The 288,358-nt window shown below is 41.6% G+C and overlaps 6 protein-coding genes and 1 non-coding gene across 18 annotated transcripts; 5 read left to right on the forward strand and 2 right to left on the reverse strand.

Annotated features, from left to right (window-relative positions):
* Positions 1–22,964: 22,964 nt before the first annotated feature.
* On the reverse strand, positions 22,965–81,645 carry Rubcn (rubicon autophagy regulator). 6 transcript variants are annotated; one of them, XM_051191361.1, is made up of 21 exons: positions 81,410–81,645; positions 59,241–59,394; positions 47,856–47,939; positions 46,026–46,182; positions 45,573–45,679; positions 43,828–43,984; positions 42,388–42,921; positions 40,942–40,986; positions 37,704–37,819; positions 36,163–36,373; positions 35,636–35,737; positions 33,737–33,811; positions 30,590–30,647; positions 29,939–30,071; positions 29,209–29,354; positions 28,568–28,632; positions 27,920–28,158; positions 27,305–27,366; positions 26,787–26,940; positions 25,696–25,789; positions 22,965–25,487 (listed from the first exon to the last, which is right to left on the reverse strand). In XM_051191361.1, exons 2-21 carry the CDS (start codon positions 59,277–59,279, stop codon positions 25,309–25,311), a joined length of 2,757 nt encoding a protein of 918 aa, XP_051047318.1. In that variant the 5' UTR covers positions 59,280–59,394; positions 81,410–81,645; the 3' UTR covers positions 22,965–25,308. The 6 variants fall into 6 exon arrangements, with proteins under 6 accessions (XP_051047318.1, XP_051047314.1, XP_051047320.1 ...); XM_051191357.1 differs by lacking the exon at positions 81,410–81,645 and adding an exon at positions 69,250–69,460; XM_051191363.1 differs by lacking the exon at positions 81,410–81,645 and adding an exon at positions 61,518–61,578.
* A 150-nt stretch (positions 81,646–81,795) lies between these two features.
* On the forward strand, positions 81,796–111,466 carry Fyttd1 (forty-two-three domain containing 1). Its single transcript, XM_051191364.1, has 9 exons — positions 81,796–82,112; positions 87,662–87,790; positions 98,011–98,159; positions 100,303–100,415; positions 103,461–103,557; positions 104,014–104,075; positions 106,144–106,218; positions 106,928–107,054; positions 109,630–111,466. The coding sequence occupies exons 1-9, from the start codon at positions 82,010–82,012 to the stop codon at positions 109,726–109,728; spliced, it is 954 nt and encodes a 317-aa protein (XP_051047321.1). The 5' UTR covers positions 81,796–82,009; the 3' UTR covers positions 109,729–111,466.
* Positions 109,282–109,444, forward strand: LOC127227274 (U1 spliceosomal RNA). Its single transcript, XR_007834961.1, has one exon. It is a non-coding gene; the product is annotated as a U1 spliceosomal RNA (small nuclear RNA).
* Positions 111,467–117,632: 6,166 nt separating the features above from the next.
* Lrch3 (leucine rich repeats and calponin homology domain containing 3) lies at positions 117,633–206,144 on the forward strand. 6 transcript variants are annotated; one of them, XM_051191366.1, is made up of 21 exons: positions 117,633–117,929; positions 147,833–147,977; positions 149,281–149,407; positions 152,965–153,070; positions 157,979–158,115; positions 160,173–160,282; positions 165,857–165,950; positions 167,421–167,541; positions 170,332–170,480; positions 172,645–172,721; positions 176,884–176,935; positions 177,474–177,623; positions 179,197–179,247; positions 181,068–181,121; positions 184,436–184,507; positions 187,494–187,542; positions 188,369–188,476; positions 190,381–190,487; positions 191,435–191,572; positions 196,467–196,544; positions 202,824–206,144. In XM_051191366.1, exons 1-21 carry the CDS (start codon positions 117,668–117,670, stop codon positions 202,971–202,973), a joined length of 2,337 nt encoding a protein of 778 aa, XP_051047323.1. In that variant the 5' UTR covers positions 117,633–117,667; the 3' UTR covers positions 202,974–206,144. The 6 variants fall into 6 exon arrangements, with proteins under 6 accessions (XP_051047323.1, XP_051047322.1, XP_051047326.1 ...); XM_051191365.1 differs by lacking the exon at positions 202,824–206,144 and adding an exon at positions 200,271–200,661; XM_051191369.1 differs by lacking the exon at positions 188,369–188,476.
* A 1,424-nt stretch (positions 206,145–207,568) lies between these two features.
* Positions 207,569–230,387, reverse strand: Iqcg (IQ motif containing G). Of its 2 annotated transcripts, XM_051191371.1 has the most exons (10): positions 230,291–230,386; positions 228,263–228,524; positions 225,822–226,000; positions 223,663–223,791; positions 222,340–222,421; positions 215,639–215,800; positions 214,160–214,234; positions 210,150–210,281; positions 209,745–209,846; positions 207,569–208,004 (listed from the first exon to the last, which is right to left on the reverse strand). In XM_051191371.1, the coding sequence occupies exons 1-10, from the start codon at positions 230,296–230,298 to the stop codon at positions 207,876–207,878; spliced, it is 1,260 nt and encodes a 419-aa protein (XP_051047328.1). In that variant the 5' UTR covers positions 230,299–230,386; the 3' UTR covers positions 207,569–207,875. The 2 variants fall into 2 exon arrangements, with proteins under 2 accessions (XP_051047328.1, XP_051047329.1); XM_051191372.1 differs by lacking the exon at positions 210,150–210,281 and having other exon boundaries at positions 230,291–230,387.
* Positions 230,388–232,881: 2,494 nt separating this feature from the next.
* Rpl35a (ribosomal protein L35a) lies at positions 232,882–236,557 on the forward strand. Its single transcript, XM_051191373.1, has 5 exons — positions 232,882–232,990; positions 233,591–233,634; positions 233,831–233,983; positions 234,840–234,984; positions 236,490–236,557. Exons 2-5 carry the CDS (start codon positions 233,624–233,626, stop codon positions 236,511–236,513), a joined length of 333 nt encoding a protein of 110 aa, XP_051047330.1. The 5' UTR covers positions 232,882–232,990; positions 233,591–233,623; the 3' UTR covers positions 236,514–236,557.
* Positions 236,558–238,824: 2,267 nt separating this feature from the next.
* Positions 238,825–280,061, forward strand: Lmln (leishmanolysin like peptidase). The gene is made up of 17 exons (XM_051191374.1): positions 238,825–239,130; positions 242,753–242,850; positions 243,674–243,704; positions 245,076–245,158; positions 245,666–245,783; positions 248,157–248,335; positions 252,941–253,046; positions 254,518–254,612; positions 259,039–259,156; positions 260,236–260,343; positions 262,520–262,596; positions 268,114–268,224; positions 270,367–270,499; positions 273,049–273,208; positions 276,427–276,557; positions 277,250–277,460; positions 279,872–280,061. The coding sequence occupies exons 1-17, from the start codon at positions 238,840–238,842 to the stop codon at positions 279,970–279,972; spliced, it is 2,151 nt and encodes a 716-aa protein (XP_051047331.1). The 5' UTR covers positions 238,825–238,839; the 3' UTR covers positions 279,973–280,061.
* The last annotated feature ends 8,297 nt before the right edge of the window (positions 280,062–288,358 follow it).

Consider the following 288,358-nt stretch of genomic DNA (forward strand, 5'->3'; position numbering starts at 1 on the left):
TGTGTTGGCAGAGCCTCTTCATTTCTGCAAATCTCTACAGGCAGAGAGCAGAGGAGGTTGACTGCACCTCCTCTGGACTTTGGGAGACCTCACCAAGCAGCCATGACCCCATGTGAAACTCCCCCATCAAGTAATGGAGAGAATGCAGCAGGAGGGCCCTCCTCCTCTCTCCTGCCACACCCCTGCTGGGCCAGGGGCTTCCTCATTCCAGGAGCAGGTAGGTCCCCACCTCTGAGCTTAATCCACTGGCAAGTGTTCATTCAGGTGCCTTTTTCACCCCAACAAGGAATTCCCCACTCCATTTCCTCCTCACCTGATCAAGAACTTGTGCATAAAGAGAAACAAACAAACAAACAAACAAAACCCTAAGAAGCACTGCACAACTTCAGTACTGAATGACAGGTGAGGCAGTGGTAGGCACAGCTACAGAAAGGTCAAAGCAGGAAGATTCCTGAGCACCAGAGCCACTGTGGCTGGACTCACAGGAGTGTCGGGCATGGTATGGGGACAGCAGAATGGCCGGGGAGGGTAATGTGGATCTCATGCCTATCTGAGGCTTTTTCTACCAAAATACCACAATAGAGTTTCAGTGGCTTCATTCCATAAAACAGAATGAGCGTTCCTTAGCGAGAGCTGAGCTGGCGAAGAAGAATGACAAAAGGATCAGGGAAAAAAAAGGACAGGGGGCCTGGATAGGCACACACACACACACACACACACACACACACACACACACACACACACACACACACACGCACACACGCACACCACCCTTCATACACACCCCCATCCCCTTCCCCCTCCACCCCAGCACTGAAAGCCAAAAGAAAACCAAAAACAAACAGTGGCTTGGTGACTTCCTTTCCTGGTAAGGTGTGAACAGGGAAATAGACAATGAATACTGACTGGTTAATATCAGGTCTCTTCGTTTGTTTGTTTTTTCTTTTGGGTAAGAGCTAAGCAGAAGGAACTCCAGCTCCTGCTCTCAAAATTTGGCAATTGACTTCTGATTTCTAGTTCAGGTGACATAGTTTCAGGGACCTGAGACTAAAGTGACTCCATTTGGTCTGTTGGCCTGGCTTGGGAGCCTTGTCTGAGACAATGGCACCCTATCACTTCTAACCTGGCAAGCAAGTGAGCTGAAGGTGTCCCCCAAGAGCTCTGAGCAGAGGGATAGAAGGCCAGACCGTGAGAACCCTGGCATTGTGGGAACCCTGGCAGCTGTGTTAAAAACACAGTAAAGACATAGTTTGGTGGCTTTTGCCCCAGTGTGTGTGACTTGGGATGGTGGGGAAGGAAAGGCCTGCTAAAGCTCTCTGATTAGTGTCTAGGAGAAAGAGAAGGGGAGGAGAGGAAAGCACGTGGGACTAGGAAGATTGAGTCAGGGGAGGAATAGACGAGAGGAGAGAGAGAGAAAGACAGAGAGAGAGAGAGAGAGAGAGAGAGAGAGAGAGGCCATAAAAGAAGGAGCCATTATAGGTTTGAAGAGAAAACTGACTCTAGAGAAATATCCAGAGACCTACAAGGATGACCCAAGCTAACAATCTGAGCAACAGTGGAAAGGCTACCTTAAATGCCCTTCCCTGATAATGAGATTGACGACTAACTGATCCACCATCATAGAGCCCTCATCTAGTAGCTGATGGAAACAGAAGCAGACACCCATGGCTAAATACTGAACCGAACTGGAACCCAGATGCAGAGAGGGAGAACAAGACCAGGCTTCAGAAACCCACACAGACAGCTGTCCTGAACAAGGGGGAACTAATGGGCCCCCAGACTGATATCTGGGAATCCAGCACTGGACTGACTCAGACCCCCTGAACATGGGTCTCAGTTAGAAGGCCTGGGCAGTCTAAGGGACCTCTGACAGTGGAACCAGGATGTAGCCCTGGTGCACTAAAGGACTTTGGGAGCACATTCCCCATGGAGGGATACTCCCTTAGCCTAGAGGCAGGGGGGAGGACCTAATTCCTACTCCAAATGATTTGACAGATTTAGATGACCCCTCCAGGAAAGCATCACCCTACATGTGGAGTGGGGGTGGTGGTGGGAGGGGACGGTGGTTGGGGGCATGGGAGGGGAAAAAAGAAAAAACAAAAGTAGAACCAGAGAACAATCCACTTTGATGGCCATGAGATGTCAGAGTAAGGTCGGGGACCAGTGCATACTCTCAGCCTGATGTCAGTCAGGAAGAATCCTGGTGCCACCAGCACCACTTAGAATCTGCTCTCCCACCCTCTTCCCCCCACAAAACCAGGGCATATTGTGGCGTGTGATTCTGATTGGGGATATGGGCCTAATAGACTCAGCATAAATGTCCTGGAAATGCAAAGCCATTGTGTGCTAGACATGGAGCTGATCCCTAGCTCCATGGACCACAGCCACGAGACAGTCTGGGTTTCTTGTGAAGATAGTCTCCTTCTCCCAACTTGGGTCTCAGAGTTGGGGCTTGCATAGCACTCGAGAAAAGGACAAACTTTAATTAGAAGTGTGCTTGGCTGTGCTCATTATCAATAGCTCACTGAACAGCCAGAATGAAATGTTTATACACCAAACTTAGCAGAGGGTGCAGGGTTTAGGCCACGATAGGAAAAGTGTGAATGCAGCTATGAGGTTTGTTTATGCTCACAGGATGGACAGTCTGACTCCAAGGCAGACAGAGGCAAGAAACTGTGCTAACCCTGTGTTTCTAAGGAGCTCTGTTTTAACCAGATAAATTAGGATATGATATTGCCAAGCCCCGATTATTTTCACTTTAGAAAGATCTTTATGCAGCACTAAGGAGATGGCTCAATGGGTGGGGTGCTTGCCTCTAAGATGAGGAGGGCTTAGGTCTGATCCCCAGGACCCACAGAAAAATGTCAGATGTAGTGGTGTGTGCTTGCAATCCCAGAGGAGACAAACATAGAAGGATCCTTGGGACTAACTGGACAGCCAGGCTAGCCTAATTGATGATATCTAGGCAAACAAGAGACCCTGTCTCAAAGGAAGTAGACAATGTCCCTGAGGATGCCACCTGAAATAATCTTCCAGCCTCCAAATGAATGTGCTTATAAGTGCACATGCACACACACACACACACACACACACACACACACACACACATGCACGCACACTCACACACACGCACACCTTCTTCATGCCACCTATGGGGTTCTGGGAGAATCTCACAAGTTCTACATGCTGTGCAAGAACAGTGTGCAAGGACACATGAGGATTGCAAATTCAAGGCCGGACTGGGGTAGCATGAATTAAATGCCTCCCTGGGAAACTTAGTAAGACCTTGCCTCAAAGTAAATGTTGAAAACAGAATTAGGAATACAGCTCAGTGTCAGAGAGCTCACCTAGCATGAGGCCTCTGGATCCATCACCAAATCAACACAAAATAACTACAAACAGGCACCCTCCCACCAGCATTCCCCTTCCAATGTAAGCATTTTCTGTCACCGTGAGTGAGTTCTGGCCCTGAACCACATGTAAATGGGGTTGGCACACACTTCTTGGTGTGTGGCTTCTTTCAGTTAACATTACGTCTGCAAGACTCACCAGAGCCCTCATGTATAACCCTGTTTTATCCTTTTGATGGCGGTGGCCGTTTTCTTCTTGAAGCAAGTTTGGGTTTGGGTTGATTCCAGTTTTTCACTGGTCTGCATAAAGTTGTCACTCATTTTATTTCATGTTTTAAATATATATATTTCCAGGACCCCACAGATCAACTTGTAACCCATGGGAAAGGGGACAGGTATACTGATCTGTCTGTCACCAGATAGACGCCATTCAGACACGTTTCCCAAGGCCTGGTAGAAGATTCCATAGGTGAAGTAACCAGTCAGCCCTAGTGAGAGTGGACTGGAGGGCAGGTCTCCATGCCAGCCCTTCCTTCATTCCTGCTTCACTTCCCTTGCCCTAATGCCTTTGAGGTTATGTTCCTAAATAAATTACTCAGAGAAATCAAGCCAACACAAAACCATTAGCCAAGGGCTGGGCCCTATGCCAACACAACAGAGATCCTTGCTGCAATCAGTTGCCCAGAAACTGTGTTCAGATTAGCAAAAGCCTAGAGCTAGGCGTGGGCAGGGAGAATGAATGGGTGATTCTGTTCAGATACAACCAAGATAGGTGAAGGGAATTAGCAGGGGACAGAGTTAGAACTGTGAACTGAGCTGGGGGATAGAGCAAGAACTGTGAACTGAGCTGGGTTACGGCAGGCCTAGGACTTTCGCCTGGATGGAAAGTCACTGATGGCCTCTAAACAGGAAGCTGGCCACACACCAGAGCTTTGGTGATGCAATCTAGCCAGAAGCCAGCCAGAGACTAATGCCAGGCAAGAGTACCAGGATGGAGCTGACCTTAGACGGTAGCCACAGGACTATAATAGGAAGGATGGGACAATGTGACACGGCACTACAAGAAGGCCATTGGCAGAGAGAAGCAAATGATGACCCTGCAGCTGAGTCCAGAAGGTTGCATGTAGAAGTACTCATGGCCCAGGAAAGAATATGGGTGAGAAAGGGTGGTTACTTAACTAAGGGTTATTGATTTGGGTTCTTATTTTCTGCTTTTTATTTTTATTTTTAGATGGGTGTACATGAGTGTAGCCCAGGCTGGCCTTGTCCTCACTATATAGCCAAGGATAACCTTGAACATCTGATCTCCATGCTTCTACCGCCTCCATCTCCCAAGTGCTAGGATAAGGGGCATGTGGTACCATACCTGATTTCTGGGGTACTGAGCACCGACCCAAGGTTTTGCATATGCTTACCAAATACTTTCCAAACTGAGTTACACCCCCAGCTCCCTTATTTTCTACTTCCCAGTCATTGTTATATCATACTATATATATATATAGTGATTCTATATGTTATAGTGTATATATAGTATATGTCAGTATATATTGTTATATTGTACTATATATAGTAATTGTATATATGTATAATCATCTCAACACAATGAATAACACTCTGAGGCAAATGTGGTTTTGTAACGTTTTTAATGGCTAATTCTGTGCACTTTTAGATATCCCAGGTTTCCAGTTTCCCCAGGCTAAGCCAATGTGGGGGCTCATAGGATAGCAGCTGAGACACAGACATCCCTGGGCTGGCAGCCGTATTGGCCCCAACCAACCACCGATGATGTTGGTTCCATGTGCCCTGCTGGCCTGGCCTGGAGGAGGAGCTTCAGGAGGAGTCAGGCCTCCTTCCTGATTCCCTTCACAGTTACAGATAGCGGCCTTCTGCTGAGGCTGGTGTGGAGGAGCTGCAGGACCTAAGTGAGCAACAAAGCCAGTCATCGCTCTTGCTGACACACACAGTCCCATTTTCTAAGCATCTCTTGTGCCTGCAATAGCCGTGTCCTTCCATGAGTTGTCACCTCTGCCCAACCAGGCAGGCTCTAGGATCCGGAAGAGCAAACAGACTCAGAGCTAGAGGAATCAAGTTGGGTCCCTTAGGGATGGAGCCAGGACCCTCACACCCTTCCCTTCGTACGTCAGTGAGGTGTGTCCTTCCATGCTGGGCTGAGCACTTTGGGACCATGGCACAGGGGGAAAGTGGACAGAGGAGGGTTAGAACACAGCCAGTGAATTTGACCCAATGCCTGTTTCCGTACAGCTCACAAGCGAATGGTGTTTTGAGTAGTTTTGTTTTTTTTTTTTTTAACATTTATTTTGTTTTATGTGTATTGGTGTTTTGCCTGCATGTATGTCTGTCTGAAACCCTTGGATCCTCTGGAACTTCAATTATACACAGTTGTGAGCTGTCATGTGGGGTGGGACTTGAACCCTGCTTCTCTGGAAGAGCAGCCCATTGTTCTTAACCACCGAGCCATCTCTGCAGCCCCCTGTTTTGTGTATTTTTAAATGGCAGTACAGAAAAAGGGAATAGTTTATGACACTTGAAAATTATATGAGATTCAAATAGGGTGCTCTGCCCTAACTGGAAGGACACCTCCCCTTGCCTCCTTTTCTCTTCCCTAACTTAGGGCTCAGAAGTCCAGAGAGGCAGGAGCAGTCCAGTCCCAGCAGAGGACCCTCACAGGCACTCACCATGCTTTGCACCCAATCTTGATTGCTATTGGCTGAGCCAAGGGGGCTCCTCATCCTCAGCACCATCTGCAACATTATCTTGGGAGTGTGAGCAGCTGAAACACAGGGTGAAAGCCCTGGTCTCCATGTGTGCCTTCCAGCCCGCTGCTCCTACCCCTGCCTCCCAGGCCTCTGCTGTTGACCACCCAGAGACTTCTCTACAAGTTCCTTTCTGCTCTGAAGTCTCCGAGCAGGTCAAGTGGCAGGCCCAACACATTCCCCTATCCCAGCCCTCAACACCAGCCTCTCCCTGTGCCACCTAAAAAAGGCTTGGAGGAGAGTGCTAAGCAGAAAGGCATCTGGGAGAGGTGGCCCATGCCTTTAATCCTTGGGAGGCAGAAGCAGGTGGATCTCTGTGAGTTCGAGGTCAGCCTGATCTACAGAGTTAGTTCTAGGACAGGCTTCAAAGCTACACAGAGAAAACCTGTCTGGAGAAAAACAAAATACAACAACACAACACTTCGACCTTGAAATTCAGACTGCAAGAACTGCAGAATTATCAGAGACTTGTGCCATCTGGCCCACATCACCCGCCACTATCGAAAGGACAGGCTTGCCTCTGTCAGTTACAGCATTCAGCTGTGCCATGGGTGGAAGTGAGCCTGCATGCAGGTCACCGGGGTTGCAGAGAGCCCTGTGGTCTGGGCAGCAGTCTGAGAGCACTTGGCAGAATTCATCGCAATAGCAGCTTCCGCTCTTGCAGTGGTAATCTGTTCCGGGGCAGCAGAGGGGCTGGGGCTGGGAACAAGTGCCTGGAAGAAAAGAGACATTAAATAATCAGAGACTGAGCAAATGGTGCAGGGCCAACTGGATGTGCACATGCAAAGGTATGGAGGCCTACCTCACACCCTCCCTCATACCATATACCAACTAGTTCAAGATGGCTCACGGACCTGACTGCAAGACCTAAAACTGTGAAGCTTTGAAGAGAACGGCTGTAAGAGGAAGGTAAGCATGCCGTTCTCACGGGTAGGGTTTGTCAGCTGTTTCCTTAACCATCTCCCTAAGTTGCTGCACTCAGTGACTGTCTGCTTACTAACTCATAAGTACACCGGCACATCTTTTTTAAGTGGTGAAAAAACTAAGCGTGGGCAGCAGGGATGAGGACTCAGTTACCAGAGAGTCAGTTCTGGGGAAGGGCCCCAGATATCTTAAAATGCTATTTATTCTCTCTCTCCTCAATTAATTCCTGATAGCTTAGCACCTGCCTAGGGCCTTGTTTAAGGATAAACTTGAGGCCTTCCAGTGTTGATAGGGTCAACAGAGGCAAGCCTTTGAAAGAAGAAAGGCCAGTTAATGTGTTGTGAAAATAGGGGTCTCATGAAGGATCGTGGTGGCCTAGGACGTGTCAAGGTGAGGCTGGGCTGGCAGCCTCTGAGCTTGCCTGGTTTTCATCTCACAATCAGCTCAGGAACAGATGATCTGTTTTCATCTAATGTTGCCCCTCTTGCCTCGTACCGGGCCTAGCATCCAACACCACCGGAGAGGGAAGAGTGGGAGGAGCCATCCAAATTAAGTTTGGCCTTGTTTATGAACCAGAGATGAATTCAGTTGCACCAGTGTTTACTTCACTGGGATAGAACAGGGTGAGATGGGGTGGGATGGTACCAAACAGAGTTAAGTTGAATCAAATAGACCTGCATACCTTATATATAACAAGAATTTGGCCTCCAAAATTGTCTCAACTACATGCATGAAGGAACTAGGTCACAGAACAATTCATGATTGTAAATATGAACTTGGAAGTCCCTGGTCTAGAGAGATGCTCTCATTGTAAAGATGGAGGACTGTCCTGTCCCCGAGCCCTTGCTTGAGGTGGACTTGAGAGAAGAAGCAGTGTTCCTGGCTTCCCCATTGCCTCACGCCCCCAGGGGGGTCGTCACTCATGTAGGTGCCTCCTGAGTCTGTTAGCCTCCGGACACCCCGCCTGTACCTGCTTCTGAACCTTGGCTTGTGCGATGCTGACAGCCTCGGAGGTCCGACCCTACCAAATCCATTAGAAAAAAAATATTCTTACATATCAAGATCACTTGAGCCCAGCATTCCTTCAGCAGTACAGGAAAACGAAGCCACCACATTGTCAGGAGAATGGATGGAACTGGATGGAGAGTGCTAATGCTAAGTGAAGAACCCCAGACTTAGACAAACATCACGTTTTTTCCTCCTCCATGCTGAGCCTAGCTTTTAGTGATCATCTATGTGTGTGGGGAGGGTGCTAGTCTTGAAACTAGAAAGGGCACCATGGGGCTGGGGGGAAGAAGTTTTAAGGAAGGACTGAGGATGGGAGTGAAGAGAGGAAAATGAAGAGAATATGTGTGACATGAAGGCAGAAGGGACAGTGAGGAGAAGAAGGGGACTCACAAGGCGGAGACCAGGATCTGGGGGATGGAAAGAGAAGATCAGTAGAAATGGAATTTGTTTGAAAGTGCCATAATGAGACCTCTATACTTTATATACTAAAGAGGCAAATGAGCCCAGCCTCCCCAGGCTGTTAAGAGCTAGTTCATTACTGTGATGACGTTCATTGGCTAGCTGGAAATATAGCTCACTGGGGATGTATTTGTTGGGCATGGTGACACGTCTACAATCCTAGTACCCAGGAAGCCGAGGCAAGAAGAGCCTGAGTTTAAGACTGACATGGACCACATGGGAATGAGAGAGAGAGAGAAAGAGAGAGAGACAGACACAGAGAAACGGAGACAGAGAAGGTAGGCAGGCTAGAGAGATGGTTCAGTGGTTAAGAGCACTTACTGCTCTTCCAGAGGTCTTGAATTTGGTTTCCAGCTCTCACATCAAGCAGCTCACAACTGTAATTCCAAATCCAGGGGGACCCCATGCCTCTAGCCTCTGTAGGGACTTGTACTCACTCATGTGTACAGACACACACACACACACAGAGAGAGAGAGAGAGAGAGAGAGAGAGAGAGAGAGAGATCCATATATACACGTAAGTAAAAATGAAATCTTGAAGGAAGGAAAAAACAAAGAAAGAGAAAGAGTGAGTTAAAAAAAAAAAATCAGACATTATAGCTGGGTGGTGGCGCATGCCTTTAATTCCAGCACTCAGGAGGCAGAGACAGATGGATCTCTATGAGTTCAAGGTCAGCCTGGTCTATGTAGTGAGTTCTGGGACAGCCGGGGCTGTGTGGAGAGACCTTGTCTCAAAACAAGCACATGTGTCAACAGGTACCAATGGCACAGTAATCCCAGCTACTTGGGGACTGAGGAAGAGAACCTCAAATTCAAGGGCTGCTTAGACTAGACTGAACTCAAGCTAGCTTGGGTAACTCAGTGAGACCCTGTCTGAAATGTAAAGCAAAGAAAGAAACCTGAAGAATCCAGGGCAACTGGCTTGGCTCCCTCCTAAGCAAGGCTCTGTTTGGCAGTTTTCCAGAGAAGGTGAGAGAGTTATGGGGTATGGAAGGGCGTGGAGTACTGGGCAGCACCTACCAATCCTCCAGGACCCGTCTGCCCCCATGATCGGGCTCCAGCCCCCAACTCAGGCCATGCTCATCAGAACTGAAGCCCTGCCCTCACCCCGAAATGTTACAAGCCATCTAAGAGCGTGGCTCTGTAACATCACACACCATTCAAACACGCCCAAGAAGGTTGCCTACCCACACCGTCCACTTTGCTTCTAAAAACATTCCAGGAAATATACCTTTACCGAATTTCCTGCCCCATTTCCAGGTACATTTTAGCCAATGGCTGACGTGCCAGGCTGCTGTTAATCTGGCCCTGGCTTTGTCACACTCACTGTCCCTCCTGATCCCTCACAGCAAAAGTGTGCACACCAGAACTGCTTCTGAAGATGCCATGTCTTCCCCAGCCAGATGTTAAGCTCGCTGCAGAGACACCATGTGGGCACACAGAGGAGTTAGTTACATCTGGGATGATCTGATCAGTGGGTGAGGGCTCGTCATCAGGAGCTGGTGTTGCTCACTCACCAGAAACACATGATAGTGATTGGCTGAGTGAAGGAAGACAAATGCAGGGTCTCTTTGACCTCTGGAATAAGGTTCAGCTCAGCTCCTTACCTGTCTTCTGTTTTGGAATCACAGGGCCCAGCCACAGCAGGAGGAGAAAGACCGGCCACATGGCTTCAGGCTCAGCAGAAACAGAAGCACTTCAGCAATAAAGGCCCAGCTTCAATAGCTACCCACTTGAGAGAGCTTGCCAGGTGTCAGCACACAGAGGAGGAGCCAGGTGACACCTGGTAATTGGCAAAGGGGTGGCACTATGTCTGTGTGGCTCAGGTATTCCAGCTGCTTAGCTTACCCAAACAGAGGTCGATTTTACATCTATGACACCAAGCTCTGGGAAGATCTGAACTGCCAAGGAGTAGAGGTGCCTCGGACCTCAGAGAGTATCTGACCTTCCCATTTTATAGACAAGGACACCAAGGCCTGGAATACAGGGAGTACTGTGGATTCACACAGCTTACTATGAAGAGCTGAGGTGAGAGAGCTGGTCCCCCAGCTCCCAGTGCAGCTCTATCCCCACCAAAATGAGGGGAATAGTAAGAGCAGTCCTGCAAAGTGACTGAAGCATCTCTGCTTCCTTGCAGAGCTGGCAGAGGCCCTCAGCCTGCTGCCATTTTAACACAACCTCAAAGGACTGAGAGAAAGTCACTTCAAGGTTAAGGGGTAAAGAGTTTTCCCCTTGGCCAGGCAGTGGTGGCACACACCTCTAATACCAGCACTCAGAAGGCAGAGGCAGGTGGATCTCTGTGAGTTCATGACTAACTATAACTTGAAACTAGTTATATCTTTGGCCCAAGAAAGTTCTGATCAATCTCAGAATGTAGCAGAAGATCCACTCTAAGAGGGACGGTGGGTACCCATTACAGAAATAGCCACTCCTCACCCCAATCCGTTAGCTTCCACTGGCTGAGAAGATCCACCCTGAATCTGGACTACACTTTCTGGTTGCACCCCACACAAAAGGCCCTGGAAGAAGGACATTTTTGCCTTTTTTTTTTTTTCCTTGCCTGCCTGCCCTCCCTCTTGCTGGGAAGTTTATTTATCTTGATGCTGAGGCATTCTTTTGATGGTTATGGGACCCACTTCTTTGGGATTCCAACACACAGTGAAGACCAGCTGAGGCATCCAGTCTCATGTATGGACCAGCTTCCATATTCTTCCCCTTTTCATCAGGAGACAGCCAATGTTGTACTAGCCAGGCCAACAGCCTGTAAATCATTCTAATAAATCCCCTTTTAATATACATAAATTCTATCAGTTCTATTTCTCTGGAGAACCCTAATACAGTACCTTTTCTCCCCTTTTGTCTTTAACACTTTTATTTATGCTTTTTAAATTTTAACTTTAGTTATGGTTACTGTTTGTGTGCATGCACACACACGCGCACGCGCGCCATCACATGCATTTGGAAGTCAAGAGACTAGTTCTGAGAATCATTTTCTCCTTCCACCATGGGTTCTAAGGGTCGGACTCGGGTTTTCAGGCTTACAGAGCAAGCTCTTTACCCTCTGAGGGTTCTCACCTGCCCCTTCCTGTTCTTACTGGATGTTCCCATTCAGGGTTGTGGTAACAACAGTCATGAGGAAACAAACACAAGGATGAAGCAATGACAACACTTCTGAGTGTGACAGAGCAGAGAGATGGAAGGAGCCTGGGACCCAAAGAAATCGCAGTGCAACTGAACCAGAGTTATCGATCGATGTGTCTGTCTTCCTTGGGGCTCCTGCAATGACAGATAATCAAACTTACATTTGTCTGGCATCTTGTTGGGGTTCCTGTGATGTGTAGATGAAAACATGGTGGTATAGTAATAATCTTTAGAAGTGTTGATGCCATGGGCTGGAGAGATGGCTCAGTAATTAAGAGCCTTGACTGTTCTTCCAGGAGTCCTGAGTTCAATTCTCCAGCTACCACATGGTACACAGTGGCTCACAACCATCTATAATGGTATCTGATGCCTTCTTCTGGCATGCAGGCATACCTGCAGACAGAACACTCACACATTAAAACACACACACACAGAGTAAATAAATTTTTTAAAATGCTAAAACCAGGATGGAAAACTGGCTCTCAGGGAGCCAATAGCCAAGACTACAATGATTTAGTGATATCCATTCTCTAAAGTGAATGCATAAACAAACATAAATAAATAGAAAAGGTTTATGGTCTCAGAGCCCAGAGGTCAGAAGTCATGCACCAGGTGTCAGCAGGCCTCACCCCATTATTCTAAAGTTATTTATTTTAAGAAACAAATTCCCCAGGATTTTCTACATAACCATGTCAACTGCAGAGATCCATCTTACTTCCTCTTCCTACCTTATTGGACTGGATAGAACTTGTTTCACTGTGTTGAATTATAGTGTCAAGAGTGAGCACCCTTCCCTTATTCCCAGTACTAGGAAGAAAGCATGCCAATTAAGTAAATGACAGCTGTAGGCGTGATATTCATATTTCAGTGAGTGACCTCAGCATTGAAAGGAATTACTTGACACTTGTTGTCCTCAGGGGCTTTGGGTTGTGGAGATTTGCATGGAGGAAAATTTTTGTTTGATTCTACAGGTGTTATCATGCTGACTTCAATGTGGGGCTTTTCACATAGTAGAAGCAAAGACTTAGGGGTTGCTATTTGTCTAGAAGACTTGACTATCTCTTCACCCACCTGGCTGGCTGGGGATGCCACCCTTGGGAAGGAGCTCAAGACCCAGGGAGAGGAATAGAAAGTAAGCAGCGTATAATATAGGAATATCAGCAGATGGCGCCACCAGCCCAGGAGAGGACAGTGTCTTTTCTCTTCAGGGGAGTTTGCTGTAAGTGGCCAGCTTCAGGCTGCTTCAAACATTGTAGAGGTGTTCAGGAAGGTCCACCCTGAGAACAGTCCATGCGTAACCTCTCCAGATGTCACAGGGACTCTCAGGCCAGTGTAGTTTCAGTGCTGTGGGAGTAGGAAGGAAGTAGCATTTGGCTTCAGAGAAGAAGTCCAGAAGTTGGCAAAAACTATGGTCATTGTTTTGGAGGAGTTAGGCCATAAAGAGGAAATAACTGAAAAGGAAATAGGCTTAAGAGAGACTGGGGCTGGTGAGATGGCTCAGCCGTTAAAGGCTAGGCTCACAACCAAAAATATAAGAGAGACTGTAATTTTGAAATATTATTTATTTATTCAGTTTTTTTTAATATGTCTGGTGCCTGAAAAATGTATGTATGTGCTGGGATTAAAAATGTATGTATATAGGACCTTGGAGGCCGGAAGAGGGCGTTAGATAGCCCAGAACTGGAGTTAGAAGCAATTTTGAACAGCCACGTCTGTGCTGTGAACTGAACCCAGGTCCTCTTAGAGAGTCATGAATACTCTTAACTGCTAAACCATCTCTCTGACCCAAGCCTGGATTTTTCAAAATGGGAAAACTTGTCAATACTTTATTAATGGTGTCTCTACTCTCCCTTGAAAAGTTAAACATGCAAGAAATGGCCACAACTGATGGAGCCACATTCTCCAAGGACACAGGTTCATTTTCTGTGCATGTTGGGTCTGTGGAATAATTTTATTTGGTTTATCTTTTTTTTTTTTTTTTTTTTTTTTTTTTTTGAAACAGGGTCTGTCTATGTAGCCTATGCTGGCCTGGAACTCAGAATCTTGCCGAAGCCTTTGTAGGGCTAAAATTACAGCCTGTGCCACCACATCCATCTGGGTGGAATGTTTTCCTCTGTTTTATATTTATTCATTTTATTTTTTGGTGTTTTGAGACAGGGTTTCTCTGCATAGCTCCGGCTGCCCTGGAACTTGTTCTATAGACCAGGCTGGCCTTAAACTCAAAGAAACCTGCCTGCCTCTGACTCCCTGGAGCTGGGATTAAAGGCACACACCATCATTGCCCTATTTGAGCCACCACCTCCTGGCTCTTCTGAAGACAGCACACTCCACAGAGTGTTCTGCATTCTGGTCCCTGTAATTTAGCCACAGGGCAGAACAGTACATATATGGGCTGTCACAAACTGAGCTCTAGGGTCAGAATGAGGAAGGAATGTCACTGGGTGCTGCCTTTTCTCTGTGATGGGGGGGGGTGGTGGGGGGGTAATGCTGTGAGGGTAGTGACAGCGTCCTAGGGGTGTCGAGAAGGGTCTGGGGTGGTCGCTGTTAAGAATGGGAAAGTAAACGCCAGGTAGTGGTGGTGCATGCCTTTAATCCCAGCACTTAGGAGGAAGAGGCAGGCGGATCACTGTGAGTTAGAGGCCAGCTTGTCGACAGAGCAAGTTCCAGGACAGCCAGGACTGTTTCACAGAGAAATCCTGTCTCGAAAAACAAAAACAAAACAAAGAAAAAGAAGAAAGGAAGGAAGGAAAGAAGGAAGGAAGGAAGGGCCAGGTGGTGATGGCACACATCTTCAATCCCAGCACTTGGGAGGCAGAGGCAGGCAGATCTCTGTGAGTTCTAGGCCAGCCTGGTCTACAGAGCTAGTTCCAGGACATCCTCCAAACCCTGTCTCGAAGAACAAAAAAAAGAAAGTAGTTTAATTCGCACCCCTGTGCATCTTTCCCAGTCCTGACAGTGGAACTGGGAGACCCCAGTGATTATGACGGGTAGGTGGGAAGGAGGGGGCGGGACTGATGGGGCAATGTGGGAGGAAGGAGCTGGACTGCAGAGCAGCAGGGGTTGAGGAGAAAGATCTTTAAGAGTAGCCACCTTCGAGCAGGGCAGGGGTAGTGCACACCTTTAATGCCAGCACTTGGGAGGCAGAGGCAGGTGACTTTCTGTAAATTCCAGGCCAACCTGGTCTACAGAGCTAGTTCGGGGACAGCCAGGACTACACAGAAAAACAAATAAAAAAGAATAACTACCATTACCACCTTGGGTGCCTGGGAGGGTTAGGCTGCCTCTGGCCATGGCAGATGGAGGCCTGCAGGTGCGTGGAAAACACTTCAGTGAGCAACAGTGCCAGCTCCCTTTGCCGCCACCACCCCCACGCCCTGCGCCCCATCCCCATCCCATAGAGGATTCCAGAATGAGAGTTCTTGATTAACTACCCAGATCACATAAGCTGGAAGCAGAGAACTGTCTCCCCCAGGTTGTCCTCTGAGAAGCACAGGTACGCCATGGCACACCCTCCAACCCCCCCAAAAGAAAAAGGAAAATTAAAAATGAAAACCAAGTTTGCGGTTGGATGGGATAGACTTGCATTTTTTTTTTTTTTTTTTTTTAACGGCCTGCTGACCCTTTGCAACAAGGGACAAGTTTTGCTTGGCTTTTCAAGGACAGTGCCTCCATTGTCCAGCGCTTCAGAGACTGCATGTTTTGGAGTGTGGGCTTTTTATATCTGAAGAAAATACAAAGGATCAAAGTTTCTGTGCTGCTTAAAGTGACTTACATGGTCAGAGTTTGGGGCAAGCACCCTTCTCGCACTGTGGCCTCTCACAACTCTGGAAACTTGAGTACAGGGAGTGCCTGAGACGAGAGCCTGTACATTCCTGGCTAACTTTAGGGTGAGCGCGATCTATAAAAAGGAGGCAGCTAAGCCTCAAGGGATAGACAGCAGGAGGGGGCGGGGAGTGGGAGGGCGGCAAGGGTTGGATGTTGGGGGATGGGGAGATGATTGCTCTTTTCAGCTGCAGGTGAGCCTTGGAATTTGACCCCAGTGCTCAACTCTACATAGCAGCTAAGTATTAGAGGGAGCAACTGTTTGTGAAAGGCAGGCACTCCAAAACTCAGTAACTCAATGTATTATTCCTCCTGCTCTTCTTTTTCTCCAGCCAGGGTTTCTCTGTGTAGCCCTGACTGTCCTGAAACTCACTCTGCAGACCAGTGTGCTTCCCTGCTCTTTTCAGACAAGGTCTCACTATGTGGCTCTGACTGTCCTGAAACTCTTTATGTACACCAGACACCAGGCTAGTCTTGAACTCACAGAGATCAGCCTGCTTCTACCTCCGGAGTGTTGGAATTAAAGGCGTGTACCACCAGGCTCAGTAGCTTCGCTGCCTCCCCTGTCCTATTCTCATACCCCACCCCCACCCCAGTTTCTGCCGGTTACACCCACTCCATCCCACCACCCCTCCCCACACACCTGATAATTGTTGAGTCCTGGGGTCTTTACTGGTTTTTATTGCCCCAAGCCAAGCCTTTTTCTGGAGCATACCCAGTCCCCCCTTTCTCCTTCCTTTCATTTACCTTCTAAAGCTTCTGTAAACTTTAGCTAAGTGCTTCTTTAGAGGCGTTCTGTGGACTCAGGGTGGATCAAAGACCCAATTACAGTAAAATGGCCAGCCATTCAAAATCCCATTTGGACCAAATAGGGTATGAGCATATAAAGGGGCAGAGCTGACTGTAGGTACATGCACACACATTCTACCGCATTCCTTTAAAAATGAACATTACAAGAAAAAGAAGGCTGACAAGATGGCTCAGTGGGTAAAGGTGCTTGCAGTTCAAGACTGAAAAAGCAAGAGCACCGACTCCCAAAAGGTGCCCTCTTACCTCCACACATGCATGTGTCATGCATACACCAGTACACACATGTGCACACACTCAGGTACATACACGCTAAAGAAAGATGGTGAGAGACACTAACCAGTCTCAAGAACGGAGCTTCATTAATTGATTATTTTATTAGTTGATTAGTAATTCCTCAGGGAGGAGGGAGGCTTCATGAACCAGCCCCTCCTGGGTCCACAGTGGAATGGAATGGGGACAGGCTGGTCTTGTGCAGATGATCACACTTTCTGGGAGTTCAAAAGTACAATGGCCATGCCATGCCTGCCAGATGGTACTCTAGAACTTCCCACCCCCTCTCCGTGATGTTCCGAAAGCTTTGGAGGGATTGATATTGATGTACACAGATTTTTTTTTTTTTTTAAAATCTGTGTTGTCGGAGCCATAGGAAGAACTGGAGGCAGGCCTCAGGGGGCCGAGTTTGAGTGTGATCTCAACCCTCAGATGAAAAGGCCTGTGATGTTCCAGCTCCTTCAAGTTCCCACCTGCCTTAACTTCCTTACCATGGTGGGCTGTGCCTTAACTGTGGGCCCCCTCCCCCCTTGAATTGCTATTGTCAGAGGAATTTTATCAGAGAAACAGGAAAAGAAACCAATGTAGAAAACGGGTGCTGAGAAGAGGGGCCGTTGTTGTGACCACGTGGTTCTTTGAAATTGATTTTGGGGCGGGGTATGGACAGCTGTCCACAAATGTGAAAGGACAGGAGGACACTCGTGTCCCGTGAGAATCCTAATTAGAAGGTGAGTTCAGCATAGGAAGAGTTCAGCAACCAAGTAGCTAGGATGAGTCATCCTATGAGTATCAGCCCCTTGCCCTGCCATCCCATGCCCTGCCCGTGAGCTCAGGAATCATCATAATGGCCATGCTGGTAGATATGGAGGTTGTACACAGGCTCCATAACTTCCTCTCACCATGGCTGACCTGGCTACAGCTGAGCCTGGCCAAAGACTGAGCACCATTCCCCAGAGTGACCTTCCAGAGATCTGGTAACAGATTGATTACATCGGACCACTTCTGTCGTGGGAGGGTGACACTTTCTCCTCACTGGAATAGATATCTGCTCTGGTTATAGATTTGCCTTTCCTGCTTGCAATACTCCTATGCTACCTACTGTCCATGGACTTACAGAATGCCTTGTCCACTCCCATGTGTTGCTTCAGATCAAAGAACTCACTTCACAGCCCAAAGGGAGCCACAGTGAACCCATGCTCATGGAAGTCACTGGTCTTGCCCTGTACCCCACCATCTTGAAGTAGCTAGCCTGATAGAAAAATGGAATGGTTTTGAAGATCAGAGTTATAGAGCCTAATAGGTAGCAGTAGCCTACAGGGCTGGGGTGGATTCTCCAGAAGGCAGTACACGATTTGAACCAGCATAGAATTATGTGGTACCATTTTCCCCATATCCAAGGTCACAGGTCTAGGAATCAAGACTGGTGGATGTCTCTCACCAGTAGCTTCCCTGCCTCCCCTCTCTTAGTCTCATGCCCCACCCCATTTTCTGCCGCTTACACCCACTCCATTCCACCTGCCACACACCTGCCAATTGTCGAGCCCCGTGGTCTCACCTTGCATCTAGAGCATCCTGGCTAATATGCCATCTAAATACCAGTCTTAGGAATCGTCGCTAACACGGGACCTTCCCAGGCCCACATGGCCACACTCATTGCTCACTGCTCTGGCCTTTTAACTTGGTGTTTTCATTTATCTTGACATAACACAGGGATTAAGAGTGGAATTTTGGAGTCAGGCCACCTATATGTGGACCCAGGCTCCACTAATGGTGCCTGGGATGTGTTAAGCAAGTTACTTAAACTCTCTGTTCTTTGCTTACTGGTGTACGGTGGAAATGATAATTCTGCCTACTTCAAAGAGCATTTGGGATGGTTAGGGAGTCATCTATATATAAATACTTTAGAGCAGTGCCTGGGACACAGAAAGCTCTCCATGTCTAATACTTTTACTTATGTGTTCCCACCTTAATAACTAAATAGTAAATTCTTAAAAGGCAGGAACTTCAGCCAAGCACGTTACAAACACATACATGAAAAGAGTCACACACCGGTGGCGTGGATTGCTTTAAGTTGGATGAGCAAAGTCAGTTTTTCATAATTTGTGGCTGATTTCAGATACTGCCTTTGTTTTTGCCCTCTCCTTTCCCGGGGTGTGCCACGGTTCCTTTGTCATGCGCACTAGAGTGATTGCGCCCTCTCAGTGTAAGTGCTAGAGCTCTTTACTTCCAGCAACAGAGCAGACTCCAGTTGACAAAAGTGGGGGGGGGGTGTGTGGAGAGGAGACGATCTGGAGGGAAACCCCTGACATCATAAACTGGAGGGACAGTCTAGAGATGGAGGCTAGGAATGGCACCCCCAGAGTCTAGGTGGAATGGTGGTCTCATGGCCATGTTGGAATGACGCCCACTTGGGCCAATGCTCTGTTCCAAATTCCTCCTCAGCATCACGCACACTGGACTGTAATCCCCGTACTTGGGAGGTGTGGAGGCAGGAGGATTAGAAACTCACAGTCACCCCAAGCTCCATAGTGAAGCAGGTTTAGGATACATTAGACCCCCTGTTCACCCACCAGTGCCTTACCCTCAAAAGCTGTATTTATACCACAATTACAACCATGGAAAAATATGCTGAGAATGAAAAGATACATAAAAGAAAGAAAATACATAAAGATGAGTGCAGTTTTATTAGAGTGGCACATTTATGATTGTAAACTGTAAATTAGTAATTAAAAGTAATTGCACAGATACACACCTAGGAGGAAAACTAGCTGATCCCCCTGGCTATAGCACCCTGGAAAGGGGCAGGCAGAGAAAGTGAGAGTGGGCTCTATCTGCTTAGACCTCCTCTCCCTTAAGACATCAGCTTAACTGGGCAAGGCAGAACTGTAGTGTTCGGCACACCCCTGAGTTCTCTGTGCTCCTGGAGTAGATGGGTAGATTGTCTCACTCCTAATCACCTTCATCTTTGCTGCCAAGAACTTCAAGCTCATGAGGTGGGCAAGATGTCAGCCCTGTGGCAGCTTCTATTGCCCTAAAAATAAGTAGTTTGATGTCTTGGGCAGGGTGTGGCAGGGATCTGCCGCTGATCAGGGCACAAGAGCAGTGCTCATTCCTGCGTATTCTAACCCAAAAGCTCAAAGGGAAAGGGAGCAGAGTTGGTTCTTCTCTTAGCCCGGAGGCTATAACGATCACCTAACTCTCTGCCATTGGTAGCTACAGTACGCCTACACACAGTGGAGGCCACAGGAACGCACAAGTAGCATGCTCAATGCCACAGTGGATGGCTGCACAGTTCAGTTCCCTTTCCTTGGGGGGTGAGTCTACAGCACAGCTGTTACTGTGTGACCTGCCTTGCCGGCAGCAGGTACATGGAGATGTCTGCAAATCACAAGTCTTGGGATCCTTGGCACCTGCCCTTTCCAGTCGGCCCTGATTCCCCCGAGAGTCTATACTTTGCCCTATCTTTTGAAATATGCTCTTCCCAACCTTCTGCTCTCTGCTTGAACATGCTAATACAGGACTGAGCATGACAGATGGGCGTTGTCTCCTTAAAGGGTCCTAGGTCATGAGGTGACAATGACAATACACTAATCCAGTTCAACATAGCCTCTCCTGAGCTCACTAGAGCCATCTTCCTAGGAGAACATCCCACTGTCTGCCCTTTCTCTGCAGGGGAAGATGGCGTTTTGACCAGTCACTCACGTCTTTGAATAAAACTCTGCAGTGGCTTTTCCCCATTGGCTTGTCTTGAGCTGCTGTTTCAACAATGCCTTAAACTGGGAGGCTAATGTGATAGAGATTTCTCTCAAATTTCTGGAGGTTAAGTCTGAGATCAGGATGCCAGCAGGGTTGGGTCTCGGTGACTATAAACACTTTCTGGTTTACAGTTGTCTTTGTGCTGTGCCCTCACCGAGGGTAAAAGGTTTGAGCTCACTTCCAAGACTTGAAATCCCACCAATCCCTGAGCTTGCCCCAAGCTCAGAACTTGAAATCCCACCAATCCCCACCATAGAAAACTCATTGCTCCCCCACCCTAAGGAACCCTTTATAAAACCTGCCACTTGCTCAGTTCTTTGCTGCTTTTCATCCAAGCAGAGGCAGCTATCTTTGTTTTTCCCAATAAATCTCTCCTGTGAGGTTTGCTGTACCCTGTGACTTTGTAGTGTCCCTTAGCTCCCAACTGTCAGGATAGCTTTCCCGTCAGAGCTCTAACACTTGGAGGAAGGGCTACCCAGCTTCCTTTCATTCTTCATATGGTGCATCATAGGGCTTTACTCTAATGACCCCATTTGCCTCCCAAAGGCCCTATCTGAAGACTGCATTTGGATAAAGTCTTCAATATGGATTTTAGGGCAATATAAACATTGTCTATTGCACTGATTCTCAATGTAAAACCTCAAATTGCTGGAAATAGAGGCATACTCTATTAATTCCAGCACTTGGAAGATGGAGACGCAAATGGATCAGGAGTTCAGTCATTCTCAGCTATACAGAGTTTGAGACCAGCCTGGGGGAATGTGAGATCTTGCCTTTAAAAACAAGGGGGGGGGGGTATGGGGAAATTACTCAGCAGGTTATATCAGTCGCTATGAAAGGCTGACAACTCAAGGTTGGTTCCTGGAACCCATGTATCCTACACCAAGATGGGAGGCAGAGACAGGAAAATTACCCAGAAGCCTGAGGGTATGTCACACAACAGAAACTACTAAGACCCTGGTTCAACAAAGAAATAATGACTCACCCTCAAAAGTTGTCATCTGACCCATATAAGCACAAACATGCCTGCATTCACACTCACACATACTTTTTTTTTAGATCTAAAATTGTAATTGCTTGTGACAGTATACATTTGTGATCCCAGCACTCTGGAGACTGTGGCAGGAATTCGAAGTTTGAGGCCAGTGTGAGCTACAAATAAACAAATAAACAAATAAACAAATATGAGCTGGGCAGTGTTGGCGCACATCTTTAATCCCAGCACTTGGGAGGTAGACACAGATGGATCTATATAGTGAGTTCCAGGACATCCAGGGCTGTTACACAAACAAATCTTGCCCCGATAGACAGACAGATAGGAATTGGTGAAGCCCTTTCAGGTTCTTGCTCCAGTTCCTCTTGCTAGCTCCTGTCTGGAGATATCCTCGTCCTCTGAGTAGCATTCTTGGGGAAAGAGTTGCAGAATCACTCTTGCGAGCTTCCCCTTTCTCTGGCCTTAATTAGGTATCTTGGTTTTGATTTAAAGAGCATTTGCTCTTTTCCTTTGTAGCCATCAGCAGAGCTTTGGCTAGCTGCCCCTTGTTATCTGCAGGAGACTGGTTGTAGGGTTCCCAAGATCCACCTATGCTCCTCTTTTATATAAAATGGCCTAGTATTGCATGTAATCCATTCATATGATTCGTATGTTTTAAATAAACTATATAGGCTGGAGAGATGGCTCAGTGGCTAAGAGCACTGGCTGCATTTCCAGAGGTCCTGGGTTCAATTCCCAGCAACCAGATGATGGTTTACAACCATCTATAATGAGATCTGGTGCCCTCTTCTGGTCTTCAGGTATACTTGCAAACAGAACACTGTATACATAATAATAAATTTAAATAATCTATATTATAATATTTAATACAGTGGAAATAATTACTACAGTGTGTCTTAAATTTGTGGTAGCTTTTACTGATTTTTTTTCTGAATCCCTTGGCTTTTTAAGCCTCCCAAGTGCTAGGACTATAGTTAAATGTCACCATGTCCAGCTTTGTAATCAAATGCTCTCAACCGGCAGGCACAGATGGCTAAGTATACACACTATGGTGACTTTGTGCAATGTCTGTCTACCACAGTGTTCCATTATGGGTAGGGTCTGTCTCCACTAGCAATTGCTCTCTGCTAGAGGCCACAGACTTCTACAAAAATTGATATATAGTGGGTACCTTAATATTTGGTGAAGAAACTGACAGGGCCCCGGACAACTGAGAGAACTTAACCTTGTGTGGGAATGGGAGAAATGAAAAACAGTCAACACACTTGATGACAGGTGGGAAGGACACGTGACCTGATTCACAGGAAGTCAAAGACAACTAGCTTTCAAATTTGAGCCATCAATGGTTAGGTTTGTAGAGATAAATGTTGGCTTTAGATAGTGGTAGGAGACCATAACTAGACATGTAAGGAGCCACGTGTATAGTGCACTGTGTTGTGTACCTATCGTCCCAGCATTAGGAGAACAGAGGACAGGAAGATTCCAAGTTTGAGGCCAGACTGAGAAACACAGTGAGACCCTGTCTTTAAAAACCAACAATGATAACAACAATGAAACAACTAACAAAAACCAGTCACTTAGTTTTCAAACATGGCTGCTTTTCAGTGGATGTACAATAGCATTCCAGTAGGCAAGACAGGTAAACAAAAGGCAGGATTTCATGTCCTTAGTTTATTAAAGATGACCATGAACTGTTAGGATGTACACAAATTACAGCAGGTGAAAATCCAGTTCAAGACATATATTGTACACAAACAGATGTCTTGCTCCTTTTCTGTTAGTTCAGCCAAAGCTCTTAACCCTTGGCAGAAGGAATTGGTAAGAGGCTTGTAAAAGCAGAGCTCCAGGTTTCCATGCCTCTCAGCGCCTTGAGCTTATCTCCACCTCAGGAGCAAATGCTTCCCTTTGTACAGAGAGGATGCTTCCCTCAGGCCTCCTCCAGCAAGCTCTTTTCAGTGCATTCAGAACCTCCACAGCAGGGGACTGTCAGATACTGTCAAGTGACAAAGTGCTTTCACAACATCCCCTCTGTCCCTCTTCCCACTCCCAAATAAATAAACACAGTATTTGGACATAACGACAGCACAGAATTGGGGCACATGACCTAGAGGGGTGGGGAGGTGGGAAACACTGAAACTCAGTGGGATGGCCAAGGCCAGCAAGAGTCTGTGTTGACAGGAAGTGTGGGCGTGGCAGTCTCCTCCAGTGTGGTGGCTTAGAGTGAGCAGCTGGAAGTCAGCCACAAACTGGAATCCGAGATCTGACTCAGCGACACTTGAGTTTGAAGGGCTCATTCCTAAATCTCCCTGAAGGAAGGGGTTTTCTAACCAGCCCTTCAAAGTGGCCCTGGCCTCAGCCTTCTGTCTCACCGCCAACTGAGAGAAGAGCCCTAGTCACCCTGTCCAATGCTGTTGTCAGCTCCCAAATGTGAGGCAGAAGAACTGCACCATGGGCCAGTTCTGACATGTTGCCCTTGCTCTGCCAGAGCTCAGTGTGGCTGTGACATCAGCGTCCCTTCTGTCTTTCAGGGAGACCCCTTGTTCCCTCCAGCTCAGAACCTTCCAGCTTCCACCAACCATGCACTACTTTGGCTTCTTGGGGAAGTGCTTGGGCCAATTACTTCACTAGCAACCAAGCACAGGAAGACAGGTACATGGAAGAAATCAGTTCTAGAACAAAAGCACTGTGGACATGTTCCCAGAACCGCCAGGATCTGAGATGCAACCTGACCAGTGCTTACAGAGGTTAGGCACTGCAGCAAGTGTCTGGCTTAGTCTAGGAAACTCCATAAAATGCACATTAAGTGATGGGGGTGGTCTATTAAAATTAGTAATAGGAACAGATGATTTAACATACATTACTGATGCTGAAGAGTTAAGTGCATAAATGGCATAAAGGCTCCTGTTTCTCGGAACAAACAGAAACATTCACAAACTTTCGAGTTCTCCAATGCTACTAAGTGGGCAGGCTTCTCCCAACTGTGGAAAGAACCTAAGGCAAGAGATCAGCCAACGGGAGGGCCCCGGCTGTGCTGGGGGAAGGGAACAGAGAATGGAGTTGGGTCACACCTTTACTTAGATCCAGAAAGGTCACATAATCATACAGAGCAATAAGGGACCCACTATTAAGATGGTGGGTGGGGTTTCTATCCTCGCCTTAGGTTGGCATGAGGGACTTGTCTGAGCTTGAAGCACACCTGCACTCAAGTAGTTAACTTGGACACTGAACACCCAAGAGGCGACCATTATCCTTTATCTGAATAAATGCTCCACAGGCACCAGCTACAGCCTCACTTATGTGTGTGGTGCTGGCTACAAATGGGCCTGGCTCTGCTCTTTGCTTCAAGACCATCAGAGTACACAAGCCAGTTTGTATCCGCCGATGCCTGGTATTCTTGAACAGGGAAGTCATGCTTGCCTCCTTGAGGTCTCCAAGGGTTCTAAAATATTAACGACTGTGCTCATACCTGTCCCTCAGTGCCTATGTAGGCTGGATGGAATGCCCACTGTGCAGCCCCATTCTCTTCCCGGCCTCAGGGCACAGTCTTGTTCTCTTCGGGACTGGGGCAGGAAAATCCCATTCCCCTGTCTCAGCAGCAAAGAGGGAGGAAGACCACTGCCTGAGATAGGCCTGGCTCAGAAGCTGGAGAATTAAGTCAAGAGTAGGAATGAGCCTTGAGCTGTAGCTGCAACCAGATCTGGTCTTATGGGTACAGGCCAAGCATGTCAAAGAACTGGGTCCCGCTCGCTGTCCACTCCCCTGACAAGAGGCACTCCAAGTAGCAGTTCTGATGGAAATACCCAATGCACACAGATATCTGTCACAACAGACTGGACCCATCAACCAATAAAGGTTGCCTACACCTGGACAGCAGACAAGTCATAAAAAAAATGCCAATATATATATTTTAAAAGGCCCTATCACCTTCCTTGAAGGTGTGGCTCAGTTCTGTATCGTTTGACAGTAGCCAGCCCCTTAGACAAAGGGTTAGGTCCTTTCCTCAGGTGGTCTCCAGGATGGTAGCCTCTAGAGCCAAGGCTTCCGTGGGTTCCTCCTCGTAGTCAGACAGGTAGGACTCAAGGCTCTGCTTGGTCAGCAACTCCCGCCGGGCCTGTAGCCGCTCACACCGGGGGCAGCTTCCAGACTTGAAGCAAGCTTTATGGTAACATGCTTTACACTCTAGTCAGGTTGAAAAGAGAGAGAAGAAAATGATTCGTATTATCAGGCTAGAAGCAAGTTACCACCTCAGCCTTTCCTCCCCATAGCTTGTATTCTGGCAGTGGTGGAGTATGGAGTTACACCATACTCTTGCTAATAGAGAACTCTCAGGTAATACATTCACTTGGTATCCAGCTTTGCTTGTCTCAATGCTAGCATCCATCCTCACCTTCACAGGTACGGCACTTATGTAGCTCAAAAGGAAAGATGATGTCATCCTCATTCTGGCAGAACTCACAGATGAAGCCCTTGGCTTGGCACAGCTATGGAGGAGAGTAGGTAGCAAAGTGAGGGACTGGCCCAGAAGGGAGGACTCGGTGAGGGGGAGCAAACCATAACGACCACTTTGAGCAGGGTGAAGGGGTCTATTGTCTACAGTGTAGAGCCTAGCACTGGACTTGCAAGCATGTGAGCCAGGTACCATCACACAAAACTTAAGGAAAGGATAAGGGGGACACAGGCTTGAGAAGCATTTGCCTCTCAGCCAAGAGGCAAGGAGGAAGGGTGGTACTGAGAAGAGGGTCCTAAAGTCTGTAATCCAGTCTGGGTATCAGTGTTATCTTGAAACAATACCACTAGTGATTGAGATAAAAGGAAAAGTCAAGACTGTTTTCCGAAATAATACCTTCTAGTCAGATTCACACCTTCATCCTCACCCCACCACAGGCTCACAAACTGGGCAGCTGAGATGGGCAGATCTAAAAGCATCATTCCTGAATTTCTAGCATGTTAATGCCATCATGAACTGTAATAAGTTACATTTGTAAATAGGAGTTACAAAAATGCTATCAAATAAGCTGTTCCATCAAACCTCAGAAGCTCAAGGGGAAAGAACAGTTCATCTAAGTATTACCTTCATTTCAGATAGGAGAAAACTGAGGCTTACACAGCAAACTGTTTGAACTATGGTTGACAATAAGTCTAGATTCTGGGCAAAGGTCCTCCCCTAGTGTTCGCTCCTTCAGTGAAAGGGCAACACCAGCATCAACTCCTGTCCCATCCTTTTTGTGTTCTTGTTTTCTGGAGATGGGTTCTTGTTACATGGTCCAGGCTAACTCTGAACTCATAGTCCCCCTGCCTCAGTGCCCAGTATTTTCCCTCTAACTGCTCATTCATTCAGCCAACAGCAAGCCCTCTGGTTTCTCTCTCAGTACCAACTGGCCATATCAAGCTAAATGTCAAGAGCCCTGCCCCACCACTAAGCCCTCCCCCCCCCCAGCAAGGGCTCAGCTGCATGGCAAAGCACAGCCTCCTCCTCACCATGCATCTCTCTACGTGAGCAGTTCCTGCTCTGGTGAGCTCAGCCAGCCGGGGCCCCAGCTCCCCCTTCTTGGTAGCAGTCAGGTCGTTCAGTGAGTACAAGTGGAGATCCTCTGTCAGGTGGCCTGGAACTACGTCAAAGGAATCCAAAAGCCTACAGGAAATGAGAGGCTGTGGAGAGGGTGCCAGTGCAAAAAATCCTTACTCAGCAGGAGAGAAGCTCATGAGGGTGGGCAGCATTCAGCCAGCCCAGGTATCCTGGCTACCCCAGCTTCCCCACACCAGGTACCTGGAGGACAGAAGTGTTTTATTTCCAAACCCTTTAGAGTGAGCTTGGGAAGTGGTGTCTGGCCCTGGATAGACAGTCCCCCTGAGAGAGGGACACAGGTCTAATTACTGCCATGACTTCCTATTTACTACTTTAGACCCTTCCTCATGTAAAACAGAGCCAACTGTTGGGACATGTACCTCTCAGAGACAACAGGACACCAGAGGACTCTGGCCTCCACCAGACTTACTCTTTGGCCAGTCGGCAGGTCTTAAACATGTTCTTCATGTGGTACAGCTGAACCCGCAGCAGCTGGAGACAGGAGAGTGGGTGGAGGGGAGAGAAGGAGCTGTTAGAGGGGCCAGCAGGTGCCCTAACACTCTGCATGTAGAAGCCAGAGCTGGACTGTCCTACACCTCTCGTTCAACAACTCACTCCAAGTGATCTCAGGCCAGGGAAGGCCCTTCTGCCAGGTCCGGCTGCTCACTCAGACACACCAGCAGCCACCGAGAACTCTGGGATTCCAATCCCCACTCCTGTGCTCAGTGAGTGTAGAAACTGTTCTCGCTTTCAAGTGCTATCTACATCCCTAATGCGCCTTCCAGGCTTGGGACTGGCAGGACAATGCCCGAGGCTGTGGAAGTGTAGCTCAGTAGAGGGTGGTAGGTGGTCGAGGGCCTTGCTAGCACTATGGGTATTGTGCTGGGCTCCAACCCCAGCACTGGACAACAGACCAACAAGAAAATACACAGAACATGAATGGTGACTGTGACAAGAAGTGTGGTGACCTAAGGGAACTGCACCGACAGGGGCCAGAGCCGGAGAGAAGTATGAACCTGTGATGCACCTTGTTCGGGCATCTTACCCGGACTTGATTGAGCAGCTTGACCTTCCTGTAGAGGGCGCTGTTGATGTCCTGCACATTGAAGAGGGGATCATTCCAGATCTTAATGAGCAGGTCCTTGGAGAAGTTGCTGATGCAGTACTTGCTGAAGTCCCACTTGCGCAGAACCCGGCTGGGGACGACCATCTGGGCGTTCTCGTGGCAGCACTGACAGAAGTACTTGCCCAGGTACTCACAGTACCGCAGGCGCTTGATGTAATCTAGGAAACCCACATAACCAAGGGACAGATGTAGCCTTTGCATCCAGAAGCTAGTGAGTGACTCTTCAAAAGGCAGGCAGGGAGGGCAAAGCAGCTTCTAGCCACTTCTCTGTGGATTTTCTAAAGCTGGAAAAATCCCGCTTATATGAGGTCTATGGCTCTAGTATCCCATCCTGGAGACCATCAAAGACTCCAAACCTTCCAGAGCTGATGAGACTGCTCTCTAAGAACCTGGCTGCAGGGATCCAGTGTCCCCAAGATGTGGCTCTGGGGTACTGTTTGCTGAGGTAATTCCCTACAACTGACAACTCCTGCCTAGGCCTCCTCTCTTACTCCAGGCCCTTTTTACTTCTCCCTATACCTGCTCTATCCCCTCCTCTAGATCACCTCTGACAGGACAAAGCTTTACCAGGGTCAGTCCGGATGCCACAGCCTGCACAGCGGTAATTTTGCTTGGCCACAGCAATCTTCCTCCTACAGAAAGGTGAAAGAGAGTGATTAGCAGAGCAGCTGCATATAAAGCACAGACATATAAAGGGTGAGGTACAGATTCTCATTAAGGATGGACAGCTGAGAACTTACCAATTTTCTTTTAGAGTCAGACAAAGCACATTTCTACTGGGAGAACTAATGTAAAATGAGGGTCTATGAGGTTAGAATTTATAGGGTGGGGGCCATAGCAGTGACTAAGTGATTATCCTCAATATGAACCATGTTTCTGTATAAATGCAGGGGATGAGGAATAGTAAGTAACAAGAGAAAGTCATTTACCTTAAAATGAAAATCCCAGTAAGCCCACATAGTATGAGAAGAAAGGGAACAGTCTGGAAATGCTGATTTAAAAGGCCAGGGTAGGGGTGGGAGGGTGGAGTCCAGTTAGGTGTGGGAAAGAATTAAAGGGCTAAAAGAATTTAAGAACAAAAATAAAATGAAGAATCCTCTTTTCTATGCTTTTAAATACTGTGTGGAAAGTACAACCAGAGGTAGAGACAAGAGGTAAGACAAGGAGGATGAATCCTCTGTCAAAAGACATGGCCACTGGCTACTCACGTTGGGGCTGGATGAACATTAAAAATGATCTGAGGCCGGGGTGGAGCCCATTCTAGATTGCCACGGACACGGATACGCAGCTTGTAGATGTCTGCATGCTGCCCGTCATCTGGTGAGATGGGCAGTGAGTCGGGGATAGGCAGGAGCTGCAGGAGAAAAGTGTGTGAGAGAGCTGGCCTGGACAATCTAGGGGACACATATGCTTAGCCCTCTGGCCACGACAGAAGCAGAGACAATGAAACACATTTCAGAATTACCACAGGCTGAGCCTTCAAGGAACCCTGATTAAAAACGAACTAGTAGGTACTAGGCTACTATAAGCAAGGACCTTGAGTTCTAAGAAGCAAATAGAAACATCACTGTAGAGTGCTGGCACCCACTGCTGTTGCTGCCCCCATGCTTCCCAGGGCCTTACTATACCGGCATGCCTTAAAAGATTCAACTACAGAGCCAAGAAGAGTTTGAACAACTCACTTTCACACACTGTCTTAAAGTTAGCCACAAATGAAGGAGCGGTCTGCTACGGAAAACCTAGGCAAGCAAACACTCACTCACTCACCCACCCACCCACCCACCCACCCACCCACTCACTCACTCACCACACTTTAACAAATGGTGTCCCTGAGTAAGGACGGATGCACAGGTTCACTCTAGACTGGGGCCATGTGAGAAAGAAACACGGGACCAGAAGGTGCATAGGCTGCTGGTGTGGGAGCGCGGAAGAGCCTACCTTCTGTGGGGCATCGTGCTCTGGAACCAGCCACTCTAGCTCTGAGGCAGCTGGAAGCTGCATGCCCTCAAACTGCTTCAGAAGCCCCATGGCCACTGCCTCAGCGGATGTGGAGTGCAGGAAGCAATGGGAGCTGGAAAGGAGAGAACCAAGGAGGGTTGAGCGCATGATGCCAGGAAGACAGGCGCTTCCTTTCAGGACCTGAGATCGCACACCTGAACCTTACAGCCAAGAGAACACTCGCTGCACCCAGACTCAGTTCAGTTTCTTTACTCAATGCCAGACACACATGCTGTGAAAAAAAATACTGCTGTTCTTAACTGTCCTAAGTCTGTATATATTTCACCAAGAGCACTGGTGGTACTGCAGTTAAGAGTTCTGTATTTTCCTTTCTCTAAGGTTCAGTTCCTTTCATTGCAAAGTGGACACTATACCTGTTTGTAAAAGAAGACAGTAAAACTGCTACTGCACCTCTCAGAGATGAGGTCTTTTTCCCTTGAATGGCTGCCACCAGGAAGGGCCATCACTTCAACCTTATCTCTTCTTGAAATGGGATGGCTTTCTCTGTCACCTTTCTCAAGCACGGGCCACCATCTGGGCTTGTTTGTCCACGTACCCCAAGGTTATTAAAATGAATGAAAAACTACTCACAAGGTCTGGGAGATGGAGGATCTGCCGTTTGAGACTGCACTCCTCCTGATGTCAGCATCTGCATGGAAACCAGTGATGAGGGGAGCAGGAAACGGGAAAGGAAGAGAAGCTAGGGACTTGTCACAGGGTGCTGCAGCTAAGCACTAAGGTGGCAGCTAGGAGCACATTCTACACAGGGTATGGAGACAGGTGAAGTTCTACACGCTATTTAGTCCATCTCCATCCACATCACAATCAGGTTAATTAGTGACATCATGCAGAGCACTGAGAAGGTCAGAGTGATTACAAAACAAGCGGGAAGCACCAACTCAGGCTTGGTGTAAAACAGTGAGTGGAAAAAAAAAGATCTGCAGACACATGGGACACACTCACCACAGGCACACGGGGACACACTACAGACACACGAGGACACACTCACTATAGACACACGGAGACACACTCACTACAGGCATGCAGGGACACACTCACTACAGGCACACGGGACACACTACAGGCACGCGGGGACACACTCACTACAGGCACACGGAGACACACTCACTACAGGCACACGGGGCACACTCATCACAGGCACGCGGGGACACACTCACCACAGGCACACGGGGACACACTCACTACAGGAACACGGGACACACTACAGGCACGCGGGGACACACTCACTACAGGCTCACGGAGACACACTCACTACAGGCACACGGGGCACACTCATCACAGGCACACGGGGCACACTCATCACAGGCACGCGGGGACACACTCACCACAGGCACACGGGGACACACTCACTACAGGCACACGGGACACACTCACCACAGGCACACGGGGACACACTCACTACAGGCACACGGGGACACACTCACTACAGACACACGGGGACACACTCACCACAGGCACACGGGACACACTCACTACAGGCTCACGGGGACACACTCACTACAGGCACGCGGGGACACACTCACCACAGGCACACGGGGACACACTCACCACAGGCACACGGGGACATCCCCCCCCCACCCCATCACTCTCCACTTTATTTACTGTAGAATCTCTTGCTGGCCCCAGAGATGGTTACTGGGGATCTAGCCTTTGCCTCCCATCATGTCTCACTGGCTTTTATGTGGGTTTGAGGTAAACTTTGGTTCTGATCTGTGAACTTTAAATAACTTCTCTAGATATTGGAATCTTGGTTGCAGCTACTTACATAGGACTTGGAATAGTTTTAGACTATCTATTGATGGTCTGATGTCATCATCTGCCTTTGTAAACAATCTGAGTAAGTTTTCTATTCCTTTAGCTTATTTATTTAGGGGGACTGTTTGTACTCACACATGAGTACTTGTATGCCACGGTATGTGGGTGGAGAGTGAGAAAAACTTGCAGGACTGAGTTGTCTCCATTCATCATGTGAACTCTGGGGCTAAAACTCTGGTTTTCAGGCTTGGCATAAGTCCCTTCAGCACTGCCCTCATGTGTGCTAAACTACCAAGTAACCCAAGTAACAGGGCCTTATGATATGCTCTGATGGAGGAGACAGTTCAAAAGTAGAGCAAAGAGAAACTCCTTACTTTATTACATATCTCTAAATCTTGGCCTAATCTTATATAATATTTTCAAATTCCAATGGGTCACATTATTAGCAGTAATAAACAATTCCATTAGTATTACTAAAAGTTGCAACTATGAAACTAAAAATTAGTAAATGAAATTCTGAGCTTTTGTTTTAAACTTTTTTGAGTAGGAAACTTTTATACTCTTCCAGTTAATCCTACCAACTATTTTCCTAGATGTCAAACATTATAGCAATAATCCTTAATTGTGTATGAAGTTATCTAGAAGAGATTTACTTCCTGGGAGCGTGATTGGAAAATCCCAAACTCTAAAGAGACTCTTAGCCTTATGCCATTCTGTCCTACTTGTCCTGTTTGCGGGTGCCCTGAGCTATAGGTTTGAACTTAAATCCTCCTGCAGAATGTCAGAAGAGGGTGTCAGATCTCCTGACACTAGAGTTACAGATGGCTGTGAGCTGCCCCGTGTGCATGCTGGGAACTGAGTTCTAGTCCTCTGGAAGAGCAGCAACCACTCTTAACTGCTGAGTCTTCTGTCTAGGACCTGAACTGAAGTCATTTTTTATTTTTCCCTGACATAGGGTCTCATTCTCACTATGTAGACCAGCTGGCCTTAAACTCACAGGAATCCACCTGCCAAATACTGGAATTAAAAGTGTGGGTCACCATACCTGGCTTGAACCTAAATTCTTGGAGCCCCTGGAGCTGGTTGTGAGGCACCTGATAAGGGTTCTAATAACTGAACCCAGGTCCTCTGGACAAGTCAGTGTTCTTAACTGCTGAGCCATCTCTCCAGCCCCTGAACTTAAATTCTTATTTGAGCATTTCTTTTTAAATATAACATTTATTATAAACAGCAGCAACAACAAAAAACCCAACTTGCAAATAAACCAGGTATGGTGGCACATGTCTTTCATCCCAGCATTCAGGAGGCAGAGGCAGGCAGATCTCCATGAGTTCAAGGCCAGCCTGATCTATAAAGCAAGTTCCAGGACAGTCAGAACTGTTATACAGATTAGCCCTGTCTCGAAAAACTGAAAACTAAAAACAAAACAGAATAAAACCCCCAAACAAAAAAGCAAGCAACCAACCAACCAAAACTTGCAAGTAAATAAAAACATCAAACACTAAAATTCATCAGATCCAAAGTCTACACAACTTAGTGAATTTCTATAGTTAGTAGGCATTCCAAAAGGAAGCGGAGGAGCTCCACATTAAAATTTTACTCAGTATGAAATATTTTATGCTCTTACCCACCACCAATACCAGAAAAACCCAAGACCAAAAGAACTATTTTTCCTTTTCAAGTTTTGACTATCCTTTCTAAGCTTTGACCCTGTCAGTCGCTTTACTATCTAATCTAATCTCATGTCTGTGAGGGGAGATGGCAAGGACTGCTTGAATCCTATGTAAAATGGCCTCTGAATATCTGAATTGCTCCTGCATTGTCTAGTGTTTTCCAGTTTTCTAGTCTACGTAGTTCTTCTGCAACCTTGACAAGCACCACAAGATCAAACATGTATGACAGCTGGTGCAAACATTCACACACCCGCATATAGAAGCACATCCACACTTCCAGCATGGCTACCTGAGAACATGGAGGCCATTGACACTGAGAGTCCACTCTTTGACATGTGAGTCAGGTTAGAGGCTTCACTACCATCTGTGTAATAATAATTACAAAGAGGGCCCTTTAGAAAGAAAGTTGCTGAGGCCGACAATTCCATACTACACATCCTCGGGAACAGGCTGTGACTTGTGTGCAGCTTTCAGGAACCCACATGCATGGGTAGGCTTGGAAAACAGTTACTTCCCCAAACCAGTCCAGCCTCAAACACCTCCTAAGAAGCAACCGAGGGTGATGCCAGGGCCATTACTGGCAGGTTCATGTATAGAGGCCAGAGATGATGGCAAACATCTCAATCCTCAAGCAGTCCCTCACATCAAAGAATGACAGGGCTTGGAGACTGAGAAATCCCATCCTATGGTTGTTTCCTTTAAGGGTTTTTATTCTGAACCCAAGGGAATTAGCTGATTATACACCCTTGGAGCTCACAATTGAAGCAACGGTTTCCAACAGGAGTGCACTTTGTGTACTAAGGGGCGGGGGAAGGAGTTTTAAGTTACTATTATTGTCATGGATAGAAATCAAAAACATTAGGAAGAACCAAAATCCAAGTTCCTCTGGGCCTGTAAAAGTTATGTAAAATCTGAACTTCTGAGTGGGAAAGCACTCTGGCTACTCAGGAGGCCCCTGAAGACTAAAACAGAAAGAAGACCTATTCCTTATCATTTTACAGTGTGATAATGGAGTACACACAGACAATTCAGCTCTACAAGAAAATCGCTTAGTTTTGCCACGTGAAGAGTTTCTCCACCTGAACTGTTTTACTAGTTGTTTGTTTCTTTGTTGGGTCCTGCAGACTCTACGGTCTGCAGTCTGGGGCTGCTGTGAAGTCTATCACTTGAGCACGATGCTGTCACTGCTACCTTGGAGTCAGGGCAGCTGATCCCTGTCTGGACTCAGGGAGACTCCTGAGGTCCAATCTACTGACATTCTTTCATACAAACTAGGTGAGAGATCACCAGACTCGCGCCTGGGTGTTCAGCCACTCATTCCCGGGCTTCCAGTAATGCTTGCAACAGCGCATATGGCCTCAGGGCAGTGCTAGACTCTCCCAGAGGTGGGAGGTGAGCTGAAGGCTAGACTCCAGCTGTGCAGCTCTTGGGAGTCTGTCACTCATGCTGGTGTGATTTCACTATTATTATTATTATTGGTGATGCAGCCTATAAGGAAACCAATAAACTCCCTGACTCACCAGGTTGGCCTCAAGACTGTTTCTTTGGTCTCCTGTCAGATGCCCCTCTGAGGTGACTAGTGATGCAAAATGAACATTAGCTTTCTCTACTACAAATCCTTCCCAGATGGCAGCCTCTCTCCTCATTGCACTGATGCTTCTAACAAGAGACCTGGGGCTCTGCCTCAAGACTGCTAAGACAAATCAAAGCTCTACTTTGTGAACCTGACTGTTTCTCCTTCTTTTGCTTCTTCTTTAATGACTCTTGTCTCCCCCCACCCCACCCCCCCACCGCCCCTAAAATTACTATAAAACTCCTTTTGGAATAATTTCAATCATGTTATGTATAGCGCACAGGGAAACATTCTAATTCATGTGGTTTGGCTCAGCCTAAAGAGCCCAAAGAAGGAAAGAGAGTGAGAACCCAAGAGAAAGATAAACACAGGAGGACTGAAAGCCAGGGTGATTTCAACAGCCAATCAGGGGCTTCCTTCCAAGTCTCATGTCTACATGGATTTTAATGGGGCTCTGTTTTTAGCAAAAGCAGCCATCCCTTACAATAACTGACAGTGTTCCTTCCACAGTGAGTCACAGTGAAGATAAGATCCACTCTGGGGGTCACTGGGCCTAACACTCCAAATTAAAAGAAATACGCAATGAATGCTCCCTACTAACAGACCGGCACTTACCTTGGATTTCAAACTCATCAACATCATCAGCAGAGCCAGAGTCTGAGAACTGTGTGGACTCATGTGAACTGAGCTGGGAGCTGCTGGAGGTGACCCGGAAGCCTGTGATAGTAAAGATGATCATCGTCACCCTCTCCACACCTCAATAAAGAGCCTAGACTTCAACAGAGCAAAGCAAATAGAACCATGGCTGGGGCTGAAGCTGCAAAGTGGAACTGGTACTTCTTGCTGGTTCATTCTACGCTGGAGAAGTTCACCTGTGACCCCTGGCCTTAGTTCTTTCTTGGAAAGCCATCTTGGAAGAACACTATCCTAATGTAGGAAACATGAGCTCTAGCAGTATTCCTAGTCTAGCATGGGAAAAATAAAAACAAAAACATGGTACCATGGTACTTCCTTCTGACAGCAGAGGAACCCTTAGCTTAGACATTACACCTCACACAAAAACCAAGACGAAACTCAGGACCCTGAGCTTTGCGATGCTGTAAAGAGGCATGCGCACACAGATGTTCACAGGCCTGACTCACTTCCATGCTCAGTCTCCTGGTATGCAGGGAGCAGGCTTTTGGTGCGGATCTGCTGGCGCCGAAGGCGGATCTTCTGCTTCAGTTCCTGGATCTCCCTGTCACTGTCTTCCTCCTCTACTTCCTCCTCCTCTAGACACTGGCTCATCATGTTGCATTTCATCAGCTCGATGGCAGCAATCAAGGACTCTGAGATGCTGAAGTGGGCATTCTCCTGGAGGAAGAAGGGCACCCAAGAAGTTGCTTGTTAAGGGACTGGAAGTACGGAACACCTTGCTGAGAGAATGCGGGGACATGCTTTCTTCAATGGAGCCACAGGGGAGATACACCAGTCTGCTATAGGAGAGCAGATAGGCAAACGGCCTGTTCGAGGATGTCTCTGCTCTTTTAGCTGGCCATGACTGTCTCCTCATCTATTCCATTCTCCATATAAAAATGGAAAGAGAATCTTAGCTGGTCAGCCCCGAGATCTCCTCAGTGACAACCTTAGTCCTCTGCACTGCTCCGTTTCCACTCAACACAACACATGAAAGAAACTATGGTTTAAAAACAGTCACCAAACTGCAAGTACAATGGTGAGAAAGGAACTGTTTGAAGAAAGCTGTGGTTCACACATCACTCACAGCAGATGACAAAGAGCTTTAGTTTCTAAAGAGGGTATGCATAAAATGGCACCCCTGATACTGAAGTGAGTATTTACACACCAAGGAACCACCTTCACAGACCTGCTGGTATCTGGCAGCAAACATTCCATTATAGCCCACTGAGAAAATGCAGGGGACAGCACCATACTGCTGTGACACTGATATATAATTCACACATTGCAACTAATTAAGCTGATGAAGCCAGGCAATCATGTTTGAAACAAGGGCTAATGAAGGGAGAGAATGTGGTGATATCTTGTTTGTACTCTAACAAATAAAGCTTGCCTGAAGATCAGAGGGCGCACCTAGCCACTAGCTAACCATAGAGGCCTGGAGGTCTGTACAGACAGACAGGAAGTGAGATGGCTGGGGGATATAGGCCGGAGGAGACAAGAACTCACTGTCTTTTCAGTCTGAGGATTTCATAGAGCTAAGAGCTCTAGCGTCTGGCTGCTCTGCTTCTCTCCTCTTCAGCTGTCACCCCCTTATATCTGACTCAGGGCTTTTATTTTTAAGACCTATTAGAACTCATGCCAGGAATTCCAAACAGGCTCTTTTCCCAGAGTCATATACCCATATACATACTATGTTCCCAAAATAAGACACTAGTATACAGATGTTACTCATACACAGTTGAGTCCAGGAGTAAATGTAGAACTTGATTCTGGAAGTATTTATGTGAGGTCACAGGATTAAAGAACAATAACCATGTGGCTGAAACTCAATGTTTCCGCACAGAGAGACACTGGAGCAATGACAAGCACAGGCTCCCTGCTGACAGAGCCCCCTGAGCTTCACTGCAGTTCATAGGTACTGCGTGGACCCGAAACCCCATAAAACAATGTCAGCAGAGACCATCAGGCCGGATCCCCCATGCACTGCTCCCCTTTGATGCCTTACCTTTTCCAGGTCTGCACAGCTGCCAAAGTCTTGCTCAGAGAGGTAACTGATGAGGGATTGTCCTTCTGATGGTCTTCGAAACATGCCTTCCCCTGAGCACAGGTCCTGAGTACCCTCTGTGGGAAATGGAGGAGGTGTAAAATGTCTGACCTGAGATGAAAACCTGTACCAGCCGTGTTACTCCTAAAGGCGCTCTCAGGTGTTCCCAGGTAATGGGGATCAGAAACTCAATAGAAGATGTCTATCTTCTAACGGCATCACTTAGACTCTTTAAGAGTCCCAGAGTACCAAATCTCTTGGATGGAGAATGGCAGAATAGAGATCCTAGAGACAGTCCTTTTGCTATGTAAAGTTATAGGTATCAGGTGGTTCTTCCTACTCCACTAGAAAGGAAAAGGGGGCTAACTCAGTGCTGAGCATTGGGAAAGGACATGAATCCTTGCACCTGCAAACCATTCCCATGTGGGACTTGTCTTCTGGGATCTATACAAAGACTCACTGTCAAGGCTCTCACTCACTCAGGCCACACCACATACGGTACAACAGACACACATGGAAGCGCCCAGAGCATAAGAGAGGGGGACTCCTAAGTCAGGGAGGACATGGGAAGTGCACTCTTAGTGTTGAAGATGATAGAAGGGCAGGTGAGGTCACACAGTGTCCTCCACAGAGTGAGCTGAGCTCCACACTCAGAGCCCCGCAGCAGACAGTTTCAGGCCTTGCTTTCCTGGTGCTCAGGCACCATACTCCATGCACAGGGAGCTGGGGGCGTTTGCTGAGTGCGCTGCTCTGACCAGAGGAGGGGAAGGGGCCTCTCAGATCCAATGTATCACTGCAAGACTCTCCTGTCAGTGACCAAACCAGGACAGGAAATAAAAACACACATACAAGCAAACAACAAATACATTCCCAACCCTGAAATTCAGCATTCAATTCTCTCAGGCAACAGGTGGCACACCAAAGGCAAACAGTCCAAGAACACAGAACACATGGAGGAGATGGGATATCAGTGGGTCTAAAGGGAAGAGACAAGGTTAAAAAAAGTAAAACAAGGTTTTAGTTTCCTTTTCTCCCATCTTCTAATCAAATGTTACAAAAGTATTAACTAATCACTACTTGTTTGTTTGAGACAGGCTTTCTCTGTGTAACATCTCTAGCTGTCCTAGAACTTTCTATGTAGACCAGGCTAGCCCTGAACTCACAGAGATCCCTCTGCCTCTGCCTCTGCCTCTCAAGTGCTAGCATTAAAAAGCATGTGCTTTACCATTGCCCAGCTTTAATCACTAATTCTTAACAAACTAGTTTTAAAAAGTTTTCAGATAGTAAAATAATAGTAATTACCAATAAACTTTTCCCAATATCTTGATACTATGTTTTAAAACACTATCAGAAAATTTATATTCACTGATGAAAATGAAACTCAGAAAAGCGCTCAAAAGCAACATCAAGTTAATTCTGGAGAAGCCAAGGATTTAGTCACCAGAGAAAAGGAGACATTTCCAGAGAAAGCCGATGCCGAGCATGGTGACACATGCCTGTAATCCTAGACTTGGAAAGCCAGGGGACAAGGATAACAGTGAGTTTTGGGGCCAGGACCAGTTACATAGTGAATTCAAGCCCAGAAAAATTCTGTCTCAAAAACAAAGGGGATAGAAAGGTTGGCAAATGGGTCATAAGATATGAAAAATTGATATCCAAAAGTAAATAAAAATTATTCAGTACCATAGTAAGAAAAGCAGTGGATGCCTGAGACATGAGCAGTATGTGCAAGGAAGAGCGAATGCCTAAGCCATATCCAACCGTTTCCCCAGGAAATAATGCCAGGTGTGAGCTCACACACACACACACACACACACACACACACACACACACACACCCCACACATACACCAGGAAATAATGCCAAGTGTCACCTGTCTCACACACACAAACACACACACACACACACCACACACATCAGGAAATAATGCCAACTGTCAGCTGTGACACACACACACACACAAACACACCCCACACACACACCAGGAAATAATGCCAAGTGTCACCTGTCTCACACACACAAACACACACACACACACACACACACACACACACACACCACACACATCAGGAAATAATGCCAACTGTCAGCTGTGACACACACACACACACACCACACCACATACACACACACCAGGAAATAATGCCAAGTGTCAGCTGTGACACACACCACACACCAGGAAATAATGCCAAGTGTCAGCTGTGACACACACACACACACACACACACACACACACACACACACACACACACAGAGTAATTTTGTGTTCTTGTGGCCCTGGCAGTAGGCTCTGCTCTGTCTACCAAGCTAAGGAAAAGCCAGCAATCACTACGATACCTTGATAAGAAACAATGGAAGAGACATCACACCATATAACCGTGTTCTTCGACTACATAAGCCTCTGGGCTTTGTACTGAGGTCACCGACTCCTGAGGCTGCCCAATCAACTGACTCAGCACTTCCCTTCACTCACTCAAAATCTGCCTTCTTTCACTTTTTCATCTCCTTCAGTTTCTGCAGATCTTCTTTAATTTTCTGTGACTTCCCCAATACTAGGAGGTTGTGGTCTCTAGACTTCCCTTACCACTGCTTTACTAACACATACCCACACATTAATAACTCCATCATTACAGTACTCACACTAGAACACAAATCTCAGTTTGAAAACCACCATGAGGGAAAAACAAAAAGAGAACAACAACAACAAAAACCAGATTTACTAGAAAAAAGGTTCAGTGACTAGTAAGGAACATACAAGTGCATAAGGGAATGAGGACTGATAAGGGGAAAAGGAAACAGGGACTCTTGGACAGGCAAAAATCATGCAAGTACATCCATGACCACATACAAGGAATAAAACACATCCTGGTGTTAAGTCAAGGAAAATAAAGTCATCTAAAGTCAGTCTTCAGGTAAGGAACATCCTGCCACTGAGCCATCATGAGGCCGCAGATGAACAGCAGGACAAAGCAGAATTGCTTTATATTGACTATGGCTTCCAGAAGCTGTTGGAGAATGAGCATGGCACGTGGAAGCATGTTTGGCACAGCATGTATCCTGCTGCCAATGGGTCCCAGCACCACGAAAGGATCAAAACTGGCCAGACTTGATTTGACACCAGACTGGAAAAGGAGGTTTTGAACTACACAAGGTGGTCACAGAGGGACAAGGAAGAAGAGGTGGGGACTGGCTCCCAAACCTGCAATGGGCTCTTCAACTATAATGGTGATATTCCTGGGGCCTCCTGCAGATAAACACACAGGTACAGAGGAGAATCCAGACAGAACAAACAAGATTAGAGAGAGAGAGAGAGGAAAAAAAACCAACCCAGTGACTTTTACCTGGCAGAAGCGGTGACACTAACTCCCAAGAGGGAACACTTGGGCTGCAGGCGGGGTGACTTGGACAAGAAGCTACAAGACCCATGCACAGACCTTCTGCACAGGTCTTCTCTGGGTCCCTTTTCCCATGCAGGTTACCATGTTTTCTGGAATCCACACAGATTCAAGAATGGAGCCAGGGAGGCTGGGAATGTGGCTCTGGAAAGCTCTTCCCAGCATGAATAAGGCCCTGGGTTCAATCCCTAGGCCACTTTTAAAAACAGAGTGGGGTGGATGTAGGGAGCAGGGAAGTGTTGTATGCTCTGAGGCCGGTGCCCTCGTGGAGAACAGGCTCCAGGACTACAGCAGATGGGACTGAGGGTCTAACCACAACACACTTTCCATGTGGGGAAGTTCATGGAAAGGGGCTTTGGCCTGGAAACTTTTCTCCTAAGGAGTTCAAGTAAGTCATGTTGAATCCTTAAAGGAAAACAGAAATCCAGGGTTTAGTTGAGGCCTTAAGTTTTCATCTTTCTAGAAATTATAGAGACAAGGGCAGCTCCAGTTGCCAAAGGAAATCTCTCATTAAACACTTTCTATTTTATCTTAATATTTTGTATCTGGGGTTTTTCTGACCCATAATAGCTTTGAGCACAAAAATTAGCATTATATTTGCAGATGCTACCAAGCAAAGCCTAGAGACACCAACTACCCAGGGAAGATGGTGGCAGGGTGATGCTGAAGCAAGGAGACTTACCTTCCTCATGTCTAGTTTGCTCCCCAATACTAGCTGGCATTCTGTGAGGGAGGGTACAGGGTGAATGGCCTCAGTCACCCCATCTACTTGGCCCAGGGTCACATGGCCCATCCATCCACACTCGCTACTACCCCTGTTATAACTAGGAAGCCTTAATAGTGCTCTGCCTCATCTTACATCCTCTTACACCTTTAAGGAATCACAACAGAAGGGTCATTAACAATACTATCTGTAAACCTCTTTAATGCCTTTGCTGAAGTCTGAGAGATTCAGTTCAAACATACTCTGTGATGCTCATACTATCCCAATGCTAAGGAACTATGGAAGAGTCAGGGAAGCAGTTAGTATTTAACACCATGTAAAAAAAAAAAAGACACAAAACATACTTGGGCTTCTTCAGTACTACATGCTAAATGTCTTTCATGACAGAGCAGAGTAACATGTCATCCAGAAACGGTTCTCCCTCTGCCATGTGAAAAGCCCTAGGAGCTTGGGAGCGAGCCCTCCCTGCAGCCCTGAATTTGGCGGGACGACACCCGGCTAACCAGTAGCTGGTGCTCTTTATTACCTGTGGCTCCTTTGGAGGCAATGTTGGTATCCGAATGGGAGCGAATATGGCTCTTCTTTGTCCCGCTGGTGACAGGGCCTGTCTGCCCTTCTGAGAAGCTGGACCTGCGAAGGACACTGCCTGGCTGACTCTGCCTACCTGCCTCTTGGTCCCCTAAAGAAGCAGCGGCAGAATCTGACTTCTGAGAGCTGCTGGAGGAGAACATGTGAGAGCTGCTACTCTCGGCGTTGCTGCTGTGGCTCTGACAACTGGCAGTCCGGGCACGGGGGTCTGGGTTGCCGATGGCCAGGTACTCGGGCCCCTCACTGGCATCACTTGGGGAGTCATTTTGGCTGCTGACCCAGGATGCCTCTATGGGGCTGGTTAAAGTGCTGGAACTCATCTCATGTGGGGTCAGTGGGGAATCCTGGCCTAGAGCTGAATCTGAAAGCAGTGGAGCTTGGGTGGTTTGACTCTCTGCTGATGAGAGGAGGTCTCTGTCTTCTTGAGGTTTCCAGGGAGGGCCAGAAAGTGAAAAGGAAGTGGATCTTCTCTCTAGAATATTAAAAAAAAAAGGTGGGGGGGTTAAGGGGAAAGAAAGGTAAGCAGGAGATGTATGGTGTGCATATCTGTCCCCAGGTATGGGTACCCAGGACACATGTCACTCAGAAGAGGTGAGTCAATTAGAGCAAAGCAATGATTTAGAGGCAGCTAAGGTGAGAGCATGGACACCTGAGATAGTAGCAGCTTCACTGCTCTTCAACATGAATCCCTCAATTGCAAAATGAGAGAAATAATGAGACTAGCAACCTCATAGGACTGTTTTAAGGATCAAATGAGGTAATACACACAAACTGTAACAAAGCCCAGCAGGGTGCCAACACTCTAAAGATGTTAGCAACAAAAGACCTTATTTGCTGTGCCAAGCAGCTGCTCCAAAGCCTCTAAAGACATCTCTTTGCTGTTACTTTGATAATGCTATAGAATTCTTTTAGGCTGGCTGTTGGGTAATTTTCTGTTTTATTTTGTGAGGCAGGGTCTCACTGTGTGGCCCTGGATGCCCTTGAACTTGTAACCATCTTCTTGCTTCTGTCTTCTGAGTGCTGGGATTACAGCCCTGCACCACCACGTCTTTGTAATAGGCATCATAAAAAGATAAATAGCTGTAGTTGTCCAGGCTCAACCCCCACTCCGTGGTCACTCACAAAGACTCTACTTTCCAGATGTGAAGATACATATAAGGACTGCCTGTTCCCACCCTTATACCTAAGGCCAGCCTGGGCTACCTAGTGAAACTCCCTCAATAAACAGAATAGAGCAGAATGAACAAATGAAAGGATGAGAAGGTAAAAACCAAAACCAACTAAACAAAAGCAGGTTCTGGCCTGTGAGCACTCACCAAAGCCCTCTATTTCCACGGCCTAAAATACACGCAGTAATGACACGTTATCTGCCCTATACCTGAGCTGTGGTGGGGCATGGACTGGTGCAGGTTAGAGGAAGACCCGAAGTAAAACTGCTGAGCACAGCTGGCTGGAGGGGTGTATGTGGAACCAGGCAGAGCGGTCAGACTCTGGCTCTTTGTAACCAGCAGTGGGCTCTCGTGCTTTCTGGCAAACTAAAACAAAAGAAAACATGTTAGAATGAAGCCTAGAGGCCCTCAGAGGAGGGGCATTCATTACTGCAGAAGTGCTGATAGGAGCTAGTATTCGACAGTACGCCTGGACTACTAGAACCAGCGGCTACCGCTAGCTGCCCTCTACTGGAGCATACAACACTGAAACTGCAGGGCTGCTGCATACTACAGCTTCTGCACTGGACCCTTGCAGGGTACCCTCTCCTGTGGGTAGCGCAACAAAGAACTTAAGAGTATGCACGGGAGGCTGGGAAGACGGCTTGGGGAGGAAATGTGCTTGCTGTGCAAGCACGAGGACTGGAATTCATAGCCCAATGCCAGTGTAAAATGCAGGTGGGCATGGCAGCCTTCACGGAAGCAGACAGAGGATCGCAGGAGCAAGCAGATTAATTAATTATATTAGCTATCAACACACTCCAGGTTCATCAGGAGACCACACCTCAGTATGTAAGATAGAGAGCAAAAAGGAAGACACACCCAATACCGACCTCTGCTCTCCACAGGCAGACAGATACACACAAATCCGAGTGCACATGCATGTGCATGTACATCCATACACACAGAACAGGTATACAAACATGTATATACACCACACATAAATACATACCAAAAACAATGCATGTGGAATCAAGAGTAAGACAGAGTGGTGATCTAAGCCACTGTGTCACTCACAAGCACCTGATCCAAGCTTTGGGAGAGAAGGCAGTATGTGTGGGGTCCGGTGACCTTTTCTTTTCTTTTTGACCTTTTAGACAGGGTCTTGCAATGTCACTTTGGCTGGCCTGGTACTCATGATGTAGCTCAAACTGCCCTGCCCTCAAGCTCATGTTTATCCTCCTGCCTCTTAAGACTCCCAAGTGCTGGGATTTACAATAGTGAGTTACTATGCCTAGTCCTGGCCCCTAGTGACTTCTTTTCTTACTTTCTTCTTTTGTGGGTAGGTCATGTATTCATACATGTGCATGTGTGTTCACCTGTGCACAGACATGTGGGGGCCAGAGGTCAATAGTAGGCATCTCCTTCTATCACTCACCACTTTCCTTTTGAGACAAGGTCTCTCAGTGAACTTGGGGCTCACCAGTTCACCTTTCCCTGCCGTCCTCTTCTACTCCCCTTACCCTACCCCTCCTGTCCTCTTTCCTTTCCTCTTTTTATTTTTATTTTTTAGGACAGGATCTCATAGTCTAAACTAGCTTAAAACTTATTATATACTCCAGGCTGGTCTCAAACTCCCCCCCTTCTGCCCCAACCTCCCAAGTGCTGGGGTTACAGGTGTCAACTTGACACAGCTAGAGTTATCTGGGAGGAGGGAATCTCAACAGAGGAAATGCCTCCATGAGGTTGGCCTGTAGGATATATAAGCCAAATAAACTGCTGCTTTATTTCATCAATAGAGAGCAGACTCAGACAACAGTCACTACTACCACATCCAGCTCTTTCCAAGTATTTTAAAGTGAGCCTTTCATCTCCCAACTGCCTCAGTGAGGAAGTCATGTGCTACTGAGGAGTGTAGAGCATAGTGAAGGGCAGAGGCCCAGGACAGACGTGGGGAACTCTCTGCCCCCTTTACCATAGATGCATCAATCTGAGCCAGGAGACGGGGGTTGTTCTGTTCCACTGCTTCCAGACACTGGAGCATGGCTGTGACGTGGGCGTCACTCAGCAGGAAAGCAGTTTCTAGGAAGAAAAACGTTACCACAGTGATGCAGAAAGAAGCTCAGAGAAAGGCACAGTTATCTCACCACCCAGCTCTGGGAGCAGCTGCAAAGAGGGCAGTGCAGTGACCAGCACATAGGAAACTCAATTCATGGCTTTTTTTCTTGGTTTGCGGGGATCAGACAGGAACATCTTGGCATGGGTGTTTTTCATGGGGGGTGAGAGGAAGCCTGGCTGTGTGATTCTGAGTAGAGCCTAAGGCATCAAGTCAATTTTAGAAGACCCTGGTGTAGAGCCATCTACAGAAGAACCGAGAGAGAAAAGTTCACAGGAAGTACTCACGAAGCCCCGGGGCGTTTCTACTTACCTGTGTAGAATTTTCTGATATACTGTCTATCCCCGAGCAGAGGCCGGAGCTGGGCTGAGAGGCAGTGGCACTGCAGGCTGTGCTGCAGCCAGAGCTCTGCAACAGTGCGGTCGCTCACGTCAGCACTGCTCTGGCCATTCTCATGCAAGCTGATGAACTGGGGAGGCAGGGAGGCAGGAGTCAACACATATCCTGGCGGTATAGCGCTGCTGAACCCGAGAACTACACTCAAGACAGGCCAGGGAAGGCTACCCAAGGTGTCTCCTCCAGCTAGCTCCCAGGAGATACAGCAGGAGGACAGTGGGAAGATAAATGGTCTTTTTATTCTACCAGACCTCAGGAGAAGCAGGCCTGCTAAGTTTGGCTCTTTATGTTCTATGTCCAAAGAGGTATCTTTAGGATATTCACAGAAAGGGGTCAAAGGCATCAAACCTCCTGGCTTCTTTATAGAGTCCTCTATTTCAGAGTCTCCAGAGAGAAATATGGTTTAAAAAAATAAATCTTGGCATGTGTGTATGTGGATGGGTTGGTCTAGGGGAAAAAAAAAAAAAAAAGACCAAAAATTCACTTTAAAAAATTTTTTTTCTCAATGTGTGTGAGTGTTTTGCCTGGATATGTTTGTGCAGCACATGGAGCCAGTGCATGCAGAGGCCAGAACAGGGCATCATATCCCCGAGGACTAGAGTTTGGGTGGTTGTTAGTCATTATGTGGGTGTTGGGAATTGAACCTGGGTCCTCTAGAAGAGCAGCCAGTGCTCTTAACCACTTAGTTAGCTCTCCAGCCTTAAGATTCTCTTAACAGAAGCCATCTGAACACCGTCTTTTGGTTGTGGCCCTAACAGTCTCTCTTTGGAACTGTCTCCTCCTCCTTCAGGTTCTAAGAACAAGGTCTCAATGGCAGGGCTGGTGCAACAAATCGCATGAACAGCAGTGTCAGGAAGCTCCTCGGGGAAGATGCTACAGCACCACATGTGAGGTGCGAGAGCACACACCTGTTAACCAGTGCACAGGAAGCTAAGGGAGGGTGACTGCACACTCAAGGGCAGCCGGGGCTACCTAGTGAGACTATCTCAGTAAATACAACACAACAGAATGAATGGAGGAAGGGTGAGGAGGTGACAGAAAACAGCAGCCCCTGGCCTTCTCTCATACACACAACGGCCAGTTCTCTGGATGTTTGGGGGAAAAAGTATACTTCTTGACCTCATCTTAGCAATAAATCAACAGCTGGGACACACAAGAAACAAGGCAGGCCATACAAAGAAAGAGGGACGATGGATGGCTACTTTTGGAGTCATTTCATTAATCTAATTTAGATGCATTTAATTTTCCATACAATTGTCAGTCTAGAACCAGCAGTGTGTCTGTGGTCAAGTCACCTGACTTCGTTGTGCTGTTTCCCGGACTGGAAACCTGGAGCAGTGTGTAGACCTGGAGACATGAGAATCCAAAGCAGCCAAAGCCTTTAAGGTAGCATTCAGTCCAGTGGCCTCTGGCCTCCAGAAACTGCTTCCTCCCTCAAGCACCTTCTTCAATAGTTGGTGCATGAGCCATACCTCCCCTAACTTCTTTAGGGAAATTCTTGCCATCCATTTGTCCTAGCTTTTTTATTAGACCATTTTCTCCCATTTCCCAAGAGATGAAAAAGCAACCTGGACTAATGGACGTGGTTGGTTCACTCTCCCTCTAAGTAGTGCTACAGAGATAAGCTCTTCCCTCCAGTTAAAAGAAACTGGACACACCCCATCTCAGGGAGAACACTCTTCCAACCGTGCACCAGTGAAGACTTGCAGCCACACCCCAGCAAGCCAGCTCTCCTTTCACTCTTACCTTCTCAACATGAAGGGCCGAGTGCGGACTGAGCCACCGAATGTCTTTCACAAACTGCCAGTAATCTGCCTGTCGGCAACATACCTGCCAAACAAACACCAACATGATGAGCAGATCCCGACTGCTGACAGCAAAAGGGAGAGTAACAAAAGCCAGACATAGTGGCACACCTCTGCCTGAGAGGTGGAGGCAGAGGATCTTGAGTTCAAGGCCAGCCTGTGCTATATAGTGAGACCCTATCTCTAAAACAAGAAAACAAAACAGAGGCAGAGGGGTAGGAAAGAGGAGGAGGGAAAAAGGAAGAGGGAGAGAAAATGAGAATAACCTTCCTACACTTCAACAAAGGCTGCCAGCAGCAAGCATGAAAATATATACATGTTTATTCTTTTAAAATGATTTAAATTGCTCCGGTGTGGATGAGCGCATGTGTGTACCCATGGGTACACTGGGTGAAGTTTCTTGGGAGCATCCTCCACCTTGGTTTCGAGACAGTCTCACACTGGAACTCATTTGGCAGGCTAGACTGGCTAGCCAGTGATTCCCAAGGAGCCACCCAACTCCCGCACCACCAGCACTGGGTTACAATGAGTATCACCACACTGGCGTTTTAACACACTCACGTCTCGCGCTTGTGTGGAAGCACTTCACTGGCTGATCCCTAAACTGTTCTAAGTACGTATTAATGCATATGATATAAAAGGTATGCAGGGAAGATTATCTGTCTTCTATTCCTTTTCTTTTCACCATTCGGTTTCCTATAAGGTAATTCTTAAAACAAGTGCAGTTAGTTGCAAAAAGAGGTGAAAGTGTTATGAAATAAGTAAACACTTGGTTTTGCTATACATGTTGTCTTAAAAAAAAAAAAAAAAAAAAAAAAAAAAAAGGCTGCATTTTAGAGACCTTGATAGAATGAATGGTTTTACACTGTTAGAGGCCCTGACACAACAACAAAATATTTTCTATAATGAAAACCTAATTGTTTTTTGGGACCCCCCCCCCATGGTGGTTTGCATAGGTATGGTCCCCATAAACTATGTGTTTGAATGCTTGGCCCATAGGGAATAGCACTATTAGGAGATGTGGCCTTGTTGGAGGAAGTGTGTCACTGTGGGGGTGGGCTTTGAGGTCTCATATGCTCAAACTTCGTCCAGTGTAGATGGACAGTTCACTTCCTTTGCCTGTGGATCCAGATGTAGAACTCTCAGCTACCTTCCCAGCACCATGTCTGCCTGTATAATGCCATGCTTCCTGCCATGATGATAATGACTAAACCTCTGAACTGGAAACCAGCCCCAATTAAATGTTTTCCTCCTTTGTAAGAGTTGCCAAGGTCATGTTGTCTGTTTACAGCAATAGAAACCCTAATTAAGATACCCCCTTCTGAGATTATTGGGCAGGAGTTTGAATTTAGGTTAAACAGTCTTTCTTTTTTTAACTGTTTATTTTATGCACACTGGTGTTTTGCCATGTGTGTCAGGCCCCCTGGAACTGGAGTTACAGACAGCTGTGAGCTGTCATGTGGGTACTGGGAATTGAACCTGGATCTTCTGGAATATCAGCCAATGCTCTTAACTACTGAGCCATCTCTCCAGCCCTTAAATAATCTTTCAAACAGAACTGGCACAAATATAAAGAGACAAACCAACTAATAGAACAAAATAAATAGTTAGAAAGAGACCTTAAAAAATATCAGAACTTAATGTGAGATTCAAAAAGCATCTCAAAAAATCAATGATAAAGGAGGAGACTGTGGATTAGAGAAGTGTGCTTGTTGGTGTGAGCAAAGCCCTGGGTTCCATTCCCAAGGATGGAAGAAGAGGAGGTCAATGGTAGGAACCACTATAAACTATTATGTATCAATTCACTGGAAAACCTGTAACATTAGCTAATTTTCTTAACATTTCATTTACCAAAACTGAACTTTGAGGACAGAGAAAACCTGAATAGAGCAATGAATGACACTATTTAAATCACTGATAAGACACAGATGGCTCCACTGATAAACTACCAAAGCTCTAAAAAACTGTTATATCAAAGCCAGACAAAGATGCAACAAAAAATCATTAGTCAAAATCCCCAGTGAACATAAATACAAAGCTTCTCAGCACAACACTATCAAACAAGCACATTAAAAAGACTTCACACAGCCAACAAGTTGGATCAGTGGGTAAAGGTGCTTGCTACCGAGCCTGCCAACCTGAGTTTGAGCCCCAAAACCAATATGGTAGAGAAAGAGAGAATCAACTCTCTGAATGCACCCCCCATAAATAAATACTTGTAAAAAACTATTTTAAAAGATTATATGATCTACAGAGCAAGCCTTATAGCTAAGGCTCAGGGAACACGATGGAAGGGCATAAGGAGGATCAGGAAACATGTAAGAGCCAGAGGACTAGCTCTAACAATGTGGTTGTCTAAGCAAGACCTGCACAAGGACATCGGCTGAAATATCAGTGTGGAGGGGAGAATTTCACAGGGCCTCAGTCCTAGGTGAGGAGCTATAGATAATCATAGCTACTGAAAGAGTGCATATCATTCTTCTTTAGAGGTTTGTATACAAGACACGAACATACTGTAGCCACTATTTTACACTCTGCTCTTTTCATTTAACATATCTTGTAATCGATCCCAAAGCATGACTTTAAAATGTTACATTTATTTTGTGTGTGTGTGTGTGTATCGCTCAAATTCTTGCAACAGTACATGTAGAGGTCAGAGAATAACTCTGTTGGTCCCTCAGGTTGTGAGGCTTGGCAGAAAGCACTTTTACTCATTGAGACATCTTGTTGGCCTTTAGTTATTGTTTTAATCATATACATATTCAATATAAATGTATACACACACACACACACACACACACACACACAAATAAATAAATAAAATCAGGAGCTGAGCACAGTGTCCATTCCTATAAATGTAGCACAAAGGAGACAGGAGGATCTCAAGTTGGAGGTTAACCTAGGCTACATAGCAAGACTGTGTCTCAAAAACACAAAACCAAAACAAAACTGAGGACACATAACAAGAAGTTATTTATATTTACTTTTGTAATATACTAGCTTCTGGATGGAAGCTAGTAACAGGTAGTAACTTATATCAGAAGACAATCAAAGAGAGACTTTCCACTATATGGTTTTAAACTCAAATGTGTTAGCCAAGTAACCATGTGAAGTATATTATCTGTGCAAAAATTAAACATTCATTTTAAAGTAACTTACCTAGTGATACACATGGTACAATCTTTACTACTTTAAAAGGCATAATATAAAAATTTGAATATAAGAAAAAATAAGAACATCTAATGGAATGCTAAACAGTATTTTTACTTGTTATTAAAACTATGGGTGATATTTATTTTTCTGAGTCTTTTTGGCATATGTGAAAGTTTCAACAAATAAGAATATATCATGCATATTTTTAAAACATAGGTTTTTTTCACTATTATTATTTTAAAAATCAGGGCCACTTAAAAAAAAAAAAAAAATCAAGGCCAGGCAGTGGTAGCCCCTGCCCTTAATCTCAGCATTCAGGGGGCAGAGGCAGGTGGATCTCTATGAGTTTGAAGCCAGCCTTGTCTACAGAGTGAGTTCCAGGACAGCCAGGGCTGCACAAAGAAACCCTATCTTGAAAAAAAAAACAACAACAAACAAACAAACAAAATCAGGCTGCCTTGGGACTAGAGAGATGGCTCTGAGGTTAAGAGCACTGGTTGCTTTTGTAGAGGACCTGGGTTTGGTTCCCAGAACCTACATGGTAGCTCACAACTGCCTGTAACTCCAGTTCCAGGGCATCCAAGGCCCTCTTCTGGCTTCCATGGGTACCAAGCATACACATGGTGCACATGTATACAACATGTAGATAATATACTTGGACACATTAAAACGTTTTATTGGACCTACATTGCTAAGCACAGTTTCTTCTTGGAGCTAGAGTTGGGCATCCTTTTACTCCTACTCAACTGAGCCAGTTTGGGAACTGTCACCACATTTCTAAACAGCAGAACAGAGATGGCGTCATCATGTCCTGACTTACAAAAGTGGTAAAAGGTGTCCCAGATGAAGGCTAAGGAAAATGGTTCCCTCTAAGAAAATGGTCATGACAGCACAGCCTCTCAGGGGCTAGGAGTGATTAAAACAAACAGAACTCACATCCTTCTGAAAACAAAGGGGAGATAAAGCCAACATGAATCATCATGTCCCTTCCCTTTTCCAAGGACACGCACCCAGAATAGCTTCCTGATGACACAGCAGCCTGAAACCTTTGAAAGCACTAAACTTTTTGGAAAGAAACAACAGGGAGAGAATTCTGACATCAACTTTAATTCTTAGACCCTAAAAAGGCACAAAGCAGCTTTTATTTCTGTGGGGTTTTTTTTGTGTCCCCCCACTAGAGCCTGCATGTGCTGTAGTGTGTCTCTGTGTCAAGTGGTTGTCTCTGCTTTCACTTCCTGGCACTAGCTAGTTTTGTTAGTGGTCACACACACTCTTCGGTATTTTCATTCTGAAGAACAGGTGCTTCCATAGACACTACTGTTTCTGAGAACTTGACAAGATATGTTAGTAGCATTTTGCATTTGCAAGCTTGTTTTATTTGAGAATCTCTTCAACATTTCTCCTTTTGTGGCACATACAGATGGCGAAACTATCATGTAATCTGGTTAGGTTACTATGTGACCATGTAAAATTAGTAACAGGGCCTAGAAAAGAACTTTTGTTATCAAGACAAGACTACTTTAACCACTGAAAGGCAGTACTGCTGGTCTGGCAGCTATTTTTGGTCACCAGCCTGGGAAACTTGCACTTTGTTTTTAACAAAACATTTTGGCACTGATCCCAAATTTCTGAACGGAACACTGCGTAGTTCAATACTACAAATTAGCATAGAGAACACCAAGATAAAAGGCAATCTCCTGAGAGAAAATATATTTAGTTTTGGCTGTGCTTGTTGGGTAGGAGAGAGAGCCACATTATAATATAGAGACAGCTGGCCTAGACCTGGAACTCAGCGCTGAGGTCTGAGCTGAGTGTCACTGATGCATGGGTGAGACCGAGACTGCTTCAAGAAAACAGAGTAAGGAGACACAAATACACAGAGTGACTCCAATGTTAAAAATCCAATTTAAAGATCTGTAAGGGGTAAAGAGGGTAAAGTACCTGCCAAGCCTAATGCCTAAGACCCACATGAGAATTGACTCCTGCATGATAGTATCTGACCTTCACATGTGTACACCCCAAAATAAACAGATGGTATCTGACTTCCACATGTATGTACCCCCAAATAAACAGATGGTATCTGACCTTCACATGCATGTACCCCCAAAATAAACAGGTGGTATCTGACCTTCACATATGTGTACCCCAAAAATAAACAAATGGCATTTCATTTTAAAATGTTTAATCCAAAGAGAAATTCCAGGGATAGAAACTGAAGACCAGTCACATATAGAACGGGGCTACTGTGACATCAAGAAATGATAGTGGTCAACATCATTGAAGTTATGTAGTCCAAGGAGAATTGGTTCTTGAGTTAGGTGACATGGATGTCATTTTCTTAAATAGCACACTGCGAAGTCACCAGTGATAAAGAATATGTTAAGATTTCAGTGCATTAAGATTTCGGTTGTTTTCAAATTTCAATGTTCTTAATTATGTACACCACAGGACAACATGTAATGGGGAATCAATCTATTATATTAATTACTTCTTTTAAGTTTTTATTACTTAGTTTTGTGTGCCTATTCCCACCCCTGCTGTGGTGTCTGTGTGGAGGTCAGAGGACCACGTGTGGCAGTTAGTTCTCTCATCCCACCAAGTGTGTCTCAGAAGTTAAACGCAGGTTGTAAGGTGTGGTGGCATATGCCCTTACCTGCTGAGCATCTCACTGGTATATGCCACTTCATTTATTTCATAGATGAGCTTTATGACGTAAATGCCATTCCCCTTATTTATACAGATGAGACGTTAAGCCATGGTATGGGAGAGCTGAGGCTGACAGACAACTGTGTCTTCTAGAGCTTTACATCACAATTCTCACAGCAGAAAGGTGGGCCACAGTGTTATCTCATTTCACGTATGAGAAACAGAGGCACTAGGGGCTCTGTAACTTACCTTATATTAATCAAGTTGAGGGGAGAGTAAAATGTCCACAATTTTAAAAATCACTATGTCTTTTATTCCCCAAGAATCTGCACACTGGAGCCTAGACTTTAATTTTCTGTGATTCTAAAGGTGTTTGCCAGTCTATGATATGGTGTTGCCTCCAAATTCCTAGACAGGTAGTTTAAAGTTCTTTAAAGTGTAAATTTGGGTGGGAGTCTTCAAAGTCCTTTAAGAAATACCACCTCACCTTCAGAGTCATTAAGCCAACTTTTCCAGTGAATTCTAAGACTGTTTAACAGAACCAAAGCTGTTGTTCAGAGGTAACAGATCTACTTTAGAATGGAAGACAATATACTAAGTCCTTTGATATACTTTACGCCAATTCGTTGATCAGATTGTCCTGGTGGAAGCTTCACCTCAGCCCCTGGCATTCATATACCCAAAGAGTCTAGAATGTTCTGATGGAAGTCCCAACCCAAGCCCCCTCCCTTCTCTCTCTCCAAACTCTGCTGCATCTCAGAAAGCCCACCAAATGATGACCCCTCCCCCAGAGATGCTCAAGACCCCCACAGGGTATTTAAACTGTCCTCCAGAAAACAGACGGGTGGTTTTCCAGTGTCTCTTTCCTGTCTCTTCTCTGAAAACCATCAAGGAGCTTTGTATCCATTAAATGTGGGCTTTTTCTACTTCAGTTTGATTTGGACTGATTTGGATTGCTGCGTGGGTAGAAAGCTTATGAGGGTGTAGAAACTTTTCACAGATATTTTCTTGTGTGATTGCTAGCAGAAAATAAACTCAGATAAAAAAAGAAAAGAGAAACTTAGTTCTGGTAAAAAAAAAAAAAAAAAAAGGACTTCCTTGTTGCAGAATATTTATTTAACTAAGCAAAGATGTGTTACATTTGTTTCTGTTGCAGAGTATTTGTTTAATTATGTAAGATGTATTGTACTTGTTTTTCCTTGCCTGCCTAAGGCATCTGACTGGTCTAATAAAAAGCTGAATGGCCGATTAGCTAGACAGTAGAGGGATAGGCAGGGCTGGTGGGCAGAGAGAATAAGTAGGCAGAGGAATCTAGGCTCAAGAGAGAAGAGAATGAGGGAGAAAGAGAAGAAAATGCCAGTGGTCAGCCAGCCAGCTGGCCAAGGAGGAAGCAGGAAAGAGGACATACTGAATGAAAGAAAGGTAAAAATCCCCAAGTGAAAACACAGCTGAGGAGAAACAGGTTAAATTAAGTTATAAGGGCTAGTGGAGCAAGCATAAGGTAAGACTGAGCATTCACAACTAATAATAAATATCCGTGTCATGATTTGGAGGTCCGAGAAAGCCTGCTACACTTCCTAAGAAGAATATTAATCCCTGGTATGGGCAGATAAGTGTTTAAGGGCACTCGATTATGTGTATACTAGTGAGATCTGAATTTGTATATATGCAGGAGCACACATATGTGCAGGTGTACATGCATGAGGTCAGACAACAGCCTTGTGTGTTATTCCTCAAGTGTTGTCCACCTTATTTTTTGAGACAGGGTTTCTCACCGGCCTTAAACTGGTCAAACAGGTTAGGATGGCTGGCCAGAGACCAGGGTTCCTACCATTCTGTTAAGTATTATGTCTAGCTCTTCTTTGGAAATAGGAACTTAAGATACTGAAAGCTATCCCAGAAGAAAAATCTATAGACTCTCTGGGTCTAAGGTTCAAGAGCACTCTGGGCTAGGAGACTGGAGTTTGGGATTTCTTCTGAGCAGTAAGCTGAGACACAGTCCCGAACAGGGCATTATATATCACCACCCTGTCTGGCTGCCACCCCAGCTCAGAGAACCCCGAGGAAGAAGAGGTCGAAGGAATGTAAGAGCCAGAGGGTGGGGAAGAGCATGTGAAATGCTGCCTTTTGGACAGGGCAGCTGGACTTGGAAGCTCATGCAGCTGCACAGCTCTGGCCAACATCCCAGCAGGCAGCACCAACTGGACTCAGTAGGTTATAAAACAAAAATGGAGAGGATGTGAATGTGGGGACAGTGGGGTGTCTGTTAGGGGAGTACCCTGGTAGAGTGGAAGATGAGACCGGCAAGTCACTAGTGAATATGATCATGAAACACTATATACATGTAAAAACCGGCAAAGAATAAATAAAATATATACTTAAAAAAAAGCCCTAAAACAAAATTTAAATTATAAAACAACAACAAAAAGAAAGAAAATGAAAAGGCAAGAGCTGCTGCCAAATGACTCGTTTATTCTACCTCCCCACATCTAGATTTTTTAAAAATATGATTTCTGGGGGATAGAACTCAGATCCATATGCTTGCAAAGCAAAAACTGCTTTAGTTATCACCTTAGACTTAAGTTTGTAAATGGATAATACTACATATCAGTACCTGACCTCAGACTTAAGGTTTAGTTTGCTCATGCCAATTTTATCTAGAACTAAGAAACTTTACCTAAAACACTATACATGGAGTAACTGTCAAAGCAAAAACAATTACTACTGGATTCCACTCATTTTCAAAACTCAGAGCTCATTAGAAAGTCTGAGAATTTGAGGGAAAGTTAAATCAACACTTGCGGGGTGGGAGTGATACATGCCTTTAATCCTAGCACTAGGAAGGCAGAGTTAGGCTGATCTCTGTGAGTTTGAGGCCAGCCTAGTCTACAGAGTTGAATTCCAAGACAGCCTCCAAAGCAATACAGAGAACCCTGTCTCAAAAAATAAAAACAAACAAACAAATCTATACTGCTAAAGTTTATACTGAGGAAGATTTAAGCAAAACTGTCATTCAGGGCTGGAGAGATGACTCAGTGGTTAACTGCCCTTCCAGAAGACCCAGGTCCCATGCTGGCTTCTACATGGCAGCTCACCCCAGAGGACAGGGAGGTGAGATGGGAATATGCTGTCAGGGTACCCAGGTAGAGAGGGAGATAAGAATGTTAAGTCGATGGTGGATATGATCAAGATACACTGTATACACGTAAGAACTTTCAAAGAATAAATAAAATATGTGCTAAAAAAACTAAAACAAGGGGGCTGGAGAGAGGGCTCAAAGTACTGGCTGACTGTTCTTCCATGGAACCCAGGTTCAATTCCCAGCACCCACATGGCAGCTCACAACTGACTGTAACTCCAGGATCCAACACCCTCACATAGACATACATACAGGCAAAACACCAATAAAATAGAAATAAATTTTTAAAAAGCTAAACAAAACATTTTACATTTAAAAAAAACAACAACAAAAATAAGAAAGAAAATAGCAAAGTGAGAGGTCCTGCCATCTCCTAGTTTCTCTGTGCACTGCACATACATGGTGCACAGACACGCATGCAGACAAAATGCCCTACACACAGAAACACAAATAACTTTTTAAGAAACTATCATTCAGAAACAGCAAGCAGCTGTCTACAAAGTAATGCTCAAAGTATATTCTCAAACTTTTAAGTATTTCTCCGATGTGTCCTGGGATGCTTCTCAAGTGGGAATCCATGTCACTCAATCATGCCATCTTCCTGTTTTCACTAGCCCTTCTATACCTGCAAAAGCTTTCTAATTGTTTCAAGAAAGGATTCTCATAGCCCTGCCAGGATAGTAAATGATTCTTTTACCCTGTTACTAATTTAAAGTAACAACAGAAGTCTAATTTAAGGAACTCCAGAGTCAGAGGAACAGAGGGTGGTTTTGGATCAAACAAGAAACATTAATTGCATCAAACTCATCAAGCCTAAGTGTCTATCTCCACAGCACATACTGGTCTCTGGGCCAAAGCCTTCCAAGTATAGAATACATGGAGTTTCAGCTTCTTACTCGGTAGAAACATTTGTTGGCTGGAAGAGACTGAACATGCTTTGCATTGGCTTATTTTTCCTTTATTCCATATTTGGGAGGTGGGGCTTGGAGAGAAAGCATGGTTTTTCTACTAACTGAATGAGTGAGTGAGTAACTTCAGTGCTAGGGCTTGAACCTGGAGACCTGTATACAACTGCTTTACCATCACTGGGCTCTAGTCCCAAATCAAAAGCATAGTGCTAAAATGAGTTAAATAAGAGAGAGGAAAATCTTCCTAATTGTGGTAATGATAAAAATGGCCTTCTAGGGGCTGGCTCAGAGGTTAAGAACACTGGTTATTCTTCCAGAGGACCTGGGTTTAATCCCAGCATCCACATGTCACCTTACAAGCATCTGTAACTCCAGTCCCAGGTGATCTGAGGCTCTCCTCTGGTCTCTCAGGGTACTAGGCATACATGCAGCACACAGACATACATTTAGGCAAAACATAAAAATAAACAAAATTTTTTAAATAGTCACTTTAACCAAAAAAAAAATAAATAAATAAATAAAAGAAAGAAAGAAAAAGAAAAAAAACCTGGGCGGTGATAGTGCATGCCTTTAATCCCTGTACTGGAAGGCAAAACAGGTGGATTTTCTGTGAGTTCAAGACCAGTCTGGTCTACAGAGCGAATTCCAGGACAGCCAAGGCTATTACACAGAGAAACTCTGTCCTGAAAAAATAAACAAACAAAACCAAAAGTCTTCTAAGATGCCCATGTTCGAGGTCCTGGAATATAGGGAAGGACCTGTGATCGTTACCTTTTATGGGAAAGGAGACTTTTCAGATGTGAGTAATTTAGCAATCTTGAGATGGAGAGGTCATCCAGGTGGGGCTCATGTTATTACAAGTGTTCTTTAGGAGGGAGGGAGAGAGAAAGAGAAAAAAAGAGAGGGAGACAGATCGCACAGAAAGGAAAGGCAATATAAAAGCAGAAATAAATTTCAAGACACTATGCTACTAGTTTTTAAAAAGTGGGGTCACCAGCCAAAGAACTCAAGGGACACAGCTAGAGGCTGAAGAGGACACGAAGAGAAGAAACAATTAGCACTTCCTAGAGGAGTGCAGCTCAGCAGACACCCTGGTTTAAGCCCAATGAAACTTATTTGAGAATTCTGACCTCAAGAGCTGAAAGATAACAAATTTGAAACTAGTCAGTAAATTCATCTTTGTTACAGAATCAACAGGAAACAAATCAACCTAACCTCTTGTCTGCCGATGTGCAGCCCAACCCAGCTGTTTATTCATCCCTCTGACATCTATGCATATCAGGCACTAAGTGAGATGTTCTGGAGGAGAGAGACAGACAGAGGGGGTGGGCACGCACACACAAGCAGGCACACAGCCTCCATTCTGTACTCAAGAACTCACAAACCAGCGGGCTTCATTTTTTTTCTCTGCCAACTAACTTCATGCAACTGCTTTCCAAGTGATGCAGCCGATTAGATGGGGGAAATGAATTCTACATACCTGGTCATGGATGAGCCCATGATACAGAATGCTCTGCATGTCCCTGCAAAGACGCTCCAGGCCACCATACTTGGACCAGACATTGGGGCAGTTGGCTGACACCAAACCCTCCACAGTAGTCTTCAAATTACCCAGCAACTGCCAATGCTCTCTCCTGGAATTATACCAATGGTTAGTTAAGTTTGCTGGACCTGATCCTCGACACATATGTCAAAAAAAAAAATCTCCTGCCCTACATCCTGACATTCTCTCTTCAATTAACTTTTCACTTCAACAAAACTCCACTCTGGGAGTAATATAGTTATACTCAAACACTTATATTTATATAGCATATCACAGCTATTTGTGATTTTTAGGAGTGCAACCCATTAAGATCCATTTCTGAGCTGGGCAGTAGTGGCACATGCCTTTGATCCCAGCACTTGAAAAGCAGAGGCAGGTGGATCTCTGAGTTACAGGTTAGCCTGGTCTACAGTGCGAGTTCCAGGACAGCCAGGGCTATATAGAGAAAACTTGTCTTGAAAAACAACAAAACAAAACAAAACAAAACAAAAGATCTGTTTCCGAATAATGTTGATACATAGACAAAATATGAGAACACCCACCCACAATCAGAAATCTTTTTTAAAATTTTATTTTCATGTGTATGCATGTTTTGCCTACATGTATGTCTGTGACCATGCCATGCCTGTCCTGCAAATGGTGAAGGCTAGAGGAGGTCACTCGATCCCCCAAGACTGGGGTTACAGATGGTTGTGAGCTGCCATGTAGGTGCTGGGAATAGAACCCAGGTCTACTAGAAGGGTAGGAAGTTGTCCTTACCACTGATCTCTTCAGCCCAAAGTCAGAAATCTTTTATGATATAAACACAGCCCCCTCCCCATTCACTGTATTCCCATGCACTAAGTGGAGCACAGGAAAGGATAGAGGGTACTTCAGACATACACTTAGATACTATAGGTAAGAACAACAAACTACCTGTACTCTTTTATTTTTTTTTTTTCCTTTGAGACATCGTCTCATGTATTTTAGGCTTCCCTTGATCTTACTTTGAACTGGTGACCCTCCTGCCACCACCTCCCAAGTGCTGACATTACAGGTGTGTGCTACCAGCTCTGAGTTTATACAGTACTAGGGATCGAACCCAGAGCTCTCTTATGCTAGCCATACTCTACCAACTGAGCTACATCCCCAGGTCTACCATGAATTTTTTTTTCCTCTGTGATTTTTTTTAAGTGAACATTAAAATAAACAAGGTTTTAAGTTTGAATTCAAGTCACTTTGAGACATGTCACCTTGTCTTCCTAGACTATTTGATGCACTTCACTGGAAACATCAGAAAATTGCTGCCCCAGTCATTTTCCAGATTCCTCTTAATCCACAGCATTTTCCCTCCACAGCTTTGAATCAGTAAAAACTCAAAACCAAGTGCAACTGAATGCAGGACATGGATGTACTGATCCAACTGGACAGGAAAGCATAAGGAGATGATGTGTCCGACTACTGGTCTTTCCTCTTTTCATAGGAAACAGTAAAGATTTCTTCAGGAAACTTTATCATAACTATTTTATATCATGTAAACACCAGCAGAGGATGGATCCTGAATTATAATCCTTTCTACCAGTACAAAGCTAACCTTTTGTGCATTTTCTGAGCAATTTTAGAAAAGTGGATGAGTAAAGGCAGACAAGTAAAATCCATAGATAAAATGAGTGGTAGGAATAGGGTAGGAGAATAATTCATAAAGGGAGGGTCAGGCAGATTGGGCTTTTGCTTTGAAGGCCTTGTGAATAAGAATTTGTTTAACTGGGAGACATTCAGGTTTTCTTTTCCTTATTAAACATTTGAATCACCTCCTGAGCATGGTGGCTCATGCCCATAATCCCAGCACTCAGGAGGCTTCAACAGGAGGACTGTCATAAATTCAAGGCCAGCCTGTATTATAGAGTTACAGGCCAGCATGGGCAACAGAGTGACACTGTTTCTAAAACAAAAATACCGAGTCACCAGACTTCTCTTGTATTTCTATGCCAGTCCCAAAAGGCCCACAGAACTAACACAATCACTTAAAATGCCATTCACTTTTATATTATGAGAAACAGCCATTCCTAAGGCTGACTGACTACCAACTGTTGCTCACCGTCCACACCACCTGTGCTTCAGCAGGGCTAATCAACCTCTGGTCTATTTTGACTGTCTCAGTTTTCACATTCCAATACACTACAATCAAGCCTTACAGGACTAACAACCAGTATGGCTCAGCAAGAGGCTGCATACCTGTGTTCTGATTCATTCTGGGGCAACACTACATTAACTTCTTAAAGAATATCACCAAGTAGACATCATTCTTTGCTCCCAAAATTCTACAAAGAACACAGAAGTCCTGGAACTTCTGAGCACTGAGATCTACCAATAATGTCTTCTGGAAAAAGCTAAAGAACCTTCCTTTCCCACAACTAAGTGTCCCTGAGATGCCAAAGCAACAAAGAAAGTGGCTCTTCTCCAGAGGCATCCCAAGCACTCTATGCTTGGTGGGTGCTCATTTGGAAGAATGACAAACCTTTAAGATTTGTATTTACATAGTTGATTATGCCTTTTAGTATTATCTATCTTATTGATGGAAATATTTTCAGAAGAGTTGAGATATTAAATTAACTTGAAGTTCATCCATTCATGCCCGAACCTTAGATGTAAGTAAAGAGAACACCATGGAGAATCAAGTATCTCCTCTGCCCTACCCCGTGTGTGTGTGTGTGTGTGTGTGTGTGTGTGTGTGTGTGTGTGTTTGTACAGGTACACATGGTGGCCAGAGGTCAACCTCAACCTCAGCTGTTGATCTTTAGGAGTCATACACTTTGTTTTTTGAAACAAGATCTCTCACTGGATCTGAGGCCTGATGCTTTGGTTAGGCTGGATGACCAGCAAGTCCCAGGGAACTGCTTGTCTCAGTATCCCAGAGCTGGGATTACAAATACATGCTACCACATCTGGTTTTGTTGTATGCTTGCTTGTTTTTAACATGGGTATAAGGAAGAGAGTCCAGAGCCTCATTCTTGCAGAGCAACCCCTTCATCTACTGAATTACCTCCCCAGACCCTTTTTAGAAGCAAAAGGAAACTACTCTAGCACATCCCTCTCACAGGATGTCATTTATCAAGGATGGGGATCATTACAGAGATCACAGGTTGTACCAAGTCAAGCAATGATTTGATCCCTGAAATGGAAGGTGGGATATTATATCAACATGACAGAACACCAAAAAAGACTTACATTTTGGCTGGGAGGTAGTGGCACATGCCTTTTGGACAAAGGGAAGCAGAGGCAGGAGGATCTCTGTGAGTTTGAGGTCAGCTTGGTCTACAGAGCTAGTTCCAGGACAGCCAGAGCTACACAGAGAAACCCTGTCTCAAAAGCAACAACAACAAAAAGGCAATTAAATTTTTATCAGAAAGATTTCCAAAGCTATGGTAGCATGAGAGAGAACTGATCTTAATGTTAAAATACTAAAAAACAAAACGCATTGAGAGTGTGACAAGAGGGGACTACACAGGAGAGGAGTTGTTAGGCCCTGTCTGAGATTAGCACAGGGGTGGGAAGATGGCTCAGGGGTTAAGAGCACTCGAAGAGGACTGGATTCAGGTCCCATCACTCACATGGTGGCTCACAACTGTCTGGGATTCCAATCCCAGGGGACCTGACATCCTCTTCTAGTCTCTGAGGGTGCATACGTATACATGCCAGTAAACACGCATACACATGAAATAAAAAGAAACAAAATTTTTAAAAAGCAACAATAATCTGAACCAAGTTAGCACACAAGAGCTGGAAAGTACCATAAAGGGTTTTTAAATACTCAAATGTCAACAGGTGTCTCGAGTTGAAACTCTGACTCAGCAAGCCCCTGGGACTTTCAAGGCCAGAAAGCACTTACTAGAAAAAACTGGTTCCTTCTCTAGGTACAGAAAGACACAAAATAAAAGAGAAAGAATTATTGATAACACTTGAGGTAGCAGAGACTCCCATACTTAGAATTTAATAATTCTTCATACCTGGCTATATAATTTGTCTTTTACATATTAAACTTTTAGATGTTATGATTAAATATTTATGCTGCTTCTTTAATAATATGCTTATAGAAAAACATATTTAGCTCTATTGTAAAGTTTCTTAATTCTGAAACATGCAAGAGAACCTAGCCATTGGTCAGCCTTGTTCTTTTAATGAGAGTATCTTGATACCTAGGAAGAATTAAGCATTGTCTCTAGACAGCTTTATAACTTATACCTATTCAACAAATGCCTCACCAGTCATACCAAACTTTAATGATACTGGAATTATTGAATTCCAATGATAAACAGATTTAACAAAAGGCAGGAGAATTCCTTACACTAGGAACTATACCCATGGCTGACATACAAGTTCCTTAGTATCGAGTTCACATATTCATCATCACTTGGTCTCAATCTAAATACTAACCTTCCTGCTAGACTCTAAATAAAACGAAGACTACTTAGTATACCCTATCACACACAAGTCAACCTCACTCTGACTTCTGTGATTTTATTCACCAGATCTTTCCACTAAGGATTTCTCTTCTCCTATCACCTTATTTAGGGATTCAGGTTCAGCTCTAACTCAGCTTCTTCTCAGAGACATTAAATAATCTGCTTCACTGATTCCTTTATTAGGATCCCCATATCCTATGCTATCAATAGGCCATTTTCCCTCATAATGTATAAAAATTGCCATCATAATTACTACCGGTGGCTAGTGCCAATCATGTTGTCAAAGCAGGTCCTATAATCAACCAGACAAATTGATGAAACATTTGTATGAAATGATTTTAAAAGAAAAGGATGAAGTGGGTCATGGTGACACACACCTTTAAATCCTAGCACTTGAGAGGCAGAGGCAGGTGGAGCTCTGAGTTTGGGGCCAGCCTGATCTACAGAGCAAGTTGTAAGACAACCATCACAACAACAGAGAAACCCTTGTTGTAGAATATTAGTTAAAGATGTGTTACATTCTTTTTTTGCTGTGGATTATTTGTTTAATGATGCAAAAATGTGTTGCATGCTTTTATATTATATTTGTTTAACTCTGCGAAGCTATATTACTTTGCCTGCTTAAAATGCCTGATGATCTAATAAAGAGCTGACCAGCCAATAGCTAAGCAGCAGAGGGGTAGACAGGGATGCCAGGCAGAGAGAATAAATAGAAGGAGAAAAAGAAGGGAAGGGAGAAGAGTGCAATAAAGGGAGAGAGAGAGAGGAGGACACCAGGGGCCAGCCACCCAGCTACACAACCAGCCACAGAGTAAGAAGGAAGGGTAAAAGCCCGGTGGCAAAAGGTAGGCCAGATAATTTAAGAAAAACTGCTAGGAACAAGTCCAGCTAAGGCCAGGCATTCATAAATAAGAATAAGTCTCCATGTATTCATTTGGTAGCTGGATGGTGAGCCCCCAAAGGGGGGGGCAAAACCAACCATGAACCCTGCCTTATACAACCAAAATAAGTAAGTCAACTAAAGAGAAGGGTGGCAAAGATGAGGAAGGAGAGAAAGAGAAAACCCATCTTGCAGAAGAACTGATAACTGGCCTTTAACAGAAACAGCTGTGGGGTAAAGGCCTCTGTGAAGAAGCACTTGAGGCAAAGCACCTGCCATCAGCTGACATCCCTCCCCCTCCTGCATTCTGACAAAAGCACTCTCCTAAAAGCTTCAAGGGTATATCTGCAGGCAGGGGAGGAGGGAAGGAAGCAGGAGTGGGAGGTGTTGGATACACACAACTGAGCTATGTAGTATAGAATGCTCAAACTCACATGATCACCCGCTTTAACACCTGTCCATATGCACTGTCAATCCTTGGCATTATCAGGGTGGAAAGAAAAAGCATGGAGTGGAAAAATGCTGATAAATAAAAGTGAATGGAGAGAAAGAGAATGTTGTGCTGGGGAGGTGGAGAGGAACAGGTCAGGAGCGCCTTCTAAAGAGCATCATTTAAAGGATGACTAAGCTCTTCAGGCAAGGCAGGCACAGGAGCAAGAATGAGAAGGCTGAAAAAAGCCCAGCTCATGGAGTGTCATGAACCTGTGACTAGGAGCTTCAGAGGGACTAAAACTCAAACAGAATACTAGTGTAAGGAGTTGGACTGTATTCTCTTTGTTCCTTTCCAGAAGGGAACCACCTTTATCTCTTATTTTGGTCAGTGAAGTTCTACGAAGGTTTCATCCTACCCTAGGATTCATCATTTAAGGCCAACATGGTCTAGGCCCAAGTGAGCAGAGTGCTCTACATCCTGATTGTAAGAGCATCAGCCAGTCTGCCCCAGCATGTCTGCTTTTGCTGGAGCTGCTGGACAGCATCCTTTTTCTTACTGCTGTTGGGACTTCCAGGACTGCAGTTGGTAAGGTTTCCATGTGGAAAGTCTCCTTGAGAAGAAAAGCAATGAACCAGGACCCAGCTTAGAGATGGAGCAAGCACCTGACTTTCAGCACCAAGGTTTGGTTGTGCCTAAAGCAATAATATGTCGTGGATTTTTTTGTTTTGTTTTAAGAATTGTAAACCTTGTATCTGGTAATATAGGAAGAAAGGAAGGAAGGAAGGGAGGGAGGGAGGGAGGAAGGAAGGAAGGAAGGAAGGAAGGAAGGAAGGGAAGGGAGATTGAAGGAAATTTCAGGAAATTACAGAAACTAGTGCACTTGGATAAGGGACACAGGGAAGAGGGAAGAATCCAGTTACTGTGAGGTTCTGCTACAAACTGGGGCTGAGGACACAGAAGGGAAGGTTTTGATCCATGAGTATTCAGTCACTAAAACAGACCTTACTATTTAATTCTGACCCTGTGTGGGCCACTGTACCAGGATCATTGAGCACTGGATAGGGTGGAGTTCCTTGCTCCCAAGTAGACTGCATAGCTCAATGAAGTCTAGGGGTGACAAACCTACAATGGAAGGACTGTTGTTTTAGCTGACAGCTTTAGGAGACAAATCCCAAACAACTGACATTTAAGAAAACTTTAGGGGAAGATAAATGTCATTCTTAAGCACAGTGGTACTCTGCTATCAGATAGTTAACTACTTGGAACAATAGAGGGACTTATTATGTAAGGCATTTCTAGAGTGCAGTTATAAGAGCTAGGTCAACACCCCAATATAATCTCCCATGTACTTAACTTGGCTAGAGGAGCCATGGAAATAGGACAAAAAAATTACACTGCTGCGAATAATAACCTGTGGAAAACATAACTAGCATATGGAAACTGGAGACTGGACAAAGTAAACAACCCTCTATACTTTAGTACATACCAGGCATTCTGTGAGGAACCTGAGCTCATTATTTTGTTAATTCTTATGATCTTCTAGCAGGGAAGAACCGCCTCACTCAGGCAGGGCTCAGTAAGATGGTCAAGCTAGGATTCTACTGTATCTTTGGATATAAGAAATGAGAAGTCTGAAATTTCACTGTGAGGCTCTGGCTTGGATGACTGAATAGAAAATGCTATTAACTGAGATTTTTAAAAAACCAAACAAATAAAACTACAACAAAAAACAATCCTCCAAAAGGCTTTTGGTGGGTTTAAATTATGCACATTTCACTATCAAGTGCTCTCTTTGGAAAAGTTTACATCCTTCATGCTTAAAAACCACTACGGCCTGCCTCATCGAGATGACTATGAACTGTGTGTTGTAGTGATCGTGAAAAGGTTATGTTTGCAGTGGCCCAGCCACAATGCCTCGCTTCTCACACATAAGGCATGTATTTAACAGTGTCTGTCTGGGACTAAGGAGGCCATCCGTGCCATGAAGCTTCATTGAAAACACATTCTAAACTAGTCAGCCACCAACAGAGCCTTACAACAACGGTTTGAGTGAGCAACTGTATGTGTGTGTGTGTGTGGTGGGGGAGATTCCCATTGCTGAAATCGTTTAGACTAAAGTACTCTAGTTAAAAAGCAAGTATAAACGTGGTAATGGACAGAACAAATATACATGCAAAGCAGTTGTCCCACCCACCTAAATGACAGGCACATAACTGGGTATATGAGTGTCAGTTCAGTTCTGCCAGAGATCCATGCATAATCGCAGCAAATTACTTATCCTGTCTGTGTTTCTGCTTCCTCATCTGGGAAGTGATAATATTATAGCAGGTACCTCACACAATTGTCAAGACATTAAATAAGTTAACAACCAAAATGCTGTCAAGACCATGTCTGGCATATAATAAATAAGCAATGGGTAACTGACTAATACAGCTCCAGCTAAATGGGTAAGAAAAACCAAACTTAAAATATCTGACCCAGACTGTTCCACATGAAATAGCACAGGAAAATCTAAATAACCCTAAAGCTTTTTTTTTTTTTTTTACATAAAAACACTTCACAGACATCTGGAGGAAGAATAATAACTAAATATACAAAGGCAGAAACTAAAATGTTGAAAGGGGAAGTAAAACATTCAGTTTCATTTAGTATACACCATTCACAGACCTCAGGCAAAAACTCCAAGTTCAACCACTTTGTACTCAAGAAAGCACACCCATATTAGGGATATATATCTTCACCAAGCAATTTTCAATCTCCCCTGAGAATATTTTGAGGTAAATTTCTTTGCTTCTAGTCTTTGGACTTCACCTGCTTTGGAGATCTTCAATTTCTAAATGTCAAGAAAGACTCCCGCCATATTTCTGTTGTGTTTCTGCCCCTGCATCTTCCTCAGAGGTTAATCCCTGCTTCTACTGTTCCTGTGATGCTGGGGATGAAACCCAGGGCCACCTGCATGCTAGGCAAGTGAATTATACTCTCAAACCTACAACTAGTTGTTAATGAAGTAAATCCTAATTAGGAGACATATCTCTACAAAGTCCAAATGATCATAGAGCTAAAGTACTTCTTCTTCTTTTCTTTCTTTCTCTCTTTCCCTCTTTCTTTTTTCCCCCAAGACAGGGTTTCTCTATGTTGCTTTAGAGCCTGTCCTGGAACTAGCTCTGTAGAACAGGCTGGCCTCGAACTCACAGAGATCCGCCTGTCTCTGCATCCCGAGTGCTGGGACTAAAGGTATGCGCCACCAACACCTGACTCCTAAAGTAGCTTTTTAATCCTAATTGGGGCTGGTGGAATGGCTCAGTGGATAAAGGTGTTTGCCACCAAGCCTGACAACCTGACTCTAGTCTCAGAATCTACATGGTGGATGGGAAGAGCAACCTCCTCCAAGTTGTTCTCTAACCTTCACATACACAGGCGCGCGCACACACACACACACACACACACACACACACACACAAATATGTAATCGTTTAATTAAAAAAGAAAAAATCTTAAATGCCCCTATTTCAAGAGGCTATAGCTTTCTGACAATAGTTCCATATAAACTTGAACTTGCATTGTGGGGAAGAAGCAAAGGGATTGAAGATGAAAAGGAAATGACAGAGATCCCTTTAGGACATCGTGATCTCATTGACAAAAGGGCATGCACACAATTTCTGTCCCTTCAGCAAGCCCACACCCTGTGCAATCAGTGGCTTTTCACACACAGGCCCTCCTCTCCTCCTCACCCACATTCCTCCCTTCCTAACCTTGTTGGGCCAACCATAACCTAAGACCTTAGCTCACAGAAATTCTTACATCACCCTCTTAATATCGGGTTGTCACCAACCTTGTCCTCTGCTCTTATAAAGTCTGGCCTATAAAATCTCACTACAGCATCTCAGTCCTTTCTCCCAGACTCTCATCCCCCCACCCCCTCTTTCAGCAGTCTTGGAGCTTAGCTTCACTGTCTTCTATTCCAGGCCCTCAACGAATCATAGCCACCCTTGCTCATGGTCCCTAAACTCTCCTCCCTCTTCCTTATACACGCCCTACCAGTCCCTCTTGGAAATTCTTCCCAAACAAGTCACTCTCAGCAGTAGTTCTCAGGTCTGCCGTGCCCCACACTGTGTGTCATCCCAGCCCTGCCAAGTATCCCCGTGCTCGCGCGCACCCAGCAGCCCCGACTGCCAGCCGCTCCCAACCCACCTGCTTTCCTCCGGCAGGCGCTCCCTGCCTCCGCCAAGATCCATTCCCGCGCCCTCCGGACGCATCCGGGACTGCAAGGCCGTCTCCGGGCTAAAGAGAGGCCCCCGGCCGCTTCGGACGCCAGAGCACCGGGAGCACCCTTAGGACAGGGGAGACACCACCGCCGGTGAGCTGGGAACCAAGTACTACACCCAGGCGGCGTCAGCGCCAAGGACTGCTACCTCAGCTGCCGTTCTGCCCCTGCCACCCCCACTTCCGGCTCCTTGGACTACAATTCCCAACAAGCCCTTCGAAGACTGGCCACTCCCGGCATGCACTGCCTTACCCAATCCCAGGCTGAGCTAACCAGGGCACGCAGACTCTAGCCGCTTGCTAGGATATTTTGCTCAGGCGGGGTACCTGGAGTGAAAACTCGAATTAACTATAGTCAGTGGTCCAAGGTGCACTTTTGTCACACTTTACTCTGGAAATCGGACCCTATCGGAGGTTAAGACAGACAATAAAGCTGATATAATGCAAATTCGATTAACTTAATTTCAGTTCATCCTGATTTAACTAACACCTGTTGGCACTGGGAGGCTTCAAGCATTTAAATCAAGAGATCACAAAAAAGCAATAGAAAGGATAGGTTTTGTGGGGAGGTCTCCAACAGGAGCGATGTCAGGGTACAGGTTACTACTTTGTTTTTATCCTTATAGGTGTATGTGTGTTGTGCATCGCGTGCATGTAGGTGCAGGAACCAGATCCTCTGCAAGAGTTCTCAACCTTTGAGTCCATTCCCCATGCCGTTTTGGTTTTGCAGCACAGGCTGGCCTTGATTTTGGGATCCCCAGCTTCCTGAGAGCTAATATCATAAGCATACACCACCAAAACCAGGCACAGCAGTTTCTAGGATATGACTTAACAAGGGGGTAAAAGGAGAGGTGGGAAAGATAGACTAAGCATCTCTGACAGATACTAAGAAAATATGCAGTTTTGGAAACTACTCCTTCTTAATAATCAAAGTTGGGGGAAGGCAAGATGATTAAGTAAGTAAAGATGCTTGTTACCAAGTCTATTAGACCCCCATGGTGGAAAGTGGTAAGTTAAGTTGAAATCTTAACCATAAAACTGAGCTTTATCAAGGATGTACAAATGGGAAATGGTCAAATCTGCTCACAAAGCTAAGCTTGATGATGTGGAAAGGGGATAGAGTACGAATCATATTAGAGGTAAGAGCAAAGTAGATAGAGGGGATTAGAAATCTTGGGATGAGTCAGTGGGTTGATGGCAAAGAGTGAAATGAAATTCTGAACTGGAAAGTTTCAGCCTTTTTCCAAGAAGGGACTCTCACTCAGCTGTGACTGAAAGTTGACAAATGGACATTGGGACCTTGAGTTGCTAGGAACTGGAGTTTTGTTTTTTCCATAACAAGATAGGACCTGCCCTTTAAGGTATAATTAACTACATTTCTAAATGTTGGCAGACTATTGTTCAGACTGTTCAGACCAAGGAAAGCTTGTCTCTAGCCTGAAGGTGGCCCTCTGGTTACTAATTTACAAGCCCAGATCTAAGTCAGAGCAGAGGATAGAAGAATAAGGAGGTTAAGATTACAACATTAAGATAGGAGAGTCAGCATTATTATGTGATAAAGCAAGTGAGGGTAGAAAAGAGATCATGGATAATGTCATTAAAACTAAGGACTGTTAAAGATAATGCAACTTCATTTGCGCTGGAGATACAGCTCAGCTGGTAGGCTGTTGCGTGATATCTGATCACACTGAAATCCCAAGACTGTGTTATTTACTGGAAAAAATCTGTTCTTGGTTGTGTTGTGGCTCAGCCCTAGCACACCTCTTTAATCCAAAAGCTTTCTGCTTGACTATTGTACACAGGATTGAATAAAGTCAACCACAAGTCAAGAGGCAGAGCCAGCAACCAGTTGACAGGATGTAAACATAGAATTGTTAAAAAAAACAGAGAGAGTAAGGGGGAGTCAGGAACATGGACAGAAAGAGACACAGAGGAAGTAGAAGGGAGGGGCATTCAGTTTGAGCGTCTAGTTTGAGACAATATAGGAGAAAGAGGCGTCTGGGTTGTCGTTAGAGAGGGAAGACCAACTAGGTGCTCCCTCTACCTCTCTGAGCTGATAGGCTTTTACCCCAATGTTTGGCTCCTGAGTATTGGTAAAATCGAACCATCAAGATTTTGTTGAAAACAACAGTAGCCTCCAAGGTTCAATCCCCAGCACCACATGAATGGGACACGGTAGTGTATATCTGTAAATCTCAGTACTTGAGAGGCAAAGGGTCAGAAGTTCAAGTTCATCCTTGACTATATACTGAGTTTAAGGCTGGTCATGGCTCTATATGATGTCCTGTGTAAAAAAAAAAAAATACCAGTTTCATTCAAGAAAAGACAAAGCCCATGCCTGGTGTGGTATTATATTCCTATAATTCCATCAGTCAAGAGGCTGAAGTGGGAGGATTGTGAGTTGAGCTACATAGTGAGATTCTGTCTCAAAAATTTTTTAAATTAAAAAGTAAAAAAAAACCCCACAATTTTCAAATTAAATACAATAATATATTTTTAAAAGATGATATAAGATGGCTAGATTCATTTATCACAGAAATGCAATATCCTGGGCTGGAGAGAGGGTTCAGAGGTTAAGAGCACATACTGCTCTTCCAGAGGACCTGAGTAAAGGGACTATAGCCATTGCCAGCTGGGCAAACATGGTCCTGGCAGGACTTGCCCTTCTCCGCATGCCTCTGCCTTGCTTAAAAACAAAACAAAACAAAACATTAGATTGCATTCATAAAGCTAGCCACGAAGGTCTGTTTCCTTATTTGGGTACTTACTTCTGCTGAGGCTGACTACCAAGGTCCAGCCATCAAAAGCCCCCTTTGACTGCACTAATTAACATGCCCAGTTAAAATCAATAATATCCTAACATGGGGTTTCCCCTTTTACTTTTATAATCTGCCATTTGCCTATGGGTCACATCTGTCTCCTCTCTATCTAGAGACAGTCCTTTGTCCCGCTCTGGGACAAATATCCCTTCCTCTCTCCTTTATTCTCTTCTCCTCTTTCCTGTATTTGACTATTCCTTGCTCTTTGTCCCTTTGGAAAAAATAAATCTCCTTTGTGCTGAGAACTTGGAGTCTTCAGTTGAGCCAATACCAGTCTTTTACTGAGTTTGGTTCCTAACTCCAGCTCATAGATACCCAACACCCTCTTGTAGGCCTCTAGAGGCACTACCTACCTACCTACCTACCTACCTACCTACCTACCTACACACACACACACACACACACACACACACACACACACACACACACACAGAGGAATGATCCTTTTGTACACTGTGAAGATGTTTTGCTCTTACCGGTTAAACAAAGAGCCAACTGGTCAATAGCTAGGCAGAAAGACATAAGACAAGAGGGTCAGACTGAGAGAACATGGGAAGAAGGAGGACAGCATCAACAGTCGGATGTAGAGAAGCAGGGGATGCTGTGCTGAAAAAAGGCATCTCCACATACTTGAGTGTAGCTAAGAAATAAGGATTAATTTAAGTTGAAAGAGCTTGTTAGAAACAAGCCTAAGCTATTAGCTGAGCATTTATAATTAATAATAAAGGCATGGTTATTTGGGGAGCTGGTGGTCCCAATGAAAAACTCTACCTTGAAATGGTGCCCAACATCTGGCACCTACATCCACATAAGGCCTGAGAAAGCTTTAAAAGAAAGGTTTGAAAAAGCAGAGTCAAATGCAGCTTTCCAGTCTTGTGTCTCTCATGTTAGCTTTGGTACAGAGAAACATCTCCCAGCTGTTGCCTGGGGCATGATCCCTACCAGCACACAATGAGCTGAGCTGCATGGTGGGTTTAAGGTTTTTCTCATAGACAGAAAAGGTTACAGATATACAGTAAAGACAGATCCAGTTGAAAAAAAAAAAAAAACAAAAACAAAAACAAAACTCTAAAGGGGTTACCATGTGTTTCAAAATATACATAGGCTTGTGAGAGAAAAGAGAAAGAAGACAGACAGTCATAGAAAAAAACAATTTAAAAATAGAATAAAGTAATATAAAGGGAAAAAGGCCACATAAAGATGAAAAATACACAGGGAATCAGGATCCTATAAGTTGCTGTCTTTTAATTTTTTGGTTGCTGATGAACAAATGATAGCTGCTAAGAGACAATGGATTGTAAAGGCTGCTGGATTAAACCAACATATATATTTTAAAAATGTCTTGACTTCAAAATGGAAATCAAAAGGTGTGTTGCTTGGGGGAAGAGGTTATGCTTTTGTTCCCACAGAAAATGAAAGGCAGTGGATTCATTCAGGGTTGAAAAAGATCAGGTTTGATTGAGTAAGACCCCCCTGTAGTTGTAGTCATGGCTCAGTGGTTAAGGTGATGGACTAGAGTAAGACCCCCTGAAAATCTTGGATAAAACATAAAGAAATAAACCTAGAAAAACTACAAGACACATAATATATATTTTTACCTTCTCAAACATAAAACAAAAAATAATCTTTTGCTAACTTGCATACAATATACAGCCTATCCTTGTATTAATGCAGATATGTAAGTTACCTTTGAAAGTTTATGCATTATCAGAATAAGGGGACCAGACACCGGTAAAAATGAATGGCTCTGGTGAACCAACATCTCAGAATGTCTTTGTTGCAGTCTCCTCAGAGTTCTGCATCCAGAATAGTTTCAAGACTGCTGGATGAGATGGTCCAGCCTCACAGACTACAACAGCCAGGACTTGACCATTATACTAACTTTCTCAGGGTCCCACAAAGTTGCCAATACCCCCAGACAGCAGTCCAGAGAAAACATCCATATTCCCAAAAGATGGGTTATGGATGTTTGTCATCATTTAAGGGGGATTGGTTACAAGTTGTTATCGGTTGGTGCCAAAAGGAAAAAAAGTGAACGTTAAACAAAAGAGCTAAATTCAAAGATCTCTTTCTAAAGAAAAAAAAGTGGGATATAATATAGAAATGATAAGATAAAAGGGTAGATTATTGAATCTACTTTAACCAAAAAAGCAACTATTGGCTTCAAAATACTTTACATTAGTATAGATTTTGGCTTGCTGATACAAATTTAAAGTTTTATATATATATATATATATATATATATATACATATATATATATGTGTGTGTGTGTGTGTGTGTGTGTGTGTGTGTGTGTGTGTGTTTCTACTTGTTTGGAGTATTGTACTTATATAGCTCATTTTAAAATGTAATGTAAAATTTAAAAAAAAATACAGGTTAGCAATTAGTCATCTATAACAATCAAACTTGGAGTCATATTAGGTATGATTTCAAGGTGAAATAGATATATTTACCTAGATAGATGGTCTTTAAACATTTCAAAGACCTACAGAATATAGAATTTAAGATATTTAATAATCTGAGGCTTTTCATGACAGCCTGCTATTGACAGCACAATTTACTTCAAAGAAGATGATGGACATAGAAAACTGCTCTTGTCTCTATTCCTGACAGTATACTATCCAAATTGAACAAGCAGGACACAAAAGAAAGCAACTACTGAACTTTACCAAGACAAGGCGGGACAGTCCTTCAAAATCCCTGCTTCACCTATAAGTCTGGCAGATATTCTATGCCTGTAGACCAAAGATGGATGCCCCAACATTGCAAAGGAACTTTGGGTAACTGTCCCTGTTGTTAGTTAATATTACTTGCTTCTTAGGTCTTTGAAGGAGTTAAAGACTAAATAGTTAGACACAGTTTTCCTTAACTATGATAAAAAGTAAATTAAATATAAGACTTAAGACTCACAAATATAAAGATAGCTAATAGAGTATTTTCTCTAAATTTGGCAAATACAAATGGACTGCATATTGTAACTGTGATTGTTACTTGATAACTGTCTTTTTTGTATATAATTTTACTATGTTAAAGTTAAAAAGTTTCCTTTTTAATTAGCCCAAAGGGAGGAAGTGCTGTAAAATAATCCTTTTATACACTGTGAAGATTTTTTGTTCTCATTAGTTTAATAAGAAGCCAACTGGCCAATAGCTAGGCAAAGAGAGATTAGGCAAGAGAGCCAGACTGAAAGAATTTAGGAAGGGAGGAGGGTGAAGATGCCAGCCCAGATGCAGTGGAAGCAGGAGACGAACATGCTATGCTGGAAAAAAGGTACCAGCACATGGTAGAGCATAGATAAGAAATATGGGTTAATTTAAGTTGGAAGAGCTAGTTAGTAACAAACAACCTAAGCTATTGGTTGAGCATTTATAGTTAATAATAAGTCTCAGAGTGGTTATGAGGGTAGCCAGCGGTCCAGACGAAAAACTCTGCCTACAAATCCATCCAGTATTATAGCATAATTTAAAAATAACCATTTGATTTTGTCACTTGATATAGCAAAGGCATTAAATAGAGTTCAACATTCATAATTAAAACTCAACAAACCAAGCACAGATGGGTATTTCCTCACCCTAATAAAGAACATCTTTTAAAAATGTGATACTTAACAAAAAGCATCTAAAAAAAAAATCTGTCCTAGATAAGGAATACTTGGGACAGTGAAATGGCTCAACAGAAAAAGGTGGTTGCTACCAAGCCTGACTTATGGTTCAAAGAGAACCAACTCCTACAAGCCACCCTCTGACCTCCACACATACACATTAAAATGCATAAAAATATGAAAATAAGCTGAGCGGTTGTGGTGCACTCCTTTGATCCCAGCACTTGGGAGGCAGAGGCAGGTGGATCTCTGTGAGTTCCAGGCCAGCCTGGTCTACAAGAACTAGTTCCAGGACGGGTTCTAAAGCTACACAGAGAAACCCTGTCTCGAAAAACCTGTGTATATGTATATGTATATATGTACATGGGAGGAGGAGAGAGGAGGAGAGAAGAGACGCGAAGCCCCCCAAATTGGAATGTTTTCCCTCTGGGGTTGAGAGCAAGGTAAAAGACTCCCTGATGCAATATGGACAAGGAAAAGACATACAGGTTTGAAACAGTTATACTAAGTGAAATTTTGTTTTCAGTTTTTAAAAAAATATAGTATGAGCCCATTCATATAAAAGGCTGAAAAGCTGCAAACTTATCATCAGTGGCAGAAACCAAATTAGTGCCCTGCCCCCAGGTAGCAGGTGAGGGGAAAAATTACAAACGAGCACAAGAAAACCTTTACAAGTGATTGATATATTTATTATTCAGGTAATAGGGATATTTTCACAGGTATCTGTTCTGTGCACCTCTATAAACTGTTTATTTTAAATGAATGTCTTTTATTAGCTATCAATTATATCTCAACAAAATCAAAGGAAAAGGAAACCTAAAAGGTACATTAAACAAAACACAGTAAAGGGGTTAAATGTGAGAAAGTAGTGAGGATTGTGAGCTGAGCTATACAGTAGGACCCTGTCTAAAGAAAAGAAAAAAGTTCAGGCTCAGATGGCAACTTGAGAGCAGTACAAGCATGAGGACTATAGTTCCATTCCTCACCTAAAGAGCCAGGTGTGCTGGCACTGGAGGGCAGGTAGATTCCCGGGGCTTCTGGCCAGCCAGTCTAACATAACTGATGAGTCCAGGGTCCCAGTTAATAGTCTGTGTCTCAAGCAGGAAGAGGTAGGGTGGGAATGATGCAGATATGGTATACTCAAGTATGACATTCTCACATTTAACAATACTAACACAAAGTTGGACAGCTCCTGAGAAAGTACATCAGAAGTTATCTCTGGCGTCTATACACAAGAGCACCTGTGTGCATACACAAACACAATGGATTATAGATATCCTCTAGGTGCTCAGAAAATACTATTTGCTCTGCAAGCTGAGCAAAAGTAAGAGATATGTCCATGTCTTTTACTGTTTATCTTCTGAGCCAATTACAGTATCTGGCACTCAAATCTTACCCATATGTGTGTACACACATTCACACCCCACACACTAAACATATACGTACATATAAGATAATCTTAAATACTATAGCAGATACAAACAGTAAAAATTATTGTTTATCTGAAACATGTGACATTGTCTTTGCTTATCAGAAATACACATTTAATTGGCCCTCTATTTTCGCTGGCCATAGTAGATGTTGTCTTATCTCTACTGTATGAAATCAAGCCTCTACAAAGGGGTGGCTAACTTGAATTCTATTATTTTGACTTGGAGGAGGATCCTGAACTGCTCCTCTCCAGGCAAAGATACATGCTACATCCAACACAGTGCCTCATTCACAAAGTACCTACTGCTCTACAGATTTTGCAAAGATAAGGGCTACACTTATATTGTTTACTGCTTATCCCCCAGAGTCTATTACAACACCTGGTGCACAGTGAATATATGATTAACTGATTAGCTAACACTCATGCACCTACAAAAGGCACAGTTGACCTTTTAACTCCAGCCTTTGTACCTGGCTGATAAACACCTCTGTCAGTTGTGTGTGCCTGAGTGCTTTTGTGTGTGTGTGTGTGTGTGTGTGTGTGTGTGTTCAGTTGTGACAGGGAAGACGTGGAGGAAGGAACAATGAGACAGCTGGTCACATCCACAATCACAAAGCAGAAAGAGATAAAAGGCCAAGCTCAGCTCATAAAGTGGTGCTGCTCACATTTACTGTGAACCTTCTAACTCAATTAACTCGGTTTAGAAACTTCCTCCTAGACATGTCCAAAGGTTTATCTTCTAGGTGATTTTAGAATCTGTCAAGTTGAAAATTAGTATCAAGTATCACACAGACAGAACTAAGACATTGTTGATATCTAATATTCATATCTTTTAATTATTTTCTTTCAATATGAACCCTCAAAATAAAGTCAAATTCAGAACGTAAAGTCCTAACTATAATCCTGGAAATACAATTTATTTTTTTAGGTTTTTTTCTTTTTTTTTTGGGTTTTTGGAGGTAGGTTTTCTCTGTGTCATAGCTCTGGCTGCCCTGGAACTCACTCTGTAGACCAAATTGGCCTCTAATTCACATAGATCTACCTGACTTTGCCTCCTGAGTGCTGGAATTAAAGGCAGGAGCCACCACTACACCACAAGTTATTAGTATGCTACGAGGGAGGTATAATTGTGATTCAGAGTTTAAATATTTACTATAGCACAAAAAATTAAAAGAATCCAGATACTGATATTGGGATTCAAACTTCAAGCTCCATATTAGAAAAGCAAAGCAGCCAGCTACCATCTCTCACTTCTAGCTCAGGCGGAACCGGCTGATCCATGCACAGGCTCTGCACCAAGTCTCAAACTGCTGCCTCTCCTCAGTGTGGCTGGAGAATGAATGCTTCCTACTGACCACTGAAGTCCCTGCTTCTGTCTTTAATACCCTACTAGTTTTGGGATTAAAGGCATGTGATCTGTTACTCTTTAGACTGATTCAATCTCATGGATCCCTAAGTGGCCTTGAACTCAGAGAGTTCTGTCTACCTCTTAACCAGGAGTCCTAGGATTAAAGATGTATACAACCACCTCCTAGCTTCTGGCTGATGGGATTAAAGGTATGTGCTTCTATGGTTTGTGGCTGACTGTGCTTTCTGAATCCTCAGAAAGTTTTAATAAATTATAAACAATATATCACCACAATTTACCATAAATAACAGCTTATGGGAATCAAAATCAGATCTGTAACTCTAAAGTCAGTTTAAGGATCAGTTTGACTATACTATCTAATTGATTTGGATTGATTACTTCTAAATCTAGTCATTATGGCAATGTTTGAACTAGTAGAACACTTCTCTGATCACAACTTCATATTTAAGCTTTAACTGATACACAAGTACAAAGTCAAATTTCACAAAAATAGCAGCAAGTATTAATGAATATGTAGCATGTGTTAATACAAGTACCCTCATATGATGCTGTCCTGGAATGTTTATAATGTAGGTGCTATAAAAAGAACCTGCAAATTCCTTAAAAAATTCAAGTGCCCCAGGCAGTGGTGGTGCACGCCTTTAATCCCTGCAACTCAGGAGGCAAAGGCAGTTAGATCTCAGAAGTTTGAGGTTGGCCTGAGTTCCAAAGCAGGCTCCAAAGCTACAGAGAAACCTTGTCTCAACACCCCCCCCCCAAAAAAAAAGAAGAAAAAAGAAATAGAGATGGTAAGATGGCTCAGTGGTCAAGGGTGCTTTCTATCAAGCCTAATAATTTGAGTTGGATCCCTTCATGGTAAAAGAGAGAATGGACTCCACAAGTTGTTCTTTGATTCCACACATGTACCATGTCATATGTGCTCACACACACAGGCACACAAACACAATAAACAAACAAATAAATAAATGTAAACAGAATTTCCAGGCTGGGTATAACAGTGAATACTTGGCACTAAGAAGGCAGAGACAGGTAGATCTTTGTGAGTAGGAGACCAGCCTGATTGATTACATAGGGAGTTCCAGGCTAGCAAGGCTGCATAGGGGATACTGCTGTTAAAAAGAAAAAAGGAAACAATCTACAGCTCTCTATAGTTTATTCCTACAAATGAGCAGAGATTGCATAAGTTATAACTAATGACAGAGAGCTAATGCAGAAAGAAATGCCTGTGCTTAGTGGCTCTCAGAACTGTAAAGAATTGTTTTTTCTTATGTTTCTTGAGACAGGGTTCATCTGTGTAGCCCTGGCTGTTCTAGAGCTCACTTTGTAGACCAGGCTGGCCTCAAACTCAGAGCTGTGCCTGACTTTGCCTTGAAAGTGCTGGGATTCAGGTCACACACCAACCAATTCAGAACTGTAAAGAATTTTAAGAAAACATAGAAAAGCATATCCACTTTCTTGTGTTGAAGATGACTAAGGGATATAGAATTTCATAAGGTAATATAACCAATGACTGAAAGAAATGGTAAATTTATTAAGGTTCCTTAGTAAATCAGGAACCTTAGTAACTTTTTTGTTTGACTGGTTGGTTTTGTGTGTTTTGTTGTTTTGAGACAGTCTCACTATGTAGCCATGGTTAGCCTGGAATTCACAAAGATCCACTGCCTTTGCTTCCTGAGTGCTAAGATCAAAAGCATTGTCCACCATACCTGGTACCATCCATGTTCTTTGCAATTGAGCTTCCCTAGTTGCTAGCAGTTCAAAGGAGGTGCAGGTTGGAGAGTAGAACAGCAAACTCAAGAACCTTGTGACAAGAGCATCCGGCTATTCTATTTGACATACCAGATTCTATTGCTAGCTAGATCTTGCTGTGTTCAAATCTTTCACCATTAGTTTCTTGTACACCTAGATAGGTGTATGCTATATTAACTGACTATTTTAATTATATTTTCACTATGGGAAAGAAAACCAAATTGACTTTTGTTGTTTTGAGACAGGGTCTTTTTACATAGACAGTTCTGATTGTCCTGGAATTCACTATGTAGATCTGGCAGGCTTCCAACTCACAGAAATTAAACAGTGCCGATATTAAAGGCACTGGACACCACATTTGGCCCAACTTGACTTTTGAGAATAAGGAATTGTATTTCTCAAAATCTTAGAAGAAAATTATATATTTCCTCAAGATAAGACTACTATGGCTCATCAAACACACACACACACACACACACACACACACACACACACACACGTCATGGTTCTTTGCTTTTGGCTGGTAACTTGGATAGCTCATGGTTTTAACCGTACTACAAGTATAGGAAGCATTAGCATGTAGTTTTATTTTTAAGATAGGTCAATAACTGTCACAATCTTTACTAGAAAAGGCAAATGTGATGTAACTAAGTTTCAGTAGATAAGGTTAAAAAATTAGAGAATACAATACTTATAAATGCAATTGTGCATGATAAGAGATATTTTAAGTTATGGGAGCCCCAAGCAAAAATTAGAAAAATGTGTCACTGCTGTTGAATTTGCAAACCACATGGCATTGATACATTACTAAACTAAACATAGACTATTGTGGTTTTTAGATACTTTGGGTCACCACAAAGCTCTGCCTCAGATCTCTACTTAAGAAATTTTAGGAAGTGGAGAAAATGGTGGCAGAGATTTTTACAAGGACAGAACATTTGACACTGTTATTCCCCCCCTCCCCCCGATGAAAATGTCTGAAATTTTTTTGAGCTTTTGGGGTGGGGGAGACTAACATGCTTGCTTCCGCACAAATATAAATGTGTGTGTGTGTGTGTCCTCCTCGAAACTTAATTGAGTAATAGAAAAATGCAAGTAAATAAACAGAAGTACTTACCCTCCCAAGGGAAGATGAGATCTGACTAAGGTAGCTAGTACCGTGCCGAATGTTTATAGAATGCCGACTGAGAGGTGCTGCAGATACTTTAGCATTTACTTTTATTGTTAAGAAGGTGACCCAAGAATTGTCCCTGCAGCTTTTGCTATCGAACGCGGCAACTCCGGGGGGTCTGTCCGGCCTCCCGAAGCTGCATTGCAGAGGGGCGTGCCGAGCCTTTCCGCAGCAGGAGGGACCCGGAGAACACACGGTGCCAGGCTAGCGTTTTAGGCTAGGTGTCCGCGGCGCTGGGTCCAGTCGCCGCCACTGGTGCGGAAAGTGCAGGCGCTAGCGGCTCTCCAGCGCGCCAGAGGCTGCGGCTCTGGAGCGGAGCCCCTGGCCGACAAGGGCCGCTAGGGGCCAGTTGCGCGTGGGCCGCTCTGGCCCTCCGCTCGTCTCGGTAGCCCCTCTCCCCTCCCGCTGCCGTGGGTGGGAGGGTGAGGACGCAGCCAGCGCGCGTGCGCGCTCCGCGCTGCAGCTAGTCTGCGTGCGTGAGTGGGAGGCGGCGGGCCTGCGACTCTGGCCTTCCCGGCTGACTGCTCCGACGCCGCATCTCCAGTCATGAACCGGTTCGGCACCCGGTTGGTGGGAGCCACGGCGACCCCGCCGCCGCCGCCGAAAGCCCGCAGCAATGAGAACCTTGACAAAATCGATATGTCCCTGGGTGAGGGGCCGGGGCGGCCTCGTCGCGGTGGGGGAGGGGGCGGGAGTCCCGGTGGGGGAAGGGGCGGTTGACCGCGGTTGTCGGGCGGGTTTGTTAGCGCGTGGGCGGAACCGGCGGGTACCCCCGAGGTGGGGCGGGCGGGGGAGACCCGGGCGTGCCCACCCCCCGGTGGAGCCGGGAAGGGCCGTGGCGAGGACTGGTCGGGCCGCGCGGCCCGCGGAGTCGGCGAGTGCTGTCCTTTTCCCACGCGGGACGCGGTCTTTCGGGCGTGTGCGCGGCCCCAGGCCTTTTCCTTACCAAGGGTCTTACACCCGGCTAGGGCTGCGACCGGCCAAAGACAGCGCTGTGAGAAGGGTTTGCCTGGAGTGATTGTGCCCAGACATATGCCTGGCACCGGCGATTTCCAACCGGCGCCCCCCTGGGAACGGCGGGGGCGGGGACGCGGTCCCGGAACAGGCACTCTGAGCATCGTTAAGCGGGGACCGTGTTGCTGTGTTGCATTAGGTGTTTACTGAAGCCTGTTCCCCAGCCAGGTTTCAAAGTTAGCCAGTTGGGGGCGGGGAGGGAGAGATGTACGCAGATTGCTAAAATCTCAGGTAGAACGAGGGGTCGAGCACACATTAAAAGGATGCGGTGGTTACAGTTGATTATGTAAAATAATAATAATAACAAAGCATGATGATTGTTTTTATTTTCGTAAAAAAAAAAAATTAGATCCAGCACTACAAAATCGTCTATTTGGCTTAGCGGGTCCGAAAGTAATTCCATTTTTGTAGAATCAAGTTGCCTGCTTTTTCTTTTTCCCAGTCTTCTCTCCACCGTTCCACTCCTCTCTGATATATTTAAAAAAAATAAAATACCTGGCTGCTGAATTCAAGTGTGACCTTTTTTGAGGATGGTATTTTGGATAATACTGTGCCTGGAAACATTGTTTTGCTTGCTATTTCTTTACATTCTGTTAATTTGGAAAGCTTTTGAACAGCAAGCAGTTGAGAACTCTTTCATGGTTTCTAGGGTTGTCTCAAGTCAGAACCTAATGTTTGAATTAGAAAATTGACAGGAATATGTTTGGTTTCAAGTCTGATGACACTGCTGATCAGTAATAAACAAAAAAAAAAAAAAAAAAAAAAAAACAGCTTTTGAGTGAAAGTCCTGAATCCGTATAGCAGACGTTGTATGCTTACAGGCTGCTAGGCAGTGAACTAAATATTTAATATGCATTTAATTTCCTAATAAACTCACAAGCGTTGTGCTACTAGTGATAGGTAATGTAGAGTAGAGCTATACTATTTCAGTGGGTCCCTGCTTCTGACGCTTCTAATCTTGTGACTATGGACAAATTACTTGTTAGTACTTTTTAGAGATTAATCAGTGGTTAGGAGGCTCGTGGTGAACAGCACATTTTGTTTTTGCAGTGACCCAAAGATTGGTTACCAGCACTCATTTATAGCAGCTTGACTCACAACTTACTGTAACTCCAGTCCCATTCCTTTTCTCGGCATTCGTAGATACTGCTCACATGCACAAGCTACACTCATACACACATAATTAAAAAGTAAAAGTTTAAGAAAGGTGATAGTAATTACTGTATCAGAGGTCCCGTGTCTGCTTCCTCAGTGCTGGGTTCACAGAAGTGGCCACAACGCCCAGATTTGTATAGGGGTGCTGGGGATCTGAACTGAGGTCATCATGCTTGTTGGGTATGCATTTTACTGACTGAGCCACCTGTAGCCTTTTTGCATTTTGCTTGATAATTAGGACATCAATTAAAGAGGGCTGATACTTTTCAGAGTAGAAGAAAAGTGCTGTGGAGAGCTGGAATAGAACTGTCTTCCTCAAGAGAGTAGGTTAGTCTGCCACGTGTTTTAGTTTTAGTTTAATCTTAGAGGTTTGTGAGGAAGAGATGGTTAGTCTTACCAGGTCTCCAGAAGTTTTAGAATCTGCATCTGGGTGTGATGCGATACACCCTGATCCCAGCAGAGAAGTGAATATGATGAGACACACCCTAACCTCAGCAGAGAATCAGTGGCAGGCAGATCTCTGAGTTTAAGGCCAGCCTGGACTAGGTAGTGATACACTCCCCCCCCCCCACCTCCAGAAATTTGGCTTTCATTCATTCATTCATTCTTCATTTTTTTTAACTCTATTGGATTTATATGAGAATTTATGTAGATTATCTACCAAGTTAACTGACATTGGCTCAGTTTCTTACTTTAAAAATTAATATTGTAACCCTTTTTTCTTAGGATTGCTGTGAGAATAATTGAATGCACTATAATTATCTCAGACACATGAAGAATGCCCTGGAAGAAATGTTTTCCTTTTGTCAAAAAACGAAATGATTTATGTGTATGAGTGTTTTGTGTACAAATGGCTGTACCTACTGCCTGTGGAAACCAGGGGAGGGCATCAGGTCCCCTCGAACTTGGGTTATAGCTCATTATAAGCTGCCATTTTCTGGAAGAGCATCAAGTGCTCGTAACTACTAACTCAATCCCTACTTATCCCAGAAGAAACTTTATAAAGTAGTTCATTGTGATGAATCTTATCTTTTAGTAATTATCCGGTATACTCATTGGGTAAGAGAGGTTATTTTCTCCTTTCATATCAAAAGATTTTGTTTGAGGACCTAGATATAAGTGTTTTTCTATTTTTAATTTTTAGTTGTGTCAAGAATTGTGTTATACACCAGTAATCCAGCATCTAGCACTCTGGAAGATGAGGCAAGAGGATTATGAGTTTGAGGCTAGCCTGGGCCAAAGCAAAACCCTGTCTCAAAATAATTTCATCTCTATTTCTGCTATATATACTCTGTGTAAAAATTACCTTGGTATGCTGGGCAATGTGGCACATGCCTTTAATTCTAGCAGTTGGAGGTATAGGGAAGTAGAACTCTTGTGTTCCAAGCCAGCCTGGTCTATGAGTTCAAGACCAGCCAGGGGATATGTAGTGGGATCTTGTCTCAAAAACAACAAAAAAATTACCCTAGTAGTCAAAACCAACACCTTCCTTGCCCTAATCTCCTGACCAGATTCATTGTTTGGGTATATTTTCAAAGCTTTGAGAGGTTGTGGATGTCTACTGGAAAGTTAATAGTAGCCTATTAAGGAAAAACAATGTTTCCTGTTTTCTACTCAATAAGAATTTAATAAGTTCATATATCTGATACTTATGAAACCTTTTGTGTAAACCTAGTGACGTGGTTTAAATTAATGTCTCCCCAAAGGCTCCAGTTGAAGGCTTAGTTCCCCAGCTTGAGAGCTACTGAGCTATGAAGGAGTTATGAAGGCAGTGATGCCCTCGATGGATTAGACTTGGACATGTTCATAACTAAATGGATTATTTAGGAGAAGTAGGGCCTAGTTAGAGGAAGCAGGTTACCAAAGGCATGCCTTTGAAGGTCAGCGCTCTCTTCTAGGATGTCAGGGCAGTCAGCTTTCCCCTCCTCCATGCTCTTCCCTCCCTCATGATGTTATGTATCACTACAGGCCTAAAAACTATGGGGCCAAGTGACCACAGACTGAATGAAACCTCTGAAATTATGAGCCCCCCCCCAAAAAAAAAAAGCCACCTTTCCTTTTTTTTCCTTTATCTTTTTTTAAGTTTAGTTTTTTTTTTTGTTTTGTTTTTTTGGGTTTTTTTTTTTTTTTTTTTTGTCTTCAGTGAAGGAACATGACTAACACAAATGGTTTTTAGTGTCTTTTATCTTATTAAGTGGTAGTGAGGATCAAACCCAGGTTCTTAGGAGTGCTTAGAGTGGAACACTCTACCACTGAGCTTCAGCCTTTATGTTTTTACATGTAGCAAGCTATTTTTGCAGTTGAGATTGGTCTCAAGAAGACAACTATGTACTTTGAAGTACTTTAAACTACATATATTTTTGTGTATGTGTGTGTGCCTGTTGCTGCATGTGTTTCGTCCAGAGAACAATGTATGGGAGAAATATTATAAGTCATGTAAAAGAAATGGTCATTATAATGTCTTGTATTTCCTTCTCTAATTTAGAAAAAAAACTAATTATATTGACATCTTTATGGTTAAAGTTATTTGGAAAAATGATTGGAATTAGCCTTTAGCTTTAGGTAGGAAGTTGCTGACAATGCATTTACTTTAGTTTCTTGCATTGTCAGTCACCACAACTAATATTTGGCTTAGGGACTAGAGAATTTTTCCTTCCTTCCCTTTCCTTCCCTCCTTCATCCTCTGTCTTGAGATAGAGTGACATTATGTAGCCAAAGCTGCCCTTGGAGTTACAGCAGTCCTCCTGCCTCATTCTGTCAAGTACCAGGATTACAAGTATATGCCACTATATCCAGCTGAGTTTGGATATTTCTTTCTTTTCTTTTCTTTTCTCTTCTTCTTTTTTTTTTTTTTAAACTTATTTTTGGGTCTGTGCTTGCACATCACAGCTTGGGTATGGAAGTTAGAGGACAGCTTGTGGGGATCAGTTCTCTCCTTTGACTACGTAATAAACTTGCCATCAGGCCTGGAGGTAGGTGCTTTTATTTGCAGAGCCATCTCTCTGGCACAAGGTATTTTTTGAATGAGCATATTGTTGACTTCTAGTAACTTTTGACACTTAATAAGAATTTGAAATTCATTTAATTTTCTCATCTTTTACATTGTTCACTGTAGTATTAACACAATGTGATATTTATGAATTATTCTGAGGCGGTTTGATGATGTGTTTGGAATAATGAAGCTTATAGAATTAGAGAGTTCAGAATAGAAAGAAGTAATTATGAATGACTTTGCTAGAGGAGAACAGAATTAGAGTACCATACCTTTATGATGATACTTGTTATTTGCTATTTGCATGCCTGTTCCCATAAATAATTTAAACTATTGAGAATGAGGACTGTCTTACACTTTTGTTTCATTCATGGTAGACTTACACATGAATAAATTGCATAAAGTGTACACTCAATAAATGTCTTCTGAATTCAGGTGGATTTAGAAATTTTGTCTTTTGAGGTCTTTATTGCTATTTTTGAGTTGGTTAGTTGGGTCTTTCTGAGAGCCCAAGCTTGCCTCAAACTCAATACGTAGTCTAAGCTAGCCCTTGAACTCCTGATTCTTTTGCCTCTGCCTCCTTTTGCTGGGACTACAGGCATGTGCCACCGTCCCAACAACAAGAGTATACATTTTTTTGTTTGTAGTACTGGGTTTGAACCCAAGCCCTTATATGTTCTAGTCAAATGCTACTACTGAGCTAAATCTACCTGCTATCCCAAATCCCTGGCAGAACTCATTAGTTGGTAAATCTCTTTTCTCTGTTGATTGGAACTTTTACTAGAGAAACTTTTTTCAGGCATTTCAACAGGTAAAATGGCTGATTGAAGGAAAAGGGTTGGAGTCTAGGTAGCCTAAGCTATATAGTAAGTTCAAAACAAGCCTTGGGTACATACAGAGGCTGTCTGGAAAAGCTAAGATGATAATAATGGGGACTAAGTTTAGGGATATAGGAGAAATCTATTGACTATAAAGAGATTGAGCAATTTATTCATTATGTTAAAATGAAAATAATTATGGCATTCCCTCTTTTGTAGATGATATTATCAAACTGAATAGAAAGGAAGGAAAGAAGCAAAATTTTCCAAGACTAAATAGAAGACTTCAGCAAAGTGGTACCCGGCAATTCAGGATGAGAGTACGGTGGGGAATCCAGCAGAATTCTGGTAAGTTTTAAAATACTGTTATTTATGGATTCATAATGTAATATGTTCAGCATAGACTTAAAACCTGGAAGAATACACCAGTACCACTTTGTGATTTTTATTTACTCTCAGATTTTTGTTTAGTTCTGGAAACTGGATAAAAAAATTATTTCCTAAAATATCTGATTGATTGATCCTTAAAATACTAAGTTAAGAGTAATCTCAGTTTATAAATAGTTTAAATTAGATTTAGAGTTTAGAATTGCCAAAGATCATATGTGCCATCAGATCCTGTTTTCCTCCCTAGTGACAGTCTGATGGATAACTGACCCCAGCTTGACTTTGTCCAGTGAAAGAACATTCTGCACCACAAGATAACTAACTCTGTTTTGAGACAGCTCTATTACCAGAAAATTCTCAGTTTGAATTAAGGCATGTCTAAGTATAGCAGGAACAAATTCACTTTGTAAAGGAGAATGCTTTACTATGTGGAGACTGCTACTCTGCAAAGAAAATTACTTCAGATTTATTTAGTTAGAGGCAGATGGAGTCTCACTTTGTAGCCATGGCTAGCTGTATAGACTAGGCTGACCTCAGAAGCACAGAAACCACCTGCCTCTATCTCTCCAAGTACTGAGATTAAAGGCCTGTGCCACCTTGCCCAGCTTTACTCCAGACTCTTTTATATTATCATCCAAGAACTTTATTTGTAACTTTCTCAAAGGTGGCACTAAATAGACTGCTTTAGGTATAATTAGATAATGTGCATGTATAGTTATTTTTGATAATCTTACAGCTGATTTATCTCTAATCATTTTGTTCTAAAATAGATTGGGAGCAATAATTCAACACATACATTATAGATTAACTTTTTAGCAATGACACCAGCATCTTGGAACAAATCTTTGTTAAATAAAAAGAAACTTAAGTCTTTTTCACATAAAAATAACTTTTTTGGAAGGTACATCTGCAGTGGTATTGACAATTGCAGACACAAAGTTGAGAGAAGGACAACAACCCCTGTGACAACCCCTGCCTCTCAGACCCACCCCCATGCACATAAAACCAACCAGACAAACAAACAAGAAGGGTAACAGCCTAAATAACAGGAACCAATGGAAGAGAACTATTAGGAAGTGTGATAAGGATGCTGAGGACAGCTCACTACAACTGATGGCTTCTGGTGGGGACAGGAGGGAATGACTGTTTTACTAAAGGGATAGACTGATGAGGGTTTGGTCATGTGCCAGTGAATGTAGGAATAACACAAATTGGACTTTTAAAAAATACATCTTTTATTATTTTTAATTTTAGGGAGGGCACAATTGGGGGAGCAGATTTGGAAAGACTGGGAAATGAGAGTGTTGGGGTGTATGGTGTGAAATTCCCAAAGAATCAATAAAAATAATAAAATAGTTAGCAGTGAATTAACACATGTTGGGATAGGAAGGGGCAGAATAAGAATCTTATGTATTTTTAACATTTTCCACAATAGATGGAATTTTGAAAAAAATAACTTTGCCAAAACAGTTGATTAACTGTTAATTCTTTATTCTATATTTTGAAAAGCAAAAATTAATCTTCAGTTGTTTTAGTATAACTTATATGTTTAGCGGGTAATATATCAGCATATCTTAAAAATATTACTGAGCCTGGAACCTACAGGAAATTTAATGTTTTTAAATACATTTTTAAAGATTTGTTTTTTATTTTCAATTATGTATAAGTGTGTACATGTGAGTTTAGCAGCTGATGGAAGTCACACAATTGGAGACCCTGGAGCTGGAGTTACATGTGAGTGTGAGCCACCTGACTTAGGTTCTGAGAGCTGAGCTTGAGTTATCTGGAAGAGCAACAAGTGCTCTTAATAGCTGAACCATATCTTCGGCCTCTATTAAATTTTTTGAATAGTTAAATCTAGCTTGTACACTTTGTGATAGGTACGTAGTTGTTAGAAATAAACACGTATTTCTGTTGATTTAAAGATTCCTTTATAAATGTTTTTTAATATGCCATACTTAATGCACCATGATGTATGTTTATATATTTTGTTTTGAAGTAATCATTTTGTGTTCAGAGTATTCAGAAATAGAATTTATTAATATTTTACATGTCTGATAAATGATTTGAACTGCCTGGTTCTGAAAATGAATAAAGATACAGTCTTTTATTTTAAGGAGATAATTTCTAGTGATAAATGACTTAGAGAAGATAGAATTTTAAAAATGTCATAGGTGGGCATGGCAGTGCATGTCTGTAATCTTAGCATTTGGGAAGCAGAGATAGGAGACTTGCTGCAAGTTCAAGGCCAGCTTGCTCTGTACATGAGACTGTCTAAATAACAACAGCCAAAGTTAGGACAAGGAGGGAGGCTGGGTGGCTCACAGTGTGGCTCAGCAGGAAAGAGAATAGACTGCTCTTCCAGAGGATTCCTAGCACTCACATGGTGGCTCACAACTGTCTGTAACTACAATTCCAGAGCATTCAACAACATCTTCTGGCCTTGATGGGTACCAGGCATGTGCACGCTCGCGCGCACGCGCACACACACGTACATGCAGAGCAAAGCACTCATACATAAAATTTTTTTTAAGATAAAGTATTATAGACTTCATATAAGGAATTTGTGCTAAGAGAAAGTGAGATTTAACAAATAAAATGAAATTCTATTTGATCCATTATCCTTTTATGGGGTTATGATCTGAGTCTTGAGGTAAATGATATCTAGGGGAAGCTTAGCAACTCCTAAGGTTGATGTTGCACTGGGTTAGGCTCTCTGCTGATGTGCTAGCTTAAAATAGAATAGCTGCTGCTGCTATTGGATTGTTGTTACTATCCATTTGGCTGAGAAGAGTTTAGATTTCCACCTGTGATATCAGTAATGACATTAATTTGAGGGAGGAGAATAACAGCAGATGATCATTGGCAGATGGTCAGTATGATTTTGTTGGCTGGAACACATAATTGAAGCCTTTAACTCCTTGTCTAAAATACTAACTTAGAAACTCATTAAACACTTGTAAAAACAATTTAATGTCTTGTGGTAGAAAACCAAACCAAACAACAGAGGTGACCAAAATGTAATCTGGACACCTGTAGAGAACCCTAAAAACTAAAGGGGTATGTGAAGTGAAAACTGCATCTCTATCAAGGCATTGTCATTCTCTCATGCATAGACTCTTCCTTAGTCTCTGTGACATGTTATAATTTAAATAGCTTGAATACAGAAGCGGTATCTTAGTTCATGCTTTAAAACATATTACTATGGACTAGGTAGTTTATAAACCCTAATGAGTGTATTTCTTGATTCTGCAGTCTAAGTCCTAGATCAGGGTTCCACTATGGTCAAGTTCTGATGAGAGCCTTCTGACGTGAAGCCCATGGACTGCTTGTGATAATCTCATATGGAAAGCGGGTAGAGAACCCTCTGGGGTCCATTATATAAGTGTGTGAAAGCTCCCTCCTCATAACTTCAGTTATTTCTCAGAGGCTCCTAAAATTATTAAAGCAAAGGATGAATATGTGAAAGAAATTCATGGAAAGGACCAGTGTGGGGACTTTTCTGTGTCTAGTCTAGTTCTTACAGATAAGAGAAGTGAAAGAATGGTGTAAGTGGATCTTTTCTCTGTTCTTCCTGCCAGCTCCCAAATAACCGCATGGAGACTTCTTATTCATTAGGAAAGCTCAGCTTATTAGTTAGGAAAGCAAGCTTGGGCTTGTTTCTAACTAGCCCTTATATGTAGCATAAATAATAAAAACCCAAAGACAGATACTGGGTGTTGGGAACCAGTAGTCTGCTGACCCTACCCCAGACCATGGGCGGGATGTTAATGGCCATGTCATTGCTACATCAGGTTTACCTGGCTGCACAGGGGACTCAGTTATGCATGCGCAAGCTCCCCTTTTAAAGCAAGTGCGCCAAGCGCGCCCCTCTCTCTTGCTTTCTCTCCACCCCCCCCCCCGCCCTCTCTTTCTCTCTGGCTTTCTCTCTCTCTCCGCTCTTTGTGTCTTTCTCTTTCTTCTCTCTCCTCCCCCCCTCCTGCTTTCGGTTGGCCACCAGTTACCCCCCTTTCTCTCCCTTCTCTCAATAAACTCCACGTGGGCGCTGAGTCTTGTGTTTGTGTTTCTTAGGCAGTAGTTGTATCAAAAGAACAACATTGGTGCCATGACTTGCTGAAGATCAGAAAAGCAAAGTGGCCAGAAGCAAAGCGGCCAACCACTAGCTCTTACCTCTACCTCAGACCAAAATGGGTGATCCTGTCTCCACAAATCCTTAGACTGCTTTCAGAATGCACTGAGCTCCTGCTTTGTATTCCTCTCTAGTGCTGAGATTGAGGGTGTGTCATCCCAAGTGCTAGGATCAAAGTTAAGAACTCTGTTTCACTTTTAGACTGATGCACTCTCATATAACCCAGGATGGCCTTGAACTCACAGAGATCCATCTGCCTCTGTCTTCCAAGTGCTGGGATTAAAGGTATGTACCACTACTGCCTAGCCTCTATGGCTAATTAATGGCTTAAGTGTGTGGCTAACTAGTGGCTTAGCTTTTAACTAGGTTGTGGCTAACTAGTGGCTTAGCTCTGCATTCTGATCTTCAGGCAAACATTTTTGGATTACAAACAAAATATCACTATGTTTACAACTTTAAAGTAACCCATTTTTATTAATTTACTTTCTGCCTTGTGGCTTTATTACTTTATCTGCATAGTGCTCATACTGATTACTCTGCGTCTCTTGTCATCTCTGCCCTTCTTCCCAGCGTCCTCTGTGCCTGGAAAACGCAACACAGTGGAAAGAATAATGCGTTTGGGAGCAGTGTTCTATACACAGACATTGGGAAGTGGAAGAGATTAAAGAGTAGATTCTGACCAGTATTATCTTGCTCTCAACTTTATTCCTGTTAGTCTTGCTTGTTTCATCTGATGCTGAAACTATGGTATAATAATAGATTCTCTCTTTTAACGTTTCTTTTTTGCTTTGCAATTCACTCTCCAGGAGCCAGGGAGAGGCTGAGTGGGAAGGAGGTGGGGAGGGAAAGAACATGATCAAATACATACAGAAAGGTAAACTGAAACAAGATGAAAGTCCAGCTCACTCCTGTGTAATAATTTCAGTTCTTTGCTCCTCTCATAGTCCTTTATCAAGTCTTGCTTGAGTGTTACTGTGGAATTTATCTTAAATGTTCTTTTTTTCCCTTTATTTTATTTTAATTAATTTTATATAACAAAGTCCAATTAAATGAAAACAAACATTTATACACAATATTTTCTTAAATGTTCTTATCACATTCTCTTTCTCTCTTCCAGTGGGTCTAAGATACTGATAGTAAGCTGATGTAATATTATTGTGAATTGTCACACACAGACTGTGTCTGTTCCAAGCCTTGCATGATTTATGCCCACTACTTCATTCACTTTTACCCTCCCATAGATTTACATCAATATATTATGGTCACTCTCATCTTTATAGTTGTTAAACTAACCGGAAATTCTTTGTGTCTGTCTTCCTCTTCAAATGCTGCTCATTTTATAATGGCTAGTCCAAAGCTTACTTTTTCCTCATCCATTTTTAGAGCTACACACACTTGCATTTAGAGCATGGTTCTGTTCTTCTCTTTGAACTCTCAGTCATCACTGTTCTTTGCTTACCTACAAAAGTAAGATGGAAGCATCACTCTCATTAGATTCTCATGAAAATTACATTTGACAGTACAGTGTCTAGCACTGTAAGTGGTAGCTGTTTTAGTAGTTGACACAAATAAAATGACAAGTCAGATTTTATATACAAATTCACTCAACATAATTTAATCATTCCAGAAGAAATTCACATATGGTTTAATTAGAAATGTTTATCTTTATTGCTTTTTTTCTGATGAAATTAATAGTAGTCAATACTTTTAGGACTGAGAATACTGAGAAGGAACATACCTGGACAAAACACATTTCCACTACCCAAGAATTGATCTTACTAGAGCGTGTGAAACCATCATATAGCCTCCTGGATGGCAAGAGAAGTGCATTGAGTTTCTACCCTAATATGACTTACTAGGAAGTTACCTATGGATGTGTGGTAATATTGCTTAAGTTTACTGGGGGATGAACAAGAATGGGAACTAGACAAATGCTGCTTCAGATATAAAACTTAAGACACCACTCACAAATTTTGTACCATTAACCTTGATAGCCACATAGTATCAGCCAGGAGACAGGAAGGCTGGTGTATGTTATTTAGTGTCCTATGCACAGGGACAAACCCTGAGAAGCACAGGGGTACCTGGAAGAATCACCCCTTCATTCTCTAGACTTCCCAGGCTCCTCTACTGACAACAGTGCCATGCCCACTGATAAAATAGTGTTCTTATTAGAGGCAGGTAGTAAAGGATGAGTTGTGGAAGCTGAAAGATAATAAATTAATGATGATTCACACATCCCATTGCATGACAGGCTTTTCTATTTTGTACTCTTTGAAATTATTGGTAAGAGTATCACACATAAAGTTTCAGAAGTTAATAGCTTGGAAATGATACTATTACTTTCCCCTTAGAGATCCATAGTGCATAGTAGGCCTGAGGCACCCTACAGCAAAGAAAATTATATTTTAAAGATTTTATGTATATAAGTGCTCTATCTGCATGTACACTTGTAAAGAGTAAGGTTTTTCGTGCCGACCTGGACCCACCGCATCATCAGCCCCAAATAACACACAGAGACACTGTATTAGGTATAATGCTCTTGGCCAGTTACTAGTTTCTTATCGGTTAGCTCTGTCTTAATTATTAACCCATTTCTATTAATCTAAGTATTTCCACGTGGTCTCATCTTACTGGAGAGTAGGCCCAGACCTCTATTCTCCAGTTTCTACATGCTGAGTCCTCCTTACTAATTCCTCTCTCCTCCTTGTCTCCTAGTCCCGCCTATCTTGCTTTTCCTATTGGCCAGCATGAGAAACATATTTACAGAATGACATCTCTCATTATACACTTCTATTCCAAAAGAAGATATCAGATCTCATTATAGGTGGTTGTGAGCCATCATGCAGTTCCTGGAAATAGATGGAACTGGGGACCTATAAAAGAGCAGCCAGTGCTCTTAACCACTAAGCCATCCTCCAGCCCTCAAGATCTCTCTGTTTCTGTCTGTCTCTCTGTGTTGTCTCCCCCCACCCACCATATGTTGCCCTTGCTGTTGGTAGCCCAGGCTGGCCTCAATCCACCTACCTGCCTCTGCCTCCTGAAATTAATCTTAATTTCTACTTTTGTTGTAAACCCTGTTACATGTTGCAAGTGTCATCTAAGGACTTTTCCCCCTAAAAATCAATTAAATTGAGACTGCTCATTATCCCAGATGTTCTCCCCAAAATCAGATTTAAGATGAGACTACCTACCATCAAAGTAGTTACCTAGCTAAATCTCTGAAAATTTCTGGCTATTGCATTAGGAAATTTTAAAAAGCTTAAGTGTTATATTTGGAAATGAGAAGAAGGTATCATTTGGAGGTGACATAATTGTCACCTCCCAATCCCATGGTTAAAAATAAAGAATTTGGAGCTAGAGGTATAGCTCAGTGGTAGAGCTGGTACATATCATTTATAAGACTCTAGGGTCAAGCTTTAGTACCAAGAGGAAAAGAAAAGTCTCCAGGAAATAATGCAAAGGATTATTGTAACTGAGTTCCATATAATAGTTTATTAAAAAGGAAAAGACTATATTATCTCTCATATGCAGAACTGTGTATGTGTGTGTACATACACACATAAATGTATATACATGTGACATGAAGGCAAAGGAGGACTATTTGAGGGAAGGAAGAGGGCTGACCTAGAATGTAGCTCAGTGGTAGAATACTTGTCCAGCACATATAAGACCCTGATTGAATCCCCACCAGCAGAAAAAGAAAGTAGTAATTAAGGGCTGTGCATGTAGCTTTATGATAGGGCATTGGCCTGACATGCATGTGACTCTGGGTTTAATCCTCTGCACAAAAAGTAGTAGCAATTAAAACCTTAATAACTTTCTATAATGCCATGAATGACAATATGAAGATTATTATTAGAGATGAATCTTTTATGTGACAATATATAGAGAGTATCTAGTAAGTAAAACAAGAAATACACAAAAAATAATTTCATTTAACCAACCTAGTGATACAAAAATATCTGTATAGTGGAAATATATACCATGTTGGTAGATAGTAAAGTTTGGTAAAGATGCTTAAAGTTAATTATAAATGAATGCAAATAAAATTCCCCTCATATTTGAGTTGTTTTTCTTGAGAGAGGGTCTCAACATAGTCCTTGAACTCACAGAGATCTACCTGCCTCTGCTACCTGGTGCTAGGATTAAAAGCATGTGCTACTGGCCAGTTTCCCTCTTAAACTCATGAAAGACATAACATGATCACAGAAATCTGTTTTATGCGCATTGATGATTCATAATGAAAGAGTATAGGTAGCTAGAAACCTGAGATACAGGTTTATTCTCAGTGGTAATCAAGTTATTAAATAAGGTATAATTTTTCCTCCTAAATACTAAGTAATATAGATGAAAAATGGGCTGAGAGTGTGCCTAGTTGTTGAATACTTGCCTACCTTGTACAAGACTTTGAGTTCAACTCCTAAACACCTAAAAAACAAAAATACTAAAGACGAAACTGAGTTGCATAAGGGAATTTAGTGATATTGGGATATATATACACTGAGGCTGGAGAGATTGATAAGTGGTTAAAAGCATTGGCTGCTCTTGCAGAGGACCAGGTTCAGTTCCCAGCACCCACATGTTGCCCCACAAGCATCTGTAACCCAGTTGTAGAGAATTGGATATCCTCTTCTGACCTCCACAAGCACTATACACATGTGATATACTTACATATGTACAGACAGCAGTTGTATTCATAAAACAAAAATCTTTAAAAAACATATTGTGCAAAACATTTTTCATAGTAAAAACATTTAAAAGTTATTAATAATATAGAAAAAAGGAATTCTACCGTATGTTGCTAAATACACAATGCATTCATTTGGGATTTTTTTGTAATGTAAGCAAAAGTCCTTAAGAGTTTACCTTATTCTTTGGCCTAGCGTTTCACCTTCTAGAAATAGGTTGAGGATGGATATGTGTAGAAATATTAGAAGTAATTGAAAGTTGAAGGTCATCCTGTTAATAAATTAGAGTCAGCCTGAACTACCTGAGACCCTCTCTCAAAAAGACAAAACAGATAACTGAAGTTGGTTAGACTGAGTGTAGCATATTCAGAAATAATATAATATAAAGATAGAAAACCATGGGATAATAATTCATAGTATAGTATTAATGTAGCCTATAAAATATTACACAAGTGTATGAATTTAATTGATTCAGCTCACCCTTAGGTGGTGCTTAACTAATACAGAAGGAATGCATACCATGTGGTAATACTTTTTGAGTTAACTTAAATATAGCTGAAACTAAAAATATGCAAGCTTTTTTTATTTAGGCTATTTTGTTCTTTGATAGTTTCCTATATATATATGGTTTTTTTAATCATTAGAGAGCTATTTAACAGAAAAGCAAACTTAGTGATGCTACTTGCCACAGAGTTTAAGTTCATTGGCTCAGAGTTTAAAGTAAGTTCGTTGGCTCTAGTGAAGATTTCAACAGAAGCAGTTTGAATAGAGTAAGACTAAAAAATAAAGGAACCAAATTGTAACTTAGAAAATGGAAGATGAGCTAGTGACTCTAGTATAGATCAACACTAATAGAAATAAAATTCTAACCATGTACTGTGGGATTTAATTTAGACAGTGTATTCAGTATATTACCATTTTAGCACAAAATACAAAATCATTAATGAAACATTCACTATGTACCATCTCAGTTCAGATTAAACTAGTCACATATAATTAGTGACCACTGCTGAACATGATGGCATGCATCTATAATCTAGACTTGGGAGGGGAGGCAAAAACAGGAAGATTGCTATGAAGTCAAAGCTAACCTCATCTTTATAGCATTTCAAGACCAGTCAGGACTATGTAGTGATACTCTTGTTTCAAAAACAAGTAAATTAATAGTTACTTATTGCACAAGTTGGTTTAGACTGTCCTATTGAGAAATTAATGTTAGGGGTTGGAGGTGTATCTCAGTAGTAGAATGTTCACATGTAAGGCTGTGAGTTTGATCCCCATAGCCACATATACCCTGTTTCAGAAGTAAAATATCTGATGAACTTTGCAGTTGCATTCCTAAATTTTTGCTATCCTTGTAGGTTTTGGTAAAACTAGTGTGAGCCGTAGAGGAAGAATATTGCCTGGAAAGAGACGTCCTTATGGAGTTATCACTGGCCTTGCAGCTAGGAAAGCAACTGGAATTCGAAAAGGAATTAGTCCTATGAATCGTCCACCTCTAAGTGACAAGGTAGGATGATGGCTTAATCCTGGGTGAGATACAATTGTGTGTGTGTGTGTGACTGTCACACACTTATTAGTGAATTTTAAGACAAGGTCTTAAAGGTCTTTCTGGCCTACAGGACTTGCTATGTAGACCAGGCTGGTCTTGAACCCACAGAGGTCTGCCTACCTCTGCCTCTTAAGTGCTGGGATTAAAGGTGTGTGCCACCACTCCTGGCTGAATTAATGTTTTTATGAATAAGCCTTTTGATTTCTTTTCAAAAAAAAATTTAAAGATTTTATTTTCAAGTGTGTGTTGTGGGGGCCAGGAAGTATGTGAGTATGCAGGTGACCTTGGAGGTCAGAGGCATCAGATCCCCTGGAGCTGGAGTTATAGGCAATTGTAAGCTGCTTGTCATAGGTGCTGGAAACTAAATTCAGGTCCTCTGAAAGAAGAGCTAGTCCTGTTATTTGCTGAGTCATCTCTCTACTCCTCCTTTAATTTTTAAGAAATTAATATTCTGTGTGTTTGCAGGCACATAAGTATAAGAATACATGTGTAAAGGTTAGAGGACAACTTTTGCAAGTCTGTTTTCTCCTTCTACCTTTATGGTGAGTTTCAGGAATAAACTGATAGCTATCAGGCTCACACAGCTGCAGGAGATATGTGCCACCATCGACCGGCTCCAGCCCTGATTTTTACTTACCTTTTTGAATCAGGATCTCATGTAGCCAAGGCTAGCCTTTGACTCCTGCCTCCACCTCCCAAATGCTGGAATCACAGTCATGTTCCTTCATGCCTTTGCTCTCTGGTTTTTATATTTAATATGTAATTTATTTATTTTGGTTTATTTGTTTTTGAGACAGTCTATTATATAGCCCTAGCTGTACTGGAACTCAGTATGTAAGCCAGGCTAGCCTCTGACTCACAAAGATTGGCCTGTCTCTGCCTTCCAGGTGCTAGGATTAAAGGTATGTGCTACCATTCCCAGATTGATTTTTATTTTTTAGATGAAGTATTTTGGGACTTACATAAGCATGTTAATAACTAAAGATCTTTGCCTTTCATAAATATACCTCATTTTCTAATACAGTTGTCCCTCAGTGTCTGTGGGAATTAGTTCCAGGACACTACTTTGATCTTCACATGGCTCAAAGTCAATGTAGTATTTGCATGTAAAATATGCTCATTCTCCTGTGTACTTTGTCATCCTTCAATTACTTGTAATTCCTATTACAATATAAATACTGTATAAATAATTGTTTTGCTATATTTAAGAAGCAATGACAAGCTGGGTGGTGCACACCTTTAATCCCAGCACTCAGGAGGCAGAGGCAGAGTTTGAGGCCAGCCTGGTCTTCAATGAGAGTTTCAGGACAGGCTCCAAACCTACAGAGAAACCTTGTCTCAAAAAACCAAAACACAAAAAGAAAAGAAAAACAATGACAAGAAACATCTATATACACATTTACTAAACTTAGTTTCTGTCTCCTGTTTTTGAGTGGGGGAGAGTTGAACCCACTGTTTGCCACCCCCAATCAATTATACTCTACCTTCTTTGTTAGTAAAATATCTTTTTCACATACTTGTTTTGGAAATTGGCCTTTATTCTGAAGTCAGCTTTAGTTGAAATAATTAAGGAATAAGCCTTATTTGGGCCTTACTTTTAGGAGTTTGTAGGTTCTACTGCTGGGAGTTGAAGAACAGAGCACAAAGCTTTGGGCCTCTAGTAAAATGGGTCATGGCAAAATGTTCATCTCTTGGCCAGAAATCATGAGTGAAAGAGGGAGGGTGACACTTCTCCGTACCAGTTCACCTGGCCACCCAGGAACTTAGGTATTTTTTAAGTGTAATATGATCGTCATCTTTTCAGTTCAAATTAGTTTAGTTTCTCTCCCTGTTATATTCAAGAGTTTTAGGGTTCTGTTATTGCTGTTTAGAAAGTGTTAGTCAGGCTTGGTAGTACACACCTTTAATTCCAGCACTAGGAAAGCAGAGCCAGGTGGAGTTCAAGGCCAACCTGGTCTACAGTGTGTGTTCAAGAGAGCCAGGGCTATATAGAGACCCTGTCTCAAAAAACAAAAGCAAAAAATAAGAAAAAAAAAATGTTTTTATTGTAGTAAGTATTTAACAGATGGCACTCTAACATTATTGTCTTACCTTCTAAAAGAATATAGAGCGATATTTTCCAGCGTTAAAAAGGAAGACAAGCCTTCTGAGGCAAAATGAAATACAAAGGAAACCAGTTGCAGTTCTCAAGAGACCTAACCAGTTAAACAGAAAGTAAGTACTCAAACAGAAGACAAGAATGTATTATCTGGAAGTATCTGTGTTAGTTACTTGTCTTATTGCTGTGCCAAAAGATGTGATGAAAACAACTTGAAGAGGAGTTTGTTTTAGGTAATAGCTCATTTTGGCAGGGAAGGTATGGCAGTGTCCACAGACATGAAACAGATGAGCTAGTCCTTTGCTCAGCTCACTTTCCTTTTTCTACAGTCTGGGTCCCCAACTCATGGAATGTGTCTCAGTTACTTTTCTGTTGCTGTGAAGAGACACCATGACCAAGGCAACTTACAGAAGAAACGGTTTATTTGGAATTTAATATTTCAAAGTCCATGACCATCATGGTGGGGGAGCGTGGCAGCAGGTAGATGTGACTTTGGAGCAGTAGCTGAGAGCTTACATCTTGATCCAGAAGTAGGAGGGGAAGAAAAAGAGCACTGAGAATTCTATGAGTTTTTGAGACTTCAAAACCCACTCCCTCCTCTAAGAAGGCCATACCTCCTAATCCTTCCCAAACAGTTCCACCAACTGGGAACCAAGTATTCAAGTACATGAGCCTTTATTCTTACTCAAACCACCACAGAATGGTGCCTTTTCTCTGTGTCGGATGTATTTTCCCACTTCAGTTTAATCTAATCTAAATACTCCTTCACAGACAAGTCCAGTCTTTCCTTAGTGATTATAAATCCTGCCAAGTTGCCAATCAAGGTTAACTCTCACAGTGTGTACAAAATACTTTCTTTGATAGATGTTCAGAAGAATGGATTTACAGTGACTCTTACTAGGTCATTTTAGTACATTTACTAGGTGTGGTCTGCAGTGTGGCTAGCATGTGGGAGACCCAGGTTTCCATCCCTAACACTGTGGGGGACGGAAAAAAAAAAAAGATACTTGAAATGTATCTGAAATCTAAGATGAAAGGCATTCTGTAGTAACTTTCTTATTTCTTAGACACAGTAATAGTAAGGAATTTCATTAATACAAACTTTTTAAAAAGTGTGTGTGTACATGTGTACCATGATGCGTATGGGGAGGTCAAAGAACAACTTGAGGGCACTGATACTTTCTACCATGTCGGTTGCAAGGATACAGTTTTGGTTGTCATGCTTGGTGGCAAGTGCCTTTACCTATTGAGCTATCTCTCTGCTTCTTTACCTCCCTTAACATATAAAATAAAATTGTAAAAGTTACCATTTTGGTGAAAATCCTAGCACTTGGATAATAGTTATTCAAAATTGGAAATTATAAAAGGTGACTTGATTTATTTTCTGTCTTAACTCTTAAAACACTAAAGCATAATATGGATTGTTTTGGGAATAGGCAAGCTAGTAAGTTACATAAATATTTCTGGGTTTTATTTGTTTTTCCTTTTACTTTTTATTTTTTTAAAAGATATTCTTGTGTAGCCCTGTAATCATGTAGATCAAACTGTCCTTCTGCGTCTGCCTTCCAGGTGAGGGGACTCAGGCATATACACCAGGCAGATATTTCTTACATTTAAACTGCTTTTACACTAAATTTAAGATTATTTAAAAAAAACAAAAAAACTAAAATTTTTGAATTGTCATCTCTAAAGGATGAAATAATCAAAAAGGCAGCTGGTAATTTATGAAGTTACTTTATTATTTGAATTTCAAGAGCTGATATTTATCTCTCATAAAATACAGTTTATGATAAAGACTTCAACTTGGATTGAAGTTATTCTATACATGCAGTTTTACCTAATGATCACTTTTGGAAATCTTTTGGTGTGGTATCTTTTGTTAAAGGGGGTCCTTTGCAAATGGAGATCTGTAATTAATGTGAGATTTCTGTGTTAATTGTGCTAGCTAGAGAAATTTTGCATTTGATCCTCTGAAGGTTGGAAATGAGATTTAGGTACTTGATTATGTACTTTTGAAATTTTGATTTTTTTCATATTAAAATGGTAAAAACCAAATCAAATGTAATTGTGTTAATCCACTAGCAGGTGGTGGCACACAGCACTCAGGAGGCAGAGGCAGAGGCAGATAAATCTCTGTGAGTTGGAGACCAGCCTGATCTACAAGAGCTAGTTTCAGGACAGGCTTCATAGCTACTGGAAAACCCTGTCTCAAAAAACCAATAATAGTAATAATGATAATAATTGTGTTGTTCCATATATGAAAGAATTAAAAAGTAGAAGTATAGCTTGAAATTTTTATCATTGCGTGAGTGCATGCCACAGAGCATGTGTGAAGGTTAAATGACAGTTTTGAGGAGATTTCTTTTCCTTTTGCCTTAAGTTTTTGGAATCAAACTCAAGTACTTAGGTTTGCACAGCAAGTGTATTTTCCTGCTGAGGCATCTTGCTGGCCCTGGCTGTCTTGTAACTCAACTTTGTAGACCAGGCTGACCTCAGACTCACAGAGATCCACATGCTCTGTGCTGGGATTAAATGCGTGCTCCACCACCGCCCTGCTCCAAATCCTTTTTTTTTTTTTTTTTTTTTTTTTTTTTAAGATTATTTTAGTTTGTGTGTATGGTGTTTTACCTCCATGTTATGTCCATGAGTCACATGTTTGCAGTGCCCACAGAGGTCAGCAAAGCATTCTGGAACCCCTGGAACTGGAATTGCAAATGGTTGTGAGCCTTTGTGTGGGTGCCAGGAATCAACAGGCTCCTTGGAAAGAGCAGCCAGTGCTCTTAACTGTTGAGCCCTCTCTCCAGCCCCAAGTCTTTATGTTTTCAGATCGACTGTGAGTGTATCTAGGTATGATTTTCTTTTAACTAATCTTGTAAATTGTAATTTAAGAAACATTTAGGGATAGGAAATAATAGCACTAAAATGTAATTTTGTAAATGTCTTCAGAAGCTATTAAATATTAGAGAGTAGAATATTTGGGAAATAGATCAGTTCAAAACCAAGTTATGTGTAAATAAAATTTATCAAATTGGAGTCTATATTATATGCTTATCAGATTTTAAGCTTGTGAGTCTTAACTGTTTTGCTTTTTTTTTATTCTCAAGGTATTTGAAAGCAAAGAGGCTGAGATTACTAATACATTTTTTTTTTTTTTGTTGCAGAAATAACATTCCAGCTAACTTTACCAGGAGTGGAAATAAACTAAGTCATCAGAAAGATACTCGTCAGGCAACTTTTCTTTTCAGAAGAGGCCTGAAGGTATTAAAAAGCACTGGTTGTACTTCCTTTACTCCCAGTGGACCCTTTCTTGGACTATTGTTGAGAGGGAGAAGTAGGTATTAGTGTGAAAACAAGACGTTAGGTTAGTTCTTTCTGTTAATGTGGGTTTTTTTCTATTTCCTGTCTTTTCCTTGTTTATATAGTGACATCTTACAATAAATTACCTTGCTTATTTACTAATAAACTTGGGTTTGCATTTGTTCTGATCCAGGGGCTCCCAATAGAGGGTGTTGCTAGCATGAAGCAGGCCCCTCCTGGACTCATGGTCATGTTTACCCTGGGTTGTAAAGTTACAGTTATAATAGCAATATGACTGACCTTAAATTCTGTTTTCTATGAGATCAGCTGGGGTCTTGTTGTTTATTTCCTTTAGTTTCAGGCCCAGTTGTTTTCTGTGTGATCTTCTGGGGTCTTGTTGTTTTTATTTCCTTTTAGGTTCAGGCCCAGTTGAACACAGAACAACTGCTAGATGATGTGGTAGCAAAGAGAACTCGTCAGTAAGTTTCACCTCGTTTTTTTAAGATGTTATTTCTAAACTCATAAAACTGCCATCTGTTTCAGTGTGCAAAAAATTAATAAAACCCAAAATGACGTTCTTTCTGCAGTTGATAAGTGGAACCCAGGACCTCACATGTGCTAGAAAATCACTGAGCCACTTCTCTAGTCCCCAAAGATTCAGGGTTTCAGATGTCTGTTTAGTACTGAGTTAATAAGCTAATTCTTCACTATTTATTCAATTTGGATGGTATAGATTTCTCTCTCTTTCTCTCCTTTTTTCTCTCCCTCCCTCCCTTTCTCCCTTGTTCCCTTTCTCTCCCTCCCTCCCTCTCTCTCTCTCACCCTCTCTCTCTGCCTGCCTCTTTGTCTCTTTCTCTGTACTTTCTTGTATACAAATAAGCCTGTTTAATGAGTGACTAGAATAGAACCTCTTAGAGCTTTTAGAAAATTTATAAAACTTAAAGGCACAGTAGAATTTTTCTCCCTGCAACCCTGTAAAAGTCTTTTAAAATCAGCTTCTGTCCATTTTTCCTCCCAAGTATGACTTGTATAGTTCTCTGATTCTACTAAAGTTACCAGAATTTGGAATTTTTTTTTAGACACTTCTATTTTTTTAAATATTTATTTTTATGTGCATTGATGTTTTGCCTGCATGTGTGTTTGTGTGAGGGTGCCAGATCCCCTACAACTGGAGTTACAGATAGTTGTGAACTGCCATGTGGATGGTGGGCATTGAACCCAGGCCCTCTAGAGAAGCAGCCACTGAGCCATCTCTCCAGCCCCTGGATTTGGAATTTTTTTTTTTTTTTTTTTTAAAAAGCAGTTAAGTTTTTGTAAAATAAAAGGTATAGGTGGTCATGGTCCAGATGTAATGTTAACTACAGTAAAGTGTGATTTTGAGCAGCCAGCATAGCATAGGAAATTATTTGAACCTGATGCTGGCTGGAGACACGAACCAAAAACTACAGGAAGAAAATAATAGCCTATAAATAATAATCATAGCCTGTGTGTGCTTCTTCAGTGAACATTTATATAATAGTGATATTATATACTGTTTATGCTGAGAAAAGGTCTTGTGTGACTAAGCCTCAAATTCAGTGACGTTTGACCTAAGCCTTGAACTCCTTATCTTCCTGCCTCCACCTCTCAAGTACTGGGCTTACAAGTGTGAGCCAGCATGCATTATTTATCTGTTTTGAGCTTTGAGAGTAAAATGTAGTAGAGAGCAAAACATAGTTTGGGAAAAATATAATGAAAGTATGCCAGATTTTAGCTAATATAAATAAATATATAGGTAGAGCTGGCACTTTTGTGGCATCCACCTGTAATCACAGTGTTTAGAAGACTGACACAAGAAGAGTCAAAGTTCAAGATTAGCCTAGACTGCATAGTGAGAGGGAGAAGGAGGGGTGGGAACAAAGGTAGAAAGAAGTAGAGAGGCTATTAAACTTCATACAAGCAGACAGAAATCAGATGGAATAGAAGTAGGGAAGCTGAAAACCTTGTTTCAGCTTGGAAAGATTTTTGTTGTTGTGCTTTGTTTTTGTTTTGTTTTTTGTCTAGGAAGAACTTTTTTGCATAAGCATCTTGTTTAATGAACTAGGAGTAGCCAGCAGTCAGAGCAAACAGGAAAGATCAGAAATTCTGCCTCTAGGTTAGAAATAGTGTTCCTGGAATGAGAGATTGCTAGAGACTCCTCCACCTTGAAATTTTTCAAATGTCTGTATATTTATTCAGGTTTGCAGTTCCTACACCTAAGATGTTGGTGCATTAATTAGATCCTGATGGGGTCCAGCGTGTGTGTGTGTGCGTGTGCGTGTGTGAGAGTGTGTGTGTGTGTGTGAGAGAGAGAGAGAGAGGGAAAGAGAGGGGGGAGGGAGAGGAAGAGGGGGGGAAATCTAAAAAAAATGAATGGCTCCTTTGCAGATGTGTAGTTTAGAGCTGAGAGTTCATGTTGGTAGTGGAACACTTGTCTGCTACACTCAGGCAGAGGTGGGATGAATATCTTATATTGGGATGAACTGTAAGATTTGCAAGTTTCCATTTTAAGAAAAATTTGACTCCTAGATGGCGTACTTCCACCACAAATGGAGGAATTTTGACTGTATCCATTGACAACCCTGGAGCAGTACAGTGTCCGGTGTAAGTCTCTTTCTTCTTTCCTTTCTTTCCTTCAAATGGGAAATGCTGGACTTGTGCTCAGAGTATACTGTCTAAATCAGGATAAAATGAGATGCAAGCAAATAGAATAATTGTGATACTAACCAGGCCTTTAGTCCTAATACTTGGGAGGCTAAGACAGGAGGATTGCCATGAGTTCTAAGGCCAGGTTTTGATACATAGTGAGTTCAAGGTTATCTTAGGCTAAGCATTTCACTATATATATTACACTAAAAAACATAGGTTAATTTAATTTAAGGACCATGACTTAGAAATTGCCAGTCATTTAACTTGTTAAAAATATTGTATAGATAGGACAGGAGAGATAACTCTCTGTTCTTGCGTAGGATCCGAATTCAGTTCCCAGCACCCACAGTGTACATCACAACCATCTGTAACTTGAATCCCTGGGGCTCCAACACCCTCTCCTTGGTTCCTGGTCACTGCACACATGTGGTGCATATGAATACATGGAGGCAAGCACTCACACACATAAAATGAAGAGAAAAAACTTTTAAAAATGAGTTATACTTTAAAGGGTATTCTAGGAGCAGTTATAAATATAAAGGTGAGGGGCAAGCACAACATTTTTACTGTTTGAAAGCACAATGTAATAGCTGTAATTGAACTTGTGTAAAGAAATTTTGAGTACTTTTATCTGGTAAACTGATTGAAACTTTTTCTTTGTTAGACCTCAGAAACCACGATTAGCTCGTACTGCTGTGCCCTCATTCTTGACAAAAAGAGAGCAGTCTGATGTTAAGAAAGTTCCTAAAGGTGTCCCTCTACAGTTTGACATAAATAGTGTGGGAAAACAGGTAAAAAAAATTTTTTTTCCAGTATTTCTTTGGACCACTCACTGACAGCCTTCTGATAACCAAAAAATTTTATAGCAAATTAAATGGGGTGGCCTAACCCTTTTCCTAACCCCTAGGCAACTGCTAATCTGTTTTTTGTCTCATAGATTGCCTGCTTTGACAAATCATTTAAGTCGGATTTTTGTTAATAATTTCATAATTTATTTAAAGTTTCATCCATATTAGCATTTTCTTTTTTATTATGTGAATAGTGTTCATCACATATATATGTCACATATTATGTCATCTTTAATTAGTTGGAAGTTTTTGTTTTCTTTGGCTACTATAAATCTATTTTGTTAGTTTTTGTTAGCATGTTTTTTTTTCTTTCTTTCTTTTTTTTTTTTTTTTTTTTTTTAATAAATGCCAGTGTCTATATTTGATAGATTTTTGGTAGACTGTATGTTAACTCCACATTTAACCTTTTTAGGAATTACCAAGCTGTTTCCCAAAGAGTTGGCTACAGCATATGTGGGGTTTCTAAACTTCTCCACATTCCTGTTAACATTTGTTATCATCTATCACTTTGGGTATAATGACAAGTGAGTGTAAAATGATATCTCACTGTGGTTTTGACAATTTGTTGTTGTATTCTTTGTTCTTGTTAAGTTTACTTTAGGGGGCTGACTGTTCTCTTATGTAAGTCCTGAGTTCAATTCTCAACACCCTCATGGCTTATTACAACCAATTATAATGGGATCCAATGCCTTCTTTTAGTATGCATATGTACATACAAACAAAGTGCCCACAAACATAAAATACATAAACAAATTTTTAAAAAGATAAAAATAACACCTTGGTTGATCAAGTACTTTAAAAAATAAAATTGAACTTTATAGTCAATCTCTGGATTCCTTAGGGTTTTCTATATAAATACTTGTTTATTCTCTAAATTCTTTTCCAGTGTTAAAACCCTTTTTCTTACTTTATTATAATGGCTAGCACATTGACTACAGCATGGAATAGGCATAGTAGGACCAGTGTGCTTGCTGTGTTCCAAAGCCTGAGGAAAAGCATTAAAAGTTTAACCATGTGTGTAGTACTGTTAACATTGTTTGCAGATCTTCATACCTAAGCATGCCCATTTCTCTGAGTTTGAACTCAAAAGTATAACTTTGCTTTTTCCCCTTTTTCTTCAGATACTGACCAATCCCGAGCATACTTGGTGAGACTCGGGGCCTTCTTTCTCTTTGCTCTACCCCACTCCTCTTTATAGCTGTTTTCAGGTTTCCATTGAGGACTATCTTGTTTCCCTTCTCTGTCAGATATTGGGAATTACAGCTTGCCTGCCTATAGTTTTTATTCTCAAACTCTAATAGTTCTTAAATTTAAATGTGTATCTCTGTTGGCTTTAAGTTTATTGTAGATCCTCTTTATCAGATTGACGGAGTTCCCATCTTACTAATTTTCTGAGTTTTTACTATGAATTTATGTTGAATTTCATTGTACACTTCATTGGAAAGCAGCTTGGCAGAAATAAGGTCCTGGTATTTAATTAGGTTAGAAGTATGGGGAGAACTTGGTTTTGTTTAATGAAAGAGTACATGTTTAGCATAGACCAAGTCCTTCGTACAATCTCTAATACCAAAAGTGGAAAAAAAGAGAAACAAATGTGTTCTATGTTATTTTGATCATATCCTTAATTTCTTTTCTGTTTGGAAGTATTTTGTTAGTTGTTAATCAAACCAGAGTTTTGTTTGAATTTTTATAGAGCACTCAGCTAAAAACTTTATTTTGAAATACTGAGAAGTTGAAATAACAGTAGTTCTTTTAATTTTTTAAGTCATAGCCTCATACTGTAGCCCAGGCTGGCTTCATACATGATTTTCTTCCTGCCTCAGCATCTTGGGATAATAGAAGTAGGCTACCATTTCTGGATATAAATAACTTTTTTTTTTTTTTTTTTTTTTTTTTTTTGAGACAGGGTCTCACTGTATATCCTTGGACTAGCCTAGAACTTGGTATAGATCAGGCTGGCTTTAAATTAATAGGTCCACCTGCTTTTTCTTCCTGAGTGCCAACACCATTTGAAGTAACTCTTTACCAAAGGAATCACTAGAATTTGTAATGTTTGCAGAGTCACTAGTAATAGTAGTAGTATGCATGTGTTTGTATAATATGTAATGTAGTCATTTTAGTGATGGGAAGATAAGGATTCTTGGATTATCTAGTTTTAAGTTCTAGAGCTATACTTAACCTGGCAGGTGAGATACCATGATCATGAAGGTGGTTTTCTCAGGTGATGCTTATCCATTGCACTCTGGATGTGCTTACCCCTGTGATTTCCCCAGTTGAGGAATCTCGACTGTATAATTTGTGGTATTGGGGGACTGCATTCACACTCTCCCCTTGGGAGGGGGAGAATTCTATAGCTACTGATAGGCAACTTAATTATGTATGCCTCATTTTTGTTAGAGTTAAATTATACAATTCAAGATGTTATGTATTGCTATTACTAATTACTATTAATCTTTAAGTCACATATAAAGGAAATAGTTTTTTTCAGTCAAGTTAATTTTTCCCTTTTTTTCTGTAGACAGGGATGACTTTGAATGAACGATTTGGGATACTGAAAGAACAAAGAGCCACTCTCACATTCAACAAAGGAGGAAGCCGCTTTGTAACTGTGGGCTAGATCTATGGCCAAGGAACTCTTAAGTGATGACTGTTTGAAAAGTTGAATTGCTTGAAGAGTTCGTCAGAGAAGTTCAAGAAACTTTACTTCAGAATATTCACAAGCCTAAATAACTTTATTTTTGAAGGTTTTTTTTAATGTATAAATAATGCCCTGAAAGAATAACAGGGAATATCTGTTCTTAAAGATTTCATGGTTGGCCCAAACAAAGCAATTCTTTATTGACTTCTTAGATTCCTCATGAAGCAGAAGGAAGACAGAAAGATAGAAATTGATTATTTTTCATGAGTGTGGTATTTAGGATCTTATCACTTTTGTCCAGTTTGTAGACTTTGCCATGGTTAATCTTAAACTTCAGAAATAAGAGTACACCCCTGTGTTTCTGTCACTAATCATTAATGTGCTGAGGTACCAAATACAGTTGCCTTTTTGTCATTAGTGATATTTTTTAAACTGTAGGAGAATTTCAATTTTGGCGTTTAAGATTTATGGAAATACTTAGAACTTGTCTTGTTTTTCAGTTATTGTTAGATTAAACCCCCTGAGTTCTAAGCATTTAGTATTGAACTTTTAATAAGAACATGGCTCTCAGGATTTGTCTCAGATTACAATGTGTCAGAGCTGGAAATGGTTATTTGCGAAATTATCTGGCAGGGCCTTGCAGGAGATGCCCAGTACAAAACCCTTACAGTTTGTCTTTAGTAAATGAAGAAGACACCAGAAGCAGTAGCAAATCGAAAGATTGGAAACAGAAAAAAAATAAAAACCTGAATTATAGTTATACTCTTGATTTAGTGCTGTGTTAAGTCTAGTGCCCATAGATTCTTAAAAGAATTTCACTTTTTAAAATGAATGGAATCCTTAGGTATTTTTGACAGTACACTTACTGGACATAAAGTCCTTTGCTTCATATTCAAAAAAAATTTTTAAAGGTCAATAAGTTATAATTTACAACCCCCCCCAAACAAAAATCTACTTGTCTTTGTCACAAAGAAAAAAATTATAATGAAGTTACACTTAACTGTACACGTTCACTCTGTTTCTTTCATTTTTTTTTTTTTTTTTTTTTTTGTTTTTGTTTTTGTTTTGTTTTTTGAGAGGGTTTCTCTGTAGCTTTGGAGCCTGTCCTGGAATTCGCTCTGAAGGCTAGGCTAGCCTTGAACCCAACAGAGATCTTCCTGTCTCTGCCTCCCGAGTGCTGGAATTGAAGGTGTGTACCACCACTACCCTGCTCACTGTTTCTTGTATCACTCAAAATTCAGGCATTATAGAGAGAAAGGGTTTTTCTCTTTCTCTGGAGGTCTGCTGTGCCAAGATAGTGCTGAGAGTCCTCACATAGTTGTATGATTTGAATTACAGTAAAATGCCAAAATGCAGTGACATATTCCAGCTACAGGTTATCAAGTGTGGTCATTTTGAAGCTTGACCTTTTGTTTTGCTATGTTTTCAAGTCTCGGAGTGGGTGTTTAAGTATCTCTGATGTTGATTTCTCTTGTAAAATGAGACAAAGTACTATGCTTCCCGCCCGCCTTGATTGCATCGTAGACTCCATTGTCTTTGATGCTCTTTGAATTTCTTAATGGCTTATGCTAGTCATGGAAAATCAACAACGATTTCATGCTTATACCAAAGATCTAAATCTGATCCTCAATGTCTGTTATTTGCCAGTACTTCTACTTGATAAGGGATTTTTGGAAGCCAATCATAGAATTTGAAAATAAACTATAGTTTCTCCTTAGCTGTGATGCTTTTCATTGAGGCCAAGGACTCATTATAAAACATTTTTGCCAATATGAATATTTATATTTGGTTCAGGAACAAAACATTTTAGAGTGGTTTGCTGGTAGCTTATTTTAAAGCAAAGGAAAAACAACTGAGCATGGACACTATCTTTGGGACAATTTGTGAAAATACAATATAAAAGTGTTTCCTGTTGTTTTAAATGTTATTATACAAAGGTATTAGTAATTCCGTTTTTGGAAAATCTTAAAAATTGCCCAAATGTTGACACTAAATACATTGAAAAACAGTGTCTTTGGTGTAGTAAATGTTTGCTCTTCATGCATCTGTAATTTTCTTTCAAAGTGAATTTTGCCTTTGATACAACTAAGTTAAAACTCTTGAGTGCTAACATGTTATATATAAACAAAACAATATGCTTTGTTGAAGGAAAATTCCCTTTCTTGGAATGTGGTTGTAGTCATCTTTGTTCAGTTTTTGAAGCCTTTTTTTTTTTTTTTTTTTAATTTAAACAGGGTGCAACTTAAAATTTTCCTTTGCATCAAGGTGTATGCAAAGCATTGATGCAGTGCATCACAAAATGAAAGTTTGTATTTAGTGAGGAGGTGCTTTACACTGTACTTTTTGGTGTTTTTTGGAAAAGTTACATTAGATTTATTCTGAAGCTGTTCATTTTTGACAAATAAAATGTAACAGGTTTCACACGAGTTATTCTGAGCTATAAAGATTTGAGTTGTGGTTTTTCAGTTTTGTAGTGATTAAATTTATGATTTCTTTTATTTTCTTTATTTTTGTTGTTTTTTGTTTGTTTGTTTGTTTTGTTTTGTTTTGTTTTTTGAGACAGGGTTTCTCTGCGTAGCTTTGGAACCTGTGCTGGCACTCGCTCTGTAGACCAGGCTGGCCTCTCACTCAACAGAGATCCGCCTGCCTCTGCCTCTGCCTCCTGAGTGCTGGGATTAAAGGCGTGTGCCACCACCGCCCAGCTATTTATGATTTCTAAGGATTTGAAGTCAAATCTGCCCTCTTGTTGTCCCTCTAACCACCTTTTGACCATTTCATGCATAGGTAACATGGGATTCTAACATAAAGTAACTGGGGGGAATTAAAGCTTATCAAATTGTTTACAGCATAAAGCCTGAAACCAGATAGATGAGCCTTTAGAAATATCTGCGTTAGTCCCTTTTGACATCTTAGCAAAGTGACCACCAAGGTATTATTCTAAGACTTAACTGTGGCGGTCATGTTATGAGCCTCACATCTTATAATTCTTGATGGACAATCAACCACTTCCCACATAAAACAGTAGTTTTGTGGTATTTAACATGTCAGATATCTAAGAATTAGTAATAGCCCTATCTCAGCATTTGTGGTATGTTCAGTAAATCTACTCTTCTAATGACAATTCCTACTTTATTTGATATTGAAGTTCATTAGGAAAGGCCAGTGTTTCCAGTGTATACCAGGAAGGAGATTAGGAGATTACTTATCAAATTATAAAATACTTATATTTAAGAAACATACATGAATTGTTCTTAGTTGTTTAGTTTTATTAGAAGTATATATAATATATTGCTATCTGTATTATAATTCACACACTATATGCAATATGGAGCTATTTGACTGAGGAGATTAGAAAATAATTGACCTATCACTACAAAGAATTCCATATATTCTGAATGCAGGTAGTATTAAAGCAAAAAAGTGCTTACTCATACCTGATCAGTAGACCTTTCCCATTTATCTGGAATTATTTATTTTGCCACTATAAAAATCTTAGTTGAAGATGGTGATTCTTTTTGGAGCTAGAGGTTTTGGATGGGGTGATGTTAGTCTCCATTTCCCCTTCCTCTCCAGGCTGTGTATCCCTTTGTTATGCTTCAGCACTCAGAGAACTAGGTTTATAGGTATATGGCACACACACTACCCAGTTTTTTGTCACATTTCAAAGACTGATTTGTGTGTTTGTGTGCCTGCATGTATGAACAAGCAGTGAGCAATCTTCACCCTCTCCAGCCCTGCTGATATTTCAGGATGGGTACTTCAGTAAACACCAAGCATTTGTGAAAGAATATTGGGAACAGTAAAGATCTGCTGGGAAATTATATACTCACATGAGATATACTAATGTATATATACTATACTGAGGATGAATAGGAAGCTGTTTACTTAGTGTATGGCCATTAATGTCTACCCCTTTCCCATTCCTTTAATGAGAAGAAACGCATTAAATTTGGTTGTATAAATGTTTTTAATCAATCAGTCCTTATTAAAGGAGTAAGAAAGGCAAGTGTAATGGCACACACCTGTGATCCCAGTACTTGGGAGGTAGAGGCAGTAAGGTCACTGCAGGTTCCAGTCTGCATAGAGAGTTCCAGGCCAGGCAGACCCAGACCTGTCTCAGGGAAACAAATACAAAATGACCAAATATTGTTGAATATTCACCAAATCAATTTCCTAAATTTAAAGAGGATGCAATACACCCAGTTTTTAAACTTAATACCCACAATGAAATTTTAATGACTCTTCAAAGTTATTGAAATTTGCCTCTAGTATTGAATGGGTTAAGTTTTAACCTATAAAGTAAACAGGAAGAAGGGGGTTTCTGGCAACTCCTAAGACTGAATAACCTTCCACTGCCCTTTGTTCAGCTTCTCCTTCAAATGGTAGTTGATTTCTGTATCCTTTTGACCAGAACCTTTTTACAGCTCTTTAGTTCCTTGCTAAAATTATGAACTCTCTGCGAAGACCCCATTTCTTACAATATGGTGCCTACTTTATAAAGACTGAGGAGCTGGGTTTGATAGTGCCTGTCTATAATCTTAGCACTCAAGAAGCTGAGGCAGGAATATCAAAAGTTTGAAGCCAGCCTGGGCTACATAGATAACTGTCTCAGATTTTTTTTTTTTTTTTTTTTTAAAAAGAAGAGGGAACAAGGTGAGAACTCTTGTTTGTGTTTACTTCATAGTTGAAACCCCAAGTCATTACACATCTCAAAAATATCTCTTTGATCTCAAATTCTTCAATAACTCAGAAACACTTTTAGACTGTGTGTGTGTGTTGCCTGAGTTTACATGTATGTGCCATGTGTGTGGCTGGTACTTGCCAAAGTCAGAAGAGGATATTGGGATCCCCTGCAACTACAGTTGGGAGCCACCATGTGGGAGCCACCTAGTTTCTCTGCCAGAGCAACAGGTTCTAACCAGTAAGCCAACAGTGCAACTCAGATTTAATTTTACATATTGTGCATGGCGTATGTTCTCCCCTGTGCACACATGTGTGTCGCAAGTACACATGTATCACAGAGCACATGTGGAAGTCAGAAGACAGCTTGCTTTCTGGAGACTGTGCTCCCACCACATGGGGATCAAATTCAGGGGGTCAGGTTTGATGGTAAGTACCTTTGCTCCCTGAGCTATCTTGTTGGCCTAAATATTTTATTTTGAATAGATACGTGTGGCTTTTTTTTTTTTTTAGATGACATGTCACTGTTGTCAGATACAGGATTTAAATTCCTGTGCTCAAGTAGTTCCCTGCCTTCATTCATTCTTTTATTCATTAGTTGCTTGATTGAGGTAGGATCCCACTAGCTCCCTTAGACTGACTGGAGCTCATCGTTCTCCTTGCTTCCTCCTTTGTACTCCCCATTTCCAAATAACTTTAAAATACCATCATGTTTGTATGGTGTATGGCTGTATGTGCTCAGAGGCCAGGTGAGGATGTTAGTGTCCTGCTTCATCACTCTTGAAATACAGTCTCTCTCAGAACCAGTAGCTAGACTGGCACCTAGCCACATTGTTGGACTTGTAACTCAGATGCTGCCACACAGATTCTTTACCTGAATGCTGGAGATTTGAACTTGGGGCATCCTGTTCTATAACAAGGAACTCTACCCTCAGAGCCATCTTCCGAGGCCTCACATTCTTTTTTTTTTTTTTTTTTTTTTTTTTTTTTTTTTTTTTACTTATATTCTCTCTGTTTTGGAGACATCTTCTCACATAATAGTATGTGTAGCATCTTCATTTCTCCCCACATCCACAGATCTTTCAATTAGTTTATTTTGGCTTCCAGCTATCTACAGACTTTCCTTACCCTGTTCTGAACATTTCTAATTCCCCCTCTACATTCTCTCTGGTGTTAATATATAAACTACTTCTCTTGCTTCCCACATTTCTTTATTACTGTTCCATATGGTCAACCTTCCTGTGATGTGGGAAATGTGTATAGCATCAAGTTTAATTCACTAGTGACTTCAAGTCAAACAGACTTCCCTCAACTTAACACATCTGGTGAGTCCAGGATTAACATAGTATGTTCAGATTGCAGTGGAGTGTGCATATTGTTAGGAAAAGGGCCATATTACTAAGAATTCGTCAAAGTTCACGCAGATATAAATGGCAATAGTGCATTTGGAAAGGTACATCTGGTAGTCTTGTAGGATTGTATAGTTTATGTGTGTGATGTGTGAGTGGGCACACATGCAGGTCAGAGAACAGTCCCTTTCCACCATGGGTTCTATGGATTAAACACAACTTAGGTTGTGTGACAAGCTTTTTTCTTCATTGAGCCATCTTGGCAGTCCAAGAGAGGTATCCCTTTGTAGCTAAGCTGACCTGGATCCTCCTGCTTCAATCTCTCAGGTACCAGAAATACAAGCATGTGCTACTGAATAGCTTAGTATCTTTAAAGAATAACAAGATTTCATAAAGAACAGAAAATACATATATTGGATAAACATTAATTGACAAAGACTACACATTACTTGCCATGAAGTGAAATTAACAGACATTATATGTATTGCAAAAGAAACTAGACTGTCACATTATGGAAAGCCAGGCATGGTATCAGGTATTATATACTTTGCTTTGTATTTTCAGGTCTCAGAAGGCCAAGGCCAACCTGGGCTACATGGAGACTCTTATCTAAAAAAGAAAAAAAGAAGAAGTGCATAGAGCAGTTCTCTGAGCAGCCCTTACTAATCAACTTTATTATTGAAACATTTTTACAACTTCTTGAATTAGAAACTCTAGAAAATGCTTGTCTGTGCTTTCCTGAAGTTGGTCCTTGAATGAAGAATAACTTCACATCTCATATTTTCTTTCGTGCTCTGCTATGGAGTTTCTTATATGTCTTAATGTTCTTACATGCTTCAAAATCTACAGGAATATGTGTTTACTCATCTTCCATTATAGATTTTTGCTCTCTCTGTCATCCCATCCTACTTCATAATTCTCCAGGTTTGATTCAAAGCCTCATTCATTCTTGAGAGAAATCCCTTTGCTGTGAACTCTGGAAGATAACTCATGCTCGGCTCTCTACTATTGTCTTACTGTAACTGGCTTCCTTGGATTCCGTAGTAAGATTAGATAATTCTTTAGGAAAGAGACTTTATCTGACAGCCCTTCCTTCGTATTTTCCACAGCGAATTAAAGTTAATGGTATGTGAAATTTAGATCACATATTAGGGATGGTTTGAGTTTAAAACAGATTTGGGGAAATAAGAGTGCAGTATTAGGGAAGTCTAACTAGTTTAAATTTGAGTGGTATTTTCACTTTTTCATTATAGAGTATTTTGTCTTTCTCAATTTTGGTTGCAGACTTGAATTTTAGAGTTAAATATTCTGCTCGAGTCAGTGATTAAAATCTGCTCTGCCATACTATTTAGACGCTTGTTTTCATTAAGAGCTCTTTCATAAAAAGTAGAATCTAAAATACATAATAATTTCAACAAGGATTAGGGACTTTGTAGCTGAATCTTCGCACACAGTATTTTCTCCACTCAAGAACTAATAGTACATACACAAATCTCAATTTAAATCATATGGCGGCATGGTGACAAATTGGAGAGACAATTTCGGGCATATCCCATGGAGTCTCTCTAACTTCCCAAGTTTCTGGCATCAACAGTGCTAAGAATCTGTGCTGCTTAATGTAATCCACCACTGAGGGAGGAAGACAGGGTGCTGAGCGTTGTTAAAGATGGTTTTTGTAGTGGCATTTTAGAAATACCGCTGGGAATCAAAAGAGAGTTGATGCTTCTCTGAGATCTCCCTTTAGCTTGGCTTCTCTGGAAAACCTCGAAGTGGGCGGGGCACCAGCGCGTCCCGAGAGCTGTCCGGGGTCCCCTAGCCCCTTTCTCCGCCCACCCAGCGATTCGGGTAGCGCATGCGCAGAGCTGGCCCAGAGAGTTGTCGGCTGGGAAATGGCGGCCGCGGGCTTGGTGGCTGTTGCAGCGGCTGCGGAATACTCTGGCCCAGTGGCGTCCGGAGGAAACCTCTCCGGTGCTAACTGTGGGCCGAGCCCTGGGGTAGGCCCTGGCCCTGGCCCGGGCTCGTGGAGCCGCTCGGTCGACCGAGCCCTGGAGGAGGCGGCGGTCACCGGGGTGCTGAGCCTGAGCGGCCGGAAACTGAGGGAGTTTCCCCGGGGAGCGGCCAACCATGACCTGACGGACACCACCCGGGCCGGTGAGCGGGGCGCAGGCATCCCTGCCGCTCGGGACCGGCGGGGTGGGGAGGGGCTTGTCGGGTTCGTGGGCGTGTGGCGACTGGCCCGAGGCTCCCGGTGACCGGGGTAACGGGGGAGGCTGGCGGGACCGCGCACCCTCCCGGCCTGGCCAGAACCGGAGCCTGGGGTGCGGCGGCGCGCAGCATCACCTCCGAAGCCGGCCAAAGGCGACGGAGGGATGATCTTCCTTGAGTCGCTCTCAGAAATCCCGCTGTCAGTGCCCCCTGTAGACTTTTACCACAACCCTGGTGTCTGCAGGCCCCTTTGGACTGGGGCTGCCAAATTGACTTTGCTGTGTCTGAGTTGGGGAGTGTGACCAGCACATTCTTCCATAGTAGGACGGGTGATGGCTGGATGCTGGCTGGGTGCTGCATTGTCAAAGAACCCATGTCCATGCTGGCGTTTTCTACAGTGTGTGCGAGTGTGTGTGTAATGTGGACTCCAACGTCGTGACATAACTCTCCGCCTCCATCTGTTGATTTACCGAAAAGTACTTGAAAAATAGCGTGTCTGTAGGTGCTCATTACTTTTGTCTTCCACTCTGACTATCCTCCAAGAAAACGTGAGAAGAAAAACTTCATAGGATATTGTCTACCTCATCTACACTTGCTTTTCCCTTTAAAAACATTACTTTGCCTTATATTGTTTAAGACAGGAAAGAGAATGGGAATTATGTATTATTTGGTTTCCTTAGTTGTGGGAAACAATGTATGGTGCCTGAGGTATTCAGCATACTATAATGTGTTCCTCTTGTGTTTAAAATATGGTTTCCTCAGGGAGTAGATTAAGAATTGAGTCTTTATGTTTTACATAAATCTAAGAGGAGAGGTCCCTTACGAATTGATTTAAATATTTTGTTTATGCAGTTAGTGAATGTGCAATATACATTGTGTCATCCTCGTTCTGCTTACTTTTAAAATCTTAGAATTAATACTTTATTAAGCTTCTGTAGTCATCAAAGATTGGTAATGACTACATATAATCACTCATGTTGGAATAAGGAATAGAACTAGACTGGTAAGATGGGTAAAAAGGCCCTTTCTGCCAAACCTGACAGACAACCTGGGTTTGATCCCCAGAACCTACATAGTTACATAGTGAGAGAGAGAACTGATTCCTGAAAGTTGTCATCTGACTTACACACACACACACACACACACACACACGGGGGGGGGGCAGGCGGGGGAGAGAGAGATGCACTAAACACCAAAAAAAAAAAAAAAAAAAAAAAAAAAGCAAAGATGTTAAATTATTGCTAAAAGCTATTATTTCCAAAGAAACTTTTGTTCTGTTTACTAAAGCTTATTTTGGGGAGTTGTTCTTTGAATATAATACTTATTTTCTTTTAGTTGATGGTTCTAAACTTGCTAAAGTAAATATGAACAGTTACTTGAATTCTTATGTATGTATGGTAGACATCATCTAAAATTGTTGTGCATACCCCTGCCTTCTTGAATCTGCCCAGGAGAGGGCTGATTGACAGACTGATTTTAATACTGAGGTGAGTCATTTTAGTATTGCTACACTAAGCCTGAAGGTAAAGAAAAAGATGATTACAGGAATCTATCTAGCTTATTATCTTATCTTCGCTTCAGTAATTCTAGGAGCAACAGTTTGAGTCATCAAGAAATATAAGTTTTATTGACAAAGAAAAACACATGTATGAGGAATTACATTTAATCTCAAGGAAAGTTTTCCTTTTTGAGCTCTGTTTTTTTTTTTTTTTTTAATGTGTATTATTACTCACACTTTAATGTTCTAGCTGCTATATTAAATCAAAAGTTTTGCTGTTGTTTGACATTTTATCTGGTCAAAAAGTATTAAAAAAAGAGATTAAAAAGATCACAAAGTATTTTATAATCTGTTAGACCAGATTCATTTCTAACTTTGTCAGCCCTTATAATTAGAACAAAAATAGTTTTAAACACACGGTTTAATGCCAGTGACATAATTTATTGAGTGTTCATCATTTGTTATTCATCCTTAGATCTTTAAACATACTGCCTTGTTAAACATATCCAACATTTGGATGAAATATCATTACACCCAGCCTCGTAGAAAAAGTAGCTCAGAGGCCTTGCTGCTGCTGATAGACTTTTAAATCTGACTCTGTTAGTTCTTCTGCATCAAGCAGTGTGCTGTGAGGCATGCTTTTTCTTCTTGTTGCAGATAGACAGTGAAAGCAAAGCTTAGGAAAACTTAATAATGTGCCCTGTAGTCAAAGGATAAGGAAGGAAGAGGGTGTTCTTTAGGGCTGGGGCCCTGTTTGACATGACTCCAAAACCCATTCTTTTTTGTAGGTGCTTGATGAATCCAGAGTAGCTACTTTTTTAAATGATGTGTGTTGTTATGTGTGTCTCTGATGTGGGTATGTGCGTATAAATGCAGTTTGTGTGATAAGTTGGAGACCCACCAGAAGGAGAGTGAGCTACCTGCAGTAGGTGCTGGGAATTAATTCAGGGTCTCTGCAAGAGCAGTATGCACACTTAACAACTGAGCCATCTCTGCAGCCTGAGTTCAGACTACAATAGTTAAAATCTATTTTGCTTAGAGTAGGATCTATAGAAAATGAAAAACCATGCAAAGTTGCATCAAAGCTGGCTCATAGATTGTTCTTTCATCAAGTCTGGAATGTCCACAGTAGAATTGCGGCTTTCTAAAAATTTACATCCTAAGAAACAGCACTTATTATTACCCATACCATTTACAACTGGACATAATTAGAAATTTCTTGAGCCCCCTCCCCATTTGTTTAAAAAGGTATATTCTGTTGGGCATGATGGCACATGCCTCTGGTCCCAGCACTTGGGAGGCAGAAGCAGGAGGATTCTGTGAATTTCAGGACAGCCAGGGCTACATAGAGAAACCCGTTTTGAAAAACAAACAAACAAAATATAAAGATAGCTGAGCTGTTGATACTAGAGGACCAGAAAGGTAATATATTACCAGTAGCTACGCTTAGCTAAACCCAAGCAGTATTGTCTGTGTTACTGTGACAAAATACCAGTGATACTTAGCTTAGGAGGAAATGTACCTGGAGAGATGGCTCAGGAGTTAAGAGAACATATGGCTCTTGGAAGACTGTTTGGTTCCCAGCGCCCTCAGCAGGCAGTTCATAACTGCCTATAACTCCAGCTCCAAGAAATCTGAAACCTCTGGCCTCCTAAGGTGCCTGCACTCAAGTGCATTCATCCCCCCCCCACCCTCACCCCACATACACATACTTAAAGACAATGAAAAAAAAAAAACAGACTTTTTTTTTTTTCTTTTCTTTTTAAAGGATGAGGAAAGGCTGTTTGGCTCCTGGCTTCAAAAGTTTTGGTCCCTGGTCACTTTACCAAGTTACCAAAAGCAGAGGAGGTGTGCTAATCTTTAGATGGCCTGGAAACAGAACCAGGAAGGAGCTCAGCTCTCTGCATCCTCCTCAACGACAAAACTCCAGTGACCCAACTTCCTAATGGTTCCACCATTTCCCAGATCATTCCAGGCTGGGAACCAAGCTTTCCACATTTACACATTTTTAACTGCAACCTGTAGCAAGCCTTTCCCATACTCCCGATATTGTGCTAATGTACCTCAAAAGCATACAGTTGTGTGACTTGTGAGTACTAATTTATTTTCTCATTCCACACTTCAGAAGATGATATAATTCAGTCAGGACTTCACAGCCAGAAAACAACTAGGATCTAAATTCGTATTTACCCAAGCATGCTGGAATATGCTTATAACCCTAGCCTTTAGGAAGCTGAGGCAAGGAGCCTGAGCTATTTAGGAAGTTTAAGGCCAGATAGTGAGATTCTGTCTCAAGAATAGTCATATAAATATTATTCTAAAGCTTGTATTTTTGATCACTGAGTCATACAGGTTTGAACCTGAGGTTTCTTTTGTTTGCCTGATGCCTTCATTGGTATCATGATTAGTAGCACTGCCAATTAGTGATGCACGGCCAAAAGCAATACAAGCTGGAGCTTTAGAGTAAAACTGGAACTAGAGCATCAATTCAACAAAATAATAGTGAAAGTTCAGAGATTCCGATTCTTTCTCCAAGAATAAAAAAGTGAGTCTTTTCTGGCATTTTGAAAAGGAGGACGAACCACCCTGAGAAAAAGCAAACAAAATTCATTAACTAGTCCTGTTCCAGAGTTCAAAGAATTATAAAGCTTGGAGGAGCTGTGGTACCCATCCAAGTTACTTACAGATGAGAAGCCTTCTCAGTTTAGATGAGGTGCTTTAGATGGTAGAGGAGATGACAAGATAGGTAATATTTCACAAACAGCAAACTTGAGTCATAGTTGAAACTAGTAAGACATGTTTTTTGAATGGAAGACAAAAAACAAGAAACAGGACAGGATGGAGAGGAAAGAATTAGATTAAACACTTAAGAAGTAAACAAATGGAGATGTAATGAGTACACTAGCATAATCCTCAATCATGAGGATTGAGACACTAAAAACTGAAAACTTATTTCCTAGGCAGGAAGAATGGAAACAGCTAAAATGCCATTTAATTTGTCAAGAATGCAATCTGTAACCCACAAAATGATAGTTTTATAAGTCTTGGAAATACGTACTAGAGTGCTAGGTCTTAAGTGGAAACAATGTGTTTTTTTTATATCAATCATATATATATTATAATATATATATATTTATTTAATATATATATTAAAGTTTGTAGAACTTTCAATGTGATAGTCACTAGCCATAGATGCTATTAAAATAAAAAATACTTTTAGATCTAAAGGCACACACCTATAATCTTAGCACTTAGAAGACTGCAGCAGGAGGATAAGACCATGTTGCAATCAAGCAGCGAATGAATGAATGAATGAATTAATGAATTAATGAATCTGGGTATGTGCCTGGACTCCCAGCTGCGTAAGAGGCTCAGTGGGGAATTACTTGAGCATAAGAATTTGAGTCTTGTATCAAATAGCAGTGAGCAACACAGTGAAATGTTATATATGTATGTGTGTGTGTGTGTATAATATATATATATATATATATATATATATTTTAATTTTAAGGAATAAAGTTAAAGCTTAGCCAGGTTATAATGGTGCACACCTTTAATCCTAGCACTTGGGAGCCAGAGGCAGGTGGAACTCTGTGAGTTTGAGACCAGCCTGGTCTACAAAGTGAGTTCCAGGACAGCCAGGGCTACACAGAGAAACCCTGTTTCCAAAAAAAAAAAAAAATCGTGAAATGGGATCTCTGATCCTGCTCCTCATCTGCTGTGTGGTAGCAGGTGGGAGAGCTGACCCTGAAGTCATAAGAGCAGGAAAATTGTCTCTGCCTCTCATCAGTTGCAGCACTCGGGAGAGTGGCCCGTACACCTCCCCTGATCAAGTTCTTGGGGTAGGTTCACCCATATCCCCATCCATAGGGTCAGTCTACTGTGCTTGCCAGGCAAGCTGCAGGGCCCACTTTCCCAAGTGAAGACTGATACTTTTAATTGGTCCCCAGAACCTGTGTTCTGGGAAGAAAGAACTAACTCTGGCAACTTGTCTTCTGACTTCCACATGTGCACTGTGATACATGCATGTACACCAAGCATGCACGCACACACACACACACACACACACACACACACACACAATGTAAAATTTAAAATCTGAGCTGCAGAGTTTGCTCAATGGTTAGAGCATTTGTTGCTCTAGTGAGGATCTGAATTTGGGTGTCAGCACATACATATGGCTCACAATCATCCATAACTCCAGTTCTTAGAGATCTAACACCCTCTTCTGACTTATGAGGGCACCAGGCGCTCATGTGATATGCAGGCAAAACACTTAAACACATAAAAAAAAAATAAAGCTTAATTTCAAGTAGAGTATTTAGCTAGCATGTGTAGCATACTACATCTTATATCCAGGATGGATGGATGAGTGAGTGAGTAGATGGACGGGTGAGTGGGTAGGTAGATGGATGGGTGGGTGGGAGGGTGGGTGGTTGGGTGGGTGGGTAATTGATTTCCTAACCACATTTCAGGTGCTCAGTAGATATATGTGTCATATTGGACAGTACATTGGACAGTCCTTGTCTGTTATATTGAACTGCCCTGATAGAACTTTTTAAAATCATCAACTAAATAAATAAAAGAACCTTTTCATCACTATAGAGAATTATATTTAGCAGTGATATTGAGGTATAATGAATGGAATTGCAATTTTTCTGTATTGTTTATATTATAAATCATATTTACTTTAGCAGTTTTATTATATCCATGAGAATAGTAAGCCAGGAGTGTGACAAAGGTGTTCAGTAAATGCTTAGAAGGTAAGGGCAGAGCAGGGACAAAAGGATGGTGACATGAAAGCAGAACTCAGGTACCGGGTTCTCGCAAGCATGTCAACACAGAGGTCTATGTAATGGATTCTCACAAGCATGTCAACACAGAGGTCTATGTAATGGATTCTCACAAGCATGTCAACACAGAGGTCTATGTAATGGATTCTCACAAGCATGTCAACACAGAGGTCTATGTAATGGATTCTCACAAGCATGTCAACACAGAGGTCTATGTAATTTTTTTCCTTTTATAAAAATATATTGGACTGGGGAGATGGCTTAATGGGTGGTGTTTGTCTTGCAAGCCTGATGACCTGAGTTCAGGTCCACAGAACTCAAGTAAAAGCTGGGTATATTGTAGTAGCATTTGTAGTCCCATCATGCCCTGACAGGTAGTAGAAGGTGAAGACAGGAGAAGCTTGCTGGCCAGCTAGCCTGTGTTAACAGTGTGAATGAAAGATCCTGTCTCAAAATGGAAGGCAAAAACTGACACTTGACGTTGTCTTCGGACTTCCACATCCTTGTGCCTTCAGATATATATATGTGGGTGGGTGTGTAATTAAAAAAAAATACACACACACACACACACATGCACACACACAGACACAGAAAATGAAATTTAAAAATTAAAGTCCTTGGCACTAATAAAGTCTCATCCTCACTCTTCTTCCCTTTCTGCCTCAAAAACAAGTACAAGCTGTATAGGTATTGACACTGAGGAAAAGGGACCTGGGAACTTGTTACTTAGATCATACAGATAAATACTCATACACAGATGTGTTTATAAAGAGAGACAAGCTATGGTGGTGTTAGGAATCATGGTGGTTTAGCATAAAGCTGTTTAAAAATAAGAGTTAAATTGAAGTTTCAGGGAGAAAATTCAGGATTCTCTACTGGAATGACTTTTGAAACAGGAAGGGGGAATAATAGGATGATGACCACAGAGATAATACCAGCAGCATTCAGCCACGGTTTTTCTTTTACATATGTATCTTTGCGAGGTAGAGTTATAGAAAATATAACTCTTAAGTTATATAATATCAGATATTCTTCAGTTGATTTATGAGGCAATTATTTAGCTTGAGGGAGAGTTCTGTAATGTGATAATTCAAGCAAAGGAATATTATTTTGAATTTTTAGGGAAGCCAATAATTTGTAATCTTAGCACTTAGGAGGTAGAGGTGGGAGGATTAGGAGTTCAGGGTCATTCTTGGTTACATGGCAAGTTTGAGTCCTACACACACACACACACACACACACACACACACACACACACACACACACAATCGTAGGCTTGTTTCCTACAAATGCTATAGACAGCACATTTTTCACTGCAGACACATTTTAGATATCAGTTTGCACATCATAAAGGGAAGTCACAATGTGAATGAAGGGTTATTTTCAATACATACATATGGTATACAGAACATGATAGGATTTCTGCAAATAAAGAGAACCTCTAAGAAAGCTGAGGAAGCACTTGAGCTGATCCTTTACCAAAGAGGAATTCCAAATGGCCAACAAATATGTGGGAAAGTGCGCAACCCCCTCAGCAGTCAAGGGAACGGAAAATAACCACATTGAGGTACTACTTATGGAGCTGATAAAACCAGATACCAGGGAGAATGGGAAGAGTGGGGACATCCGTGCATTGCTAATGGAAGTGGGAAACAAGTTTGGATTATCCAGCACAGTTAGAAATACATATGCTCTGTGATCTAGAAAGTCAACTCTGAAATACATGCTCCAAAGACATTTGTGTCTGTGTATGCATGTATATATACATCATGTAAGTGTTCCTAACAGTATTCAAATTTGACAACTCAAATGCTTACCGTAATAGATGAGTCAGTGTCATACATCTGTTTATGGACTTCCGAGCAGTGAAAATGCATGAGCTGTAACCATGTTTATTACATGGATGAGGCAGAGAAATAATGTTGAACACATGAAGTTTGACACATATGTGTACTTCAGATATACTTTTGAAGTTCAAAAGCAGGAACAATACATCAACATTAAAATTATAGAGAAAATCATTGATGTGTTTACCTTAAAAATCAGTGTGCTGGTTCCACAGAATTGGAAAGGAATCAGAAAGGGATGCTGGGTTGAGGTCAGATGTCCTTCTGAAGCTTGGGAGTCAGATTTGTCCAATTTAGGGTAAAGTGATTGCTGAGCTACAAAGTAGGGTTTTTGTTTGTTTTGTTTGATTTTTGTTTTTCCCCCTGGAGACAGGGTTTCTCTGTCCAGTTCTGGGATTAAAGGTGTGTGCCACCACTGCCTGGCACCTTTCTTGGTGCTGAGTTAGAGTTTGGATTGGACTTCTGTGTGTATTGTTACTTTTTGCTTACTCTTCCTTTTGTTGCCTATTATGTTGGTGTCATCCCCAAAATCATTCTCTAGACAGATATCATGGAGTCCTCCCTCTGTGTTTTGTTTTTTCTGTCAATTGGTTTTGGTTTTTTGATTTGTTTTGTTTTGTTTGAGACAGGGTCTTACTATATGTAGTCCTGGATGTCCTGGAACTCATCATGTAGGCCAGGCTGGACTCCAATTTACAGAGATCCTGTTCTGCTCTGCTGGGATTAAAGGTGTGACATGTTGGGAAGCCACAACCAGCTTCCCCTATTTTTATTCTACTAGTTTTATAGTTTCAGGCCTTACATTTAGGTTTTTATGACATTTTGAGTTGATTTTATTACATGTTGTAAGAGTCTAATTACATTTTTTATATTATTTTATGTGTATTTGTATTTTTGATTGTGTATGTCTGTGCATCATATGGGTGCCTGATGCCCAGGAAGGTCAGAAGTCACCTGATCCACTGGAACTGGAGTTACAGATAGTTGTGAGTTGCCATATGGGTTCTGAGAACTGAATCTGATCCTTTGCAAGAGCAGCGAGTACTCTCAACTTCTGAGCTGTCTCTCCGACCCCAATTTTAATCTTATGCATATGGATATCCAACTTCCCCAAGATCATTTTAAAAGGACTGCTTTTCCCCATTGTGATTCTTGGTAGTGTCCTTAAGAGTCTTTTAACCAAAAATATGTGAGTTTATTTCTGGGCTCTTCTTTTCTACTGGCTGTGTATTTTCATGTTATGCCTCTTGATTAGTTGGGAATACATACAAGGGTCACCGTGTCTAATTTTAGGATTGTTTCTGTGGAAAATGTCACTTTAAAAAAAAGGAGAAAAGGCTGCTGGGTGGGAGTGGGGAGATGGGGGATGCCACACGTCATTAATTCCATCACTCGGGAGGCAGAGGCAGGTGGATATCTGTAAGTTTGAGGCCCCCTTGATCTACAGAGCTAGTTCTGGGATAGAGAGAGAGAGACCCTGTCCAAAAAAAAAAAAAAAAAAAAAAAAAAGAGGAGGAGGAAGAGGAGAAACAAGTGTCATTTTACCAGGGATTTTCTTGAATTTGTATGGATATTTTAATAATAATAACAATTCCTCTAAGCCATGAACATGGGATATTCCTGTGTGTGTATGTGCGCGCCTGCAACCTCATGTTACTGTGTGAATAGTCATGTTAATGTGTTGTTGGATTCAGTTTTGTTTGTACAATCAAAGATATTGTGCTATGCTTCTCTTTTTTTATGCCCTCTTATATGGCTTTCAAAAGGTAACTCCTGCTTTGTAAAATGAGCTGGAAACTATTTGTTACTCTTCTATCTGGAAAGCATTTGAGAAAGATGATTTTTGGTTTTTTTTTTTTTGTTTGTTTCTTGCTCTTTGAGACAAAGTGTCACTTTATAGCTCTGGCTAGCCTAAAACTCATAAGAAGACCAGACTAATGAAATCTGTGTATATCTGCTTCTCAAGTGCTGGGATTAAAGGCAGATCAGTATTCTTTAAAGATTTATTTTTATTGTTATTAGTTGTGAAGGTGCGGTATGTGCACAGAAATGCGGGTGCCTGTAGAGGTCAAGGGTTTTGTAACCCTCTGGAGCTGGAGGTTAGGTAGTTGTGAGCCCCCTGACCTGGGTGCTGGGAGTCAGATTCTGGTCCTCTGGGAGAGCAAGTGCCTGCTCTTTACTTCTGAGTAACTAGGTTTAGTGTAGAATTCAATCAGAATGTCCTTAAGGATACTACTAGTTCTTTAATTGATCTCATAGACAATTAGTCAGTACCCAAAATAAAACTGGTAGCAACTTAACAGTTTTTGAGTCTAGCTAAGTTGTAAAGTCCTTACAAAATAAAATAAGGTTTTTATGTTTATCTGGTGTATATAATTTGATAATTGTGCAATTCTCATTTACTTTAAGGGAATCCCAATAATGTGGTGATTTTTGTTTTTGTATTTTGAGATAGGACCTTATGTAGCCCAGGTGGGCCTCAAACTCTTTATGCATCTTAGCTGTCTTTGAATTCCTGATCTTCCTCTTCTTCCTCCTAGGTATTAGGATTATAGCCATGTTCATGCTTTCCTTCATTCTATGTAGTAAATTTGTAGATTCTGGCCAGTTTAGTTAGTAAGTTAATTAGTTTAGTTTCATTTAGTTTAGCTTATCTCACACTTACAGTTGTGAGCGCCTGCTGCCAATTGATGGCCATTTCATTACCAAGTGAAAACCTATAACCTGTTGGTTGTCAGAGTTGAGTGTGCATGAAATCGAATGTGTCAGTTTTAAGGCAGTGCAGCCCTAGAAGGTGACCTGTAGAGTCTGATTCAGACTGGGCAGAGTCCCTTAAAGCTGCCTGTGGGACAAGCATCCTCATGGTTCAAGATGCAGAAGATGGACAAGAATGGATAAGAACCACCTCTTGGGAGAAAATCTTAAGGCTTTATTCTTTTAAAATTTAAATAATTTTTTAAAACTTTCATACTTTAAAAATAATGGAGGCTAATACATTTTCATGTTTTTTTGAAAGTTTGCTGGTCCTCCACTTGAAATGATTAAAGTTGTCCTTAATGCCATTCTGTCTGGCTTTAGTTGCCATGTGAGATGATATAAAATGAGGATCTAAAAGTCTTTATTCTTTTGTTCACTAAAAGGAACCAGGACTCTTTAAGGATAATAGTGCCTCATTTAGAGGATATGTGAAGCAAGTTGAACATAGGGTTTTATTCTTGGCTTGTACCTTCTATGTTTTTCAGGAGCAGTGTTGGGGAAGCAGGCCTGCCATGTCACGTAGGCAGTGGTACATGCATATGGGCCATAGCAGTTATAATCACTTATAAATATCTGTAGGAATGGAGTAGGCATAGGAAGTACAGATTGTAATATGAAAACATTTTATGAAAAGCTTTATTACATGTTTTAAAACTATCACACAAAGAGAGAGCACAAAGGAAAGCTAGATGTGGTGGTGTTTATGCCTATAATCCCACAGTACCTGGGAGGTGGAGGCAGGCAGATCAGTTCAAGGTTATCCTTGGTTGTACTGCAAGTTCAGGGCCAGACTTGGCTGTGTAAGGCCCCATTTAAGACCAACAAACCAAAAAAGGAATAAAAATTTTGGGAATAGTAAGATCGGGCTAGGAAGCATGAGAAAGACTTAGAAAGCACATCTCACTTCTTGCCAATATCATAGTTTTTTAACCTTCCTGTCTGTATTAGTCCTTTTTCCATTGCTGCAATAAAATATCTCAGTAGAGTAATATATTTTTTAAAAATAAGTTTATTTAGCTCACAGTTCTGAGGATCTAAGAGTATGTTACCTACTTCTGCTTAGCTCTGGTAGGGCCTCGTGGTGACGGCATACAATGGCACATGCAGAAGAGGTGACATGACAAGCACTAGCAGAGAATAGCTAATACTGCACTTTTATAATAGCTCACTCTGAAAGGACCTAACCAGGGTCTCAAAAGAAGTTACCTTAATACTGCAGAGCGGTGCCTCAGCTCTTACACGTCTCACTGTGTTCCATTGCCACACTAGGGACCAGGTTTCCAACACATGGACATCCTACAGGCACACTCAAACCATATCCAAACATCACAGTCTCAAGATCTGAAGGGAAATCCAGCTTGGTAACATTGTAGCATAATATAGATAGATACCTAACCTATAATCCCTGCTTATCTTAACAGTCATATTTAGTAAGAGCCTCTGTGAAGAAAGACTGGTTTAATGATAGGATTTATATTAATCAATGTTCTCTAGAAGAAGAGGACCAGTTGAATGTATATGTAATTATATAGGGGGTTTATCACACTGGCTTACACCATTGGAGTTTGGAGATTCCCACAGTGGCCATCTGCAAGCTTGAGAGCAGGGGAGAGTAGTAGCTGCTAAATCTAAAGCTGGATGCTTCAGCATAAGAGGAACACCCCGGGGAGTCACTGGTGTGAGTCCAGTTTAAAGCTAAAGAAGCTGGAGTCTGATGTCCACCAGCAAAGCAATGGCGGCAGCTAAGTTTATTCCCACTCAAGAAAAATTGAACTTGCCTATAGGTGATTTCTTGTGTCTTCTATTCAATGTTCTTCCCAAGCTCCCATCCTATTGGACAGTGCAAGAGACATTAATAGATCTTCTCCTGTAATTGCTGGTCCACATGCAAATAGCCTGACAGAGAATACCTTGATATACATTAGCACGTTTTCTAGGCACCTCTCAACCTGATCAAGCTGACAACATCACAAATATCTTTTCAGATAGTATCCCTTATATGGTGCCTGGTTTTGAGTAGGACAACAGAGGTACATACTTGTTTTTTTGGCATCATCATTACTATTGCAACTGGGTCTTGTGTGGCTTAGACTAATCTTGATTGTTATACCTCTGTCCCCAGGATGTTAGAGCTCCCTGGGCATCACCACACCCTATTTCTTATCTATGTTTTTAAAGCAGGGTCTCATTGTTCCCTACTGGCATGAAACTTGCCACATAGCTCAGACTGGCCTAGAATTTGTGATCCCCCTGTTTCTGCTTCCCCAGTGCTGGATTACAAACTTATACCACAACCTTTGGCTATACATTTTAAAATCATGTATAGGATAATGATTTGTACACAAAAGTTGGGATCTTTTTTGCATTGACCTTGAGTTCAAAGAAATTTAAGCTTGACTTTCAGTAATGCTAACCTTAAATAGCATTCTCATCCGTGCAGTGTCTGCCTGATAAAAAGGTTCAACAGATTACAACCATATGGAATGAAGTAACAAAGGTGCTATTATTTTTATGTGCTTGGCACTTTTTTTTTTAACCCCAGTTGGAATTTTTTGTGTGCATTGATTGGTGTTTTGCCTGAATATTTGTCTGTGTGAGATGCTGGATCCCTTAGAACTGAAGTTACAGACATTGTGAGCTGCCATGTGAGTGCTGGGAATTGAACCCAGTTCCTCTGAAAAGTAGCCAGTGCTCTTAACCCCTGAGCCAACTCTCCAGCAGTCTGGGCTTTTTGAAATAAACTCTTACTGTGTGTTCTGGTTGTCTCAAATCCTCCTGCCTCTGCCTCCCACCTTGTCTTACTTTTTTATATCGCTAGGGACCAGGCCCTATTATATGTAAGGTACTTGCTTTCCTACTGAGTTATTACTTCTAAGCCGTATTGTGTTTTCCCAGAGTGCTTTGTTGAAGGCATTTATTTTTCCTATTGCATGATTTAATTCCTGAAGGCATGGGTGTAAGGATTTCACTAGACCCAAGATAAATGATCAATGGATGTTTATTGGGGAACACGTACACAGATAATAATAAAGAATCTCGGGAGCGCTTCTCTGCCCTTCCTATTGGATGAGCTGACCCAAGAGAATGACCACACACAAGCGAAGCCACGCCTTATGCTTCCAGTTTTCCAGTTCTGTCTGCCTGAAGCCACACCCACAAGGGTGTGGCCACCATTGCAGATTCTCTCCTAAATGATTTTTTTTTTAACCTTGATTTGTGTGTGTGTGTTCTTAAGGGTTTTCTGTTAATTTTTCTTTCTTTCTTTTTTCTTTTTTGTTGAGGAGGTGAGGATGAAGTAGTCTGTGTGTTTGTGTGTGTGCACGCAGACATTCGTGCATGTGTGCATTCATGTGTGCCAGTGTATATGTAGAGTCAGTTCTCTTCTTCTACCATGTGGGTCCTGGAGTTTGAACTCAGGTCCTCCATCCTGATGGTAAGCGCCTCTATTCATTGTCATCTCAGTGCTCGTGGGAATTTTCTTTTTAAAGTTGTAGATACATACTTTATTTTAGTTAATTTTAGGCTTCCTGTTGGTTGAAGTAGCTGTAATAGTAATTTCAAGCTTTGCTGCAGTGTTTCCATGATGATAAGTAATAGGAGTTGTTGTCACTGTGGGCATGTGTTAACTCACCCAGCTCATAAATCTCCTGCTTTTGGACAGTATTAATTTATGTTTATTTGCTTAGAAAATTGATCATGCTTGAAAACAGCCTTATTTCTTTTTCACAGCTATGCTTTGCTTGTATCCTCTGAGTGGGATTTTGAGAAATGAATGTGGGCTGATAAGATTTTGGTGCATAGTTCCTAAACTGGGCTATGAAAAAAAATGTTTTAAGGAAATTTATCTAGGGAAATGAAAAATAAACTGAGAACTACAACTGAATTTATCTCAGGAAATTATCTGGGCTTTAAGTTGAGTTTTAGTGACATGTGCTGGACTGAGAACATCTGTGACACCAAAGACAGCAATGTGTAACAAAAAGGAACTTGAAAAGACCACTAGTATGATAATATAACAAGAAAAATAATTCCAAAAACTTAGAATTGATGGCCTTCTCCTGCCCTTTTTGAAAAACTGCCTCCTGTAGCCTAGATTGGCTTCTGACCTGCTGTGTAGTTTGAGGATTTCCCTCAACTTCTGAGCCTCTTGCCTTTGTCTCCCAAGTATTGAGATTACAGGGCTTTGTGCATGCTAGGCAAGCTCTCTCTGCCAGCCTGGCTGCATCCCCAGTCCTGGTTGGTTTTGAGGAAGTTTCTTGTGGCTTAGGCTGGCCTTTACTTACTACTTCTTGGAGGATGACCCTCCTGCAGTATCTCCCTCCTGCCTCTACCTCCTGAGTGCTGGGAGTACTGATAGATGCCACTAGTCCAGGCTTTTAAAGATAGAGCCAGGAGAAAGGAGATTTGGGTCTTTGAAATCATGATGTATAGCCCTGGCAAGCTCTGTTCTTTCTTACTGTTTCTCGGTTCCTTCCTTTATTGTTTCCTTTCTGTTTAGAGGACTGCTTTTAGTCTTTTAGATCAGCTCTGCTGGCCACAGGTTCTCTTAGTTTTTCTTCATCAGAAGATGTCTTGTTTTTCCTCTTCCATTCTTATGGGTGTTTTTTTTCTAGATACAGTTCTGGGTGAGCAATTGTTATCTTTCAGCATCTCAGAGATGTCCTACTTTTTCTTTCCTTGTAGTTCACAGTGTGGTATTTACTGTCATTTCTATTCTTTCTCATTGTTTTCAAGGTTGTTTCTCTGTTCAGCTTTCAGAAGTTTAGGTATGGCATACTTTAATGTCATTTTTCTTTTTAAAATTATTTGGGATTTGTTCAGTGCCTTGATCTATAAATTTATTACTTCCCAACTGAGGAAGCTTTCACTCGGTGGCTTTTCCAGGCCCACCCTCTGTTGTAACAGAACACTAATAACATGAGGAGTCTTAGATTTTTGCTTTAGTCCTACAGCTCTTTTATGCTCCGTTCATTTTTCTTTTCACTTTCTGTCTTTCATTCTGAATGGAGAATTTCTAGTGTTCTACATTTCATTTTATTGCTTTTCTTAAGATTTATTTTTGTGTGTGTATGTCTGTGCACATGAGTGCAGGTGGCCCTGGTGGCTTGAATACTGTCATCTCTCTGGAGCTGGAGTTACAGGTAGTTGTAAGCCACTTGACATGGCTGCTGAGAACTGCTGACCTTAGTTCCTCTACAAGAGCAGCAAGCACCCTTAACCACTGAGCCATCTCCCTGGCCCCTACTTGGTTCTGTACCCTCCATCCTGCCGTTGACCCACCCATTGGGTGTGCTTGCTTCAGTTGCCTTAGTTTCTCGGTTCTAGTTTTCATTTGGTTTTGTGTTAATCTCATTTCTTTCTGATAATTTCTAGTTAGTTCCAAGATGAGGAGTTGATGATTGCTCGATGAAGCATTTTCATGATGGGCTAACAGCTGCCCCACCCACTTTGTTTTCTTTCCCTTGTGGCTATGACTTGTTTCTGAGGTGCCAACTGGGCAACTTTAGCTCCATGTCTGGGATGTGTGGCACAGGACAAAGCAACACAAGCAAACAAAACACCAACAGCAAAACAAAACAACCCCGGGAACTTGCTGCTGCTGTCTTGTGAGCCCTGCGGTCCCTGCCTTCCAACCTTTTAGAGTCTTGTGTCTGTCTCATGTATACTATCTCAGTATTTAGTTGTATTAAACAGGAGTAAGGAAAAGTGTATCTGTCCTATCATCCAGATATACTTTTAAAATGAAAAATTTTAAACCAACATTTAAAATTATATATATTTACAGCTTTGATTATAATAAATAATTCACAAATTGTGTAAATGCGATGATATGACTTGAGTGAAATTCTGCTTTTAACTTTCCTGGGTTAATATTAATAAACAAAAAATAATTTTATTTGTTTTCTACCTCAAAATTTTCTTAGGAATGGCATAGTAGTTGAAGAAAAAAATGAAATATGTAAGCATAAAGTATTTCTACAATGTGGCAAATTTAAAGAGAAAATTTCAAAAGTGTGACAGTCATCTGTCATCAAGTTATCTTCATTCAACAAGGGCGACTTTGTGTTCCTTCTGTTTGATAATTGGGCTGCAGAAGCAGTGTGAACAGTGCTGTGGTTTCTATGTGGCTGTATTACTTTGATATGGCACTCTTAAGTATTTGGCCTACCGTAAGAATTCTGTTTTTTTTAGTTGATTGAATATTGAACTGTGTATTGTAGAAGCTTTTTGTAGTTTGTATTTACCACTTATTTAATTGCTCAGTATTGAAAAGAATACCTCATATGGAGATTGTCATAATCTCAGGCTTTCTTACATCCACAGTAGTGAATGTTCGAATAGAAAGTGATGATGCGGTATGTGGCTATTGCATAATGGGCTTTATTTGGTAAGGATGATGTCACTGTGTGGGATGGCTTGAAGCAGTTATTAAAGAACACAAGACTTTTGAGTGCTAGCATTTCTTACTAAATACCATTCCAATGAAATTGTGTTTGGACTGGAATGAACCTCGATTTTCCTGGCTTGCTTACTGAGATTTAAGGAAGTAAATTTTATTGTCATAATTGTATAGTTGTATTGAATAAAATATTAAAATATATTTTCCCTTGGTAAAGATAAATGGGATTAGGAAGGGAAAGGTTGTCAGTTTCTGTTACACCAGAATTTTGGGATTAAAGTTCAGGGATGCTTTGAATTTTTGTAGTGTGTCACTCAGTTTATAGCATAATGATTATTTTAAAAGCTGTAATTTTTAAAGGTTTTCAATGTCCTTGTTACTAAAAAGAGGCAGACTATGTTTCTACTTTGAGTCTGACACATTTGATATTTTTTATTATGGTAAAAGATGCATAGCTAAATTTATTATGATATAAAATAATTATTTATTATTAGTTTTAAGTATACAGTTGTTAGGCATGTTGTCACTATGTCCATCCCCAGGATTTTCATCATCCTAAACTGATGTACCTTTATTCACCAAACAAATACCCTCGATTCCCTTCCCTTTCTTCTCCAGCTTCCAGAAACCATTCTACCAAATGTCTCTTGGACTCTGACTGTTCAGGAACCTGTGTGGCCAGAATCCTTCAGTGTCTGCCCTTTGTTGTCTGGCATGTTTCACTTAGTTTTGTGTAATGTTTGTAAGGTTCATTTTTGGTATACCGTGAATCAGAATTACATTCCTTTCAAGTTCCAGACCAGCCAGGCCTATGTAGCAAGACCCACTCTTAAAAAAAAAAAGCTGAAAAGTATTGTGTTGCACACATGCAGCACATTTTGTTTTCCCACTCATCCACTCAGACATTTGGGTTGTTTATCCATTTTGACTATTGTGAATAATGGTGATGTGAATATAGGTGTCATGACTCAAGAGCTCAAAGTTCAGTGTTACTGTGAGAGAGCTGGTCCTCATGGGTAAGTATCACTGGTAACTAGGACTGAAAATCTGGGGAGGATTAGCCACTGTGAATGAGGCAGAGAGGAAATGAGTACACTATGAGGTGAGCACACATCCCAATAGCTGCCTGACTGGAAACATTTGTGCTAAGAGAGTACACACTGCTCTGCCCAAATGAGAGGTTTAGAATGTGTCCCTTGATTCCTATTTTGTTTGTGCTTTAAGCAGCTTGCTCATAGAGAATAGCCAGAAGTCTGAACTCCATGTACAAGTGAATGAGTTCAAGCTGATCTTGTGGGCTTAGAGAACTTGTTTGCACTGGAAGTACATGGATTGATTGGCTCAGGTGAATTTAGATTACCACATAAGTAGTTCCTTTTATCAGATGGTACCCTAACCAATGTTCAGATATTTTTTATGAGGATGAATAGAAGAATGGGGTAAAAGAGTAATGATCTGATAGGAAGATACAGTGATCTCATGAACCTTCAATATGAAAAGCAGACACTACATTTAAAAAAAACAAAAGAACATAGCTTCAAGCAGTGTAGGAAGGGTCAAAAATGGTGATTGCATCAAAGGGCAAAACTGAAAAAAAGAAAGAAAACAGACAAAATTACAGATTTCTCTGAGAATAAATAACTTGTTAAATGTTAGAAAACTACTTATGTGTAATTTTTTTCTTTATAAGATTTAAATTAGAACCTAGTGTTTTAAAAGTTTTTTTCCTCTTTAGTATCCTTTTTGAAATAAGCAGTATTATATCAGTCAAAAATTATTTCTGTACCTTATAATCTTCTTAGTCTCAAACAGAAGTGGAAAAATTAAAAAACTGGGTAGAGAAAAAATGCCATACCAGATGGAGCTGGGAAGTTGAGTTGGTGAAGTGCTCGCTGCTTGTCTTAACTGCCTTTCTGTTGCTGTAATAAAATATCCCAACAAAAGCAACTTAAGGAAGGGAGGGTTATTTTGGCTCCCTGTTCCAGGGTACAGTCCATTAAGACAGATGTCATGGTGACAGGGGTCAGATGCCCAAAGGCAGAAAGAAGACAGCTGTGAGTGCTCCTTTCATATCGTCCAGGCCACCCTCTTTTAGGTGGTCTTCCAATCCCTGTTAACCCCTCACAGGTGTGCCCAGAGGCTTGTCCCTAGGTGATTCTAGATTCTGTTAAGTTAATAATCAGTATTAGCCGTCATATCTGACCCATGCTTGAGGACTTAGTTCAGTCCTGAGAATGTATGGACAAAGCTGAGTGGGTGGTTCAGGCTGTGATCTTATCATGTGCTGGGGAGGCCAAGACAGGAACATCCCTGGGGCTCAATAGCCAACTGGCCTGCCACCTAGTTTCATCATGAGCCCCAGGTCCCAGTCAGTGAGAAACCTCTCAAAAAAAAATAAGGTTGGAAGCTAGAGAAATGGCTCAGAAGTTAAGTGCTTGCTGGTCTTGGGAAGGCCTGAGTTCCTTGGGCTCCAGGCTTGTCCTCAGAAAGTAGCTCTTAGTTCCTAAAATCATAAGTAGTTAAAAGTAGGAAAAAAGAAGACTTACAGCTCTCTATGGTAGTACAGCTCTGTTTGTTGTGGGGTATTCACCAGAGAAGCCTGCGCTGACATGCATTTAAGCCAATAGGTCTTTATTAGTTGGCTGGTGTCGATACTGGGTGTTCAGATCCCATTGTAGCACTGAGCCTTTCACAGGGTGAACTTTTAAGCACAAAAAAGCTATGTTCTAGGTTGACATAATTCAGTTAACAAGAACAGTTATCCAGAAGCAGAACTACAGAAGCTAAAAAGCAAGGTTAGTACATTAGAGACTTTCCCAGAACTGTGTGGACTTTGATGGATTAGGTCTTTGTTTTCAGTTTGGCTAGAAGTGCTGTCTACATGCTGGGTTTTACAGCCGGAGTGGCACTTTCATAATGGAGTCAGTTGTGCTAATATCTGGGGCGCTGGTACATTGTAGTCTTACGAATGTAGCAGGAGGGTCAGTAGCTTCAAGGTTGTCCTCTGATACATAGCTTGGACTGAATGGGAATAAAAAGATAGTGCACTTCTTGTGAAGTAGCCACTGATAAAGTGCCAATATTCCTTCAAGCAACCTGTAAACAAAAACACTTGTTCAGCAGTATTCAAAAGTTTAAAAACAAAAAAATTAACCTTGAACTTTGGAGGCCTAGCTGATTGTCACATTATTTCTTTCTTTTTAAACAGTTGAAAGCCATACTTTCTTGTATGTATAGCAGTATAGTTTAAAATAGCACTATAGCCAGGTATGGTGACACATGTCTTTAATTCCAGCACTCTTTAAATTCAAGGACAGCCCAGATTACACCAGATTACATAATAAGTTCCAGGCCAGCCAGAGCTACATAATAAGACCATATCTCAAAAAAAAAAAAAAAAAAAAAAAAAGCCTTGAAAAAAAAAAAAAAAAAAAAAAAAACCAGAATGATATTATATAGTTTTAAACAGAAGAAAACCCCTTCCCCAGAAGAGGGGAAAGGTGATTATAATCAAAATTCATTATATTACTAGTATGAAATTCTTCAAGAATTAATAAGATTATATCTAAAAACCTTTTTCTCAAATCAAATTTTTTAAAAATCCCGTTTTCAAAGTGGGTCCATGACACTTTATCAGGGTCCTACTTGTTGCCAGGTGACCACAGCCTCTGCAAACAGGAAGCAGGGAAGCATCTAGGAGGCCAGCTTGCAAGGACTGCAGCTTATATGCCCCTTGGATGATTTAGCCAGACAGCCTTTGGTAGCCCTTCTGCATTCCAACTTACTGTTTCTAAAGCCAATGCCAGATACTGGAGGTTTTAGTATGTCAGAGCTCTGCTTCCAAGAGTATTAATTTCTAGTTTGCTTTTCTATTACCATTTAATAAAATGCTTTAAAACTTAATGGCATAAATCAACCATAACTCAGTTAATTCTGCAACTTCCTGTAGCCTTAATAGCTTCAGCCCTCACTTAGTGGCATAAGGCATCAGTCAGTAACTTAGTTTTGCAGCCTTTTTTAGGGCTAGTAGCTGCACAACTCCTGTCCGCCCAAGTGTACCTTACCATAAGTTTCTGTTACACAGGGTAAGAAGATAGCTGATTCCAGAACCAGAGTAAGGAAGTTTGTTAGCATATGTAAAAAAAAAAAACACACACACACACACACACACAGAGAGAGAGAGAGAGAGAGAGAGAGAGAGAGAGAAACTAACCTGAAGAGGAGTCCAAATGAACAAGGCTTACAAAGTAGGTTATATAGACAAGTAAAATGAAAAGTTATACAACCATGAAGATGATGAGCTAATAGATTGCTTGGATGTTTTTAAATTGGAAAAGGGATACCATAGATTAAAAACATTTTAGGCAGGTATGTTGGCTCACACCTGTAACTCCAGCACTGGGGAGGCAGAGCCATCTTTGAGTTCAGGGCCAGCCAGGGATACAAAGTAAGTAAAATCTTGTCTCAAAACTGATTGGTACTTCAGAAGTAATGTTAAGGTCCAAAGTCATATAGGCAAATATCCCTAAAAAACTCTTTCATGGTTATAAACCATTTCATCTTTTGGTTTCATTTTTTTTCACTTGTTTGTAAATTTGTTCATTCAGTTATGTGTTATTATTTTCCAGCTGATACTAAAATAAAGCAATTTACATAATTGTGGGATACCATGTGATATTTTAATACATGTATGCATTGTATAATGTTTAACTTAAGGTAACTTATTACCTTAAGCATCTTTGTGGTAAGAAAGTCAGGTACCTTTCTTCTTTTGAGCTGTCCTGTACATTTCTGTTGTCTGTAGTCTTCTGAATCTGCAGTATCACCCCAGAACACGGTCTTCCTATCTAGCTTGTAACCTACTGAGCACCCTCTCTCTATCCCTTCTGTTCCCCTCCACTCTTTAGCCTCTGGTAACCATCATTCTACTTAAAATTTCTATGAGATCAACTGTTCTATCTCAGCTATGAGTGAGATCATGTGGGACTTGCCTTAACATAGTGATCTCTAATTATCTCCATATTAGATGATAGGATCTCATCTTCTTTAATGGTGAACATGTAGGTTGTTTCTTCTTCTTCTTCTTTTCCTTTGTGAATACTACTTGGAAATGCAGGGTTAGATTTGATGTATTTTATTTTGATGCTTGTTTGGAAATGTCTCTTCCCCCCTCATTTCTCTCTTAAACAGACTTGGTTCAAGGGATCTTCCTACTTCAACCTCCTGAGAGAAAATCATGTTTTCAGTCTAGATTATATAGTATTTCTTCAAACAACAGCAACAAAAATAAAGACAAAACTGTGTCTTCTCATCATCAGTATTTCAGTTAAATGTATTGTAGCCTTATGTAGATGGTGCTCTAAAGAGGAAGGATAGACTGGCTTTTTTTTTAAGTCCACAATTTTAAAAGTTAAATTATTATTATTTTTATGTGTATTGGTGTTTCATGTATGTATGCATGCATGCATGTCTGCACCATGTGCATACAGTGCCCTTGGAAGCCAGGAGAGGGTGTCAGAAACCTCAGATCAGAGTTACAGGAAGTTGTGAGCTGCCATGAGAGTATTGGGAATTGAACCCAGGGCCCATGGAAGAACACTCAGAGCTCTTAACTGCTAAACCATCTCTTCAGCCCTATACAATTTTTGTTTCATGCATTCACCGTTTTTTTATTGAACACCTGTTATGTTCTTTCTCACAAGTATATAGTATACAGAACTGAACAGTACAGTCTCTTCCCTCAAAACACAAACATTTACTGTGCCTGTGATCTAGATCCAGAGTTAATTGAAAGTACCATGCAAACTACCAAGGGAGAGAAGCAATTAAATAGTCCTACCCAGATGCAATACCTGTGAACTAGGACAGTTACCATCGTGGCAAGGTATGCATAAAGGTACAATAAGTGCTACTTACATGTCAGTGGAAATATTTCTTTAAAAATTTTTTAGATTATAATTACACTATCTTTCCCCTTCCCTCCCCCCCAACCCTCTTATGTATACTCCTCATGCACTCTTTAAAATTCATGGCCTCTTTAATATTACATACATAAAGTTGTGTGTACATGCATGTTTGTTTGTGCATGTGAGTGTGTATTTCTAAGTACATATATACTACCTGTCTGTGTGTTACTTGTGTGTATGTTTTCAGGTGCTCAATAACCAATTAGCATGCTCTTCCTTAGGGAAAACTGTGTCTCTTGCTCTCAGCATTCTTTAGTTGCCTGTAGTTCTTTTTGTAGTGTTGAGGACTCTTGAGCTTTCCCTGGTCTGTATTAGCTTGTGATTCAGTGTTCATGTTCAGGCCATGTTTAGGCAGCCATGTTGTTAAGGCTTTATGAGTGTAGCTTCTGCCATTTCTAGGAGACACAATTTCACAGTAAACTTCTCATTCCTCTGGCTCATAGAATGTTTCTGTCATCCACAATTATCCCTGGGCCTTAGGTATAGGGGTTGTCATGCAGATGTATCAATTGGGATTGGGCTCCACAACTCTGCACTTTGATCAGCCATGGTTTTCTATAATGATCATTTGTCTGTTACAAGAAGCTTCCTTGTTGAAGGATGAGGACCACACCTATCCAGCCAGACCCTGGAAAGGAAGTGAAATATTTCTTTTAATTAATTGAAATTTTCATCTTTTCCCATGCCAAAAATGTTCTTATGTTTGTATCAGGCCTAAATATGTCTTTTCTGCCATGCTCAGCTGAATAAAATAACCAAAGGCTGTGCCAAAAATTGGTATAGTTGTTGGTTTACATAACTGTCATTAGACAGAAATGGTATTTGGAAGACCAAGACCACATTCAGGATGTGATACACAGAAGTAACTTAATAGCTTAATTGCAAAGCTGTTTATGATCCAGACTGTGGCTTTTACAGTACTTGGCAATCTCAATTGGACTTGCAGTCTGGAAAACAGCAGATGACTGGTTACATTGACAGGGAACCTCAGAAAGCTGTGTCATACATAGTATTGTGTATATGTGTGAAGTTCAGGGGCTTGCTCTAGCCACACAATGATACAGTAGCCTTTCTTTTATTAAACTTTACTGAAGGATAGGGAAACTATATGAAACATTTTAATGTAGATCTTTAAATAAATACTTTATACTTTTTTCCTTTTGTAGAAGCAAAAATAGTAAATACATTATTAGTTCTTTGGGGTGACTAGTGATCATAACAACTTTTGATGATCTATAAACTTGATAGTTGATAGTTGTTCTTTTTTTTTTTTTGATATGTCAAACTTGGGGAGCTTACTTTATGATTCCATTTTTGCATTTTATTCTGTGTGAAAAAAATTCTCCACGAGTCATTTGGTTTGACTCAGAATAGGCATAAGAAACAATGATAGAGGAGATGAAGAGAAATTAATGGATTCAATATGAATTTGGACCAAGAAACCGACACTTGCTGATAGGATTAGGTTTGGGAAAGAGAGAAGACTGTTCAGGAAGGTTTCAGAATTCTAACTAAAGCAACTACATAAAGTCATCATTAATTGAGACAGGAACTACTGGAAATACAACACATTGGCAAATATATAATCTTTTAGCAGTGCTTCTGTGTAAAATTAGTCCTTAGTAGTTAAGAAATAGGCATTTTTTTGTGCCTATAATCCCTGTGTTCAGGAATCTGAGACAGGAGGACCTTAGTAAGTTACAGGCCAGCCTGAGCAAGACCCTTTCTCAAAAACTACAAATAAAATAATGTAAAAGTGCCAGGCATTGGTGGTGCAGGCCTTTAATCGCAGCATTGGGAGGCAGAGGCAGGCGGATCTCTGTGAGTTCAAGGCCTGCCTCACGCTCTGGTCTACAGAGCTAGTTCCAGAACAGGCTCCAAAGCAATACAAAGAAACCCTGTCTGGAAAAACTGGAAAAAAAAGAAAAGAAAAGAAAAAGAAAATAATGTAAAAGCTAAGAAATCCTTTTCCCTTTTGATGAAACAGGCAGTTATCAAGCATTCAACTTGATGTACAGAATCAGACCATTTTCTATAAATGAAAATTTCCTATAGTGGTTAAAATTTGTTAGCTGTCTTTATTTCCTGTATTTGAATCTTAATAAAATCAGAAATATTAGCTAAGGATCTAGATCTACTAACATTTTGAATGTAGCTGAAATCCTAATAATAAAAATTAAGAAAGCACAGATGATTCAAAGAACAGTGAAGTTGCACCTGTCATATGACCCTTTTGAATATCCAACTATTATGGGTAATGTAGTTAAATATAAACCGTGTTTTTCAGTTAAAAGCCCTGTCAAATGAGTATAGTATGCACCTGTAATCCTAGCACTTGGGAGTTTAAGGCCAGGAGTTCAAGGCCAGCCTTGGTTATATTGGGAGTACAAGGCCAGCCTGGGCTATATGACATTGTATCTCAGAAAGAAAAAGAAACAGGCAGAAAGAAAGGAAGAAGGGAGAGAGATCAGGTAGCAACAATAGTAAAAGAAAGCAATATATCCCCCTCTCTTCCAGTAGTTGATAGAAAAAAACTGATAAAATAAATGATGGCAGTTTTTTTTTTATGAATGTTACCAAATAAGTAAATGTGACCTATAAACTTAACTGAAATATTATGTCCAGTGTAGAAGTCTTTTCAGACTCATGAAATATTTGTATAACTTGCTGTTTTCTGAATCATAAGGAAATCTCAACAAATATCAAAGGATTAAAATTAGGTATATTCTTAAAAAAATCAGATATAGTCTATTATAGTTAGAAATCATTAACAAAACACAACTAGAATGTTCCTTCTATGTTTGGTAAGTAATATTTTTTAAATAGAATAAGCCAAATAGTGGAAATTTTATCATTACCTTTAAAAATACCCCAAAAAAGCTCTTATGTTATTAAAGGCTTATGAAATTAAAAACAACAGCAGTAGAGAGGATTTATAGCTTTTATTGTTGTTATTATTGTTGTTTTCAAGACAGGGTTTCTCTGTGTATCCCTGGCTGTCCAAGTTTGCTCTGTAGAGCAGGCTGGCCTAGAGCTCACAGAGGTCTCCCTGCCTCTGCCTCCTGAGTGCACACTACCACCACCTGGCTTCTTTTCTTTCTCTTAAAGACAGGGTCACACTATGTAGCTCTGGCTGTCTTGCTGACCTGGAACTTTCTATATACTATAAACCCACAGAGATCTACCTGTCTGTGCCTCCTGAGTGATTATAACTTCTTCTTTTTTTGAGAAAGGATTTCTCTTTGTAACAGTTCTGGCTATTCTGGAACTCATTTTGTAGACCAGGCTGGCCTCAAACTCAGAAAGATCCTTCTGCCTTTGCTTCCCAAGTGCTAGGACTAAAGGTATGTGCCACCACTACCCAGCTTGTCTAACTTTATAGCCGTGGAACTTGCCCTGCCTCTACCCAAGATTGAAGGCATGTGCCACTATGTCTAATTGAATTTGTAGCTTTAAGAGCATATAATTGTGAAGAAATAAGTAAAATTTAGTGGGCTAAGTATCTCAATGAATTGAAAAGAAAGCAAAACAGCATGAGCTCTACTGATAGATGGGAGGTGATAAAGGATAAAAATGAACAAAATGGAAACCATATATATGAGGAACAGGCTAACTAAGCAATAGTTAAAGGTGGGGTGGGGAGTGTAGCTAAATGATAGAGTGCTTTTTTTTAGCAAATAGAAGACTCTAGATCCAACCTTTGGCACTGAACAAAGTCAGAAAGAAAGAAGGTATAAATAACCTAAGCAAAAGTGTATAGCAGGGAAAGTTACTACAAATATTGTAAAAATTTATAAACACTGGATATTATGAATAACTTTATGCCAATAAAATTAAAATGTTAATAAAAAATAACAAACAGCTAGGCAAGCATGATGATAAAAATGCCTGTGGTCCCAGTGAGGATTGAGTTAGCCTGGGCTGCATAACAAGATCTCGTTCTAATGAGTATAGAAGCAAAAAGAAAACAAAAACAACAAACTTCTAGAACATGATTTAAAACTGATTCAAGAAAATATAAGACCTAAATGATTTTAAAGTATTAAAGAAACCCAACCAATAGAGTGATTCTTCATGGAAGATTCTATTCTAAGCTTAGATGGCTTTACCAGAAAATTCTAACAAGCTTTAAAATAACAATAATTTGAAACCTACATAACCCTTTTCATTCAAAAGAAAAAGAGGGAATGCCCCCAAACCAAATTGATGAAAGTAGTACAATTTTGTCACACCCAGACAGTTAGAGAAGCTATAATCCCAGTTCGTTCATGACGACATATGTAAAGACTTGAACTGCACATTAACAAGCAGTATGTTATAAAGAATATACAGTAGAGGTGTATAATATCACAAGGAACACTGGTTCATGATTGGTTATAGCAGTACCTAAGGCAGCTGGTTACATCGCACCCAGGACTGCAAAGGAGAGAAGAAAGGTAAACGCTGGTGCTCAGCTCCTTTTCACCTGTTTATTCCATCTGAGGCCCCACCCCATCAGTAGTGCCATGCCCACTCAGGGTGGGCCTTCTCTTTTTTTAAACCTTTCTAGAACAACCTAATAGAATACCCAGATGTGTTCTTTGGTGTTTCTAAATCTGACCAAGTTGACAGTGAATATTAACCATCACATTTTACTTCAAGGTTATTATAAAAGTTCTTTAATATTAGAAAATTAGTTTCACTCTACATCAATAGAATGAAGGATTTATGAGAATCGGAATTCTACACAGAAAGAATAAAATGATGTAAATGAAGTAAAAAGTGGAAATTCCTCTCTTGGGTCCCCTTTTATTCCTGGGAGTTAGTACATTCTCACTTTTTTTTTTGTTTTGTTTTGTTGTTTTGTTTTTCAAGACAGTGTTTCTCTGTAGCTTTGGAGCCTGTTCTGGAGCTTGCTCTGTAGACCAGACTGGCCTCAAACTTACAGAGATCTGCCTGTCTCTGCCTCCCAAGTGCTGGGATTAAAGGTATGCACCACCACCACCTAGCTTACATTTTCTATCTTTACCCTCCCCAAAAAAAGCTATAAGAAAAATTCTATATGAACATAATAAAATATAAAAGTCATAAATTATATGATCATTTCAATAGAGGAAGACAAATTGTTAATAAGTTTAACAACCATTACCAATGAAAAGTCTTAGCAAACTAGGAGGGTTTTCTTAATTTCATACTGAATCAACAAAGAAAATGGTTGAAATTAGAAACAAAAGAGATAGTGTTATTTTTATTCAGCATTATGCTCCATGTTCTAACAAGCAGGGTGAGGAAATTGCGTAAATAAATGGGAAGGTCAGAGGAAGAAACAAAAGCTTCATTATTCATAGCCATGCAAAGAGTCTGGAGGGATCTGCAGACAAGTTACTTGAATTAAAAGTTTACCAAGGCTGTCAGATATGAAATAGCATATGACAAGTATTTTACTTCTGTATGTGAGTAGCAAGTGGTTAGAAGTACGTCATTCATGAAATAATAGGATTTGGGAATATACCAGAATTCTTGTAAAATCTCTGAGAAAAAAATATGAGGCTGTTCTTAAACATGTTAAGCCATGCTTTTGACTGAAGGTTCAATGACCTGAGGATCTTCTTCCCACCTTGTTGGAATTGGAGTGAACCTGGGAAACTCAAAAAGTGTTCCTTTTTAAAACAAGTTCATTTTAAAACACAAAGACAAATGCAAAGGACCTAGAAGCCAAGGTAGCAGCTTGAGAACAGTACAGGAAGCAGGTGCTGCTGGACACGGGCATGTCCCTCTAGCTAACCAGGGAGGCAGCGGCAGGTGTTCTTGGACGTTGGTCCTTGCTTTCCTTCCACCTTGTTTGATTCACACCACACCTGATTCCCTAGAGATGGAGTTACAGGCAATTGTGGTCTGCCCACTGTGGGTTCTGCGAACCAAATTCCGGTGGCCCTCTAGAAAAGCAGCAAACATTCTTAACTACTGAGCCATTTCTCTAGCCCTTCAAATACATTTTTATTGAGGTTCAGATTGTGTCACTAGGAGCAGAGAAGGTTCCTGAGTCTATTTTAGGAAAGGACTTTTACGTCTTTGGTAAAGAGTAGGACAGTTGGGCTGAGGAAATGGCTTAGAGGATAAAAGGTACATGTGCCCAGACCCGACAAGCTGATCTCTGAGTCCCAATGTGGAAGGAGAGAACCTACTCTGGACAGTTGTCCTCTGGCCTCCATGTGTATGTCAGGGCATAGTCTCAGTCTCTCTCTCTCTCTACCTTCCCCCCCTCTCTCTACTTGGGAGGTAGATTTTGGGGGAGGGATCCACTTGTTTCTGATGTTATTGGAATTTAGTGATATAACTTTGATAAAAAAGAGTGGCCAATGTCTTAGAATATGTAATACTTATAAAGAATAATGATTTTATTTTGAGTGTGTGTGGAAAATAAAAAGGAAACCTTTCCCAGCAACAGTTTAAAGGTGTATGTTTAATACTTTATTCAGACAGTTAAATATTTTAAAGTTTACATTGAACCAGTTTCCACAATAGGAATTCTGGGGAATTCAAGTTATTATGAAGTGTATTAATGAATTTCAGTAAAACAATTTCCAAAGTTTTTCTGTTTTCTTTCAGACCTGTCACGAAATCGCCTCTCAGAAATTCCTATGGAAGCATGTCACTTTGTTTCTCTGGAAAGTCTTAATCTATACCAGAATTGTATTCGATATATCCCAGAGGCCATTCTAAACTTACAAGCTCTGACATTCTTAAATATTAGGTAAGAATAGTATTCCTTTAGAAAAAGTGGTTTTATGTGTTCTTTAATTTTCCCTCTCTCTGTCACTAAAATGTTTACAGTTATTTATGGTACCTGTTCACACCAGCAGTTTCTAGTATCTTCCTAAGATATAATGACAGGTTCTCTTGTTTCTCCCTTTATTTTTAGCTTTACATAATTAACAAACCCTACTGCCATTAGCTTAATAGGTTTGAAGAAGTCTTGCAGCATGGTTCTCCAGTTACATTTTCAAATTCGCTTCAAGTAAATACCAGATCCAATGGACTGGGTGGGATACAGCTTAGCTGGTAGAGCATGGTATGCACAAGGCTTTAGGTTCAGTCCCCAGCAAAACACACAACATTGATGTTTTTGTTGTGTGTGTATAAGTGAGTAAGTGTTTGGGTTTGTGCTGTAATGTATGTGCAGAGGCAAAGGACTACTTTGTGGTATTAGTTCTGCACTTCCACTTTTATGTGGGTTCTAGAGATTGAATTCAGCTTGCCATACTTGTAAAAAGTGTCTTTACCCACTGAGCCATCTTGTTGAACCTTGCAAGTGTCCAGTTTATATGCCTTTAAAAAAAAATACCATTCCTGAGGCTACAGATGACTTAGTATTTAAAAGCTTATATTGCTCTTTCGGAGAACTTGAGTTCAATTCCCAGCATCCTAGTCAGGCAGCTCACAATTGCCTGTAATTGCAGCTCCAAGGGAATCTGGTGCCCTCTCTGGCTTCTTTGGGTGCTGTACTCAACGTGTGTAGACCCACCTCTCTTACACATGCATATGCGCTTAATTAAAAATAAAAGTAAAACCATAAAAAATAGAATCCATTCTGTTCAGATATTTAGTTCTAGCAGTTTTTAAAATCATGTTTAAAATAACACTATTAGAGAAATTTGTGATAAAAGTTTTTCTTAATAAGCATGTGTAGGAGTAGAATTATTATTGAGTAAAAAAAATTTAAAGGTTCATGAACTATATTATTGAACAAAAAAGATCCTAAAAATGGGGAAAGACTTGACCCTAAAAGAATTATTATGGGGTTAAATTTACAAAGTAAATTTTAATTTGTTTTTATACTAATGATAGATGTGCTTTATTATTTTATGTTTCTGATTTTCATTTTTTTAATAAACAAAAACTTCTGTTACCTGTTTAAATTTAGTCAGCTGGGAACTGATTAAACTGACAGGAACTCAAATCTAATATCCTATTTGTCCTTATTTTTGTATCTAAAATGACAAAGATGGAAATTTTTTCATCAGTGGTATCTGACTGCTCTTTTTCTACTCATTTAGTCGGAACCAACTGTCAACATTGCCAGTACACTTGTGTAATTTACCACTGAAAGTCTTAATTGCTAGTAATAACAAATTGGTCTCACTTCCTGAAGAAATTGGACATCTCAGACATTTGACGGAACTTGTAAGTTAACATTTTATTTTTTGATTGTCCAACATGTCTGCAGTCTTCTCTATAATACAAGTCGAATACTAAAATCATTTTAAAAATAATTTTATAGTGTTTATTTAAAATATAATTAAGAAATATTTCAGTGTACAAGTGTTAATGTTGCCACACAAAATGGGGAAATGTCATTGGTTATTTTCTAACTAGCATTAAATGATTTCTGTGTTTCTGTGTCACTACATTTTTGAGGTATAACTTCATAATGAATTGAGTTTTCAAATTAAAAATTAAATATCAATATTTTTATGATTTTTTTCTTAGCCTTTATTGGTGTATGGGCACTCCACTCCAAAAGTTACTTTGTTTTTTGTATGGTTTTTTTCTTGCTGTAATCTTGGAATAGTAGCTAACTGTAATTTGTTAATATATATTTTCTGAGATACATTTCATTTTACCTACTATTATTTGTGAATACATAAAAAACCATCTCTTACTTAAGTATTTATGTTTTGAGTTAGTTTAACAGTCAGACTAGCCAGATGGTGGTGGTGCACCCCTTTAAGTCCTAGCACTTAAGAGGCAGAGGCAGGTGAATCTCTGTGAGTTCAAAGCCAGTCTGGTCTACAGAGTGAGTTTCAGGACAACTAGGGCTACACAGAGAAACCCTGTCTCTAAAGAAAAACAAAAAGATACTATTTATATCCTCATAATCATACTATGAGCTGGATTCTAATATTGTCTGCATTTTGTAGCTGAGGCACCAGTACTCAATGATGTAGTCTGCTAGAGGCTGTGTAACCATAACATGTTTCATATTGCAATAAATGGTCAAATGCAGCTGTGTCCATTACAGTTTTTGTGTGTGTATGGTTTATTGATAAAGATGGTTATAAACAGAAAAATGGTATAAATCTAGTTAGACAAATTAGATTATTGGTGGGGGATTTAAATATAACAGATTGTATGTTAAAAATTCACTGATATTAAATCTAGAGTTGAGATATTGAGCTATCTAGACCTCAGAAATAAAATTCAAAATGTGTTTTTTTGGGGGGTCAGTCTTTAGAATTTAGCTTGTTAGCACAAAGTAGGTGTAACTTATACTCTTAAGTTCTTTTATTTTTTTCCATGATATACAAAATATGAGCACTAATTTTTATTTAATATTTTTTCATGCAGTATAGTTTGATCATACTTTTTTTATTTCTTTTTTGAGAAAAGGTCTTTGTAGCCTACGCTGGCCTTGAACTCAATCTCCCTACCTTAGCTTCCCAGAGTCTTATTGTCAAATCATTTAAACTTGTAAATGCTTATCCAGTCCTAAGTACTCAACAGATTCATGTTTGAGATGCTGCTTTTAGTTTTCTACAGGAGGTACTAATTGATGCCCTCCTGCCCTCCTCATTCAGGGAGCCTGACAGAGGAAGGGTGAGTGACTTCAAAGCTGACCTTTCACCAAGCCCTCTGGCTTTCCTTCCCACTGCCATTCCTAAGTGGAAATAAATGACTTTCTATCCACACAGGTGCTTTCTGAGAGACACATCACACATTACTAAGACCTCTACCACAGGCTCGCTGTTCTTGCCTTTTCATCTTCTTTTACTACCCTTTTTAAATTTTGTTGCTTAGAGCAGTAAACTTCAAAGTCTTAATTTTTTATTCTACTTCAGTCATTAATGAATAGGAAAGGTGAAAATTATATTCTCTTCTCTTTTGAGAAAAACTAAGTAATGTCTGGGGCTGGTGAGATGGATCAGTAAGTAGGTAAAAGTGTCTGCAGCCAAGTGTATGCAGTTCAACTCCTGAGGCCCATTTGGTGGACAGAGAAAACCAAATCACTGTCCACTGGCCTCCACACACAACAGTTCCCTCCCTTGCTTCCTCTGATCCACAGATAAATAATAAGTTAATAAAAAGTTTTAAAGCTGTTGGAAGATTATTGAGGCTTATGATAGCAGCCTGACTTTGTAAGTAGTGTATAAATTACCTTTTGTCACCCATGAGTTGGAGGACTTTTAAGAATTGGAGTACAGCTTGAGCTTCCTTGTACTACTACACATGATTATGATTTTATAAGCTAGTCTGGCTGGCCTCAGAATTATGGAATTCGAATTTATTAATCTTGGAAGCTGTAGCTAGCCACTTTATTCAAACCCATTGGAATCAAGCTCTTAAGCAAGCTACTAGCAGGTTTCTGTATGTGTTTTCCATTCAGACTGACTGGATAATAGCAACCTGTTTTCCCATAGGCTTCGAATTGTATATACTTTATTATTTCTCTTTATATTCAATAAGATAAAAATTAGAGTCATTGTCTATATTTTAATTTTATGTTCTTGAACAGTCAAACTGATATTTTGAAAAATGGCTTTACTGTGAAATTTTTATCATTGTTTCATTTTTCCATTTTAATTAGATTGGTATAAAATAAAATATACTTTTTCTGCTTTACTTTTTCACCATTTTCATTGGATCTGATATTCTAGACCTTCTATTTATATCTTAAGTTATATCATTTTAATATCACAATATTATTTTTTATTATTTTGTGATTTTTTTTTTTATTTATTTCCCATATTGATCCCATTTCCCTCTCCGTCCCTCCCTCTCTCCCACCCTCCCATGTTCCCACCACCACCCTCCCATCCCATCCCTGCCTCCTACTCCACTTGTAGGGTGATGCCTTCCTGGAGGGGTCATCTAAACCTGTCAAGTCATTTGGAGCAGGGACTAGGCCCTCCCCCCTGCCTCTAGGTTAAGGGAGTATCCCTTCATGGAGAACGTGCTCCCAAAGTCCTTTTGTGCACCAGGCATCCTGGTTCCACTTGTCAGAGGTCCATTAGACTGCCCAGGCCTTCTAACTGAGACCCACGTTCAGGGGGTCTGGGTCGGTCCAATGCTGGATTCCCAGCTATCAGTCTGAGGGCCTATTAGCTTCTCCTTGTTCAGGACAGCTATCTGTGTGGGTTTCTGTAGACTGGTCTTGTCTTCCCTCTCTGCATCTGGATTCCAGTTCAGCTCAGTGTTTAGCTGTGGGTCTCTGCTTCTGTTTCCATCAGCTATTAGATGAGGGCTCTATGATGGTGGATAAGTTAGTCTTCAATCTCATTATCAGGGAAGGGCATTTATGGTAGCCTTTCCAGTGTTGCTCAAATTGTTGGTTGTGGTCAGTCTTGTAGGTCTCTGGACATTTCTGTAGAGTCAGTTTTCTCTTGAAATCTATAATGGCTCCCTCTTTTATGGTCTCTCTCTCTCTCTCTCATCTATTTCTCCCCTGACTCAATCTTCCTAGTCCCACGTGCTTTCCTCTCCTACATCAGAATTTTTCTATAACCTATATAAAATATAAAGAATTACTCAAAAGCCTATAATTAAAATAAATGAGAGTACAAACTATGAAGTATTCTTAGATATAGGATGATAATATATATATATATATATTATAAAATATATTTTTTTTATTACCAGGAAAGAATGTAGGTAGTATCTTGCCTAACACCATTTTGTAAGTATGTTAAAGCTAGCAGGTTTGTGATTAGAATAATCATACCTTTGTAACTCTTTTTAAATAGGATGTGAGCTGCAATGAAATTCAAACTGTACCTTCCCAAATTGGTAATCTGGAAGCCTTGAGAGACTTTAATGTAAGAAGAAATCATCTAGTACGCTTGCCTGAAGGTAAGAAACAATGAAATAATTGTTTTGTTGGTATTTGTCTTTTTATTTTAAAGATCTCTCAGACTGATGGGCACCAGTCAAAAAAATGTGTATGAGTTAGAGCCAGTGTTTGAGATCTGATGGCTTATTTAGTTAGCATCATCTACTAGATGATGCGCTTAAGAAACTGTTCAGAGCTGGGCCTCTTGGCATGGGCATGTTATCCCAGCTACTCAAGCTAACACAGGAAGATCACAGCATGAGCAACTGAGTGAAACCCTGTCTGAAAGTCAAAATTAAAAGGAGGAGAATCATGAGTCTCAGGCCAGTCTGGGCAATACAACAAGACCCTGTTTTCAGAAAGAGAGAGAGGAGAAGGGAGAGAGAATAGAAGAGGGTTGGGGATATAGTTCATTGGTAGAGCACTTGGCTAATACAGTCTAAGCTGGAGGTCCAGTCCTCACTACCAGCAAAACAACAACAAAAACTTGAGAGAAAAGTTTTGCTGATTCCAGTTTAGATGCTGTTGACTAATGAATTATTTTAGTTGATCCTTCAGGACAGTGTCATTGTGAATTTAACCAAGCATGACCATGGGTAGAAATGTAGTATGCTTAATAAAGTCTGGTGTGGCGCAGAGCAATTCTGCAGTTGGCCCTGGTTTATAAATGGGTTTTAAAAATTAAGTAAGATCAATGGAGTTTGAGTTGAACTTAATTTTATTCCTTACTAGAAAATTCAAACAAGGTCTAATTAAGCATGTTTAGGTGATATGCAGTAGCAAATGACGTGAGAGAGGGTAAGCTATCTTAGGTTGAATGTAAATTTTGGCATATGAATTTTAATGGCAGACATGATTAAACAAATTAAGCTTTATCAAGTGCTCACAAATACAGTCCCCCCACCCCCAGCTGAGGACCAAACCCAGGGCCTTGCGCTTGCTAGGCAAGCACACTACCACTGAGCTAAATCCCCAACCCCAAGTGCTCACAAATACAAATCTATGAAAGAAAAGGTTGCAAATGAAAATGAGAACCATTTTAATTAACTGCAGACTATATTTGTTTAATTTAATTGTAGAAAATTTCTTGTATAAATGAACTCCTGTGTGCCTGTCACATGGTGCTACAATGATCATCTTATGGTGATCTTTATTCACACACACACACACAATCTTCACACCCACGTTTCTCCACCCTAATTATTTAATCTATTAAGTAATCCATGAACATTTCAGAGTGTATATTTAAAAATAAGGAATCAGTCTTCTGTGATGGCATGTGCCCGAAACCTCAGCACTAGGGAGATAGATACAGGAGCATCTTGAGTATTGACTATAGAGAGACCTTGTCTCAAAACTAAAGAAGAAGAAAAACCAGCAGCAATAGAAAGAAAATCTTCAGAAATATTTTCATAACAATAATCTAGGTTCTATAAGATATGACAGAATTTATAATAAATATTATTTAACTAATGATGTTTTTGCTTTTGCTGTAAAGTCTAAGCATTGTTCCAATTTGATGAAATGAAATACTTAGTTCTTAAATACATTTGACATTTTGGATCTGCAATAAACACATTAGAAAATTATTTTCTCAGTTCACCTTTATACACTTATCACCACACACTACCCGGCATCCCACATGTTCTCACTGAACTTGTTGGGTAGCCTTCACACAGACACTGTTTGCCTTCAGGCTTTTCCTCCATTGTCTGTTGGCATTTGTCACCAACTCAGTATGGGAACAGAAGCTCCCAGTAAACAAGAATTATGACCTGTGTCCTAATAGCCTAACACAATTCATTCATATTCTCTCCCTTCCTCCTCTCTCTCTCTGTCCACTCTCTCCTCTCTCCTCCTTCCCTCCCATAATTGAACACAAGGCCTTGTGCATGTTAAGCAAGCTGCTATTATTAAGCTATGCTATCACTTTTTCTTATTTTGTTTTCATTTTGAAACAGAGTCCAACTTGCCTTGGCTCTCCTGAAATTTTCTGTTCCCTGTCTTGTCTCCTAAGTAGCTGGGACACCCACTACCTTAACAGTGCCAGATTCAAAAGTTTTCACTAGGGCCATCTCTTTAGTCTGGGTCTGCTTATGGATGAAAATACTGAAGTTTGGAGTTTATGTGTGTGTTCAGGCTTTTTCCCTGAAGTAGACTTTCATAGCATAGCCTAGGGAGTCTCAATTTCACACTCCTCCTGCCTCAGCCATATGAGTGAGTACTGGGATGGCAGGTTACTGCCACCATACCTGGCAACATTGAGATTTTGATGAAAATTTGGGTTTTCAGGAGACAAATATAGTGAAATTATTTTATTATCTAATTTATCTCTTTTGTAACTTGTTTGGAATATAAATTACACAGTTGTAAATGTTTAATTGCCAGGTTTGTAATCAGCATGTCAACTAGCCTGAGATGACAGGAAGTTTATTTTAACATTAACTAATAATCTGCAGCATTGTATTTGGTTGGCAACATATCTTTTGTTACATTGCCATTTTCATTTAAATTAATTTTAACTAAGTAATTATCATTCAAAAGATAGTAAAAAGCTTAACAAAGTTATTAATATTACTCACCTTTTCCACACTTTATTCTCACCTTCCCCCAAACCCAAGTTTCAGTGGCCAGGACCATTTTCATTAACTTTATTGGCTATTTCATCTGCTATTTCTTGACTTTTTAAATGGCAGTTTGGGGAGGGGAGCCTTTGTTTGTTTTTGAGACATGATCTTGGTATATAGTTGTGGCTAACCTGGAACTCACACTGTTATAGCCCAGGCTGGCACTTCTGCTGGCACTCTTCCTGCCTTAGCCTCCTGAGTGCTGTGGGTATGGTGCTGCACCTAGCTGAAGGGTGTTAAAGCGTGGTAGCTAAAAGCATGAGGCCATCTCTAATCTCACTCCTCATGACCAGACTCTTCAGTCCGGAAGACTTAAGCTTATTATCCCTTTTCCCTTGGTCACTGACATTCTGTGAGGGTGGCTGCCATAGTATGGGCTAGCTCTCTCTGTATGCTGTTCACTTAAGGACACTCAGAAGACTTTGAGACATTGCTTGTTTGACCTTTTCCCTGTTTTGTTACATTTGTGTGTGTGTGTGTGTGTGTGTGTGTGTGTGTGTGTGTGTGTGCGCGCGTGTGTGTGTGTGTGTTTGCTTGCTTGCTTGCTTGCTTGCATGGTGTGTGGTCAGAAGGCAACTCAGTTCATTCCTTCTATCATGTGAACACTTGGCAGCAGGCTTCTTTGTGCAGGTTTTGTGGGTTTTTTGTTTGTTTGTTTTTAAGACAGTCTCCCCATGCTCCCTGTGTAACCCTGGCTGGCCTGGAATTCACAAGGATCCTCCTGCCTCTCTAACTCCCAAGTGCTCCCAAGTCTTACTGAGTTATTTTGCTGGTCTTTCTCTCTTTTTAATAATTCTTTCTGGCTTTTTTTATTCCACTTTTCCAAATGAATGTTATATCTTAATCTTTGATCCTTTGATTTTTCTTATCATCCCTTTCTTCACTGTTTTGTGTTTAAAACATTCTTGAATTTTTAAATTTTTTTTAGATTTATTTATTTTTATTTTATGTGCATTTGGTGTTTTGCTTGCATGTATCTCTGTGTGGAGGTGTCAGATCCCCTAAAACTAGAGTTATAGACAGTTGTGAGGTGCCATGTGAGTGCTGGGAATTGAGCCCAGGTCCTCTGGAAGAGCAGCCATACTCTCAATTGCTGAGTTTTAATTTCAGAAGTTCATTCAGAATTTTTAGTTTCTACCATCATATGTAGAATGCTTGTTATTCTGTGACTTTTTAGGGGGGAAAATCCTTTAAAGTGATTCTGTGTTGTATTTCTCTAAAATCAAAGACATTCTAGCTTTTCAAATTTCCTTCTGTTCCTATATTCTTGTTTCTTTTTCCTATCTTTCTCTTATTCATTTTTCTTTCTGTCTTACATGTGGTTGGAGATCTTTCAGTTTCAGTGGGTCATATGTAATCTGTACACATCATCATAGAGGTTCTGAATTACTCCATGTAATTATTTGTCTTAGTTAGGGTTTCTGTTGCTATGAAGAGACATCATGACCACACCTTTTAATTGGGGTTGGCTTATAGTTTTAGCAATTTAGTCCATTATGGTCATGCTGGGGAGTGTGATGGCACGCAGGCAGACATGGTACTGGATAGGCAGCTAAGAGTTCTATGTCTGCATCAGCATGCAGGGTAAGTCACACTAGGCCTGACTTAAACATCTGAAACATCAAAAACCCACCCCCAGTGACACACTTCCTCCAGTAAGCCTACACCTCCTAATAGTGCCACTCCCTATGAGCCTGTGGGGGTTAATACCTTTCACACCATTATAGTATCTAAAGACCTTTTACACGAGTAGTTTCTGCAAAGAAAGAAGTGGCTGGCATCTCTTCTATATGATTGCATCTATTTGTAATTACTGCCATTCGGGAGTGGGGCTGAGACAGGTAGGTGGAAGAGATGGAATTGCCGACATACATTCACTTCCCATTGAGCCTCATTCCGTAAGTCCAGAGCCTTTTGGTACCATTTCATTAGAGAATAACTTTTTAGCTCCTGTGGTGTGACTGAGTGCCCAGCTAAGTGATTTGGGAATGGGGACACACATTTGCTGTTTATAAAGACCTCTATCTAACTTCTTTGTTACCATCTTTTTTTTTTTTTTCTTTTCTTTTTTGAAAGTGTCTAGCTTCTGAGAACTAAGCAGTCCTGGGAAAAGGGAGAGGAGTCAGACTGCTTGATTTTTGGTAGTTTTCCTATCTCTAAGCAATCAGATTTTCTTTTATACCTTGCCAATCACTAGGAATAGAGGTAAATGATCTTTGACTCCACCACATTTAACTGGAAGCACTTGTAAAAACCGTATTTTTAAAATGTCAGTGATGGTTGCATTTTCCCTCTATGCAGAGCTGGCAGAGGTGCCTTTGATACGACTAGACTTCTCGTGCAATAAAATCACAGTGATCCCTGTGTGTTACCGGAACCTCAGGCACCTCCAAGTGATCACCCTGGAAAACAACCCGCTGCAGTCACCTCCTGCACAGGTAAACCCAAAGGGATGACTTCTGTGGGAAAGGTCTCTCAAGAGAGACTCTGTGTGTCATTGGCCCCACCCACAGTGCCCTTAATAAAAGGGATGGCACAAAGGTTTTGATGTTTCCACCAGCACTTCCTTTCACTAGCCTGACGCTTATGTGTGCACCCGAGGTTGACAGCCGGTGTCTCGTCAGTCCTTTTCCTCCTTACTGTTTTTGTTTGTTAGTATCGGAGAGAGCCTCCCGTCTCCAGCTCCTGATGTATGATATACACTGCCGTGCCCAGCTTCTATGTGGGCACTGAAGATCCAAACTCAGGTCCTCATGCTTGCACAGAAACAAGCATATTCCTGGCTGAGCTTCTCCCCAGCCCTTGGGCACTTTAAGTTGAAGAATGCTTCAAAAACTAATTTTCTAGTAAAATTTTAGCTTCTTTTATAATTTTTTGGAATATATAAATGCCATAAGCAGCAACTTTTCAAACTAAAAATTATCACTATATTCTTGTTATCATTGTTTTTGTACCTTCCTGTTTCCTGAAACAGTTTCTCATTTAGCCAATTGTTTCATTTGTTTGTCAGTGACTGAAATGAAAATAACAACTGTAAGGCAGCTTATACCCTATAATGTTTAAAACATTTGCCAAGCCCATAATTTTCACTTTGAAGTTTCTTTTTTTTTTTTTTTTTTTTTTTTTTTCCTCATTGTATCTGTACACATGTGCTCTGATGTGTGGAATTCAGAGGACAGTTTCTTGGAGTTGGTTCTCTCTACCTTTATGTGAGTTCCAGGGATCAAACTCATTATCAGCATCATAGGCAGCGGCTACCTCTACCTACAAGCTGTCTCTCCAGTCCTCACTTTGCAGTTTTTAAATAATTTTGTATCAGCTAATGACAGTCATTATAGAATCTGTAAAAGTTATATTTGAACTTTATAAGTACAAAAAGGTGTGTGTTAGTTGGTTTTTAATCTGTGACAAAGTACTTGAGAGAAAATAACTTAAAAGAAGGAAGGCTCCTGGTTTCAGAGGTTTTAGCCTGTGGTCAGCTGGCTTTGCCTGTGGTGAGACATAGTCATGGCAACAGATGTGTGTGGTAGAGGAAGCTGCTCACCTCACAACAGCCAGGAAACAGGAACAAAGAGGAAGGCTTCAGGGACTGGATACATCCTTCAAAAGCATACTCTCCGTCCTGTTTTCCTACAGCCAAGCTGTCTCCTGCTGTACTGTTTAGCTGTGAAGTCATCTTACATTAATTCATTGATCACATTAGAATCCACTTGATCCATTCACCTCTTAGAAGCTCACTAGCTAACAACATTAGTCTTTGAGGACATTTTTAGACTGAAATTATAGAGAGTTTCATCAGCCTAAAAAATTTGTTTGACTCATGAGAGGTCATAACAAAATTATATGTGTATAAATTTCTCCATTTTATCATTTCCAGTTTTTTCCTACAGAAATTAGCATTAAAAATGTAATTATACATGATTAATTAATACCTAGAGAGAAATCTTAAAAGTCCTGAATGTGTATAACAAATGAGTATGTTAAACTTACTTGGTGTGTAAAAGTATTTAGAATCATAAATTTCTTCTGTTCCTGAAACAGTATTTATAATCACAGATTACTTCTGTTCCTGCTAAAAGACAAAAATCCTTAAATCAACACTGAACCAGATCATAGCTTTTTTAATTAGTGCACTATATATTTAATATCGATGCCTTAAAAACTCAATTTATGTTACATAAAAAGCTAGTTATGATTTATAAAGCAGAACACCATGGGTCTGGAGAGGTGATACAGCAGTTAAGAATACTGATTCTTTTTCCCCAGGGACCTAGGACCACTACCATGTATCTACATGGCTGCTCACAACTGTTTGTAAATCTAGTTCAAAGGGTACTAATATCCTCTCCTGGCCTCTGTGAGCACCAGGCATGCACATGGCACATAGACATGCATGCACACAAAACATCCATACATATAAAATAATACTAATTTTTTAAAGACCATTTATATTTCGGATGAAGAGTAATTTGGCTGTGTTTGTTGTTTTATTTAGATATGTATAAAAGGCAAAATCCACATATTTAAATACCTGAACATACAGGCTTGTAAGATTGCTCCAGATCTGCCAGATTATGAAAGGAGACCCTTGGGATTTGGTTCGTGGTAAGTATGTTTTATTCTTCTGTTGTAGTGCATTACAGGAAAAATCAAATAAACTTTAGTCTTAAATTGCCTGAAGTGTTTGCCTGAAGGAAAGTAACTCTCTTCTCAGAATGCTTTTATCAAATAGGAACTGGCTGCATAGATCCTACAAAGCGTAGTTCTAAGTCAGTCTCTTAAAATTTAGGCACTGTTGACCTTGTAGTCCAGGCAGTTTTTTTCAGGGGAGGCTCTTCCCATTGTGTAGATGGTTAGCAACACCATGACCCCACCTCCTAGGTGCTAGTAACAGTTGAAATGTTTCTAGATAGCCAGATATTGCCAGTACCTTAGCTCTGCCACTTGAAAGTTTTCTGATTTACAGCAAGTCGTAAGTGTGAAGAAGCTGTTGAATGTTGATATCACTTTAAGATCTTTTTAGTCTGTGAATCCCTTAGCTACATACCACATGCCTTGTAAGATGTGGAACAATCTTAAGTGTTGGAGTTAAATGTAAAAGCCTTCAAAAAGGTGCAATAGATATCTCAATAAAGATGCCGCGATGCTTGACAGAGAACTTCTCAGGCCTTTGTTTAGGATTTGTCAATTTTTGCTAAAACCTCAGTCCAGTGAGCTTGTTTTGTAATTTTCTAGCCTAAAATAAATCAACAAATGTCCATGTAGTTTATAAAAACGAATGTAAGTAAGCAGGCGTTGCTAAAGTATATTAAATATGTATCATGTTCAGAAAAGGCAATTTATTATTGTTTTTATTAGAAATTATTAAAATGAAACATCTGTTTTACAAAGGAGTAATCTGAAACTGAAAACTTCCCTTACATACAACAGGATTTCTTGGGGAAATAGTGTGTTACTCACTCCACAGGGATTTCACTCCTGCCCTTCGCTCCAGACTCTGCTAGCCTTATGGTATTCCTCACTCAGGAGCATTCAGTATACACAGTAATTACACAGGAAATAGTGAATGAAAGAAAAGCTGATTTAATCAGACAAATACTGCTTTCCTCCACTTTAAATCATCAGGAAGATCTTTGTAATGACATTCCAGGGTGCTTAGTCTGGCTATTAGATTAAGGACTTAGACATTGTGAAGGATATTTGAGCAGCAGCTCTAAAATAGTTGCTTAAGCATTAACTAATACAGCAAAGAAAATGAAATTCATACTGTAACCATACCTACCAGGAACACCCTCGGTTCCATGTTCACCTCTCAGGATGGAAGCAGGTAAAAGATGCTAAGGACATGACAGCTGAGCTTTGAGCAGTTGGTAGAGGCTGAGTGTGGTGTACTGTGCTCTGTGTAGACCTCTTGGAGGAGGAGGGTTCTGGCAGTGATGAATTTGAAATGACTCAGATCCTTATTGCCAAGAGTTCATTTCCCATCTATTTTCTCTTTCTCCTTGTTTTTTTTTTTTTTTTTCCTAGCTTAGTTAATTGTTTATAATATGGAAACACCTGTTATGTATGGATGAAAGCCTTGATCTTCCTATTTTGTTTTAATTAAAAATGTTTTATATGGCCAGGCATGCACTTGGGAGGCAGAGGCAAATGGATCTCTGTGAGTTCAAGGCCAGCCTGGTCCACGGGGCTAATTTCAGGACAGGCTCCAAAGCTACAGAGAAACCCTTTTTCGAAAAAACAAAAAAACAAAAACAAAAAAAAAAAAATTGATTTATATGATACTCTTACAAGATGTACAACAATTCGAAGTTGGTTTTTCTTTTGCGTATACATAATTGATTTTCCCTGGTGGAGTTGGTGATTTTTAGAAGGAAGACTTTCCTCTCCTGAAATAGCAGAGTAGGAGCATGAAATTGCTACTGCTGCCATTGAGGTTTGAATGAAAGCTGGCTATAATGATGGAATGCAGATGTATGTTTGAAGTTTCGCCTGAAGAGATGGTAATGAATGGTGCACTTTGATTGAGGGCTGGTACACTGTTTGCAGAACCTGTTTCTCTGGGACCTGTTCTTTAGTTCTGAGGCTGCCCTAATTTATCTTTGTAAATATTATAGTACTTATGTTATTTTAAATATATAATATGAAATATATAGAATATTAAGTTACCTGGCAAAGGACTTCAGTACATGCTTGCTAACAGATAAAAGGCTTGAATTTATGGAAAAATGTTCTTTCAGGTTTCTAAGTAAATGGGAAACCTAAATAACATAAAGATGTCATTTCTCTCCAAAGGAATTAGAAGTTATAGAAGTATTCCATTACAGTATCTGTCATAATCTCTAGTTATGGTTACTAGTTAGGCTGTTTTCTGTATTTTCCATTTTTTCAGACACAAACTATTGTTTCAGAATGTTCTAGAAATATTAATTTGGTACATATATGTGGATATAGCTGACCCTCTGTTTCCATGAATTCAACCAAGTACAGATTAAAAGTGTTTGGGAGGGGTGAGGGTGGGAGGAAAAACTTGTGCTATAAACATTTATACTTTTTTCTTGTCATTATTCCCTAAACAATACAGCACAGCAGCTATTTACATGGCCTTTATATTACATTAGACATTATCAATAATCTAAAGATGATTTGAAGTTCATGAGCAGAGGATCCAACTAGGTACAGTGACTTGTGTCTATAGTTCTACCCCCTTAGAAGGCTTAAGCAGAAGGATGGCTTGAACCCAGGAATTTGGACTCACCTTAGACAACCCAGTCTCTAAAAACAAACAAACAAACAATAATAGCAACAATAAAAAACCCTGCTGGGTATGGTGGTACATTCTCCTCAAGTACCAAGGAATGAAATGCTGTACCTTCCTGCTTTTCTTTCAGAGGTACAGATGCATAGAATTGCATTAGAGTTGCTGGTTATTTGTCTAAAGTGTAGGCATGGAGTTAGAGGCTCTTGGTTCTGAGTTTCTGTCTTCTTAGGGTACTAAGCTGCTTAACCTTTCTAAACGTCCATTGTCAGTGTAACCTTTACACTCTTATATTCTGGCAGTAGTTCTAAATATCAAATACTCTAAATCTAAAAGTTCTTAACATGACCATAAAAATCTATATAAATAATTCAGATGGAGTCCAAACCTCCTAAAGAGCCCCTTAACTCTTTGAATATTCAGTACAAACTAGACAGGCAAGTACTTTCAGTTCTTAGATTTAGCCATTTATGTTGGGTTTCTTGTTTTGTTTTTTGGAGGGAGGGGGTTGAGATAGTGTCTTAATTGTGTCACCTTGGTTGGCCTGGGATTCACTCTGTAGACCAGGCTGGCCTTGAATTTAGTTCCACCTGCCTCTGCCTTCTGAGTGCTGGGATTAAACGTGTGCACTAACATGCCTGGCCAGATTTAACTTAATGCTTGTGTATCTGCTTTTTTGTTTGTTTGTTTGTTTGTGTTTGTTTGTTTTTGTTTCTTTGGGTTTTGTTTTGTTTTGATTTTGGTTTTTCCAGACAAGGTTTTTCTGTGTAGCTTTGTAAACCAGGCTGGCCTCAAACTCACAGAGATCCACCTGCCTATGCCCCTCCCACCCCATCCACCCATGTGCTGGGATTAAAGGCATGTGCCACTACCATCCGGTTGTGTATCATTTTTAAAAAGAATGACCCACAAGTTTAGCATAGTGGTAATTACCACAATCCCAGCACTTGGAGGCAGGCAGAAGGATGCTACACCTGTTAAGGAACAAGACCCTGTTTTAAACAGTAAAAGGCATAGGGGTAATGGCCAAAGTACAAGTTAAAATTCACTGTGTGAAATGAATATAAAAATTCGTGTTTAGTTAAAAAATAATACTACCACAAAACCCAGCACCGACAGAAATAAACTTATAAAAATTACAAGTTTGTATTTGTTTCCAGATACATTCGTTTCCATCCCATTTGGTAAACTGCTCTAATATTATCTTTGCTTTATTTAGTGGCACCAAGGTTTTCATTGGTGATGGATAGAGACATGTTTTCGTCTTCTTTTTTTTTTTAAGACAGAGTTTCTCTGTGTAGCTCCAGCTGACCTGGAACTCCCTGAAACCAAGCTGGCCTTGAACTCCCACTTGGCTATCTCTGCCTCTCAAGCGCTGAAGTACTAGGATTAAAGATGTTCATTGCCACACCTGGCTAATGCTACTTTTTTATAAGATAATTTTAAGCCACTTTATGTTATTGACTAAATATTTATTTTTGTTTATGTGAGAATAAACCCAAACTAAGGAGATACTAAGCCACTGACTGGTAAGAAAAATCCATCCATGGGGCTAGAGATATGACTCAGTGGTTCAGAGAACTGGCTGCTCTTCCAGAGATCCTGAGTCCAATTCCCAGCACCCACATGGCAGCTCACACCTGTCAGTAACTCCAATTTCTGAGGATTCAACACCTTCACAGACATATATGCAGGAAAAAACAATGCACATAAACTATAAATAAGAAAGAAAGGAAGGAAGAAAGAAAGAAAGAAAGAAAGAAAGAAAGAAAGAAACAAAGGAAGAAAGAAAGAAAGAAAGGTCCTGCCTCCTAGCACACAGGAAAATTCAGGGTCAACTCTGGACTACAGAGTGAGCCTCTAATCAAAAAAAGGAAGACCTGCCTCTGTAACTCCAACCTCTGAATTAATTTTGTTCAACAAACCTAGTCTTTTAAAAGCCAGTGATGCTCAATCTTAGGACCTAAAACATCATGGGATATTCAGTCAACACTCGTTGCTCAAATTTAATTGAAATAGATGTAGTGACTTTTGACAAGAAGTGCTCTCTTTTATGAGTACATTGTTGGGGCTGGAGAGATGGCTCAGAGATTAAGAGCTCTGGCTGCTCTTCCTTAGATTCTGAGTTCAATTCCCAGACAGCACACATCCATAATGAGATCTGGTGCCCTCTTCTGGTATATGTGCAGACAAAGCACTCATATGTTAAAAAAAAAAAAAAAATACATAATAAATAAATCTTTTAAAAAGCACATGCTTACTGAAGTGATAACTTATTTGTTTGTTCAAGGTTCTGTACAACCCATGAGTTGTATTTTCTCAGACTAAGAAGCTACACCATAAACCCTATTGTGCTATACCACTCCATCATCTTGCTCTAGAGAAGTTACCGGTTCGAGGCTAGCTTGTTAAAGAGACATCCATATAGAGCCATGCATGTTTGTGTGAATGTTAGCAAGGGAGTCCTGAGAGTGGAGGAAGAGATCTCAAGGGACATGAAAGCAGGGCAGTCGAGCAGCTGTGATAGTAAAGCAGAAAGAAGGATGGACGGGAGGAAGAAACAGTTGGGAGGGAGAGAGGAGGGGGTGTGAGCAGATGAAGACTGTGGTGGCACTTGGATATGGAAACACTATGAGAGGAAATCCATTGTGTTGTAAGCTAACATTAATGAGCACAATTAAACTGAATTGAGCAGTGGTACTTTTGAAAGTAGATTCTGAGTGTGGGGAGTCATACTAGTCTGTTTTCTTTTTTCCTGTTTGGAATTTTCTTGTTATAAAGCTCAGAGGATGCTCACTTAGCTCTAATATTTATGTGACTGAGTGTCATGAGAATGTTAATGAAGTTGTGATTGGTTAATTTCAAATGCTAATTTTAAATTATCCAGCCTCATAGTAATAAGTAACTCTTCTTTTGGACAGCCATGAAGAACTGTACTCAGGTCGCCCTTATGGAGCCCTTGATTCAGGCTTCAATAGTGTGGATAGTGGAGATAAGAGGTGGTCAGGAAATGAGGTAAGTGTTCTTCGTATGATTTAGAAAAAAATGTTTTAAATGAATAGGAATATCTAAATTGAAATTCAGTTTATTACATAAAATAGAGAAACATTAAATAAAGGGCAAAACCCCCACATAGGTCTACCAAACAAGAGTTCTATACTGTTTAATCTCATATATAGATATTCTGGGAAGCAGAATAGGAGTTGAGGTGGTTAAACTGAAGCCTAATTGGCCCATGGTAACATGTCTCTATAATCCTAACTCTCTTAGGAGGCTGAGGCAGGGGGGCCATGGATTTAAAGATAGCTTGACCCAGATAATAGTTCCAGGACAGCTTGCACTGAAAGTCTCTGTCTCAAACAAAACAATAAAAAAAAAACCTTGACATGTAGAACTTGGGCTGGATAATATGGATTGGAGATGGTAATAGGAGGGGCCCTGGAAGTTGGGAAGGTAAATAGGACTGTAAACTGATGGGTACAAAGTGGAGCCTGAGCTCCAGATGTGAGCTCAATGGTGGAGCTCTTCCCTAGACACCTTAGTGAGTTCATTCACATGCCCCAAAATACATGGGGTTTTTTTTGTTCATTTTGATTAATTAATAATATTATATTTTCTGTCATTTAAAATTACTAGAGTGTATTTTAGCTATGAATTAAATGACTATACTTTTGCTAAAGGTACTGGTAACAGAGATTTTATAAGATTGCTTCATTAAGAGTTCAGAACAGAAGCCGGCTGCAGCAGCACATGCCTTGACTGCCGTGAATCCCAGCTCTCCGGGGGCAGTGGCAGGTGGATCTCTATAAGTTTTTTTAAAGCCAGTCAGGACTACATAGTGAGTTCCAGGCCATCCAGGGCTGCACAGTGAGACCCTATCAAACATAAATAAGTAAATAAATCAAATAATAAGTAAATCAAAACAAATTAAAATTAGATCACAACTTCATTACCAGTAGTAGTTACATATGTAGGTCTTGGTGACTATGTTCATGAATATTGCAGTGTGTGTTTGTGTGTGTGTATAATTTAAACCCATGTAAATTTTTATTTACACTTCTGAATATCCTTCTTTTTTTTGTTCATTGTGATAAAATTTGCCATTTTAAAGTACATTTCAGTTGCATTAAATATATGCACAGAATTATACAATATTCACTGTCATTTCCAAAATTGTTTTGCTTCATCTCCTTCTATGTAAATTTTAGTTTCTACCCATGTACTTTATATTATCTAAAATTGGGAGTGATGGGTCTTTTGTTTGTTTGGTTTGATTTGTTGTTTTGTTTGGGGGGGTTGTTTTGTTTTGTTTTTCAAGATAGGGTTTCTCTGTGAAGCCCTGGCTGTCCTGAACTCACTCTGTAGACCAGGCTGGCCTCAAATTTGCAGAGATCTGCCTGACTCTGCTTCCTGAGTGCTAGGATTAAAGGCATATATCACCACCGCCCCTGGAAATTATGGTTTTTAATGTTTCTGCTTTTTAAGCCTACAGATGAATTTTCAGATCTGCCTCTTCGAGTGGCGGAGATTACTAAAGAGCAGAGACTTCGGAGAGAAAGTCAGTACCAGGAAAATCGCAGCAGTGTGGTGGTCACAAATGGCGGAGGTAAACAAGACTGATGATATTCAAAGCCTTTTTAGTTAGCTTATTTTGTTTTATAACATGCTCTCCTGTAGCCCAGACTGGCTCAAACTCAGGGTAACTTGGAATTTCTGCTCCTCCTGCCTCCACCTGGTCTTCCTCCCTCCTCCCCAGCCCTGGGAGTACAGGTGTGCTCCACCACACCTGGTTCTGTAGTGTTGAGGATTGGACCCAGCGCCTTGTGTGTGATAGGCAAGGACTTTACCAACTGAGCCTAGCTGCTACCTTAACTTTGTTGTTGTTTAAGGAAGAAATAGTTTGTTTTGGCTTAAGGTTCCAAAGGGTTACAGGCCGTGGAGAGGAAGACATGGCAGCATGCAGGGAAGGCATGGGGTTGGTTAGATGTAGAGAATTGCCGTCACCCCACCTTTTGTGATGTCATCTGTATCTCCTTCACTCTTGTAAAGACTTCTGTTTATATATGACCAAAAGAATAGTTTGCCATTGGGATGAAAATTTAACTTCTCTTTATTTTCAGTTTGTAATTAACATTATTTCCTTCTCATCCTTACTTACTTCAGGGGAAAATTTATCAAGGACAGTTGTCTGGAGTAGATCTTGTTTATCTTGGTCTTACTACGATATTCTTCTGGAGTAATAGAGTCTCTTTTTTAAATTCTTCATTTTAAAGAAACTCCTTGAGCTTTTTCATCGATGATGTTTATCTGCTTGTGTTTGTTTTTAACTTTTATTTATTGGGAAGGAGTGTACCACCATAGGCGTGATGAGGTTAAGAACAACTTTTCCTCTCCTTCCATATTGCAAATCCCAGGGATCAAATTCAGGTCATTAGGCTCAGCAGCAAATGTTTTTGCCTACTGAGTCATTTAGCCAACAATGTTTAAAATTGGGTTTTCACTCCATTATCCAGGCTGGCCTCCAGCCCCTGGATTCAAGTAATCTTGCAGCCCCTGAACACTGGGGACTATAAGTGTCTACCAGCATGCCCATCCTTCAGGGCATGTCTTAGTGTCAACTTTGTTTTTGATCTGGAGTGGTGTTGTTTGGGGCTTCTGAAAACTAGCTTTTCCTATTCTGACACTGAAATTAGTAGATTTTGTTTGTTTGTTTTATTTTGTTTTTCGAGACAGGGTTTCTCTGTATTGCTTTGTAGGTTGTCCTGGAACTAGCTCTGTAGACCAGGCTGGCCTCGAATTCACAGATACCCGCCTGCCTCTATCTCCCAAGTGCTGGGATTAAAGGCGTGAGCCACCAACACCTGATTCATAGTAGTCATTTTAAAAATAAACAGTTCTCTCTGCTCCCATGTACTTCTGAAGTAGAGTTTAGCATTCTATTCTAAATTCTTCCAATTTGAATTTTAAAGCCTAATGTTCAAATTTTGAGGGCCAGTATTGAGGGATAAATTACATTGATTTTCCAGAAATGCACTTGTTTTTGAGAAGCAATTTTGTTTCTAATGTCACTTGTTTTTTGTGGGGTTTGTTGTTGTTTTGTCCTTACATTCTTCTTTGTTTCTGTTACTTATTAAAATAAGCTGGCTAACAATAAAGACACCTGACATCAGCCTCTCGCCTCCACATGTACACATACATGTGCACATACAGCCACAAACATGCTTGTACACATGCATACACCACAGATATACCCAGCATACAAATTTAAAAAACTGAAATGTGGCTTTTCTGAATTGAGATATAACTACAAAATCTTCATCAAATTTTGACTGTACTAGTCTGAATAATATGAAAGCCTGATGTGTTTTCATGAGAAATGGTCTTAATATATAAACTATTTAATTGGGCAAATTACAGCATATAGAATAGATAAATAAATATATGTATGTATGTATGTGTGTGTGTGTATCAGATTTCTAATGTAATATCACCTTATAACCTTTTCATCCTTTTAGATCTGAATAAATTTATCACACAAAATTCAATTTAATATAAACCAGACCAGTTAAATTCAGTGTTGTGGCACAGTGGGACAGCATAAAACAATGATTTGCATTTATTGCATTGCTTGAGAAACATCTTGGCAGCAAGGTCCTAGTGTGCCATTTTATGTAACTGTTAAAAGTAGTTAGCTTTAACGATTACAGACATCCAGAAGCTTAACAGATGAAACCATTCTATGGCCATGTCTCCAGTTGCCTCCCTTCCCCCAAAAGTGTCTTTTTTAGCTGAGTAGACTTTTTCTTTAATAAGTTGTAAGATACACTTTCCAGTCAGTATCTTGAGAAGAAAAAAATTCTTCAGATGACTCCCTTTCACTCAACAAATTGCTGCAAAAGTATCCAAAGCATTGACCTCTAGCATATAATCTAAATAGGGAAATCTTTGTTCTCTCTTTTTTTTAAGTTTGAGCTACAGGAAGGGAAGCAGTCAATAAGTTTCTTCTTTTCCCATGTCTTTTGTTGTCTTGTCTCTCTTCTGAGTTAATGGTTACATTTTCTGAATCCCATACTAATGAAAGGACACAGCCGTCTGTCTCTAAGCTGCAGCTAACCAGCCGGCTTCTGTCCCACAACTCATACTGCCTGTTTAAAATACTGCAGAGCCATCCAGAGAAAACACATATCAGGGTCTACACTTAATGACTCACCCTCAGTTGTTGCATTCTTTAGTGTATATGGACTAAGGTTTTCAAGAGACAATTCTTGCAAGGGGCTATAGACTAAATACTAAAGGCTGGTGTCACAGAACAAACACGAGGAAAAGGGAGAATGTAATTTAAGCAAATGTCTTTATTGACTGTTTAACTTTAACTCTGTCTCTCTCTGGGGTACAGTGGAGCATGATCTGGATCAGATTGACTACATTGACAGCTCTACTACAGAAGAAGAAGAGAACGATGCCAAGCAGCCCAAAAGCTTGGACAGCAGCAGTCTCAGCTCACAGTTCATGGCATACATTGAACAACGGCGAATCTCCCATGAGGTAGTATCCCCATTCTAGCCTAAGGAAGTGAGTATCCCCTACTGAAAACAATCAGGATGGTTGGTATAGATTGCAGTCATGTCCATGATTTATTGGTCTAGGCCTATTTGTTTTATTTTCCTTTCCTATTTTAGACTTGGATTTTTCAGACTTAATTTGGAAAAATCAGGAAATACTCTCAAAAATGGTTCAAGTTTTATTCTTCAGATTAAAAAGTCAGATTTCACTCATTTGAGGATGCGGTGAAAGGAGACAGGAGAGTGACACCTGAGCATGACCTCAGGCCTTTGGAGGACATGCAAGGGATAGAAGACTTTTCTTTATTATATTGTTTTGCTTTCTGGCTGGCTTTTTTGTTTTTTTTTTTTCTTGATTGCTTTTCTTTTTTATAATTTTTAACTATAAATCATAATTTGATAGATAATTAAACCAAGGTTGACTTTTGAGGAACATTCAAGTTACTCATAGAATAATAACAAGTGTAATTATACTGGTACTTTTATCCTAAGTTAACAGAATATAAATTGTTTGCTATTAAAATTCTTGGGTGTCTCTTATAATGAAGCATTGAATTGCCTAAAATACAAATAAGCATTCAGACCACTGTAGACTCTGCCAGTTCCTCAAGGGTCTTAAGTAGAATAGCATTCTTCAATGTGTCTAGTCAGCATAGTAAAATGCTTCATTTTAGTGTATGCTGTGTTAATGTCTGGAGTTTGTCCCAGGTCCTGAGCAGGGGTTATTTGAGAAACACTAGGGGCCTTTTTGAAGAATGATGCATTTAACTTAGAAATCAAGAATCAGTTGCTTCAAGTGGAATGCACTGTAGAGTAATAGCATTCCTTAAAATAATCCTCTGGCTCCTGTTTGAAGGCTTGTGAACACAGTCATTTTTGTTGCAGTTCAGAAGACATTTGTATCTAAAATCAGATAAAAATCACATAAATCTAACCCTGTAGCCAAGAGAAGATGATAGACCAGTGACTGATAAAACTGACCTGTGGTTCAAGCTGTTAGTCTCTGCTAGAGTAAAGAGTTACTATATAATAAAACTTAAATTAATAATGCTACATAGTGCTCTTTAGAGAAATCTCTTTTCTTGTCTTCCTTTAATCACTTTATAATGCTTAGGTAGTCTAAGTGGGGTGTCTCCGCAGAATGGAACAGAAACTGCTTACTGGCCTACTGAGCAATGTTGTATTACTATTTCCCTTCCACATTGTAGAGGCTTCTTTAGTGTTTTTAAATTCTACCTCTTGTATGTAGAAGCTATGGTGATTCTTTGGCATAAAGCTCTTGGTGTTTTTGTGTCATGTAGCTTTCTAAAATTGGGCAGTTTGTAAAAGTGTGATGCAACAATGAAAGAGAGTGTGAGCTGACTTCTGAGGCCTTTTTTGTTTATTTGTTTTTGGAGACAGGATCTCACTATAGAGCCCTGATTGTCCTGGAACTCACTGTATAGAACAGGCTGTCCTCGAACTCACAAAGGTCACCTTCTGCCTACCGATTGCTGGGATTAAACATGTGCACCACCACACTTGGTTGCTATGGATCTTTTTATTCTGACAATATTACTCTGCATAATCACTAATTTATACAGTAAGGAGAGAACCTGTTAAGTTAAATATTCATAGATTTTGCATTTGCTTATTCATCAAAGCCTATAATACAGCCTGTGGGTTTTTTAATGTGTGTTTGGTTTGGTTTGGTTCTGCTTCTTTTCATTTGTATGTGTGTGAGTATGTCAGCACACATACCACAGTGCACCCGTGGAGGTCACAGGACAACTTTGTGGAGTTGGTTCTCCCCATCCAGCTTTCTGTAGTTCTGGAGATCACACTCAGGTTTCTGGTTTGCACAGCAAGTGCCTTCTAACATTGACCCATCTCAGCAGCCCTTGCTTTTAGTTTCTTCAGATGGAGTCTCCCTGTCACCCAGGCTGTCCTCAAACTCAGTTCTTTTGCCTCAGCTTCCTGAGTGCTGGGATTATAGGCATGTACTAGCACAACCTGCTAGCCTGAATGCTTTTAAACATAGCTCACAAAGGAAAATTCTATCAAAATAAAATTTCCTAAAGATAAAACTAATTAAAAACATAATTACAGCATTTTTGACATATTATGTGTTTTCAATTTATTTACTGACTTTTTTCTTTTTGGCCTAGGGCACACCAGTAAAGCCAATACCTGTTAGAGAATTTCAAAGAACAGAAGACATGAAAAGATACTCACATCAAAACAGGTTTGAAAAAGCAACTACTTAATTCTGTTTTGGAACTCAGTAATACAGTAAGATTGTGAATTGATTTTGGTTTTGTGTAGATGCAGATATAATGAAGACATTTGGTTTATGTGTGCTTTACATGCCATGTACATGAGTCTGCATTTGTACTCACACCACTGTAAAAATGATTTATTGATTCCAAATCCAGACTACCTAAACTTTAGACTTAGTTGATTTGAAAGTACTTAGTAATAGTGAAATTTTGTGGTGATGAATATTAATTTATGCATAGAAAATGTAAAGATTTTCAGAAACCTCACTTTTTAACTTAAATTTTTGAATGGGTAATGGAATAAGTTACATGTATTTTCATTCTTACTTCAATTTTGACAGTCTCTCCACTGTACTTAGAGTCTTACTGTTTCTGAAATTAGCTCAGTGCTGGTTTTCATTCTAGAACTCTGAAATGTTTCTGCCTATAAACTGTATCACAGTAGTTAATTTTTTTCCCAGTCTTTGGTCCTTGTGTATGAAATCTTAAAAAACAGTAGGCTTGATATATCTGTTCTTTTTTTTTTTGGTTTTGGTTTTTAGTTTTCAAGTTGGGGTTCCTCTATGTAGCCCTGGCTGTCCTAGAACTCAGTCTGTAGATCAGCTGGCCTTGAACTCAGAGATCCAGCTGTTTGTGCCTCATGGAATCAAAGGCTTGCACCACCACACTCAGCTGATATGTCTGTTCTTAAATGACAGTGAATTTACTGTATAGCATCTGTCATCCATCCATAGATATTCATAACAACTGGCATGCCATTATTGTCTCAGGAACTATGATATGGATGGAATAAAGAAAATGTAGGAAGAATAATGAATTAGAAAAACATTTTATTTTATTTTATGTGCATTGTTGCTTTGCCATTCGTGTCAGATCCCCTGGAACTGAAGTCACAGACAGTTGTGAGAGCTGCCATGTGGGTGCTAGGACTTCAACTCGGGTCCTCTGGAAGAACAGTCAGTGCTCTTAACCACTGAACCATCTCTCCCAATATGAAAATTTTATAACTTGGCCTTTTATACCTGTCACTTATTTCTTAGAGGTTTAGTTAAATTTTGTATACTTTGAAATTTATCTCAGAATGGATTTTTTATAAATGCCCATTAGGCACACACTTGAAATATTTAGTAAGCAGTTAGACACACACGAGATATGGAGAAACTGGAGCTTAAACTACTGGCAAAAGAGCCTAAGCAGGATCATCATAGGGATGGAAGACAAAGGATAATGTTGGAAAGGCTAAAATGAAAAGGAGGATTTTTAAAATGGAGAAGGCTTCATTCTTCTTCTGTGCTGCCTTCAAGGTAGCTACCATCTCTTTGGCAGCATCATGGCTACCCTCCAGCATCTGATGAAACCCAAGATCACCAAAAAAAAAAAGACCAATAACTTCACTTAGCACCAGTCAGACTGATGTGAGCAAAACTGACAGAAAGCCATATGTATTGACATTAGGGTGCAGAGAAGATCCACGGCCAAACTCTGGTGCCCAGCATCAGTTAAGAAGCAACAACATGCTCTCCATTAGCTTCTGTAAGTTCCTGGTCCACAGTGGTTAAGAGCTGGAAATGTTGATGGTATGCAACAAAGCTTACTATGCTGAGATTGCTCACAAAGTTCCCTCCAAGAGCCACAAAGTAGAACAGCACGTCTGGCCATCAGTCACCAATCCCAATGCCAGGCTGCACAGCAAAGAAAGTAAATAGATAAATAAACTACAAACTCTTTCAGGAAAAAAGAGAGATAAGGATGAAGTGCCCCATACTACCAATCCACTGGGCTAGGTGAGGAGGACTAGGCCTGCTGCCTTGGCTTAAACGGCCCAGCAAACACAGTAAGACTTACAAAATAGAGACTGGGTTTGGCTAGCTTCTTAAAAGAAAGTTCAGTATAAAAGGAGGGTAAAGAAATATGTTAGGAGCTGAGCATAGGCCTGGAATCCCAGGCACTCAGGGGCCTGTAGTAGAAGGATTGAAAGTCCAATGCTAGCTTAGACAACTTAATGAGACCCTGTCTCCAAATGTGTAAGAGAAGACAGGGCCTAGAAATGTCATGCAGTGTCGGAGTCCTTAATTAGCTTCTGTTGCAAACTCACAGAAATCTACCAGCCTCTGCCTCCCAAGTGCTGGGATTAAAGGTGTGCGCCACCACCCCCAGTTTATTGCTCCATTTTAAAGTCCCAGAATACTTCCCTTTCTCATCTTGAGATCAACTCTCATGTTGAGTGGGGATGATAGAGGAGGAGTCTAAGCTTACTAGAAAGCTTGGGTTCTAGTTCAGGATTTGACATATATATACCTACCATTAAGTCCCAAGGCGTTCACTTTTCTTAGTTGTAAATGTAACAGCTGATACAGCACAGTACCTGAAGTCCCTTTCAGTTCTCATAGATTACATGGTAGTTGAGAATATAAAATCAAATAGCAGGATTTAAGTCTAACTTTACAACCTATAGACTGTGTCACCTTGAGAAGGTCACTGTTCCTGAGGCTCAAATTCTTAGTTTTCAGCTGAGGGTTATAGTAGTTCTTTGTTCATAGGGTTACTGTGAGGCCAATCAATAAATACCAATATGAGGGAAATACTTAATACAGTGAATATATAACAGTACATGCTAAGAACCCAATGAGTATTTGTTCCTGTTTGTCCCAGAAAGATATTATCCCCCCCCCAAAAAAAAATAAATAACATGAGCTTCTATAAATTAAAAACCTTTATTTCACAAGTGTATCAAAGGGGGAAGTCCTGGGTCAACAAGAGGCTCAGCAGGTACATTTGCCACCAAGCCTGACAACTTCAGTTTAATACTTGCAGGCCGAACACTGTATCCATAAAAAATAAATAAATCTTTGAAAAAGAAAAACTAAAGAAGAGGAAAAGACCTTTTTGAGATGTTCTCCATAAATTGGAGTCTGTTTGTAGCTGTGGTAGAACGTCACAACCAAAAGCAACTTGGGAAGAAAAGGGTTTATTTCACCCTAGTTTGTAAGTCCATCAGTGAAATAAGCCAGGGCTGGGAAATCAGGTGGGGTTCTGGGAAGTAGGAACTGGAACAGAAGACTTGGAGTTGCTCAGCCTTGCTTACTGGCTTGCTCGGCCTGCTTTCTTATGTACTCCAGAGCCCCCTGCCTAGGGGTGGTATCATCACAGTAGGCTGAGCCCTCCCACTTCAAACACTAAGAAAATGCCACACCTACGTGCCTGTAGGAAATCTAGTGGGGACACTTTGTCAGTTTAGGTTTCTTTCTAATGACACTAACCTGCATGAAGTTGACATAAAAACTGGCCAGCACAGAGTCTTTAGACGACTTGAAATTTGTGTCCTTAACATGAAAAGTAAGATCCTACCAGAGAAAATATAGGCACATTAAGAAAGGTGGTAGAGTCCTAAATGCCAGATTAAAGAATATGAGCCCCTAAGTTTGACTTCTAGCACTAGCAAGAAAAAACAATTTTGTTTTTTAGGGGTTGAGACTACTAGAGCTTAGAGTTTGCTTCATTTGCCTACTAGCTTACTGATGTCAGTGAAACACACATGATTTACAGAGCCTGGAAAAATGTGACCCTGCTTGAGGAAGAAAATAAATAACAGACTGTATAGTTGAGGAAAGTGGTGCTGTCTTTGTGTTTGTTAAGCATCACATAGGGCCTCACCTTTTTCTTCAGAATGAAAATCAACAGAATCTTTACTTTGTTACTTAAGATGCTCTGTAAGTGTAGTCCCCAGGTTCTGCTGCAGCCCAGGTTTCTGTTGATAAAATACCTGTGCCCATCAAAGGATCTCAGTTTACACATCTCTTGTTTCAGTGATGGTAGGTAAGTGGGTAATAGCTCTGTGTTACCAAAAAAAAAAAAAAAAAAAAAAAAAAAAGATGTTTGAAAAGTACTCTCAAACAACTGTCATCACTGTTGGCTGGCATAGACAGTGGTTAGCTAGCCATCAGTGATACCATCACATGATACGCAAGTTGGAGATATCAGGTAGGCCTGTAGGTTAATGTAATTTCTTGGCTACAAAATTCAATTACTCTTTCAGTGTTGACTTAACAGGTTGCCTAGTCATTGACAGAAACTTCAGTTAACAATGAAAATTTCACTTGTCCCTTATCTCTTTTTTTTCTGATCCAGAGTTCCAGTTGAACAATCATCTGTGTTATCACTGCCACCAAGTCACAATCGGGTAAGTTTTTTTTTTTTTTTTTTTTTTTTTTTTTTTTTTGTTTTAGCTATTAGATTTTGTTCTTTTGGTTGGGTTTTTTTTTTTTTTGAGACAGGGTTTCTCTGTGATGTTCTGGAATTCACTCTGTATACCAGGCTGGCCTCAAATCCACAGAGATCTGTCTGCCTCTACCTAGCCAGTGCTGGGACAAAAGGCATGTGCCACCGTGGGTTCCTGGGATGGAACTCAGGTCATTAGTATTTGGTGGCAAGCACCTTTACTGGCTGAGCTTTCTTGCAAACCCCGTTTTCTTTTATAATACTTAAACTGCCATTAATTGCCAGATATCCGTAAGTTTAGTATTTGTCTTCTCAGTTAATTCATATAGCATGTGGACATGATAGTGCCTGCTTTCATACATACAAGAACAGTGAATTTTTTAAAATGTTAGTAATGCAAAGCAAAACTTGAGATAGCAGCATTCTTTATATTAATACAGGTTACTGACATGTTGACCCTTATCCTCACTTGTATGTCCAAAATGAAACCTCTCTTGCAGCTTTCACATTCAGATTTGGAGCTTCATCAGAGGAGAGAACAGTCCATCGAGTGCACTCGGAGAGAGGCACAGCTTGCAGCCCTGCAGTATGAGGAGGAGAAAATAAGGACCAAGCAGATTCAGAGAGATGCTGTCCTGGACTTTGTCAAAGTAAGTCCTTAACCATCATTGACAGATACTCTTGAAGTTAGGAGACGTAAATGTTTATTCATTTTGCCAAGACTGCCAGTTATTTTTGCCTTAATTGAAGGAACAATTGTTTCTCTTATAAGGAATCTCAACTAAAGATAGAGTGACTGTCCCCCTCGAGCAGTAGAACCATTGCCTTGACCACCTTACTATGGGGCTGCTGGCTCTCCCATCTCAGGTGTAGTAAAGATCGTGAAAGTGGCAGTACCGCGTGAATGTCAAACTGTTATCGTCCAAACTCGTCTCATGATTTTTCCTGTAGCAAATGCTGTTGGCAGCTGCCAGGCTTCATTCTTTCTTGATCTTTGATTCTTTCCTTCCTTCCTGTTTCCATACCTGCTCAGCAAGGACACACCTGTTATTGTTTCTTCCATGGATATTTTACAGCATCTGTAGTGCAGTCTGAGAACTATGGAAAACAAATGTTGATTGTATGGTTTGTTTTTTCATTTTGAAGTCACCTTGGTATTATCAAGTGATAAATAATAAATAGTTAGGTATTTATAATTTTGTTTACATAATATGTCTCTCCCATCCATTTGTAAACTTCAAGACAGGAACTATGTGTTTTGCTCACTGGAAGTTACCAGGTTTGAGTCTGTAGATAAACTCAAGAGACTTTTGTTGAATGAATCATTGTTGCCTAGAAAAGTTTTAGGATTTTAGACAGAGACCATCTTTTGAAAGTACTCTCTGAATTTTTGTTCTGTTGTTTTATATGAATGCTTCCTTCATGTTTATTTATTTTGTGTGTATTTTGCCTACATGTATGTATGTGTGTGTTTGTGTGCTACATGTATGCCTGGGGCCCTTGGACGTAAGAAGGTTTCAGACCCTTTAGAACAGAGTTATAGGCTGCCATGTAGTGCTCTTAACCACTGTGCCATCTCTCCAGCCCTGTCCCCACCCTCCTCCCTCCCAGCTCTTTGAATCCTGTGATAATCATGGTCTTCCTCCTCACTGGAGTCCTCTTCTGTTACAATGTAGAAAAGTCATCTGTCCAGAGACAAAAGCTAAATCAGCATTCCTAGAAACAAGTTTATAGATCCTTCTGAAAAAGTCCATCTCATGTTAGAACCGTCTGGAAAGAAGCAAAAGGAGAAAATGGAATAGAAAGTAATTGCAGTAATTAGTCTGGTACAAAAGGAAGGCATAATCCCTAAGCTTGGTTTAATAATTACCATGGAAGGCATCATGCCCTTTGATAGCTGAGCATATGAGAAATTTCTAAATCGATGGGTGCTGAACAATGAGTAAATCATTAAAGATAAATTCACTTGAGTGAACGAGTTTATGAGAATATTCACAAGATACTCAGAATGTGTATGTGTAAGTTTTTAATTTTTTTTATTTACACTTATAAAACTATGATAGTGTAGTTTGTTGCTGTTCTTCATTTAAACTAAAATGTTTAAAACAGGATCATAATCTCCTTAACTATTAATTACAAGAAACAAATTGATGTGATCTATTTAATTAATGTATAAGTTCCAGTGTTAAAATTCTAACTAGCTTCCTCTTTCTGGGCATATAGCAAAAAGCATCACAAAGTCCACAGAAACAGCAACCCCCTGGAGATGGTGAGGTAAGGCCATATGACTACTTTTTCTGGAAATTTATTATTTTTGCAATGGACATGAAATGTTTGACATATGATTATCATGTTTTAATAATCAAAGTGTTTAAATGATCAAAAAATGCTTTTTTGGCTGGTGTAGTGGTATATGTCCATAATTCCATCATCTATCAGGCAGAGGCAGGAGGCCCTAGGCTACATAGTGAATTTCAGGCTAGCCTGAGCTATGTAGAGAAACCCCCATCTCAAACCAACCTACTTCCCAAATTGTCTTTTCCCCCCCACCACAAAATTCTACGTATGTCCAGGTGGTAGTGGCAGCGTACTCTTTTAATCCCAGCACTCAAAGGGAGGCAGAGGTGAGTTTGAAGCCAGCTTGGTCTACAGAGTGAGTGCCAGGACAGGTTCCAAAGCTACATAGAGAAGCTGTGTCTGGAAAAACAAACAAAAAATGAAATGAAATGAAATTGTACATATGAAGGAGAATAAGGTACATGGTTAGGAAGGAGGTAGGGGAACATTTAGGTTAGGTCTGCACAGACAACCATCTAGAGATTTCAGCCCTCCCTTTGCAACCTGAATCAGCCTTTACAGGTGAATGGCCATGGTGCTCAACCAAATGTTAGTTCTGGGTCTGCCCAGACAGTTCATTACACATAAATACTCAAACTTAACTGCTTAACCATTTAAATTTTTGTGCCTAATTTGGTCTGCTAAAATGAAGATTATTAAATGAATGTTATTTTAGTATAGCAGACTTTTGTACTGACCAGATTCCCTTATTTTTACCTCCTATATTTTCAGTTTATGATTATTGATTTATTTGACTTTGTAAAGTACAGAATTTGAAAACTTAACATAAGGTGGGCAGGCTGACTCAGCAAGTAGGGCTCTTTGTGCCAAGCCTGATGACCAATCTGAGTTTAATTCCCCAGAACCCAGTGGGTAGAAGATGACAGCTGACTTCCACAGGGCCCTCTGACCTTCATTGTGTGCTGTGGCACACACACAGGAACACAAACACACACTCTCTGAACAAATGTAGAACCTAATGTGGGGCTCTTTTAAATAGCGCATGATTTTTGAAGCACAGTTCTTAGTAACCATTTTGATTTACTTTTGTATAAACACCTTGTATGTGGCTATGAGACCTTAAACAGTCATTCATGTATTTTCAGTTGTCCTTTCTTCACAGAGTGACAATTATACAAAGTTTTAACAACCAAAGTTTGATGAGCTTAATACATTTTTTTTACTTCGACATTTCTGTTTTGTTTCTCTTTTTGTTTGTTTGTTTGTTTGTTTGAGATGATGTCTCATATAGCCCAGCCAGTACTCAAACTCACCATGTAAGGTGATGACCTTGAATTCTTGCTCCTCCTGTCCCCACTTCCCAAGTATTCCTGCCAATACACCAGCTAACATTTCCTTACTTGTCTGAGAAAGGCAATGAAAAGATGCTATGACTGGAAATCATAACTCTTAGGTTTACTTTTAATTTGTCATTGGTTTACAAAATGTCCACAGCTGCATCAGTACTTTATAGTTCTCTTCTATGAGCAGAGTCATCCCCTGCCTGAGCTTTAGAAGGTGTATAGGCAGTAAGGTCTCATTTGAAGTTGTTTAAGGTCTCTAGAAGGAAGTCTGGACTCAGATCAACCTACTGACTGTTATGGTGCATAAACTACAGATGATGTATGTAGTCCTGTGTGTCAACATCTTTGGAAGCGTGCCTTCATATGTTGCTTTCCTGTGTATGTATTTGTGAAATGTGTCACTTGTGTACATTGTTTGTTTTTGACATTACTTCATTTTCTTCGCTTTCCCAGTGTCCCTTCCCATCCAGAAGGTCTCAGCACACTGATGATAGTGCCTTATTAGTGGTAAGAGAATGCACAATGAAGTTCATGTTGTTTCTGGCAGTTGTGCTTTTCACTCAGAATTGATGTAAATGCCATAAAACATGATGGGCACCATCACTAAATGCTTTACAAATAACCAGAACTATCTGTTTCCATTAACTTTGTGATCTAGCTAGGCTTCTAGAGTTTGAGTCATACACCTTTCCATTGCTTTCCAAAGGAAAACATTTGCATTGAGAACCCTACTTGCTTTATATGTATATCATAAGACATAATGCCATAATTAATTTTTTAATGCCTTTTCTAATTTTGAGGACATCTTGTTAATCATTAATTTGGCTCATGAGTCACCCCTGTGTGTTAAATGGAGTTCTGCACTCCATGACACTAATTATGTGGCAACCTATTTATTGTAATTTGTTTTTCATTGTTTTCATTTTTACAGAATGCCCTTCTACCCTCTTGCAGTATCACACATGCACACTGGCACTGGAAAAACCCACTGGTTGTAGAAGTGGGAACAAAAGCTTTATCTACAAGCTTAAAGTTTAAATATCTAATTTTGAAGGTTGTTCTTCCATGCTTATTTTTAACTCAGGAAAACATTAACTGCAGTATTGTCCTCTGATGCTTCATCCACCTATAGTGAACGGAACATGAAGGCTTTATTTCAAGTTTTTTGTGTCAGTCTTGGAAGAGAATTCTAACCATTTACAAAATTGCTTTTCCCATCATGTTTTATGTCTGTAGCAACTCCTCTCTTAAGTGCTAGAAACTGCCATCGTGTGTGCTGTCCAAATTACAGGTTTCAGTGTAAAGGTCTTTACAATGTAACTTGCATTGTTGCTCACATTTCTCTGTATTCTGCCATCTTCATTTCTGTTAAGATGGATAAAGTACATATTAACTCAGCAGTCTGAAAAGTGACCATGATGATGAGCCTCTGGAGTATTAGCATAAATTAACTACCACAAGGAGTGAAAATGTAATTCATAGTGAGGGTCTCTGATGCCAATTATTTCACTCAGTTCTCACAGCCACCTTAAAAAATAAGGTTAAACTCACTGCTGCTGAGTTAGTGAGGCACTGAATGCCTTACCCACGTGTGGCTTGTCCAAGGTTTCAAGCTGCTAAATCCAGAGCTGGGTTGGCATCTACATCAGACTAATCCAAGGCCTGTAGTAAATACCCATGCTGGATTGTCCTCCACGCTAAAGCTAAAGACATGATAGGAAGCCAAAGATGAGATTTAATAGCACATAGAGTAAGTGATAAAACTCTTGAGTGTTGAGGTGTTTTTGTCAAAAAAAAAAAAAAAGTAGAATTTGGAAAATCAGTAATAGCAAAATGCCCTTACCATGAAGTCTGAAATAGCCTTTAGCCACTATCAGTACACAAAATCTTGCATTTTGGTTGTTGGCCTGATTTCCTAAATTAGATGGCCTTGAAAACAAATAGTTTTGGTTATTGTAATGCCCTTCTGTATTTCCAACTCTTAGGGGGCTGGGCATGAGCAAGAGGTTTGCCTCAAGTTCAAGGCCATCCTGAACTTCGAGCCTAGTTCAAAGCATGCTTATGCTTGGACTGTGTGACAAGGCCCTCAAAAAACACAGAAATAGATAATAATTAATTTAAAAAGCAAAGTTTATACTTTTTTATGATAAACAGTATCATGCCAGGCATATGCCTTTAATCCCAGCACTCGGGAGGCAGGCAGGTGGATCTCTGTGAGTTTGAGACCAGCCTGGTCTATAAACAAGTTCCAGGATAGCCTCCAAATCCACAGAGAAACCCTCGGAAAACCAATAAAAAAGCTGGGCAGTGGAGAAGTAGGCATTCAAGGTCATCTACCCTATCTCAGAGAGAGAGAGTGTCAAATTTTTTAAGAGTCACATTTTTAATCTTTCTCTGATTGTCTCAAAATTGTTCTTCAAAGAGTTCATTTCATACAGTTCTTAAAGTGTACACTTTAAAATATAGCCTGAATGAAGCTTTGTGTGTTCTGGCTACTCTGTCTCTAACCTTATCTCTTGACTCACTCTAAATCATCTCTCTCTCTCTCTCTCTTTTTTTTTTTTTTTTTTTTTTTTTTTTTTTTTAGTTTTTCAAATCTGAAAAGCCCTGTCCTCAGATCTTTGTAATGCTGTTCTCTCTGCATGGACTTCTTTCTTCTCTTTACACTCTTTGACCTGTACTCGTTCATCAAGGATCTGCTTAAGCATCCCATCTTTGAAATGGCTTTTCTGGGGCCAGAGAGATGGTTCAGCAACTCAGAGCACTTGCTGCTTGCAGATGACTCAAGTTTGGTTCCCAGCACCCACGTGATGGCTCACAACTGTATGTGACTCCACTGCCAAAAGATATGATACCCTCTTCATACCCTCTTCTGACATTCAGCAGGCATCAGGCACACACATGATGCATATGGTAGACACACATACATTAAGACAAAACACTCATAAGTCATTATAGAGAGAGAGTTGGTGAGGCACTGTGATCATGAAGAGATGTCTTAGTGGGTAAAATACTTGCCTTCCATGCGTGAAGACCTGTGTATTATTTCAGCACCCCCTTTAAAAAGCCTGGTATGATGGTGCACACTTGTAACTCTAGTACTGGGGCTATGCAAGTGGATCCCTGGGGTCTGCTGGCCAGTTAGCCTGGCCTACTTGACAAACTCAGTGAGTAAAGCACTTGGAGTCCCTGGGACCCATATAACACTGAATACAGTAGTGCATCTGTAACCCCTGTTCTTCTGCAATGAGAGTGAATGCAGACAAACTCTCTGTAACCTGATTATGCAGCAGCTGATGCCAGAGAGACCCTGTCTCAAAAATGGAAGGAAGGTGAGGACCAAACCTTGAGGTTGTTCCCTGCCTTCACACGTGCATCATGGTACTACTATATCCCTACACACGTGAAGCTATTTTGCTAAAATCATAGATGTCTTAAGTTTTATTTCCATGCGAAATAATTTTTACTAAGAAATATCTTTTTTATTACAAGATGTCTGTACGGGAAACATGAGTTCTGAAACAGTTTGTCTTTATGTTCTCTGTGACTTACTAGAAGCTATAAAATTGATTCTAGATTAATGTGGCCTGAGGTCATGAGAGTATTCTGAATTATATAGGTGGAAAACTCTGCTGTGTAAATGGCTACATGATGCAGTTTTTCCCCAGGTCTTCTCTGTCAGCCAATTAGTATCTTAGTAAACAGTTTAAAAGTTGTTGATGGCCTTTTCTCTGCTCATTTTACTGCTTAGCTATGCCTGCCTGACATTTGCTAACTCAGATGCTGCCTTCTGTTTTTTCTCTTCCTTGTTTGAAATTTAGTCGCTGTCAGGCATGGATGGAGTAAGCTGCGTGGATACCTTGCCTCATTCTTCTGCCTTCACACCTCTCAAGGTATCTGTTACTGCACTAATGCACCAGGAAATTCCAGGAGGGCGGCAGAGGGTGTACAAGGGGGTCTTACATTTTCAGTGGATTGAAGTAACGGTGAGGCAGACTTAGGGATCTCCTGAAATATACCTAAGGTTAGGGAAGTATTAGCATTAGTTTCATCTGACTTGGCTAGTGAGAGCCAACATCAATCATTTATATACAGATTAAATGTGAAGTCACTCTGACTTTTTGCTGGAGGTGATTTGCTGCAGTTAATACACACTGTCAAATTAATTCTATTACCTAATATACACGCAAAATAATTTGAATCCACTCTGCACAAGTATAGTTGCCAAAAACCTCTATAGCGTTGGTTCTCAACCTGTGGGTTTTGACCCCTTTAGGGATTGAATGACCCTTTCACAGAGGTTGCATATCAGATATTATGTGCAATATAATCAGATTTACATTATGACTCATAAAGTAGCAAAATTACTGTCATGAAGTAGCAATGAAAATAATTTCATGGGGGGGGTTCACAACAGCAGTAACTGTATTAAAGGATTGCAGCATTAGGAAGGTTGAGGACTGCAGCTGTATAGGAAAGATTAGCCAATGGTGACCTCTGGCCACCTGTGTTTGTGTATTAGTTACTTTTCTCATGCCTATGACAAAATACCTGACAAAAAGAAGGGGGAAGGACTTCTTTTGCCTTGTGATTTCAGTCAATCATGGGGGAAGATGTGGTGGAGGTCACAGTAGTGAGAGTTTATGAAGGAGGTGCCTTGTGTCTCAGCAGAATAGAAGACTGGAAATGGGGCCAGGTTAGAACTTGCACATGAGCAGAACACATTCCAATTCTGAAAAGCCCTGTCTCCCTCTTTAGAGCTCTACTTTGGTAGCATTAATATTTAACCAATAGCAGAATGTTTAGCAAAATCAACACCATCGTTTCAGTAGTTATTCCTCTGTGCACAGTAAATGTTCTAAGATGAACTTCACATTTGATAAAGCAGATTTTTAAAAGCTTTCCAGATCTGGGCGGTGGCAGCATGCACCTTTAATCCCAGCATTTGGAAGACAGAGGGGTCTCTTGATGTCAGGGCCAACTTGGTCTCCAGAGTGAGTCCTACAACAGCCAGGAACTTGTTCCACAGGGAAACTCTGTCTCAAGGCAAACAAACAACAATAAAAAGTTTTCTAGAAAGTGTGTCTCCCTTCCATACCTGTCCAAATTCAGATGTGAGCAGCCTCCCTGTGTATCTGTAGCACACCCTCCCTCCAGGCCAGGTGGTCTAGTAGCTGGAATGAGTCTTCCTGCTGATGAGAAGGAGGACTAGCTGTACCAGAGCACTGACCACCACAGTGGCAGTCAGCATATTGTTTCCATGCTACACACAGTCTTCCACAGACCCAAAGCTGTCACTTTGAACTGTGAAAGCCTATGCTTGAATGCTGAAGACATCAAGGGAAAGGGTTTTGGTTACATAGACGTGTCCCTCAGTGTTGCACTTCTGTGGGTTCTCGGTAGTGGCCTTCAGTGCTATCCATGCTTAATGTGGGCTCTTTGGCATCAGGAAGAGTCATGTGCAACTGGATTCCTCACAGAAAAAAAAAGCTACAATTCCAGGACATCTCTCCCCTTGTACACTTTCAGGGTCACCACACTGACATGCAGCTCCCACTAGATGTCTCATTTGGGTTGATGGTGAATGCTCTGGTTATCATGTAGGTAATGGCCAGCTGCACAGCCATAGTTGCCCACAGGCAGGTTCCAATGTCGCCAGTCATTGTACTTTTGTACAGAAGGAAGAGTTTGTAGGCATATGAGGTGGCAAGGAGTTGGGCTATACAGAGTGGTTAAAGAAGTGAACATTTCTTTTCTAATTAGCTGAATTAGTTTGGTTTCCTTTTTGCATATAAACTTTATATCCACTTAGTTATTGCTCCATTTTTACACTTCTTTAATCCCAGTACTCTGGAGGCATAGGCAAGCAGATCTCCACAAATGTGAGGGCAGCCTGCTCTATGTAGAATTCCAAGAAAGGATTATATAGAAAGCTCCTGCCACATAAAACCAAAAAGAAATGTTGGTACTCAAATATTCTAGAAAATATGTGTCATTCTCTCCTCTCTCTCTCTCTCTCTCTCTCTCTCTCTCTCTCTCTCTCTCTCTCTCTCTCTGTGTGTGTGTGTGTGTGTGTGTGTGTGTGTGTGTGTGTGTGTGTGTGTGTGTGTGTGTGGTGTGGTGTTGTGGATTGAACCCAGAACATGTTATATAAGCATCTACCACTAAGCCACACTCTAGCAATTATCTATCATGTTTTAAATACATTTTTAACAGAAATTAAGAAATAGTCATCACACTTTGAGGTTGCATTTTACTTAAGAAACTATATTAGAGTGAGGAGGTGGTAGCTCATGCCTTTAATCCCAGTGCTCGAGAAGCAGAGGCAGGTGGATTTCAGTGAGTTCAAGGAAGTGAGTTCCAGGATAGTCAAGACTGTTAAACAGAGAAACCTTGTCTGGGGGCGGGGGGCTGTATTAGAGGGGCTAGAGAGATGGCTCAGTGGTTAAGAGCACTGGCTGCTCTTCCAGAGGACCTGGGTTCAGTTCCTAACAACTGCATGACAGCTCACAACTGTTGTAACTCCAGTTCCAGAGCATATTGCACATAAAATAAATAAAATTAAAAAAAGAAACTATATTAAATAAGATTTCTCTTTCTGGTGTATTTCCCAATAGTCATTTTTGCTTTAGGATGGTCCTTTCCCATGTTGTTTGGAGAGGTCAGTTAGATCTTTAGAGAATGAATTACATAAATAGAACTAAGCAAAAAATTTATCTTTTTAAGAAAAAATAGAAAATCAATTTCACTAAACTTTTCATTTCTAAACTTAGTTTTGAAGGGAAAATTGCATAGCTTCCTCACATTCCCTAAATTACTAAAATGTGGGAATTGTCCTTTCTTGGGTAGTAACTGTTGATATTATCTGTTTCTCCACAGAGTGACAACAGAGTTACTGTCACCTCAAGCTTTACTACGACAGAGACAGGTAATAGATACAAAAGTGCTATATCTATTTTTGGGGGCCAAGGGGGGCAGTCTTGTTGTATAACCAAGGCTAGCCAGAACTAATGGGTCTCCTGCCTCATCCTCCCAAGTACTGGGATTACAACAGGCATCTGTCACCAGGCTCACCACATCACAGTTATTCTTTACCAGGATTTCTTTGTGTGTATGTGTGTGTGTCATAGAGAGAGAGAGACAGAGAGAGAGGAAGGGAGACAGGCAGACACAGAAAGAGACAAATAGAGATGACCATCTCAGTGACCCAGCCTGGCTTGTTACTTGGTGTAAAGAGAGGTAACTGTGTGATTGTCCTGCTTCTGCCGCCAGCTGCAGAGCATTAGCTGTGCCACCACGCCTGGTTCTGGTAGTTCTGGGGAGCAAACTGATCAAACCCAGGGCTTTATGAATGCCAGGCAAACACTCTACCAATTGAGTCACAGCCTTATCCCTCTTTACCAGGATTTCTTTTTTTTTTTTTTTTTTTTTAACTAGTTAGCTATTTGGTAAGGAATAATGAATAGGAATTAGCAGGGCTATAGAATTGCAAGAGGCTAAGTTCAGTGTATTAACTTTTAACCTGCCTTTGTTGATATACTAAAAATAACAGAACTTTAAAAATAAATACACAACTTTTCCCTTATACATGAGAGTTTTTCATTAATGAATAGAATCATCATTTTATATCATACCATGTTTGATTCGATTTTCCTTTTGTGCTAGTAATCGGATTTTTGTGACATTTGTCTACATCGTCTTTGATTTGTTTCCCATTTCCTTTAACATCATCTTGCTTTTCCATGCTGATATAGTCCATCATTCCCCTGCATATTCTTTTCCTGCTGCCACCCAGAGAAATCAGCCCCAGCGCCCTGAAAGCTTCCTTTTCCGAGCTGCCGTTAGGGCAGAAACTAATAAAGGTGAGTGGTGGCTATTTTGAAGGCATGGCAGAGTGGGGAATGGCTTTACGCAGTGTTGTGATGTGACCTCTTACATGCTTTTCAGCCACACACCTAGCTGCATGTTGGCAAAAGTTAGCTCTACAAGTGTATGTAACCTCACTGACATTAAATCAGGAGCATCTTGGGTTTTTTGTGTGGATTAGAAACTTTCTCAGTACCATTTAAAATATGTTTTATGGTGTTTCAACTGTGCATGATGGTACATACCAATAATCCCTGCATTTAGAGGCTGAGGCAGAATTAATTTTAAGGCTAGCCCAGGCTGTATCACAACATCCTCTCTCAAAAGCCAAAACCAAAAACATATTGAACAAATAAATTAAAGAACATTCTTCTCTTACAATGAACTCTTTCTCAGATCTTTCTCTATTGACAAACTATTGAACTTTTTTCTTTTTGGTTTTTCGAGACAAGGTTTCTCTGTATTGCTTTGGAGCATGTCCTGGAACCAGCTCTGTAGACCAGGTTGGCCTCTGCCTCCTGAGTGCTGGGATTAAAGGCGTGTGCCACCAACACTCAGCTTGACAAACTATTGAACTTTTATGTACCTATTACCAACAGTTTTACTTTGAGAAATAGGCACATGTTTAGAACAAAAAAAAGATACAAAAACATTCATAGCAACATTATTTATAATGGTGCCAAATTGAATGTTCACAAGTAAGAAGGGAATGAACATTGATGTATCTATATAATGAAATGTCATGAAAGTAATGAAAATGATACAACAATACTGATATATCTAGAATGTACAGTACTGATAGATACCTTTAGTGTTGATCAAAAGAAGCCATACACAAAGAATTTATACAGTATGGTTTAATTTATAGACAGTTCTCAAAAATGGACAAAATCTATGGTGCTGAAAGTGAGGATACTGGTACTCTGTGCTCTAATGGGCAGAGAATATGCAAGTGGCTTTGAAGTGTAAGTAAATTTCACTTATAGCATTTAGCCATTTCATTTTGTGACAATAATTTATTGGCCTCTATTTAGAACTGTGTAATTTTACATATATGTTATATTTTTCAACAAAATCATTTGTAAATGAATAATTCAAACTGCCATTATAATTATATATTTGAAATTTTCATCTGCAGTGGGTCTTTAGCTACTGCCTTAGTTAGGGTTTCTATTGCTATGAAGAGACACTATGTCCACAGCTACTCTTATGAAGGAAAATGATCGAGGTGGTGGCTCGTTTTAGAGGTGGTTTTAGAGGTATCATCTATTATCATCATGGCAGGGAGCATGACAGCATGCAGGCAGATACGGTGCTGGAGAAGGAGCTGCTACGTGTTGATATACAGGCAGCAGGAAGTAGACTGTGACATTGGGTATAGCTTGAGCATAGGAGACCTCAAAGCCACCTGCACAGTAACACACTTCCTCTAACAAAGTCACTCCCAATCTTGCTATTCCCTATGGGGGCCATTTCTTTTAAACACCACAGCTGCTAACCATCCCACTACCCCTCTTCAGTTTGCTCAGTAAATCTGTTTTCTTTCTTATAATAATACTTTTTTTTAAACTTTATTATGTTACTTTCTGTGTATAGGTGTTTTATGTTCATGTATGTATGTCCACCATGTATTCAAGGAGGTCAGAATAAAGCATTAAATCCCCTGGAACTTGTTACAAGTACTTATGAACCACCACATGGACACTGGGAAGTAAAACTGGGTCCTTTGTTGACAAGATAAGCAAGTTCTCTTAACCACTAAGCCATCTCTCCCAGCCCCAGATGATACTTTTAAAATGTCATTCCAGAAAGTAGAAAGCACTGTACTGGCATGGAAACTTGCCAGACAATGTATTTCCTAGCACTAGCAGCTGACCTTTCCATCTCTCGTGTTTTCCAGCTCGTGCATCACCCCTTCTCCTGTCTTCTGCACCTGCAACTGGCCCTGCAGACCCTGTAACAAGACAGAGGGAAGAAGAGCTGAAATCAATAGATCAACTACGCAAAGTGTGTACACTATCTTTGCAGTGTCATTTCTGTAGTCTATAACCATGTGTTTACATGCTCACGTCCGCCATTACCATAAAGTCAGTGCATTGTTTGCTGTGTTTTTTTGATAAATGTAAGAAATTTTACTATTGAGGAAATTCTTTTAAACTTTTTATTGAGAAAATTAGATGAATAATTTTTAAAGCTCATGTCATAGCCATGTTCATTTTTATTTTTCCCATTTCTGTTTTTCATCATGTTAAAAGGGAATCTCAGAGGAGTAGCTACAATGCGTAAGTGCCAGATGTGGCATGGTGGTCCACAAGTGTAACCACTCAGTAATCTGAGGTAACAGGATCACCAGTTTGAGACCAGATTGTGCTACACAGTGAGACCCTTCCTTAAAAGAGAGAGGATTTGTGTGCATGGGCACATTCTCACACCACATGTACATGCTGAGGGATTAGAATTAAACAAGAATCCAGTTTGGTTTCGTTTTTGTTTGTTGAGAAAAGTCCTAACTGTGTCATTCAGGCTGGCCTTGATCACTCAGTTTTCTTCCCCATGCCTCTCTATTCTGGAATCACAGGCACACACCACCATTTCCAGACTCGGTGGTTTCCCAAGTCATAAAATGATAATCTTTAAGTTATTGACCTGAGTTAGAAGGAAAACAGGGGCTGGAGTAAGTTATTTCCTTTTTTCTAGAGTTTGTTTTGTTTTTACTTTGTTTTTGTTTTGAGACAAGGTCTTACTTTATGGCCATGGCCAGCCTGGAACTCACTGTGGCACCCAGGTGGGCATCAAACTTACTGTAGTCCTTCTGCTCACCAAGCATTGTAAATACTGGGGTTACAGGCATATATCACCGTGTCCAGTTTTTTTCTGGATTTCCATTGTTTCAGTTTTACATCCTATATAATAATCAGTCTTTAATTAATGCATGACATTTCCTATTCTTACAGCATATTGAGTACCGATTAAAAGTATCTCTGCCCTGTGATCTTGGAGCAGCTCTAACTGATGGTGTTGTACTTTGCCACTTGGCCAATCATGTTCGGCCTCGATCTGTCCCAAGCATTCATGTCCCATCTCCAGCCGTGGTAAGTTGTAGTGCCAGGCAACGTTGACTATTAAATTGCTTTTCAGTTCAGTGGTGTCATTGTGCTAGAAACTAGCAATGCAGATACAAAGAGCCCAGTCTTCACCTTTTTGTTCTCACAGCATGTATTGACAATTGTAAGAGGTGTGTAAGAAGTGTGCTGTGAGGATACTAAAAGGAGACTGGTTAACTCTGCCTAGAGAATTCAGAGAAACCTTCTAGAGGAAAAGTTGAACTAATCCAATTCTGAAGTATAAGAAGGAATTGGCCAGCTAGCAACTTAAATAATAGAGTTGTTCAGTTGTTGAAAGTAGATCACCCACAGGGTGAATGTGTGGGTATAGATGACAGTGGTTCTAAGTAGAGGAATTAGACTATATGCTCAAAACAGTTGCATACCTTGCTAACTTGGGGAATACACTACCTCTTAGAAATTTGTATCAGGACCTATGGACATTATCTTTTACATTTTTAGCCATCCTCCCTTTCCTAGGATTATTTTTTTAATTACATATATGTGTATATCTGAATATGGGTCTGTATATATGACTGCTCTTCTGGCAGAGTCTAGAAGGGGGTGTCAGATCCCATGGAGCTAGACTTACAGATGGTTGTGAGCTGCTGTGTGGGTGGTTGAACTCTGGTCCTCTGGGAAAGTGATATTCACTCTTACCTTATGAGCCATCTCTCCAGCCCTTAATATCACCTTCTTAAAATGAGTTTGTTTTTGCCATACATGCTTATTAATGCTTTAGGTATAATTTAAGAGGGTTTCCTTATACTTTAAGAAAAAAATGTTGATAACCAGGTAGAAGTGGTGCACCCTTTAATCCTAGCACCCTGGAGGCAGAGGCAGGAAGATCTTCGTGATTTTGAGGCCAGCCTGGTCTACAAAGTGAGTTCCAGGATAGCCAGGGATACATAAAGAAACCCCCTGTCTTGAAAAGGGAAAAATAAATGTTTTTAAAATCTATGTTTGTGCACATGTACACATATGCTTAAAATAGTTTATGTGTATCACATGTGTGCAGGAGTCCATCTAAGCCAAAAAAAAAAAAAAAAAAAGGGGGCATTAGATTCCCTGGAACTAAAGTTAACAGTGTCTGTGAGCTGTCATATGGGTACTGTGAACCAAACCCATCATTCTGGCCCAATACTTTAAATGAAATTTTCAATGAAAGCAAATTTTTAAAATACAGTTTTTGAGCCAACTGTGGTAGCTCACACCTTTAATCCTAGCACTTGGGAGGCAGAGGCAGGTAGATCGCTGTGAGTTCAAGGCCAGCCTCGTCAGTTCAGACCAGCCAGGGCTGCATAGTGAGATCCATCTCAAAACCAAAAACAAACAAATACTGAGTTTTGAGCTGGTGACATGGCTCAGCAGGTAGAGCCTGTCACACGAGACTGACCACCAGAGCTGGATCTTAGAGCCCACTCTGCAGAGTTGTTCTCTGACCTCCCTGTGGCACACGTGCCCCACACACTGTGTGCACACACACTATAACAAATGTTTCATTAAAAGTTTTAAGCTGGACATGGTGGGTCATGCCTGTAATTCAAGCACTCAGGAGTTTGAGGCAGGAGGATCAGGTACTCAAGACTACCCTGGCCTATACAGCAAGTTTAAAGCCAGCTGTGCTACATGATACCCTGCCTTAAAAATAAAGTTTCCAATGCCTGAAAAAGTGTTTGAATCATTTTAAATACACAGAATTATATATCTTTTGCTCTTTTCAGTTCAAATCTCATATTCAGTATAGGCTCTACATTATACAAATAAAAGAGGCTAGACTTTGCTGCCAAAAATCATGTCATGCCATTGGCAGTTCTGGGAAAACTTTTGGAGATAGTGGCTTCCTGTAAGATTTACTGCTTTAGATGAAACTGATTCCCGCAGTCTAGAGTAAGTGATGGAGAGGCTGCATCCTGCATCCCACTGATGGATGTGACCTTCTCAGACAGCAGGTGTTCTTCCAAGTAAGGTGCTACTAGTAGTCCTCATGTGATAGCAGTGTGTACTGAGTGCTCACTCTCTCCCCTTCTCACCTTACCCCATGTCCCCTTCCCTCGGTCCTTCATTTTCATATGAGCTATAGGAAATTGCATTTGAACCAGTTTTTAATTAGCAGCATTAACTGTTTTACCCTTGCTTTTGCACAGAAACATGATTTTTTTTTTTCCTTCTTATAGCAAGGTTATGGCTATTCTTCCGTAAATATTAATATTTCAGAAACAGGTTTCCCTCTTTTGTGAAACAGAGTGCTCATGGCTGCTTCTCTTGCTTATCTCCTCTGCTGAACTCAGACCAGGTCTTGACCAGTCTTGACCACTTCATAGGAAGAAATGCTAATAGTTCTTGCCTTTGATTCTTGCTCTGTGAGGCAGAGAGAAAGAAGGTGGCATGTGGAGAGAATTTCTAGCCTAGACAGGTACACCAGAGTGAGGCAGTTGGTCCTGTTGGATTTGGGAGTTTTGGTTTTCTGAGACATGTTCTCACTATGTAGTCCTGGGCAAACACAAAACCATGTAGACCAGTCTGGCTACAAACTCACAGAAACCCACCTATGTCACTCTACCCAGCTATTTTTTCTCATTCAGCCAATGCTGGCTTTGAACTCCCTGCCTGAACCATCTACATTCTGGAGTTTGAGGCATGCCCAACCGCACTGGCTCTGCATGCTCTTTCTTTGCAGAATTGTGAAAACTGGGTCCTTTGCTCAGGAGCTTCTCCTAGCTGCTTCCCCTCAGTTCACCTTACCTTCCTCTGGAGCTGAAGAGACCGCACATCTCCCTTATTTTTCCTGGCACAAGCAGCAGCAGCAGCAGAGGCGGTGCCAGTGTGAAGTAGCAGGTGGAGAAGCCCAGGCCTTGGTTTCTGTTCTCATCTGTCAGGAGATCATGATCCTAGCGTTTATGTTCCATCTTTCTCCCACTTTTTTTTTTTTTTTGAGTTAAGAATTTGGCACTGGCAGGAAAGGGAGCTGTACTGGTTTACAGCTTCCTGTCAACTTGACACAAGCCAGTGTCGTCTGGGAAGAGGAACCTCAGCTGAGAAAACACCTCTACCAGATTGGCCTGTAAACAAGTCTGTGTTCCATTCTCTTGATTAATGATGGATGTAAGGTCCCAGCCTGTTAGGGACAGTCCTACCCGTGGGTAGGTGGTCCTAGGTTGTATAAGAGAGCAAGGCGAGCAAACCTTGGGCAGAAAGCAAGCCAATTAAACATAATTCTTCCATGGTCTCTGCTGTAGCCCTGATTCTAGGTTCCCATCCTTCTTGAGTTCCTGCTTGGTTTCTCCTGATGGCTTATAAAGTGTAAAATGGACTAGACCCTTTTCTCCCCAAGACACATGTGGTCATGGTGTGGCTGACGGCAGTAGAAAGCACAGAGAAACCCTGTCTCGAAAAATCAAAAACAAAACTACATAGTCCCTACAAACATCTGTCTTCCATACCCAATACTTGAACATCATTTTAGAATATGAAATTTCTATTTTTCTTACATTGTGTTCCATGATAACTAAGTAGGTAAGAAACAAAACTTTAAGAGGATATAGGATGCCTCTTTATTTTTAGTCTTTACAAATCTTTACAGAAAAGTAAGCTCACTGGTTAGTAATTAAGGGAATTTTCTGCATTAATCATTCTCCTTTAAAGTAGCTTTGTAGCCATCATTAAGACTTTCTGTTCATTTGTTGTTTGTTTGTTTTTCAAGATAGGGTTTCTCTGTGTAGCTCTGGCTGTCCTGGTACTCATTTTGTAGACAAGCTGGCCTCAAACTCACAGAGATCCGCTTGCCTCTGCCTCCCAAGTGCTGGGATTAAAGGCATTTGCCACCACCACCCGGCCATTAAGACTTTTTTAATTTCCAAAGTGTCTAATGAGGTTAAATGTAAAAGATAGGGCTGGGGTTAAGAGCACTGGCTGTTCTTGCAGAGGACTAAGTTCAATTCCCAGCAGTCACATGGTGGCTCACACCTGTCCATAACTCCATTTCCCAAGGACCCAGTGTCTTCCTCTGGATTCTCTAGGCATAGCATGCACATGATGTACGGATGGATATACATGCAGACGGAACACTTATACCTGGAAAATTAATATTTTAAAATAGAACCAGGCAGTGGGTGGTGGTGGCACATGCCTTTAATTCCAGCACTCCAGAGGCAGAGGCAGGTGAATCTCTGTGAGTTTGAGGCCAGCCTGGTCCACAGAGTAAGTACTAAGCCAGCCAGAGCTATGTAGTGAGACACTGCCTCAAAAAGTAATAAACTGATGGGTATAAGTGGCATATGGCTTTAATCCCAGGCCTTGGGAGTTCAAGACCAGCCTGGCTATAAGAGCTAGTTCCAGAACAGGCTCCACAGGTACATAGGGAAACCCTGTCTTGGAAAAACCAAATAAATAAATAAATAAACAAACAATAAATCAAAAGAAACGAACGTTAATTGTTAATTGTGGCCATGCTTGAACAGTGAACCACTCAGTGATACATTCTCTTTCATGTTCTCTCTAATTTTCTTTTATTTTGTTTCAAGATGAAAAAATACCTTCTTAGCACTTACCTTACTAAACCAAAGCAAAATGTAGCTATTGGAAGGTGGCAGACTACCCTTAGAGGCTAGCACCTATGTCTATAAGTAGTATTTATTGAATGCAGCCACACTAGTTTAGTCGACCCTATGGCTGCTTTCATGCCCCTAGCAGACTTGAGTAGTGGCAACGGTTCTGAGGCTCTGGAGATTAGCATTCGCTGCCCAATCTCCTAAGGAAAAGTCTGCTAAGCCCCAGTGTGCACAGCAGTAAGTATATAACAACCAGCAAGAGCAGTTTATAGCTGAATGCTTTTTTGACCTTTGTTGATAACATAGTTTCTCCACTCCTTGTCTCACTGCAGCCTAAATTAACAATGGCAAAATGTAGGCGGAATGTGGAGAACTTCCTGGATGCTTGCAGAAAAATCGGTGTACCTCAGGTAACGTGTGTGTGTGTGTGTGTGTGTGTGTGTGTGTGTGTGTAATTATTCTTCTTGGGTCTAACTGAACTAAGCTGATCACTACTAACATGATGTGTAATTACAAGGCTCTCTCAATATTCCCTCCAGCAATATTCTTTGATGTTTCCCTCATTTCCAAGGATCTTTAAAAAGACTGCTAAGTGTTGATTTAAACAGTGTGTTATAACTAATAAATGAAAAATAATGGTTCTGTTTTCTTAAACATCCCCACTAGGTCTTTTGACCTATATACAGCTACATATAACAGAATGTTTTCACACATACCATTCAGATTGGGAATTCTTTTGTTGGCTTCAGTTTTTTAATACTTGCTTTTAATACATTTTAAATATATGTGTTAATTAAATAATTTTAGACTTCACAAAATGTTACAAAAATAGCAGAGTTCTTATGTATACTTCACCCCAGTTTCCCAGATGTCCACATCAAATACGCAAATAGTATAGCTGTACAAACTGAGAAATCCAAATGCAGTCCCATTGGCTAAATTGAAGTGCAATTCTGCCTCCTCCTGTCTTTCCACGAGGCTGCAACCCTTTGGAAGTTAGCACAGTGGAGACTACTTATAAGCACGTGCCCTGCCTCTATGGCAGTGGGTCCAGACCCCCCCCCGGGGATCAAACAATCCTTTCACAGACCATGGAAACACTGATACTACATTACAATTCATAATTATAGTCATGAAGTAGCAGTGAAAATAATTTTATAGTTGGGGGTCACCAGAGCATATAAGGAGCTGTATTAAAGGGTCACAACATTAGCAAAGTTGAGAATCTCTGGTCTGTTGTATTTCTTGCCATTGATAGTACTAGAATTAAACTTTATAGATTTAATAAGAAAAGAAATGTTTACACTGTTCATTCAGTGACCCTTTTGGTGCTCAGTTAAAAACTGCTTTACTGTTGAGGGTGCATGGAGTTTTGGAAGATGTGAACATAGACTTTTGACATAGTGTTATGCTCAGGTTGGTCTTAGAGTTTCCCTCCCACCTCAGCCTCCAGTGCTGAGTCTGTGGTGCTCACCACAATGCTTAGCAACAGTGTAAAGAAATTAGCAGCTTGGTGAGGTGTGGTTGGCAGTTTCTCTTTTCTTTCTTGATGAAGATGGAAGCTGTGGCCTCCTGCATGCTCTGCCACTGAGCCACACCCTCCAGTCTCTTAAGCCTTAGTTTTGTCTAGTCTACAGAGACAAAAACACCAGCCTCTTCTGTCAGCTGCTTGATTAACTGTTAGAAACTCAGGATTGGCTCCTGGGCCTGTCAGAAACATCAGCTTTGCTCCAAGTTAAGCCCCCATAGCTTCCCAGTGATGCTTTTCACCCAGTACACCATCCTGTTCTAACTGAGCAAGAAGAGCCAGGAGGCCACAGTGTCATGTATGCACTGAGCACCCTTTACGTGTAGCTTCACATACTGCAGAGTAGAAAAGAAAGGCCGTTCCCACCTGTGTCTTCACAGCCAGCATGAATTCTACTGCCCCTTACTTAGCCTTACCAGGTAGATCATACTGGTGTGTTCTGATGTGTTGTGGATGGGTTTGATTTTCACCCCTTTTCCATCTTGGTTTTTCAAGACAGGGTTTTTCTATATTGCTTTGGAGACTGTCCTAAAACTCACTTAGTAGACCAGCCTGGCTTCCAACTCAGAGATCTGCCTGCCTCTGCCTCCCAAATGTGGGAGTAAGGGCCTGTGCCACCACCACCCAGCCTTTTCTAAACTTCTCTAATAGTTATTTTTATCTTATGGAAAAACTCAAAACTAGAATTTCTTTTTATATCATTAACTTACAAAACGTTATGAAACCATTTTACCATTTACTACGTTTTCTAAGAAACTGGCATGTATTTTCTCCACAGTGAAAGTCATATTGTCAGTCCATATGTGCACGTTAGCATTCAGGTATTCCTGTCTTATGTCAGCATGGCTGCTACCTGCTCAAGTTGCACACCATATGTACTACACCGCGTGTGCCTTGCACTGGCACACAGAATGGGAAGCACAAGAAGCAGTAGTGTGCTGGTTCTGTCCACGCCCGACTCATGAGGATCCTCCTCGGCACCATTTCTAGACATCAGAGCTGCCTGCCAGGCTCTACAGAGCCACCTTATTTCAGCTGCAAAGGCCGGAACCTGGAGCTCTTTTAGAATGTCCCTGTCTACTTTGGTCAGCAAAGTAGAAAAACACTGTGCGTTAAGCATGTGTTTAGGTCAGCATTTTCCAAGCAGAGCTTCCAAGTTTTGTTACAGCTCAGCCACTCCTTCTACCTGAGCTGTGCTATTTAAAGGCAGGTACAGAGACAGAAAAGGTACAGTTTAAAACTGATTTTTTTCCAGGGTGGTTAGCGTGGGTTCTATACCTTCACAACACACCCCCAGCTCCTCTTCCAGAAAGAGGAAGTGGACACCCACATAAACCACCTCTTCCTTCTCGCCTTGTGCCTGCTACCCACTTCTCTACCAGTTTTAGATGAGTTCTAGTTTTGCTGCTATTTCTGTTGAAAATTAGTCATTTTTCTGGACAGAATAAAGGATAACAAACAAATTCACAAATTAGTAGCATTAACCTAGCAGTCTGTCTTGCTTTGTTCTTACCCCCTTCTGGCCCTTACTAGACTGTAAAACAGGGAACATAGTAGCTCAGTGCCTAGGTAGAAAATAAGTGTAAAAGTCGTTACTTCTCAGTATAACTAAAAAGTGTTGTGCAGGATGAACTATGAGTCCAGCATGGTGAAGCATGCTTATAATCACTCCATCTGGAAAATGGAGGCAGTAGGATATGGAGTTGAAGGTCATCTTCAGCTATATAGTGAGTTTGTGACAAGGCTGGGTAACATAAGACCTTGTTTCAGACAAAAATAAAATGAAAGACAAATGATAGACAAAAATGAGTCAAATTATGATGTGAATGGGCTGGGGATGTAGCAATAGTAGAGGCCTTTCCTAGGGCCCATCCCAGCTCACCCTCAAAATATGAAGGGATCACTGAAAGTAAGGAAACTAAGAAGCCTCTGGATAAAGACATGTATGCATGTTCACTTTTATTATGCTTCTATTATCTTATATCCTAGAATTATTGTATGTGTTGAAGAGTATTTCCAGGTTGAGTCCACTGATAATGGTACTAATGGTGACTTTAGATGCTTTCTCCATTTCTGTGTATGTAGTTGTGAACCTGATCTAGGGATGGTGGTGGACTTCATCTGATGGTTAAGTCAGTAAACGGGGCTCCTCCGTAGTAAACCTTCTCATTACAAGGCTTGCTCAGGCTTGGAGTCTCTGTGGTTTACCTGCTTGGTGATTACCCCTCTCCAGTCAGCATCCTCACTTTGTGCCTTCTCTTCCCTCAATAATAAGGAAGAATGGGAATTGAGATGAGGACACCTCCTACCCACCTCCCCAACTCTCAGGCCACACACCCTGAACCACAAGCCAGCTCTGTCCATTGTTCCCTTAATGCTCATGGCTAGCCACCAACAAGCAAGCTTTATTCTGCTACTCAGTAGAGAAATCATCTGTGTACATAGATGAGCCCACAGTTTTGTTTTTCAGCATTTCGTACTTATGATAAAAGGCCACAAGGTGTGTGTCTGACCGTGGCTGACATGATTTACTGAGTTCTGTACTCATCTGCCTTCTGCTACACTGACGGTGTTTTTCTGTTTTCCTTTCCTGCTCACATTTGGACAGGACAATCTGTGTTCCCCTTCCGACATCCTTCAGCTAAACCTCAGCGTTAAAAGAACTGTTGAAACGCTGCTTTCTCTTGGGGCACATGCAGAAGAATCCAACTTTGTCTCTTTATCTGTCCAGCTTCTGGGTTTTGTGGCATTTTACTGTGCATTAATGTTAACTCTCTGTATGCTTTATTACCGGGTCTTTTCCTCTAGCTGACCGTGCTTCCGGTGCCTTCCACCTCCTTCCTGTGCTTGGTGAAGGTTTGTTTCTCATACAGAATTACTGACAGTGCTAACTTGAGTAGGTGCATTGTTTCTTGTATGTCCAGACAGCAGTACATTGCACAGTAGGCGCTAACGATGGCTAACAGAGAGATCAGCATTCTGCCCCTGGTCATTTGCTTCCCTCCTGCCCTGTGTGGCCTTGTTTCTCATATTGGGGGTGGGAGATGGTTGAAGTGTTTCTATTAATGCAGTCCTGAGCCACAGAGAACTCTGCCTGTCTTTGTATATTTTGTGACAACTTCACTTTTGAAGTAAAGAATGTCTGAGCCCTCTCAACAGCTGCTCACCATAAAATTACTGGTACCCTTTCTAATTTGGAGTACCCTGTTACTTAGTCCTCTGCCCTCAAGTCCTAACAAGCCCTTAATATTAACAGTATTTGGACATTTAGAAGGCATGGGGCATTTAAACTTTAGTTTGTCTGAATTTTTAGTTTAAAGATACTGGAGGTTCCCCAGATTGCTGTTCTGAGCCAATGTGCCCATTTAAGACCATGGACAGTGAGCAGATGATCAGAGTCTGCATCAGAGATATGGCCATGCTTACGATGTGTGCTGCCTGTGACAGATCCACTACTGGAGTCCTGTTAGGATGTGACATTTGAAATTCATATCATCTCTACCATGTTCTAGCCATTTTTATAGGGGAACTTGTATTTTGTAGACTGTTGGGGAGATTGTATCGGAACTGCAGGTCCAGTGAGGCTACATTCCGTATTGGAATGCTTAGTAGATCAGTTTCTGAACCTGGGGCCAAGAACGACATCGCTGCATTCAGGTAGTAGCTCTCACAAACGGTGTCTCCAAAATCTAGGACCAAAACTGGACAGCAGCTCAAGGGAGACTGCCAGAAACATAATACCCTGTGGTAGCCAACCTGGGCACCTGCTTACCTCATGTACTTCTATCTAAAGTGGGTTGTTCTTTACTGTTCCCTACTAATGTTGATGCAGTGACAGACCCTGTGCTCTACAACAGTGCCTTCCTTCCAAGGTGTGCTGGTGTGGGTTTGTCTCACTTTTATTGTCTGAGTTCTGTAGAGTTTTGTCCTTTTATACACACATACAGGGTCAGGCTTAAAGCCAGGTGCGGTAAGACTGTAATGCTGTAATCCCAGCATTTAGGAGACTAGGCTACATAGTAAGACATTGTCTTTAAAATAAAAACAAACAAAACCACCACAGAGGGTGCTGTGTGGTCTAGACCAGCAGTGGTGGGTTCCTAGGAGACATCTGCAAAGTTGATTTACACATGGTGTCTAGACTACTGTGTATCTAGCCACTTGCTCTTGGCTTGGGCCTGTGTACTGCTGAGCAGGCAACAGGGAACTGGCCCTGGAGAAAATGCCCCACCCAGAGCAAAACACACCACGGATTTCATCTTTTTGTTGTTTTTTGTTTGTTTGATTTGGTGGGGGTATTTTTGTTGTTATTGTTTTGGCTTTTCAAAACAGGGTTTCTCAGTGTATCCCCGGCTGTCCTGGGAACTGAATCTGTAGAGCAGGCTGGCCTCAGACTCACAGAGATCCACCTGCCTCTGCCTCCCCAGTGCTGGGATTAAAGGCATTCATCATCACTTGGCTTTCAAAAACAGTTTTTAAGGATCTCACTGGCTGGCCTTGAACTCACAGAGACCTGCCTGACTCTGCCTCCTATGTCCTTGGATCAAACACACCCAGCTAAAACACACCTTTTAAAATCTGATTTTTAACTGATTTAGGTTTACCCTTCCATGAATTACCCAAGTAGAGCAATGTTTCTCAAGTCCATTTAACGTTGAGGGCCGTGGCTTAGAGCATAGAGCTTTGGTGCAGGTCCTGAGCCTCCTCCCTTTCCTACGGTTAAAGTCACCACAAAACTATGATGTGTCGCTGCTGTTTGAGTTCCTTCCCAGAGTATCCTCTGTAAATGCTGTGTTCTCACTGGAGCCATGCTGTAACTTGGGCTGTTTTTCCGTGTTTGTGTGCTCTGTAAGCCTGCCCTGATCTTTTGTCAGAGATAGTGTCACTTCTTGCACGGTCTCTGTTCCTCCTGCTATGTAACTGTGTGTCACCTGTTCAGTCTTGTGCTTTTCCAGATGTTCTGTATGAACCTTTAACTGTGTTAATAAAGTGGCCCTGAGTGTGAGACACCATCTGCGTCTGCCTCCTTTAGCAGGGTGGGTTTACCAGGAACTTTCTGTACCTCACTTGATTATTATGGGGTGGGAGGTGGAAGTTCCTTTCAGTTCTGTGATGTTCATCCTGATTTCTGTTTGTTTTATGTTACATTGTCCCCTTTCAGGAGCAATTATGTTTGCCTCTGCACATTTTAGAAGAGAAAGGGTTGAGCCAGGTTGCGGTGACTGTCCAGGCCCTCCTGGAACTTGCCCCGCCCAAGCAGCAGCAGCAGCAGCAGCAGCAGCAGCAGCCACCACAGCTCTCTGCTGTCTGAGGACTCCCAGGGCCCTGGGTGTTGGCACAGCCAAAACAAGGAGCGGGAGGATGCAATTGCTGGCGTCACCTGTTCAGACAGAGCCCTGTGCGTTCCCAGAAGTGCTGTCTTCATGATTCCTGCCAGGAATGTTTGCTTCATTTCTCCATTTTAGGGGAGGTTAAACCCATTACCACTATTTTTTGTTTCTAATGAAGACACAGTTTAGTGGAACTTTCGTTACCGAGGAGTCAACATTGGAAGCCTAAGCTGGCTGTGCTCTCTTCTTAGGGAGCAGACTCATTTTTCATGCCAGAGCCAGTATCAAAGCCATCTGTTTAGCTCTCGGGAGACAGACATGCTATTATCTTTGCCAGTTCCTGGTATCTACGGCTCAGTGGTTTCCACAGTTGGGCTTCATTCTCCTGGAGCATTTGTGAAATCCAGATTTGCATCAAAGGTTTTGTCTGTGGCCTTGGAACCTGCATTTTCGGCAGACATTGTAGTTGTTCTTAGGCAGTAGAGACCACTGTTCCAAGACACATAGTTTTGTGGTTTGAGGGTACCACCCCTACTGCATTTAAATCAAAGGCTATATTGTGATGACTTGGACAATTCTGTCAAAGAAAACAAAAATAATAGAGAAGCCCTCAATATTGCACAGTATAACGGGTATTTAAAACCAATGTCCAGGCCTCTCCCCAGCCCTGCCCACTACCACCCCATCTTTTTCTAGAGGGTGGTTCTGCGCATCACCCTGCTATTTCCTAAACACAGACACATGATACCACAGTTCTAAACCGTAAGGTATAACGTGCACTACTCAACAGTATTTGCATTTGCCTCAGTGAGCCCTGCATGCCGATCCCAGGACACCTGAACTAGGCAGGGCAACTGCACTAACAGCATCCTGCTCACGAGACCCTGAACACAATGCCAAGAGACCTGAAGGAGAGCCACACTTCTTACAGTCCTTGCAGGTAACAGCCAGTTTCCATAGCTCCAGGAAAGCACTCAGAGCAAAGCAACTTGGTGTCTCTCATCTAGCCCCCCCCCCCCATCCACCTGCCTGTGCCTTTACTGCATAGCTGTGAGCAGAGAACAAAAGGACCTAGGGTTCCCGCACAAAGTAGGCATCTGTGTTTAAATTTAACCATAAAGCTTTTTCTTCCCCTAGATTTTGCACACTTTTTAGCTGTTAGTTGTGTCTTTGGTGTTCATTGTGACAAAAGAGTAATTACATAAAGCTGTTTTGTAGGGTTTTCCCCTGTAATCGTTAACTTTTATGGTTTTTCTTCCCAAGGCTTGCATTTGAGAACAGTATTTACCCTGTGTGGTGTCTAAAAGTAATAACTTTGATACTGGACCATGGTTCTATCCCCGGCACCACCTAAAATAAGGTGCAGGGAGGCACACGAGCCTGTAACTCCAGACATTCTGAAAGTGAAAGTTGGATGGCCAGGATTTTGCAGGATGCCAGGCAGCTTCAGCCCACCTGGGCTGCTTTAGATTGTGGCTGAAGAACTGGCCCAGCAGTTGAGAGCACTGGCTGCTCTTGCAAAGGGTCAGGGTTCAATTCCCAGTACCCACAAAGCACTTCATAACTGATGCCCTCCAATGACTTCCTCAAGTACCAGGCATGTACATGGTGCACATACATACAAGAAGATAAAACAATCATACATGTAAAAATACTTTTACAAAAATATTCTTCCTTTAAAAGTGACTTTGAACAAAATCATTTTGAGTGGTCAAAATAATTTCTCCTTGTTTGTGCAGAGAAGTGTTTATTAGAACATTGCCACTTTATCCAAGTTTAAAAACATGTAACAACAGCCAGGCATGACGGCACGTGCTTATAACTCAGGCTGGAGGAACATGAATTTCAGGCCAGCCTGGGCTATACCACAAGCCCTTGCCTCAAGAGAAAGTGAGTAAGTATAACCTAGAGCACCTGCTCCTGCCCAGCTCTTCAGCATCCTCGCACAACAGAAGCGACATGGATTGTTTACGACCAGCTGTGCTGCTGGGCTGTAGCTACAACTTCTAGTTATCATTAAACCACAGCATAATTTCTAAATTCTAGATTTTACTGTTGTATAGAAAATGAGTCCAGAAGACATGACATACTGCAACACTTGGAATACCTACAGGAGTTCCTACGAGTTACACTGCCGTTGCAGAGCATGACAGCATACGCCTTTAATCCCAGCTTTTGAGGGTCAGGGGAGGCAGATCTCGTCTACACCGTGAGTTCCAGGGCTACACAGTGAGACACTACCTCAGAAAAAAAGAGGACATTTTAACGTTTCAGTTTTTCATGTAAGACCTTAATGTACTTATCAAGCTAATTCAAATTTAATCATCAGGAAACATTTGCACAGTTTGGCTGCAGATATCACAGTTCTTCTGAGTCCGCATATAACAACAAATCAGGTTTCCATTGGCCTTTTATGGCTTCATACATATGTTTCTAATTGGAAAGAACAATCCATTTTGTATTTAACCTTGCTAGAGACCCCATTGTAAGATAAAGTTAGTCTTGTCGTCGTCCCTTGACCGGAAATGGCTACCTTACCAGTGCTGGTGGCTGGAAAGCCCTGACCCACCACCTACAGAGATGGCATGTCAGCGGTCTGCAGGCTTGCAGAGGTGTCTCTGCCTAGCACTCCAACCAAGACCCTCCTGTAATGAGCAGGTCTGAGGGATGCAGTGGAGGAACCTTGCATTTGGCTAGAACAGACTGAAAAAGCAGATCAGTGGGTGGTTTCCAACCCAGCCACTATGTAAATACACCCTTGCAGCTAATCAGGGAGCCTATAATCTGGTTTCCTCTAGTCAGCAGTGACTAATAATGTGCTATGCTGATGAGTTTGAAGAACTAAGTACTTAGATGGTTGTAGAAATGAAGGAAAACTTGGTTGTTTAGAAGCCTTTTATATACACATTGCAGTGAGGTGGTTACAGCAGATTTGACTTCTGAAATGTTACATGTAATTAGTAAAAGGTTTTGTAAACATTGTCCTATATTTGTATGTCTGTAAATATATTGTGTAAGTTCTAAGTATAAATATGTCAATACTGTGTATGTTATTTTAAGTTGCCTGTATGCCATATTATATGTGAACATTAAAATAAAAGCCATTACTTCAGTAGCATGTAATAAACACTTGCAAATGTTCAAGTCTAAAACTTGGTCTCTGTAGCAAAGACAAATCAAGAAAGAGCATCTGTCTATCTGGCTCGATGAAGGGATAAATCTTGTTAAAACAGCCTTTGAGGTTAACACTTCTTAAGGAGTGGGGAGGTGGCCCGCGATCACAGCAAGGTTTAGGCTCAATTCAGACTAGGGCTGTACTGCAGTTGGTAGTGTGCCTACTGGCATGCATGAACTCAAACCAGTATGGTCACTCACTCCTATCTATAATCCTAGCACTTACGAGACAGAGCAGGAGGTTTAAGGCCAGCCTACTACATAATGAGTTTGAAACCAACTTGGGCTACATGAAGTCTTAATTCATGAAATACATAAGATATATTAAGGTAACTTTCCTCTCAGAAATAACCAGTTGAGGACCAGTGAAATGGCTCAGCAGGGAAAGGGGCTTGCTGCCAAACCCAATGACTTGAGTTTAATCCCAGGACCCAAAAGAGACACAGGAGAAGGAAACAGTTTTTGAAAGCTGCCCTCCTCTCATCCCCACACCTGAGTTGTGGCATGTACATGCATACATGTTTGTATGTACATGCTAAATAGTTTGATTTTTTTTTTTCCAGACAGGATTTCTCCTTATAGCTTTGTAGATCAGGCTGGCCTCAAATGCACAGATCCGCCTGCCTCTGCCTCCCAAGTGCCGCCCAGTGAAACTTGTTTTCAAGAAACAAGGTAGGCATGGTAGTGTGCATCTTTAATCCCAGCACACAGGACGGCAGAGGCAGGCATATCTTTGAATTGAAGGCAAGCCTGGTCTATCCTGCAGGTTCTGAGATGAGCCTGGCAACCTGAATTAGCCTGAGAACCCACAAAAAGTTGGGGAGAACGGAGTCCACAGAGTTAACTCTGCATGTGTACCAGCATACAAGCACACACACACACACAGAGAAAGAAGAGGAGCAGGGTGGAGACAAGACACACGAACGGGCTGCGCTGTCCTGAAAGCTCTAGCATTCCAAGACATTCCTTGTTGACTAGTCAAAGCAAGAATGAGGCGGTGGACTTGTGGTTTTAAGGAAGAACTGCAAATAGCCAGCTTTGTTGTGTGCCACACAGGCCCGTTTCTGTCCATCGTGTTTCTTTAAGTGTTAATTCCAGGTGGTGGACATAGTTGGGTCTCACTTGGCAAAACATCTCTGCACTAGCCTTCTAGAACCCATCTTTACCACTTGAAGACTATCCACACTCCACCTCTCTCGTTTTGGCTACTTCATACCTATCTATCCCCAGAAAAGTTGCCGAAGCAGCTTATGTAAGAGGTCTATTAGGTGCTACCCCCAGGATCACCAACCCCAGACAGATGGTGACCGTGTGAGACAGGCAAGAATCAAAGTTTACTAACTGCTGTGTGCATACATGTCATGCTGCCTGATACCCTTGGAATTCTCACTGAACATTTCAGTTTTGCTTCTAGCAGTTTTTAACTTTAATCATATGGTATAAAATCAGAATCAGAAATATTACAGGAGTTTTTAATGCATCACTATAAGCCAATGAACTGTTTTCTAATGAGAAAGAAGCTACTCATCACTTCTTCCCCCAAGTCCACACTCTGGTGAAGAGGCCCTACAGCCCCCATTTGGGATCTGAAAACTAGGGTAACAGACCTAGTGAACTCCCTAGGCATCAAGGATGACAAACCACAGGTGAGTGTTGTGATAGCATCATTTGTGTCTCTTGAAACCGGAGGAAAGAACAACGGGTACTTGTCACTTCTTGCCTCTCCGTTTTTCCTTCTCCTTTCCTTTGGAATCTTTACTGTCATCTTTGTCTTTCTTGGGCATTTTGAAACTTCCAATTTCCTTCCGGACCACTGTACCTCGCCACCAGGCCTGGAGCTACAAAAGAGAAGGGAGACAGTTCATCTCAGTGTGCCCAACAGCACTGTGACCTTTCTTCACAAGAGAGAACCAACAGTCGCTTGTGTTTAAGGAACATCTCTGAGATACGGCAGTGTGCCGGGCTGCTGTCAGTATGGCTACTCTGCTGTCCCTGGCCTAGAGTGAAAATGCAGTGTGCTAGGGCCCAGTTTTCCTTCAGACTTAGAGCTCCAACTTCTGTGTCGTGTTTGCCCTTTGGTAAAAAAGACCTCACAGCCATTGGTGATAAAGGGAATGAATGTCTGTTACCTGCACTCAGGGACCCGCTGAGAAGACTCAGTGGTTGATGGTGTGTCACAGTCTTTGGGGAGCATCTAAAAGTCCCCTTGGATGTCTTTGTCAGTGTGATGAAACTGTTCTGAGCAATCTAGACTATGAAATCAGACTAGCCTTGCCTTCTGAGAGCACATGAATCCACTAGTGAGAACAAAAGTAGTCTCCGCTTAGTTCTTCACTGTGAATTGAATCTTGACAAACAAGACATGAAGGTTTGACCAACATTTCTAATTATACACCAGATTTTCCTAACAGGAAGATCAAAGATGAGTTTGGATACGTGGCCCTGAAAGTACTTTAAAATTTTCATTTTGGACTTGCGGTTGTGGCTTAGTGATAAAATGCTGAGAGGTCCTGTGCGTGATACCCACCCATGATCACAAAATGGAACAGAACACGGCTTTGTGGTGGTGCACCTGTGATTCCAGCTCTTGAGCGGTGGAGTTCACGGCCAGCCTGAGTTACATGGGCAGAACTTGCTTCCTACTCTACATCCCAGATTCATTCCCCCCAGGGCCCCTGAAGGAAAGGATGTTCTTCCACATAGTGGTTTTTGTTTGTTTTTGTTTTTTTCAAACCAGCTGCTGTCTTTGCATTACAGTTTTTGCTTTAAGCATATTTTTTCCAACGGCTGAAGAGATGACTCAGCAGTTAAGAGCATGTAGTTCTCTTGCAGATAACATGAGTTAGTTTCCCAATACGCGCAACATCTGGAAGTTCACAAACATCTGTAACTCCAGCTCCAAGGAACCTGATGCCCCTCTGGGCCTCTGTAGGTACCTGCACTCAAGTACACATACCCACATACAGACACACAGACCTTTACATAATTAAAAATAAAAGTGAATCTTAAAAACATTTTCCAGAATCTGGACCTGATGGTGTTGTCATTATTAATATTTGCAACTTCACATAGAACTTTTGAGATATTTTACTATCTCAGCTAGGCCTTGATTGCTCACAGCTATAATCCCCAATGCTCAAGAGGCCGAGGAAGAAGAGTCAAGGCTGTGGAGAAAGACACTGTCTCAAAAATAATAAATAATAAAAATACTAAGCTAAAAGTTTTAAACATGGTTTTTTGCATTGTCCCTTTTACCTCTTAGATTTTTGGTTTTTTTTTTTTTTTTCTTTTAAGCAACTTGTATTGGATGACAGCAGACAGCCAGGGTTGGTTTACATCAGGGTGTGGAGGAAGACAGGGCATTCGGAAGCATGCTGCCTATATCAGAGTCCCTTCCTCAGATTTTATGGCTGAAAAGAAACTTTGCTTCCACTGCTCACCTCCTATCCATAGGGAGCCGGGTTTGCTCTTTTCTTTGCCTGCCTGCACTGTGACTGTGTGTACACACCTTACCATGTGCTGCAGAGGGCCCATGGTCTATATCCACCATGCCCGCCCCAACCACCCCAGCATCCTACCTTCACGATGCTCTTCAGCTCCAGGTCGTCCTGCTCCATCTTCTTCCTGGTCTTCTCCTTTTCCAACCGGTCCTCAATAATGACTTGCTCATACTCCCGGATCTGGACAAGTACACACAGAGCACAATTGACATAGCCCAACCAGCCCTGCATGCCAGTAATCCCAGAGTGCCAGGGACATAGGCAGGAAGATTGCCACAAGCCCAGGCCAGTCTGCTCTACACAGCAAGTGTATGTCTCAAAAAAAAAAAAAAAAAAAAAAAAAAAAAAAAAAAAAAATCTGCCCTTGTCATCATCAGAGAATCCCATTGTTTTACAGGCACACCTCTACTGTTGGCCAAAGTCTTTCCCAGTCCCTAGCTTAGCGTCCACTCATTCTCCAAGGGTCCCCCTACCACCCCTTACCATCTTTGCAAGGTCTTGAAGATGTGATAGGTCAGAGGCTTTGGCAGCCTTGAGAGCATTTAATTCATTCTGTTTCGCTTCTGTGTCTTTATCAAATTTCTCCATCCAGAACTCTAGCTTCTCCTCAAGTTTCTACTTGGAAAGAACATTAAAACATGGATCCTACCAGACATAAAATATAAGGACCGTGATGCCAGTTACATCAAGAACAAGCAAATTTTCCTACAGAGATCCAATCAAAACAAATTTGGTGAGGGCATGAGAGAGAGGGTGCTGACATTTTATCAGGTTGGTGGCTACATCAAACTACACACTCCATATCTGTATACTTTTCTGTGTGTAAGCCACTCAGTTTTTAAAATAGGAGGAGGGGTGCCTATGAACTAACATCTTGTGCATGAACTCAAGCCGGCCAAAAAGCTCAGAATAGAGGGTGGAGGTGGGCAAGGACTCCCACTCCAGCTAAGACGCTAATGGCAAATTATAGCTGTTGGGAGAGAGAGTCCATCTTTGAGGGCGTGGCCGCTGGTAGCTACCACATTTCACTAGAATGCCACACATCCAAGAGTATATGGGCAGTAAAAATTGTGCCTGATGAGTTTTGGTTTTTTTTTTGGGGGGGGGAAGTGGGGGTTAGATCTGAAAGGAGTTGGAGAGGAAAATATGATCAAAATACATTTTATGAAATTATCAACTAATAACATGAGAAAAATACATGAGATGACAACAAAAACAGGAGGAGGGATTGGGGCACAGCTCAGGGTAATTCTTGCCGTGCACCTATGGCCATGGGTTTGACACCCAGCAAAAAAAAAATGCTTGAACTCTTCAGAAATGAATCAATAACCAAAGCCAACGTAAAAGCAAGGGAGAGGAGCTTCAGTGTCGTGGGAGAGGAGGCAGAGGAGCAGGTAGAAATTCTCAAAGATAAGCAATGACATCAGCTCTTATTATTAACAACACTAAACACTAGTCAAAAGACTGAAATGTGTGTAAGCTGGGGATACGCTCAGTTGGGGTGCTGGTCTAGCATGTACAAAGCCCCAGGTTTGACAGTCAGTACACATAAAACTAAACATGATTGCCCACAGCTGCAACCAAAGTAGAAGAGGATCAGGAGTTCAAGGCCATCACTGGCTACATAGCAAGTTCTAGTCCAGCCTGCATATAAGAAACCCTGCCTGGGGGAGGGGAATATTGAAGATTCTCAGTGAAAATAGACATGATTCTAAGGTATGATTCTGAGCCAACATAATTTTCCAATATGATAGAAAGATGAGATTCAGTCTTAGGAAGTTACTAAGATGGATATATTCTGTTGCTTTTATTAAAGTAAAACTTTTGATTTACCTCCCCCTTCCCAATATCCTATCTTGAAATCAATTTTGTGCAAATGTCAGTACATATTATGCCACATTATGCTGTACAGGGATTGTTCTGTTTCTGTTTTACAACCACTAGCTGAGAGAGCTAGAGGTCTAGAAAATTCAAGGAAACTTGAGGGCTAGACTGTAATCTGAACCTTGGCAATCCAAGTTCAGAGCCTGTGTGCCTCCCATTAGACTTGACTGCCTCCTGAGGAACTTCAGTTCCGGGCTGTGGCTTACTGTCACCAAGAGTCACGCTTTACTGGGTGGTGGTGGTTGTTGTTGTTTAGGAACCTGTCCTAGTCTTGTGGAGGGCTAAGTTTGAGTAGTTCACAACCACCTGTAACTCCAGCTCCAGGGGAATCTAATATCCTCTTCTGGCTTCCATGTGGCAGAAATACATATACACATACACATGTTAGATAGATAGATAGATAGATAGATAGATAGATAGATAGATAGATAGATAGGTAGGTAGGTAGGTAGGTAGGTAGGTCGGTAGACAGACAGATAGACAGACAGACTTATATAGTGCACATGTGTATTTTACTTTATGAACATATTAAAGGAAAAAATACATCATTTTGATGGATGAAAAAATGCATCTCAGCCAGACATGGTGACTCACACCATCAATCCCAGCACTCAGGAGGCAACTGAATTCTTGAGTGTGAGGCCAACTTGATCTACATAGTGAGTTCCATAGCCAGGGCTGTGTTATGCCATGCAGTCTCAAAAAAATTTAAATTGATAAACAAATGGGTAGTTACTGTTTAAAAAAAAGAACAACGCAACTTTGACAAATTCCTTAACATAATAAAATTTACACACCAGTGACCTACACAGTCAACCTCCCTGTTTGCATTTGCTGTCAGCTTGCTGCCTCTAGGCTCCAAGCCCTCTCTGTCCTGCCTGGCCTCACTAGAAATATTTCTTTGGCCACCTAGCAAAATACTAAGAATTGTCAGTAGAGGGCGCAGGACATGCCATGGCCTCCTGGAGGCTCTGGAGAACATTGCTAGTGCTGTGTGTGACACCCAGTGGCATTCATTCACCAACACACCTAACTGATAACCACAGCATTGGCTGGCCATGTTCATTATGACCAGGTAAGGTTTTTAAAGGAGTCAACAGCAAATCCATAGTGTTTAACATGTCAAAAGGGAAGAAGATAATCTCAGTGAGTGAACAGTCCATTTTATACAACTGACTGTCCATCTGATTGAAGAAGGAAGAGGAGAGAGGGAAGGAAGGATCAAGGGAGGGAGGAGGAGAAAACAAGATATTTATGCCAGCTATTGTGCACACTCCTATAATCCCACCACTCAGGAGGCTGAGGCATCTGGAGTGGCAGAGCCAAACCTACCACAAAGAACATTTTTAATAGTGATTTATTATTTAGCTTTACTCTCCTTTGTATTTTATCAGTTTGTTTGTTTGTGTACATGAATACAAGTGTGTGCGTGTGTTCATATGTGTCTAGGTACACTCACGAGTGAATGTGTGCATCAACGTGTATGTGCCCATACCCACAAGTGTGTATAGAGACCAGAAGTCCACCTTAAGTGTAGTTGTTTTAGCTTCTTTTACAGTTGTTTATTTTCTCAAGTGTGTGCACGTCCGGAGTACATGCAAGGTCCTGTGAGGCAGGAAGAAGGTGTCTGATTCCCCAGAACTAAGTTACAGGTAGTTGTGAGCCATCCAGGCCTCTGCAAGAGCAGTAAGCACTCTTGACCATGGGGCCTTCTCTCTGGGTCCCCACCTTGTGCTTTGAGACAAGGTCTCTCACCATCATGAAAGTCAGTGGTCAGTCAAGCTGAATAGCCAGGCAGCCTGCCAGCCCCGGGGGCTGTGCCATCTCCACCATCACCCTGGAGCTGGGGTTACAAGTGTCCTAATGCTTACACAGCAAGCGTTTTACCTACTGAGCCAACTCTTCAGTCCATTACAAGATTTTTTAAAGTTGCAGCCAGATATGGTGGCATCTGCCTCTAATTCCAGCACTTGGGAAGCAGAGGTACTGAATCCTAGTCTACATAATGAACTCTGGGCCAGCCAGACTACATAGTGAGACACTCTCCTTAAATACAAAACCGTTGCTTTCCTTGGACCTTTATGAGTGGAATTTTTTGTTTAAGACAGGGTCTCACTATGGAGCCCTTTCCACCCTAGTTTTATGGAGACCAGGAAGGATTTTGGTTTGTTTGTTTGTTTATTTGTTTGTTGGGATGGGGGTATGGGGGGTGCAGTTTCAAGACAGGGTTTCCTCTATGTAACAGCCCTTGCTGTCTTGGAACTCACTTTGTAGACCAAGCTGGCCTCAAACTCAGAGATCTGCCTGCCTGTGATTCCCATGCTGGGATTAAAGGTGTGTGCCAACGCTGCCTAAAGTGGAATTTAAAAAAAAAATGATCTCTTTACCTTATGTGTATGGGTGTTTGGTCTGTATGTATATGTGCACCCAATGTCCCCGAAGGCTAGAAGAGGATACCGAATCCCCTGGGCCTGGAGTTGCAACTGTGAACTGACACGTAGATGGTGGGAACTGAACTGGGGTCCTCTGCAAGAGCAGTCAGTGCTCTTAACCTCTAGGCCATCTCTAATTTGATTCTAATTGAGGAGTCAAATATCCAGATGACTCACCTGCTGCTCTTTCTTAAGGAACATTTCGATCTCCGTGTGAACTCTGTTCTCTTCTTCAGTTTTCATCCTTAGTTTCTGTAATGCATCAAACACATGCTCTCTCCTCACCAAGTTCCCAGTCAACCCCTGCAACAGGGACCCCGGGAATGCCAGGGCTCCCCCAAAGAGCTATCTAGCCATTTGTATTCCACAAACCCTGCAGAGCCACAGGCTGACACCGCGTTAGAGACACACACACACACACACAAGGGCCCCGGAAAAAACGCCATCACAACCCTGTCATCTAAGAACAATGCTTCAAGTGTACAAGATTCTCAACCCAGAGAAGTACAGAATTCAAGACTGCCTACACCCGGAATCCCAGCACTTTGGAGGCTGAGGCAGGCAGATCAATTTAAGGCCAGCCCTGCATTACAAAATGAGTTTGAGGCCAGCCTGAAGGAGGAGGAGGGAAGACTGTGATGACAAAACATAACTAAACAGAGGGGTTGGGGGTGGTCCGAGAGTAGCACCTAGGAGGTAGGCTTCCACAGCAGCCTTCTCCAAGGCATATAAAGAAGCAGGGCAGGGCTGGAGAGATGGCTCAGAGGTTAAGAGCTCTGGCTGCTCTTCCAGAGGACCAGGCAACCACATGGTGGCTCATAAACATCTATAGTGAGATCTGGTGCCCTCTTCTGGTGTGCAGGCATACATGCAGGCAGAACACTATACATAATAAATAAATTTTTAAAAAAGCAGCAGGGGGCATAGTCACTAAAGTCTCTAATCACAAATATTTAAGGCCCCATGTAATCTTGTATGTTTGACCTCAAGAGCTGCACTGGTCATGAAGGAAACCCTTAATCATCTTCCTCCTCTTTCACTGGCTGAAGCAGAAGAGAACTCGGCAGTTAAGAGTGTACTGCTCTTGCTAGAGGACCTAAGTGCTGTTCCTACCACCCAGGTTGGGTGGTCCAAAACCACCTATAATTCCAGGTCAGTGGGTCCAATGCCTCTAGCCTACCTGAGCACTAACATGCACACACCTATACATAATACTAAAATATGGAGCTGGAGTAGACATTGTAAACCTCCCAACATGGGTGCTGGGGACAGAGAGCAGGGCTTCTGAAAGAAATGCATGGACTCTCATTTGTTTTTCTAGACAGGGTTTCTCTGTGTGACCCTGGAGCTCCTAGAACTCACTCCATAGACTAGACTGGCCTTGAACTCAAAGAGATCTGCCTGCCTCTGCCTCCCAAGTGCTGGAAGTAAAAGTGTGCGCCACCACTCAGCTAAAAAGTGTGTGTACACTTAACAGCTGATCCATCTGTCCCACCCAAGATAAATGAATCTTTTTTTTAAAGTGACAGCTCACAGACATCAAGTCATCTACCTGGGTGTTTTGTTTTGTTTGTTGACACTGGAAGGTGGACTGAGAACCTGGCACATGCTGTCACCAAGCTCCATCCCCAGATAGCCTAGTGTAGCACAGATTACCTCAATCTCCTCCAGCAAGAGTTCCTCTGCTCTGTTACATTTCTTCTGGGTCTGGGAAATCTGCAGCTCAGTGTTTCTTTTCATATAAAGATTCTCCATGTTGGTTTTGGCCTTCATCTCTTGTAACTGGTCCTTGAGGTGAGCAATGTATTCATTCCCATTCTGCAGAGATGAGACCGGGTTTCTGAACTAAAAATTCATTATGCTTATAAGGCAACAGGCAAGTGGGGCTGGCTTTCTCCCAGAACACTAAAGGAAACTACTCAGTCATTGAGATATTGTGAATGAAAATGAATCTCAGAACCAGGAGGTGGACGCTCACAGATTCCAGGCCAACCAGTACCACAGTCTCATTAAAAAGAAAAATAATGGTGGAACACATGCACTCTGGAGGTACAGGCGGGGGGGGGGGTTCTGTGCATTTGAGGCCAGGCTACTTATGTAGCAAGTTCCAAACCAGCTAGAGCTACACATTGAGACCCTATCTCAAAAGAAGGAAAGAAAACGAAGCTGAATGTAGTGGTACATACCTATAATCCCAGCCCTTGGGAAATAAAGGCAGAAAGTTCAGGAATTCAAGGTCATCCTAGGCTATATTCTTAGCTGCTAAAAGCCAGCCTGGGCTACAGAAGACTCTGTCTCCAAAAAGGCAGAGGGGTTGCCAGAGGGCTCAGTGAATCACTGCCACCAAGCTTTATGATCTGAGTTTGATCCCTGGGACCCATGTGGTAGAGGGAGAGAACTAACTCCCTCAAGTTGTTCCCTGGCCTCCATACATGTACTCCACACACATAATAATGAATGTGAGAGAGAGGAGGAGGAGACAGAGAGAGAGAGAGAGAGAGAGAGAGAGAGAGAGGAAATGAAACTAGCAAATCCAGACTGATTGGATTTCTCCAGTGTCAGCGCACAGTCCATGAATAGAGCTGCATGAAGACATTTCTGAGAGCTTGTAAAAAAAAAAAAAACAACAGTCTTGTAACCTCTGCTCCTCCATAACATGGATCTGTTCTTGGAATGTGTTTATGCCCCTACCAGGTATAGTAAATAGGAGTGGGTTTGCTTCACATTAACCATCATCTTTTGTTTGTTACTCTGGTTTTTGAGACAGTTTCTTTGTGTAACAGCCCTGACTATCCTGGAACTCACTCTGTAGACCAGGCTGACCTCGAACTCACAGAGATCTGTCTTCCTCTGCCTCCCAAGTGCTGGGATTAAAGGTGTGCACCCCACCTGGTATGCTTCACGATTTTAAGGTCTTAAAAGTCACTGATTAAAAAAAAGAAAAATTTTCAGTAGCAGACACTGAGCTAGGCAGCAGGGAACAGTGGAGACTGAAACAGCCTAAATCCCATAAGGATTGCAGTCTAGTGGAAAGGTGTTATCAAAAAAAAAAAAAAAAAAAAAAAAAAAAAGTTTGTGTGGACTTATCTAACCTGTTTGGGATGGTGTGGGAGAAGGCAATAGGCACTGGGAGACACAGTAAGGGCGATCTGCAGTAGCACAGTGTCTAAGAAGGATCCTCTGAGGTACTTGTTATCTAACACTTGAAAGATGAATAAGCCAATTTATGAAAAATGAGTCAAGAAAATTTTAAACCAAAAGAAAAGGTGAAGTCCATGCTAGAGTCTCCAATCAACTAAGACAGGGATATGTTCCAGAAATCTGAAAGAAAAATCTGTAGCCCTTATTGTGCACAAGATAAGATGTGCCCATGTTCTGGTTGGTTTTATCAAAGTGTCCAGAAGTCAGGCCTGGAGAGATGGTGAAGTGTTTAGAGCACTTCCTGTACTTCCAGGGGAACCTGACTTTGGTTCCCAGCACCCACACACATGCTGAGCAGCTCATAACCACCTGTAACTGCAGCTCCAGAGATTCAGTACCCATCTTCAAACCTCCTTGACCAACACACACACACACACACAGCATGCAGCACACATGTATGTATACACTCATGCATGCATATAAACACACATGCAAACATATGTAGGCACTCAGACATGCTTGCATACACATAATTTTAAAAAATCATTTTAAGGCCAGGAGGTGGTGGCAGAGGCAGGCAGATCTCTGTGATTCGAGGCCAGCCTGGTCTACAGGGCTAGTTCCAGGACAGCTAGGGCTACACAGAGAAACCCTGTCTCAAAAAGAACAAAAATTATTCAAAAACCCTCTAGAAGGCTATGGCAGAGGCCTATGGCAAACAGAAGGTTTATATCATGTAATATTATATTATGCAACTTTTTATGAATTCATGTAACATTGGCCGTATGAAAATGAAGTAGCCTAAGTCATCTGATTTTAATGCTGTTGCCTTAGGCTTTTGAATTCTGTTTTCCTTGCTGCTTCCCATAAACATTTTTTGCAAACATGTCTCACACAAACATTTTAGTGACAGTGTGAAATACAGAGTAAATATAAAATCTTAGCTGGCTTTAGATGCTAAAATCACAACTGAAGTATTCCAGAAATTGAACTGAAGTTCAGGTCCATTTCCATATATTCCCACAAAGCAAAACATGCCACTTGAGTCACTTCACACTCCCGCAGAGGCACACACTACACAGACACGGCACACACTGCACAGGTCTGCACAGACACAGCACACACTGCACAGACACAGCACACTGCACACACCTGCAGAGACACAGCACACACTGCACAGACACAACACACTGCACAGACACAGCACACTGCACAGACACTGCATAGGCCTGCACAGACACAGCACACACTGCACACACCTGCAGAGACACAGCACATACTGCACAGACACAGCACACACTGCACAGGTCTGCAGACACAGCACACACTGCACAGGCCTGCACAGACACAGCACACACTGCAGACACAGCACACACTGCACAGGCCTGCACAGACACAGCACACACTGCACAGGTCTGCACAGACACAGCACACACTGCACAGACACAGCACACTGCACACACCTGCAGAGACACAGCACACACTGCACAGACACAACACACTGCACAGACACAGCACACTGCACAGACACTGCATAGGCCTGCACAGACACAGCACACACTGCACAGGCCTGCACAGACACAGCACACACTGCAGACACAGCACACACTGCACAGGCCTGCACAGACACAGCACACACTGCACAGGTCTGCACAGACACAGCACACACTGCACAGGCCTGCACAGACACAGCACACACTGCAGACACAGCATACACTGCACAGGCCTGCACAGACACAGCACACACTGCAGACACAGCATACACTGCACAGGCCTGCACAGACACAGCACACTTCTGCAGGGACACAGCATACACTGCACAGGGATGGTACTACAAAGAAACTTGACTCAGGAATTTCTTTTAAGGCCTTTCACTTGGAGATCTGCCTTCACCACAGCCTATCATCCTGATCATCATGACCAAGGTCCTTGGCCTGATTTGGTCTATTTGTGGGGTTTGAAGGCAGACCACACTTTCTATTCCAAGCCCCCCACTGCCTGCTGGACATATTATTGAATCCAGAGAAGATGATGGGGTGGCAGAGCAGTCAGCCAATTAGTGTTCATAAAGCCCTGGTGGCTGCATAGGAAGTGAGCTTTTATAAATCCTCACAAATAAGAAAAATGGTTGGGGGTGGGGAGAAATACAGGAATTAACTTGGGTAAAGCATCAAGACCAACACCCGAGATACTTTGTAACTAACAAATACACAACAAGTAAATGGTCAGCAATTGGAAGGAACTTGAAGATCACATCTTGGAGCTGGGGGGAAGATGGCTCAGTGGATAAGAATGCTTGTTATACAAGCATGGGGACCAGAGTTCAAATCCCCATGGGCTGTGGGTAAAGGTATTTGTTGCCAAACCTGATAACCTAAATAAACTCAATCCCCAGTACTCACAATGGTAGAAGGTGTAGAATATTCTTTTACAGTGTGTAAACATAAGTCACTGGGATGGGAACTGGCCGGCAGGATAGAAAAGTCTGCCTACAGGAAGGAGAAAGCCAGTTCCTGCAAGTTGTCTTCTGACCTCTAAGTGCACGCATACACACACACACACACACACACACACACACACACACACACGCACACACAACAAACATAATTAAAAAACACTGTGAAAGCCAGGCATTGCTGGGCATGGTGGCACACACCTTTAATCTCAGTATTCTGGAGTCAGAAGCAGGTGGATCCCTGACAGTTTCAGACCAGCCTGATCTACATAGCTATTGCTGTATCTGTAACCCCAGCACTGCAGTGTGATGACAGATACCCCAGGATTGCACTGGCAGCCAGCCTAGCTAAAACAGTGAGAGACTCTGTCTCAAGGCAATAAGGTGGAGAGTGACAGAGCAACACAGCCAACGTCTTCCTCTGCCTTCCACATGTCCTCACAGGCATAGACACCAGCCCCCGCATGTGCATACACCATCACCCCCCACTCACACACAGGAGGTGATGAACAGGTACTTTGTACATGATGGCAAGCACTTTCCCACAGAGCTACCTCCCCAGCTCCTCTTATTTAGTTTTCCTGAAACAGGGTCTTATATAGCCAAGGTTATACTTGCCCTATAGCCCAAGCTATCCTCAAACTTGCAATTCCTCTGCTTCAGCCCCCATTCCTCAGTGTAGAGACTTCAGGTTAGCACCATTATACTTAACTGCTACCAATCTTTTTTTTTTTTTTTAACAACCCTTCCAACACTGTCTCCTCTCTCCGTCTCTCTCCCTCTCTGCCTCATGTAAGCTCTAAGTTACTGCTCCAAAGCCTGTCTGCCTGTCTGCTGCCATGTTCCCTGCAATGATGGTCATGGACTCACCCTCTGAAACCCCAATGAATGCTCCCCCCACCCCCCGCCTTTGAAAGCTTTCTTTTGTAAGTTGCCTTATCCACAGGGTTGCTTCAGAGCCATCAAAAGGTAACTAAGACAGGAAAGAGGAGTGCTTGCTGCACGACCATGATGGCCTGGGTCAGCACCACATTAAAAAACAAACCTGAGCATACTCATGCATGCCTGCAAATCCAGTGCCGTGGAGAAGACACAGTGTGATTGCTGGGGTTGACTGGCCATCAGCAAGCTGGGAAATGGCAGATTTCAGGTCCATTTCTCGAGGGAATAGGGTGAAAAGGAAAATGCCCAGTATCTTCTTCTGGCCTCCACGAGCCCATGCAGACATGCAGACATACACAGCACACTCACATACATAAATACACTGATTAAAATAGTATTCAACCAAGTGTAATAGTGTGCACCTGTAATCCTAGCACTTGGAGGCTGAACGGGAGGAGTAAGATTTCCACGGTCAGCTGTATGGTACATTTGACTATATGGGCTGCATGGTACATTTTTGGGTGGTCGGTGCAGGAGACTCTGTGTCCAGATAAACCTTTTTAAGGGGCTGGTGAGATGGCTCAGTGCATCAAACTCTTGCTGCCAAGCCTGACAACCTAAGTTCAATCCCCGGACCCCACATGATGGAAGGAGAGAACCAACTCCTACAAGATGTTATCTAACCTCCACATACACATCCTAGAACACGTGTGCATACACACTCCCACACAGCCCCTCCACACACACTAAATACATGTAAAAAGAAAATCTAAAAAAAAAAAAAATTGCGGGGGGGTGAGACAGGATTTCTCTGTAAAACTTTGGAGCCTGTCTTGGAACTTGCTCTGTAGACCAGGCTGACCTTGAACTCACAGAGATCCCACCTGCCTCGGCCTTCTGAGTGTTGTGCTGGGTTTTAAGGCATGTGCCACCACTGCCCAGCTTAAAAAATTTTTTAAACCTAAAGAAGATTTAAAAACAGCCTTCCAAATTCTGTGTAGGGAATAATAAAGCTTGCCCACTTTGGAGTACAAATTTACCCAAAGTTCTGGGCAGTGAGAAGCCGATTGTCTTAGTGAAGATTTCTATTGCTGTGAAGAGACACCATGACCTTGGTAACTCTTATAAAGGAAAACATTTCATTTGGGTTACTTACAGTTCAGAGGTTCGGTCTGTTATCATGACAGTGGGACATAGCAGCATGCAAGCAGACACAGTGCTGGAGAGCTAGCTAGAGTTCTACATCTTTCACAGACAACAGGAAGTGGCCTGAGACACTGGGCGTGGCTTGAGCAAATGTGAGACCTCAAAGCTCACCTCCAGGTTGACACATTTCTTTCAACAAGGCCACACCTACTCTAACAAGTCCATACTTCCAATTAATACCAATCTCTTTGGGTGCCATTTTCTTCAAACCACCACACTAATGCTAGGTTTGTAACTTTATTTGTTTGTTTGGGTTTCAAGACAGAGTTTATCTTTATAGCCCTGGCTGTCCTGGAATTTACTCTGTAGACCAGGCTGGCCTCAAATTCACCAAGATCCGCCTGCCTCTGCCTCCCAAGTGCTAGGACTAAAGGCATGTAACAGCACTGCCGGGTTGATTTGTAACTTTCTAAACTGTTAAAAATTATTAGTTGCCAGGCAGTAGTGGCTCCCACCTTAATCCAAGCACTAAGGAGGCAGAGGCAGAGGACCTTTGTGAGTTCCAGGACAGCCAGGCTACACAGACAAACCCTGTCTTAAAAAAAAATAGTTAATTAATGAAATAAAATAAATAGGCACCCCAGCAGAAGCGAAGGCCTTTCATAGCTAACTCTTCTATGGAAGATGATTTCCATGTAGTAGCTTTGGCGTCATCCTCACAGGTGAGTCTTACCTGTACTTGCATTTGACGCTCCTTTTTTACATCAACTAACTGTTTTTGAAGAGATTTTATCTGTCTTCTTCCTTTTTCCTCCCTAAAAGAAGTAAGAATGTTAAGAACAGGGCTTCTCAAATGTTAGGATCTGCTGGACATTAAAAATCTGGCTCTTGTCTGGTAGCGGAGGCCATCAGACTAATACACTAAGTAAACGTTCTGCCACCACACTGTCCTAGTCCTGTGTTGAGTGTCTTTGCACCATGCTGAGCATCTCTGGGAAGGACCGCGTATAATGTGTGCACCTGGCTTTATGCTGGCTGTTGTGTTTGTTTGAGGTGCTGTGGATTGAACTCAGAGCCTGTGTATTTACAGAAATGCTCCCTGACAGCTATACCACATCTAGGACATTGACCAGGTTTCAGTCTGCTCCATCTTGAGCAGAGGAGCAGATCTCTGCTGTTATCGCAGTACAAGAGGTTGACCCAGGGGCTCTGTGTGCCAGACACTCACTCTCCCAGTTAACTTAGCCATGCTGGCCTCTAACTTGCAATCCCTCTCCCTCGGTTTCTAGAGCATCTGAGATTACAAGCCTGTACCACATACCTAGCAACAGTAACAGTAGTGTGAATTCAACTAACTGAGTCTCCCACCTCCGAATGATTGCTCCCTCTAGGTTAGGAATATTCAGGAGCTCAGAACTCAGTGGTCTGCCTTCCAATGGTATCTAGAAAGTACATGTTTGATGTTTGATCAAGGACATCTGGTTAGAGTTTTATACCACCTTACAATACTGCAAAGCAGGGCCAAGAGAGGTGGCTCAGTGGGTAAAGTGCAGGCCATGAAGTGTGGTCCTGAGTTTGGAGACCCAGAACCCACTCAAAGGCAAGAGCAGTAGCATCCAACTGTAACCCACTGTAGGGTAATTCTGGCACTCTGAATGCAGACATAGGGTATCCCTGGAGCAAGCTAGATAGCCAGACTAGCTATATAGATGGGCTCTAGGTTCAGTTGAGAGATTTCTGCCTCAAAGAATAAGGTGGGAAACATTTGAGAAAGACTCCAGTGTCAACCTCAGGCCTACACACACATATACATGCACCCACATACATACATACATGTGTCTCCACACAAGCAAGCATGCATGCACACAACATGCATACCACATACATGTGAGAAAAGAGATACTGCAAAGCAGAGCAGGCTATTTCACAGATGCCTGTAGTCCCAGCTACTTTGAGGCAGGAGGAACTCAAAGGGTCTAAGCACTGCCTAAGTAGCATGGCAAGAGGACATCTAAAGAGAGAGTCTCAAAGCAGACAAATCCATCACCACCCTGACCTTGTGATGACATCATGGAAATTCATTTTGTTGTCTCTTTCTCTGCCCAAGGCTTCCAGGAGACTCTTGAATGAGCCAGACTCTTGCATCTCCTTCATGGCATTTGCGATCACATCACTGAAATATTGCCTGCAAAGAGGAACAAACACACTTATAAGACAACTGCCCCACCTTCATAAAGAGTTGCAGAAGTCATACCAGTTAAAATCTGGAAGGGGGCGGACGTGTTGACTCACACCAATAATCCCAGCTTTGGAAGTCTGAAGGACCGCCATAGTTCAAGGCCACCCTGGACTAAATAGCAGCTTTGGGGTCAGCCTAGGCTACAGAGATCTTGTGCCAAAGAAGAAATGGGGGCTGGGGAGATGGCTCAATAGATAAAGTACTTGCTATGCAAGTGACTGAGACTAAAGTTCAGATCCCTGGAACCCATGTAAATGCAGGGTGGGTGTGGCAACCTACTTATAATCCCAGAGCTTGGAAGAAAGGAGGCAGGGGACCCTCTGGAGCAAGTTGGCTAGTTTAACAGAGTTCTAGGTTTTACTGAAAGACTGCCTCAATGAATAAAGTAGAAAAGTGTATGACGTTGACTCCTTGACATCAATCCCAGGCCTCTAGATGTGCACACACACATATGTATACATGTACCTACACATGTATACACATGCAAAAAATGGTTATATATGAGCACATCACAATCAAAAAAGAAAAGGAAAAAATAGGAAGTTGACATGTTTGCCACACTGCCTTCCAGCTATTTCTGTTGATGTCCACAGATAAGTGCTACTATAGCTTCTTGTTGCAGAGGGCAGCTGTTAATGCAGAGACTCCTAACTGACCAAAGTGCAGAGATGTGGCTGCTGGGCACTCAGTCCTAGGTGGGTACCTCTTCTACTCCTTCCCAAGCTATGGGAACATCTCAGAAGAGAAGGGTGGAGTGAGAGTGAGACATTGTGGAATGTTGTCCTCCATGACAGACCACAAAAGAAGAAAGCCGGAGGCTGGAGAAGCACTGGCTGCTTTTGCAGAGGACCCAGGTTTGGTTCCCAGCATCTATATGGCAGCTCACAGCCGGGCACAAGGCATACACATAGTCCAAATACCTATATCCAGGCAAGACTCATACACACACACACACACACACACACACACACACACACACACACACCAATTAATCTAAATTTTTTAAAATTTGTAATGATACAGAATTGGAAAAGTTTATCATATTTATCATTTTACACTTATTAACAGTAGTTCATACAAAAAGATTTAACATAATAGCTCTATTAAGAAAAAAGTTTCTTCCAGGCCATAGTGGCACACGCCTTTAATCCAGCACTCGGGAGGCAGAGACAGGCAAATAGATCTCTGTGAGTTCAAAGCCAGACTGTCAGCATGGTCTCCAGAGATAGTTCCAGGACAGCCAGAGCTACACAGAGAAATGATGTCTGGAAAAAACAAAACTGAAAACAAAATAAAAAACAAACAAACAAACAAAAAACAACAACAAAAAAGTTATAAACTAAAATAGGATGTGGTGGTGCAGACCTGAAAGCCTAGCACTCAAGAGACAAAGCAAGAGCTTCAGAAGTTTTAGGCCAAACTGGTCTACACAGTGAGTTCAGACCACTTGAGACTAGAGACTCAGAGAAAGAAAAAATGGGAAAAAGGAAGGAGGGAGGTAGACAGGGAGGGAGGGAGACAGGGAGGAAGGGAGGGAGGGAGACAGGGAGGAAGGGAGGGAGGGAGGAGGAAGAAACAAACACTCATTCACTTGTTAAAGATAACACAGCACTATGGATTGGTTTTTTTTTTTTTTTGGGGGGGTGCTTGTTCGTTTTTTGTTTTGTTTTATTTGAGACAGGGTTTCTCAGTAGCTATGGAGCCAGTCCTGGAACTCACTCTGTAGATCAGGCTGTCCTAGAACTCATAGAGATCTACCTGCCTCTGCCTCCTGAGTGCTGGGATCAAAGTCATGTGCCATCACTGCCCAGAGTTTCTCTGTGTAGCCCTGGCTGTCCTGGAACTCACTCTGTAGACCAGGCTGACCATGTTTTAAACTGTACCACTCTACTTCTGGGACCTTCACAGAAGCAGTTGTCCCCTTTCACATCTGCTGGCTGGTATCATTACCTCCCCAAATCTGTTCTCCTTCTTACCTGTCATTCTGAATTTTCTTCAGGATCTCCAGGGTCATCACTGTCTGCCTTGTAGGCTTCTTTAAGAAGTCTTGGCCTCGTTGTTTGATTTCTGACACTGTGGATTTTTCCTTACTTGACAAAGAAGCAGATAATTTCCTTGTGCTTGAGACCATAGATGTTCCTTCATGGCTGGTTTTCTAAAAATAAATGGCATTAAAGATGCTGTTTTAGGGGCTGGAGAGATGGCTCAGCAGTTAAGAGTACTGGCTGCTCCAGAGGCCTTCAGTTCAATTCCCACCAACTACATGGTAGCTCACAACCATCTGTAATGAGATCTGGTGCCCTCTTCTGGCCTGCAGGCAAACATGCAGACAGAACACTGTATACATAATAAAGAAATCCTAAAAATAAATAAATAAATATGCTCATTGCTTAGCACAATGCCTAGGGTACATCAGAAACTCAATGTTTATAGACACATGGATCTGAACTACATTGACAATGTGGTGGCATGCACCTGTGGTCATGGGTACTAGGAAGCTGAGTAGATTCATAAAAGAACTCACTGGACAACACAGTGAGACAAACAACAAAATAATTAAAAACTATACAAAATAAAAGGAGAACTGTACTAAAAAGTGAAAGTTGGTATCAAGATTTAGTGATGTAGTTCAGATCCTGATGGTTATACACACATACACACACACACACACACACACACAGAGAGAGAGAGAGAGAGAGAGAGAGAGAGACATACATACAATGAGGGCTAGAGATGATTTTAGCAGTTCAGAGCATAAATTGCTCTTGCAGAGGACCAGAATTTGACTCCTAGCATACAAAGCATGTGGTAGATTCACATGCACACACACGCCACACACAATTAAAAATAATTGCATTAGTGGCACATGCCTTTAGTCCCAGCACTCGGGAGGCAGAGGCAGGCGGTTCTTTATGAGTTTGAGGCCAGCCTGATCTACAGAGCTACTGTCTCAAAAAACAAACTACAAAAAAGTGTGTGTGTGTGTGTGTGTGTTTCTAAGTCAGGTTTTTGCTGATTAGCCCTGACTATCCTGGAACTCACTCCATAGATCAGGCTCCCTTGAATTCAGACAATCACCTGTCTTTGCTTCCCAAGTCCTGGGATTAAAGTCGTGCACCACCACTACCTGGCAAAAATGTGTTTTTAAAACTACGTTTATGGGACTGGAGTGATGGCTCAGAGATTAAAAGCACTTGCTGTTGTAGTAGAGGACCCAGGTTCAGTTCCCAGCACCCACATTTCATCTTGCAACCATCTGTAACTCCAGTTCTAAAGGATTCATAGCCCTCTTCTGGCTTCCTTGGGAACCAGGCATGTATGTGGTAAACATCCATACATTCAGACAAAACACCCATACACTTAAAAATATTTTTCAAAAATAATATTTGCTTTGTATTTGGAGTGGGGTGGACATGTGGCCAGAGTAGGTTTGGAAGCCAGAGGACAACTTATGGAAATCAGGTCTTTCTTTCAATGATGGGTCTCAGGGTTCAACTCAGATCATAAGTCATGCCAAATACCTTTCCCCACTGAGCCATCTCACCGACCTGTCCTGGAACTTTCTATGTAGAGCAGGCTGGCCTCAAACCCTGCAGTCTTCTGATCTTTGCCAGTGCTAAGATTACAGACATGAGCTCAGTGGGGCCCAGAAGTCTGTGTCACCATTGAAAATATAACTGCTGATGTGGGAATGTGCCCAGATACTTGCAAAAGCAGGGTGCAATACATTCAGCAGCAACAACAGAGTTGATCAAAGCAATGCTGACAGGGTCCAGACGCATTTCCTTCCTGCTAGTGTCCAGTTGGCTTTTAGCAACCAAGACATACAAGGTAGTGGGGCATCTGATCTCAGAAAACTTAAGCTGTGATCTCAGTAAATGCTCAGTGGCCCCATGACACCCATAGGATAGGTTACGGGGCACCCCTGGATACCCCTTAAATAAAGCTGGTGCAATGTTAGCATACAGTCTAAGCAAATGTTCTCTTTTTAAATAGGCTTCAGATTTCCTATAATGGTGAATACAATGTACAATAGTTGTTATATTGAATTGTTTAGGAATGGTGTTGTGGTGTTGGGGGGTGCCTAACATATCCAGTAGAGACCAAATTTTTTCCAAATATTTTTTGTCAGAGATTGGTTGAATTCAGAGACCCAGAATCTGTGTACACTGAAGGCTTTCTGCTGTATTTACACAGACTTAGCTTTGGACTAAAGCCAATATATTGCAAAAGCACACTGGGCTATATGCCACTCGTTCCGTTTAGAGCATGGACCTCAGATAACTGCGATGCAGCCTTTTATCCACCATAAAGGTGTGACTTCCCAAGCTAAGTCTAATGATACAAGTAGTACACATACTGGAGACGTCAGCAGGAAAGAAATCAAGACGGCAGGGATGGTGGTGAAGATGCTGACCTGGCTGACACTCTGCCTCCTTTCATATTGGACTGGAATGATGTAGCCTAGAATGGAAAGCTGGTCGATGATGTCCTCCATAATGGCAGAGACCCTCAGCACATCTAGAAGGGACAGTAAATCTATGACTTCTGAGGAGGTTTCTTCCTCTTCTTCATCATCTACTTCTTCTTCTATAGCACTAGGTGGTTCTCCTGTCACCACCATGGTCACCTCAGCATGCAAAGCTTCTGAAGAGAGGTCCAAGGATTCCAACTGGTCCCTAAGGCCAGGCGAAAAGAAAGATCTAGTCAGCGGCCAATGAAGAAATATTACTTAGCCTCAAAAACATGGGTGGCATGTAGATTGACTCCTGTGAGGTTCACGTTGTCATATAACCCAACCTCCAGATAAACAAAGGCAGGGGATGCTGCAAAACACCCTCCAGTAGGACCAACCGAAGACAGTGTACTGCCGGTAAAGCCATGCAGTCTGTGTTTCCTGGCTATGCTAATGCAACTGAATGTGAACCACAGTTAACTTGATCTGAAAGCACCATGTTTAGATGCTAATCAAATGTGCTTCCTGGCCACTAAAAGACAGGCTATAGTAGCCAGCCACCAAGGTGGCCCCAGTAACTCTTTCTGGTGTTTGTGCCTGTGTGTGGTTTTCCCCACACTGAGCCAGAGGAAGAGCGTGGTCTCCACAGCAAGAGGTAAATAACATAGCAGCTTCGTTCTCACTCACTGCAAAGCTCACCCCTGGGAGCAGTGTGTCTTGTCTGCCCGTCTACTCCAACCTCCTGGCTAATATTGTCAACTTGACTGGATCTGGACATGGCTTTGGAGGATTTTCTAGGACAGGGTTACTTGAGATGGGGAGACTCACCTTAAATGAGCTGGTTAGGAGCTGGAGACATGGCTCAGAGGTTAAGGACACTGGCCACTCTTCTAGAGGACCCGGGTTTAATTCTCAGCACCCACATGGCAGCTAACAACTGTCTGTAATTTCAGTTTTGGGGGACCCAAGACCCATGGCAAAACATCAATCAATTTTTCTTTTAAATAGACTGAATAAAAAAGAAGAAACTGAGGTGAGCCTCAGCACTCATCTCTCTCCCTCTCTGCCTCTCTCTGTCTCTCCTTCTCTCTCTCTCTCCATCGCCCTCCCCCCTCCCCACCTCCTGACTGTGGATGCCAATGCCATGTGACCAGTCCCTTCTGCTCTTGATGCCATGCCTTCCCCTCCATAACAGACTCTCCCTGCAAGTGTTAGCCAAACAAAGCTTTTCACTTCTCCCCTTAAACCGCTTCTTGTCCATTCTTTTCTTACAGCGTTGGGAGAACCAACTAGCACAGACCCCCAACCAGAGACATTTGCTAAGCTGTTCCTGACTCCCAACCCGCAGGAACTCCAAGATGGCAGACCTTTATAGTCTAGGTCATTACATTTGGGGGAGTTTGTACCAGGCTTTTTCTTTTGGGCCACCAACCAGCTCCCAGATCACAACACAGAGACTTCTTATTAGTTATGAATGCTCAGCCTAGCCTGAGCTCATTTCTTGCTAACTTTTTAAACTTAGATTAACCTGTTTCTCTTCATCTATGTTTCGTCTAGGGGCTTTTTACCTTCCTCCTGTAGATCTTACTTTCACCTTCTCCTGTCTGACTGGCAGCTGCCTGGCTTCTGGCCCTGAGAGTGTCCCTCTCTTTCTCCCTCGTTGTCTCAGTTCTTCTCTCTCAAGCCTAGATTTTTCCGTTTGTTCTCTCTACCTGGCAGCCCTGCCTATCCTTTCACAGTCTAACTACTGGCGGTTCAGCTCTTTATTAGACCAGTCAGGTGCCTTAAACAAGCAAGGTAAAACAAACGCAAGACATCTTTAGATAATTAAGCAAATGCAGCATAAACAAAAGTAACACACCTTTACACAGTTAAAGTAATATTCGACAACAGCAGTGTGTGACATGGAGACAGATAATAATCCACAGAATTTGTTTATTACATATAATGCAATACTGTGTGTACAAACAAAATGGAATTAAAACATACCCTTCCATTCTTCCTGAGCTACTTCTGTTGTCCTCTGGGGTAGATTTATAATTTCACAAGCTAAAATGGGAAAGAAATGCTATTAGTTCAAGAGAATGCTCCATCCTGTTTTCTTTTTTCTAAACTTTTTTACTAGGAGAAAATAAAAAAAAAAATCACAGAATTACAAGAGCTGTGGTTCATCCCCTTCTCCTTAGTAGAGCAGACTCACAGGGTGAGGCTTATTTAGCACTTGCCTTCATTACTGGTCTACCAAACAGGAGATCCATGCAACACAGCCTTTTGCCTCTTCTGAAGGTAATTTGAGGACAATTTTAGTATGTGTCATTGTATTCTGAATTTGAATTCTTATTTGGATTTTGTTATTGTTTAATTTTTCTATTATTCTCTTCTTTATATTGAATTAAATGAATCTACCTTGTCCTGTCAGATAACAGAATTTATTGTACCTTGTCTCAGAACAACTGATATTACATTTGGAAATTGTTTTAAAGATTAATTTTTATTCGCATTGGTATTTTGCCTGCATGTGTGTCTGTGTGAGGATGTCAGATCCCTCCTGCAACCAGAGTTACAGACAGTTGTGAGCTGCCATATGTGGGTACTGGGAATTGAACCCAAGTCCTCTGGAAGGGCAGTCAGTGCTCTTAACTGCTGAGCCATCTCTGCAGCCTCAGAAAGACCATATTAACTCTGGAAATCGGTTTAGTAAGTTATTATCCTTCAGAGCTGGGTATGTTGGCAAAAGTCTGTAATCCCAGTACTTGGAAAGTGGAGGGGAGGGGGAAATCAGGAGTTCAAGGTCATCCTTGGCTTAACATAGGGAATTTGGTAAGCTACATGAGACCTTGTCTTTATTGTTCATGCTTTTTTATTTTATTTTATTTTTTTTTTTTTTTGCTTTTGTGTATGCGCCTGTGTGGCTCTATGTGCATCATGGACATACAGAAGACCAGATGATTTCCTAGAACTGCAGTTACTGGCAGTTGTGAGCCACGTGATATAGATGCTGAGAATCGAACCCAAGACCTCTCTAAAAACAATATGTGCTCTTAAGTATTGAGACATCTATCTCTTCAGCCTAATCCCCCCCCCCAAAAAAAAAAGATGAAGAAGAAAAGAAAAGAAAGAAAGCAAGCATATGAATCCAGCTCCAGGGATCTGCAGCTCTCTCTTACCCTGAAAACACCTACATACAAGTGACAACATACACATGTGTACATAAACAGTGTTTTGGTTTGGTTTGGATTTTGGAGACAGGGTTTCTCTGTGCAGCCCTTGGTTGTCTTGGAACTGGCTCTGTAGATCAGGCTGGCTTTGAATTCACAGAGATCTGCCTCCCAAGTGCTGGGATTAGAGGAAGGCCTGTACCACCACCACTGATCTTCATAAACGGTTTGTTTGTTTGTTTGTTTGTTTGCTTGCTTTTTAAAGGAAGTTATCACCTAACATGCCTCATGTTCTATCTGCTTGTTTTCTCAGTTTTTTTTGTTTTTGCTTTTTGTTTTTGGTGGGGGGCAGGAGTGAAATGGAGGGTCTTACTCTGTAGCCAAGGATATCCTTGTACATAGTATGAGCCTCTGACTGTCCTGAAACATAAAGCAATCTTCATACTTCAGCCTTCCAAGTTCAGGGACTACAGCCACAAGAACCAAAGTGCCCAGCCTGCCCTCCATGTAGGCTACAAGAGGGAGAAGTTTTTGTTTAGTACAAAGCCCTTAAGCCATTCTCCGTAGTGGAAGTCATGCAGTAAATTACTTGCTGAATAAATGAATGAATCCATCAGTCAGCCCCAGTGAATGCACAGTCGTTAGGAAATGTGAACCCGAGTCTGCTAGATTCAGCCTCACCTGACAAGTCAGGCAATGGAGGAATGAATATATCTATCTCTCATTTTCCCTAATCCCACTCCCCCTTTTAAGAAGGGTCTCACGTAGCTCAGGCTGACTAGCAGCCCCTGTGTGGCAGACGATGGCCTTTGAACCATTCTCCTGTTTGTGCATCCACAATACTCGGATTACCACAATACTCGGATTACAAACAATCTCCGCGACCCGTGGTTTGCCTCCTCTGTTGTTGCAGCTTAAAATGGGACTTTGCTATCTAACTTAGTATGGCCTCCAATTTGTGATGTGATACCTCAGGCTCAGAAGTGAGTGCTGAGATTAACAGGCAGGAATCACCATGCCCTGTTTGTTTCTTGAAAGATAAAGGCTTAGATAAGAGAAAGGAAAGAGCGAAGAGAAGGGAGCATTTCCCCTGCCTTCGTGCTCCAGGTTTTTCTACCCTCTGCGGTAGGATCCCAGTCTCCAAACTAGGAAAGGGGGGGGGGGGGAACCACTTCTTTTCCTCACCTTTCCAGCAGCCTGGTAGGAGGCGGGACACAAACTACGGCGTAGCTATGGCAACGGGCAGGCCCCCCCCCCTTTTTTTTGGTAGGACCTGTGCCTTTTCCTTAGTCGACTACAATTTTGCCTTTTCCTATCCCTAAGTACTGTGTGTCGCCGCTTACAAAGATGAAAGAAGAGGAAAAGAAAGTAAAGTTCCTGAGCGTGGCTTGGCTGAGTCGAGCGTCTCCCTGACCCTTGCTCTCCGGCGGAGTGCAGGCCGCCTAAGCGCCGGGAGGGGCGGGGCGTGCATCCCACAAGGCCGCGCGGCGGGCCTTGCTTTCCTCTTTCCGCCATCTTGGCGCCTGTGGAGGTGAGGGGTGTTGCTGCTGCTGAACTTTGGGGTCAGATTGCTGGGGTGGGTTTGTCTACATCGCTCACCGAGACGCCCCTGCATCTCGGGGACCCTGCTCGCCGTCGATTTCTGGGGATTCCAGGAAGGGGGAGGGCGGGATGGAGGAGATGAGGGACCGATAGTGTTGAGGCCCCCGGTCGTGGGGAGGAAAGTTCTCTGGTCCCGCTTGGCCCTCGGGCTCCGGAGGGTGCATTTCGTCCGTCCTGCTTGCCCGGGAAGCGGTGACCCCTAGAAGCTACTGTCCCCGAGCTGGACCTTGTGTCTGTTACCTGTGCACTCTGCAGAGTTCGCCCCCGGGTTCCTTACAGGGTTTCTGGAAGTTAGACCTTCATTCACTCTCCCCCACACCTAGCTGTTGTCCGCGTTTCGGAGTAGTGAGTTGTCATTCACTCTCATAAGTCTTGAGTATTTTGCCAGGCTTTACTTCTGTAGAGGGTGTGGCAGAGTTAAGTATTCCCAATACTTGAAATGCTACTGAATTCGCCCAGCGTGCTCAAAGGAGTTGACAGGTTGGAAACGTGCTTCGTGGCTCTAATTGGAGATCTTGCTTGTTTTCAGGCCTGCTGGGAACAGGACTTCTAAAAGGCAAATATGTCTGGAAGGTATGCGATTCATTTTTTCCTTAAAACAAAAAAGCTTAAATGTAAAACCCAGGTTTAAAATAATGCGGGAGGGGAACAAGGTGTTTGCTTTACATAGCTTGTGTAGGGCTTAATTCGAAACAAGTCATGATAGTTTATTAAAAGTTAAGTGAAAAGTTGTAAATGTTATTCATAATGTCTTTTTTGTGTGTCTTAGGCTGTGGTGCAAGGCCATTTTTGCTGGCTATAAGCGAGGTCTCCGGAACCAGCGAGAGCACACAGCTCTTCTTAAAATTGAAGGTGTTTATGCCCGAGATGAAACTGAATTCTACTTGGGCAAGAGATGTGCTTATGTGTATAAAGCAAAAAAGTAAGTGTGCTTTGATGTCTTTTGATTTGTGATTGATGCCCCCCTCAGTTTTTCTACTGAAAAAGTAGAGGTGTTAGTGAAGGCTGCAGGCTGCTGTTCTGGATTCTACTTACAAGCCGTGAGGAGGAACTTGATATGAAGTTATAAAAGAATCATTTTGTCGGTGGTAGTGGATGTAGGCAGCATTGACTTTTAGAAAAATTACAGTTGTAGAAAGACCCTGACCTCAGTCTCTGACATGGTTAGAAAAGTTAAGGCTTCCCCCTCCCTCAAACACCTGACAGAATACTTTTCAGTGTATCTTGATCCATTTTCATTCCTTGTGATATTTTTCAGTGTGTGTCTTAAGGTGGGTGGACACAACGTTGGCTCTTTTGTTCCTCTTTTCCTTCTGGGAATTGATCATAAGGCCTTACACGTGTTAGTAAGGTCATGTTCACACCCCAGTGAAGCATGCCTCTCTAATCCCAGCATTTGGGAGGGAGAGTGGAGGTGTGCCTCTGAGTTCCAGGGTATCGGGTTCATTTCATTCAACTGTACTCAGTCTTCTTATAACTAGTGCATCCAAGTCTCCATTTTTTTCTTTCCTTTTATCTCAAGTGGACTTCATCCCTGTGTCTTTCCTAACTTCATGTTTTTAGCACTTGTAGGTGTTTGTGCCTTTAGTGGTCATAATCTTATAAAATCTGTTTGGCACATAGGAACTGTTAAATGAAAATATTCTATATATTCCAACTTCCTAAAGGGTTCTTTGTGGGAAACTAGAGGTGACAGCTGGGTCCTAGAAAATAACTGAATTTGTGTCATGTTATGTTAGTACTGAGCTCTCCTGCTTCTTGTATCCTTTCAAAACCAGCAACACGGTGACACCTGGAGGCAAACCAAACAAAACCAGAGTGATCTGGGGGAAAGTAACTCGAGCTCATGGAAACAGTGGCATGGTTCGTGCCAAATTCCGAAGCAACCTTCCTGCAAAGGCCATTGGACACAGAATCCGTGTGGTAAGTACTTAGTACAAACAGCAAAATAAATGGCTCTTTTCATCAAAATCAATTCAAGGGTAGGCTTACCTCTAAAGGTTTGGTTTGGTTTGGTTTTTCTGAGACAGGGTTTGTCTGTATTGCTGTGGAGGCTGTCCTGGAACTAACTGTAGTTAGTAGTTCCAGGCTGGCCTGGAACTCACAGAGATCCGTGTGCCACTCAAGTGCTGGGACTAAACTTGTGTGCCACCAAGGCCCGACCTCTAAAGGTTTTTGTGTGTGTAAAACTGAATTGGTGGTTTAAGTTGTATAGAACGTCCGTTGGTTGCTGGAGTGAAGCCGGGTGAAAGCAGGAGCACAGATGAATTACATGAGTTTCAGATTTTGCTAAAGCTAACAGCCAGGAGAAATATCTTGGGCCAGTTTTCGTAGCTCTGGTTGGCCTGAGACTTGTTACATGGACAAGGCTAGTCTTTATTTTATTTGAGACAGGGTCTCGCTGAGTTGTCCAGGCTGGTCTTATATATGTTGGGGCTGGGTGGGTGGGAGGGATATTATAACATTTTGCCATGTGTATCATGTATGTCAGTACTACCAGAATATGGGAAAATATGCTCATTCTAGGTCTCAGGACTTGGACACTAGTCTTAGATGTAAAATGATGGGATTTGGCAAGGCAGTGGTGGTTCACACCTTTAATCCCACCCCTAGTGAGGCAAGAGGCAGGCCGATCTCTAGTTCAAAGCCAGCCTGGTCTACAGAGCAAGGTTGTTACAGGACAACCGGGGATGTTACACCGAAACTCTGTCTTAAATAACAAAAACAAAAAAGCCACTATATCTGACTCTAATACTATGTTTCAGGGCTGTTATTTTACATTTATGTTTGTGTATGTGGTCATACATGCAATACTGGTATGTGAAAGCCAATTAGTTTTTGGGAGTCAGCTCTTCTAAGGCAGTTCCAGTCTTAGTGTCAATTTCCTGTACTAGCTGAGCCATTGACCATCCCTTAAAAGTTTTGTTACTGTTTTGGGGCTGGGGGTTATAAAATCAGGCTCTGGGCCCGATTATAGTTAGAATTCATAATGCCTTGTGCTTACTAAGTATGGGGTGGAGGGATGCTGGTTCTTGGGCTCAGTTGGCAAAAGCTTGCTGTACAAAATGAAGTCCTAAGTTCTTTCCCCAGAAGCCACATAAAAAATTCAGGCACAGCAGTGTGTCTGAAGCTATAGCACTGGGGAGAAGGATCCTTGGTGTTTATGGGACAGCCAATGAACTCTTTTAAAGTTCACTCAATGTGAGACCTCTCTATCTCAAAACAAGGTGAAAAGCTGTTGAAAATGAATGTCACAATTAGATGATCATGTATATATACAAAGTGTTAGTGCTTAAGCATGTTTCCTAAAGGCCAAGTGCTGTACAAATTAAACTTAATATCAGGATATTTATCCTTATTGTGTATCCAGTGATTTGTAAGTTTGTATCATTCACCTAATGTTTTTTTGTGTTTTTCTTTTTCTCCAGATGCTGTACCCTTCCAGAATTTAAACTAATGAACAGTAAACAAATAAAAGTGCATTTGTGCTCTTGTATTTTTTTTCACTAGAACTGTCCTAAAAGATTCCCTATGTTTAAGGTGATAGAAGTTGTCCAGTATTTTTAGAGCGCAAGGAAATTCTATATAATTGTCAGTATTGGACACATGGGCATGTTTAAAAGATCCCTTGTCACTAGGTGGTGGTAGTGCACAACTTTAGTCCCAGCAGAAGGGACTGTAGGGATGCAGGGGCAGCCAAGGCTACACAGTTTTGTTGGGTTGTGTACACCTTTAAATGCCTATGATGGAATATTTGAGGCCAGCCAGCACTATACTGAGAGTCTGTCTCAAAGTTCTATGTACTCTAATACTAGCCATAGTGGGTGGGTGAATAAGCTTTGGGAAGATGATATCAGCTCTGGGTTTAAGTGAAGGAAGTGTTGAATCATCTTATGCCTGGGATAGAGCTCAGTGAAACTTGGCATGCCCTGGGTTTAGGTGTGTGAGGTGAGGTTCTGTGGTGGACGGGGGAAATACATGTTCAGTGCAAAGAGGAGAACTTGAATGGCACTTCTCTTGGTGTTTGTTGCCTCATTTGGGTAAACTGGAGGATTAATTTGGGTTGGTTGAGTGGGAGTAAATATGCATTACATTTTTTAGTGTAACTTTGGAAAAGCCCTTGAAAATGGCTATCCTGGATTTTAAAGCACAGTGCAGGATTGATAACACATATACAAAAGAGTAATAAGCAGGGCTCTGAAATACTTGTACTGCTTGTTTTGAGAGGGGGGCAGTTTCGAGACTGTTGTTTTTGGAGCCTGTGTTGGAACTAGCTCTTGTAGACTAGACTGCCTGCCTCTGCGTGGGACTAAAGGTGTGCGACACCAACACCGGGCAAATACTTGTACTTAGATGATGTGTTAGAAATAGGAAGGCATCTTCACCTTGTGTGGTTTTTAATTGCTAGCAAGTCCTTTTTATTAAGCAGTTTTTAGACTGGATTGTAAATGTCTACAAGGTCCAAAGCTAATATACACTTTATGAAAAGTGTTTTGAATTGTCTTCCCACATTAAATAAATGAGCCAAGACCAAGGTGGGGCAAAGCCTGGTTAGGTCAAGCTCAAGTTGGCATTCCGTAAGTACTGGTTGGAAGTGTGGTCTCCAGAGTTAGTAACAAGAGCAGCAATTTGCTGTGTTCTCTGTCAGATCGGAAATGTAGGTTAGCTCACTGAATCCCTAAAGGGGTCACATTGGAGAAATCCAGGTTTCAAGGGTAGAAAGTGCCAATCTTGGGATTACCTCAAATGGAAATTATTTTTCCAAAAAGGCAACACAGCAATTTGTGTTTGTGACTCAGTTAAGGTGTCAGCAGAGCCAGGCAGTAGTGGTGCATGCCTTTAATCCCAGGAACTAGACTAATAGACAGGCCAGCCTAGTGTAGTTCCACAACAGGCTCCAAAACTACACAACAGAGAAACCCTGTGTCAATGAAAAAGTGGTCGGCAACTCAAAAGTTCCTGGGAAGCAGCTTGAACAGAGCCTTTCAAATTTATGGCTTGGGTGAATGGAAGGCCACAATAGGTTTTCGGTTTTTTCCCCCCATTGTAGGTGTATGGAAATTATCAGGTGTGAAAAGGTTACTCTGTATGGATTATCTTGGCAGCCCTCTGATCTGAGGTCAGCGTTCCATAAACGCTGATTTAGCCCTTCAAATGTTATTTTCACTTTAAAGGCATTTGGTTGTGAAGGTTTCAATGATTCGGCTTTGATGGCTGCGTAATGTTTACAAGGTTGGGGATCTTGTTATTTTAAATGAACAAGAGTTGAGGTGGGTGGCGCTGTTGGCGATAAATAGTGGACTAGGTAATATGGAGGAGTTGGTGAGAATTGGGCATTTGAGCTAAGTAGAGTTGAACCTCCTTTAAGACAGGATTTATATATGCCATTTAAGTGAGTTGTACAAAGGTACCCAACTTTTCCTGGGTTAATACTGGGTAGACAGGCTGCCTCACGAATCCCGAACCCCTTAGTGGGTTGTATGGGCAGCTTTGGCGTTTGGTTAAGCGATGGGGTTACAACGACTGGAAAGGGAACTGGTTCACGGGACTGTAGTAAACTGTTAGTCCGCGTCCGGCAGCTGGCGGGTCGCCTCTAGTGAATGAAGTAGGACAAGCGGCTTCCGAGGACACCGCCCCCACGCCCGTCCGCTCCGCACTAATCCCCGCTGGCCCGGGGTTCCCACAGCTCGGGTCACGTGGGCTGCCCGGCGGCGTTCATTGGTCAGCTCGACGCTCGCGCGGACGCCGCTGCCCTCGTCCTCCGCCGGACCCGGCGTGATGCCGGCCAATGGCGAGGCGGCTGAGGGCCCGCCACCTGTCCTCGGCGAGGGCGGGCGGAGGCAGCCAGGCGTCGCACTCCATGGTAACGACGCCGGCCCGAAGATGGCGGCCGCTGGGGCTGGAGGAGCGGGCGGCGTGGGAGCAGGGCCGCGGGGCCGCTGGGGCGGCTCCCTGTGGGTGCGAGGCGTCCTGCTCGTGCTGGGCGGGCTCCCGGCCGGCGCCGCGGCTGCTCCCATATCCCTGAGCACTTCGCCTCCGTGTCGGCATCACGTCCCTTCTGACACTGAGGTAGGGCGAAGCGGGGTGCGAGCGGGCCGGGCGAGGGAGTGCTGCAGTAACGCCGAGGGTGTGGCGTCCGGGCTTCCGGCTGCAGGTGCTCTGCGGGAGAAAGCCAGCTCCCGCTCCGCTGTCGGCCCCTGCTCCCGCAGAGCGCCTGAGTTAGGCGCTTGTCCCCCGCCCATTCCTCTTAGCCAGTAGCCCCACAAACTTGGGCGAGCACCAGAATAACAGAAGCACTTGTTAAAACAGATTGCTGCCCTATCCCTCACTTTCTGACTCAGGAGATCTGGCATGGGTCCTCACAATTCAGATTCCTAGAAAGTGATGCTGCTCACCCGAGCACCACACCGGTAACCACTAATCTGAAGACTTGGGAAGCAGCTTACGGAAGAACCAGACAGAGCTGGCTGTTGGAGGGCTACCGAGAGACAAAGTTCAGTATTTGTTTTCTAGTTATTATCACTTTGCTGCCTTTATCCCATCTCCCTAGCCCAGCCAAATCCGTTCCTCCTTCCATCCGTTTCTCTCCCAGTCTAAGTTCCTTTAGTCTTGTTAATGTTTCAACCTCAGGTCTGCCTAACCAAACCAGCCCAGGAGAGCGTTCTTTCCAGTTCCACACAACTCCTTATCTGTCCTGTATTCTGGCGCTTAACCAGGTTCTACTCTGGTTACACTTAGCTCAGTGTAATTTAGTCCTAAAGTTCCTTGAGATAACATTTGTGTTGTACCGAGCCCTTCACTCGGAGGCAGCCCCATAGTTACTACTATTCTGTGAGTAAACAGGGTACTTGAACGGGGGCTGCGTGATGTGATCAGCGTTTAGCTTGTACCTAGAAAGCTTTAGCTTTACCTAGAAAAAATATTTCAGCCCAGAAATCTCAGCCTACTCATTTTGTGGTAATTTCCAAGAAGTTGTGTGCATGTTGTTTAACTACGTGAGCCAGAATGTTAGGAAGGTTAAGTGGTTGTGTTAGGACTTTTTGCTTTGCGTTGTTTTCTTTTTTAAGACAGGGTCTCATATCATACAGCCCAGGCTAGCCATGAATTGGAGGATGTTGGTGATCTCCTGATAAGCCTGCCCCTATTTCAGACACCGTGTACCCACATTCAGGGTTCTAGTTTTATCATAACATTGTATTTCAGATGGATTATTTTACTTATTTTATTGAGACAGGGTCTCTTTCGGTAACACGGTCTAACTTGGCACTTGCTATGTTGCCCAAGCTGGCTTCTAAGTGATGTTGAATAATATCTCTAAACACTATCTGATGTTTTTGTTGTCTCCAGACTTCTTTCTTTAAAACTGTATCAGATTGGTTAGACCTTGCTGTGTAGCTCAGGCTGGCCTGAACTCCCAGAGGCGCCTGCCGTTCCAGAATGCTGGGGTTATAGATGTGCAGCATCACTCCTGGCTCTGGCCTTTTATCCTCTCCAGGGAGCTTTTCATTTTAGTTGGTGTTTGTTTAAGCCGCATTCCCTTCTGTTTGGTTCTTTATGTTACTGCCTGCCGGGCTTATTCCTCTTTAAGCCTTTGAGCACATGAGAGTTTCGTTACTGAAATTGTTTCTGTTCAGGTTGTGGGGTTGGTTGCTGCTCACTGCTCTTTTTTGCTCAGCACAGGTAACACTCTTCTGTTCTCAGGACTGTGAGTTTTCATTAGGTAATGGACGCTGTGGGCTTCCCCTCTGGCTGTCTTTCTCCTGTAATTCTGGTGCTGTAAGATCTGCATCAAGCTTGTTAGACTCTGCAGTCTGCCTCCTATACAAACCCGGAATGGAAAGTGTTCTCAGGGGGAAAGTAGCCTTATAAGTCAGAGGTTCAGTGTGTGTGTGTGTGTGTGTGTGTGTGTGTGTGTTGAATGAGTGAATATGTATATACACACATATTTTTGTGTAATACTTATTTTATGTGCATTGGTGTTTTGTCTGTATGAGGGTGTTGGATCCACTGGAACTGAAGTTATAGACAGTTGCGAGCTGCCATGTGGGTGCTGGGAATTGAACTCAGGTCCTCTAGAATAGCACTGAGCGTCTCTCCAGCTCCTAGTTTTTATTTTAAGAGTAAATTCTTACAAGCCGCCCCTTTTCCTCCTCTAGTGCCTTCAAATGGTATTCTTTTGTTGTTTTGTTTTCAGAATCAGGGTCTTATGTAGCCCAGCCTGGCTTGGAATGCACTTGGTGGCCTCTACCTGCCTCCACTTCCCAAGTGCTGGGATTGTAGGAATGTACCACCACATTTGGCCTCAAGTAGTATTCTTTTAAAACATTTCCTCCAAATTTGGTAATATATGATGTATAAGAAGCTACCATTCCATTTCTGGAAGCCAGCAGCTCTCCTGTCCTCTTATGTATGTTAATGCTAAACTTTATGTTCTGGAGTCTGCAGTCTCTATGTGGCTTATTATATATGTCAGGTCCCCTGTAACCAGAATTACAGATAGTTGTGTGCTGCCATGTGGGTGCTGGGAATTGAACCCTGTGTCCTCTAGAAGAGCAGCCAGTGCTCTTAGCTGCTGAGCCAAGTCTGTAGCCCATAAACCTTTGTAATTTTTATTTATCCTAAGCATGGGAGAGTCATGTAAAGGAGAGCTAGGGAAAAGATAAAATGAAGCACTCTCTTGTAGGAAGTTTTTGTACTTTTTAAAAAGTAACTTAAGGTTCTTTAGGGCTGGAGTAATGACCCATTTGCTGAAGTACTTGCCTTTCAAGCTTGAGGGCCTGAGTTTGGTGTCCTAGAGCCCAGGTTAAAAAGGCAAACTGAGCTGGGCAGTGGTGGCGCACACCTTTAATCCCAGCACTCGAGAGACCTCTGTGAGTTTGAGGCCAGCCTAGTCTACAAGTCTACAGAATGAGCTCCAGGACAGCTGGGAATACACAGTGAAACCCTGCCTCAAAGGGGAAAAAAAAAAAAAAAAAAAAAAAAGCCAAATGGAGCAGTTCTACTTATAACGCTAACCTTGGGGAAGCAGAGACAAAGGGATTGTTGGAGCTTACTAGTCAAACAGCCAAGCCTGTGAGATACCCTGTCTCAAAATACAAGGTGAAGGTGGAGGGCATTTACCTCCACAGTGATGTGCACATGTGTGTATGTGCACCTGTGTGCACACACACATAAACACAAACATGAACCCACATACATACATGCTTATATTTTTAGTCTGTCATTTCTTTCCTTTTTTGTGACAAGGTATCACTAATCATTCTATAGCTGACTGTACTTGAACTCACAAGAGATTGCCTGCCCCTGCTTCCCAAGGCTTGGATTAATGGTGTGAGTCAATGTGCTCCACCTCTCTTGTCATTTTCTAAAGACTTGGAGTCAGCAAAACTAGAATTAGCAAAGCCCAAGACTTTTGGCAGCGGCCGTTACTATAATGATTGACTCATGTCACTCAAGTTCAAAATACTTCTCTCTCAGATGATAACATTTGCTTGGGAAACATTTGGGGTTCAGGACTGCTAACATCGCAGAATATAAAATAAAGGGGAGTATTACACTTAAATTTTGGCTTGTTAATTTTGTTTAGGTCTCATTTGGGTAGTTAAATGAACATGCATTATATTTAAATTCTACTTATATAAAGATGTCATATTGACCTTTTACAGAGTTTTCAAACTATTTATTCTTCTAGGTCATAAATAAAGTTCATCTCAAGACAAATCATGTTGTAAAAAGAGATGCTGATGGGCATCTACGAATCAAGACTGTCTATGACCCAAGTATTGAGGAGTAAGTTTGCTGTTCTTTTGCTGCTTGTTTGTTGTTTGTTTGAGACATTAGCTGTTTTGTTCAAACTGCCTATCACCTCATTGTATTGTCCAGGCTGGCTTCAAATTCCCTCACCATCTTCCTGCCTCATCTTTTTCTCTTGTCAATCTAAATATTAAAGATTTTTTCATGGTTATCTAACATAATAGCCATAGCTAGAACTAGAAAAGGGCTGGCGTAACTCTAAAATAGAACTGAGTTGAAATTGCCTCTTATTCTGAATAAGCAAAGGCCATGGTATGTAACTAAATTCTGTTTATCATTAATAATTTAAAGAGAATAAATTTGATCTTACTTGAGTATGGCCACAGCAAACCTGGAAGACACTTGTCAGTAAGTATTCAAAGGAAAAATAAGAGGCATTGCAAATATAAACAACATAAGGAAGTTTACAGAATTATTCAGTAGGTAGATTATATCCTGTACTTGGTAGGTCATCTGAGAGCGGTCCAGACAACAGGTAGACTAGGAGTCTAAAGGAGCTCATGATGTGCTCACAGAGCGGTCCATGTCTTTCTCCAGCCTAACCATTCTGAATGAATGAGATAATGTGCGATCATGCTTAGTTCCATGCTTAGGCCCAGAGTAATGTCTCACAGACCCATCCAGGTAAGCTGAGACTTTGGGAGACAAGCTACAAATATGCAACTGTGAACTTCTGTGTGGAACGTCTTAGGGCCCTTTAGATACAATCCAGAGAGATAGAATGTGCTATTACTCAGGGTGGCTGTGCTTTTCTTGTGTGGTAGTAGAGCATTTCTTATGTTTTTCTCATCATTTTTAGGCTGCTCCCTGAGAAAAGATATCTTGTAAAGGTATGTAATAGTAAATACTTATCAAGTGGATACTTCAAACGGGTATATTTTATGTGCTAATTCTCCCATGAAAAAGAAAAATATATTCATCTGGCTTGTGGATGAATGAATAAAAGAATTGGTAGTAGTTGTATTTTTTATTTTGATAAAGGTGTTTTATTATATGCTTAGCAAAACTCTTTTGGAATTTGACATTAAATTAGCTATTTTATGATTTGATATTAAATCAGTATTGTCATCTCTTTTTTTCTCAGTCTGTCAGGTTTTGGGGGAACAAAGCATGCTGAGGATAGGGTGGGTACAAAGGACAATTTTTGCAATACATTGAGAACACCATTATCTGCATAACAAAAGAATGTTCTTTGTCCTAAGGATTAGCTAATGTGACAGTGGGATATGGCAGACATTATTATTATTATTATTATTACTGTGTATGTGTGTGATGTGAGTGTAGGTCCATGTTTAGAGGGCCATCAGGGGTCAAACTTTATTGACACATGCCTTTACGACTGAGCCATCTCACCAGCCTGAGTTTTTCTTTTGTTTTGTTTTTTACATAGAGTCCTTCTCATCAAGGTGTGTGTGTGTGTGTGTGTGTGTGTGTGTGTTCATGCATACACATACAGGCACAGGTGGAGGTCAGACAGCAACTTTCAGGGTTTGATCTTCCCTTCCACTGTGGGTTCCTGGGATGGAGCTAGGATCGTCAGTGTTACACAGCAAATACCTTTACCTGCTGAGCCATCTCTCAAGCCCTCATCAGATCTTTAACTGTGGCTAGTATCTCACAGTGCATATTAAGCCAGTTCCCTGTGACCCACAGAGCTTATGAGCATCTACATAAGATTTCCGTAACAGAAGTACCTGAATACTAGAATCTAAATCAGCCTCAAATTTGGAATAATCACTAGTAGTTGGAGTATAAATCTTCATTAATGTTCTCATTCATCAGCTGAGATTATGTTTTCTAAGGTGGGGAAGTTGGAGCTGGGAAAGTTTCTGCCTAATGCTCTATTCCCAAACTCCACTAGAAAACAAACCATCTTTTCCTCCTAGAGTCACTCTCTTTGCTGCCATATGACCTTGGACAGGTATCTATATTCTGGAATCCTAGGAGCTTTCTTCTTATGTCTTATAGCCACTAATATCCTATGTTTCTTCTTTAATTTTATTTTTAAAGCAATCTTATTTTACATACCAATCCCACTTCAGCCAGTATTTATCCCTAATGCATAAACTGACTTTTTGGAGCCCATTCCCTGTGGAGGGATGCCTTGCTCAGCTTAGATACAGGAGGGAGGACCATGCTTATTTTCTTAAACACCCTGTCTCCCATGACTAATTCTAACTTGATTTTTCTATTTTATTTAGAACAAACTTTTCCCACAAGCTATTTCTTACTTAGAGAGAACATTTCAGGTTCGTCGGCCTGCTGGCAGGATCTTACTTAGCAGGTATGTGACATCAGACAGGGATCCTTTCTCCATCAGTTAGCTCTGTGGACTCCCCAATCTACCGTATGGCAGCGCATGAAATTTTTAGTAGAATTTTAGTGCATGTGTTTTTAAAGGGGTTGGAAAGCACCTGCTAACTGAGCCCCTTTCCATCCATTATCAGCTGTTCTTGTCTTCACTCCTCCTTCCTCCTCCATGCGGTTGTCCTGTTTGCTTTGGGAGGTGTTTGATAAGTCTCTTAGTGAACTGTCCACCTAGTTAAATAGTAACCATTCTTAAAGAAGTAATAATACAGTGGGTGTATTAGTTACTGCTCTATTGCTGCGATAGAACACTGTGACCAAGGCAGGGCTTATTTGGACCTTAGGGTTCATGATGTTAGGGTCCATGATGGTGGAGAAGAGGTAATAAGTGGCAGGCAGCACAAGTGACTGTATTTTAACGCTGTGAACCATTCTCTTTATTTATTTATTTATTTTTAATGTTTGATGTACGACTAACCCAAAGACAATGTGCAACAAATCAGTACCTACGGAAAGAAAACGATCCACACAGATACTGTACTGGGGAGTGTGCAGTGCATACCAAGTGTGGCCCGGTTATAGTGCCCGAGGAGCATCTCCAGGTAAGTCTCCTGCGCTCAGCAGGCTTTCCATTGCAGAGTGTAAACGGGAAGTTCCCAGTCTCTGAGCAAAACGGGAAGTTCCCAGTCTCTGAGCAGGAGTTTTCAGATGCTGGTACAAAGGCATAGTAACTCTGTTTGTTTGTGGTGCTGTGGAGTAAACCGGTGTCTCTGCACATTAGGCAAGTACTTTACCACCCGAGACTCCACCCACAGCTAGTGACATGTAGGGTTCTGGCTTTATTCCTTCATGGCTATGCAGACTTGTGTGACCTTTTCTTTGGCCCATCCATATTGTGCCAGGGTCTGCTGCAGCAGTTTGGTTGAGAACTATCCTTTTTGTTTTGTTTTTCAGGAATATTTCTTTTACCATTTTAAAAGGGCAATTTAGTGTCTCCTTAAACATAAACTGTCAGCTTCAACCCAAGTTCGAATTGTATTCCATAAAAATCCCAGCAGCTGACCAGGCCCAGTGACATCCACCTCCAGATACACTGAAGCAAGAGGGTCACTTGAGCCTATGAATTCAGGAGCAGCTGGGGCAACATTGCAGGGTTCTGCTTCATAATAGTAACTGTATAATGTGTGTTCAGGAGTATTCTTTATGAAATATAAATAGACCTATTTAGGTTATTAAATTATAGTACAGCTATAAAATGGAATGGTTAAAAATGAAGTCAATCTGTACTGACTTGAAGAGATATTTAAGCTCTTAACTGAAAGACAAAAAATTGGAAGTCAGTAGGTCCAGTTAGCTTGCTTATCTGAAAAGTACCAGATGTGCATTTGCAAAAACAAAACAAAAAGCTCTATGCAGTGAGCCAGGTGTGTGATAATGTCTATAATCCCAGCACTTGGAGGGCAGAGGCAGGAGATTTGGTTTCAGCTTGGGCTGCATAGCAAGATTTACTTCAGAAAGCAGAAGAAATCAGAAGAAGGAATATCTGCAAGAATGTACACACAAAACAATCTAGATACAGTTCAAAATGATAATTTTTTTCTTTTGCATAATTATCTGTGCACCTTGTGTGTGCAGTGCCTGGGAAGGCCAGAAGAGGACATCAGATCCCCTCTAACTGGAATTAGAGACAGTTGTGAGCTGCTGTCTGGGTGCTGAGAGTCAAACCTGGATCCTCTGGAAGAACAGCTAGTATTCTTAACCTTTGAACCTTCCCTAGTCCTCGTTTTCTTTCTTTTGTAAAAAGTTGTATTTTTAATTTAATATATGTATATGTGAATAAGGATATGAGCCTAGGTGCCCAGGGAGGGTCGTAGAAATCAGATCCCCTGGAGCTGTATTTTCAGGCAGATGTGAGCAATCTTACATGAGTGTTAAGAACGGAACTTGGGTTCTCTGCAAGAGCAATCAGTCTGTGATACTCTTAACTCTTCAGCTTTACTATTTATTGTTGATTTTTTGAGATAGGGTATTTATGTAGTCCTGGCTATCTCAGAATTCTCTATAGAGTCCAGGCTGGCTTTTTTTTTTATTTTTTTTATACACATATCTACCTGTCTCTGCCTCGCAAATGCCGAGATTAAAGGTATATACCACCATCCCCAGCTACTTGCTTTTTTTGTTTGATTACATTTATTTGTTTGTGTGTTTGTGCCATGGCATGTGTGTGGAAGCCAGAAGCATTGGTTTGAAAGTCAGACCCGTCCTTTCGCCATGTAGGGTCTGAGGCTCAAACTCAGGTCCGGCTTGGCAACATTGCTTCTACTGCCACACAGTCTCACCAACCCATATTTCTGTATAATGGGAAACACTTTCCAATAGGGTGAAAGTTATTATTAATTAGATTTGATATAGTCATATCCAAAGGAAATTGCAAAAATTATGTATATGACATAAGTCAGTGGTAGAACACTGCCTACCATGTGTTCCATTCCTAGTGTGTAGGAAAGTCAGAGAGTGTTTGACTGTCATTTCTGTGGCTGGGTTATAGTCCATCATTAAAGGACATCAGGGCAAGCACTTTAAGGACAGACTCCGTTGGTATTCCAAGGAACTACAGCAGGAACCGTGGAGGATGCTGCACCTGCTTGGGGATGGCACCACCCACAGTGGGCTGGGCTGCCCACATCAGTTAATAATAATAGTGGAATAAATTCTAAAGAGGAAACAACAGAACAGAGAGAAAGAGGGGGGATTTGTGAGCCTTGCTTTGTTGATGACCTAGAAGTCTTGCCTCATTGCTCATCCTCCCAAGTACCAGGACTGTAGGTTTGCAACGCATACCTGCTCAATTCCTGACTTGGTGTAGGGAGAATAAGTGAAAGCTGAATAATGTGAACCTCCAGTCTGTAATCGCCTGACCCTGCCACTCAGCTAACCCAGTGTCTGGTCTGCTTTTTCTGTTCGCCTGTGTGCAGCAATGCAGAGTCTGCCGAGAGGGTAAGTGGCCTTGCGGAGCAGTGGGTGTTCTAGACCAAGAGGGTGTCCAGGATGCAGACTTCATCCTCTATGTTGGTGCTCTGGCCACTGAGAGATGCAGCCATGAAAACATCATCTCTTATGCAGCCTATTGTCAGCAGGAGGCAAAAATGGACAGGTAAGCGTTCCTCTGAAGCCACTTCCCAAAAGCTTTGGTATACTATGAAGGAATTTTGCATCTGCTCAGTTGCTTTTAGGACTAAGAAATAAATTGTTACAGGTAAGAAAGTGAAAAACTTCACTTGACTTTTTCCTCTTTTCTTTAAAAATAGAATGTGTTTACTTATTCTTTGTGGGTATATATGTATGCCTGAGGGTGTGTGTGTGTGTTTGTGTGTGTGTGTGTGTGTGTGTGTGTACACGTACGTGTACCACATGTGTGCAGGGACCTGAGAAAGTAGGGACCTGAGAAAGTCAGGCTTCAGATTCCCTGAAATTGGATTCACAGGCGGTTGTGAGACACCATGTGGATGCTGGAAATCAAACCCAGATCCTCTAGAAGAACAGTCATTGCTCTTCACTGCTGGGCCACCTCTCAGCCTCTTGCCTTTTTCCCACAAAAAAAAAAAAAAAAAAAAAAAACAAAAAGAAAAAAAAAATACTATCAAGAGAGAATTTCTGATTAAAAAACAAAACAAAGCACAAAAGATGAGAATTTTATTATAATGTTAATTCTTCTTTAAGGAAATAATTTGAACTTTAAATTTTACCTTTAACATCTTACACTGTACAAATATAAGAATATTCTAGTATTTTATTGTATTACCCACCAAATTAACATCTTACTTACCAGGTAAGTCAATTGAAATTGATTACAGCCAGGTGGTGGTGGCAGTAGCACACTCCTTCAATCCCAGCACTCAGGAGGCAGAAACAGGCTAATCTTTGTGAGTTCAAGGCCAGCCTGCTCTACAAATCAAGTTCCAGGATGGGCTTCAAAGCTATAGAAAAATTCTGTCTCAACTCCTCCCACCCCCCAAAAAAATTGATTGCATGCATAAAAGATTGGCTGCTACACACCAGAAAACTAGTTGACAGAAGTAGTAAACTCTCACATGACTTAAAGCAGTGGTTCTCAGCCTGTTCTCTAGCAAACCTTTAGCTCCAAAAATATTTATATTACAGTTCATAACAGTAGGAAAAGTACAGTTATAAAGTAGCTGTAAAAATAATGTTATGGCTGGGGGGTCACCACAACATGAGGAACTGTATTAAAGGGTGGAAGTATTAGGAAGGTTGAGAACCTCTGATTCAAGAGTGTCACAGGGTGACGTTCAGAAGTTAGCATGTTTAATTCATGAGCACTTCATGACCATTTTGTCTGCCAAAGATTCCTTGACTTTGGAGAGTTTTTATCTTTTCTTTCTTTGGTGTATTCATGTATTAATTTATTTTCGTGAAGGGCCTGAGGAAGTAAGCATGCATTGTGAAAAGCAGTGAGTCACTGCGATGTGATTGTTTCTCCTTCTCACTGTTGTTACAGAGAATCCAACAAAAAATAAGTTAGGGGGACTAGAGAGATGACTGGGAGGCTAGGATTATATAATTGCTTTGCCAGAGGATTCCAGTTCCATCTCAAGCACCCCCACCAGGCCTACTCATAATTGCTTGTGTGTGACCCTCTAGTTCCAGAGTCTGGAGTGATGCAGCAGTGATTAAGAGCTCTTACTCTTGCAGAGGGTGCCAGTTCAGTCCCTAGCACTCACATGGCTCGCTACCACACTTAACTCCAATTCTAGATCAGATCACTTCAGACCTCTGCAGACACCAGGCACACATGTGCAATACATACATGCAGACAGAACACTCATACACATAAAATGAAAAACAAATCCTATGAAAATAAGTTTAGCCAGAGGGTTGTGGCACACCCTCACAGAGACACACCTGTCTCTGCCTCCTAGGTGTTGGGATTAAAGGCATGAGCCACCACCTCTCAGCAGTGGAATATGTTTGAGTAATACACTTTGACTTGTTAGTGCTACAAGATAATAGTTCTTTTCTTCAATTTGAACTAAACTGTATGGTTTGCATACAAAAAATTGCATTTTTAAAATATAAAATGTTGAAAGAACATTGCAACAACAAAATACCTGTCTGAATATGGATGCTCTGAGAAAAAGACTTAGAAAGACAGACTTTCCAGTCATTCCAGTTTGTCTAGGACTGTCCTGACTATAACACTGAATGTCCGGTGTTAGAGGAGACAGAGGAAACTGTTGAGTCTTGGGCAAACTAAGATGGCTTGAAAATAACATGCATGGTACTGTTGCCAATAGTAGTTGCCTCTGATGTTGGACATTACAAGAGGTGGGGAGTAACAAGGGCATTTTTACTATCTTCTTTATGTATTTCTTTTCAAAAAAGGTTTGCTTTTATTTTGTGCATATGGGTGCTTTGTTTGCAAATATTTCTGTACACCATTTATTTGCTGTGTGACTGCAGAGTTATAGATGAGTTGTGAGCCACTGTGTGAGTGTTGGGAATTGAACCAGGTCTTTTTGAAAAATAGCCCATGATATCAACTGCTGAGCCATCTCTCCAGCCTCTTTATATATTTCTACATTGTTATTGTTAGAGCATATTCTTTTATACCATAAGCTTTTTAAAACTTTTGTAAAAGCTATGCTGGACTTTATATATTAGGATCAAGATGACTTGCCTGGATGAGTGAGGGCTGCACTGGTGAGACCTTTGGCGGTTCCTGTGGTGGGTGAGGGACAAACATGCCAGGCAGACAGAACTTACATGGGAAGGAAGTTTTACTGGGGAAAGGGAAGGAGAGAGGGGAAAGAAGAGGAGAGAGGGAGGGAAAAAGGGAAGGAAGGATAGAGACCTGTCTGCCTCCTCAAAGAAATGGGGGAAAGAAAAAGCAGGAGTGGGTGGAGCTTGTCTCTTAAAGGGACCTTTGCACCTGCATACAGAGCCACAGTACTGCCGGCCATGTGTGCAAGGGTGACCACTCTGCCAGGTCCACAAGGGGCCGGCGAGTTTGCATTTGCCTGAATGATAACAGAAAGGATATAAAATCCCAGGTTGACTGACTCTAGGTTAGTTCATCTGTTTCTGCATCTGGTGCTGCTAAGAGCACCTACTGGATCTGCTTGTCTTGTGCTGAGAGGATTCAGTGTAGTTGGCAGACAGGAGAGGTGTGCTTCAGTTTTGTTACACTTTAATGTTTGATCACATTTGGTATGGGTGAATAGGTAAAAGAGTGAATAGTCTTTGTACCAGGGAATGTGGAACTGGTCACACCTGGGGAAGGATTTGTTTTCTTCTGGGAATGGTGATGTGGGACAAAGGGCAGCCCTCTATCTTTAGTTCTCCCCACCCCAGTGAGATACAGTCTCACGTCTCCTGCCTGGCCTGGAACTCATTCACTCTATGGTTTGAATGAGGATGACTTTGCATTCCTTATCCTCCTGCTCCTCCCAAGTGCTGAGATTACAAAGGCATGGATGCCACACCCAACCAGTATTATGAGTCTAGAGAACTCTGTCGTGTGAGTCTATGCCCATGACAGGCTGATTATACTGCTAGCAAAGAAGGGGAACAAGCACACTTGTGTGCTTGCCTCCTGCAATTCACAGATTGTATGAAGACCTACAAGTAAGCATGCTGTTTTAAAATGTGATACATACTTCATTCAAGATCCTGTAGCATAGAACAAATGGAAAGAATTATAAGGAATATCATTTCACTTGATTTGGAAAGGAAGACCTCTTTTAAAGAAGTAAAATTTTAGCTGCTGCCAGAGCAGTGTTAGGATTTTAGCCAAATAAAGAGGTAGGGGACTCTCTTTGGGTGGAGATAGGTGTATGCTTGCCATCTTGGCAACTTGGAAGGCTAGTTCAGGCAAATTCAGAGTTGAAGGTTAGTTTGTTGTTGTTTGTTTTTGAAAGCTTCTTGGTATGTAGGCATGGCTGCCATGAAACTTACCATGTAGACTCCAGACTGGCCTGAACTCAAAATGATCCTCCTGCTAATGTTTCCCAAGTGCTAGAATTGCAGGCATGAGCTACTATGCCTGGGTTAGCATAGTAGATCTTGTAATTTCGCAAGATCCTGTATCAAAATGGGGGGGGGGGGAAAGTGTTGAGGATGTAGCTTAGTGATAGAGTAATTGTTTAGCATGTGTGAGGCCCTGAATTCAGCCAGAAAACAAGAAAGAAAAGGGAAGCTGGAGGGGAGTGGGGTGGGAGGGGCTGGAGTGGAGATTCATGCTAGAGAAAAGCCATGTGGACCTGTTCCTTCCAGAAACTCCTTTAAACAAAGCCTAATGGTCCAGGCCTTCGACTCCAGCTATTTTAAATAGGACAAATGTTCATTATAAGTAGGCAACTATAACTTAGTGAGCTCTATGGCATTTCCACAGTAAACTGCTAAAGCAAGGGTAGAGGGAAGCTTAGATTTCTTCACATGGTCTGTTTGCTACGTCTTTGAAAGACATCGGTATATATGGTGTCATTACTCAGGGTGTTGAACACTTGAAAATCCTATGAAGCTCCCATTTTCCTCCAAAAAGCAGGTGCCATTTTTTCCATGCCACTGGAAAGCAAAAGGTGTGAGTGTGGGCCTTGACAGAAAAAAAAAGTTAGAATTAGCTATAAAATTGCATGTGATAAATAATGTCCTTGTTGTTTTTCATAGAGAAATATAGGTTAGCAAATATTGTAAATACTACTCTGGGATATAGTGAAAAATGTCATGTTTATTTTAACAGGCCGATAGCAGGATATGCTAACCTCTGTCCAAATATGATCTCCACCCAACCACAAGAGTTTATTGGGATGCTGTCCACAGTGAAACATGAGATCATTCATGCCCTGGTAAATGCCATTTAACTTCTGCCCTTGCCTTCAGACTGTTGATTTGTTGTTTATTCTGTCATCTTAATACATGTTTTTAATGATATGTGAATTCTTAGGTTCATGTTCGGTAAAACCTGGTTAGTTATGTTTTTGTCAATAGGAATTTTTGATGGTCAGAATGGTAGGTTGAATTTTGCTATCTGGTATAATTTACAGTTAAACAAACATTTCCATTGCATAAGTAGGACTGTTGAAGAGATGGTTAAACTTCTAAAGAAAAGCATTTTAGGGCCAGGTGTGGTGGCTCGGGCCTGTAATTCCAGCATTTGAGATGCTGGGACAGGAAGATTGCAATAAGTTTGAGGCCATGATTACAAGGGTGTGCTACGGTACCCAGTGTATGCAGTGCTGGGGATTAAATCTAGGGTTTCATACACATCAGATAGCCATTCTACCAACTGAGCTGCATGCCTGACTGCCTCTAACACACACACACACACACACACACACACAAATGTAGATGGATGGATGTGTATATAATGACAATTTGAGGATTAGACATTGAGCTTTTTGTTGTTGTTTTTGGGTTTTTTGGTTTTGTTTTTGGTTTTTCAAGAAAAGGTTTCTCTGTGTAGCTTTGCAACCTGTCCTGGCACTTGCTCTGTAGACCAGGCTGGCCTTGAACTCACAAAGATCGCCTGCCTCTGCCTCCCAAGTGCTGGGATTAAGGGCCACCTTAATCCCACCACACCACCACCTGGAAGACATTGAGCTTTTATAGATGCTATTAGGAGTGTACTTGATGCCTAGCTCCCTATTGCATTCAATATTGTTAATAATTTTCAGTAGTAGTGGCTGCATTTAGGCACTTAGTAAATTTGGGTGAGAAAGATAGCCAGAAATGTCCTTGTTATCATTGTCCATAGTGCCTTGGGTTGTGTTCAGTATAAAGTGGATAATGAGTTTCTCTTTTTAAGTCTGATACTGGTCCTGCAATTCATTGTGCCACTTTTACATTTTCAGCTTTTGTTCCACATTTGGAAATGATACCTGATAGGGTCTCCAATAGGAAAAATACTAACTCATCTATAGAAAATATAATTCCCCATGCTCCGTGGTGTGTGCCTGGAAGTATCATGATAACATAGCACTGATATGTATAGCCTGGAAACAAATTTAGAATATATAATGTACTTCAGAAAACATTTACATCAGTGAGCTGGAGAGGTGCCCCAGTGGGTGAAAATGCATACTGCTCTTTCAGTTCCTAATACCCCTAACTCCAGCTCCATGGCATCTAGAGTGTTAACAGCAAGTAGTTCAGTGTTTTAGACTGTCAATGCAGCACCCTTACTTGCTGTTGAGTTGAGGTCTGGGGTAACCTCTGCAGAGCTGAGTAGCACCCAACACCTCCATGATGGTGGATGCTATTGTGTCTGTGCTGGAACTTAACATTGTACTGTAGGACACTCTGGATTCTTTCTTCCAGGGTTTCTCTGCTGGACTTTTTGCATTCTACCATGATCAAGATGGAACTCCCCTGACACCACGGTCTGCAGATGGCCTCCCACCTTTCAACTATAGGTATTTGCTATTTTCATTCATGTTCATCTTCTTCAGAGGATGCTAGGACTAGAACCCGGGAATCACAGCATCGGCCATGTGGTGAACAATGACTGCATGGCCAACCCAAAGTAACTGTAAACGCTAAGACAAGATGCACTTAAGAGTTGGCTTGTTCAGAGGATCAGGATACCCTTGACACTCAGGGGTCTTCCCACCATATTATAACACATTGCACTTTACCGTATAGTTAGGTTATGGGAAAACATGGCGTGGTCACGTTTGGGGTTTTATTTATTTAGCCTACTAAAGTAGCAGTGTTTTAAGAGGTTCAGGATCTAAAATGAGCAATGCTAAGAAATGCTGAGAACAGCTTATCAGCTTTGTAGAAAATAACAGTCACAAGACAATCACCATCAGTCTGCATGTATGTAAAAATAGATATCTAAAATAAGGGCACATAGCCATAATAACACTTGAAAATATTCATGACAATTTTGTTATTAACAGCCAAATACTATAAACCACCTCAAAATCTATCAAAATTAGGTTAAATAAGTAAATTTTATTATGTTCATAAAACCAAAAGCTACATAATACTAAAAAGAGCACACTATTGGCTAGGGTGTAGCTTAGTAGTAGAACATGTGCACATGAGGTCATAGGTTTTGTCCCAGCACCAGCAAAATCCTTTGCTGTTTGCAGAAACATGGGTAAACTACTCAGGTATAGTATAAAGCAAAATAACTCAAGTAGTCCACTTATATGGAAATCAGATACTGGCAATAATAAAAGGTAAGGGCTTCATTTTAAGGAGCAGTCTGCTAACTGCTATAAAGTAGCTATGATGGAACAGTGTCACAGGGAAACTTCCCAGGTGCTGACTGATCCCATCCCTCCCTTTCTTAGGGTACTAACACAGTGGAGGTAGTAACAGTTCATCTGGGGCCGGCAAGATGACTCAGCAGGAAAGTGCTTGTTGTACAAGCTTAACAAACACACATATAACACATAATACAAACATACATACACACACTAATAATAATAATAAATAATTTTTGAATTAAACAAAAAACACTTGGAACTGGAGAGAAGGCTCAGCAATTAAAGAACACTTGCTGCTCTTCCAGAGGACCTGAGTTTTATTGCCAGCACCAGTATCAGGAGGCCCGTAACTGCTTGTAACTGGAATTCTAGAGGATCTGACCCCCTCCTGTAGTCTCCCTGGGTACCTGCACATAAGTGATATACACATATATAGACACACACAAGCATGTTAATAAAAAAGAATAAAAAATTTAATTAACCCTTCTATGACTTGTTTTATGTATATTTTGCTTTAATTACAAAGTTCTCCAGTAAAATAGTTAATGCTATTAGTGTGTATTTGTTTATTTTTTTAATTTTTAAAAAAGATTTATTTATTATGTATAGATCTGGCATGTAGATGGTTGTGAACCACCATGTGGTTGCTGGGAATTGAACTCAGGACCTCTGGAAGAGCAACCAGTGCTCTTAACCGCTGAGCCATCTCTCCAGCTCGTATTTATTTCTTTCTTGTTGGGTTTTTTTGTTTGTTTTGTTTTGTTTTTTGAGACAGGATTTCTCTATGTAGCCTTGGCTGTCCTAGAACTCGCTCTGAAGACCAGACTTGCCTCAAATTCAGATACCTACCTGCCTCAGCTTCTCAAGTGCTGGGAATAAGGTGTGTTCCACCTCACCTGACTTATTTTTAGTATTTTTAGAGTAATTATGAAGTACAAAATTCTAGGCAGTGGTAGTGACCCATACCTGTAACCTCCACACTTGGGGGTTGGGTAGAGGCAGGAAGATTAGAAGTTCAAGGTCAGCTTCTGCTACATAATCAATTCTGGGTTACATGAGACCTCATCTCAGAGAACCAAAGTTGGGAAGACAACAACAAAGGAACAAACTGTTAATGTATGAATGGTTATTTTTCTAGAATGTGCCTTTTGTTTGGCAGTGTGGAAGAAGTCTGGTCTTTGAAAACAGTACTGGTCCGGTCCTGATGTAAAATGTAAATGATGAGATTAGCATACTCTCTGCAGTGGGAGAGTGATGGATGTCAAGGTCAAGGGAAGCTGCTGATACTTGATGAAATCTTCTAGTTAAATTGTAGATACCAGAGTAATAAATTCACTTGTTAGGCATCAAGAATTGGATTTGGCTCTAGCCTGTTTGGAGAAACCATTCATATGCTGGGCTTGGTGGTTTATACCTGTAACCCTAGAATTTGGGAGGCGGAGGCTGTAGGATAAGGAGCTCAAGGCCAACCTCTGCTACATAGCAAGTCTAAGGCCAGCCTATACTATATGAGAACCTCTTTAAAATAAAACAAACAAACAAACAAAAAAAAAAAAAAAAAAGAAAGAAACAAAGCAAAAGGGAGTAAGGTTTGAGAGAAGCTGTTACCCTTGAAGGATGAATGGAGAACAGAACATTGGTTGATTAATGAACTAAAAACTGTTTTTTGTTTGCTTTGTTCATTATGTTTAAACATTGTCTTCCAATAGCTGGGACCAGGAGGTCTTGCATAAGCTGATAAATTATGCCAAGAAAGTTTATTAAGAAATATAGCATTGTCTATACTATTTGTGGGGGGAAATGGCCAGGGTCAGCAGAGAGCTAGGACAGTGTTAACAAAAAACATGGGATACCTAGCTACAGCTGACTAAGGACTGATAACCATTGCATGGGGGGGGGGGAGAGTCACGTCCCTAAAATAGCATCCTTGACTCCTATGAGGCACTGGCTTTAGTTCTAGACTGGCCTTGCCAAGTCTACTCCTGGACAAAGACACAGAACTGAAGTTCCCTTTGTCCTTTCTTTGGGGCCTCTGAGACAGTCTTGGGTTAATCTTGCTCCCTATAATGCAAATGCAATGTGACCAACTGGGTCACACTCATATTGCCAAGACTTCCTCACCACAATGGATTGTATCCACTTTTAAAACCATAGTCCAAAATAAGGTGTCTCTTCAAAACAAACAAACAAACAAAACAAAACTCAAAATTGGAAGTAGATAAACAGATATGTTATGCAATAAATATAAAAGTAACTGGTTCCCCTCTCCCCCGATAAGGCCTAATGTGCCTGGCTAGCCTCGAACTTACATGTAGCCAAGGATGACCTTGAATTCCATATTATAGGTATGTGCCACCATAGTCAGTTTACATGATGCGGTGGGGGCCAAACTCAGCTCAAGCACTGTACCAACTGAACTTTATCCATCTGCATCTGATGGCATTAGTGTTGGTGGAAATATTTTTTGGGTTCTTCTGTAAGCCCTTTTATTATTGTTGGATATTCTTGTCTCTAAGGATAACTTTGTTTCACATCTCTTTCTTTAGATGTTAGCCACTACAACCTTCTTCAGGGAATTAGTTACATAGTGCATCTTTTAAATTGCTTTCCATCTGTTTGTGTCCTTGGATCTAAACAGCATTTCTTAGACTGAAATAGTGAATCATGCATTTTTTCAAAGTCCTCTTTGCTGCCACCATCCTGGTTTATTGGTTTTCATAGTGGCCTTGAAATTGTAGACAAGGGATGGGAGTCTCAGCACTAGCATTCTTCATGAAACTCATCCATCTTTCATGAATAAGGGCTTCTCAAATTGATGCAGCCCTTTGCTTATTTCCAGGGCTCTGGAAACGTTGATTTGGCCAAGTTCTCATTGATTTCATGCCAGAGTTTTTTCCTGAGAACTTTCCAGAAATTAATTTTGTAGCTGACATGAAATAATTGTTTTCCTTAGTGGATAACCAATTTTAGCGCACAACAGTGAAATCATGTTTTCATTAAATCAGCAGCAGTTTTTGTTCAGTTTCTTACATGCTTGGGTCTGTCTCTACCTTGGTTCCTTTTCTTTACTTACTTTACTCCTCCTCCTCTTTTCTTTTTTTCATGCAATAAACTTGTGAGAAGAAGTCACTGAGGACTGGGGTCTAGTCAGCGGCCGAGGGCTTGCCTTGCATCTACAACATCCTGGGCTGGATCTCTTGAAAGTCAAAGGAGAGATGGATGTAGTTAATTCATTGTTGTACCACCAGCTCAGTATTGCTGTATGAACTTGAATAAGTTATTTCATCTCTCTAAGCCTCTGCCTTTTTGCCTTACAAGAGACTGTTAGAAAATCCTTGTGAACCTGGATGTGGTAGTATATGCCTGTAATTGAAGTCTTTGGGGGGCAAAGATGGGTGGATCTCTGTGAGTTCAAGGCTAGCCTGGCCTACACAGTGAGTGCCAGGCCAGCTAGGGCTACATAGTGAGATCCTGTCTCAAGAAAGAAAATGCTTATAAGTACATTACATGGAAATGATACATAATAAACTCTCAAGTATTTCAATTTCATATTGTTATTCATAAATACTTTTACAGTTGTAATAAACAGACAAAATGACTGTCTTTTATTCTGTAATTACAGTCTTGGATTGTATCAGTGGAGTGACAAAGTCGTTCGAAAAGTGGAGAGATTGTGGAATGTGCGAAATAATAAGATAGTTCGGCACACTGTATATCTCTTAGTAACACCTCGTGTTGTTGTGAGTATTATTGAACCTCCTTGTGTCTCATTTCTGATTATGGTCCTTGCTTTACTGGTAATTTCTGTTTAAGGATGTGTACTTAAATTTTAATGTGTAAAGAAAATGTAGGAAGACAATTTAATAAAGCAGCGAGCTAAGACAGAGGGGAGGAAGTGAAAATTTGGCAGTACATCCCCATCCAGCCCACTGCTTTTTTTGTTTTTGTTTTTTTTTTTCAAGACAGGGTTTCTCTGTATTGCTTTGGAACTCACTCTGTAAACCAGGCTGGCCTCAAACTCACAGAGATCCACCTGCCTCTGCCTCCCAAGTGCTGGGATTAAAGGTGTATGCCACCACCCAGCTCTAATTTTTTTTTTTTTTTTTTTTGATGTGACATTTTTTTGTGTGTTTTTTTGAGGCAGGGTCACACGTAGCTCAGGCTATACTCTCTGCAGGTAATGATGACCTGAACTCCTGATCTTGCCTCTAATAATAATCATGTGCCACTATATGTAAAAATATATGTCCCTTATAGATGAAACATGAAAAGAGAGCTCAGTGTCTAAGAGTGTTCTTTGTGCAGCCACGAGTACCAGAGTCCATCACCCATGTATCAAGCTGGGAATCTTACAAATAATGCCTGCAATTCTAGCTTCAAGGGTTCTGATACCCTCTTGCCTGTATACATGAACACACACACACACACACACACACACACACACACGTTTTTGAAATAAATCTTCAGCCAGTAGTAGATAGTGCACGCCTTTAATCCCAGCACTCAGGAGGCAGAGGCAGGCGGATCTCTGAGTTCGAGGCCAGCCTTGTCTACAAAACTAGTAACTGGACAGCCTCCAAAGCAATACAGAGAAACCCTGTCTCAAAAAACCAGAAATAAATAAATAAATAAAATCTTCAAAGAGAGAAAAAATATTAAGAGAAGTAATAGTTTTCTAGCCAAGAAGAATGTGGTAATATCAAAGTATTTAACTACATTAAAATCTCATCAAGCTGATATTTGGTATGACTTTATAATAACTTGTGGTGAGTGCTGTGTCTCACCATGCTCTCGTGGTATTTGTTTCTCTGACTCTCAGGAAGAAGCGCGGAGGCATTTCAACTGTCCAGTTCTAGAGGGGATGGAGCTTGAAAATCAAGGCGGGATGGGCACTGAGCTCAACCACTGGGAGAAGCGGTTGCTGGAGGTCTGTTCAGTCCTGCGCAATGTTTATTTCTAACGTAACTGGTGCACATGATTCAATACTATGTAATGTGTTTCTGTGTAAAACATTTGTTTATTATACAGAGGGAATCTGGAAGTAGAATGAATGTACTAGAGTAAATCAAGCTCAAGTAATTCTAAAATTCCTTTAGAATGGAGATTATTTAAACAGGCTATGGAGTAAGAAGGTGAAACTTACATTAGCAGCATAGACTACTACACATGGAGCTCCTCATTTTTAAGGGCTGTATAATATAATATTATAGTATATAAATGAAACAAGCCTGTGTTAATGCACATTATATTTTAAATAATAATTTCTAATTTTTAAGACAGTGTCTTCTTATGTAGTCCAGGCTGGCCTTAAACTTAAAGCAATACTCTTTCCTCTGCCTTTGGATTCTGAACGCTGAGTAGATGTGTACACCATGCCAGACTAAAATAACTGTTGTTTTTGCTTTTGTGGTACTGGGTATTGAACCCACAGCCTTGTGCATGCTTGACAATTGTTTTATTTTGGAGATATATCTCTACTCCTACATTTTCATAATTTAAAAATAAAATGTAAGCTAGGTGTAGGGGTGCCTTTAGTTCCAGCAGTTAGGAGGCAGAAGCAGGTAGAGCTCTGTGAGTTTGAGGCCAGCCTGGTCTATGTAATGAGTTGCAGGCCAGCCAGAGCTACATAGTAAGAACCTGTGTCAGAAAAAGATGTGATGAGCAACTAGTATGCATGCCCTCCAGGTGGTGGAGTAGTGGACATTCTTGGTTCAACTAAACAATCACACTGTCAGGCCATGTTGGGGCAGTTCGATAGAAGGATATTAGCACACACAACATGCCAGCACAGAAGAATCAGGCAGGCTGTCAGCAGTGCCTCTCTCCCACATCTGCAGTACAGAAACACAAAACTCCTCCTCGGATGTAAGATATGGTTTGGCTTAAGTGTACTGTGACCCAAATAGGAGCTATTATCTTTTTAGTGGTTCTACAGATGTAACCTTTCAGACTCCATAAGGGATACACCCAGTAGTTACTTTACACAATGACATCTCAAACTGTGACTTCCTAATGGGTATCCCTGTTCATTTATAGTACTCCCAAGCCCAAAGGTGCATCAGCAGGCCTTTCCGCTTATGTATTATTGCCAGGAAATGTCCTATCGTTATTAGGTTTCAGAGGAATAGAGCCAGAAAGTTAATCCCAGGTCACATTCATTTATATAGAAAGAATCTGGAGCTAAAATTCACTCTGAAGTGAGATGCCTTGGTTAGAAAGTATATTTCTTCTTTAAGAGCTGTTTGGATAGTTGCCACAGATAGAGCTCATGGCTGAAGGTCATCGGCTTGGGAAGAATGAGTGTCTACTTGTGCTGAGGTGCTGTGATCTAGGTCACCAAAGAGCAGCAATGGTGAACATTTATGAAAGCACATACCCTCCCTTTTCCCGTGAGAGTGTCTGTCTTTGTATTTTCCTTAAGGAATTTCCTTAAGTGATTTCCTTGGAAGCTGTAGACTAGCCAAAAAATGAAATTTTATATACTTTTCAGTAGAAGATCTGAGAATAGCAATTTTATTAGCTTCTTTTTTTCTCTTAGATGAGCATTGTTTCCATGGAATGTTGTATTAAAGGGTGATGTTAAGGTATGGGGAAAGAACACTAGAGTGGCCCAGCTGTCCTGGAGCCCTACCAGGATGTGGCTTTCTGGTAGGAATCCTGGGAAGGAAATTAAAGTACTGGCAACTGGTTATTTTGCCCTGATCTTTGATCCCCTGGTTCTGCCATGCTTTTTGCACATTAGTGTAGGCTTCTGTGATCATAAAGTTGAGAGTTAGGAAAGCATTTTCTTTGCAAATCCATGTAAGCATCCCTCCTAACCACTTGTCTCCAGCACTCCCTTAGGAAGAGTAAACTGTTTACATTGAGCTCCTCACTGCATGGATACTTGTGTTCGTTTTGTCATCAGAAAGTCTTCACCACTGGTTGTCATCACCATGGAGAAATGAGACGTGATGGAGACTTCAGGCAGAGCATCTATCTAGATGCTTTAAAAGATTTTATATTTGCACATTTTCTAGTAAATATTTACCCACATGGAACATCTTAATTATTCATAGGAGTCATAGAGTTGTCATCTAATAAAATCTGTTGGTAATTTTCAGAATGAAGCAATGACTGGTTCTCACACCCAGAACCGAGTCCTCTCTCGAATCACTCTGGCATTAATGGAGGACACTGGGTAAGATGGCTGTGAGAAAATGATGTGTTTATAAAATGAAATGAGTATTCAAAATAAAGTATAAGAAAATGTTGATATTCCAAAGCAAAATGTGCTTACTGATTGATTAACTTTTGTGCAGTTTGTTCTTAATATAACAGAATGAATATAACAAAATCTAAGATACTATGAAGCCATGCTAATATGAACGAAAAACTAACCTAGATAGTTTTAAATTACTTAATCAAATGAGTGGTATATAAATTCCTAGAATTTTGGTTGTTGTTTTATTTTGTGTTTTGATACAGGGTCTCACTGTGTATGGTTCCTCTGGCCTGGAACTTGGTACTTAGACCAGCCTGGCCTCAAAATCACAGCGATCCACCTGTCTCTGCCTCCCAACTGCTGAGATTAAAGGTTAGTGTCACCATTCCTGTAAGATTCCTAGTTTTTAAATGAATGGATCTCTCTGGTAAAAGAGTGAAATATTATATTTAAATAAACTGCTTTATGTAACTCCTACTTAACAAATCAGACTAATTTTAGTGGGAGCATTATTGCCTCTTGCTTTTTCTAAAACAGCCTACAAGAAATTTGAAAATAGCATCAAATTTGAAAACCAGTGATAAAAGTATTATTAAAACCCTGAAACTAAGCTGACATGGCGATACTGCCTGTAATTTTAATCCTAGTACTCCAGAGGCTGACGCAGGCTGATTGTGAGGTCCAGTTTAGACTGCATAGTAAGACTCTACCTCAGAAATTAAAAGGAAGGAAGGGAGGGAGGGAGGGAGGGAGGAAGTAAGGAAAGAAAGAGAAAGAAAGAAAGAAAACCCCATATATATATATCATGAAAATAATTGATACTGCCTTAACTTTTGAGAGATCAACAAAGTATAAAGATTTACTTTATGGCCTGGGAAGATGGCTCAGCAGTTAAGAACACTGGCTGCTCTTTCTGAGAAACCAAGTTCAATTCCTAGCACCCACTTGGCAGTCCACAACTGTCTGTGACTCCAGTTCAAGAGGACCTAACACCCTCTTCTAGCCTCTTAAGGCACTAGATACATGTATAGTGCACAGACATACATTCAGGCAAAGCATCCATACATATAAAAGTAAACAAAATTTTAAAAATTAACACTAAAAGTTTGAAAAAAAGAAGTTTGTCTAAATTACTTTTTTGCTGCTGTGATAAGGCCATATAACAAAGGAATGCATTCGCTTTGGCTTGTGGGGTCAGAGGGTTCATGTGTATGATGGTGGAGGAAGGAACAGCTGAGCGCTCACATCTTGCTCACAGCCATGAGGCAGAAACAGAGCCCTGGGAATCACAGGAGTATTTTGAAACCTCAAAGCTCCGCCATCCCAGTATCATGCTTCCAACAAGACCATACCTAATCCTTCCCAAATCCTTGCCACCTGGGGACCAGTTATTCAAATATATCAACTCATGGGAGCCATTCTCATTCAAACCACCACAGAAGTATAATTTGAAAGTACAGAGGTCATAACAAAATATAGAGGCCATTGTAACCCTGAGAATAGTTTCAATTCAAATGAGAGGAATGGGGCCCAGTGGCTTAAGGGTAGAACACTTGGCTAGCATATTCAAGGTTCCGTCCCCAGCATAGAGCTCCCATTAAATAGTTATAGTGGTGATAGTAATAATGAGACAGAGAATTTCTCTGTTCTGTTTAATGAGAGCCAAAAATCTAGGTCAGGAAGGATTTGACTGAGACAGCTTTTTCCCAACAGTGCAAAATCAGTGAGATCTAGAAAGCCAAGAACGAATTATCTTAATGAGAGAAAGAACTTGGCTCTGGTGGGAATTAGCTCCCTGCCTGTTAATTGGGGGGAAGGGGTGGGAGTGAAGATGCAGGCCGTATTATAGGTAAAGGCAGGGTGTGGAAGAAATTCATAAGTGATGGTTTCCATGTCACTGCCATGCAGAAGTAAATTCAACCCCGGGGAAGAGGAAGGCAGAAATTGTGTGTGAGTCGTTTCAATGATTCATGGGTATTGTTTTATGGTACTCTACACAAATCTACATTTTGTTGTTTTCTTTTGTGGGATTTTTGTTACTGCAGTTGTTTTGGGAGGAAGGGGCAGAGTTCATTATCCCAGGCTACCTTTGAACTCCTGCTCCCTCTACCTCTGTCTTTCTAGAACTGGGATTACAGGTGTGTACCACAGGCAGCTCACCTACTTTCTGGAAGAACACCAAGGAAAAAGCAGTGATCTTACACCCTGGAGTGTGGGGTGGAGGTAGCTGATATAACTCTGAAAGCCATTATTAGCATGTAAAATTTGAAATAAAAAAAGGCTCATTCTATAAAGTAAGAACAAATATTTAAGTTCATGTATACTTCTGTCATCTTGGGGATACTTTTTTTAGTATTTTATTATGAAACAAACTAATAATAAATACAAAACGCAGAGAAAACAATGCATATAAAACAGTGACTCTCATTCCTATATCTTAGAACCAGCAATATGTTCTCTCATTTGCAGTTGTCTTTATAATCTTGAAAGTTGCATATATTTTTCCTATATATTCCACTGCAAGTTCCTATAATATATGAACTTTTAAAAGGAACCATTAACAAAATTAATAATTTCTTAATATTTTATAGTATCTTGTTAAAAAAGGGTTACATAATCATACAACCCTTTATTTTTCTCCTTTTAAAACTAATTTGTTTAAAATCTACATATAACCCTGGTTGGTTGGTATGTGCATCTCTTAGGTCTGTTAATCTAAACCTTTCTCACACATTCTACACAAGTATGCAGTTTCACTGCCATAGTGCCTCACACCACAGGAAGCTTCTTCACCAAAGTGTAGTGCTCAGGCATTGGCAGAGACACCAAGACCTTCGACAGGAAAAGAACACCTTAACAAACAGTGCCGGGACCAGGTCAGAATTGGACAAGACCTAACTTACTAGCTGAAAAGTAAAGCACTTGAAATAAATTATGAGTCTTTATGATACTGTATTAGAAAATGATTCTTAGATCTAACACCAAAAGCTCCAGCAACCAAAGAAGAAAAATAGAACATTTGGATATCACCTCAGAGAAAATTATCAAGAAAATAAAAAGAGGCCAGGAGATGGTGGCACATGCCTTTAATCCCAGCACTTGGGAGGCAGAGGCAGGCAGATCTCTGTGAGCTTGAGACCAGCCTGGTCTACAAGAGCTAGTTCCAGGACAGCCTCCAAAGCCACAGAGAAACCCTGTCTAGAAAAACCGAAAAGAAAAGAAAAAGATAATATAGAATAAGAATATGTTTGCAGATCATTTATCAAGTGACTATATAATATCCAGAATATGTAGAGGAACAGTGAATGGCACAATAAGAAAAAGGCCATAGAGAAAAAGCCTTAATTTAAAAAGAGATGCAAAATCAAAAAGTATTTCTTCAAAAAATGTGCAGAGGCAAATGCACATATGTGCAAAGATGTATGACATCACATGTCATTAACAAACTACCAATTAAAACTCTAATGAGTCTTGACTACATATACAGCACTCTCAATACCACCAAGTCCCAGCAAGGACATGAAGTACAAGAATTCATTGTCAGTAGTAAAGCAAAATAATTCAGCCACATTGGAAGATAGTTTGGTAGTTGCTTATAAGACCAAAGATGTTCTTACCATACAGCTAGCTATGCTCCTTGAGATTTACCGAATGAGTTGAAATTGTACGCCTGCAACAAAAGCCTACACACAGATGCTCATATTGACTGGATGAACAAGCTGTGATAGAGCAGATAAGGAAGAATTATTTAACACTAAAAGCAAATAAGCTACAAACCATGAGAAGACATGGATACTAAGTAGGAGAAGCCAATCTGTAAAGGCTTCACACTGCAAATCCATCTATATGATGAAGGGTGAAACTGTGGAGACGTGTAAAGAAAGGTGGTTTCTGGGGTTGGTGCAAGGAGAAAGAAATATCCAGAAGACAGGGTGGGGCACTAAACCCTGCTGTGTAGCATGGCATTTGATAGATGCCTTTCCTCCCTCCTTTCATTTCTCCTTTCTTGTAGTGGTAGAGATCAAACTTAGGAATTTTATGCATGCGTGCTAGGCAGAACATATAGTCCTAAAGGTATGCAATACTGAGTGAACCCTGATGTGATCTATGGATTTTGGTAGTAATGGCAATCCCATGTAGATTGTGACCAATATGTAACTTTGGTGAGGGACACTGAGTCTATAGAGGTAGGAAGAATCTAGGACGTCTTTGTACCCTCAATTTTGCTAGTACTTTGAAGGTGTCTCCCCACACTAAAGTTTGAAAAAGAGAAAACAAACAAACAAACAAACAAGGGATTATGCTATACACCACAGCATATATGGGCCTTAGAAACATTATGTTAAGTGAAAGATCCAGACTAACAGTGGTTTAGTGTTTATCAGGAGTGGGAGATGGGGAAGGGAACATGGTTTATTTGGGGGGTGATGGAAGTGTCCTAAAATTAGATAGTTATGGACATGACCATGTGTGTATCCTAGACGTGTATGTGCCCATTATAAAGATTAATTTCATGTTATGTGGATTTGATCTCACTTTTTAAAGTGCATAGAGACATAGAAGCCAGAGCTCTGAGTGTTAGGCATTGTCACTTAACTTGTTTGCGCCTTTGAGTTTCCTCACTTGTAAAATAGAGGTGACAGTGACCCTTATTCCCTCATTCTGAGACTTAACCAACCTACTATATGCAAAGCCCTGGTACAGTGCCTCAGTGCATTGTCATTATCAACCTACTGTTGGAATTTTATATAAAACCTGAACCAAAGTCTCCTGAGAAAAGATTCACGTTTACTGCCCACAGCACAGTCCTTGTTCTATTGCTTTTGAAAGGAAGGCTTCTGGAATGCACTAAATGATCTTGTAGCCCAGGAATCCCTGGAAACCCGTTTCCAGGGCTTCCTCATAAAAGCTTCAGGTCCCCATACCAGCGTAAGTTTTGCTGTGAATACACTTCTGTTAGTACTTTTTAAATTTTTTTAAAGCTCATTATTTAGAGTATTTTGGTTTATCTGTCTTCTTCACTAGATTAGAGTTTTTAAATTTGTATTTATTTGGGGGTTTCGTTTATTTGAGACAGGGTCTCATTGTGTATCTCTGACTGGCCTGAAACTCACACTGTAGACTAGGCTAGCCTCAAATTCATAGAGCTCTGCCTCCCTCTGTCTCACCAGGGCTGGGACTAAAGGATGCACCACACACACAGCTTATTTTTATTTGTTTATGTTTATGCTATATGTGTGTGAGTATCCACTAGCGGCCAGAAGAAGGCTTTGGATTCCCTGAAGCTGGAGTCAATGCTGCCTAAACTGCCTTTGATTAAAAATCCCTTTCTCACAATCCTGTGCAGCAGCCCACCTGCAGCAAGGGCTGTACAGTGTTCGGCTTTGGCTGTGGCCTGCAGGGCCTCTCTGAAGTCATCGCTCCGCCCATTGTGGAGATCTGTAGTAGGTGCAAGAGTTAGTAAAAGGTGCTTTCTTTGCATTGTTTCCACAGCTGGTACAAAGCAAATTACAGCATGGCCGAGAAACTCGACTGGGGCCGAGGAATGGGCTGTGAATTTGTTAGGAAGAGCTGTAAATTCTGGATTGATCAGCAGAGGCAAAAGTAAGAACGTGTTTCCACGTGTATCTTTTTTTAGTTCATTTCTGACCTAGGTTCTTTATCTTAAGCATCAAATAACAGCTACTGTGTGTAGAAAATATTCTGTGAGTTCTTCATAAAAATCTAAAGTAACTGGGGCTAGAGAGATGGCTCAGTGGTTAAGAGCACTGGCTGTTCTTCTAAAGGTCCTGAGTTCAATTCCCAGCACATGGTGGTTTGCAATTATCTGTAATGAGATCTGATGTCCTCTTCTGGCATGCAGGTGTACATGCAGGCAGAACACTGTATACACAGTAAATAAGTCTTAAAAAAAATTAAGTAACTACAGGGTTGTTTTGAATGACAAACTAAAAGAATTCACAGTAAGGTAGCTAGAGCCATGAAAATTACATTTGGTTATAACTTGTAAGCATATATAATATACGACATATATTAAGCTTTTTGCATGTTCTCTCATTCTTACTATCCCAGAGCTGGACTAAGCATGTAGTTTAGTGGTAGTATGCTTGCCTGGCATGTGCAAAGCCCTGGGTACAATCCCCAGCTCTGAAAAATAAATAAATCTTCTCTAGATTGGGTTCTGAAACTGGATGTTTGTAGTAATTACCTTCTCTCTTTGTTTCTGTCCAGAGATTTTTTTTTTTTTTTTAAATTGGTCTTCCTTAACAATCTACTTAATGTGGCTCAGTTAGTAGAGTATTTGCCTAGCATGCAGGAAGTCCTGGGTTTGATCCCCGGTACCATATAAACTGGTGTGGTGAAGTAAACATGGAATCCTGCTGCTCCAGAGGTCATCTTGGCTGCATAGCAAGTTCGAGGCCATGCTGGGTCCATTTCGATCCACTGATATTGTGTGTTGGCTTCTGCTCTTTGTGACATATTACCTTCTGCTTGTTCTGGTCATTTCCTCCTCACTCCACAGTCTTAAGCCATTTGACTAGAGGCATTTCTTCTTTCAATGTCTTTAACCCTGTATGTTTTCTCTCTAGCAGACCCCACAACCACAGCTTCAGTGTGCTGTAGTTTTCTTTTCATCTAGTTCAAATGTTTTCCCCCTTGAGTCTTCTTTGACTCAAGTGTGGATCATTTACTAGTATGTCACTTAGTTTTCAGGAGTGTGACATTTTTCATGTCATAGTTTTGAATTCTAGTTTGATTCCATTGTAGTGGAGGAAATACTCTGAATGATTTCAGTTTATCTGAATGTATACATTATGACTCAACGGGGTTTGTCTTGCTGTGTGTTCTCTGAGCATTTGCAAGGAATGCTAGTCTGCTGTTGTTTGGTGGAATGCTATGGCAAGACCATGATGTCTTGTGGGTCCATGGTGTTAACCCTTTACATCTTTGCTGATTTCCTACTTACTTATTTTCCTAGTTGTTTTAAATTTTTAAAATTAAAAATTGGTTTTTAAAAACTAATCTTTAAAAACTCATCTGTCTGAGTTACTGTGTGTGTCCATACTGTGTGTAGGGAGAAGTGTGTGTGCCATGGCACATGTGTGGTTGTCAGAGGACAACTTTGTGGAGCTGGGTCTCTGTTTCCAGTTCTTTGTGGGTTCTGGGGATTGAACTCAGACTACAGGACTAGCCTTTACCCACAGAGCCATCTGGCTGATCCATTCTACAGTCGTTGAGAAAGTTCCCAGCACCCTGGGTTTCTAACCCTGAAGTCCCTTTTCTCTCTGTTTTTCTATGCCTTCCATTGTGTTAGTTCTGCTGTCTAGAGGTTCCACTTACGCTTTAAATGAGGAAGAGAGAAAATGCATCTGTTCTGTTCTTCAGGGAGTAGAAGTGAGACTTCATACTTTCTTGATTCAGAGTATGGCCCTAGAGAACAGGATTTTACTGGTGAAGGTATAGAAAGGGTTAATGGGATTTTCTTTAATAGGGTACAAATGCTCTCAGCATCTAGAAGAGTCTTCCACATCTATGCTCATCATTCCCTCTACTCTGGGGTAAATCTTGACAACCTGAAATTTACTATGAACCATTAAATTCTGGGGATCATAACTGAAAAGATGGGCTCTGTAGTGAACTTGTAATATTTTCTTTCAAATTTGGTGCCGCGATGTACAGACCTTTATCCAACAGGCCATTGACGTGGAAAGTACCCTGATACCAGTTTGCCTTCCTTGTCTGCAGGAGGCAGGTTCCGAGCCCATACTGTAACACGCTCAGGAGTAACCCACTGCAGTTGACTTGCAGACAGGACCAGAGAGCCGTTGCTGTGTGTAACCTGCAGAGGTTTCCTAACCCTTTACCACCAGAGTACCAGGTAACCTGTCCCCAGCATAGCTTTAAGAACCGACTTCTTCAGAAGTATCTCTGTTTTCATTAAGAGAGTAAATCTCCTCCATTTTTTATTGGGTCATTTTCTGGGTGTTTTCTGTTTAAAAAAAAAAAAAAAAAGGAAAGGAAAGCCTGCAGATCCCTCATTACTTCAAGGCTAAGGTGCTGCTTAGCTTACCTAGTATGCCTTGGGACAGCAGCCAAACAAGCCCCAGACTCCAGTCCCATCTCCCCAGCAGTGATTACAGGGCTGCCCCATGCCCAGCCGTTGAGGGTCAAATGTGCGTCCTCACCCTTGACAGGAAAGGCTGTAGCCACCAAGTCAACTCCTCAGCTTCTGTGTGATCTTTTTCTTCCTAATCATTGCTAACATATCTTTAAATTTCTCTAATTTATTCAGAAAACAAAACTCTTGGAAGAAAATTATTTAGTTACTCTAATCTAGCTAATTAGAAGATGTGAAAGTTCTGTTTTAAAAGTGACTTGATTTGTGGGATCTAAAAGATGAACGGGGAGTGGAGAGATGGCTCTTGTGGAGGACCTGGGTACCATCCCAGCACCCACCGTCAGCTCACAACTGTCTGTAGCTCTACTGCCAGCTCATCCAGCAAATGTTTGGTCACCAGGGGCATCCTGCACACACATAACACACTTACATACATGCAAGAAAAACATGTAAACACATAAAAATTAAAGTCAATAAATCTTTTCTAAGAGTAAAAGGTAAATAAAATGGCTGCTAGTGTCCAGCCTGAGTCTGACTGATCTTAAGTTCCTCTTCTGGGTCCAAGTGTGGCACTCACAGGCTTAAGACCCTCTCATAAACAGCAGCAAACCAAGTTCCTGTTGTTAGTCTTTCAAGTCCCCCAGCTGCATCCGCCACTCACAAAGGAGCCTATTGCCACATGTGTCTCAGAAGCTAATGGCAATGATATCTGCTCACTTGTGATGTTCCAACATGGACTTGACCTCACCGAGCACATCGAACACCATCAGATAGCAAAGGAATCTGTAGGGATAGTATCACAGTTTGTTGGTGTAAAATGTGATTCTTTTTTTTCCAGACAGGGTACCATGTGCCCTGGCTGCCCTCGAATTCAGTTCTCCTGGCTCCGTCTCCCACCTGGTGGGATTTAAAGGCAGGTGTGCCACTTCCTGGCACAATGTGAAATCTTTACAACCTACTTGACTCCTTGCTGCTTTGGTATTCAAACTATTTTGTGTAAATAGCATTATTTTTTTTTCTTATTTTGCATATCGATCCCAGTTCCCTCTCCCTCCCTCCCAATAGCTTTACTTTTTTTCCTTTTTTTTTCCCCCCTAAAATGGCATGGACATTTCCTATGTTTATTATTTTTGCTCTATTGCTTTGATGCCTCAGACTCCTGGGCCCCAGTAGTCTTCATGTCTCAGCCTCCACAAAAGGCAGTTTATAGCACAGTCCATTTTACCTAGTATTTTATATTAGAAATGTCTCCTTCATCTTATGCATTAGTTTTGTGTTATACCAGCCCTTTTCTCTTACTGTTTTTTGTAGTGTTTATTTGTGAGTCAAGGTCTCACTGTGTAGATCTGACTGGCCTGCGACTCATTTCTTAGACACAGATCCACCTGCCTCTGCCTCCCAAGTGCTGGGGTTAAAGGAGTGTGCCACCATGTCTGGCTCTGTTGGGGTTTTGTTTTATTTTTTATTTTTTGCTACACATATACTTCTAGCATTTTTTAAAGACAAAGGCAAAAATGCATACTAATGAGGTAGATATATTAGTTTACTTTTACATAAATAGTTAAATCTTCACTGCAAGGACATAGAACATTTCAGAGTTATCAATATTTTAACTTTATAAACACCAAATTCACATAAGTACACACGCAGTACAAAATGGCAGAAGTATGTGTAGAGTCATTTCCAAAATTGTTGGAAATTCTGAGCCAATCCCAAACCAAAATTCCATTAATGATTTTTTTTAAATGGAATTCAAGTCAGCAATTTGGACAACCAATGTTTGTTTTGTTTTTCAAGGCAGGGTCTCTTTACATAGCCCTGGCTGTCCTGGAACTCACTCTGTAGACCAGGCTGGCCTGGAACTCAGAGATCCACCTGCCTCCGTCTACCACGTGTTGGGATTAAAGGTGTATACCACCATGTCCAGCCCAGATAGCAGCTTTAAAGATCAAACATTCTAACACAATACAATCCAAAGATACATTAATTTGATACTTACATGCTAAGTGATGAAAATTAATATTAAGTGGTTTTTTAAATACTCATTTTGCTTGTCTAATTGTACTTCGTCCTTTTAAAACATGAATCAAATTCATCATCTTAATAGGTAACTTACCACTTGTTTCTAAAGTGCAGCACCCTGAAGATCCCCTCCATGACATATTACATCTTTATTGTATAGTTTCTGGGGAAATTGCACTACTATTTTTTGGTCTGGAGCACTATGAGGTTGCTGTAGTTGCCTGTGGTCTTGTTTTGAGTTTACAGAATGATTCTTATTCTTCTCCCCTCCTGTGATTTGTTCCCAGTATTTTGACGAGCTCAGTGGAGTATCTGCGGAAGATTTACCTTACTATGGTGGGTCAGTAGAAATTGCTGACTATTGCCCTTTCAGTCAGGAATTCAGCTGGCATTTAAGTGGTGAATACCAGCGCAGCTCCGACTGTAGAATACTGGAAAATCAACCAGGTTAGTAGTCTAGTGAAATGAATGGTTAACTACCTAATACAATTTTATGATACCTATATAAAATAGTTACTAAGGGAACAGTTCTTGTAGCCAGATAACCTTGAGTTTGTGTTTCATCTCCTGTACTGTCTATCTATAAATAATTACTTAACTTTTGTGTTACTTGCTTTCTCTGCCTATATATTACTTACCTCAAGTTATTACAAAAATTAAATGAAAGCTGGAGAGATGACTCAGCAGTTAAGACCACCTGCTGCTCTTGCAGAGGACATGAGTTCACTGCCCATGTTGTGTCAGGCAGCTCACAACTGCTTGTCACTCTATCTCCAGGGAATCTTATACCCGATTCTGGACTCCACAGGCCCCTACACTTATATGCATATACCCACAAAAAGATACACGTACTTTAAAATAATAATGAATAAAATAACTTTAAAATAACAAAAATAAATCATTAAGAGCAGCAAGAAGAAAAGAACTAAGTAGTAAGTGCTTAGAACTCTGCTTGACACTTGGAGAGGATTGCAGACTGCCGGATACACAGACACATGCATGTGCACACCTTACATCTGCCTTGCAGAAAGCACTTCATTTCCTACTATTTCATCTCTCTGAAATTGCTATGGGAGACATAAGAAGTCATGTTTTCCCAAAGCATGAACAGACCCAAAATGGTACGGTCGATTGGTGGGAAGATCCCATAGGGCTCCTCCCTGTTTTGGGAAGTGCATTAGGGAACCTTTTTTTCCCTGTGATCTCTGCAGATCTCCCAATAATACTGTATCCCACAGCCAAAAGAGATGGTGCCATATTATCTATTTCTTTTAAATATATAAAAACAAGACAGCAAAGCAGTAAATAGTGTGATCATTATAGTTCATACTAACCAAGTTTCTAAACAAATATTTTCAAATCTGATGTTTAATAAAAAGCAGTAATTAGTCATGCAAAATGGCTTGTGCTTATAATCCTAGCACCTGGAAGGCTAAGGTGAGAAGATTAGAGAGTTTAAGCCTAGCACCTGAAAGGCTGAGGTGAGAAGATTAGAGAGAGTTTAAGGCCACCATGGCTACAGAGTGAGACCCTGTCTCAAAAAGCCTAGGCAGAGATGGCTCAGTAGTTAAAATAGCCCTGACTGCTTTTCCACAGAGCCAGTGTTCAATTCCTAGGACCCACATGACAGCTCACAGCTGTCTGAAACTCCTATTCCAGGGGATCAGACACCACTTTAGGCCTCTTAGGTACCAGGAAGGCATGCTCTTGGTGCACAGACATACATGCAGCCAAAACACTCATACACAGAAAAAGGGAGACAAACACTTGTTTTTTCCATCTTTTTTCAAAAATTTTAACTTGGTCATCCCCTCTTTTTATCTTGTTCCTACTGTATTACAGATTAGATCACTTAAGCCATAGACTTCTGTAGTATTTTAAACCATTCATTCTTTTTCTTTCTTTTTTGGAATAGTCTTTTGAACACAAAGGCAGTAATAGAATATAAACCACAGCTGCCACTTATTCCTCAACGTGGCACACTTAAGTGGATCTTTGGTATTTTCGCTCTCTCTGCCCTCTTGCAGACACATCCCAAACACTAATGATGGAAGGACTTGGCGGTGTCTTGCTGAAGTGAAAGAAATGCACAGATCTGTCCATGAGGATTCGCTAGAAAGATCACAGTATTGTTTTAGTGCTAGGCTCAACACTACTTTTTAAAAATACAAATACTTCAGGCTTTGGAACTGTGCTTTGTCTGCTACAGTGTGAAAGATTACAGAGAACATGACATGAGTAGGGGGGTCTCGGGTTTAGCTTGAGGATTGTTGTTTGCTGAAAACTCTGATTCGTATACTATTCAATATTCCTTTCAAAGACTTGAAGTTCATAGATACGAGCTACATAAAATTCATAGCTCATAAAATTAAGATTTTTTTTAAAAACTTAGAGAAAATCAAATACTTTTCTTTATACTGTTTCAAAATGGATTACTTAAACTCCCTACTTTGAAAAACATGAAACTTGGGCTGGCAAATTGATTCAGTAGGTAAAGGCACTTGCTGTCCAAGCCTGGGGACTTGAGTTTGATCCCTGGAACCCACATAAAAGTGGAAGGAGAAAGGTGCCCAGTCGCCCTCTGACCTTCACACCCCATGTTGTCCACACACGTGCGCATACACAAATAATAAATAAATGAAAACCACCATGAAACTTGTGTGGACTGTAAGGAGAACACGCGTAACTAGAATCCAAAGACTTTGTCTCTTTGCCTCCATTCACTCACACATCTGCAGCTGTGTGCTTTAGTCTGCAACTGTCATGACTTTCCAGAAGATGCGGGAGGTAGAGGCAGGAAGACCACAAGTTCTGGACCCAGCCTGAGCTACATAGCAAGACATTGTCTTCAAAATCCAAACAACAGTGTATTATAACCCCTGCCCTGAGTCACATGAACGGACACCTTATTTATAGGCCGTCACAGACAGTGGTTCTTGTTTTGGTATCTAATTCTGTGATTTTTTTTTAAACCTCGATACTTAGGGTCTACATAATCTCATTTCTGGTGTAGTAATTCTCTCATACCAGTTCCTTTCTGAAAACTCAGTTGAATTTGGAGTCTTGTTTTTGTTTTTTTTAATTTGAAATTTTCCATTCAGCAAAGTTAGTTTGTTTACATGTCATGTTTTTGTTCTGGGAGAGAGTTTCCCTCTGAGACTGGCTTCACTCACAGAAGTTCTCCTGCTTTGCCTTTCAAGACCTAGGATTGCAGGTGTTAGCCATGGGCCTGCCTGAGAGCAGGTTTTTTTTTGTTGTTGTTGTTTTTGTTTTGTTTTGTTTTGTTTTGTTTTTTTTGTTAATTTGCACATCTCATCCAGTTTTCACTTTTATTTATTTTTTTAAAGATATATTTATTATGTATACAGTGTTCTGCAGGCCAGAGGAGGGCACCAAACCTCATTACAGATGGTTATGAACCACCATGTGGTTGCTGGGAATTGAACCAGGACCTCTGGAAGAGCAGTCAGTGCTCAAAACCTCTGAGCCATCTCTCCAGCCCTGTCAGTGCAGTTTTAAACTCTTTTATGCTGCTGTTGTGAAGGCAGAGTCTCTGTAGCCCAAGCTGGCCCCAAGTCTGCTGTCTTCCCGTCCTTTCGTCCCCAGAACAATTTTTAATCACACTAACGGTCAGTGTGTGAGAAGACTCTTTGGATTTATTTTAGAAATGTTTAAAAACTACGGTGCAGAGAAGTATGGCCCTCACTCGGTCTGTCTGCTTCAGAAATCAGCCTTTGTCATGGAACAGTGCGAGAGGAAGCTCAGTTACCCAGACTGGGGGAGTGGATGCTACCAGGTAAACCCCAAGTTCAGCCACTACTCCAAATATATGATTGTATATTAGATTATTATTGGTATTGCTTATATAGATGATTTACTGATCATTACTTTCACTTACTTGGGTTTTTTAATTATTAGTTTGAGTGCTGTGTTTTGAGAAAATGCTGTCATTTATTTGAGAGAAATTGCTTTTACTGTCTGTTTGGAATATACATAACTTGGGCTAGACAGGCATGAATTTTTATTTTAAACAAAGTCTCTATGTAACCCTGACTATCCTGGAACTTGCTATGTAAACCAGACTGGTTTAGCAATGACCTTGAACTCCTAATTCTCCTGCCTTGATTACAGGTGCTAGATAGATTACAGGTATGTGTCACCACACCTGACTATGAAAGTGATATTCTTTAAATTACATACAACTAGATTGAGTAAAACTTGTCTTCTTCTAAAACTACAGTACCACATATTGTTTCTCTATCAAACACACAACGCAAGCATAAAGAACGATTAAATAGCTAAGAACCCAGTGTGAAGCCTCTGGGAAGGCGTAAGTACTGATAGAGGTGAGAACTCTCTGTCCTCCCACTGGCACTTTGGACAGATACGTTTTTAGTGTTTACATGACCGTGATGCTGTAAATGAGGAAATGTGTGGAACACATTCATCCAGGCTCTTACTGACTTTGTTTTTCTCCCCTATTTGAAGGTTTCCTGTTCTCCTCAAGGTCTGAAGGTTTGGGTCCAAGATACGTCATATCTATGCAGCCGGGCTGGGCAGGTCCTGCCTGTCCGCATCCAGATGAACGGCTGGATTCACAATGGAAACCTGCTGTGCCCTTCCTGCTGGGACTTCTGTGAGCAGTGTCCACCAGAAACTGACCCTCCAGCTGCTAACCTGACTCGAGCCCTTCCTCTGGGTGAGTACTCACCACAATTGGAGGAATGAAGAAACATAATATCTTTATAAGATATTGACAGGGGCTTCGGAGCAGGCAGGCCCCATTCCTTCTGCTTGAGGTTCTCCAGGAAAACCCTGCTGCCTGCTGTTATTAGTAACTTGAAAGCCAAGTCCAGTCAAGGCTGTGCCGTAATGACAGAGGCAGTGGTGATCACAAACACACAACACCCATCACTTTAGCCCAGTAGCCCTTATATTCTCTCTCCTGCTCCCTCTTTGTAGGGAGCAGAGGAAACCCTGAGTTAGTAAAGGGTGTGTTGACATGGGCCTGGCCATGTGAAGGACTCCAGTGCCTCGACCCTATGAGTGGGAAAGCCTTCATAGATGAGACTCAGAATGATGGCAGAGCCTTCCTCCAGCATCCAAGTGGGAAAGATTGTGTCTATAAAAGCTAGCAACTGCAGCATCCTTCTCCTGGATCTTTAAAGCCTGAGATGGCTCTCCCACAGAGACTTACTACCCACACTAGGTAGCCCTTCCCCCTGGGCTGTACATAGCTAACACAGTGAGGTTCCAGGTTGTATCAGTAGTTGGTTCAATTCCATCAGCATGTGTACACCCCACCTCTCCCCAGCTGAACAGTACATCTGTTGTGTCTGTTGTTTCTTTAGTGAGTATCTTTTCTTCATCCCCTCATCACCCCTAGTCAGGTCAAGTCCCACTGTACTGGACACAGCATCTCTTTATATATCAGTACTTCTCTGAGACTGTATGTTGTGTCATCATTTCTGTGAGGAACATGCTCAAAGCGCTCAACCTCCTAGTTAGCTCCTATCCTCCACTAAAAGGGTTTTGTGAGGTTACAGAATATAACAAGAATAGGAAGATCTTGGGCTTTGCCCTTCTACTTTGTAAGCAACACTGCTGATACAGTGCCTTGACTTCCTATGTTTGTCAGTGTGTGTGAATAGAGCACACGAAGAGTTTTAACTGACCACCTGTTAAACTGTGCCAGGAACTCTCGTGTATGCTTGCTCTTTTACATGAGATCTGTGTGTGTGTGTGTATGTGTGTGTGTGTGTGTGTGTGTGTGTGTGTGTGTGTGTGGTGTGTCTGAGTGTCTTTCTGTATGTGTACATTTGTCTATTTGTGTCTCTGAGTGTATGTGTGTATTTGGTGTGTGTTTGTGTATGTGTGCATGTATATCTGTGTGTGTGTTTATATGGTGTGTATGTTTGTATATCTGTGTATATGTGCATGTATGTCTGTGGGGGGTGTGTGTGTGTCCATCTTTTGTTTTTTGAGACAGTCTCATTTTGCTCATGCTGGCCCCAGATAGCAACTCCATCTGAAGCTGAGGGTGCCTTTAACTTCCTCCTGTCTCCACCTTCCAAGTGGATTATCTACCTGTGTTACCAGTGCCATGCCTACTTTGTCATGCTAGTGATTGAACCTAGGCCTCACACAAGCTTGACAAGCACTCTACCAACTGAGCCACATCCCCGGATTGAGTTCTCTCTCTCTCTCTCTCTCTCTCTCTCTCTCTCTCTCTCTCTCTCTCTCTCTCTCTCTCTCTCTCTCTCTCTCTCTAATACAGGGTTTCTTTGTGTAGCTTTGTAGACCAGGCTGGCCTCAAACTCACAGAGATCTGCCTGCCACTGTTGTTTCTCTTTAAAACAGTTATTACCCTCCAAATTTTAAGATATGATCTTTTCAGTGTTCTTGCATGAGACAAAGAGTTAACTTACAGCAACACCTTTTTAACGGTATCATCCCTAATGTAGCTGTCCTGTGAATTAGACTATTTTAGTACTAAGCTGCTAACATTAAAGCTAATATTTAACAGTACATGGTGGCACATACCTCCAATCCCTGCACTTGGGAGATAGAGGCAAGGTGATCAAAAGTTCGTTATCCTCAACTACACAGAGAGCTTATCTCAACTGCATGAGACCTCGTTCTTAAAAATGAACGAATGGACAAACATAAAACTTGCTAATACCCTGAATCACTTAGAGTGAATTTCATCCCCATTAGTTCTTGTACTTTTTTATTGTTCCCATTTGGCTCATTCATATAACCTTACAGAAGCAATATATTTCAGAATACTGACACTCATTTTTTAATTTATTTTCAGACAGGGTTTCACTCTGTCGCCCAGGATGGCCTAGAACTTTCTGTGTAGACCGGTTGGCCTTAAACCCTCTCCCCTCTGCCTGCCGCAGTGCTTGGGTTCCAGGAGTGCACACCACAGCCTGCTCATAGAGGACCTGGATTGAGCATGTGGCCTCAGGTGTTCAGGGCAAGCGCTGGACCATTGAGCTCTAGACTCCACCCCACTCTCTAAAGGTGGTGCTTGCTCCCCTTCTGTCAGGATTTAACTGGGATGATTTACTCACAAACGTGCTGTTTGTTTGTTTTCTACCCTAGACCTCTGCTCCTGCTCTTCTAGCCTGGTGGTCACGCTTTGGCTCCTCCTAGGCAATCTGTTTCCTCTGCTGGCTGGATTTCTTCTGTGTGTGTGGCACTAGGAATGGAGAAGTGAATTTTCAAGGTGACAGTTTTAGCATGTTCCCATGAACAAAGCACAAAACCTGGGAGAGTCCAGCCCATGTGACGATGCACATGGTGGAGGTGGCGGTCCTGACTCTGGCTTGGAAGTGCTGGCCAAAGCAGGACTGTGAGGTGTAGCTCCACAGCAGTCATCCTCATCAGCCGCACAGCCACCTCGGAGCTCGGAGAGGCACTGCAAATGCCCAGGCTCCCTAGTTTATGGATACACAGTCTTCTGGCAGTGAGCTCTCCCTTGAGTGCAGGGCGGATGTGGGGATTGCCATGGTCACATACCTCAGCGTGTATGTTAACTGAAGAAGCTCCTGTGCACCAAGGTCACTCCCAGAGCGGCTACTGAGCATTCCAGAGTTTAGGTTGAGGAGCCCAGCCTCCAGGTACAAAAATGGTCATTGCGATTCCAGATTTCCTGTCACCGTTGCCCATGTTTAAACGAACACCTGGACACCAGACACTCAAGTCCTTGTGCTACTTGTCAGTTCTGTGTATGTAGCTCTGACTCAACCTTGTTCCTGCCAGCTGTGTGACCCGTTCATGACTGAGCTGTCGCCATCATTTGTCAGCTCTGAGCTGTCTTCATCCGACTCAGTGTCCACTTGGATTTCTTATTAATTTCATAGCAACTTGAAAACCTGTGGGAGAGTGTGAAGTACGGTGCACAGTAAGAGTGTTGAAATCATGCAAACAGAAGACAGCACGATTGTGTGTGCTTCGTGTAATATTAGAACAACTGTAATCCACCAAAACCCAACTGATCCTTTCTGGCCTATGTAAATCTTCAGAGTTCAGACATGGACAGGCATGCAGTTAGGCATGCAGTTACTTCCAGGGAAACGAGCTGTTACAGAAGAACTGCTAATGTCTGGAAGTTCTTTCATGGACAGGAAGAAAAACTCAAGTCAAAACAAGGAGATCTGAATTGCTTCCTGAGAGCCAAGTGTAGGTTTGGCATCCAGGCTGCCCACAGGGGCCCACCTGTATCCTTTACAGAGTTGGAAGATTGCCTTTACTTTAAATGTCTGCTCTGCCACAGCTTACCAACCCTCTACCAACTCAGCTTTGAAATTCTTTAGTGAGGTGTCATGTCCTATTTTTCTCCCTAAAGCTGATCAATTATGTAGCTTTAGGACCAGTGAGATAGCTCAGTGGGTAAAGGCACTTGCCAGCAAGCCTACTACCCTGAGTCTGAAGCCTGGTGCCATGTGGGAGAAGAAAGGGACTGACTATGCACATACTGGCTTATGCAGGCAAGTAAATGTAACAGTTTCTAAAATGAGACATGGCATTTGGACATACTCCTCTATCCCCCTGTCCCACTCAGCACATAGCTACTGGGTGCTCTATTTAAGACATTGTGCAGTTAAAGTTGAGCATGGTGGCCTGTAATCCCAGCACTTGGGAAGTAGAGGCGGGAGGGAGCATCCTGACTTCAAGTTCATCCTTAGCGACATAGGGAATTTGAATTTGAAGCCAGTATTGGCTATATGAAACCCTGTCTTGGGAACAGAGAAAGGAAGGAAATTGTGCAAGTGAGCAAAGACCATGGCACTAAGTAGTAACTCCAGTAACTATGGCACTGCAGAGGGACAGTGGGCCTCAGAATATAGGAAAACTCACCTTTTTTAAAGGCAGAGATTTAAAATGTATGCTTGCATGCATTGCAAGTTGGAGCTGTTCATCCTTGTGAAAAGCTGAGGGCCCCAAACTCAGTCAGCGCCAGCTAAAGAGAAGCCATGGCAGCACTTCTCAATTCTTTAAATTGTACAAAGTCAGAAAAGCGAGGATGTTTTTGAAGAAATATACAGTATGCTAGGCATGGTGGCACAATCCCAGCACTTGGGAGGCAGAGGCTAGTGGATATCTGAGTATAAGTGTAGCCTGGTCTACAAAGTAAGTTTCCAGACCAGCTAGGGCTGAACCATCTAAAGGGAGAACAAAAAAGGAATATACATGAAACTTTCATACCTATGATGATTATGAATCATCCTACAAAATGTACAAAGAATTTCACCAAAAATAACAGTGCAGTATATTGAGAGTCAGTGATAGGTTTGACTACATTTTGACTGTTGTGCAGTAATACCATTTAGGTAGTATTGTTTCCAAGCATGGTGCTTTTTATACTTGAAATATATTTTTGCTTTATTTTTTAATTAATATAATTATATTTGCACTAATGACTTTCTGGAGAAAATGTTACAGATGACTTTTTTGTATATCTATTTATTAAGCTTGGAATGTGGTGTCCCAGTGTTTTCTCTGCATAAACATGAAACTTAATGCAGCCCATGTCAAGAAACACTGGACTCCCAAAGGTTCCTAGCTTCGCGGCTTTGTCCCTTCCTCTTCAGGGAGGCTAGAGCCAAGGCCACTCATCACTGATCCCACATGGTGTACTTAGCAAGACTCAGATGGCCACTCATCCTGTAGACAGTTTAAGAGGCTCATTGGTACTTCGAGTAATAACTAAGAAAAGGAGTCTACAGTCTGAGATCCTGATGCAGAATTGTCTATAGGATTCAGCTGTGAACTGAAGAATTTGAAATATCCTCCTGCTAGTGTTCTGTGGCAGATCAGCCCTTTCACATCACAAGGACAAAACCCATGGCCCATGGAGGGAATCAAGCAGGGTGTTCCATGGTAGGAGTGAGTTGGGGTAGGAAGGAGAGGGGGACAGCTGACCAGGGGGCCATAAATTGGAATCAGAAAGGTCAAGTGTTTATAAAAACTGACTACCTTGGTGTTCCGTTCAGGCAGGTCAGTGTAAGTGTTTTGAGGTCCTAGGTGTCAAACATACCAAGTGAATTGTCTCAGGTTTTTTCAGAATTCACAGGAAGGAAGCAAAGCCATGTGAGGAGGCTTGAGCAGGGCAGGAAAGGAGCTGGGCAGTGTTTAATAGTCGGTAGATCCACTTCTCTAACATATTCTACAGAACATCCTTCCAGTAATCCTAACATTTCCCTATAGGGTTCTTATATATATAAGACCAAATGGGCATTCTAAAAATGTTATAAATTCTGCTTAGCATTAGTTTTCAGCCTACGTTGGCCTAGACTTTATTGAGATTTGAAGATATAATTGTATGGGTTATAAATAGTTTTAGGAAGATACATAAGTAATTATATCAGAATATTCCATGAAATGTTATTAACATTTCTTCAATATTAGACTTAATGTATTGAGCCCTGCATGGTGATCATGCTTATAATCCCAGCATGGGGATGATAGAGGTAGGACGATTGTGATTTTAGGACCATCCTGGGCTACAGAGAGAGGCACTGTCTCACTCCTACCATCCCCCGCAAAAAATAAAGTTTCCCAGTTATGGCCATGCATAAAGCAATTAGGAGGTTGGTTCAAATCTTTACACTCTAAAGCCTCCTGGCTAACACTTGATGAGGACTAACTAGGTCACTGCCGACCCTGCTCAGCCTCCTGGAGTCTCCAGCCTAGATCCACGCCTTGCCCAGCTGAGGACTTAGGGCCAGATGAACAGAAAAGAGCCAGGCTTTGAAGAGAGCTGAGTGGTCCCTGCAAGAGGAGATGGATGTTGCTCACAACCAGCTTCAAGGTGGGAACTAGCTCTCCCTGCCGTGACCTTTGTGACCTTTGCCCCTGCCCAGGAGGACTAATGTGCTCTGCTGAAGTCTGTGCTGCTTATGCTGGAGAAAAGACGGTTTTTCCTTTTTTAAATTATGTTGGGACTGAGGAGTGAATCCTTTTATGTTTACATTTTTAGTAAGTAAAACAGATTTTAAAGCCAGTCTTTATTTATGGTGGTGAATTTTAAGTGTAATATATTCCTTAGAAAAACACATTTAATAAAAGTGGAAACTTAACTTGAAGCTTGTCTTTACCAAAATCCATTAACTTTTTTGTTGTTGTTTTGGTTTTTGTTTGTTTGTTTGAGACAGGGTCACACTATGTAACCCTGGCTGTCCTGGAATTCACTCTGTAGACAAGGCTGGCTTCCAACTCACAGAGATTTGCCTGCCTCTACCTCCAGAATGCAGGGATTAAGGGCACGTGCTACAAAACCCAGCAACCATTAACTTTTTAAAACCTGGATAAGAAACACAAACATGGTGGTGAACTCTTTTGGGGAAAGATGAGGAGGTTACTGTGAAATAACATTCAGTTTTACTTAAGTGTAAGTAAAGAAGTCCTACATCCAGAATGGGGACAGGCCATGTGTAAAAGCTACAGGGAACCCTTGAAGAGTTAAGCCAGAGAGAAAGCAGGCCAGACTGATCCTGGAGCAGTGTGATCCCTGCTGCAGCCCAGGCGCTTCGCTAAGTGACCAGCCTGCTGGGTTCCTGGAGAGTGACTCCCTGATAACCCAAATGTGAGTATGAGCAGACATCCTTCCTGCCATGGACCTGCCTTCCCAGGATGCACTTGGATCTATTCTGCTGTGACATGGAGCAACTGAGCAGATTATAGTTATTGAATAGAGATCTTTATGGGGATTTTCCGATAATCTTTAGATTCTTTTTAAAGGTTTAACTACACCATGTAAGGACCTAAAACTATAAACAATAAGTCTAAATATTTAAATAAATCTAGTAGTATTACTTAGCATGCAGTAGGGTTCATATAGTGTCTTGTCTATATCTCCTTTTTGTATGGTCATAGACTAGCTCACTTAGGGAACCCTATTACAGGTATTAGTCTTTCTTTCTTTTTTTTTTTTTTTTCACAGCCTTTCTCATGGATTTTGCTTTGTTTTGACAGAGTCTCACATAGCCCAAGCTGCCCTACTTCTGATCATCCTGCCTCTACCTCCACCACCCCCCCCTTTTTTTTTAAGATTTGTTTATTATGTATACTGTGCTCTGCTACCATGTAGTTGCTGGGAATTGAACTCAGGACCTCTGTAAGAGCAGCCAGTGCTCTTAACCTCTGAGCCATCTCTCTAGCTCTGTCTCTACCTTTTTAAGTGCTGGGATTATAGACATGCACCACCATACCTGGCCCAGTGAATTTTTTTTTTTTTTTTTTTTTAATGAAGAAGTTTGAATCAACTTTCATGGTTTCACTGAAAATTCAGGTTTAAAATCTCAGAATAAGGGACCAGGGAAATGGCTCATTCAGTACAGCACTCACTATACAAGTAGGCACCCAGCACCTACATAAAATATCAGGCACTGCATCACAAACCGATATCCCCAATATTGGGAAGGCAGGGACAGGAGGATCTTGGGATCACTGGCCAGCACTACTATAGCCAACTGGGGAGACTCAAAACTAAGGGGGCAGCTAGAGAGGTAGTTCAGAGAGTAAGGTGTTTAAGTTCAAGACTTCTTTTCTTTCAAATAGGCTCACTTTAGTGTGTGTGAGAGAGAGAGAGAGAAAGAGAGAGAGAGAGAGTACTCATATACTCATATGAAGGTCTGAGAACAACTTTTAGGAATTGGTTCTTTCTTTCCCTTATGTGTTCCCAGATCATTAGGCTTGGCAGAAAGCATCTTTTATCCACTGGGCCATTTTGCTGTCCCTAAAAGAGGTTTTTAAAAATACTAGCTTTATTGTTTCCAGTTTTTTCCAACTTATTTATTATGTGTGTTTGTGTGTGAACACGCATGTGTTTGTGTGCAAGAGCATGCCATAGTGTTCGTGTGGAGTTCAGAGGTCAATTTTTGGGAGAAAATAGATGTCTTCAATTACTATTCTTTACCTAGTGTTTAGTTCCTTATTTCTTTTCCTTTACCCCAGGCCCCACCCCCTGCTGGCCTCCAACTCCTCCTATCTCAGCCTCAAGAATGCTAGAACTATGAGTCACTATGCCTAGATCTTTGTTTTATTTTTAATCCTCCTTTTTCTTGTTTGTGACCACTAGGCAAAAAAAATTAAAGGAACTACAACCAAATATAGGTAAATCGTTGTGCTGAAAGAAATATAAATGTCCTGCTGTAAGGGAGTGATTTGATAAATAATGCAATATTCCTCCCTAGAGCACACTGTACTTTATCCCCCACATGCCACTCCCCTGCTCTGGCTGTGATCCTCTTGTGTCCAGAGGGCACAATCACATTCTTGAAACACGAGCAACTTTTACTGAAGTGAATGAGCCTAGCACACCGTAGTCATCAGGATCAGCCAACAGGCTCTTTGGAAGGAACATTTATGAATTCCTCCTGGCATTTAAAGCATCCTGTCTTCAGTTCCGTCATGCTGGTCTGGAGCATTTGCCCTTTGCCCAAGCAAGCTGAAGTGCAAGAGCCAGTGCCTGACCAGGCCAGCCCTTGCCAATGCCATATACTCAAAATAAGGAGAGGTGAGTATTTTGACAAGAGAATGCCTTTAATTATTTTCCAATGGTGTCACACTGTGTAGCCCTGTATGGAAGGGAACCAGCTTGGCCTTGAGTTCAGAGGCCTACCTGACTCTGCTTGGGATTAAAAGCATGAGCCACCATGTCCAGCAAGAATGCCAAAAGAAGAGGAGGAGGAAGAAGAAAAGAAGAAAGAGGAAGGGAGGGAGGGATGGAGGGAAGAAAGGAGGGAGGGAGGGATGGAGGAAGGAAGGAAAGAAAGAAATAGAGTCGGGCCATTGCAAACATGTCAGGAAGCCACATTTAAACCAGGGGCAGGTGCTGGAGCTGTTGCAGGCAGGAAGCTGGGCATGGTGCTCCTGCTCTGGAATGCTGTCTCACTTCTGAGAAGTTAACAGCCCAGCTACGCCAGACTTTATGGGGCACTTATGATAGTGAAGCATTCCAAGATTTAAACCACAAGTGTCAATGCGGAGCCTGCCTGTGCTTCATCATTTCTGTGGGGAGTGGGCAGATGCCTTCCAAGACACAAGGCCGTTTTGTCAGCAGCATTGCCCAGGAAGAAACCCTCGTCTGTCTGTGTCCATGTGCAAGTGTGGTGGTAAGCAAGGGAGATGGAAGCCCCAGCAACTTGGGCTATCCCGGAGGTATCTGGTTGCTGGGGTCATGGCCCAGGCTCTATCTTCTTCACTTTACCAGGTACAGCACAGCCAGCAGGCCCCTGTTGTTGTGGAGCAGGTTCTCCTCTTCACAAGGGGCGTGCTCACTGTCAGGGCAGACTTTCCCTCTAAAAATTACTACTGATGGTACAGTGTCCCAGTTACTGGATTTTAATGCACTTTTGTTTTGTTCTGTTTTGTTTTGAACCTGGATCTTGAGTAGACCAAGCTGGCATCAAACTGGCAGGAATCCACCTACCTCTGCCTCCTGAGTACTGGGATTAAAGGAGTGCACCAATGCCTGTGGCTTTTAATGTACACTTAAACTGTATTTTTCTTTGATAGTCACAACCCTCTGGATATGTGCCGAGCACTGCACTAGGGTGGGGGACATACTGTCTTCATCCTTTGGCCCTGGGTCTTAAATATCTTTTTCCAAAGTATCAGTTGCTACTAGTCTGGGCTATCTAATGCCTTTGATGTTAACCTCATCTTGCAGAGATCACACCCTTCTTCCTTCTACTGTATTTTTCTGCCACAAGCTAACAGTTGAATCTCATTAAGTCCTTAGAGTTTATTTTAAATGTCACCTCCCAGAAAATACCCATATTCTTTCCAACTAGATGTACCTTGTGAATTTTCATTGCAACTCCTCATGATGGCTACTTTGTCAATCTTCTGCACTCTTCCACGCCTCCCAGCTAGACCTTAAGGTCTCTAAGGACCAGGATTATGTGTTACATAGTTGTGTGGACCACTACAATGTAACAGAAGGGAAATAAACTTTGGGGTTTGGCTCTATGGCCCTCTAAAACCATCCTCCAAACAGATCTAATGCCTGATTGGGCCACAAGCCCAGAAGCTTTACAGTGCAGAATTTATGTCCAGAGCAATGAAAACTAGCAAATGGCCACACAGATGGCAAATGAAGATGGGTTGGTTGGAGGAATCCTTACATAAGATCTCAAAAAGGCATCTCACTGTGTTTGCTCTTGGTTGATTTAAAATCATTGACTTGAGAGCTTACACAGCTGAGCAGTGCCTTATTAGCTTCCAATTAGCTTGGCTAGATCGTGACAACAGTTGCCTGGATACTTCACAAAAGGCTGATTTTTGCTAGTGTTGTTCAGCTCTTTACAAGAGCCATGGTGATATGCCAGATAATTAACCGGGATAAAGGCATGGCACCTCCATCTTCACATTGAGTCCCCTTTGTTGTCTCAGCATTTGAATCAGATCTGCCTCAGCTCTCCATGGTATAAACCAGAATTCCTGGAAAGAGAATGTCGGGCAAAGACTTGTTAAAACTCCGGTGATGTAGGATGGAGGGAGGTTGGACTGCTGCAGGTCCAGAGGTGAATTCCCTTGTGTTGGGCTAGCTTTAACCCATCCTTGCCCACCTCTGTCAAAGCT

The sequence above is a fragment of the Phodopus roborovskii genome, unplaced genomic scaffold (genome assembly GCF_943737965.1).
Source record: "Phodopus roborovskii unplaced genomic scaffold, PHOROB, whole genome shotgun sequence".
Lineage (NCBI taxonomy): Eukaryota > Metazoa > Chordata > Mammalia > Rodentia > Cricetidae > Phodopus > Phodopus roborovskii.

Bases quoted from the DNA above. Each gene is read 5' to 3' on its own strand.
- Rubcn (XM_051191357.1), bottom strand. From the start codon at position 69,314: ATGCGTCCGGAGGGCGCGGGAATGGATCTTGGCGGAGGCAGGGAGCGC. The intron at 28,159-28,567 runs GTAAAGCTTTGT...TGGGTTTCCTAG, and splicing joins TGGCATCCGGACTGACCCTG to ATTACATCAAGCGCCTGCGG. The intron at 25,488-25,695 runs GTGAGGATGGAT...CAACCTGACTAG, and splicing joins TAAGTGCCGTACCTGTGAAG to AGTGTAAAGCATGTTACCAT.
- Fyttd1 (XM_051191364.1), top strand. From the start codon at position 82,010: ATGAACCGGTTCGGCACCCGGTTGGTGGGAGCCACGGCGACCCCGCCG. The intron at 100,416-103,460 runs GTAAGTACTCAA...TTTTTGTTGCAG, and splicing joins CCTAACCAGTTAAACAGAAA to AAATAACATTCCAGCTAACT. The intron at 104,076-106,143 runs GTAAGTTTCACC...TTTGACTCCTAG, and splicing joins GTAGCAAAGAGAACTCGTCA to ATGGCGTACTTCCACCACAA.
- Lrch3 (XM_051191365.1), top strand. From the start codon at position 117,668: ATGGCGGCCGCGGGCTTGGTGGCTGTTGCAGCGGCTGCGGAATACTCT. The intron at 160,283-165,856 runs GTAAGTATGTTT...TCTTTTGGACAG, and splicing joins CCCTTGGGATTTGGTTCGTG to CCATGAAGAACTGTACTCAG. The intron at 177,624-179,196 runs GTAAGTCCTTAA...CTGGGCATATAG, and splicing joins CTGTCCTGGACTTTGTCAAA to CAAAAAGCATCACAAAGTCC.
- Iqcg (XM_051191371.1), bottom strand. The intron at 223,792-225,821 runs GTAAGAAGGAGA...TCCTCTTTGCAG, and splicing joins AAGAAAATTCAGAATGACAG to GCAATATTTCAGTGATGTGA. The intron at 222,422-223,662 runs GTCAGGGTGGTG...TACTTCTTTTAG, and splicing joins TTCCATGATGTCATCACAAG to GGAGGAAAAAGGAAGAAGAC.
- Rpl35a (XM_051191373.1), top strand. The intron at 233,984-234,839 runs GTAAGTGTGCTT...TTTCAAAACCAG, and splicing joins TATGTGTATAAAGCAAAAAA to CAACACGGTGACACCTGGAG. The intron at 234,985-236,489 runs GTAAGTACTTAG...CTTTTTCTCCAG, and splicing joins TTGGACACAGAATCCGTGTG to ATGCTGTACCCTTCCAGAAT.
- Lmln (XM_051191374.1), top strand. From the start codon at position 238,840: ATGCCGGCCAATGGCGAGGCGGCTGAGGGCCCGCCACCTGTCCTCGGC. The intron at 273,209-276,426 runs GTTAGTAGTCTA...GATTTATTTTAG, and splicing joins AATACTGGAAAATCAACCAG to AAATGTTTAAAAACTACGGT. The intron at 276,558-277,249 runs GTAAACCCCAAG...CCCTATTTGAAG, and splicing joins GGGGGAGTGGATGCTACCAG to GTTTCCTGTTCTCCTCAAGG.